The 288358-nt window shown below is 38.0% G+C and overlaps 5 protein-coding genes, 1 long non-coding RNA gene and 1 pseudogene across 10 annotated transcripts in view; 4 read left to right on the top strand and 3 right to left on the bottom strand.

The window, feature by feature from the left end:
- Positions 1 to 3136: 3136 nt before the first annotated feature.
- On the top strand, positions 3137 to 88895 carry PLPP1 (phospholipid phosphatase 1). Of its 2 annotated transcripts, none has more exons than XM_039244535.1 (6): positions 3137 to 3503; positions 31362 to 31516; positions 59824 to 60104; positions 77862 to 77919; positions 87729 to 87905; positions 88413 to 88895. In XM_039244535.1, exons 1-6 carry the CDS (start codon positions 3446 to 3448, stop codon positions 88542 to 88544), a joined length of 861 nt encoding a protein of 286 aa, XP_039100466.1. In that variant the 5' UTR covers positions 3137 to 3445; the 3' UTR covers positions 88545 to 88895. The 2 variants fall into 2 exon arrangements, with proteins under 2 accessions (XP_039100466.1, XP_039100467.1); XM_039244536.1 differs by lacking the exon at positions 31362 to 31516 and adding an exon at positions 54448 to 54599 and having other exon boundaries at positions 3139 to 3503.
- On the bottom strand, positions 88773 to 191260 carry MTREX (Mtr4 exosome RNA helicase). The gene is made up of 27 exons (XM_039244533.1): positions 190959 to 191260; positions 183590 to 183727; positions 182196 to 182262; positions 178126 to 178188; positions 176897 to 177009; positions 171156 to 171330; positions 169583 to 169673; positions 168066 to 168190; positions 166610 to 166708; positions 165815 to 165917; positions 164123 to 164254; positions 162133 to 162212; positions 160530 to 160640; positions 158513 to 158614; positions 157661 to 157786; positions 148923 to 149073; positions 143120 to 143292; positions 142456 to 142524; positions 129194 to 129322; positions 111498 to 111608; positions 110072 to 110260; positions 107794 to 107957; positions 102538 to 102643; positions 99333 to 99389; positions 98066 to 98228; positions 90581 to 90685; positions 88773 to 89047 (listed from the first exon to the last, which is right to left on the bottom strand). Exons 1-27 carry the CDS (start codon positions 191090 to 191092, stop codon positions 88995 to 88997), a joined length of 3129 nt encoding a protein of 1042 aa, XP_039100464.1. The 5' UTR covers positions 191093 to 191260; the 3' UTR covers positions 88773 to 88994.
- LOC120239955 lies at positions 144909 to 148456 on the bottom strand (annotated as a pseudogene).
- Positions 191261 to 191425: 165 nt separating the features above from the next.
- On the top strand, positions 191426 to 240481 carry DHX29 (DExH-box helicase 29). 3 transcript variants are annotated; one of them, XM_039244518.1, is made up of 27 exons: positions 191426 to 191704; positions 199916 to 199989; positions 201385 to 201498; positions 203198 to 203327; positions 204050 to 204192; positions 206095 to 206223; positions 209310 to 209436; positions 210189 to 210347; positions 212042 to 212207; positions 212468 to 212591; positions 213840 to 214448; positions 216101 to 216244; positions 223157 to 223333; positions 223994 to 224134; positions 225447 to 225591; positions 225725 to 225842; positions 226443 to 226527; positions 228562 to 228650; positions 229539 to 229667; positions 229759 to 229834; positions 230381 to 230605; positions 231967 to 232103; positions 232743 to 232836; positions 234411 to 234713; positions 235833 to 235964; positions 237268 to 237364; positions 239584 to 240481. In XM_039244518.1, exons 1-27 carry the CDS (start codon positions 191524 to 191526, stop codon positions 239637 to 239639), a joined length of 4104 nt encoding a protein of 1367 aa, XP_039100449.1. In that variant the 5' UTR covers positions 191426 to 191523; the 3' UTR covers positions 239640 to 240481. The 3 variants fall into 3 exon arrangements, with proteins under 3 accessions (XP_039100449.1, XP_039100450.1, XP_039100451.1); XM_039244519.1 differs by lacking the exon at positions 201385 to 201498; XM_039244520.1 differs by lacking the exons at positions 191426 to 191704; positions 199916 to 199989; positions 201385 to 201498; positions 203198 to 203327 and having other exon boundaries at positions 204110 to 204192; positions 206074 to 206223.
- Positions 240482 to 258440: 17959 nt separating this feature from the next.
- Positions 258441 to 261044, top strand: CCNO (cyclin O). The gene is made up of 3 exons (XM_039244521.1): positions 258441 to 258965; positions 259583 to 259768; positions 260291 to 261044. The coding sequence occupies exons 1-3, from the start codon at positions 258582 to 258584 to the stop codon at positions 260774 to 260776; spliced, it is 1056 nt and encodes a 351-aa protein (XP_039100452.1). The 5' UTR covers positions 258441 to 258581; the 3' UTR covers positions 260777 to 261044.
- Positions 261045 to 266444: 5400 nt separating this feature from the next.
- MCIDAS (multiciliate differentiation and DNA synthesis associated cell cycle protein) lies at positions 266445 to 272632 on the top strand. Its single transcript, XM_039244522.1, has 7 exons — positions 266445 to 266561; positions 266649 to 266745; positions 266925 to 267016; positions 270223 to 270295; positions 270858 to 271081; positions 271723 to 271833; positions 272066 to 272632. The coding sequence occupies exons 1-7, from the start codon at positions 266445 to 266447 to the stop codon at positions 272504 to 272506; spliced, it is 1155 nt and encodes a 384-aa protein (XP_039100453.1). The 3' UTR covers positions 272507 to 272632.
- A 1075-nt stretch (positions 272633 to 273707) lies between these two features.
- The window catches only part of LOC120239963, a 23155-nt gene continuing 8504 nt past the window's right edge, over positions 273708 to 288358 (bottom strand). The window contains exons 2-3 of one of the 2 annotated variants that reach the window (XR_005530544.1): positions 274835 to 274961; positions 273708 to 273928 (exon numbers count right to left, since the gene is read on the bottom strand). This is a non-coding gene — a long non-coding RNA (uncharacterized LOC120239963). Of the gene's footprint in view, positions 273929 to 274401; positions 274717 to 274834; positions 274962 to 288358 lie in introns of those variants that run through there. The other variant, XR_005530545.1, reaches the window with a different exon arrangement.

A 288358-nucleotide genomic window follows, 5' to 3' on the forward strand; every position in this document is an offset into this window, starting at 1 on the left:
ATCTTAAGAAAAAATCACTTTGGTAATAAGTATTAAAACCAGTATAATACATCATATTGTAAAAACATGTAGGGAGGCACATGCTCTGATCAACCAGACATTTACATTTTAATTGTTTTAGTTTTACAATGATATTTTAGTATAATAAAAACTGTATTTGCTTCAGCTCAGGTAGGAAAAGAACATAAACACATACAAACCCAAATGCTGTAGGGGAATTTATTATTACTTTGCAGCAACTTTGTGAAATAAATAAGTAGTTGAGACAGTAAGCAGGGTTAAAAGACAGAAAGGGAGAGGCTAAATTATGTACTGTTAAAGAACAGGGCAAGTAGAGGAGTCGGGACAGAAGTGAGAATACAGAAATATGCAAAGAGAAAGTGGAAATGGAGGATGTAGATTATAGTGTCCTTTTCAAAGTGCTTAGCAACAAAAAAAGAGAAAAAATTAGTTTCTGTCACCTTCAGGGAGTCTTCAGGACTATTCTTCCCAAGCCCACTTTGTTTTGCTTTTGTTTAGTGCCTATATTAGACAAAAAACCCATGCAGGCCCAAGGATAAACTTTGTTGGGTACTTAAGAAGGCTTTTGAGGTTTCATGCCCAATCTAGGGTAATAGTATCATTATTCAATCAGTGTTTTCTTTTTATTATGTTCACTATCATTTCAAGGTTATTTAAGTTATTCTCAAATCTAAATATTACACCAGCATCCAATCATGACATTAGACCAACAAGCCACCACTCCCAACAACAAAAATTCCCACCCCAAAAGAAAACGACATTTCTTAATCATTCTCTCCCTCAGTAGAGGACTTATTCATTGCTTATAATCTGCACAAATTACAAATGCCATTTTTAAAAATAGGGAATGACTTAATAGACTTTAATGAACTTTGCTGATCTATTTTTATTTATTAAAAATTGTTAATGTTGGGCGCCTGGGTGGCTCAGTCGGTTAACCAGCTGACTTTAGCTCAGGTCATGATCTCACGGTTCATGGGTTTGAGCCCTGCGCCGGGCTCTGTGATGACAGCCAGCTCAGAGCCTGGAGCCCGTTTCAGATTCTGTATCTCCCCCTCTCTCTCTCTGACCCTCCCCTGCTCATGCTGTTTCTCTCTCTCTCTCAGAAGTAAATAAAACATTAAAAAATTTAAAAAAATTGTTAATGTTTATTTATTTTTGAGAGAGAGAGAGAGAGAGAGAGAGCGCGCATGAGTAGGGGTGGGGCAGAGAGAGAAGAGACCCAGAATCCAAAGCGGGCTCCAGGCTCTGAGCTGTCAGCACAGAGCCAAACGTGGGACTCAAACTCACAAACTGTGAGAGATCATGACCTGAGCCAAAGTGAGATGCTTAACCGACTGAATCACCCAGGTACAATTTCTTGATCTATTTTTAAAGCTATTATCTGTAACTCCTCGAAAGGGCTAAACAATCTGTTAATATATTAACTTTACTTCCTTCTCACCTATGAAAATCTATTCTGGTGTTGGGAAAGGGCAGGCAAGAACATGTATCACTTCCCTATGTAATTTTTTCAGAGCTCCCAGGTAAAATGCTTACTCCTGCTTTATGTGCCTGTTGTACAACACACCTCTATCGCAATATTCATTCAATTATATGTCAGTCTTGTTAATCAAGCAGCAGCCTCCCAGGGGGAAGAGATCTTTTCTTGCTCATCTTAGTCTCTAAATAGTGTGCAGTGGGTCTTGTATATTTTGGGGACTCAATAAGTGTTGAATGAATGAATGGATAAACAACAAATAATTATTAATCAGTAGGTTTTTAATGTTTACCTTTGAAAAATCATTTTAAAAGTAAATGTTCATTTCAAAAGCTGTTTAAATAAAGCGCTCTCCGTAGATTATGTCCAGCACATAGTCACAATGAATATTTCTTGAATGAATACCAAATACTTAGATATCACAAGTAATTTTGATTTGTTGTGGCTTGCACTCTAGGGGCCTTGTAACTCTGGAAGTAAGAGAAGCCATATAAACAATGGCACATATTTCTCAGTTATAAACTGTTTAAAAATTTTTTTAAGTTTATTTTTTATTTATTTTGAGAGCGAGCGAGCACGAGCATGAGCAGTAGAGGCGCCAAGAGAAAGGGAGAGAATCCTAAACAGGCTCTGCGCTGACAATGCGGAGCTAGAACCCACCAACTGTGATAAGTCCTGAGCAGAAACCAAGAGTCAGACGCTTACCAGACTGTCACCCAGGCCCCGCTAAATTGTTTAAAACTTTTAAAAGATATTCAAACACAAGTGAAATACAAAATTTACTTTTTGAAAAATTTTTTGAGAGAGAAAGGGTTTGTGAGTGAGCCGGAGAGACGGGCAAAAGGAGAGAGAGAGAGAATCCTAAGTAGGCTCTGTGCCCAGTGCAGAGCCCAAAGCAGGGGCTCAATCCCACCACGGGGCTCGATCCAACCACGCTGGGAACAAGGCCTGACCCAAAATCAAGAGTCAGATACTCAACTGAGCGAGCTACCCAGGTTTCCCAAAATTTACATTCTTCTTAAGAGAAAAAAAATGCTTCTTCAAATACAGCTTTGCCTGTGGGGTATCGCTTGGGGCTATATCTTTAGACACATTGAGGGAATTGTTATCCCTCCATTTTTTTTTTTTATCCCTCTGTTTTTCTAAGGGCATCTAGAGAAGTAATAGGTACACTTTTTGATTTGCATCTTACATCGTTGTATAAGGTATGAATTAGGAGAAAACACACCAGTCCTTAACAACTGTAGAGGTTTTGACCTTTGATAGAACATTTAGCGTCTGCCAGGGTTAAGGAGACCAAATCCGGCGACCACTAAGACCAACGGCAGGTCGGAGCAACGGTTGTTGCCTCAGACCCGAGGAGCCCGCGAAGTCAGCCTGACCGCAGTCCTTCCCTCTTCAGGGGCGGACTCTGCAGGTCGGGTGGGGCGGGACCGGCGCCTCTTATTGGCTGGCACCATTGGGCGGGGTCCCAGGCCCCGCCCACCCCCTATTATTGGCCTCGTAATCTCCATGTCCCTCCCCAGAGCTAGCAAAGCCGCGCGCTGGTCGGTTCCGCTCTGCCCAGCGGGAGGGGCCGAGGCCGCGTTCCTCCTCCCAACGGGTTCAATCCTTAAAGCACGAGTCCTGACGCTCGGTCAGTTGGAGCGGACGCCGGGATTCAGACGGCAGTCCGCCGGGGCGGGTCAGGGCCTACTGAGGTGGGCCTGAGACCACGGAGCAGCCGCGGCTGGCACGCGAGCGTCTCGGCGTGTCAGAGTTGCGAGGGCCGGGGTCCCGGGCGCCATTGCCGGCCGCCAGAGCGCCGCCCGGACCTATTCCGCCCTCAGCTGCTCTACCCGCGCCGGGAGGAGCCGTAGCTCGGGGTCGTCGCCACCCACTGGATCCGTGTCGTAAACCGTGTGCCTCATCTACCGCGCGCTACCGACCGCCCGGACCGAGACCATGTTTGACAAGACGCGGCTGCCGTACGTGGCCCTTGATGTGCTCTGCGTATTGTTGGGTACGTACGCGTCGCCGGCCCGAGGGGCGTATGCGCGCGGGTGGGTACGGGCGTGTGTCTTCTGGGAGGGCACTCGCGGAGAGCTTCCGAAGGGCGTGGGGGCGGTGTGTGCCTGACGCACGTGCCTTTGCGGGACGAGACTCGGGGGGCGGCCTCTGCAGCCGGGGGATCCCGCTTTGCAGCCTGCACCTCGGCCCCTGCGTGGTTCCCGCTGTGTCTGTCGCCCGCCGGTGTGCTGAACCTAGCCCTGCTTGGACGCTGTTCACGCCTCTGCGCTCGGTCCCTTGCTCCTGTCCTGTGTTTCCCGTTCCACTCCTAGCAGAGTTGGGTGGGCTCCTCCCATCTCTGCTTTAGGGAAGCCCGGTCACTGGCACGTCAGGTTCTGTAGCGACACTGGAGGTTTGATTTACTGGGTATTCTCAGTAACAGGCGCCAGTGTCTGGTTTATCTTACTTGTGGGAAGCAGTTTAATTTTTCGTCTATAAAAGGCTAGAACCTTCCTAATTAGAAGGTGTTACCAGGTTGTAAATTGTCAGGTTGGTAGTAGGTGTGAGGATGCCAGGTTTCTGTCTGTAGGTCTGAAGAGGCTGGCTTTTTGGCGTTGTGTGTGCTTGGTTATGGATGCGTGCGTGCTCCAGACCTGCTGTTTCTTCTCTGTACAGACCTTGCCGTGGTGTAGCTTTCCATCTCCCGTGACAGCCCACAAGGAGCACTACACATTCTTTGGCTGCAGCAAATCTGGCATTGTCTTCCTAATGGAAGAGTTCATTTCTGGGGCTTCGTGTTGCCAATTGCTCCTTTCTTTTGAATAGAAAGAATTGAAGTCATCTGGATAAAGGATAGGCGTTGGAAGGAATAACTTTCACCTTTTTAATATGTATTGTGTGTAAGGCAGTTTGTTGGAACTATTTAGATGTTATGGAAAGCAAACAAGAAGACTTGCTGGAGGTTTGGGTAGTCAGAGTCCAGTATCAAAGTAATGGTACTGGAAACATCTCAAGGGTGGAGATCTGTGACTGTAGCATCCTTGGTGCAAGTGTGTATAATGACTCTCACTGATAGGGAATTTCCCTGATTGGAATCCAATATTCCACTTTTTTTACCTCAAACCTGACCATGTAGGTGCCTGCTGTCTTGCTGAAATTCCCTTACCTCTTTTTTGAGGTAAAATCCCTTGTGTTATTTATGAAATATTTTTATTTTTGACTGAGACACTTCCTTTAGAGCTCCACAGTGAATTTTTGGAGTTAAGCTTAGAAAAGAGAAACAGAATTTTGGAACACTTTTTATAGAAACAGAAGAAGTAATTCTTTCATTCTTTTTTTTTCCTCTCCAACCCCTTTTGAGAATTAATTTTTTCAAATGTCGAGACATACTAATAACTACATTAAGTATATTGACATTTTTTATTTACGATGAAAAATTTACCTTTGGTAAAGACGTTAACCTTTATTATAGTTTCAGATTTTTCTCTTTTCTCTTAATTCCAGTGTATTTAACATACAGTGTTATATTAGTTTCAGGTGTACAATATAGTAATTGAACAACTCCGTATTTTTCTCCGTGCTCATCACAATAAATGTACTCTTAATCCCTGTCACTTGTTTCACTGATCTCACTACCTACTTCTCCTCTGGTAAGATGTTAAGTTTTAAAATGTACTTTAACTCCTACTCATTGTCAGTAGGGCATTGTTAAACTTCACTTATATTTTAGTGAAGGGAGAGGAAAATGTTTGGTCACAGTAATTTTCATAATTCTAATATATTACCTGTCATTGCCACAAATTGTGTACTCTCAGAATTATATATCAATTTCCTCTTCTTCTCTCTTGTGAGAGTTAATAATTGGTAAAACAAATGTTACGTATTTTTCTGTGGGCCAAGCACTACTAGGACAAATGAAACCTAATACTGCTTTAAGTTAACCAAAGTTAATATGCACCGTCATACGGTAGGTCTATGTTTTGTTGTATGTTTTTAAATTCATGTAAAATGGAGAACCCATTTGTCGTACAGTTTTATAAATTATAAGTTCTTCTGGTTTGTGTTTTCACCATGATGCCAATATCACATAATTTTACTGTAGAGGTAAGAATAATTTTATTGCTACATTGATCTGACAGTTGCAGGATTTATGATGGCTCTCAAAAAGATGTAATCGTGTTTTTTATTTTAAGTGGTTTTGGAAATAACTTGCTTTGGGGGCTTAGGGATTAGGTATGTTTTAGAAAAAGATACCTGGTCTACTGAAACGTGTTTTATCTGTTATTGTATTGATCAAGTTTCTTTTAAAGTAATTCAGAAGATTTTCATGATAATCCCAGAATTCCCTTTTCCTAAATAGAAAATGAAGTACCAATTTATTTTAATTTGGCATATAAGATGATGTTAAATTTAACAATGTCAACTCTCCATTACAAACAGCAATGAAGGTGCTGGGATACAAAACCTTTTCATACTGGGTTTTGGAAGGCAATACATTTTTATAGCACATTCACCTCTTGGAGTCTAAAGATTATTTTAAATTTGGTTTTTATTCACTTTACTGACATCAGGAGATCGACAGCCTGAAATTATGGTAGTTTGAAGAGGGTTATCAATTTGGGATTAACTTTTTTCTTTTTCTGTGGAATATGTAGAGGTTAGAGTTGCCTATACCAACAAAAAGATGATTAAACATTTCTTAAATACAGGGTTACATGAAAGTGATTCATAATTATAATGTGAATATGTTCCAGCTTCTGTTAATGACCACCCCAACATCATGTAGTATATCCATTTTAATATGATGGTACATGATTGTGTTACATGACTACTTTATAATTTTACGGAGTGTGATATCTGTTGAAGTGATTATTAAACATGTACTCTGTGTGTGTGTGTGTGTACATTTCTACCCTTCATTCATGTTTATCATGTAAAAAATGAATTCCTCCATCTGATATACCAAATGATCAGTTCCTTTGGTGGATCTGGTGAGTTCTTAGAAAAAGTCAGAATTTTGAGATATAATGTGTCTTTGAAATGGAGCATAGTCTGCCATTTTTCTCTGATCTTTTGATGACGAGTTCTGTCATTGTAGAAAAGACTGGCTGTAAACAAGCACACAAGAAAAGCTGCTCTATAGGAAATGATAGCAGGCTGGTATGAAAGGAACTATGTTTTTGCCCATTGTGTTAAATGATGTCCTGAATAAAACTTAGTAGTGTTCAATTTCTGAGAGTCATTCCACATTTTATCCACCAGTCATAAGACTGCCAGGTATGGACACTGAGTCCACTGATGGATTCAGTGCACGTAGGTTGAAGGCTGATTCTGTCAGGTCCATGTTAGGTGCTAAGAAATCAAAGATGATAAAGACACTCCTTGCCGTAAAGGAGCTCATATCTGTCTAATGAAGGACAGATAAACAGGTTATAGTACATCTTGATAAGTGTGATAATTGAGGTATGGAATAGTTGCCTTTTGAGTACAGAGAAGGGAGTTGTCTTAGACCTGATCGATTGCATCCCTATTTATCCTTAGGGATGCAGAAGTGACAAAAGTGACCTAGAATTACTCTTAGAATCCTTTTTTTTTCCTTGCCCAACTTGATGTAGGGCAGTAGAAACTCAAGTAGGTACCCTGTGTTTATGACTTTTTTGTAGACAGTCGCATGGTGTCTAGAAGATTTAGGAGGAACTGGAAAAAACTTCTTATATACTTGTGTTTTGCTGTGTGGCAGTTATTTAGAATACCTTTCTGTGCTCCACATTCTTCTTTTGCCCCTCCAGATCTGTTATCCACTTTGATCAGTGCTCTGGGAAGCAGATTCTATGACTGTATCAACTGACCTCTTGCTTTATGGTTTCTGGTTGACTTTGGTTGGTGGTGTGTCAGTAGGGAGCCTGAAGAGCCAGTTACCTCCTGCTGGATTTGTGTTGCTAAAGCTGTTCTGTGTTTTGTGAGTAGGTCACAGCTTCTAGTCAACAGCCCTTATCTGCCAGCCAGCTACAGTTACAGATCTTTTTGGGTTCTGGTCACCCCTTACTTGCCCCCTTTAGGCCTAGTGATGATAATAGCTTTCTGATGTTGCTATCTTGGGAGTATTCCACCATCCCTTGCTGCTTTTCTTAAATCCTGCCTCTGCTTTTGAAGGTGGTTCCTTCATTAAATGCTCTTGAATACCTTTTTTGAATGTGCCTTTTTTTTTTTTTTTGCTGGGGCCCTACTGATAACATTCATCCGTGTCCAAAACAGATCTGAAGTAGCTTCCCTTTCTGCACTTAACACCAGTTACAGCTGCTCATTATAGCAGGTGCAAACAGGAGCTCGTGGACTCTAGTGTTGGCGTTCTTGGAAGAGAGTTTGGTCATAGTTTCCTTACCATGCTCCAAATGTAGTATCATCATTGTGTCAAATCATAGTCAGTAGATTAAGAATAAAATCTGGCAGCAAAAAACTGGCAGCCATTAGTAGATGGTTGTAGAATCCCTCTTACTTATTCTTCCCTAGTAATTATCTCAAATACTGATGTCATATGTCATTGTCATAATACTGACATCATTCTGCCCCTTAAGTATTACCCCTGAAGAGTTACCGTTTCCTTTCCCTCATTCTGTACCCCTTTCTCAAGGAAAAAAAAAATTTAATGAAAGATTTCACTTGCTAAATAGTCTGCAGCATATTGTGCCTTCCTTTTTCTCCTAACACTGGCTCATTCATTCATTCCTCCATCCATTCATTCATTATTGAACATATATTGGCTTAATATCTAGTAGGTGTTTAACACTGTGTTGGATGCTGAATATAAAAATAAATAGATAAATAAAACAAATTGCTTACTTGATCACTAGCCATTTCAACCTCTATTAACTTTTATTTCATTTTAAAATGTTTATTTTTATTTATTTATTTAAATGCTTATTTTTGAGAGAAAGAGAGAGAGCACAGGTGGGGGGTGGGTGGGCAGAGACAGAGAGAGCGAGACACAGAATCTGGAGCAGGCTCCAGGCTCTGAGCTGTCTGCACAGAGCCTGTTGCAGGGCTCTAACTCACAAACTGAGATCGTGACCTGAGATGAAGTCACTTGCTTAATTGACTAAGTTCTAGGCGCCCCTATTTATTTATTTTAGAGAAGAGTGCACACCTGCGTGAGTGAGTTGAGCACAGAGAGAGAGATGGAGAGAGAGAGAGAGAATCCATGTCAACTTGTTGCTGTCAGCATAGAGCCCAGTATAGGGCTCAAACCTGCAAACTGTGAGTTCATGACTTGAGCTGAAGTGAAGAGTCACACGCTTAACCAACTGAGCCACCCAGGACTCCCTTTATTAACTTTTATTAAGCAAACCTCTATTGCTTCTGATGAGAGTTCATTAGGTTTGTTTGTGTTTTTTATATAACTTTTCCCTTTTCCTTCCTGCTGCAGAGGGAGGGAGTCTCAAAAAATTTGTTAAGCTGGCATATTCTTTGGTTAGACTGGAATTCTGCTGCAATAGTTTTTCTACCTTTAAATGGCCAGCTTTGAACAAAAGCAGAGACCGGGAAGAAATTGCTATTCTTTGGCTCCAGTTGGTTTTATACAGTTGAGTTTTAATTATAATTTACCTTGCTTGGAATAAAGTATGGAAATGTTCAGAGAATGTTCTGTATAGATCTTATGAAATGTAAATTCTTCCTTTATATTCTTTTTGAATTACATCCTTTTGGAAACTCATCGGCATGCTATGCATCTTTTGATTACTTTTTTTTTGTTTAGTCATTTTTGGCTGAGCTCTACCAAAGTTTCCTATGTGTGCTCAGCTTGGGAGATTTTTTTTTTTAATTCTCTTGGATAAGAAATTGAAGTTTAAATTGTTATTGTTTACTCTACTAAAAAAGAGAAGTTGGAAGAAAGTCATTAAACTCCCAGATTTTAAGTGAACCAGTTAAAATATAGCCTTAGTTTAATGGAAAGGAATTTTGAATGTTAATTGTCTGTTTGCTCCTAATTAAGGTGGCTTAATTCAGAAGCATTTGGGGCGGAAATATACAATCTCTGTAATAAGCTAGTTAGGGGTTATATAGACCCTGTCTTGTCTCATTTTCTTTTTAAAAAGCATTCACCATTCAGATATTATGAACAGTGGTTACAGGTAGCTTTCTCTTCCTCCTACTTTCCTTTTTCCCTTTAACCTTCTTGCTGTCTAGGTTTAAGGCCTAGATGGCTTAGTGTTTTTGTTTGTTTTTGTTTTTTCATTGGAAGTAGTCTAACACTGGGAATGTCTTGTTCTTTATAAACAATAAATTTCCTTTAAAATATTAGAGAGGCAGCATAGTCTAGTGATGATCTCTGGATCCGTATTGCCTAGGTTCATATTTCACTTCCTCCATTTTCTAGCTTTGTGACCTTGGGCAGGTATCTTCTTTGTGCCTCTCTTTCCTAATAAAAGTACCTACCTTTATTGCTGTTGTGAGGCTTCAGTGAGTCAGTTTGTAAAGAGCTTAGAGCAGGGCCTTGCACTTAATGTGCATGATACGTTTGTGAAATTAATCTTTTGTAATCCTACCAACTATAACATTATTTTCATAGAAGTAACATCAGCTAGTTTTGTATTAGGGGCAAAAACACTCTCAAACTTTGAAACATTTCCAGTGCATACTCATGGAATATCTTTGAAGCTTACAGAGCATCTTGAAATAGTAGTGTTGTATCAGTCATTTGTAAAAACCACATATATGATCTCTAAGTAGTGGTAATCCCAGCAACGGTGGAAATTAATCTGTATAGGTCTGTGGTAGAGAGTAATTAAACAAATGGAAAAACTTTACCATGCTAAGTCCTGAATTTCAGCTTAATCAAGAAAATGGAGTTATCTGCACTCTGAATTATCTTTACTATTTTTATTGCCCAGGCCATGGAAATGGTCATCCCCTATAAAAAGTGAACTTTATATTTTTAAAATTTGTGAATGACCTTAATTGTACATCCTCATTTGTATAAATTCTATTATTTGAATTCTTCTTTGTAGTTAAGTGGACAGCAAAGAAACAATTGTTGTGTAATACCTCTTCATATCCTTCTCTCTGTCTTTTTAAATTTTTTTCATTATATTTTTTAAATTAAAATTTTTTTAATGAAATGGCAAGATTTCATTCTTTTGGATGGCTGAGTAATATTCCATTGTATATATATCCATATCTTTATCCATTCTTCAATTGATGGATGTTTGGACTGTGTGTGTGTGTGTGTGTGTGTGTGTGTGTGTAGGTGTGTGTGAGAACAATGTTAAGTTTTTTAAATATTTGACTTTGCATTATCATTATTAAGCACCTGTTGTGCGCTTAATACAATGCTAGTCTAGTAGCTATAAATATTACTGCAAAAAAGATAATATCTCTAAACTAATATTTAAGACAATTACAGATGTTTGTAAATGCCTTGAAAGAATTAAAACAAGGTTAGAAGATTGTCAGATGGTGGAGGCTGGCAATCTCAAGGAAGACTTCTCTGAGGAGGGGATATTTAAATTGAGGCTTAAGGATGAAAATAAGGTGGACATGGAGGAACTGGAAGAAGATGATTCCAGGAATAGGGAAGAGCAGGTGTTGAGGGCCAAATGGCGAAGAGCATTTTGTAACAGGAAAGAGGCCAGTGTGACTGGAATATAGTATGCATCCATGATATTCCTTCCCTTTCCTTTCCTTACCTTTACCTTTACCTTTAAAACAGAGAGAGTGGATGTGGGGCAGAGGGAGAAGGAGTGAGAGAATCTTAAGCAGGCTCCACACCCAGTGCAGAGCCTAACTTGGAACTTGATTCCAGGACCATGAGATGATAACCATGGCTAAAATCAAGAGTCTGATGCTTAACGGAGTGATCAACCCAGGGTTCCCTCCATGGTATTCTTAATAGGGAATTTTGTAATCAACTTCGAAATGTCAAAGTGGATAATAATAATAACTGACATTTGTTTAGTGCTTACTAGGCCCTCTCTGGCCTGTAAACAGCTTGCTCAAGGAGGAGGGTAGCTTGGTCATCTGGACTGTGTAGGTGATAGAACTGAGGACTAGAATATTTGGGAAAACTCTGCCAATGGAACCCAGCCAAGAAGTGACATAATGGGGAACTGGGAAATGGATTTTTAAGAATTATAACTGTTGAATGCAAATTGACTGGTCAGTATTTAAGAAAGGTACTAATAAATGGACAAGTTGAAGGAGTGGTTTAGGGGATTAGTTGATTATAAAAGTAATGATTATTTTTAGGTGGCCTGTTTTATGACTGTCATAATTCTATATGATGTGGTTTCAGAGTCCATTTCTGTGTAATGATATTTTGAGTGTGTGCCTGCTACCCAAAGGAGGCACTTTAATTTTTCATAACTCCAACTCCTAATTACTACTGAGAGTTTGCCAAGAGAGCATATCATACTTGAATTCGCCTTGTTAAGTAACATACCCACAGACTATTTTTTTCAGATAGCATTATTGTGGGCATTTCTGTACAGGAAAGGAAGACCTTCACTATATTTCATGTGAGTCACGTATGTAGAGTTCAGAGTCACCTTTGGGAACTCATTCCAGCAGATATAGTTAGAATCTCATGGTTTAGTTCTCATTTGTCACTGCTTGGAAATGTTTCCTGAGTCTTTTTCAGGGTGGGGTGCCCAGGAAAATGACATATAGGAAATGTGTCCTGGATGAACTCTTGAGTTAATTGGCAGCTTGTTAAGTGAGGTTCTGTTTTGACTTTGGTACATTTACATCAGCAGTAAGAGAGATGGGTTGACTGCCTAGGTGCTCGAGGGGTAAATGAGGAAAAAAGAAGAAAACCATTATTCACTGAGTGCCTAAATGAGCCTTTGGTAAATGTCTTATATAAACTCATGCAATCATCATAAAGCTCTGAGGTTCTAGCCTCATTTTATGTCATAGCAATGGAATATAAAAATGGGTGGAAAAATCAAACAAAAGCCATGGTTCTCAAATAGCCCTGGTTTACTTATGAGAAGACAGACTCATAAGAAACAGTGACAATACTGTATAGTAAGTTGAATGCCTGAGATTTCCTAGTTCTGAGGTTACTAAGAGTAAGTAAGAGAGGGTCTCTACACTGAAGAGGTATGCAAAGCCTTGTAAATGGAGATTGGTTGATATTTTAATGAAGTCTGTATTTCAAAATGATTTCTCCTGAAACGATTGCTTTTACTTTCCAGCAGAAGTAATGTACACCTTTGGGCACATTACTTTTGTCTAGTGCTAAATTCTGTAAATAATTCCTGTAGAAAGTAGAGGCCCCATTTGTATTGCTGGGTGAAGACACAGAAGGTGGGTGCTTACAAGGTGTGTGGGACATGGTAGGTATTCGAGTATTTGTTACATGAATGAATAGGCAATACCCTTGCGTCAGCCACTCTTTCAGGGTTTGAATTCTAGCTCTATCTATTACTAACTGTGTGACACTGGGCAGGTCACTTCAACTCTGAGTTTCGTCATCTAATGAGGAAAAAGATGATGCTAATAGGGCATTTTTCATAGTGCTGTGAAATTAGGTGAGATAATGTATGAGGCGATGTATATAAAGTATTTAGCATAGTGAAGTATTAGGCATAGTCCTGGCCTGTGCTGTTGTTACCACTATTAAACTAATAAACCACTTTGGTACCGGTGACCCAGGTGGTTATTTAAACTTGATATCACGTGCTGGTGACTTTTCTTTTGGAACATTATTTAATATTGTTCTAGTTTCAGTTTAAATAACATTGAAATTGGAAACTGGTTTGTATTTTAGTGTTTAGTGCCCAGATCGCTTTGGGAAATGTTTTTATTATTTCTAACCTGTTTCTCTCTGGAATCAGATAGTTCACAAAGATCTTCTGATTTTGCTTCTAGGTGAGCAATATTTCCACAACTCGTAGGCAAGGTACCCGAATGAATGTAGTCGGAGAGAGAACTGTAAAATAGAATAGGTGTGTGAGCATAATTTAGATAGTCATAAACTTCTCTTAGTACCCATTTCCTAAAACATGAAGGTTTTATTTGTTAAATATAAACTTATCAAGACCCAACTTGTAGTTGAGGTTGAAGGAGCTAAATACAGTTCTCATGATCATAACTTCTTTTGATCAATAAGATTTTGTACTTTCTTCTTTTCATAGTTTAAGAAATAGGTGTGTGTGTGTGTGTGTGTGTGTATATATATAAATAAATAAATAGGGCCAAATGTAATTAAAAACTGTTTTTTAGGTGTGTTACATATATATATATAAAATATATGACCAAATGTAATTAAAAACTTTTTTTGGGGGCACCTGAGTGTCTTGGTTAAATGTCTGACTCTTGATTTCATGATCTCACAGTTTGTGAGTTTGAGTGCTGACAGCATGGAGCCTGCTTGGGATTTTCTATCTTTCTCCCTTTCCCTGCCCTTTCCCTCTCTCCTTGCCCTTTCCCTATTCATATCCTCTCTCAAAGTAAGTAAATAACTTAAAAGAAAAAGCTCAAGAGTTTTCAGTCAACATGCACAGCTGTCATCAGAAGGACAAAGGTAGTTTTCACGCTAATGTGTGAAAAACAGAAAATAGCTTGTTAATCATTAAATCCTCCCCTCTCAAAAATGAGTAAATAAACACTAAAAAAAACCACCTTGTTTTTAAAAAACATAGTTTTTCAAATGACATCCCAGTTTGATTTGGAAAATATACCTAGCATAGTTATGCAGTGTAGCAGAAGCAACAGACGTTTTTTGGATTTTACATTTTACTCTTTTTTTTTTTTATGGCATGGATAAGAGAAAAGAATTTTAAATGGACTCCTTTCCAAATATGTATTGTTTCTGACCCAGTGGCTCAGCTGGAACAAGGTTTCTTAAACTGTGATATCATCAAAACTTGTTAGACAGGTTATGGGTAATATTCAACTTTATAGCTAGTGTTGGGTATCTAAATTAATACTAAGTTTATGTCCCACAGTATGAATGAGATTCTAAGTGCTGTCATTGAATGTAGTCTAATTATGAACCAAATCTAATTACAAGTAACTAAATTACCTTTTATGGAGCTAGGTTTTTAAATGGGCCTTCCCCCTTGCTTAGGATTTGATATAGTGGAGGTTTTGTAGTGAGTGGTAATTTGTTTTTGTAACTTTTATTTAAATACTTTAGAGTATGATCTAGCAGTGAAAGTAGTTGACTTGGAAGTCAAATTCTGGTTTTGTTTCTGCTATTCTTTGTGATCACATGGGCAAGATCTTATGGGCTTTCATTTATTCATGTGCAATTTGTAATGAGAATAATGTCTGCCTTGCCTTTCTCAGGAGCATAGTGGTAGGCAAACCGTGCTGATTAAGAAGAGTCAGTTGATGCAGAATATATTATAGCATTTGACCCCGAGTAGACTCAGGGTAGGAAGACAGAGAGCACATAGTGTACAAAGGGGTATTTTGAGCAACTGCAGCAGACCTGTAGGAGATCAATGATAAGTCTAGTCTGGCAAAGAATGGGGTGAGTGTTATTGTCAGCAGAAAGTAGTAATAAGTTGAAAAGTGAAGTGTTTAGAAAGCAGTGATGGGCACTCATACAAAGTAATATAGATTCCCCACGCCCTCACCCCTTTTTCCTCTTTTCCCATACTTAGGTATACAGCTTTATCAGTGATCAAGTTTTTCATGAAATCCTGCAGCTAGTTCGTTATTCTTGCCTTAGTCATACTGTGACAAATGGGGACATGTGCTACCTTGAAAAGCCATTGTAAAATATAATTTGGTCGGACTGAAATTGCAGTGAAGGGAGATTTTCATTTTTTAAAAAAGATAAAGATTAATGTTTACCTGTTTAATTAAAAAAGGAAAGAAACCATGATTTTAATGTAGTCTTGAATATCAGGAGATTATTGTATGAATAGCAGTTTCTCTTCAGTAAAGTCCGTCAGATTCTTTTGGCAAAGATCTAACATACTGAGGGAGTCTCTTCTACCAATGTTCTATTCTGTTGATCTGCAGAATAATAAACAGGTGAGAGATGTTTCTTAAAATAGAGTACTTTAAGATTGAGTTTTAGTTTTCCTTAGGACTAGTATTGCAGTTCATTAGCTGATTAATGATTGGAATGGTAACAACTCAGTGTTACTGTGTAGCGGTAGCTGGCTGCCTGATTATTAATATGTGGAGCGTTGGGACATAGATACCATTAGACAGGTAAGGAATTTCATCTACCCTACAGTCATGCAAACTCCATATCAATTAGAAATATAGCACCAGGATTAAGATAACATGGCTAAAGTTATAAGAAAATCTTGACAAAATTGAGTCCTATTTAAGAGCTTTTTTTTTGTTAGCTAATAATTTAAAGCATACATTTAAAAGCATTGAGTTATTCAGTAGTCATTGCTGAAGTTTTAAACTCAAGAGAGCCTCCCCTTGATGTGGCCCTGATGTAGGCTTTGGCTAAATAAATTTCTTCTAGTAAAAAGGGAGGCGAAAAGGAGAGTGAGGAAAAAGAAAAGAAAAGAAAAGAAAGGAGGTAAATATTGCTGGATGGTCTGTTTTTGCCTTCAAAGGGGAGTTCAGGAGAGGATGAAGCTTCCTTGATAGGAAGAAGGATTAGAGAATTAATCATGAGGAAGGGAGGATGGGTGCTTCACAAGGCCTGAGATTGCTTGCTGCCCAGTAAAGAGACTGTGGTGGAGATTCTGATTTTTCATTTGGAAAAATGTAAGGGTCACATTTAAATTCATTAAATTAATGAAGTAAAGAGCTGGCCTTTAAGTTGGTCAATTAATTCAACCTATGTTCAGGATTTACTAGGGGAAAAAAATCAGATTACTGGAAAAATGCTGTGGTAGTTACCATATTTCATGTCCTTGGACTTTTCATGATTAAAAGTAAAATATTGGGATAGAGAGACTACATAACTTGGTCAAGTAGAGGAGTTTGAAATTTTGAACTTTCAGAACATATAATGAAATCGTATAATTCATACAGGTGCCAGCCATAGACATATTTCAGTGGATTATCTAAATGTAATTCAGGAGAAGGTGTTTAGGTAATAGGAGATACAGACATATTAATACTTAACATAATAAAGGATGTGAATTATATCTGTGCATCCAAATAAGAGGGAAACAGACTGTTCCATTTTAAAGAAGTTAGAATCCAGGGTGTCTTAGCTTGTAGTTTCAACAGACATTTTTATTTAAAAAAATGTGTTTTACCAATATAGGAAATGATTTCCATTTATTTTTAGTAATACAAAAATTTTTAGAGAATTTTTAAAATTTTATTTATGGGATACATTAAAAGTTAGATGTGTGGACACTGGAAACATACAGGTTTGAGTTTGAATTCTACTTCTTTCACTGCAGTTAGGGTAAATCACCCATGTTCACAGCTTTAGTTTCTTTATCTGAAAAGGGCTGGGTCTTTATCTGTATATTCTCTTAGGTTTATGTCCATTACATAGGAGTCCTCTGTTTATTCCATAAGTATTTGTCCCTCACATATTATGTGCCACACTCTTAGATGTGTATAATCACACAAATATAAAAATAAACTAGCAAGTGCTGTAAAGGAGAGGTACGGGTAACTGTGAAAGTTTACAAAAAGAGTTCTGAATAGGAGCAAGGGGTAGCTGTTTAAAATGGTAACTTTGGCTATAGGATAGAATAATAGATTATGGCCGGAAGAGAATGGATTTAGGGAGATGAGTTAGGAGGCTCTTGAAATAGTCCAAGTGCAATAATGGTAGTGAGACTAACAAGGTAGTGGTGCAGATGGAGAAAGGTGGATGGATTTAAGAAATACCTGGGAGGCAAAATGGACAGGTTTTGGTGACACATTGAATGTGGAGAATCAGATAGAGGGAGATAACAAGGATAGTTCCAAAAGTTCTGGCTTGTTTAATGGATGGATGTTGATTCCTGCCAGTTACTGAGCTGGGGAGCATTAGGAGAGAACCTGATAATGAGACAGGAAGAGGGATAGAGAAGAGATAACGATTTTGGTGTTGAGCACCTTATGTTTAAGGTGCCTTTGAGATTTTGAAGAGGAAGTTAAATCCTTGTTTGCGCAAAGGAGTAGTCTGAGGACTAGTCTGACTATGGGCATTCGCTGACATATTCATGTTAATTGAAGTCATGAAAATTGGTGAAATCTTGAAATCTCAAGCAGGAGTTATAAAGTGAGGAGAGAATGTTTAAGACACAGCTTTAAGAAACACATTTCAGATCATTGGGAATGAATGAATAACACCAAGACTGAGAGGAAACCATAACAACTAGGAGAATATCTCCAGAAATCCAAGTGAAGAGAGTGCCCCAAGGGGAGAGTGGTAACAGTGTCTAAATTCTCCTTTAATGTCAAGTAAGATAAAGTCTGGAAAGTGTCCAGTGGGTTTAGTTACACAGATGTCATCGATAACCTTTTATGTAACGAAAGCAATTTCCATATTTGAGTGGTCTGAGAAGTGGGTGTTTGGTAAAGAAATGGAAATTGTGGGTATTGGTAATTACTTTAAAATGTTGAACTGTTCCAAGCACTAGCCAGCAGAATCATTTTGGAGAGTGGGAGGAGATCAGTTAGTGATATCAGCTGAAACACCAGTGGGCCTGGATAATAGGTTGCTGTGGTTATCTATGATATACTGGATGGGGGAAGAATGATCTTGCCAGATACAGAAATACCTTTTTAAAAAAACAAATTCCCAAGTGTGTGTATGTGTGTGTGTGTGGGGGGGGTAGGTGGGTGTGGGTGTGTTTTACACCCAGTGTAGGGCTTGAACTCAGGACCCTGACTTGTTCTACTGACTGAGCCAGCCCAGAGCTCCTAGGAATACCATTTTTAGATCAGTGGTACTGTATAGGAATAATTGGACTCTTCTTAAAGAACCCTCTTTGTTGAGAAGAATGGATTACATGGTATCCTTGTTTTCCAAGTAACTGTTACCAAGTATGGTGGAGTTTGGGATGTGGAGCCTGATACTCTTAGTTTCAAAATTCTGCTTTGCTCTATATTTTTGATACAGGTCACACAGATGGTTATTTATTTAGTCCTGCCAAGCTTCAGTTTTTTCACTTGTGTGATGGAGAGAATACAGTCTACTTGATAGATTTTTAGGGATAAATGAGAACTTATATAAATAAATGCTAGTACTTTTTAAAAAAAGTTTATTATTAAAATTTTTTAATGCTTATTTTTGAGAGAGATAGAGCACAAGTAGGGGAGGGGCAGAGAGAGAGGAAGACACAGAATCCGAAGCAGGATCCAGGCTCTGAGCTGTCAGCACAGAGCCTGATGTGGGACTTGAACTCGCAGATTGCAGATCATGACCTCAGCTGAAGTCAGACACTTAACTGACTGAGCCATCCAGGTGTCGCTATTTATTTTTGAGAGACACAGAGATGGTGTGAGTGGGGGAGGTGCAGAGAGAGAAAGAGAGAGAGAAAATTCCAAGCAGGCCTTGGACTGTTAGCACAGAACCCAGTGCAGAGTTTGAACCCCTGAAACTGTGAGATCATGACCCGAGCCAAACCAGCGTCCCAAGCACCTAGTACTTAGTAGACACTCAACAAACTGTCTGCCTGTCCTTTTTCTTGCTTCCCATGTAGCTGCTGTTTATTGTGTAGTTTCAGCATTGTATGTTTGCTCTTAGCCTTGAAGTAGTAATTGGTGGGAGTCTCTCCTTCTTCAGTTTATCTTCTGCATGAAATAACTTGAGTGGTACAAACATACATTTTTGGGAAAATGGACATAAGATTTGCTACTGCAGTAATCAGAATCATTAAAAAAAGAATTTTACCAACTTTTTTGACTTGTGTGCCTTTAAAAAAAAGTATATGTGTTTGTGTGTGTGTCTTAAACAAAGCTTACTAATTTAGATATGCCACTTTGGTGACTTACTGCCAGAGTAAGAGTTCTTTTTAAATTTTTTTTAATGTTTTATTTATTTCTATGAGAGAGAGAGACAGCATGAGCAGGGGAGGGTCAGAGAGAGAGGGAGTCACAGACTCTGAAACAGGCTCCAGGCTCTCAGCTGGCAGTCAGCACAGAGCCCGATGCGGGGCTCGAACTCACGAGCCGCGAGATCATGACCTGAGTGAAAGTCGGACGCTTAACCGACTAAGCCACCCAGGCGCCCCCAGAGTAAGAGTTCTTATATTTTTCTTCCGAGACACATCTTAGTATAACTTTATTTTTAGTTTTTGGACGCTCGCCATTTGGCGTAATTTCAGACTAGACATGATGGATCCACATAAATACTTCTAAGATTTACATCACATACATTTTTTAAAGAAGGGGCGTGTGACCTGTTAAAAGCAGTTGAGGTCTCAGATCTGGATTTTACTTGGTTGTTCATTTAAAATTTTTGATTTATTGTTTTGATTCTTGAATTATTTCTTACTCATCTTTTGAGCACTGAGATAACTAGTTTTGTACCCAAATGGTGAAATCAAGTCAGTCTGATTTCTTTTCTCCAATTTCAGTTGCTAAAGCAGTTGCCTGAAAGGTTCTTAAATCTGCCCCCGACCACCACCATCTACAACTTTTTAAGACACATTTATGCATTTACCTTTCTAGAAGATGATTATCCTAGAAATTTTAAAAGGGTATCAGTTTGCCAGCTTTATTCAAGAATCACTATAATAATAAGCATGCATTTGTTATTGTTTGGAATACAGGCCTTATCACACTGAGTGGGAGAAGTTGACCCGAGACTAATACAAGAGACTTTGTTGGTTAAGCGAAGTTTGTGGATGGGATTGCTGAGATCAAAAGTCTCATTGTAAATTCAGAGAGAGAAGTAAATTAACCACGTGTTCCCAAAGGCTTTGTTTTAAAAGCTTAAATAAAAACCAAATAGGTGATAATGTGCCTATATGAACCCTTTAGGTTATAATTGTTCTAAAGACTAAATAAACTCTTCAAAGAGGAACCTCTTCAAAGAGGAATCTTTCCTTTGATTTACTGTCTTACATTGTTTTGTGAAATTTGTTGGCTATTTAAAAGCCTTTGAAAAAGATAACTAAAATAGATGTAGTTAGGGGCACCTGGGTGGCTCAGTCCTTTAAGTGTCCAACTATGGCTCAGGCCATGATCTCATGGTTCATGGGTTTGAGTCCTGTGTTGGACTCTGTGCTGACAGTGCAGAGCCTGCTTGGGATTCTGTCTCTCCAGTTCTCTCTGCCCCTCCTGCACGTGCACATGTGTGCTTGGGCTCTCTCTCTGTCTCTCTCAAAATAAATAAATAAACTTAAAAAAATAAAATATAGGCAGTTACTTGATGAAATCTTCTTGTATATGTGTTGATAGATTTTCCAAGTTAAAAATTACGTTTTCATTAGAGGCAGAAGGCAGAGGAGAAAGGTCAGGGAATAAGCATTTATTATGTTCTCTTCATGTGCCAGGTGCTATGTTAGGCACATTACTAGGCTTTTAGTTCACAGCTGTTCTGGGAGGTATATAAATAGTATTTATTTGCATTCATCATATGAGAAAATTGAGCTCAGATAGGTAAGTAATTTATTTGCCCATGCTCACTTAAGTTTAGTAACTGGGAGATTGCCAAAAGTAAACCCAGCTAGGTGGAAAAGTCCCCGCTCTATGCAGGACCTCACCCTGCCATACCAAAGATTTCAGGAGTAGTTGTATAGTTGCTAGAGTGGCAAGCAGGTGTTAGCTAGGTGGAAGGGGTGGGGTCATCGTGTAGAGTATGGCAGGAGGTTTGGAACAGGTGAGGGGAAAAGAGAATCAAGTTATGAGTCTTATTGAGTCAACATTTAGACTTAAACAGAATTTATATATAGTAAATTCACTCTTTTAGGATACAGTTTTTTTGAATTTAGACAATTTAGACTTCAGAGTCATGTAACCACCATACAAGATACAGAACTGATTTATTACCCCAAATAAATTACCTCTTGCTGTTCTTTTGTAGTGAACTCCTCCCACCTCCTACACCTCTGGCAACCACCGATTGGTTCTCCATCCTATAATGTCATAAAAATGAAATCATACAGTATGTGTCCATTTGAGTCTGGCTTCTTCACATAGCATAATGCATTTCTAATTAGGCAGCCATTAATGATGTAAATGTTACCGTACAGTTTTGCTACAGTTTTTGGCCTGAACTCTCAAAATGCTTATATCATCCCCAATTCCAGTTTCATGTAAACAGAATTTTTTTTCAGCTGAGAAATGGTTATAGTTACAGCTTCAAATATCAGAGAAGCCCAAAATAGATTCCTGATTAGTGCCCAGGAGAAAGTAACATAGAAAAAAAATTAGCTGTCTCTCCTCACACCCTATTATGTCTGCCATCTCCTTGCTCTTTGAACATAGAAATCTGCATGGAAAGTGTGCTACTGACTGTGACCTTTGCCAGCTTGAAAAAAGAAAGGGAACAGCTGTTACCATGAGAGGGTGGAAGGAATTAATGGTCCTGGCCAGTTGGCACTGTGTGCCTTTTGGGAAGGGAACAACAGGTGACCAACTTCTTACTTTTTATTTTTGTTCGTGTATAAATAAATAGACCAACTGTGTGTGTGCGTGTGTGTGTGTGTGAGCGCATGCGCGTGCATGCAGAAATCTGAGTCCATTTTAAAATAACTTGTCCTTATAGTTCTGGATATTTTTTTTTTTCAAAAAAAAAAAGCTGTTTAAATATACACACACATTAATTTTAAGTATTTTAATGAATGAAGAGACTCCAAGGTTGAGTGTATTGTAAGTCATTAGTGACAGAAAAGCACAAAAAGTAAGATTCTTCTTTTGTAAATGTTGCTTGTATCCAAACTGCTTTTTCTCCCCTTTGTCCCAGCCTAAGTATAAAACAAAAGCCAGCAAGATAACTGACTGCTTTTTATAGTAAAACCGTCAGCCACAGAGATGTGGTCACTTAAAGCTGGTGACCACAGTGCAGGTGTTTCTAAAAGCCGAGGGTGCACTGTTCTTTAAACCATTGCCCCTGGATGCTTCACCTACCATCTCTGTGAATCACACCCAAGCATACAGTTCTTTGTATCTCTGATCCCTCCTGCCTGACTCAGGGCTCTTCTCCTTTTCTACCTCTACTTTGCCCAAACTCATCTTCCTGTACTACGTCTTTCATCAAGGCATTTCTTGATCAAGAGCTAATGCTGATTTTTCATTTTTTATTGAGACGTACCCAAATTACTTAGCTGGAACAAAACATCCTCACTGTGGTGTTGCTTTGCTCATTCATATTTCTGTTATTTCTCTGTTCCCTCTACCCTACTTTAGTAAGATCATCCTGTTTTTTTAAATTGCCTGGCAACAGATTGAGTTCAGTGATCAATCTCAAAGGCATTTCTAATTCCATTTCCCATTGCCCATGTTATGCTTATTAGTCTCTTTATTCCATTACAATTGCTTTGAATGTTTTTCTGTTCTAACCTCTCTTTGTCCTCTGCGCTCTCATTTTGTAGCAAATGGTAGGAGAAGGTTTTGGGGTTAAATAAATACATGTTTGAAACCTGGATGCACCACTTAATATCACAGCTGGTAGCCAGTAGTATACACCTGAGTCTTCTCTTCTCCAGCCCACAGCCCTTCATTGTCCTGGTACCTGCTATAGACTTCTTTAAGATCCCACAACTGAAAGGTTGAAGCAGAACTCAGCTTCTGCCGCACCAGTTGGTGTCTGTCCTGAATGGCCAGTGCTGGTGCAGCGCTAGTTGTTAAATACTTTAATTTCATCCTTATTATATCTCTGACTTTAATTAAGTTACTTATCCTTTCTGAGTCATCCTCTCATCCTTAAAATGGGGATGATCATAATACCTGTTTTACAAGGTGACTCTTTGTGCATTCATCAAATATTTGTTGAGGGCCTGCCCTGTTGTAAGCACTGACTTGGGTGCTTAGGATATATCAGTGAACAAAAATACCCATACCCAAAGGAGCTTGTGTTCTAGTATTGTTAGGAGGAAGTGAAAATTAATGTTAAATGTTCAGTGTGGTGCCAAACAGATAGGGGCGTGCACAGTGTTTTAGTCCTCTATTCCCTTTTGCCACACTTTTCCATATGGGCAAAGGGCCAAGGGGAGTAGCATGGGAGCAGAGAAAGAGTGAAGCCAATAACTAACAACTAGGCGTTGCTTCTGCACTGAAGACTTATTACACGGTGAGTACTTTGATAGCAAAACAAATGACATAGGAAACTTATAAAATTTTTTTGGTAAAAAAAACTCATAACTGACCCTATTTTTGATGGTCTTGGTTGTATACCAGTGCTTTCATTTCCTCCCACCTACTCTGGATCTCATTTTCTCCGTTCATCCATATTGTCAAGTCCCCTTTGCCCCCCAACCCGTTCCTACCTTAGCTCACTATCTTACCTTTTGTGCTTCAGACAAAAAGAAATTGTTAGCCTGCTTCTGCCTTCCTTGTCCTTCAAGGTATGGACCAAGTTATCCCCTTCCTTCCTTTTTGTCCAGAGGACATAGAAGGTCACTTCTACCCACTCGCTCTTCACTCCTTAAATCTTGTCAGTCTTTCTATTCCCAGTCCAAGTGCTGCAGTTCTTCTGTCAGTGACCTCTTGTCTGTTCCTTTTCTGCTCAGCTTCTTCATATGTCGCATTTGTTAAGACCAACTGAACTCAGTGGGCACATGGCCTCGTTGACCTGAGTTCAGATCCTAATTCTGCTACCTGTGTGGCCTTGGGCAGGTTTCTTTATCTTCAGATCGATATAATAATACTTACCTTTTCAAGTATTTCAATCTTGTACTGAAAGATTAGAAAGCTGCAACACCTAGCATACTTTCAGGATATAGGGTGAGAGTTAAGTAAAAAGTAGCTACTGTTACTGGTATTTTTTTTTTTAAGTGCCCCTTCATTTTTCCTGGCATTATCTTTTCTTTCATATTGTATTCTGTTTCCCTGAGTGTTCGTTCCTTATTAGTTGGCTTTGTTGACTTTGTATTTTTTCCCCAAGATTATGGCTGTTGTCACTTTTACTGAGTGATCTTAATAAAATCTCATGACTTCACCTCTCCCCTTTATAATTGATAATTTCAAATGTTCATCTTTTTTCTTTTTTTAAAACGTTTATTTTTGTAAGAGAGAAAGAAAGCATGTGTGTGAGTGGGGGAGGGGCAGAAAGGGGTGGGAGACAGAGCATCCAAAGCAGGCCCTGCACGGACAGCAGTAAGCCCAATGCGGAGCTTGAACTCATGATCCATGAAGTCGGACGCTCAACCAACTGAGCCATTCAGGTGTCCCCAGATTCTTTTGTCTTCACTTTCTTTTGAGTGTCAGTGATGTCATTTGTCAAATGATGAGGAATAATAATTAGGAAGGAGTGCATTGAATCTGTAGAAGAAATCATCCATCTTACCTACAAACTCACTGGTTTCACTTGTTAAGTTGGAGAAATTGTGAATGATTCTCTTTACTTTTGGACATTTTTTTTAACGTTTATTTTTATTTTGAGAGTGAGTGAGCAGGGGAGGGGCAGAGAGAGAGGGAGAGAGAGGATCTCAAGCAGTCTCTGTCCTGTCATCATGGAGCCCATTGCTAGGCTTGATCCCATGAATTGTCATATCATGACCTGAGCTGAAAGCAAGAGTTGGATGCCTAACCAGCTGAGCCACCCAGGCGCTCCTTAACATATGGACATCTAATAATCTTTTTAAAGGAGGGGAAAAAAACTTCTGTTCAGACATAACATATAGCTTGTCAATGAGCAGGAGGACTTTTCATATGATTCTGGAAGGAACATGTAACACCTATTTGCAGAGAAAGCAAGAAAAATACTATATTCTTCTCTCCTCCCCATGTATTTTGTCCAAACTTAATTGGACACCAAATAAAGAACATTCCTTAAGTTTGGAACGAATACAACTTTCTATAAACTGTGGAGGTAACACAAAATAGTAAAGAGCCAAAAAGTTTTTATTTACTTTTAACCTAGGACTGCTAAAAGGAGAAAATGAAAGGGTTTGTAGAGGCACATTTCACAAAAGTAACTGTAGACTCACTTGTTAGACTCAAGTATACTATATGTAGAAAAATACACAAACAGGGTTAAATTTACATATACTGGATTTTTTTTTTCTTTTTGAATGGGAGAATATTTCTCACATAAGGGTTTTACCCACTACCTTTGGTAAACCATGAACCCCTTGAAGCAATTCCCTCACTGTTTATTTTTCTTGTAAATTTTGCTGAGGCTTCACATTTCTCTTCTTTAGTTTACAGCAAAGTATACTTAGACTTTAGGATGCCTCTTTCAGCCCACATGTAGTAGATTAAGATGTATCCTGGGTCACACAGAGCAATTCCACCTTCACCCCCAGTCCAACCGAAGGAAATGAGTTGTCCTTACACAGACCAACTTAGTCTCTAAGAATCCTGGACTTTACTGAATGGGACCTAAAAGAAAATGTTTTTCTTCTTTCTCATTTGTAGATCAGGGAAATGAGACCCTGGTGGTTAGACTCCTTTCCTTTAAAAAAAAAAAAAAAAAAAAAAAAGGTGGTATGACGTGGTGAAAAGAAGAGGAACTTTTTGTTGAAATGCTGGCTGCCCTGCTTACCACCTGTGCAAAAGTGGTTATTTGCCCTAGGGCGTACACACAAGCTGTGTACTCTTGAGTTACTTAGTATCTCTGAGTTTCTGATAAGATTTAGCCCAGAGATAGAGGTAAACTGTAACTGTAACTGTAACAATTTGGTACAAGGTACAATTTGGTAAAAGGTAACTGTAAACAATTTGATAATTTGATGTATTTGTGTTTTTCTTTTTTCTCTTAAGACTTTAACAAGATTAATAATTTCATTAACCTGCAAAAACTGATTTAGTTAGTTGACCTGATTTTTCCTTCATTTTCCATTTCATTAATTTTTGACCTATTTTCTGTTCACTTTCTTGAGCTTTTATTTATTAATATTTTTATTGTTTACTTACTGTTGAGAGAGAGACACAGAGTGTGAGTGGGAGAGAGGCAGAAAGAGGGAGACACAGAAGCGAAGCAGGCTTGAGGCTGTGAGCTGTCAGCACAGAGCCCGATGTGGGGCTCGAACCCACAAGCTGTGAAATCATGACCTGAGCCAACCTTAACCAACTGAGCCACCCCGGTGCCCCCTTTCTTGAGCTTTTAAAAATAAGTTACTGAAAATAAGTTATCATACTGAATGCTTGTTTCATTTCTTTCTTTTTTTTTTTTTTGAATGTTTATTTACTTTTGAGAGAGACAGAGACAGAGTGTAAGTAGGGGAGGGACAGAATCCAAAGTAGGCTCCAGGCTCTGAGCTGTCAGCACATAGCCCCACCTGGGACTCGAGCCCACGAACTGCAAGATCATGAACTGAGCCGAAGTTGGACACTTGTCCGGTTGAGCCACCCAAGTGTCGTCCTCTTTTCTTTCTTTTAATGTGTATTTTATTTTTAAGAGAGAGAAAGAGCCTGAGTGGGGGAGGGGCAGAAAGAGAGGGAGACACAGGAAAGGGTTTATTTAGAGAAGCATCTTCCTATAACACTAACTTGAACACAGTACTCTCCATTACTATCCTATAATATTATTGAAAATTATCTCTATAGCAGAGAATATTCCATAGCCTTTTAAATAGAGGTGTCTGTTTAGGGGGATAGATATGGTGTGTATGTGTGTGTGTTAGTCTGCTTGGGCAGCTGTAATAAAATGCCATAGGCTTGGTGACTTAAACAACAGAAATTTATTTTCTCCTATTTCTGGAGGCTGGAATTGTAAGATCAGGATGCCATCATGGTTGGGTTCAGGTGAGGACTCTCTTCCTGGCCTATAGATGGTCACCTTTTTGTCGTGTCCTCTCATGACCTCTCCCTCAGTGTATGCACATTGAGAGGGAGAGATCTCTCTCTCTTCCTCTTCTTTTAATTAAAAAAAATTTTTTTAAGTTTTATTTATTTTGAGATCCTGAAAGAGAGCATGAGCAGAGGAGAGACAGAGAGGGAGAGATGATCCCAAGCAGGCTCAGCACTGTCAGTACAGAGCCTACTACGGGGCTCTAACCCATGAACCATGAGATCATGACCTGAGCCAAAATCAGAGGTTAGACAATTAACCAACTGAGCCACCCAGGTGTGCTCCCCTCTTTTCCTCTTCTTATAAGACCAATCCTATTGGATTAAGTCATTGGATTTATGACCTCATTTAACCCCAATTACTTCCCAAAAGGTCTACCTCCAAATATGATAAAATTGGGGGTTAGAGCTCCAACATAAGAATTCTGGGGGGCACTGAATTCAGTTCACATGGATATGCTGCGAAACATATGTGTATATATAAAACATATGAGAGGTGCCTGGGTGGCTCTGTCGGTTAAGCGTCTGACTTCGGCTCAGGTCATGATCTCATGGTTTGTGGGTTCGGGCCTCATGTCAGGTTCTGTGCTGACAGCTAGCTCAGAGTCTGGAGTCTGCTTTGGATTCTTTGTCTCCCCCTCTCTCTGACCCTCCCCTGCTCACGCTGCTTCTTTCTCTCTCAGAAATAAATAAAAGCATTAAAAAAATTAAAAACAAACAAAACCATATAAGCAATAGAGGTAATAATTGTGATATATTTAACTTGTGATATATTTAACTTGAAGAGGGGCGCCTGGGTGGCTCAGTTGGTTAAGCATCCGACTTAGGCTCAGGTCATGATCTCACCGCTCGTGGCTTTAAGCCCTGTATCGGCCTCTGTGCTGACAGCTCAGAGCCTGGAGCTTGCTTTGGATTATGTGTCTCCCTCCCTCTCCCTCTCAAAAATGAATAAATGTTAAAAAAAATAAAATAAAATAACTTGAAGAGATTCATGCTTAGACAGTGACAATCCAGTATTGAAGTTCATTATTGAAGTTTCTTCAGAACGATTATTGAGTGTTATTGTAGATGGTATATTATTAAAATAAAAGGGTACCCTTTTTTCTCAGACCTCATAGACTACTCAGTTCCCACCCTCCTTAATGTCTCAGTATTTGACATTTTACCTTTCTAGATACAGACTTGATACTCTAAGTTACTTCTGTTGGCTTTTGTATCACAACATTGCCTTATTCCTCTTGTTCATTCTTTGCCAAGAATGGCCAGTATGTGCTACTGAATGAAACAGATATAGCCCCTGCCCTCTAGAGCATGTAGTCGTCTTGTCTTCCTTCCTACAGTCTCTGTTCATGATTTCACTATAGATATTAGTCGTTAGCTGATTGTTTTGTCTCTGTTAGTTTTGATTGATTGTTTTATCTGTTAGTTTTGATTTTGGCTGTTTCTGAACTGTCCTCTGCAGGCTATCCCTTGCCTTAAGTTACCACTTCTGATGCCAAGAACTTGCATATCTCTCCCTATTTCTGATTGTTATCCATTATTCATTTAGCCTTTTAGTGACTTTTTATTTAGAGCCAACTGTGTGTGTGCCTAGCACAAAGGATACAAGAATGATAGAGTCTTTGCCTTGAAGTTGCTGACAGAATGTCAGAAGCAATATATAATACCCTGTGATAGATAAGTCTTTAAGGTGCCATGGAGACAGGTAAGTAGGACCTGCCTGCCTTGGACTGAAGGAGAAATGAGAGGGCAAGTATCCCCATTAGAAGGCTGAACATATATGAAGCCACCTAGGGTTTTGAAAACATAGTATGTTCAGGTAACAGCAAATGGCTCAGTGTGGCTGGAGTCTTAAGGGCTGCATGGGGAAAAGTGAAAGATGAGGCCAGGCATTAAGAAGTTACCAGATTACCCCAAAGGCAATATTCTCAATAATACTAAGCTGATTTTCTTTCATCTTACACCACCTTCCACTGCCAGCTTCACATTTCTGTTACTGGGACTACCATTCTGTTTCCAAACCCTGAAGTGTCATCTTCAGGTCTGCCTCAGTAATTGTGACTAAGCATGAAGTTGAGTCATTTCTATATTCAGAACACTCTTTCATGCATCCTCGTCTATTTTCACTGTAAACACACTACTTATCAGTTACTCCCTGGATTGTTTCAAAGCTACATGAAATGTTCACCTTTCTACCTTTTTTTTTTTTAAGTGAATCTCACATCCTTTATTTTACCCTATTGCTGATCCTGACTGTACAGAGAGCACAGTGATATTTTACTTCCAACAGGAAAAGACCTCTTTTAGGCCAGTATTTTAAATACTTAATTCTTTTTATTAAACACAAAAATCTCAAGCACTAATTCTTCTGTTAAAAACCACAGAATTGACGAATTAAGAGTAATCTGTCGCAAAGAACATTTTATTCCATTAATTTTGAGTTTTTATTATGAACATAATACATATTGTATCCTGAACAAGCTTTTCCAAATAACATGTCCCCCCTCTCCTGGCCTTACCTTCTTGTCACAGTTGTAATTTCTTAGTTTATCCAGATCACAGGCCTCCTTGGGAGGCCATATATACATGGAGTCTGGAATCAGCCTGTGTTGGAATCCTGAGTCTACTATTTATTAGTTTCAGCAAGGTCTGCATTTGTCTAAGCCTCATAATAACTTTATGTGAAAAATGGGAGAAGTGCTATTGCCTACAGGGTTGTAGGTAAGGATGGAGTTGCTCAGCGTAGCCTAGTGCCCGGCATGTGTGAGCACGCAATACATGTTCGCTATAAATGTTATATACCTTGAGAAACCCCTAGCTCATTCATTCCCCCTGTGCTTGTTAGTGCCACCTCGTGCTAGCATGCTTCCCTGTACCATGAAATGCTCTCCTTGAGCCCCTCCTCGGTGCTTTGGTTTACGTGCTATTACAAGTTCAGCTCAGCTGCTTTTTGAAACCATCGTCTTTTCTAATTACTTGGGTTCACGTTGACCTCTGAATTCCTATAGGACCTTTTATACCATTTAGGAAATTAGCTATACTTTCTTTTTATGGTATGTCTTTGTAAATTTACAACAGTAAAATTCATTTTTTGTTGCACATTTTATGAGTTTTGACAAATGCTTAGAGTTATGGATAACTATCAGATTTAAGATACAGAACAATTTCATCACCCCCTAAAAGTTTATCTTGGTGTTCCTTTTTAAACCATTTCCTCTAGTATACATTCTGTGTCTACAAATACAGTTTAGCCTCTTTAACCTAGGATCTGTTTTATGCTAGTTTGTCTATGTATGACCTAGGTTAGTATTGAGCATATAGTGAGTAGGTACTTGACTGTTTGAATTGTATAAAACAAAGCATAAAAACATGGTTAACTTGAACATATGACAAAGCTACTAACTTATTTAACTTCTTTTTGGTCTTTCATTTTATTTGGGTGAAAAATACCATTTTTCCCGTATAACTTGCTAAAGCGATTTGGAGCCTTGCCAGGGCTAATAAAAATCATTTTAAACTTATCTTTGGGAAAAAAAAGGGCTAGTTTCTTTCAATTTTTGTTATCAGATGTACTTACGGTTTCTTTTTTTTCCTAATCCTATTTATTTACATTTTAATGTGAAACAAAATTTTCTCTCTTTCCCTTCCTTGACTGTTTTTGGCTGTTGTGATATTACTGATAATTAAATGTATTTACAGAGGTTTCCTTTTTTTTTCCTTAAACATATTTAAGATATTGAACAATTCAATTAAAAATAAGTTAATCACAAAATGTAAAATATACAACCTTCTTGTTTTTTCAGCTTAATTTTTCCATGGGCCAAGTTTGCTCCTTTCCCTGGGGATTTCTTTTATTGAATGTTTTTAATATCAGAGGTCAACGCAAGTAAGAGAATTTATACTTGATAAAGGTGGGGCTGATATGAACAAGCTAATGCTGCATGGTTTCCTTAATCTTCACTCTTGGGAATTTTGGAATATTGATCTTTTCAAAAAGTACCAAATACAGTTAAGATTTGCATCCCATTCAGTAGACTTTACTTCCTAATGAAGTGAATTGAATTTAACCATGTGTGTCTTTTTTTCCCTTCCCCAACAGCTTCCATGCCTATGGCTGTTCTAAATTTGGGCCAAATATATCCATTTCAGAGAGGCTTTTTCTGTAAAGACAACAGCATCCAGTATCCGTACCATGACAGTACCGTCACAACCACTGTCCTCAACACAGTGGGGCTTGCTTTACCCATTTTCTCTGTAAGTAAATTAATAAGTAGGTAGTGATGGGTATGTTGTGCGGCGGTTGGATAAGGTGATGGAGTTGGGGTGGGAGTAAATCTATAGTACTATCTTCACCAGTGTTGATATGGTGAATGACTGAGGAGTATACCCACAGTTTTAATCTAGAGACAGTGTTAACTTCAGTTAAAGGAGGATGTTACCCAAAACAACTTGATGTCATTCTGAAGCATTATAGAGTGATTATTTTACAGTGGAAGGGTTCATTTAAGTCATTTGGGCCAACTCCTTCCAGTACATCTGTGAAGAAACTTAGGCCCAGACACTTGCTTAAGCTGTTTTATGGCAGAGCTAAAACTAAGATTATGCTTATTTTATCCTACTTTAAATGAAAATTGAAGCCATAAAAAAGGAGATAGAGTTACTTATTAAAATTGAGAAAACAGTTCAGCACAAGGAATATAAATACATATGCAAAATAAAATCCTCAGAATACATCAAAACTTACTATTTTTAAAGTTGTACTGACCTAGATAGTTCATTGGTTTATAGGATAATTTTGATTTTTATTTTTTTAAATAACTGGAAACTTTCCTTCTAGGTTAAGTTTCACAAATGAGGGTTAGGATTATTGGCCCTTGAGATTTTGTGATTACTTTCTTTTATTTATATATTTTTTTCATGATTACTTTTTTTTTATTCTTGGCTGTGATTCCTGAATCTTGCCTTTCCCTGTTTCTCTTTATGTGACTTGGAAATAGAAGAGAAGGAGCAGAGATTTACCTCCTTGACTGTCTTGGGGGTGGAGCAGTTGCTAGTATATTTCTCCTTTTGACCAGTTGTCTTTTGGCAGTTGGCACTGTAGGACAGGTTAGCTTTTCTTTCCCTATTTTGCCCTGATGGCTGAGGATAATAATCTAAACTAGTTCTTTGGTTCTCTGTTTCATACTCGAGTTCTTTTTTTTCTTTTTCCCTAGCAGATTTTTGTATTGTTTTGTTTGTTTTTGGATGGTCTTTAGCACTATATTGTGGAAGGTAAAGGGGACTGGGTATTTGTGGTGTATCAACACATACTAAACATTTCCTTATATTTTCTACACATTCTAATTTGATAGTAAGTACTTTGATAGGATTAAAGGAGGAGAAAAATCTGGGATTTAGTTTAAGGAGATAATTAATTTTTCCCTAAAAAGTAATTTCCATTATAACTGAGAACTTCTGTTTTAGGCTTCAGGCTGATGAAACATTGCACAGCAAAGCATATAGTATTACTACTCAGATGAAAATACACCGTACTGTCTTACTGTAACTGTACTTTGTATAAAGTGCGACGTGTTTATTGCAGCTGTTATTTTGAGCAGCTGTAACCAGATAAAATTTTTAAAAACTACCCCTCTATTTGAGGAGATAATTGCTTGAATATCAGGAAGTTACTTTTAGTTATTTGACTTAGTGCATTTTATCTTTTTATTTAAAATGGCTAATTATAAAAATAATAGATACTCATTTCTGAGTTTAAGAAAATCTGTTATGTAAAGGAAAAAGAAATCACCCTTAGTTCTACCACCTGAAGATAATTAATATTTTGATGTAATTTACTTTAGTTGGACATTTTGTTAGGTCATTATGAGCACATTGGAAATTCTGTTTTGTTCCTTGTTTTTTACTATTTTAATGACATTTTTGAGTTATTAATGAATATCAAGCACCTTTTAAGTTAATAGCAATAAAGCTAAATTTTTAAAAAACAATAGGCAAACACTTGGATAGGAATCCTTGAGTTCTTGAATAATTTGCATAAGGTTGCTATTGAGTGAAGTGACCTGGAAGTTATTATAATGCAAATTTATTTATATTAAAAGAAGTGGTAGTATTTGGCCAGTTTCTGGGCCTTAAATGTGCTGATAGCTTGTGGGTTACTGTGTGGGGATTCTTGCAAATTCCTAGGGTAGATTCGTTTATTTGTTGTTTTAATAATTTATATATACCATCAGATGTAGAAGAGAATTTTTTTTTATGTTTTATTTATTTCTGAGAGAGAGAGAGACAGCGTGAGCAGAGGAGGGTCAGAGAGAGAGAGGGAGACACAGAATCTGAAGCAGGTTCCAGGCTCTGAGCTAGCTGTCAGCATAGAGCCTGACGCGGGGCTTAAACCCATGAACCGTGAGATCATGACCTGAGCCAGAGTTGGTCGCTTAACTGACTGAACCACCCAGGCACCCCTGTAGAAGACAATTTTATTTTCTATAAAGTGATTTGTGTTTGGCATAAATTAATATGCGTATATACTTTATAATTTGATGAGTACTAAGATTTTAAAGCTGTGACTTTTTGTCTTACAATCTGAGATCTATAATCTTTTTTTTTTTTTTTAATGCATTCTGTACTTATCAGCTAATCAAAAAAGATGCAACATTCAGAACAGTATAGATTTCTATTTTTTTGGTCTTAAGGTTTTTTTGGGAGGGTTTTAAGGATCCACTTTTTATTTGAATTAGTTTTTTTTCCTCTCCTTTTGGCTTCATGTAAGCTTATCTTCCCCCTCTGTAATTCCTCATGCATTACTTTCATAAACTTACATCTCTGGAAAGAAATAAAATCTTGAATTAGTATGCATACTTTCAGAGTAATGATAGTAATGATAAAGTAAGTGTTAAATCCCAAATCCCTGTGTTGCAATGAATCAGTAGACTTTTTCTAGAGTTTAAAGTATCCGCAGTTTGGAAATAGAAAACTGTTTTCTATGTTTAATGGGTTATTTTACATTTACTTGAGTAGTTAGTGTGAGTATTTCTTATTTTAGGTTTCTTTTTTGTGGGGGTAGGGGGGCTGGAACTTTTTTTTTAGGTCTTGATTGCTCCGTGGTATAACCTTGTAGTAAAATGTTTAGCCTAAGATAATGGTATAGACTATTTTCTGTGGCCAGCTTATAAACTCCTAAAGAGACACTGTTATTCACAGTGATGTAAACTGTATCATGACAAACTACAGATACATTTAGATATATGTGAAAAAGGCTTAAACTGTTTATATATAAGTTTTCGTATAACCTAGTGAGAAACAGATGAGTGCTCCAAAGTAAAGTAAGCAATGGGCATGTACAGAAAGTTGTCAGTGGAAGACAAAAATTGCCAAAAAATATTTTTAAAAAGGTGTGATTTCTTAAAAAATCGAAAGTTCATTTTAACATTATTTTATTTATTTATTTTTTTAAAGTTTATTTATTTATTTTGAGAGAGAGAGAGTGTGAGTGAGGGAGGGGCAGCAAGAGAGGGAGACAGGGAATCCCAAGCAGGCTCTGTGCAGGCAGCATGCAGATTCTGAGGAGGGGCTTGAACTTGTGAAACTGTGAGATCATGACCTGAGCCAAAATCAAGAGGCAGACCACTTAACTGGCTGCACCACCTGGGGTGCCCCAAAGGAGTTCATTTTAAAGCAACACTGATAAAATGGTTTGGCTTGTTACATTGGCAAAGGTAAGATCTTTCCCTAGCTTGTCAAGTGTAGAAAACAAGTATTCTCCTATCCAAAGGTGGCAGGAGTATAAATTCATATAAGAAGAATATATGATTAAACATAGAAAGTTTCAAATAGTTTACCCTAAGGAAATAGTACTAGTTTCATGCAGAGAATTAGTTATAAGAATGTTTATTACAACATTATTTTTTTGTAGCAGAAAATTGGAAATAAATTAGTTCTGCTTTAGAGACTGTTTATGATTTACCCCAGTAAATATTTATTGGCCTAGAAAGATCTCTTTAGTGTATTAACTGGGAAGGAGAAGCAGAAGAGTAGTAGTGGTTCTCTCTGAATAGTGAAATTATTAGTATATTATTTCATTTTATCTCTCATTTTTCCTATTTTATTTCCTCCCATGAACATATACTATTTTTAAAATAAGGAAGGCTATTTAAAAAATTTTTAAGACCCACTAGAAATTTTCCCATTTTCATTTTGATAAGCATGAAGCTTAACTGTCCAAACTGTATATCCATTTTTACATAGTTGTTCCAGAAGCTTAAGTATTCTGTTTGTGGCTTTAGTTTTGTCTGTCTCCAAGAAAGTATCAAAAGAAAAGATTTAAATAATGATTAAAAAAAGTTTTTTTAATGTTTATTTTTGAGAGAGACAGAGTGTGAGCAGGGAGGGGTAGAGAGAGAGGGAGACACAGAATCTGAAGTAGACTCCAGGCTCTGAGCCTTCAGCACAGAGCCCAACATGGGACTGTGAGATCATGACTTGAGCCGAAGTTGGACGCTTAACCACCTGAGCCACCCAGGTGTCCCTAAATATTTTGAAGATGCATAATAATTCAAAATAAAAATTCCACTCTTTGTCCTTGTTGGGTTGTCTGTGGACTTGAGTGGATCTACTGATAAACTCATATCTATCTCCTTGAAGACAGAAATTTTGTCTCCCATAGCAGTATACTATTATCCAATTCTGACACTAACCACCCAGAATTGGCATTAGATTCCGCTGGTTTAAGGTCATCGTCCCTTGCCCTTGCTTTAGTTGTCAGCTGTAACTTTGAGGGTCCCCAGGTCACCCACACTTCTAACCAACAGGCTACAAACCTAGAGGAATTTCCATGACTCCTTACCCTCCAAGACTGCCCTCACTTCAGATGTCTGTCACAAGTTTGGGGGTTTCCAGGCCACGTACTTTTGATCAGTCTACTACAAATTTAGAGGTTCCCAGGACCTCAAGTGAAATGGAGTGTGGAGGGCCATGAATGCTGAACTTCTGTCCCTTCTCCTAGTGAAGTCAAGGCTTTTCACCCTCCTAGTGCTCTGATGTATTCATCAAGCTTCAACTGTCCGGTGTTTTTGTTGGGGTTTCATTTATTTCATTCATATTTGATTAGGTATGATTGACTGAATCCTTGGCCATCTGATTGAGCCTCAATCTCCAGTCCCCTTCCCTTTCCTAGGGCTCCAAACTCCATCCATCAAATCACTTGGTTGATCTTTCTGGTGACCAGCACTCCATTGTGAGTCATCTTGTCAGCATAAACTCAGGTGTGATCTAATGGGTTCTCAATAACAAAGGTATTCCTGTTACTCAGGAAATTGCAGGAATTTAGTCTCCTAGGAACCAGAGACAAAAGCCAGTCAGTTCTTTGTTATAGACACATCTTTGTATCTTTAACTCTATGGACTTGGTGTCTTGGACACAATTCAGCATTCACATGTTGGTTAATAAAGAATAATTTTAAGAAGTTTTCGTTTTTCCCTTTATGTCTACCAACCAAAGTTTACTGAGGAAATTGACGTTTTCTCCCTAACAAGGTTTCTATTATTAAAGAAAACGTGGTGTTGACGCTTATTAAAATGGTGAGGCAGACTTTATTCAAGATTATTGCAGTAGGAATGAGAGATGGATCTCACCTCTGAATACAACAGAGACAAATAGGGATTTATAGCCAAGGAGCAGTGTGTGAAGGTCAGGAGATCGAAAATTACTAACAAAAGACATCAAGGGTAGTGAGTTTTTTTTAAAACTGACCTGATAGGATTCTTCTTCAAGGTATACCAGGACCAGATTGCTTTTCATGCTATGTTTGGAAAAGGTAATGTGTAAATTTGATATATTAATGATTGTATATCCATTTAAGAAAACATATTTTGATAAATCTGAATTCATATTGGATGTACTTAAAGAAAAGTTACATTTCTTTATTAAGAATTAAGTATGCTTAATATGCTTTATTAAGCATATTAAGTATATGCTGCTGATTATGAAAACTGAGGCTCTCTTAGTTGCATAGTAGCCAAGCTTACTGAATTTCACTGTTGTTTCCCATGACTTTTTAAGGGATTGTTTGTAAAAAAATATCTTCTCATAAAATCTTAAAAATAGTTTCAGGGATTGTTATGGAATGCCTTTGCTAAGGTTAAGGGGTGAACAACTATTGCTTCACATGCTGAGCACAGCTCTCCTAAATTAGTACACATTATTTTCTATCTTTTCTATTGAATGTATCTTGACAAATCTGCAGGATTTAAAGGGATTGAATGTTATTTCTAGATGAGAGCCCTGAATTTTGAGAAGCCCTGAAATCTCTTTCCCTAAATGAGTTTCATCAATGAGTTATATGCGATAAGAAAATTGAAATTAAAATGTTGATTTTGCTTACCATAGGAATTAAGTCTTCTTACCATCTAAACTTGTTTTTAGAGTTCTATTTCCTCCCCACACTTATATCTACTTACCACCCCTCACTTTTTCAAGCAAAAGGAACATAATTTTTTATTTAAATGTTTGTTTTTGAAAGAGCAAGAGACAAGGCACAAGCTGGGGGGAGGGTCAGAGAGAGAGGGAGATACAGAATCTGAAGCAGCTCTAGGCCCTGAGCTGTTAGCACAGAACCCGACGCAAGACTCAATTCGATGAACCGTGAGATCATGACCTAAGCCGATGTCAGATGCTTAACCTGAGCCACCCAGGCACCCCAGAAGGGACAGAATTTCATTTGGTGAACACTGAGTTGGCAAAATGGCCAAATATAAATATATTTTTGATGGATAGAATGACATTAATATGCAGTTAAGAAATTAAAAAAAGGTCAAATTTATCTTATATATATATATATTTTTTATAAAGTTTATTTTGGGAGAGTGAGTGAGTGATAACAAGTGCGGGAGGGGCTGAGAGAGAGAGGGGCAGAGAGAAGAGAAACAGGGAGAGAAGGAGAGAGAATCCCAACCAGGCTCCAAGCTGTCAGTACAGAGCCCGACACGGGGCTCAATCTCAAAACTGTGAGATCATGACTTTAGCTGAAATCAAGAGTAGATGCTCAACCAACTGAGCCACCCAGGGGCCCCAAATTTATCTTCTTTACGTTAACTCTCAAACTTTTTCTTTTTTTTTTTTTTAATGTTTTTATTTATTTCTAGGAGAGAGAGAGACAGCGTGAGCAGGGGAGGGTCAGAGAGAGAGGGAGTCACAGACTGAAACAGGCTCCAGGCTCTGAGCTGGCAGTCAGCACAGAGCCCGATGCGGGGCTCGAACCCACGAACCGCGAGATCATGACCTAAGCGAAAGTCGGACACTTAACCGACTAAGCCACCCAGGCGCCCCACTCTCAACCTTTTTCTAAAACAGACTAATTTCTTTTTTGCAAACTTCTCATCTCTGAATATTTGGAAATATTTGCATAGTGATAACCTGTATTTTTTTTCATTATGGACTAAAGAGTCTGAAGGCAGAGTATGTCAGTATGACTTATTTTGGAAGTATCATCTGACATGTTTTAGATAAAAGTGTAATTTGGGGTGCTTGGCTGACTTAGTGAAGCATGCAACTCTTGATCTCAGGGTCATGAGTTCAAGTCCATGTGTGGCCTGGAGTTTACTTAAAAAAAAGTGTAAGCATTTGTATTAATATTTCATTAATTTATTTTTTCTTTCATAAATAGTATTTTGAAAACTCTAGATGGGGATGTTATGTACTTTTTTGGAAACTGGTTGAACCCATGACACTGTTTCTTTGAAAACTTTTTTTGTAATTGAAAATAAATTTATACCTTGGATTTGGCAGTGAGTTTTTAGATAATAGTGCGAAAAGCCTGGTCCTTGAAGTAAATAATTGAGGTTTGTCTTCATTAAAATTAAAAAGCTCTGCTCTGTGTGTAGTATAGCCACAGACTGATGGAAAGTATTTATAAAATACATACCTGGGAAGGACTTTATTTGAAATATACAAAGAACTCTTAAAACTCAACAATAAGTAAACAAACAACCTAATCAAAAAGTAGGGAAAAGATCTGAACAGTCACCTCACCGAAGTAGATATACAGATGGCAAGTAAACATGAAATAATGGTCAGTATCTTAGTTCGTTAGGGAATTGTAAATTAAAACAGTGAGATACAACTATGCACCTATCAGAATGGTTAAAATTCAAAACACAGCAGCAACTGCTGGTTAGGATGAAGAGAAACGGAAGTTCTCATCCATTGCTGTTGGGATTGTAAAATGGTACAGCCACTTTGGAAGACAGTATGTTACTTTCTTAGAAAACTAATCATAATCTTAATCATATGATCTAACAGTTGTGCTCCTAGGTATTTATCCAAATGAATTAAACATTTTATGTCCACACAAAGCACATAGTGTTTACAGCAACAGCTTTATTCATAACTACGGAAACTTCTAAGCTCCTGAAATGTCCTTCAGTAGTTGAATGTGGTATGTTCATATGATGAAATATTATACAGAGCTATCGAGCCATAAAAAGACATGGAAGAATCTTAAATGCATAAAGTGAACTGAAAGAAGCCAATCTGAAAAAGCTACATACTGTATGATTCCAACTATATGAGATTCTTGAAAAGGCAAACCTCTGGAGACAGAAATGATCATTGGTTGCCAGGGGTTTGGGGGTGGGGACAGAGGAGGGATGAGGGATTGGAGTACAGAAGATTTTTAGGGCAGTGAAACTATTTTGTATATTATTGTGGTCGATGAATGTCATGATGTGTTCATCAAAACACATAGAATGTACAACAGAGAGACTAACCCTAATGTAAATGACAGAGTTTAGTTGATAATAATATACCCATAATATATCCGTATTGATTCATCAGTTGAAACAAAGATGTTGATAATGTGGGAAATTAACGGTTGTGGTTGTGAAGAGGGAGAATATCTTCCTGCTCAGTTTTTTTTTTAATCTAAAACTGCTTTAAAAGGTAAAGTGTTTTTAAAAAAATTAATTAAAGAAAAAATTTCATCAAGTCTAGTGAAATGTCAGTGTTTTTTGGCTAAATATTAATAATGATTGCTACAAATGATTATCCTTGTAGTTAATGAATATTTATATAATCCTAGGAATAGGATTATGTGGTAGGAAAGTAAAATTTCAGGTCTGTGCTTCATCTTATTTATGTTAACTCATAAGAATATTTTGACTTTAGATTATTGGTTCTTATCAAAGGAAAGGAGTACAAAATTGGTTGACAGTTTAATAAATAGAAGAAGATGTTTTACTTTTTGACTTAATCTAGTAAAGACTTAAATTTAGAGAACATGACAGTTACTTACAAATTCAGTGCAAGTTTTCAGGTTTTATAATGAAAAAACAAGGGAACAAGTCTTGTGACACAGTCCGATAATTAAGAATACATGTGTGGGAGATGTTTAGTACATTTTATGTAAGGGATCATTGCTGTTTCAGGTTTTATTATGCAATAAAACTTGAATAATTCAAAAATTTTTAGCATCCTGAAAACTAACAGGTTGAAGCATGTTTTCATAGTGAAGATTTTATCAAAATACAGGTTCACAGTATATTTTCCAAAACTTGGAGCCAAAACTTTTTGAATTTTTGAAAGGTTATGTGATTTGTATACCTTATGTAATGTTCTCAGCAAGAGTCTAACATATAATCAAAGACCTTAATATTTATATAATGAAATATGACTAGTCCCAATTAAGTAAGGTAAATAAGGGCTAGGGTCATTCCTCATTTGTTCACATTAAGTTTTGCTATTAGATAAGTTCAGGTAGCATTTGGCATCAAATGTTAGGAAAGAACTAGAATTTTGAGGGCTTGGGATCTTAGAGTAAAGGATCTTTAAGCCTTTTAAAGAAGACTGATTTAAAATTATTTAATTTTTTGATCATGACGTGGTTACTTTAAACAGTTATTTTAAAATCCTAAATTTAGTTTTTGTTGAGAAATAGGACCTGTGTTTAAAAGTGTAAGCTTAAAACAGCTTATGTGAAACTCATTTGTGATTGGAGTGCAGGATTGGTGATGTAAGACATAAAAAATAAGCATGTTCAACACAGTACAGGGATTTTGAATACTGCCTTATTCAGTAATTGTGAAGCTTGAGCAAAAATAGTGTCTAAAGAAGTCACTCATGAAACATTTGGTGTTTCCTGTAGCTATAAATAGTTTATGTCATGTATCTGGCTTTCTAGAAGATCACTTAATATTCTTTTGTAGCCAAATTCATGTGGGCTCCTTCTTTAAATAAGAATTAAATTCTCCAACGTTTTTATCGATTATTTTTAAGCTTTCATATTTGGAATGAGAATGAGTCTTAAAAATGACAATTTGCTGCTTTTATCATGAATCTGTGTTTCTAACGTGACAAGAAATGGAATTCTATGTTATTTGTAGAAAGAACACTTGTGTTTTTGGCCCGTGAACAGTGAGCACCAATTCAGAGCATGGTATCCGAGCAGCCTCCTTTCAGAAGGCAGGTCCCAGTCGCTGCCTTATCAGTAGCTACTCACCACCGTAGGTAGCAGCAGAGAGGAGTCTTTTTAATCAAGTGACTTTCCAATAGTTCTTGGCGTGGCTGTCTTGGCTTAGAGGGTAGAGGTGGAAATCCAATTTGTGATCCTTTTGTATCTAGAGAGATTATAAGCAGAGGTCACTGGCAGGGCCGGAAAAGTGGGATGTGTGGTCTAGTGATTCAGTGATTTTCTCAGTAGAACATGTGGTAGTTTTGAAGCACAGTGTACCAGTTGTGTGTTAAGTACACATACATATGTGTTCAATCAGATCCATTCTTAAACTTGAGTGTTAATCTGATATACCTAAAAGCATTCTTTTAGGAGCTCTCAAAATTTGAGAGAGAGAAAAAAAGAGATTTTTATATAGTTTTTCTATAATTTCTCTGCAACGTGAGGTGGGGAGTACACCCTTGTTTAATTTTAGCAGTAGACTACCTGTTTCCAGGGTAGAGAGTAATTCTGTTTCATGTGTCCCAATAAGAAAATCATGGGGCAAGGAGATGAAAAGAGTAACTACTAGCTCAGTCCGTTAGACGTCTGATTTTGGCTCAGGTCATGATATTACAGCTCATGAGTTTCAAGCCTCACCTCAGGCTATGTGCTGACAGCTCAGAGCTTGGAGCCTCCTTCGGATTCTGTGTCTCCCTCTCTCTGTCTCTGCCCCTCCCCTGCTTGTGCTTTCTCTCTCCCTCTCATAAATAATAAATGAATAAACTTAAAAAAAAAACCTGGGAAGGCATCTATTTTGTTCAGTATAGAATTTTGCTTATTCTCTTTGAAATGATTGTTATTTGGCTGCTCATTGTCTGGTTTAGAACTTTTTCCTATAGGGTAAATGGAAGGCTATGTTCTTACTGGGATGTCATTTGTGTATGAATTACTACACGGTTACAGATTTTCTTTTTTAATCTCCTCATAGCAGTTTTCTGAGGGTGGTAGGTATTTTTCCTTTATAGCTACCAAAGGGCAGAGTTGGGACATTTTAACCTCAAGTCTGTCTTACTCTGTAGATCACATTCTTTTTGACAGTACTTCATTGTCTTCATTGTGGAGTGGGTCTGTTTTGATGAAAGTGGGTAAGTCCAAAAGAGTACAGTTCTTTTGTTTTGGTTTTCTTTTATCGGTTGGAAGTTATGAATATGAATCAAGGTCGTGAAGATTAGGGAAGAGTGGCAGGAAACTTGGGTTAGTGTGATAGCCAATAAACCTAATAGTGAAGCTTGTCTCTCTATGTTGACTTTATCTGCTGGAATAGTTTCTGAATCCTAATCTAAATTCTTTAAGAGTGAAAATGTAAATCTGATTCTTGCTCTACTGCTGAAATTCAGTGTGACTTTATGTAAAATCACATAATCTGCTCATATGTATTTCTCTAACTTGAAAAAGGATGCTTTTTTTTTTTAACAGAAGGCCATGAGAAGAGGGCTTGTTTCATTGATGTCAACATCATACCGGTTTCAAAGTCTGTCCTTGTTCTTAAGAACAGGGTTCACTGATTTTGCTCTTAGTATAATACGCAAACCACTTTGGGGTTGTATTTTGGAGAAAGACACTAAATTATTCACCTTTTAATTGGAAGCAAAATGCTTTGCATATGTTTTTTCGCCTACTCTTTTTCATGGTCTAATTTTACTATTTGGGGCTTTCATAAGCTTTTCTATAGACCAACTCTAGAGCAACTCTAGAAGAACATTTGGTGGTTTATTATTCTTGATATAGTTTAGTAGCCTCCTTGAGAATCTTTCAAGAGTAAGCTGATCCTCCCCCTCCCCAAATTTAATAAGAAATTCTCAGTTGCCTTAACTTTGCTACTTCAGAGATCTGGTTCATTGTCTGTCTCAGCCATTTAATTTCTGTGATCACATCCTAGTTGATGCCATTTCTGATAACTTAAAACCCTCCACAATCTGAGTTTTAAGCATTCTGCTCTCCAATCATCTCCTTCATGGATAAACAGTTCCTCTCAGTCACCAGCAATTTACAAGTTGTAGTAGTCTTTGTCTTACTTGATCTATCAGCAGCATTCAAAAAACACTTACAGTGTTTTATTTTGAAATAATTTTAGTCTCTCATACAAGTTCCCTATTCCCTTAACCTGGCTTTTCCAATGATAACATCTTTCATAACTGTGATAAAATTCTGAGTACTATTAACTAAAATACACACCTTAATTAGATTTCACCAGTTGCTACATGCAGTTTTTTGGTGTGTGCATGTGTAAAAAATTCTATGAAATTGATTGCATGTATAGATTTGTGTAACTGTTCAGAACTGTTGATCACCCTAGAGAAACTCCCTCAGACTGTATTTTTCTAGTCACACCCTCCCCCAATCCCTAATAGTTCACAACCAATGATTTATTCTCCATCACTATAATTTTGTTAATTATGTTATATAAATAGATTCATACAGTATATATCCTTTTCAAATTGACCTTTTTTTTAAAATCCCCACTATGCCCTTAAGATCTGTTTTTTGTTTAACACATTTGATAATTGATTTTTTTTTTGCTGTTGAGTAATACATGGATGTATTGTAGTTTATTTTTCTGTTTGTTTATTTCCAGTTTTTGATTATTACAAGAAAAACTCTATGAGGTTTCATTTTTTTGTATCTGTGTATGGATGATCATTTATTCTGACATGATTTGCCAGAAGGATTCTGCTTTCTCCATTAAATTGCTTTTGTACCTTTGTAAACAACAACAGAAACAGCAGCAAAATAGTTGCCTTATACTTGAATGGTTGAAAATAAGTTGAATATAAGCTTTCATTTTTCTAGGCTAGATACCTAGTAGTGGAATTGCTGAGCCTTTTAATAAATGTTTAAGTATCTAAGAAACTGCCAACCTGTTTTCTAGAATGGCTGTATCATTTTACATTCTTATCAGAAATGTGTAAGAGGTCCATTAATTCTGCATCTTCGCCAGCACTAGTGTATTTTTATTTTAGCCATCCTTTTTTTTTTTTTCTTTTTTAATGTTTGTTTATTTTTGAGAGAGACAGAAACAGAGACAGAATCCAAACCAGGCTCCAGGTTTGTCAGCACAGACCTTGAAGCAGGGCTCGAACTCAAGAAGAATGAGATTATAATTTTTTAACTGTGGATATTCATTTATTCTGGAAGCATAAAGTCTTTTGTTGAATATGTGATTTGCAAGTATTTTTTTCCCAGTCTGTATCTTGTCTTTTCTTTCTCTGAAATGTCTTTTGAGAGTAAAAATTTTAAATTTTGATATCAAGTTTATTGGTACTTTTTTCTTTTATAGACTTGTGTTTTTGGTGTTATGTTTAGAATTCTTCACTTAATCTTATTACAAAGACTTGTAAAAATGTTTTGTTCTAGGGGTGCCTGAATGGCTAAGTTGGTTAAGTGTCTGACGCTTGATTTTGGCTCACATCATGATCTCGGCTCACGTCATGATCTCACAATTTGTGAGATTGAGCCCCCCATTGGGCTCCACACTAGGCATAGAGCTGCTTAAGATTTTCTCTCTCCCTCTCTTTCTGCCCCTCCCCTGCTCGCTCGCTCTCTCTCTCTCTCTCTCTCTCACAAAAATGTTTTCTTCTAGAAGTTTAGAGCTTTCTGTGTCGTTCTCTATATCTCTGTGATCCATTTTGTGTAAAGTTTTGAATGAAATAATGAGGTTAGGTTGAGGTCAATTTTTTTAAATGTGTATAGAGATGACCAGTTGTTTCAATACCATTTGCTGAAAAGACCCTCCTTTCTCCACTGAATGGCTTTTGTACCTTTGTGTTAAAAAAAAAAAAAAAAGTTGACTGTTGATATATTTCTAGACTTTGTTCTTGCATCATCCATATGTGTGTGTGTGTGTGTGTGTGTCTGTCTGTCTTTCCTTCCTTTTATACCACATGTCTTAATTACTGTAGCTTTATATTGGGTGGTAAAAATATAAATCGAGTAGATAAAAATCAAGTGGAGAAAAAGTTACATTTTTCTCAGAAAATTCCAGGAAGTGTGACTCCTCCAACTTTTTTTTTTTCCCAACAATTGTTTTAGCTATCAGGTTCCCTTGTCTTTTTATTTTATTTTATTTATTTATTATTATTATTATTATTTTAAATATTTTCATTTATTTCTAGGAGAGAGAGAGAGAGAGAGAGAGACAGCGTGAGCAGGGGAGGGTCAGAGAGAGAGGGAGACACAGACTCTGAAACAGGCTCCAGGCTCCGAGCTGGCAGTCAGCACAGAGCCCGACGCGGGGCTCGAACCCACGAACTGCGAGATCATGACCTAAGCGAAAGTCGGACGCCCAACCGACTAAGCCACCCAGGCGCCCCTCCCTTGTCTTTTTAGAATCAGTGTATCTACAAAAAGCAATATGGCTGGAATTTTGATAATTATTGCATTAAAGCTGTAGCTTGATTTAGGGAGAATTGACATCTTGAACTTGTTAAATCTTCCATTCATTTAGGAAAAACACTCTTTCATCACTGTTTTGTTGTTTTCAGCATACAGATCCTATATATACTTACTTAGATTTACACATGGGTATTTCAGTTTTTTGAACTGTTATTAATGGTATTGTTGGCTTTTAATTGTACATTGCTGCTATATAGATTATGATTGACCTTGCTACACAAACTTAGTAGTTCTAGGAGTTTGGGGATAGATTCCTTGGGATTTCTTATACTCCCCTGCTTTTAATTCAGCCTTACTGGCTGCCTTTTCCCTTTATTCTTTTCAAGTTCCTTCTCCTCTTGACTTTTTAATTTTGGAGTGCTCTGGGTATCAGTTCTTGGGTCTTCTTTTCTATCTATACCCATTTCTTGATGATTTTATCCAGTTTCATAGCTCTGATACCACCTCTGTGCCAAATTTATATCTTTATCTTGGAACTCTCCCTCAGTGGGGTTTATGTCCTACTGATATGTCTCCTAATGAGCACCTCAAACTTGGTGCATCCAAATTTGAACTCTTGGATCTATCTGTTGCCTGCTTTGATGTTCATCTCCAGTCTCTCCTGTTTCACTTGATTTAACCTTATTATTTATTTATTTTTAAAGATTTTATTTTATTTTAATTTTTTATGTAGGCCCCACACCCAGTGTGGGATTCAAACTCACAACCCTGAGATCAGGAGTGGCATCTTCTACTGACTGAGCCAGCCAGGCACCACCCCCCACCCCAACAAAATTTACCCCATGGTAAATTTTAAGGTCATTTGTGATTTCCGTTTTATCACACTTACATCCAACCCATCCTTCAGCAAATACTGGTGACTCTACTTTCAGAATGAATCCAGGGGTGCCTGGGTGTCTCTGTTGGTTAAGCGTCCGACTTTGATTCAGGTCATGATCTCCCGGTTCCTGAGTTTGAGCCTCATGTTGGGCTCTGTGCTGACAGCTTGGTGCCTGGATCCTGCTTGGGATCCTGACCGCCGCTTCCCCCCCCCCCCCCCCCCCCCCCCCCCCCCGACTCTCTCTGCCCCTTCCCTGCTTGCTTTCTCTCTTTTTCTCTCTCTCGAAAATAAATAAATATTTAAAAAAGTCAAGGGCTCCTGGGTGGCTCAGTTAGTTGCGTGTCCAGCTTCAGCTCAAGTCATGATTTCACAGTTTGTGAGTTAGAGCCCCTCATCAGGCTCTGTGCAGACAGCCGAGAGCCTGGAGCCTGCTTTAGGTTCTGTGTCTCCCTCTCTGCCTCTTTCCCGTTCATACTCTGTCTGTCTCTCTCTCAAAAAAAAAAAAAAAAAAAAATCAATCAAAATGAATCCAGAACTTGACCCTATAAGATCTGTAATGAATCTGTGGTTCCTCCTTGCCTCAAGCTAGTGCCTGCAGAGTAGTAGGAACCCACTTAATTGTTGAATGCTTGCTTCCTTTTTTTTTTAAAAAAAACTTTTATAAATCTCCGTTTACTTTTTGAGAGAGATACAGACTACTAGTGGGGGAAGGGCAGAGAGGGAGACACAGAATTTGAATCAGGCTCCAGGCTTTGAGCTATCAGCACAGAGCCCGACATGGGGCTCAGACTCATGAACAGCGAGGTCATGATCTGAGCTGAAGTTGGACATTCAACCTACTGAGCCACCCAGGCGCCCCATGATTGATTCTTTATTAAAGTAATGGTACTCAAGACTTCGAGGTTTTACCTTCTCTATTTGAATTATAATATCTCTTAATGTTGAAAAAATAAGTTATTTTTGTATCTTAAGTTTCTCGAATTCATAAGACTTCTGTTACAGATGGAATTCCTTAATGTTTTGGTTTATATACTGAATTGTGTTCGAATGTAGTTAAAATTAAGCTTTTCAGAGTTCTTCCTTTAAGATTTAATGGTAGTTTTCAAATAGGAAAATTTTCTCGTTTCAGTTAATTTAGGTATAATTTGTTATGATGGTTAAAAAATTATTTTTCATTTTATAAAAAAACATGTCTTTAGTAAAGATTAATATTAATGAAATATACGCATATCAGCACTCTCTGTAACACGAGAGTATGTTATGTATAAGGTGACTGCTCTGAATTGTTTACAGCAAAAGAAATACATTAATTGCTTTAATAAAACTGATCTTCATTTCTTCTTCTTGACTCTTGTTTTTTGCGGTAGTTGGGTATTTTTTTAAATTTCTGGTTCATTACCTGTTTCCTGAACTTTGTTTTATCATGTACTCCAGTGTACCCAAGTACACTTCATTTATACATGAATGGGGCAGAGTGCCTTTGTATGTTCTCTTCACATTGGCTTCATTCTCTTTTACTTATTTTTTTTAATGTTTATTTGCTTTTGAGAGAGAGACACCCAGAGCCTGAGCAGCGGAGAGGCAGAGAGAGGGAGACACAGAATCCAAAGAGGCTCCAGGTCTGAGCTTTCAGCATGGAACCTTATGTAGGGCTCTAACCCACTAACAATGAGATCATGACCTGAGCTGAAGTCGGATGCTTAACTGACTGAGCCACCCAGGTGCCTCTCATTCTCTTTAAATATAAGAAGGAAATTAGGCATTGACATATTCTTTTTATTATCTTTTTAAATATGATTGTATTTTAAGTTCTCACTAGCATCTTTTGACAACTGGTATTTTCAAAATTGACTCTTTCCTATTTGGAATTTTCCCCATTGGTAAGTAAACAAAGGTAGACATTCAAATGAGTTATAATAAAGAAGGTAGACTAAATACATACATACCTCCACCGGTGCCTGAGTGACTCTATCGGTTAAGTGTCTGATCTGGGCTCTCGTCTTGATCTCCTGGTCTCTGGGTTCAAGCCCTGCATCAGGCTTTGTGCTGATAGCCCAAAGCCTGGAACCTGCTTTGGATTATGTCTCCCTCTCTCTCTGCCCCTTTCCTTCTCATGCTTGTACATGCTCTCTCAAAAATAAATAAACATGAAAAAATAAACACACACCTCTCTTATCTGTTTAGCCTGGGGCCACAGTGAAGTATCAAAAATCATAATAGACCCGTTACCCTACAGTTTAGTCTTTACCTTCAGATTCTTTACATTTCCCATTTCCATCTATATCCTTCCCTTCTTGTTTAGGCATTAGGAGAAGAATATGATCATTGAAGTATTTCACAGATGGACATCATTCTCTGTTTGGGTTCTGTTCATGTTGCAGGCTGCTGAGGTGGGTGCCTCATATCTTTGTATCAGGATTTCTCAGGCTGATGCCTAATGCTCTTACTCTTGGGGTAGTGTCCCCCATAATGATTTGCTGCCGCGGACTCAGGAGTTGCATGCCACTCTTTCTTGAGTGTCAAGATAGTTTTATATCCCTGTAATGGAGTACTATTCTGTATTTAAAAGGAACAGGATCTCAGTCTATGCCACACCATGGATGAACCTTAAAACACTATTTTGTGGAGGCATTTGTGTAGTTTTTACTATTAGAAAAAGCTTTTAACCACAGTTTCTCAGTTTTGAACTGACCACCAGTCTTTTGAACCGACATTGTTGTTTATATCATGGTTTTGAGAGCCTTAGTTCTTTTGCAGAGGAAGTTAAAGATGTTGTGCGACCATGTTCTTATATTATCTTTTCCTGTCTCTGATAAGGGATGGAGAAGTGGTCTTGTGGTATTTAGTTGTTGGAAGTGGTGAGCTACCATATCACATATCCTCTTTTGAACTATGATAAGCATTCAGTGGTAGAAGGCTGTATTTATCTGTGGGTAAGTATGAGTTTACCATGCAGAAAATCTGACTCTTACATGGGCTAATATGACTAGCCACATGGGGATATTAAAAAGCAGAATGTGGGAATGTAAAGGGGTACAGCCATTTGGAAAAATAGTTTGGCAGTTTCTTAATAAGTTAAACATAAACTTAAAACAGAAACATATGCTATGTGACTCAGGCATTCCACACTTAGGTGTCTACTCATTAAAAAGGGAAATCTATGGTCACACAAAAACATACATAAATGTTTATAGTGGTATTAGTCATACTAGACAAAAACTGAAACAACCCAAATATCCATTAACTGGTGAATGGATAAACCAAATGTATATACATACAGTAGGATACTATTTAGCAATAAAAAAGGAACAAAGTACATGCTACAATGTGGATGAACTTCAAAAACATTATGGTGAGTGATGTAAGGAGATGCTCAGAAAAAGCAAATCTATGTAAAAGCAGAACACATGAGTGGCTGCCTGGGGTTGGCAGCAGGAGCAAAGATTGCATGCAAATGAGCTCGTGGGAATTTTTAGGTTAATGAAAAAGTTCTAAACCTTGATTGTGGTTGATGGTTGTACAACTCTGTACAGTCTCCCCAAATCATTGAGTTATATATTTAGAGTACATGAATTTTATGGTATGTAAACTATACCTCAGTAAAGTTGTTTTTTTTTTTTTTCAAAAAGGAAATAAAAATGAATTTTGTAAACTTAAGTATTAGGAGGAAAATCGTTTGACAAATATAGTCATGTGACTAATGATGGAAATGGATTGTTTTGGAGATGTAATCTTTGAAGTAAAAGGAAAAGGGTGTTTGATTCACGATAAAAGTAAGTGGAACCCTTTTCTTTTGCCTAGAAATCTATAGTTAATACCGAAGATAGCATCAGATGTCTTGACTTAAAAATTTGCATTTCTCCATATTTCTGTACATGTGGCTCATAGAGTAAATTGCTACCATATAAAATAACCTTTTCAGAGCCGTTTGTTAAGGACCTTAACATATCCCTTGGCCTATAATTCCACATAAAAAATATGTTCTCAGGAAATAATTAGAAATGAAAACAAGGATTAGTATTTGGAAATGTTCACTGTAGCATTATGTAGCACAATAAAAGAATTACTAATATGCATGCTGTCAAAGTAGGAGGAATGTTTATAATTATTTCAGTTATGGCTCTGTTGTTTGCAAGGAGTATAATTCCTTTCGAACCAGCTTTTGTTGAAAGGTATACAAGGGAGTCTAACAACTCCAAAACGGCAAGATTGCTGAGGTCCTTTAACAGTGGGCCCTTTGAAAGCGAAGCCAAGACTGCTTTCCCCGTTTCTGGCTCCTAGGGGCCAGGCTAGTCACTTCTGCTTTCCGTGGAGACCTGCTTTGTCCTCAGCCTCTTCTTCAGCCAGTCTGTCTTGTGCGTGGTTCAGTGCTGCTTGCCAGCTCTGACTATCAGCCTTTGTTCCAATTCCACAATTTCCAGAGCACGAATCTAGACGTGGTCATTTGTTTTTGAGCCCTAAGTGGGTCAGTGGGTCAGTTATTTGGTCTTCTCCTTACTCTTTTTGGGCTCTATATTCAGCTTTAGTGAAAATGAAATGGTGTTGGATAATGACAGTGACATAATAGATCTCATGGACTTATATGAGGGATTGCAGATATTAATTTGAAAATATGGGCCTTCTGTGATACAATTGCTTTTCTTTACTTACACTCACACTCTTAAAAGAATAGTGTGCATTTGTGGTATATTCCTGCTGTGTGTGGGCGGGGTGGGGGGGTGGACTTGGCCTTAGTGATGTTACTCTCTCCTGACCTTTCATCTGCCCTATAGGTTTGCCTCAGTGGATCTTCCTCCTGTGCCCATCCCTTTAATATTGCTGTTGCCCCGTGCCTCCCCCTCCACTTCTTTTCATTTCATATCTGTCTTTGTAGAGTTTCTTTTACCCCCTGTGGCTTCAGAGATCCCTTATATCCCCAGATCGCTGTGTCTTTACCAGACACTGTCTACTGAGATTCTGACTATGGCACCCACCATTTTTTTAAAGATCATCAAAGCTTCTGTTTTGAAACTTCATAGCTTTTTGTACCTCTGATTATTCTCTGCTACAATTATGTGTGTATTGTGCCTTACTCAGTTTTGTATTCCTGGTAGCAAAATGGATTCATTCAGTATATTTCCACTTGTGTATTCCGGTTTTTAAAAATGGACTAATTATACTTGTATGTGATTTTGTTGTTTCCTTCCTATCCCCCCAAAAAAGTATAACTGCAAACCTTTTTTCTAAATATAAAAATTATTTTCAACATTGTCTTTGTGGTCAAAGGAAAAAAAAATCAGCTTGGTGGATATGCTTGGTAAGAACATTTTTCAAGTATTTTTGGGTTTATTAAGAGGAATTTTTCCTGAGAATAAGGACATAAAACTTACTGCATTTTGGACACTAATTATATGTGGGTTTAATTTCTATACTAGATATCTTGTCTTACCACAAAAGAAAGAAATCACTGAAAAATTCAACTAATTCAGAAATAATGCAATATAGAGAGTGAAAATTTCCATTATGATGGATCGATTTGAATTGTGGAAATGGTGATTTTTTTGTGAATACATAATAAATTTGTTAGGTGAAAGTATGGCTATTGGTTGAAGGATGAATGTTTAGTTACTATATGGGGCAGGCAACAACTGAAATCACAGATCTGCTTATTAACCTCCACAGTGTGTGCTAAGTATAAAATGTTTGTGCTCACCTGTGGTATCTGTATTAAAGGCTTGGGCATTTTGTCCCATTCGCTGAATGCAGACAGTTTGGTGAATCAGAGGGTAGTTTGAAATCAGATGTGAAAGGTAGTATAAGGTCAGCCAAGTAAATTCTAGTTTGTTTGTTTATTTATTTTGTAATTGTAGCATTTACTAGAAGTATGGCTTTGGGAACCTTATGAACATCTTAAAGACTTCTTTTTTTAAAATTTTTAAAAAAATGTTTTATTTGTTTCTGAGAGAGAGACAACGTGAGCAGGGGAGGGTCAGAGAGAGAGGGAGACACAGAATCTGAAACAGGCTCCAGGCTCCAAGCGAGCTGTCAGCACAGAGCCCGACATGGGGCTTGAACCCACGAACCGTGAGATCATGACCTGAGCCGAAGTCGGATGTTTAACCAACTGAGTCACCTAGGCACCCCTCTTAAAGACTTCTAATGGGTGGCCAATCTTGGCGAGATGGTTTAACACAGAGATATAAACTTTGGTTTATGTATTCAGGGTATAAATGATAAGCAGGAAGGTAAATAAAAGAACTAGGAATGTGCTTTTTTTCTGTTAATTTTGTAAAATGTTTTATTTCTGAGAGAGAGAGAGCGCACGTGAGAGAGAGCAAGAATGAGCATGAGCAGGGGAGGGGGAGAGAGAGAGGGAGACACAGAATCAAAAGCAGGCTCCAGACTCTGAGCTGTCAGCACAGAGCCCAGCATGGGGCTTGAACCCATGAGCCTAGAGATAGTGACTTGAGCCGAAGTTGGATGCTTAACCAACTGAGCCACCCACGTGCCCTGGAAAGTGATTCTTTTCATTTGGCCCTTTTAGATAGAACATATTTGATATTTGTAGTAATGACACTCAGGTAGAGTGGCAGAGTCATAGTTGTCATTCAGCCTTTTGGGCATTAGTGGAGTTAATGAGAACTGTAAATGGTCGTCAAGACTTGGTGCTTCATGGAATGAACATTTTGATGATAATGGCATTATTGCTGGGAGAATGGGTCTCTGAGGGAGAGAATCTTCCGCTCTTGGATAAATCTAGACACAGACTTCATATGGAAGATTTCTGTTAACACTCTAACAGAGCATTCCTAATCAATATGCTTCATATTAATCAGTATGTGTGCTTCAATGAAATAAAGGAGAAATGAATTCTTAAAGTTAACTTTTAGGGAAAAGACATTTTAGAAGGTATGATGAAAACCGAACTGTCTTTTGAATTTTTTTGTGCTTGACCCCATAGTCCATTATTTCTTAAACTTGGTTTTAGTTCAGGTTCTTTTCCTAGCAGCTCTAAACTTTCTGTAGACGGTACAGAAAGGAGTGGAAAACACATTATTTAGATACTTTGATAGCTTGGCCATGACCATGTCCTTTCTAAATGTGGTAGTAATGTAGAGACAAAATGGGGAAATGTCAAAATGCTGATTTCCTTTTGGAAGCAAAGTACGTGACAGATTGGTTTGGGAATATTTTTGAAAGCCCTGTGATTGAACAGCAAATAAGAGCAAGAAAAGGGAGTTTTTGTCTTCTCTAAAATCCATTTAGTGTATGTGGGCAAGAAGAAAGGGAAGAAGATGCTCTTGGTTAAATTGGTTAAGCACTGTTCTTTCTATCATCTTTATCTAAACTGTAATCTTTTTAAACTTCTGTTGCATGCATTGCTGCATTTCCTTTCTACGTGTGCTCTTATTTATTTTCATGGCAAATGCATTTTTAAACAGTCTCTGGGATAATTATTACCATTAATTTTCATATTTCTATTTTAATGATGTTTTCATTTATTCCTTTTGCTAGCTGGATTGCCTTTTGCAATTCTTACTTCAAGGCATACCCCTTTCCAGCGAGGAATATTCTGTAATGATGAGTCCATCAAGTACCCTTACAAAGAAGACACCATACCTTATGCGTTATTAGGTGGAATAATCATTCCATTCAGTATTATTGTTGTAAGTCAAATCTGCTTTTCCAAGTTTATCACTTTTGGGCAGTTGGCTTAATTTTGTGTTAATCTGTTAATGATTGAATGCATAAATGTCCAAAACAGTGTGTGTTTTTTTGAATCTTTAATTGAAAGTGTTACTTGATCAAGAAAATCTCAGATATTTTCAGTGGGACCAAAGGAATAACAGTGTATAATTAGAAGAACCTCACTGAAAGTGTGTAGCTTTTATACTAATCTTTTTTGGAGTCCCTGTGACGTGTGGAGCTCTAATTTGCTGTTGGTGCAGTAATCATGAAATAGATGCATGTTATAGCAGTATGTTTTTAGCATACTTTATACCTAGGGTATTTTATAATTTGTGGAATCAATGTGTATGTACCTACCTTCTAGTTGCTGAGTTCTAAAAAACAGAAATAACTAATCTTAAGACTCCATTCTAACCCCTGTCACTTTAAAGAATTAAAAAAATTTTTTTAATGTTTTAGTTATTTCTGAGAGAGAGACAACGTGAGCAGGGGAGGGTCAGAGAGAGAGGGAGATACAGAATCCGAAGCAGGCTCCAGGCTCTGAGCTACCTGTCAGCACAGAGCCTGACGCAGGGCCCGAACCCATGAACTGTGAGATCATGACCTGAACCGAAGTCGGACGCTTAACCGAGGCACCCCAGGCACCCCCAAAATTTTTAAATAATGGCAGAAGCTAGAGAGAACAGCTAAAGCTCTGTATATGATTAGTAGTGAACAAAAATTTTACTAGTACTGAAAGATAATAGTATTATGTCCTATTGTTTTTAGGATTTCAGGTGGGAATGCCTGGAGAATGTGCTCCAGGTAGAAGACTTAAAGTGATTGGACTAGATTATTTTATAATTTCTTGACCTAGACAGTCTTTGACTTAGATTAAATAGTCTTATGCTCCATAACTTGTAATTTAAAAAAAAGATATATGTGGTTTAAAGGAGAGAATATGGTCCCCTCCAGGAGATAGGCCAACAAGATAACATATATGTCTTGTCTATTTTGGAGTTTATTGAAAAAAAAACCAAAACTCTTAATTTATAAGTTTAATTTTTCTTTTACGCTTATTTTGAGAGAGAGAGGGACAGAGGGAGCATGAGCAGGGGAGGGGCAGAGAGAAGGAGAAAGAATTTCAAGCAGGCTCCATGCTGTCAGCACAGAGCCTGACATGGGGCTCAATCTCACAAACCTCATGAGATCATGACCTGAGCTGAAGTCAAGAGTCAGATGCTTCACTGACAGAGCCAGGCAAGTGCTCCTAGAAATTTAATGTTTTATTCAAGAATGATCGCAGCTCCTTATTACCAATGAGAATTGATCAACTTATAATTTGTGGTACATAATTAATAAAAGAAAACCTCTGTCATAAACAAGTTTGTTCCATGAGAATGTGAGTTCCTGGAAGTCAGAGATGGTGCCATGTTTTTGTTGGTATTCTTGCTGCCTGCCATGGAGCTGGGCATGATAGAACCTGGCATGTCCTAGGTGCTCAGATGAAATAAGAGTAATTGCACAGTAATCCTGGTTGGCTCTCCTGCAGTGTGGTGAAGTTTTAAGAAATCAGCAGATCCCTTTGATCTAGACACATCTTTTGCACTGAATTCTTACTACTAATAGAAAGCCCAACCTATGATTGTTCCTTTAAGGAGTCAGTAAGAGTAGGGTTTTTTTTTTTTTTTTAAGGATGTATGTTTCTGAGGTGCTCTTTGAATATAAAATTTTTAGTAGGATACTTCGTTGCAAATACAGTTGACCCTTGAACAAGGTGGGGATTCGGAACCCTGATCCCCCAGTGCAGTCATAAATCTATGTTCCAGCTTTTGATGCTCCCCAAACTTATCTAAGAATAGCCTACTGTTACCTGGAAGCCTTACTCATAACTTAAATAGTCAATTAACACACAATTTGTATGTTACATGTGTTACATACCATATTCTTACAATAAAGTAAGCTAGAAAAAAGAAAAAGTAAGATCCTAAAGAAGAGAGAATACATTTACAGTACCATATTGTATTGATCAAAAAAAAAAATCCATGTGTAAGTGGACCTGCTCAGCTCAAACCTGTGCTGTTCAAGGGTCAGCTTAGTAGCTGAGTTCATGCAGGATTGTCCCTTGGAGTACTCTAATGCTGCTGCAGAAGTATTTGTCTTCCAGTTCTCCTTGACTTTGTGTCTCACTAAAAGGGATGCTGAACCAGCAGAACTACAGAAATCCATTAGAGATCTAAGACCTGCGGCAGGATAGGGTGCTAACTGCGGGCAGCCAGTGTGGGGGTGTGGCCTGTCCATCAAGGGTAGGGCCTGACACAACACTTAGCAAGGAGTTATTTATATTTCATTAATTTGGAAGTTTTGACTCATCATCAGCTGTGAGAAAGTTATCTTTATGTTTCATAAAACAAATACATTGAATGTAGGTTTGTTAAAAAAAAAAATACTGCTTAAAGGTGCTATCAAAGTTCTATTTGCATATCAACAAATATTGCACAGGGCAGTGTTGTATGTACTAACAAAAAAAATTCACTTTGTTCATTAACTCCACTTCTTTCAGGCAGCACTTGTTTAAACATGTAAACATTTAATTTTATTTACTAGAAAGTCAATCAGTTCTTTAAAAAAAAAATTGGGACTGTGATTCAGACTTCATACCTGTTCAATCCGATGAGACCATTTTGACTTTGGAAAAAGATTCAGTAGAATAATGGGAATGAAGGTAGTTAGAGATATTTAGGAAGGAGTAGAAGTGCACCGGTGATTTTAGAGTACACTTTTGGAAAGCTGGGCCCTGAGTGGAAGACACATAATACAGGGACAGTGTAGAGATGTGTAAATCCTTTTGGTTGATAGATTTTTAAAGGAGATGGTGAGAAAATAGTGTGGTGCATAGGTTGTTTTTAAGTGACTGAATTACATGGATTTAGGTAATTATTAGCGTTGATATTTCAGAGTATTTTGTTTTAGTCCCCCAAACTTTATCTTGAGTTCTTTAATAATTTATCATATCTTTGCAGTTCAGATGATGTGTAACAAGTGATCCCAGCTCTAAAGTAACACTACAGTTAGCTTAAGTGTGGACTTCACCAGAGGCTAAACATTGGCATAAATTTAGGCTCAAAGGGGAAGATAATGTATTAAAATGAAAATATGGCTGTCATGTGTAGTGAAATGCACGGACACAGCCCGACATTTAATTTGGAAAATTAGTTAAGAACTCATCTATTACCTATTTCTCTCAGTTAAGATGGAGTGTACATCAATAAAAAAATGATGCACACCGACCTAGCATTTGTCGGCTTTAGCGTCTCTCCGCCCTGCCCTACCATTTAGGTTTAAGTTTCAGCTTACACTGCTTCTGTGAATCAATTTGTCATCTGTGCCCAGTACTCTGAATTCTAGTGAGCTGATTTGTTGTCATCAGTGTCAAGACCAGGGTTTGAGTGGCCCTAAGGAATGATCATCATGCCTAGGAAAACTCCCAAAGATCAAGAGTTGGAAAACAGTTGAGTGCTTATGCAAGATGAACAGCTGATAGCTGAGGTGTGAATATTATGAATATTTCAGCGGCTCAGATTGGTATATATTTTAAATGATCAAAGAACAGTTCCATAATGAAACATGAGAGAAGTCTTTTCTTGATCTGTGATCTACCAACGCAGTTGCTGGAATACCTTAACAGTCAGAGGAGACAGTGTATACAGGGCCACTAGAGGCACTGGGGGAGAACCCTAAGCAAAATGGCAGAGGTGTGGTGTCCCTAGAAGTGCATATGGTTTTTCTCCTGAGAAAAGGATCTGATTAAGTCATTCATGTCAAGCACTATAATGAGGAATGTGTTTCTGTGGGGCTTAATATTTAAACTAAGGGTGTTTACCTGTTACCTAAGAGGCATCACTTTTAATTAAAATTTATTAACCACCTGCTCTGTTTTAGGCCACCATGGTGGTACTAGCTTTCTATTCAATGAGTAAAACTTTGTTCTTGCTTTTGTAGAATTCATAGTCTATTTGTCAGAGTTTTAACATTCTAATTGTGGAATTCTAGAAGCCATGGAGCCAGATGAAGAAATCTCTTTCAGAAGACAATCATTTATTTTACCTATTTATCTTACCTATGATAAGGCCTTCCCTGAAGATGATTGGAAATTATCTCCACTAAATGGAATGTTTGAATTTTCTGTAAAATTGTTAATGAAAATTTAAGACAAAGCCACAAAACTAGTTTATATATTAAGCACAGCTTTGTGACTTGTATCTCCCCACTTCCCCCAATATAAGCAAGCTGACTCTTGTCGTTTAACTATTTATTTTGGTCTCAAGTGGCTAGAATGTGGATTGTTTTTATCAGCACATGTAAGTTTTTTACAATTTTGACTTTCAGTATTTTTTGGATTTCTCAGGGTTTTGCTCTGTGAGCTGGTCAAGTATTTGGAAGTCATTTTATGCCTTTAAACTCACTACAGTGGCATGTGCTGATACATGCTCTACTGGAATCTAGGGGGGCATTGTTGTCTCTACTTTTAGTGAAAACCAAAGTCAGTGAAAAATAAAGAGGAAAGAGTCACTCACTTGAAATGTTTTCTTGGACAAGGAGACCATCAAATGTACGTTTGGTCAGTTAATGAGACTTGTTAAGAAAGCCAGGCCTAGAGTCTCCAGAGGCGGGACTGGGAGGCTGTGTCAGCAGATCAATGCCCTCTGTACCCTTTGGCCTCCGTGTTAGACCTCTGCTTTTATATTAGTTTACTCCCTGAAACTGTTTTACTTTTGAAGATATGATGAATATGTTTGACTCAGAGGAATGTTTGATAAAAATTAGGACTGCCAGATAAAAGTACTATATAAGGGACATTCTAATTTAGGAAGTTTGTCTTCTTTTAACAAACATGGGTTTTGTCCTCCGTGATACATCATTGTCTGCTTTTTAAAACCCACTGTATTTGAGTACAAGAAAAGAAGTAAGGTCTGTTGTTTCAGGTAGACTTTGAGATTGTTTTGGCCATTGCTTTTTAAGCAGTATGCACAATTCATCTAGAGCCCTTTTTCATGGTTTAGAATTAGCTATCCTAACTGACTCTCCATTTGCAAATGAAAAACAACCGGTGGTTTTAAAATACAGATTTTACTGTGATTTATCATTTTGTTTTCTATTTTCTATTTTGTTTAAAGTGCCTGGTTTCCACTTTAACATACTATTTTTCTGTTTCTTTTTCAGATGATTGTTGGAGAGGCCCTGTCTGTTTACTATAACCTCTTGCACTCGAATTCCTTTATCAGGAATAACTACATAGCCACTATTTACAAAGCCATTGGAACCTTTTTATTTGGTGCAGGTGCTAGTCAGTCCCTGACTGACATTGCCAAGTATTCAATAGGCAGACTGCGGCCTCACTTCCTGGATGTTTGTGACCCAGATTGGTCAAAAATCAACTGCAGTGTTGGTTATATTGAAAACTACATATGTCGAGGGAATGCACAAAAAGTGAAGGAGGGCAGGTACGTGTTAAAACTTTAGTGTTTGTTTTATCTTGGGTATTCTTGGAAAAGAAGATTGCAGAGACTGGAAGGTGAGCCATCCACTAGCTTAAGGAGAGAAATAGTGTAATCACTGAGGTGAAGTAAGACCATATATTGACCCATTATCTTTACTTATTCTTTTTTCCCCCATTTTAGCCCTACCTTCTCTTTAAGAGCATTTTAATCCAAGTTTTTGCATCTCCAGTGAATAATAATGTAAAATGAACTTTGTATGTCATATACTTCAGGACCAGCAAACTTTTTCTTAAGGCACCAGACAGTAAATACTTTAGGTTTTGTGGGCCATTTGGTTAATTTGACAGCTGTCCAGCTGTGCTGTCGTACCAGGAAAAACCTACCACAGACAGTCCTTGAACTAACGGCCATGGTTATATTCCAGTAAAAGTTTTTTTAACAGAAACAGTGACTGCTTCAGGGGTTATAGTTCGCTGACTTTGATGAAGTCCAGTTGTGTATTAAGTACCTTAGTATTCTTAGAGATTATTTTTATAAGGAACCTTCATATCTTGACAGCTTTTGGTCTTCATGTTGCCTTCTTATAATACCCTTGGTGGGCTCCTTTCTACCCCTGGAGCACTATTAGGCATGAATGAAATAGAATGTTTGGAACCCAAAAGGTCCAACTCTTTGGTTTAAGCATACGACTTAGGCTCAGCTCATGATCTTGTGGTTTGTGGGTTCAAGCCCCACATCGGGTTCTGTGCTGGCAGCTCAGAGCCTGGAGCCTGTTTCAGATTCTGTGTCTCCCTCTCTCTCCACCCCTCCCCAACTCATGCTCTGTCTCTTTCTGTCTCAAAAATAAACAAACTATTAAAAAAAATGAAAAAAAAAAGTAGCTATCACTTTACCTTAGTTATTCATCATCCAACAAATACTTTTTTTGGTTAAAACATCCTTTGACTGTTGGTCATAAATGATTCTCAGACATTTTATTATCCCTGTTGGTTCTCTTATGAGCTACACAGGCTTTGTAGTAGCTCCTAATTTTTACATTTAGTAGGGATGAGAGAATTCCTTATTCAACTAAGAGTATACACTGTGCTGTGTGCAGGAGATTCAGCAGTGAACTAGACAGCTCTGGTTCTCCTCTTCATGAGCTTAGTCTAGCATGGAGGACATACATTAAACAAGTGACGGCAGTGGAAGGGAACCTCCTTGTTGATACTGAGGCCAGAGAATAGAGAGGCTACTGAACAGCAAGCTTTGAGGTTATCATAGGAGGACTGATAGAGGGGTATAAAGTCTCAATGAAGGAGGGAGAAGTGACTAATGCAAGAGGCAATTGAGAAGTAGATAGTAGAACGTGGTATTGTTGATTTGAATTTACGTAAGCAAGCGTTTTTATGAGGGCTAGAGGAAGAATGGTGCAGAAGTGGCTCTGAGGAGTAATGAAATTAACAATATCAGCACTGGGCTCTTAGGGTGTGAGACATGGAGGTCTCATTCTCTCCTCTGGAAACACTACAGTGTCTGAGGGAAAGGTCTCAGATTTAGTGACTAGGAGGTTAGCTGACCTTTGCTGAAGAGTTTGAAGACACAGGGAAGTAGAGAGGACTATCCATGCCTGTCTCTCTAATATCTTTCCTGCATCACCCAGCAGAAAATAGAAAAACTCTTTTAATGTTTTCTCTTGGCCAGGGGATTTAAGAAAGTCACCAGGTAATAAAGGTTTACCTAAACTCCAGAAAATACCATTACAATTGATTCGTAAAGGACACAGACTCTTCATACATGTACTGTTTCTCTGGTTCAGCTGCATAAAACTTTACTAAAAATTTTTTTGTAACAATATATCTTTTTTGTAAAGATTTTTAATGTTTATTTTTGAGAGAGAGAGAGAAAGAGAGACCAACCACGAGTTGGGGAGGGGCAGAGAGCGAGGGAAACAGAATCTGAAGCAGGCTCCAGCTCCCGAGCTGAAAGCACAGAGCCTGACACGGGGCTCAAACCCACGAGCCCCGTATCAGGACTTGAGCTGAAGCCGGACAGTCAGTTGACTGAGCCCCCCTGTAACACAACAATATATATTATTGAGAGATTTTTCTTTCTTACATAGGCCATTTGGATAAAATGTGAAATAATATAATTTATTTTAAATAGTATAAAAGTAGTCACAGTTTTCAGTCCATACATGTCCTATAATCTGTCTCTTCCTACTATATCTAAATTGCCCAACATGTACCATTATACTTTGATGACAAGTATATGTAGGTTTTTTAGCACTTTGCCCTTTAAAGTTTCTTCAGCAACCCACATTTTCAATGAGATCTGTTGGTAAGCTTTTGGGTTCTGAAATAAGGAAAATCAAACCTAGAAATGAAATTTTAAGAAAATTATGTCTTCTGAGAAAAATGTGATTTCCATTAGTGTTTCCATCATAATTTAGTTTTTGCTGTGGTTTCAGAGCTTTGTAACATTGGTGCATAACTGTGGCTTTGCTTTGCTATTCTATCGTGGAGCATAATTTGGTTGGATTCAGGCTTTCCTGTTGCTTTTGTTGAATTTTACAAGTCAGGATGCCAAAAATGCAAAAACATTTCAGTCTAGACATCGTCTGTAATATATTAATTAGCATTACAGTGTAATCTCCTTTAATATGTTTGTCTCCACAGCCTGCCCCCTGTACTTTTATTTTAATTATAAAATTATAATGCTTGATGTTGGAAAGAAGGGAACATAAGCACCCAAAATGAGTCATTTTTGTTGACGATAAATGAGTCAGAGTTACATCTAGGGGTGAGAGTACTCTACAATTTGGCTTTTGGTCTTGATTCCCCTCCCCCCCCCCATTTGTTCTCTTTTCTTCTATTCCCTTCTACTCCCTCTGCCCTTCCTGTCTGTGTGCACCGTCCTGTGCTCTCATATTACTGATGGACTTTTACCAGGATTCATTTGTGGCCTTGGGTCCTAAACATAGAAGTGAGAACATAAATGGACTAGAGTAGAGTACTTACTCATTGTGATATCCAGAAAGCTTCTCTTCATTTAAATTTAAATGTAATATTTAAATTTAAATATTAATTTAAAATTAATACCTAGGGATTTACTATAAATGAAGGCTATACTTGTAACTGTGGGACATCCAACTGCCATTGCTTATGCCAAAGAGAATAGCATTACTTTCGGTCTGTGGAAAGAAATTACTAATGAGCCTAGGTAGTTCAGACCTGTAGCAGTCTGCTCAGGTAAAGGTTCTCTTTAGAGAATCCTAAGGAGATGCTCTCAAAGAGAATCTTTAGACCAATGGCTCTTAAGTGTTACTGATTCATTGTAATCACCTGGAGGGCTTGTTAAACTACAGATTTCTAGGTTTCATCGTCAGGTGTTTAATTCGGGAAGTGGAGTTGGAGGCTGAGAAGATGTGTTCCTAACACACTCCAGGATGCTGCTGCCTCTGTGCTTGGTCTCAGGACCACACTTTGAACCAGTGCTTTATATCCCATGGTTGGTGGGACTACAAGCTCACATGACATTTGTTATCTCTGGATGTAAGGCAAGGTGAATTTAAGATTGTGTACGACTAGCTTTGTTACTGAATGATCTGTCACTGCCACTAACTCGGAATGAGTGGGTGAGCCCTGGTGCTACTGGGGCCAATTGTTTGGTGCCAGGAATCCCTGGGGAGGAGGGGAGGGACTGGACAGCTCTTGGGTGGGTTCGCCAACGTTGACCCCTCCACCAGCAGGATGGACACCTTCAGAGTTAGAGAGAGAGGTTGGGAGGACACGTGCAAGCGAGCAGGCAGGGAGTGGGTGATTGTGGATGGGGGTCAGTATGTGTTCAGCCCACCATCATGGGTAGGGAAGAGGACGAGTGGGATGTTGTTATCAAGGCTTTTCTGGTCTGGTGGTTGGGCTCTTCAGGTCTTTGCAAAATGTCTTCGTCCGTGCCTTAAGAAAGTGTGGTAAGAAATAAGCACAGCGGGTTTTCGTTAGAGCATCAGTTAATCGGTCTTATCTGTTTCTGGTTTTAACAGTTGGGCTCTGTAGTTGAGCAAGAGAGCTTGCTAACAGCTGCTCTATTTGTGATAGAAACTGTTGTCTTTTAGAGAATCACCTCTTTTTTCTGGCTTGATTTATTTATTAAAAAATATTTTTTTAATGTTTCTTTTTGAGAAAGGGAGAGCATGAGTGGGGGAGGGCCAGAGAGAGAGGAAGACAGAGGATCCAAAGCAGGCTCTGTGCTGACAGCAGAGAGTTTGATGTGGGGCTAGAATCCAGGAACTGTGAGATGATGACCTGAGCCAAAGTCTGACGGTCCACTGCCTGAGCCACCCAGGTGCCACTTTGGGCTTTTATTTAAATTTGCTTAAGCATAGACTCAGTGTTCCTGATTGTTTCTAAGTCACTGGTCTTTGGCTATATAGATGAGATGTTCAGTACAAAGTTGTTTCTTTTGGATTATGGCCACTTTGTATTACATAGATGTTTATGATATATTTGGTTGAATATGAGACATAATTTTCCTTTTGTCTTTTTTTAAAGAAACCCCCATGCAGGTAAATAAAGGTAAATTTTGAGGGAGTGCCTTCTGTAATAGTGAAAACCCATTAAAATTACACTGATTAGCTGTGGTATTAAGTTCCTGGTATAACCTGCCTCTGTTCTCTGAGAGAATGGCTTCTTCTGTGTAGTCTAATTGTAGACATTATGGGATACTTTATCTTTCAGAAACATTTATTCGGGTTTATCTATACTTCTTGTTTGTGTATCAGTAAGCTAGAAGACAGCCTTTGTTTTTGTTTTATATCTACATGGAAAAAGCAACATATAGAATAAAAGAGGGGATAATTTAAAACAACTTTTTTAAGTTTATTTATTTATTTTGAGAGAGAGAAAGTACAAGCCAGAGAAAGGGAGAGAGAGAATCCTAAGCAGGCTCCATACTTGACAGCACGGAGCCTGAAAGGCTCGAACTTGGCAAACCGTGAGGTTGTGACCTGAGCAGAGACCGAGAGTCAGATGCTTAATCTGAGCCACCCAGGCACCCTGAAAGAGAGGATGATTTTAAAAGATCCTTCATTCTCTGAAAGGACATCAGTTATTAGTGCATTTAAAAGGAATGTGACTTCAAGGCCAGCACCTCTTCCTTCCACTTCCTCTGTTCTCGATGTTAGTATGTGACAGTTTCTGTTGTAGCTGTGACTGTTACCTCACTCTCATGCCAACTCTTTTTACCCCAGTGTTTCTTTCTTTCTTCTTTTTTCTTTTTTTTAACATTTATTTATTTTTGAGAGAGAGTGCAAGCAGGGGAGGGGCAGAGAGAGAGGGAGACATAGAATCCAAAACAGGCTCCAGGCCCTGAGCTGTCAGCACAGAGCCTGATATGGGGCTTCAACCCACGAACTGTGAGATCATGACCTAAGCCAAAGTGGGACGCTTAACCAACTTAGCTACCCAGGTGCCTGATGCCCCAGTGTTTCTTATGTTATAGTAATATTGGAATCACATGGAGCCTAAGAATTTGCATTCCTAAAACCTTCCCCAATGGTGCTGTGGCTCCTCATCTGAGAATCATGGTTTCATCCTATCTCTGAGGTTACTAAATTCACCTACGGATTAGTCCTAGTCACTGTGGAAGCTACCAAGGTGTGCAAGTTGCTGTCATAGTGCTCACTATGCCGGGAGCTGCGACATGTTTGGAGATTGTATGTGTGATAGAACAGATACATGCTTGAAGGTGTAAAGATAAAACCCTCAATGAAATCAGAGGGTAGTCATACCACTTCTGGTCGAGGAGACAACTTGGAGGGAAAGGTCTGAATGTGTAGAATTGGGGTGGGGTGTGTATTCAGGTCCGGGAGCAGTAGCATGATCAGAGGCAGGCAGGATTAGGGTATACAGGCAGTGTTTTAGTAGACTTAATTTCAGTAAAAACTGATATCATTTTGGGGGTTTTGTTTGTCAGTTGTTAATTTATAAAGGCAGTCTGCGGCAGTTAAGGCTAAGGAAACTTTGTTAAGAAATAAAAATGAAGTTACATAACATGATACCTAGTTAAATAGCTATATACTTTTCTTATGCATACTTTTGTTTAGGCTGTGCTGCATTTATACATGCCATATAATTTTGTTTTAGTGTGGCAAAAAAGCAAGAGATTTTTTTCTGCCTTGAGATTAAACTCGGTCCTTGCTTCTCTTTTATGAATGCAGAATTAGTTGCCTTGACGTGTGACTTTATTTTGGTTGATTGCACAGTTGTAATGATAAGATCCCTTCTTTCAGTGACTTCCTGCCGCTATTTATTGGTAAATATATGTATATCATCTTGTATTTTAGAACCAACCTTCCCACCCCCCAAGCTAAAAACAGCCATCTGCTTTGCCTTTTTTAAATGGTAATATAGAGTTAATTATGAACAAATATATCAACTTTGGGTACTTCTTGAACTTATCTTGGATTTTCTTCAGTTTTTGAGTTAGAATGTAGGAGGCAGTGGATATATTAAGATGAAAGAAATTCTTAGGTTTTGATAAATCAAGCAGTGCTGGGCATTAAACGTTAAAAGGTTACTGAATCACATGAACACATCATCAGCTGGTTTATCTTGATGCTTTGTACCTTCACCTTAGAACGTTTGAATTCCACATTGCCAGCTTTGAAATATGAAAAAAAGTTTCATAGACACATCAATGAGTATTTTTTCCAGATTAAAACATAATGATAAATCTCACAGATGGGATGGTATAAAGCTTGAGTTTCCATGCCGAATGAATGTGACCAACATGCATTTTCATTTAATTAGAAAATAAGTATTTTTATTGAGAGGTTAGGATGTGAGTTGAATTTGTGAATAGTAAAACAAACTTGATTTTGGTGTCGTGTTGGCTTATTTTTCAGAGATCATTGAAATGTTTCTTTGTGTGTTTTTTTTTTTTTTTTTTTATATCTCTCTAATTTTAACTTTTAGAGAGAGAGAGAGAGACTGTGAGCAGGGGAGAGAGGGAGAGAGAGAATCTTAAGCAGGTTCCGTGCTGAGGGTAGATAACTGTGTGGGGCTTGATCCCATTACCCTGGGACCATTACCTGATCCAAAGTCAGGAGTCAGACACTCAACGGACTGAGCCACCCAGGGGCCCTTCTTCATGTGATTTTAAAGAAAACAGTATTTTTCTGTTTTAAGTAGCTTTTGTAATAAGTGAACAGGAAAAGGAAAAGCATCAGCATTCGATGTGACTGTCTCCACAAAGTGCCCAAACTGTTTACTTAAACCTAAGAGTATTCCTACTCAATAAGTTCAAAATTATCTTTTTATTTTCTCATTCCTCTCTCCTTGTCATTCAGAGTGTGGTCCTCTGCTCTGACCAGCAGGATGGATATCACCTGTGAGCTTGGTAGACAGGCATAATCTTGGACCTCACTGCTGGCTGACTCAACAAACCTTATTTCATGTAATAAATGAATTTATATATGCACTTGAGAGCAAGATTATAGGATTGGTTAACTTTTTTCTTTGTATCCTGTTAACCATTATTTTTTTTTCTTATGTTGTCTATTGCAACTGCAGTGTTTTGCTTCTGAGGTATTGTTTGGAAATTCATGAAGATGAGTGGCTTTCAGGATTTTTAGTTTGTTGAAGGATATAAATGAATCCTTTAAAAATGGAGAAAATCTAGAGTGGCTCCGTCAACTAAGCTTTGGACTTCGGCTCAGGTCATCATTTCATGGTTTGTCGGTTTGAGCCCCATGTCAGGCTCTGTGCTGACAGCTCAGAGTCTGGAGCCTGCTTTGAATTCTGTCTCCATCTTTCTCTGCCCCACCCCTGCTCACATTCTGTCCCTCTCTCTCTTTCAAAAATAAAAATAAACATTTTTTTTAAATGGAGAAAATCTTCCTCTAGGCAGTGAACAATAGGATTCAGACAGTGTTTAAAACCTTTTTCTTACTTGTCATCCCTTGTTTTTCTTTTATTTTGTTTTTATTTTTTGCCCACTTGTATTTGCTTTGAGAATTCCCTTTTTAAAATAATTTTTAAGGATTTTTAAGTAAGCTCTATACCCAAAATGGAGTTAGAACTCATAACCCCGAGATCAAGAGTTCCATCTCTAACTATGTGCCAGCAAGTGCCCCGAGAATGCTTTTAAAACTTTTTTAAAAAATTTACAACAGAATATATCTGTTACTTCTTCATTATGGATATCATTTGTTTCACATGTCTGACTGCCTTTGTTCATAATGTAAAAAAGGTTTCTGGGTATTTTACACACATTACTGATAGGCTTGCCACATGTTTGGGAAGAGGCCTTAGGTACACTGCATGTTTAAGCTAACATACACTGACACTGCTCACAGTTTTTACAGAAGGGTGAAAAGAGCAGGGGTGTTGGATTAGACTTCCTAATTCTTCTGACCTGTGATGATAAAGTCAGAATTTATAACCATTCTTAAGGGGAAAACACATTAGAGGTAAGATGATAAAAGCAGATAACTTACCTCATGTGGTTCGCTGTGATTACTGGCATAGGCTTAGCTAAGAAGACATACACAAAGATAACATAGCTCCTTAGTTTTATTTTTTTTAATTTTTTTATTTAAAAAAAATTTTTTTTTAATGTTTTTTATTTATTTCTAGGAGAGAGAGAGAGAGACAGCGTGAGCAGGGGAGGGTCAGAGAGAGAGGGAGTCACAGACTGAAACAGGCTCCAGGCACTGAACTGGCAGTCAGCACAGAGCCAGACGCGGGGCACGAACCCACGAACCACAAGATCATGACCAAAGCGAAAGTCGGACGCTTAACCGACTAAGCCACCCAGGCGCCCCTCCTTAGTTTTATTTGATGCATTTTTTACAACTCAAAACACAAGATAGTTAAGGTGTATACTTTTTTGGGAAGCCATTAACATGATACCCTCTTGGTCCTTTGGCAGGGTGGGTGTCAGGGCAGGGGAGGTGGATTTGTTTGTGACATTTAAAATATGAAAAGTAAGAATTTTACATTTTCTGGGATAACTACATGACAATCCATTTATCATCAAGACCTTAGATTCTCTTTTAGGTTAAAAAATGTATTGAGCACGTACTTTATGCTTGATATAATGGTGGTGGGTGTTAGGGCTACAAGATGGGATCTTGGGCACACCTGGCTGGCTCAGTCAGTTGAGCATCTGACTCTTGATTTCAGCTTAGGTCATGATCCCAGGGTCCTGAAATTGAGCCGTGCGTGGGGCTCCCCACAACCTGGAACCTGCTTAAGACTCTCTCTCTCTCTCTCTCTCTCTCTCTCTCTCCCCCCCTCTTTCCCTTTCTCTCTCTCTCTCTCCCCCCCCTTCTCACACACACTCTCTCAGATAAATAATAATTCTTAAAAAATAAGGAAAAAAAGATGGGATCTCAGGGAGGTTGGGAGTTTTTCAGCAGCTTTTCTTTTGATTTGTTGTACTTTCCGAATTTTTCTAATGAACATATGTGATAATTAAAATAAAAAACCCAGACAGTCCTGTTTATAAGTCTTGTCTTGGCTCTATCCAGCTTTGGGTGGAATGGAGGAAGAAAGTACTACAACAGATGATTTAATGTAGAAGGTGGATGCAGGGATAGATATGTTCACTGATAGAGGTTTCTTTCCTTTTTGGAGAAAAGTGTTGAAGAAAGGTGTCTTGGAGGAAATAGTGGCTGAATTGACTCTTGTGGAGTAATTATCAAAGTTGGGAGGCTCATTCCAGGCACAGTGATGAAGAAACACAGAGACCACGAAACATGGTATATATTGGGAATTCTAATAGTTGGGTAGCAGATGGTGATGGTTCCGGAGTAGTTGGTGGGGCTCTAAGTCAGCAGGAGAGTATTGTGGGTGTGGTTTTGTTTTTATACTTGTAAAAAATACTCAGCTTTCCTCCACTCAGTTGTAATGTACTAACATGGCTACCTAAATATTGGATGATCTAAGCTTTCTTTTCTTCTGATGAAGAAGGGCTTGAGATACTAAAGGAAATGCGACTCTGCTGCTTTGTCGAGTGGGTAGGTGGGAAGTTTGTGTGAGAAGTGCCATGGCATCTGCTAGTCCTCTGGTAACATATGCTCAGGTGCGATGTCACTTGCTTGCTCTAATCTGAAAGGAATGGAGAGTGACCTGTCTGGCCAGCTTCCTGTTGGGCTTTAATAATTTTATATTTGTGGGGGCTTTTGCTTTTTCTCTTGCCACCGGCGACATCCACATCAGTGCACCTCTCAGGTTTTGTATTGGTATCATAGCAAAGACACTTGTACTGTTGCCTTGAGCCTCATCCTTCTTGACCCCGGTGGCAAAGAGTTAGTGGTGATTTCATGATCTGCATCAGGGTGGGAAGTGGAGCTGGCCAGACAGTTACAGGCTTTGTTGGCCTCCAGGTTTTCTTTTTGGGAAAGTCTTGAAAGTAGAGGTCTTGCTTGCAGCCTTGTCTCTAGCTAGCATTCCTGCCCTTTAAAAAACACCCGAGGACTCAATTTAGAACTGGCTCTTCCTTCTAACTCACTCTGAAATCTTTGCTTTTCAGTAAGCGTAGTCTTCCTTGTTCAGTGTGTTTAAAAAAAGGCGAGGGGGAGGGGGGTAGGTAAGGCATTATTAGTTGCTAGCATAGGAATTCTTCAGAGTTCTGTCCTTTGTTTAATCTACTATTTGGCCTTTGTTTCCTTTGTAAGTCTGAGATGCTGCTGCTTTGGTGATTTGGAGTCTTTGTGCACCAAGTCATCATTTTTTCTCATGCCATAGAAAACGTGTGACCTCTCTTCCCCTGGTCAGTGCACTTACGTATGCCTCACCCTTCTGTCAGTAACCTTCGTCACAACCTAATCTCTGCTCCTCTGTCAGAGACACAGAATTTCCCTGGTCAGAGTTTACAACCATTTATACCCTAGGCATCTGATTTTCCAGACACACCCAGTTTTACTTTATCTCAAACTCCTGCCTTTCATGTGAGTCTCCCATAAACAGAAGACACATGATCATTTGTTTTCAATCAGTTTTTTAAATCATCACCTGGTTTATTTAATCAGGAGTTTAAAATACCCTATCCACATACCACTTGTGCCCTGCTTTTCCCTCTCTTTTTTTCATTTTTCACAGAGTCCTGCTGGTTTCTCTCCTTTGAGGTTCATGATGTGGTATCAACAGATATTAGATTGTTTGATATGTGGTTCACCGATGTTAGTGGCTATGAAGTGGTATTTGATCCTGATGCATTAACACTAATAAATAAAATAGGATACTTGCATCTGTTTTATTTCAGATAGGCATGTCACTTTAATATATGAAATGGCTTGGTTAAAACTGATGCCATATAAAAACTGTGTAGCTTTAAATGGAAATACAGTAAAAGTCATTGTAAAAAATTATTCAAGAAATACATGACAGAGTTTTTGCTGCTGTGAAATAATTTCTCAATCTCTGGCTGGTTCAAGCAATAATGAATTTACATGATTCTGCTGTATTTTACTTAATTTTGGTTGAGACCATCTTACATTCCTTTGCCATTTATTACCTTCATCTTTGTCTCTGTAACCTTTGGGAGGGGATATACCTGTGATTCTTTTTCTAGACATTTCTAGAAATCTGATTTTAAAAGAAATCTCCCCCTTCCAAACACGTGTATCAAAATCATGTTTATTGACTCTGTTACTTGTAATAACCAGAGTTCATATGCTGAATTTTTGGTAATGAAAATGTGCATATATGTTTCTGGAAACACTTATAATATTTAAAATACATATTTAAATATAATATTTAAAAATACACATGAACGCCAGGACATTTCTTTGAGAGATGTGAGAACAAGCTTCCAGGGCTCAAGTCACTGCTGGGCTCTGGGCGTGAACACGTAGGCGCGGCGCATGTGCTCAGCCACATTCAAGGCCACTGCTGCTAGGGAAGAGGAGTTTAGGTGTGTGTGTGCATGTTTGGTGCAGAAGAGGAAATGTGTACAGGCATATCAGATATTTTGATCATTTTTTATAATTTACATATATGAAAATATTAAAAATTACAATATAGTGTGTATAAAAATACCAAAAATGATAATATAGAATATATACAATATATATAAAATATAAAAAATGATATAATGTATAAAAATATATAAACTGCCTCTAATACCAGGTTGTGTTTCTGATATTACCACTGTAAAATGTGAAAGATTTTTAAAAATCTCTATGTGGTTCCTTTCCCTTTAACAGTTCTTACTTGTTTTTCTATGTATTTTTACATTAAATGTGAAGGTGTATATTTTAGGTGGTGTAAATAAATGACATATTTTAAAATATGTCCTGGAGATAATTGTCAGTTCACATAGAATTACTTTAATTCATTTTAGCTAACCTCAGGTATTCAGAAGAATAGTGATGGAAACATTGTCTTGGAGTTGCTCTAGCTGAGTTGCAGCAAACATCTTTGTGCTCATGTGTGTTTTGCTGGCGTAGATGCCTTCAAGTGGAATTACGGAGTAGAAAAATAGGGTGGGTTTACATACAGATAGATATTGTCAAATCACTCTTTGAAAAGTGTGCACTCCCATCAGTGCATTGTGAGAGTCCCCATTTTCCCCATTCACTGCCTACTTGACTCCTCTAGTATCTTAGATGTGAGAGTTTTAAAGATAATAGCTTGAGAGCTCATTGCCTGAGCGTTTAGCACAGCTCTTGCTTGTAAAAGTCCTTCTGAAGGAAAATTAAGGCTAATCTTAGGGAAACTGCTCCTTTATACATTCGTTTGGGACATGTTTTAACTTTGTTACAGGGCCATTCTATGTTTAAGGGTTACTGCAGAAAGGAAATTTATCATGTCCTTCAAGTTACTTTGCTATTGTGTACACTTTGGAATCAGGAAATAACATTTGGAGAAAATGTCTCATCTTGCAGTTTGACTTCCTTTTTTAACTTGGCCTTTAGTGTACAGAGGACAAATTAGTATCCTCTTAAAATAATTATTTACACACTGACATTTGCTTTTTCATAGACTAAGTTGTTCTTTGCATATTAACTTCACACACGCTGCCCTGTGTCAGCTGTGACTCCTTCTTTCTTACGGCTGCTCCCCACATCCCTCGGGAGATGGCAGGATCAGTGCTGCCGCGGGGTCTGCCTCGCCATCCACGGGAGTGGGATCATGGCACAGTGGGAAAGAGTTGTGAGGACTCGGATTTCACCCTCAAAGTGATGTGATTTTTGAGCAAGTTAATGAACCTCTGGGAGGTTCAGGGTCTCTATGTGTAAGATAGGATTGACAGCCCCTACCATAGGGATTTTCATAAAGAGTAGAAATACTGTGTATTAAATACCTCCACATAGGAGGTACTAGTAGCTGATGAAGTGGTGGAATGGTGATAATTGGAAGCTTTATGAGCATTGACCACTTTGAAATGGAAAGACTCTTTTTGCCAAACTCTATGTCTCCTAGTAAGATAGCTGATATTAGAAAACATTTTATTAGTCCTTATCCTTGTTTAAAAAAAGCCTGCCTCTCTTTCTGGCAATATGGGGGACTAGAACACTGATAGAATTATATGTGCTGGGTAATATATTAAACACACATATGCATATGTTGGTATGTGTTACATATTAAAATATATATAAACATGTATATTTTTAATATAAACATATATATCTTTTTAATAAATAGCCAAGCTGATGAGAAAGTAAAGGAATTTTTCTCAGGTTGGGATTTGTTAATGCTGTAGACCTGATGTGTGCCCTGAAATTATGTGCCAACTTCTGGTAGCCTAGACTGAGTTTGGGTGGGCTCTGAACATGGGGCACAAGAGATAAAGGCTGAGGCCAGTGCAGTGTGGACAGAGCGGAGACTCAGGGATAATTTAAGGACTTGCTAAGAGCAACATCCTTCCAGAGGGTGCTGTCAGAAAGAATTTTAACTAGAGGACCACAGTCACACTGTTCTGGGGCCAGAATTCATACTATGTATGTGGCTTTAAAAAAAAAATTTTTTTTTTGAAAAGGATTGGTAGTGAACCCAGCAGGAGAGAACAAACATCTGTGGAAGAACTCTCTTTAAATCAAGGCCTCTAAGATCCCCACAGAGAGAGTTCTAAGGACACAAGCTCATATTGTCATATGAATGAACATCCCGATGAAGAAAACTTTGCTGTGTACCAGGTGATTAAGACAAACTATAGAAGTTCTCAAAGGCTGCAGATATTAGAATTACCATATGGAATATAAAATGAGTTTGTGTACTGTTTAGAAATAAGAGACTGAGAAAAGAATATAGGATAAAGAGTGGAAAATGACCATAGATTTGAAAAAGAACCAAAGAGATCTTTTAGAAATGATACACAGTAATGTAAATAAATAGACTGGTTAAGCACATTAGACATAGTGAAAGGGAGGGCTGAAACAGAAGACAGAGCAAGATTAAAAGTATAAAAGAAAGGTTAGGAGATATGGATGTCACATTTTGAACCTGAATCCAGGAAAAGAGAATAGGATGAGACATAATAGTCAAAGGTATGATGCCCAAAACCTATTCAAAATTGGTGAAGTATACAAATGGGAAGCCAACAGATACTAAATCAGAAAAATAAGACCTTACTACTAGATACCGATCGTGAGACTGGAGAATATTGGAGACTTTGGTGTGGTGGTACTGGTGGGGAGGCAGTTACAAAGGACAGGTAACCCAGAAGGGAATGGCAGACAGATAGCTTCTATTTTAATAGAAAAGTAGAAGCCCAGAAGATAGTCTAATGATAGCCTCACAGTAATGAAAAAAAAAAAAAAAAAGCATTAACCTAGAATTCTGTACTCAGGAAAATCATCATTCAAGGTTGAATGCAAAGTAGACATTTCAAACTAAGAAAATAGCTAAAGATATAAATGTTTTGTTCCTTTTAACTTTGGAGAGTAGGGAGGAGGAAAACCAGGGGGGAGGGCAAGAGCATTGAGATGATATAGGGGGTTGTGATTCAGTCTCCTCATGAGTCCCCAAGTAGCATCTAAATATTATCTAAAACATGAAGAAACACTTTATGTGAGTTGCTTGTTTCTGATGACTGATACAGGTTGGATTTGGTTGTCTTTTCCTGTTTGCTCCTTTATAAGGCTGAACATTTATGTAGATGTTGGAAAGTCAAGATGGAAGATTGATGGATTGAAGTGGGGGGGAGGGCGGGAGCTGACAGTGCTGGGGGTGGTGGTGGATGGCTATAAGGCTATGACTTTGGGGTTCAGGTCAAGTTTAATGAGCTCTCCCAAGAGAAAGAAAATCTTAAATTTGCCATTTGGAATTGAATCCCATTCACAGTAAGTTGTATTGTCAAGACTTGTCTACTTGCTCGGTTTAATAATCCATGCCTGAGCTAGTGAAAATAGCTGCATTTCAAAATATATATACATTTTTAAAAAAATGTTTTATTTATTTCTAGGAGAGAGAGAGAGAGACAGCGTGAGCAGGGGAGGGTCAGAGAGAGAGGGAGTCACAGACTGAAACAGGCTCCAGGCTCTGAGCTGGCAGTCAGCACAGAGCCCGACGCGGGGCTCGAACCCACGAACCATGAGATCATGACCTAAGCGAAAGTTGGACGCTTAACCGACTAAGCCACCCAGGCACCCCTAAAATATATATACATTTTTATCTCTGTAAATTTTCTTTCTGAAAAGACTTGCCTAAGGTTTGATGGAAAGCTGGTGTAATTGTGTCCATTCATTGGAGGAGCTGTGATGTAGTAAGATGGTAGCCTAGGATTGGTGGAAATCTCAGAACAGGGTAGTGTTTGGAGGCCAGGGCCAAAATCTTTAATATTTCAGTGAGGTTACTATGATGAAAACATTCTGCATTTTGACTATATTTGGGGGCTTATTTTATTTTTATTACTTTTTTAAAGATTTTATTTTCAAGTACTCTTTACATGCAACATGGGGCTTGCGGTCTTATCTGTACATGCAACATGGGGCTTGAACTCACAACTCCAAGATCAAAGGTCTCATGCTGTACTGACTTGAGCCTGCCAGGGGTGCCCCTACTTTTCAGATTTTGTGAAAGTACTTATAAAATTATTTGTTTATTTGTGAGTTTCAGACACAATAAAGAGCTGTATCTCCAAAGATTCCAATAAAGAGATGTATATAGAATATGAAAATAATTTTAATTTATATTTTGGTTTTTATTCTGTTTTTAGTAGTAATAAAAGTCCATATTACCATTATCTGTTCGATCACTTATTATGGATGAGGAAGACTTGGAGACTGAGGCCAAATCAAGTTCTCCCCCTATGTCTTTTCATCCATTTGTTTAAGTCACACGTTATTTGGCTGATTCTATACTGAATGAAATGTTTATGTATTTAGAATAAAAAACTGAAACCATTTTGTTTTCAACTAATGACATCACCCTGTGCCAAATCAGAACTGTTTAAAACGATTACGTAGGGTTTGAGTTTATGATTTTGTAGCACAATGGATAGTGAATACTGTGAACATGAAGTCTTCATGAAACTTTGAACTTGCTTGGCTTTGAAAACATTTCTTTGATCATGGTCATGTTGGCTTGATAGGATTTGACAGTCCTTGAAATTGGCTTTTATTTACTTGTAGGCTCTGCAGTATAACTCACTGAAACATAAAATGTACAGAACTCTGCTCTAATTATATGATTTAAAGTAAGGATTTGTAGTGATGTTTTCTACAGCCAAATGGTAATGCTGAAAGTAATTTTTTTCTTGTTTTACATAGATTAAATCCACAATTATCAGATTTAATTATATAATTCCTAGCTAGTACAAGAAGTGAGAATATTCATTTTCTTAGAGATGTGTCTGAATATGAAAAAGACTGTCATAATTCTTGGTAGATCATCATCGCTACAGGCTTAAGAAATCTGTACTCCCACCCACCGTTAGTTGCATACACAGATTGACATTCTGATGTGTTTTAAAAAAGGAAACCAAATTCCTTTTGAGTCAAGCAAGGTGTAAGAAGTAAAATACTTAAAAGCCTGCCTTTCTTGGTTTTATTTTTATTCTGTGTAGAAAAACATTCTAATTGTTTGCTTGATCCATCTTTTGCATTTTCACACAGTATTTTTATGGTATCAGATGTGTGTGTTTGCCTTTTCTGCCCCAATGGCCAGTACTATGTTAGCAGAACTTAGATCATGAATGTTAGTGAGCTTTTTCCTTTTTCAAAAAGTGCCATAAAATTAAGCTTTGCAAGCATTCTGTTATTTTAAGGTGGCACATACTCACATGTTTAGAGAATATAATATTGAAAGAGAGAATCTGGTAAGTATAGGACTGTGTATAATTATAAAATATATGTCAAACAAAAGCACTTTAATTTGTTGGGAAATCTAAGACCAGATGTGTGTCTGTTTAAAATGCTAAAATACCACTTTTAATTTTTTAAAAGTGGTTTTTGAAAAGGTAGTCAACTTCTGGGTGTTCCAAAGGAAGTATTACTAGTACTCAGGGGCAAACCCTGCAGGTGGAAAATAAAACTTAAATTATGGTCTATAAGTTTATATGAAATGAAGTCAGACCATTTATACTAGTTATGGCTTGTCAGGCATTACTTTAGAAATGTTTGTCTCAAGTTCTATCCTGGAAGCGTCAGTAATGTGACACCTCCTCCCTCAAGACTACCATGTTCCTGTCGTAACTGTCCCAGGTCCCCATTCATCTGATTTCTAAAGGGGAGAGGAGAGACATGCGTTTACTGTGGCAGTTAAGATTTAGGGTATCACGACTGTTCTTTGGCTCTAGGAGGGAAAAGTGACATTTCTCTTCTTTCTCTTCTAGATTGTCTTTTTACTCGGGCCACTCTTCATTCTCCATGTACTGCATGCTGTTCGTGGCAGTAAGTACTCTGTTTATGGTGGGTTATGTACCGCATACAATACATGTTTGGCCTGGGTGTCCTCTCCTGCGCGGCCGCCCCCGAGCTGCTCTCCATTACTGGCTGCCGTTACGTTCAGAGAATGGGTGCCTATGCTTCTGCCAAAGCCAATTACAGTTGTTCAGAAGTATTTTTGTCATTCATTTAAAGGTAGCAGACGGGCACAATTATGGAGCAGGTTGCAAATTGGGAACCTTCAGGACAGTAGGGAGTCTTCACTTTTGAAGTAGGTTTTTCCTGACAGTGGTAGAAACCTAGTCATCAAGTTTGCAAGCCTGGTGCTAAGAATTGGTTGATGTGTGCCCTCACTTTGGGATGTATTCTCTAGAACATAGCAACAGCTTCTTTGTAATCACAGCAGGTCACTGATCCGAAATACCAGGCCAAGGTTACCAATGCTGCATGATAACCTTACCCAAACTGGGAGCGCTGGTACCCTGTGCTCGGCGGGAGGGTGCGGCAGCCTGGCCTATTTCCTCCTGGGGGCTGTTGGGTTTAGGAGTTTCGTTTTGATTAGCAGATGAAATATTTCATTGACTGCTTTCCATGGGACTAGAAAGGTTTCAGCCTCTGGGAGAGCCGGTTGTTGCTTCAGGAGCTTTTCATCTGTACGGTTTTCAGGTCTGCTTCTCTGCCAGCCCAGAGAGCAGGATGGCAGTTTGCACCTGCAGTATTCACAGCTGACAGTGAAGAGTTACAAAATATTTGCATCCACATTTCGCATATCTGGCGATGAGTGTGTATCCCGAGTAACTTTAGGAAGACCAAGGTTTAGGGCATATACAAGGAATGTGCATGAATTGAAGAATTTGAGAGAGAGTGAGCAGGAGCAGGGAGGAGGGGCAGGGAGGAGAGAGAGAATCTTAAGCAGGCTCAGTCCCACAACCCTGGGATCATGACCTGAGCTGAAATCAAGAGTTAGGCTCTCCAGCGACTGAGCCTCCCGGCGACCTACAGAGTCTTTTAAAGGTCAGTTCAGGGGCGCCTCGGTGGCTCAGTTGGTTAAGCATCCGATTTCGGCTGAGGTCATGATCTCACACTTCGTAGGTTCGAGTCCCGCGTTGGGCTCTGTGCTGACAGCTAGATCAGACGCTGGAGCCTGCTTCGGATTCTGTATCTCCCTCTCTCTCTGACTCCTGCTCACGCTGTTTCTCTTGCTCTTTCTCAGAAATAAATAAAACATAAAAAAAATAATAATAATAATAAAGGTCAATTCAATTGGCTTATTTTTTATAATGTTCCCGGTCTCCTTCTACCTGTCTCTTTCTCTCTCTGTACATAAAGTTAAGAACAAATTTCCAACAATTTTGTTGGAAATTTGTTCGAAAAAAAAATTTTTTTTTTAATGTTTTATTTCTTTCTGAGAGAGGCAGCGTGAGCAGGGGAGAGTCAGAGAGAGAGAGAGGGAGACACAGAATCGGAAGCAGACTCCAGGCTCTGAGCTAGCTGTCAGCACAGAGCCCGACGCGGGGCTTGAACCCACAAACTGTGAGATCATGACCTGAGCCGAAGTCAGACGTTTAACCAACTGAACCACCCAGGCGCCCCAATGTTGGAAAATCTTAACAGAGGGGGAGAATATCTTCACCCTAAAGGATTAGCTATAACTTTTAATCTTTTTATGAGTGGATTTTTATACAGTTGTGGTCTGTGTAAATTGGCCATTTGCTTTTTTCTCTGTTGGTCACACTAAGTGCTATAGGAGTATTTAATGCTTACATATTAGAGACATTTTAAAATCAACTTTTACTAGAACCCTGCTTTTATTGGAAAAACCAAATTCAAAAGGTCAGAAGAATATAAAAATTACAGATGTGTGTGTTATACAAAATTCTAACCCCCAGTTTCACAACCATTTCAGTAGAGCTAATTTTGGCTTCTTCAGCATTTCAGGTAATTTTAAGTCTTTTGTTTTAGGTTAATTTGATTTTGTGAGGAAGCAACAGGGTACTAATTCAGCAGAATTTAGGACTTCCTTTTGAAAACACACAGCCAAATGTTTCTCAAAACATGCCATGAGGAATGTGACTTACTTGAAGGGAGTAACAAGAAATACTATTCCAATATCCTCTGTTCATTTATCTTACTAGGAAAAGTTAGATTCTTTCTAAAAGGAGCCACTGTAGATTTTTCTTTTTAAATAGGGCATGGGGAGATGAAGGCTAGAGTCATTAGTAGTCTGAGAAATCTTCCCAAAGCACAAGTTTGTGACTACACTGATGGCTTTTGAATGTTTGGACATGATTTGTATGCCCACAGCCAGACCTCAGCAGCGCAGGTTTTGAGCTTTGTTGGGTGCCTCATCTGCATGTTATCAGTACCTTTTCAGTCAGTAAGGAGAGACTTAATAATCAGCGGTTGAGGGCACCTGGGTGGCTCTAGTTGGTTGGGTATCCCACTCTTGATTTCAGCTCAGATCACAATCTCAGGTTGCGTGGGTTCTGACAGTGCAGAGCCTCCTTGGGATTCTTTCTCTATCTGCCCCTTATCCCCTCTCAAAAATGAACAAACATTAAAAATAAAAGTAAAAAAAAGAATCTGAGATTGATATAGATGATTTGTGTTGATACTATGTTGACTCAAATAATTCTCTTGACGTAGAAGAGGGATGGTTGCCACCCTTTTTATAAATGGGGAAATAGGAGCCCTGGGAGGCTGTTGAGGCCTGTAAGCTCTCTACTGGTCTCTTAAATAGTCAGGTCCCCTTGCTTTGGTGATTCTGTTTGATCTTAACCCTAGTCCAGTTATTTTGAAGATCAGGTGATGACCTACAACTTTTACCACCTGTTTTTAATTGTAAAGTATATTCTCAGATGTATCATAGTCCTTATTCTATAGTTTACTGCTCATCTTTGCTCCTTTGACCCTTCTCAAAATATATGTGTATTCAGATATAAACTTTTACCGAGGGCTCTTCTATAAAATATGAAACTAATGTACAGAAGACTAAATGATTATTTAGAGGGCCTCAGTGGTGTGCCTTCTCTGTGGACACCCAGTTAGGGATATAAACAGAGGGAAAATTACTGAGGTTGTAGTTTGGTAATTGGGTCAGTATGAGCTGTTAGATGTAAAGTTATAATGAAAAGTTCCGATAAATGTGTTTCTCAGAGACCAAGGCCTTCCTGGAGAAGAAAGTTGGCCAGAGCAGTTGTGCACTGCATGTCATGGACTCTAAGCAGTGGAAATATTTACTTGATGTGGATGTCGGCCCCAGCTTTTATTTCAGCCCCTGAACACACAGATGTCTCCTGCTTTCCAGCTTTCACATTTATATACAACATTTAACCACCCCACCTCCTCTGCCAATTCCTTAGGCAATGACTCATCTTGTTTCCCTAGGCATCTTGGCATCATGGGCCAGTCCCAGATTTGGGTGGAGATGTACAGTCATTTTAAATTCTGAGGATGGTTTTTGATAGCCAAAATTTGTCAGGAATTCCTGACACCCAGAAATTAACTCCTACTTTAAAGTCCCTTAAGAGATCCTGACCATTATTGTTCACCTCTGGCAGGCAGCCCAGCAGTCAGCACCCATGAAATCCACCTAGGCTGGTGGAGCCAAGCACATGGCTGGGCTTCTTTGCACATAGCTAGTTTCTGTGCTTGGTGATGGCTGTTGAACTAGGCTGAATGCCAAAGATTTCAAATTTACTTGACCTTCCAGGATAAGAACTATGTTAGGAGACTGTTCTTTTTTCAGTCCATATATATATGGAATGTATTGGAATATACTAAAGGAATATGCTAAAAAAATATCTCCCAGCACTGTACTATTGAGCCTGAAATCTCAGATTGTTTATGTCACTGTCTCTTATGAAATTCCTGTATAAATTACCACCGTGGGGGCCCAGGTACCTTAGTGTCTGTGCTTCAGCTAGACCCCTTTTCTGCCACATAATGGCTTGTGTCTCGGTCTCACCACTGCCACCTCCTATGTTTGGATAGTGCTGCCCATTTGTCTCAATCTTAGGCTCTTTGATACCACCTATTTTCCTCAGGGTTTGTACAACCGCTTACCTGGCACTCAGCATGTATTATCTAGCATTGGGGGTGGTACTTCATGACGGTGTCTTCCAAATTGGGAATTAATGCTGAGCTCTGGGCAAGTAAACAGAGCCCAGGAACTACATGGATCCTAATTGTAACGTGGGATTCTACATCTAATTTAGGAACTCTGTGAATCCTAAAGATGGTGAAATTGAAGCCTAGAGAAGACTAAAAAGAGGTCAGCCGTAGGGTGTTCTCCTGGCCAGATCTGTCATCAAATGTAGGTGGAACAATATATTGCCTGGCTTAGGCTTAGAAGCTGTGTTTCAAAATAAATAGAGCAAGGAAAATCTCTTTGTGTTGTACATGCTGCTGTTGGTCTTAGTACCGGAGTCAGCAGATTTCAGTAAGATTCAGATCGTAGTTAGGTTTTGTGGGCCACATGCAGTCTCAGTGTTTGTTTAGAGAGTGTGATAGCAAGTGGGGGAGGGGCAGAGAGAGGGGGAGAGAAAATCCTCAGCAGGCTCTGCATTGTCAGAACAGAGCCGATGTGGGGCTCCATCCTGTGATTCAGGAGATCACTACCTGAACCAAAATCAGAAGTCAGACCCAGGTCCCCCAAATGTGAAAACCATTCTTAGCTTGCAAGCTGGCCGTCTGACTCTACTTTAAAATGAGGGGGGAAAACCCTTCCTCATTTTAAGAATAGGTTAAGAAACTCCTGTGAGACAACAGCATTTGCAGTTAAGTGTTACAAGGAAAAGCAAAATAGGCCATCTTCAAAAAATATTTTGGTTAGCAATCAATTTTAATAGAATAGTTAGATCGTTTAATAGAAGCCAATATTATTTTTTCAGAAATTTTAAGCAAAAAAAGGCTGTGTTCATCCTTTGGTGATAATAAAACAATCAAAGGATACTTAAGTTGTGTCAATAGACACTGAATTTCCTATTCACAAAAGATGTATATATAATAATTTCTACAGAAAAAAGAAAGATGTATCTTCTAATTTTGTTCCAATGTGGCCCTATGGCTTGGAAAGTCCTCACTATTTATTTTGACCAGGTCTTAAGTGTGCCCTACAAAACCATCATGAGGCTCTTCACTGAGAGAGATTCCGTGTTGGAGTCTCTCTGGATTAGGAGGAAGGCCTTTTTGCACTTCTCAGGGAAGCACTGGCTGCCTGCACGAGGAAGTGTCTTCCTACAATCCTCTCTGGGTTTGAGTATCTGGTTAAACTGAGCAAATTGATTCCTTTGTCCTTATTGCCTTAAGGAATTAGAAATTGCCTTTATGAATCTCTAATAACATCTCAACTAAAGAAGCTACTGTATTTAAAAAAAAAATTGGACACGGTAACTTATTTCCATCCCATGTTCAATAGGTTTTTTTGTGAAGAGTGGACACTTTCTTGCTCTGATCCACTGTCTGGTCAGGTTCAAATAATAATTCCCCTCCTGCAGAGACAGGGAGGAATAGAGACAGGCCTCACAGATTTCCTTTTGGGCCCTGAGGTTGATTTCCTCTCCAAGTCCTCCTGTGGTATATAGGTCTCTCCTGCCTCTTTCAGTAGATGAAAATGGGGGCAGGGACTGGTGTAAAGGTTAGTTAGGTGTAGGATAGATCTTTGTTTTTCTTATTAATAATTCTTTATTCTCACTTTGTGCCTCCTGCCTTTTCCTGGATGTGACCCTCATGGTAGGTTCCGGTGTTTCTTTCACAAACACAACTGTTCTCTTTGCTTCTGGGGTCTACATCCGTGACCAGCCAGGTGCATCAGCTGCAGATTACGGCTTCTGTTCTGCCTTTTATGCTCTTTCTCTTCTTTCTAGTTGTGAACTTTCTACTTTGGAGCTTCCTTCACCAGAGAGTTGGATGTTTAGGATTGGGAGGAATCCAGAGGCCTAGACTCTCTCACTCTGCAGGATCCCCCATCTCCCACCAGCTGACTAAAGTACCCATTGGGCAGGTCAGTTGAGGCCAAATTGCAGCGCACTCAGAGAAGAATCAGAATGGGCCAGAGGAGAGTGACGGAGATGGGTAGACAAACACTGGGCTTAGGGTAGAGGCTCACACGCTGTAGTCCATGTAGAAAGAAGTCATGGAAATAAATCCCGTGCCTAGTGCCAGACTTCTCTTGTAATGGGACCTTCAGTGGACATGTAGTATGTTTGTTTTCATGGGTTTTAATTTTTTTAAGTTTTTCTTGCTGTTTGAACCCAGATGTATAAACATTGTTTTCCTTTTCAAGTGAAACGTATCTTTTTAAAAAGTGAAACTTCATCATTTGAGTCACAGAATCCAAATTAAAAACAAAACAAAATGGGATTTGGTTAAACACAAAAGGTGGATGGTAATTAGCTTTTTTATCTTTTGGTTGTAAGCAACTGACTCACTTCGATCTCCCAAAGAAAAAAAAATGGTTTATAGTAAAGACATACACGGGCTAGAAACAGCCTCCAACCAGGAATGGAAATGAACTTGCTCCATTTCAGTGGCCATGTGCCTTTTCAGCGTGGCCGCAACTCTGTTCTTTGCTGCCACTCTGATCCATGTACTCAGTGGCTTGCTGTCATTGCTGAACCACAGCTTTGAGGTCCTTGTAAGTTGAGTTTGCGAGTAGCCTATCCTGTATCCTTTAGATGCCCTTTTTATACCTCTGAGAAAAAGAGAACTCCTTCATCCTTCCAGTGTAAATTCCAGAGGGAGAAGACAGCGCAGCAGATGTCTGGGTCAGGCCTTTCATAGGTCATCTTCAATGTCCTCTCAGAAGTGAAGGCAGAGCTGTGTGGTTTAAATGGGGCTTCCCTTTCAACTGCTGTGGAAAGACATTCCCCCCCACCCCACCCCCAGGAGGGGAATTTGTAAGACTGCCACAGAGTGTCGGGACCATACACAATGTTGGACTGGAGTTCTGTAGTTCTTCTGAGTTTTATAAGATAAGCAGTGGACTTCTTCCACCAATATGTGTGTGTGTGTGTGTTTGAAATGTTTATTTTGAGAGAAAGAGAATCCCATTCATGTCTGTCCCTGTATCTAGTACTAAGAGAACAGTGGTGAGAGCTTCAGACATTGTTTCTCTAAGGCAGTTAGGAACATGTTCTTCCCTTGAGAGAAACTTGTTTTTAAAGGAGCATATACTGTCGTCTTTCCTCTTAAAGGACAAGGAATAGAATAAAAGGTTATAAACCCACAAAGTCAAAGAATGGAAAAAGAGACAATAGCCAAGAGTTAATGATTTGGGGAAGCAGTTAGATGAGTGGTAGAAGTCAAATCTCTAGTGCCGCCAGAGGGTAGGAGCTTAAGAGATCTGTACTGCAGAATCTGAGAAAGGCTTAGGACATGGAGCCACCAGGAAGATAGCACTGGGTGCTTTGCTGATGCTGCTTATGAAGGAAAGACTTTTACTTTTGGCTGCCAACATGGGAGGGGAGCTGTCAAAGTCTGGAATTGTGGGCAAGTGATCCAGGGTCCAAGAAACCCAGTGTTTTTTACCTCTCTGGGGTCTACTAAAATGGAAGATTCTTTACAGTGATGAACAGGGCTGTGTACGTAAGTGATGCCTGACCTTCCCAGAGCTCCACTGAGTACCTTGGACTCGGAAACACAGAACAGGCAAATAGGAAGCACACTCGATTAGCCAACCTCACCCAGAGCTGAGAATTGTTCTATGACCACAGCCTGTATACACACCACAGCCATTAGTCATCAGAGGAGCCAGAGCCTTAGAAAGAGGGCCAGGTTAGGTTTATAACCACAGTGGAGGAGGTGGGGGGATTCCTAGTACTCCCTCAGAGTGAAATAATCTTTGGGTCCTCAGAAATGGGGTAACATTACTTGGGTAAGTGTGTAAGGAGAAAACTCAGAGGCTAAAGGTTTCACCTGAAGTATACTGGACCTTGAGTACTGATCCATAAGTGATTGTTAATTCTGTCCACAGCGATGTTGAGGAATTTCGGGACAGACTACCTATAAAGTCAGGTTCTTTGGAAGGAAAATACTGTTAGAAGGATTTTAGAATCCATAGTGAGGAAGGACTTTCAGAGTCCTGCATTTCCTTTGGTTTGGAAGCACAAAATAGGACTGAGTGGAAGTTTATTTTATAGTCTGAAGAACCTATGCCTTAAACAATTGTGAAAAGGCAGAAGGCAGTTAAATAGCCAGAATAGGACAGCTGAACTTTTAGGCAGTAATATCCAAAATTTGGCTTCAGCCTCAATCAAGGTACTAGTATTCTCCTCAAAACGAAAAAACCATTTCCAATCAAGATAGAACTAGTGAGGGGACTCTTACTGGCATGGTTATGTAACTAAATTGGCTTCAGTTGCCAGATGCAACCTTTGACTCAACCAAAACTGACTTTCTTCCCAACTCCACAATCTCAAGACAGGCTTCTTACTATTTATGTTTTTATAGCTTCGACAACAAACAAAAAAGGAAAGGAGGGGCTCTGCAGAAAGCCAGTAGGACTTAAACCAGCTAATGAGTGCAATTCAGTTGAACAACTCATGCTTTTTTATAACCATATGTTTATACTGTAAAAAACTTGATAAAATTAGATAACCTCTGAATCTTTGCCAGCTGTTGAGAATTTAATGCTCACAGCAATGCTCAAAGAGCTGGGAATGGATTGTGAATCTCTTTCAAATAGGCACAGCCATCTTAAATTGTTCTCTGAGGAAAACAATTGTATTTGATTAAGTGTATGAGTCACAAAATGTCAAACAGAATTTTAAAAATATACTTTGAAGACACAGTCTTATTAGATTGAAATAAGGCCAAAAAATTTGTTTTTTTTTTTTTTTAAAGAGACCAGATTTGCTTAAAGGTAGCAGTTGATCCCAAGTCTATAGGGCTATACCCAAAGTCAAAGGCAGGCTGACAGAGAAGAGCCTGCAGGGTGTCATCTGATTACTGTAGAGAAAAGTCACAGAACTAAAAGAGTACAGGTGCTAATCAAAGAATGTATTTCATTGTTGGATCAGGACTAAACTAGAACCTCTACTTCTTATTAGGCAGATAACTGTATTATAAATACAGGTTATTTATTGGCTGCCCTTTGAAATAATTTGAGGATTGTGGAGCTGTCAAGTAACCTGTTTGAATAAAACCAACTTAATCCCTAGATAGACAGGGCAGAATACATAGTAGCTTGGACCAGAATAAGGACAACCTTGTTTTCAGAAACCTAGCAGTTTATCCCAAGACTTGGAACTAATGATAAAAGTTGCCTTTCAATCAGAATTATAACACAGATTGCAGGAAGAAGAGCTGTAAACATTGTTTACAATTTGAAAAGTAGTCTAGCTAGCTACAGTAATAAACTCTTCTAAAAGCTAAGTTTCTAGGGCACTTTTTGTTTTGCCTTTTTAAAAAAAAAAAAAAATCCCTTTAATGTTATATCTGAGGGAGACAAAGAATCTGAAGCAGGATCCAGGCTCTGAGCTGTCAGCACAGAGCCAAACGCGGGCCAGAACTCATGAACTGTGAGATCATGACCTGAGCTGAAGTCAGACACTTTAGCAGACTGAGCCACCCAGGGACCCCTGTTTTGCTTTTTATAAAGATTAACTTTCAGGTGTTAACGAGGATAAGAATGCTTGCCTTAAAGCCCTATTCCATATATAATTTATATTCTGATTATTCAGTGGTTATGAATGGTAATGACTATTAACATTTAAAGACTATTAATTCTTTTAAACACCAAAATTTTAGGGGTGTGGTGATACTAAAGTTTCTAGTTGGTATGTTAAACTCTTTATTCTTACCTTTGCTATTAGCTTTACCTTCAGGCCAGGATGAAGGGAGACTGGGCAAGACTCTTACGCCCCACACTGCAATTTGGTCTTGTTGCCGTATCCATTTACGTGGGCCTTTCGCGAGTTTCTGACTACAAACACCACTGGAGTGATGTACTAACTGGACTCATTCAAGGAGCTCTGGTTGCAATATTAATTGTAAGTATACAGGGTGGCAGCCTACATTTTGAACACTGGGATAAATAAGTAGAAAACATGAGTCAGTGAAAAAAACTATATAAAGGAAATAACGTGGCTTAGTAATTTTTACTGGGTAAGAACACTGATGTTACTAAGTCATGTTAGGATAGACAGCAGATAAAAAAACTATACTGCTTTTCCTAAAAGTTACAGAAACTGTTTCATAAAAGGCTATGCCTAAGGCATTTTGTTTTTGGTTTTTTCTTTTTGGTATGATTGCAGAATACCTTAAGTGCTAACAGCGTAAAGCGATTTACTCAAGACCTAGCTAACTAAGCATCTCTCAATTTTACAAGTATCTCTTACATTAAAACTTCCTATTGGTCACTAATTTTTTGTACCCTTTAATGTATACCTTTTATATATTTGGCAATCTGCTTGTTAAAACTACGTATATGGTCTTTAAACTTAAATTACATCATTAAATACTTTTGTCCTATTCTAAGTATAACTTGTTCTCTATAGGTTGTGTATGTATCAGATTTCTTCAAGGAGAGAAACTCTCCTTTTAAAGAAAGGAAAGAAGAGGACTCTCATACAACTCTGCACGAAACACCAACAGCAGGCAATCACTTTAGGAGCAACCACCAACCTTGAAGGCAGCAGAGTGCTCACATCAAGCTGGCCCGCTTTCTAAAGGAAAATGATTGCAACCGTAAAGCCAGACGACACGTTTTTTCACGGTGTACAAGCCTTTAAGGGACTGCTGCTATACCTCTTGGATGCCCACTTTACCCGTGTGTGTATATAGTTCCCTTCAACAAAATGGTTATCTAACAGCTCTGAGTTCGTTAAAAAAAAACTTTAAGCCTTTCACTAAAACAATGGCCACCTCTACATTTTTTATTAAAAAATGTAATGCTTATGTACAAATGTGTATGTAATGTATGCTTTCTTAGAATGATGCCTGATTGAAACACAACATGTATTAAAATGTTTGAACCTTGAGAGAACCAAATCGGTACTTGGGTAAGCATTTGTATGTAGTCAGCTGTAATCAGACAGGTGGTGAAAAATTTAAAATCCCACATTCGTTTCGCTGGCTCTTTATAAGTAGAGGCTGGCAGCAAATACAATGTCTCTCTTGATTTTGGTGATTCCTACGAGAAAAGAAAATAATATTTAAAATTTTAAGACCACAAAGATCGTGATTCCCATCTGGTGCGGTTTTAACACAACTATCCTGATGACACAAGACCTTGTTGGTGTAAAAGATCCCTGGAAGAGTTCGCAGCCACCTCTGAGAGGAAACTTAGAAACTTATGACTCTAGACTCTGAAGGGCCCAGTATGTCTCCCGTGTGTATCTGCAGGGGGTGGAAAGGTTCAAACTGTTCGCAAAGACTTATTACTGAGGGAAAGACTAAACTGTCAAAATAAGTTATTTGGCCCAAAAGCATGAATTTTCAGCCTACATCAGGAGATACTGTATTTTCACTTACCATCTGAAATTCCTTCTGGATGAAGGCAGGACAAATTGTATTATTTAAAAAGTTGAGGGGTGCCTGAGTGGCTCAGTCAGTTAAGCATCCGAATTTGGCTCAGGTCATGATCTTGTGACTCGTGTGTTTGAGCCCCGTGTTGGGCTCTGTGCTGACAGCTCAGAGCCGGGAGCCCACTTCGGATTCTGTGTCTCCCTCTCTCTCTGCCCCTCCCTTAATCGGACTCTTGTCTCGCTCTCAAAATAATAAGCATTAACAAGATAAACTGTTTGCGTAACTAGATGTAAACGTGGGTTGATGAAATAGGTCTGCCCCATCAAGCATATGGAAACGTAACTCAGTTTCTGAACACCTCTTCTGAGGACACTAGTTAGCAGAAATCATTAGGGTTGACTATGAACAAGCAACTCGGAGCACCAATGTGGCTGCTACTCTTTCATGTTTAAACTCCCACCCTTTCTCTTGGCCAATATTCAGACGGAACAAACCGTAAGTATGTTAGACTCCTCGCCCACCTCCGTCATTACCACCTCAGAATGGCTATCCTTTCATGATCTGGTGTTCCTGCTTCCACCTTGCTAAACTACAGACTAGCCTACAATGCAACAGCAAGAACTGCCTTGTGAAACCCATGCCAGTACACAGCACTCCTGTGTTCCAAACCTCCAATAATCATTTCAGGAAAACGTCGAGGGCTGAGGGCTAAAATGATCATTTCTTTTCTCCTTCTTACTATTCTACTCACTGCCCACTCTGTTCTAGCCACACTGGCCTCTTGCTGGTGCTTAAGTCTATCAAGCATACACAAAAGGGTCTCAATGCCACCTTCTGAGTGAGGCCCCTAGGCCACCTCATCTATCCAGTTCCTATGGTCTCTCCCTTTTTTTCTTCTGTAGACTTATCACCATGTGAAATATTTTAATTGTTGACTTGTTTTACATCTCTGCACACCAGAATGTAAGATCCATGAAGGCAGAGAGTTGTGGCGTTTTTTACTCACTGCTATAGATTATATATAAAACCTCAGAACTTTTCCCACACAGACACTCTAGAAGTTTCTGTAAACACTACTAGATGGCCCTCCATGGCATTCCTTTGAAGAGCATCTAAAAAGTCTTCCTACATGTCAAGAACTCAGATCTCATAAGATTTGCCTTAATTATTAGAAAAAGCTTACAGACTAGATACTGACCTTCTGCAAATTTGTTTTCCAGCTCAGTGTTTCCAATGGCTTTTGCTGCTTGACACATCTGTCTAAGCAGTTCTTCCAGGCGCCTCATACAACGAATTATGCTGCCTATAAAGAAAAGGAAACAAATTACTTATAAAATGGAAATAACCAAAACAGTAGAACTTTTGTTAAGAGGCCAGACAGGAGAACATAGGATGATGAACTAATAGTACTTGCAGGGACTTCCCAACCAGTAAATCAGGTAGCAAACTTGACTGGCACTAGGAAGGATACAAAACGTTCAATTTCCCATTTCTGACTAATGCTAGTCAGTCGTGGACTTACGATGTCCTGACATTTGCTCTTATTTAGAAATAAACAAAATGCCCTGGGAGCAGGGCAGAGAGCAACTTTGCATGAAGGCCAGCAAAGATAACACATAACCAAGGGCCATTAAGAATGAGGAAGTCTCTGTCACAGAGCCACAAGGGAAGACCACTGATGCAATGCAGAGAAGTCTGATAAACTACAGCTACTCAAGGACCTGCTACTGAGGTATCTGGATACCATCCTGTAAAGAGAATGAAGAGATTTTTTAAAAGTTTATTTTGGCAGAGAAGAGGACAGAGGAAGGGCAGAGAGAAGGAGAGACAGAATCCCAAGTAGTCTCTGTACCATCAGCACAGAGCCCGAAGTGGGACTCAAACTCACAAAATGTGAGGCTGAGATCAAGCATCAGATGCTTAACCAACTGCATCACCCAGGTGCCCCGAGAATGCAGAGATTTTTAAGTGGTGGAGTAATAACGTGATCAGACCTGTCATTTTAAAGGTGCATTTATTCTTCCTGTCCTTAGACGTTCATCAGTGCTTTCTTCACAGTGTGCCTCAAGGGAACACAGAAGAGGAGATACGCCTCCTCCCATTGTATGTGACTCCCTGAGACAAGTGTTCGTATGAAAGCTAAAGCTGTAAACATCCTTTCACTTCTGTCACACTTCAGCAAGGAGGGGCCTGGGATCTTTTCTCAGTGAGCTACTTGGCTAAGTTTACAACTCTTGGGAGTTTATTGTTAATGTCTCATACACATTAGGAATATCTGTCTGACGTGCAAACTATTTTAAGTCTTTTTTTTTTTAAACTTTTTTTTTTTTTTTCTAGGAGAGAGAGACAGCGTGAGCAGGGGAGGGTCAGAGAGAGAGGGAGTCACAGACTGAAACAGGCTCCAGGCTCTGAGCTGGCAGTCAGCACAGAGCCTGACGCGGGGCTCGAACCCACGAACCGCGAGATCATGACCTAAGCGAAAGTCGGACGCTTAACCGACTAAGCCACCCAGGCGCCCCTTTAAGTCCTTTTATTTTACTCCTTGTAACAATGAAATAATTCATCAGCCTTTATCAAGTCCTTGAAATATACTCACTGTTCAGTTACGCTTTTCTAACCCCCACCCCCCACCCCAAAGCCACCTATGGGCCAGAACAATGAAAATACAACGATGCTATTGCACATTCTCGGAGTTTTGTGGGATGACACTGGTAATGAAGATGACCACACAGGTTACCCGTGAAGACAACTGGGGATAATACCCTTCCAACTCCTATATATATATGTGGGATGTTCATCTACTTTAGACTTGGTTCAAAGGACTGAGCTGAGGCATTAGGAATTAGAGGAAAGAAGACTAGATGGAGAATCTAGCCTCGATTCTGCCACTAAGCAATTAACTCTGTGATGTACCCTCACTCCACTCTCATTTCCCTTTCTCATTTCTAAGGTATGTAACAATAGTAAATACTATTTAAGCAAAGGGCTTGCGCTACCTAACTCTGTACTGCATCACTTGAGATACGAGAGATACAAATTCTTTGACATGGGCAAAACTGTAAAGGAATATGTCATGACAAAGCCCTTTACCAAAATTAAGTCCATAGCTTTTTCTGTCCTCTCATTAAAAGGTTCATGGAGTTCGGGGGGAAAGAACTCAACCTCTCAAGTACAGCCTATTTCTACTACACAATGCTGTCAAAGTCATTTAGCACCCTGCAAGGGACTTTACTGGATTCTGAGCACTTATTCCATGGCAGGTCTGCAATGTGAATTTTATGTAAATCTTCTTGTTTGACATTTACAATTCCACAAGACCAGCACTGTCATTATCCTTATTTTACAAAGAAGGAAAAGGGGAGAAAGAGAAGTTAAAAACAATGTGACCAAAGTCAGAGCTAGGAGTAAATGATGGAGAAATTATACCAAAGATCACAGAAGTGATACTTTTTCTAAACTTTCTATAATTAATCTGCATTACTTTAGAAAATTTCAATTTAAAATTTAGTTAACATATTTAAAATAATTAAGAAAAACAATATTTTCTAAGTTTCTTAGGCCTTAATGTAAAGTTCTTCATGTCTGTAAAAATTTTCATTGCCAGGTAGTACCAAAGAATTTACCATCAATGAGTTTCTAGAAACTCATGATTAATTATTTCAGTGTTACAAGGAGTAAAATAAAAGGACTTAGAGTTAATAGTTTGCACTTCAGACAGATATTTCTAATGTGTATCTAGAAACAGTAAGCAGTAAAAACTGGCAAGTAGGATCTAGTCAGATAAATGGGTCTGTTTTCTGATTTTGGGAATTAGAAAGTCACTGGTAATTTGTAGTAATTTCAACAAAATGAGACAACACATGTCCCCAACAGAGCAGCGGGGAGAGATGCAGCAGACACTTGACACCCTAGGTCTACCCATCTCTGGAAGTGGAATGACCAAAGATTACATTTTGGCTGTGCCATTTACTACATGAGGGACTGTATTATAAGCAAGTGAGGAGTGACTTCTTTGTGGGTGGTAAAAATATTCTAAAAATAGATTGTGATTATGGTTGTACAGCTCTGAATTCATTAAAAACTGCTAAATAATACTCTTAATAAGAGGGTGGATTTTATGTTATGTGAATTATAATCTAAATGTTAAGTTCTTTCTGGAATGGTGACGTAAACCTGAGTTTAAAATTCAAAGGTCAGTGACACTGAATTGGACATTTAAAATGGTGAATTTATTTATATTTTGTCACAATTAAAAAAACCTGATTAGTCAGAAGTCAATTTTACTTCCTACTCTAGACCCTGGCCCATGGCAGCCATTGATCTACTTCCTGTCTTTATACATTTGCCTATTCTGGACATTTCATGTAAGTGGAATTATACAATAGTTGCCTCTGTCTGCCTGCTTTTACCTAGAACCTTAAGGCGTTCAAAGTTCATCCACATTTTAGCATTATTCAGTACTTCATTCTTTTTTTTTTTTTTTTTTAATGTTTTTTATTTATTTCTGAGAGAGAGAGAGACCACATGAGCAGGGGAGAGTCAGGGAGAAAGGGAATCACAGAATCTGAAACAGGCTCCAGGCTCTGAGCTGGCTGTCAGCACAGAGCCAGACGCGGGGCTCGAACCCACGAACTGTGAGATCATGACCCGAGCCGAAGTCGGATGCTTAACTGACTGAGCCACCCAGGCGCCCCTTCATTCCTTTTTATACAACTGATGGACATTTGGGCACAAATGCTTTAAAAGACAATTTTGTAATCAGGTTCATCTGGTTCTTGAACAAAACGGTATGATTCGCATGGAAGATGGAAAGTAACACCTTTCTCTAACCAGTATTTCTACCTCCAGCTTTCTGGTATTCCACTAAGTGGTTCCCCACCGTTCATGTTCTGAATCTGATTTCATACTCCCATGTAGGTGGTTTTAATGAGTCTGACCAGAGGTCAGGATCATAAGTGTATTTTCCTACAACTATTTACCACTGGATTGTAGCTCAGACCAAACCCTTTATGGAGGGTGGTGACTGCTGCTCACAATGCACCATGCACAGTACCTGATTTCCATTAGGGTCTCAGTAATTATTCACCACATGCCTAAGAAACAAATACTAATTTCTAAGTAATTCAGTACTAAGATTTTGCCAGAAGTGAAACAGACATGACACACATTAATAAATAGTCGCTCGATTATTATTAGCAAAAGTATTTCTAAGAACAAACCAACTGGAAAGTCCCTAATGAGAGTGATGTACCCTGACCTAGGGAAGGGTCAAACTATGCCACTGGAAAGGCATTTTGAGAAGAGCAGGTAGTGGAGGCAGAGTATGTGAATGCACTACACAGAATTTGTTTTAAAAACTTGTGGCAGGCAGAAATAAACATGTTCAAGTGATAGGACGTCATTAGGAAACCTCCTGTGACAAAGTAAATAAAAATCAAGTCTTTCAAGCACAGTAAAGAGTTTTTATATAGACAAAATTTAAGGGCTCTGAAAGCTTACAATGGATCTATTACATGGAGTAGTAGACTCAAACTCTAGACTTTAGCCCCTACATATACGGTTTTAAACTGCTCTTCCAATTTAGTTCGACAGATATAAGAAAAAAATCACATTCTATCATTTTGTTTTCAGGGTGATAACAAAGGAAATATTTATACGAAGTCTTCAAATTTCTTCAACTGAATCACAGTGTAAGTAAGCTTCTCTCTCGCATTAGGCATCCCTCGAAACACATGATATTCATTCATTACAATGTTAACTTGTGCCAGTTAATGTTTGAAAAATAATTAAAACTACTGGTGAGATGACATGAAAGGATCAGACACCTTTTTTTTCCATATAAAAATAAAATTAGGGATCTTAACTAGTAACAACTATGTTTTGAGCAAAGTGCATTTTAAAGTTCCAACATGATCATTTTCTGCCCATACAAGACACAATGTACTATGGGCTAGAACTCGGGTTACAGTTATTTTCCTAATCATATAAAGCATGTACAACAACAAGATGAGAGAATGGCCATTCTGAAGTGGAAGAACTAAACAACAGCAGGGTGAAAAAAAAAGGGAGTGGGGAGGAGGGGAAACACAGTAAGTAAATCAAGGTTCTGTTATTTTTTTTTTGCTATTTACTTACATTTTATTTTTAAGAGTTAATATACAGCCTATCCCAATTTTAAAAAGAAAAAGTATAACTGATATAATGGCATCCAGACCAGAAAACATGAAGATTACACTGATGTCAGACCCAACTTCAAGTTATAGTTAAAAACTGAATTCCACAGATTTTCAAACTTAGATATCTCACACAAACTGTGATGTACAAATAGGAATTGAAAAGGGGCAAAATAGATTTCAAGAATGCGGGTATGCTCTGGAAGACAAACTGTCTTCAATGTTAGCAGTTTCAGATCTCCAATATTGGGATAATTCTTCCATTTCAGAACAAAGAACAGAAAAATAATCCAAAATGTTATAGGACTCCCCAGACTTGCAGGTCTGTTGCCTCTTGATTTTTCTTCAAACAAAACAAACTACTCTCACCTATGAACCACTATTATGTCACTGTGTCTGACTTTCCAGAGAAGCAGATATTCTATAAATAATGGGCTTAGTAGCTGGGAATTATCTAGGCAAAAAACAGTCATTAGTTTCATTCTTATGTTCCAAAAAGAAGCCAGACTAAAGAGTGGCGGTGCTGTATGGCACCTTTACACCGTACAAACTGTCATACACCTACCAAGTTTCCTGTGTATTAAGCAATGTTCACAAGTGGAGGGAGTGTCATGCTTCCCTCTTCTCACATCCTCGGCTACTGTTACCTACCATGAACTGTTATAAATACCTTCTTACCATTCTTACAAGCATGAATTGTGTCAGTGGATGGAGATGGTACAATCTAGGTTAGGTTTTAAGAAATCTCTACATCTGAAAATCAAGGATAAGGCATTATGCTGCTTAGATGAAGTTATAAACTGCCAAGTGAAATGTAATCACAGAGGCAGAGGTTTAAATCCTAGTGCCATAATATACCAGACCTCCATGACCTTTGGAAAATTACTTTTTAAAAACTCAGGTTCCGGGCATTTAGGTGCATGTGCTGACAGCTAGCTCAGAGCCTGGAGCCTCCTTGATTCTGTGTCTCCCTCTCTCTCTGCCCCTCCCCTGCTCATGTTCTGTCTCTCTTTCTCAAAAATAAACTAAAAAAACGAAAAAAAAAAAAATCATTAAAAATAAAAAACTTAGTTTCCTTGCACAAAGTAGAAATAGTTATCTACCCTCAGTTACCATTTTGGTGATTAGATATAAATTATATAAAGTGCTTATTATTGGCACAATGCCTGGCACACAACAGTCACTTAATAAATAATAATGGCTACAGTGACAGAATGCAGTACTCAGAGCAAGATTCTGGAGCCACATTACCAAATGATCATTTAATGGAGGCTTAGAAATAAACTTTATGACACCATGTAACAGGACACAGTAATAAAAAAAAACTATAAATTCCAACATTTTAAAACTTAAAACCCATGAAGTTCAATGTAGTAAAGGCTCACAGATGAAAATTTTAACATTCTGTTACAGAGATATTTGACCTATGCATCATAAAAATCAATGATTCACTGATTAAGAGTCTTCAATAAGACCAGTTAAAAAGCATATAATATTGGATATGCCAAAATATATTTCTCTTAAAAATAGTTAAAAAACAATAGCATTTAAAATAGTATATAATAATCTTATGAATTGCAAGCTCATTTACTTTCATTTTTAAAAAGTTTAATGTAAATCTCTAATTTGATAAATACCATTCACCAATATAAATATCTACATAAGCCAGTATTTTTGAAATGAATAAAACATTTCTAAACCGGTCTTTAAATACTGTGGGGTTTTTTTGCTTCTTGTAATTATGATTTCTTTTGTATTCCCTCTGCCATTTTTTCATTTAAAATTTCTGTTCAGTTGAATAACAATTATTCTTCAGTCTTTTAAAATTCTGCCTATTAATCTGATCCATGCTGAAGTAATATCTGACTGAGGCCAAGTTTGTTATCAGAAATGCAATGATAGATGGCATTTTCAGCTCTTTTAGTGGAATTAATACAGCAAACCTTTAGGTTACTGCCAAGCAAATAAAACCAAAGAGTAAAAAGACAAAACAAAATCACACAAATATGACTTAGTAGGATCATCTGTTTGTCTGTGATGGCATTACCATTCCATTTTATTATCAAAAATTAAAAACATTATTCTTGCTGGGGTGCCTGGGTGGCTCAGTCTGTTAAGCTAGTCTGACTCTTGATTTCAGCTCAGGTCATTATCTTGTGTTCATGAGATCGAGCTAAACATGGAGCCTGTTTAAGATTTTCTCTCTTTCAAAAAATAAAAAGTAAAATATTATTCTTGTTTAGTTAAAACACTGCCATCCTGAGTACGTATTTCCTATCAAAGGAATATATGTAGGGGCGGGTGCCTGGGTGGCTCAGTCAGTTAAGCATCTGACTTTGGCTCACGTCATGATCTCACAGTTTGTGAGTCTGAACCCTGCACTGGGCTCTCTACTGTTAGCACAGAGTCCACTTCAGATTCTCTGTCATCTCACGCTCGTGCTCCCTCTCTCTCTCTCAAATAAGTATTTAAAAAAAAGAGAAATGTATGTATATAGGATTTAAACATACCTTCAAAGACATCTGTCATTTTGCAGATATGAGCAAATGTAGCTCCAGTTGCCCAGGTATATACTACATCCATTAAGTGAGGTTTGAATGAGCTTAGATAAGTCTCCTCATCAATTTCCAATTTGGCTTCTGCTGAAACTTTTGCAATTCTTTTAGCACATTCCTTTGAAGATAGAAGAAGATTTACTTAATATTTCTTCCTCTGACCTCCCATATATTTTTTTTCTTCAGGTTTCCAAAGCCAGAATTCTACAAGGTCCCTTTTTCTTCAGAGGTTAATATGCCCACAATCTGGATATTCTGTGCTTTTAAGAAGCTACAGTCCCTTTTCCACTGCTAAGTGTCAAATAATAAAATTTTCCCATTACATCTGAAGTAATTAAGAAAAATGTGTTTTTCACCCAGTTATACCTTTTCTATATTTAAAAAAATCAAACTCTTCAGTAAAATCATTCAACAGTAGTATTAAATAATCTCTAAGTATTTTATTAACAACCAAACCCCCCCAAAGACATCAATAACAAAACGGATGTAGAAAAATACAAATCCTATGGCAAAAAATGCTTTTCCCCAACAATGCTTTAAAAAATATAAATCTCAATTTTATGTTTTCCCTATAATGAGAAACTTAGATTCATTTTTTCCCTCCTGGGTAACATAAAAGGTTAAAACACCAAGTCCTTTATCAAGTTTCCTGGTTCTGGAAGTTTAAATTTCTTAGTAACAAGAGATGTTAAATGTTCTACTGAAGAGGTTTTGTTATTCACTTTTCCTCTTTTGCAGTGTCATATAGTTCATCTTTTCCTGTCTGTCTGATGTTGAAAACAAAGATAAAAACAGTTTATCACCAGAAAACAAAACACACAATTACTATAAGCTACTGTAGTTTTGAAGACCCGGGGATAATTAATTTCTGAAATAAACATATTTTAAAACTTTGTTGTAAACTAGAATGGAAAAACAATACAAAAACATTAAGCTAACTAAATCTGCTGTTCTTAACACCAAGGAAAACAATGCAGGCATGGAGGTGCTGATTTGGCCTATCTACATTATTCCGTGTTAAATGTGCACTCACGGCAACTCCATAAAATTTATTACGCTGGTGGGGGAGAATGTTTAATAGCATTAAATGACAAGACTAACATCAAGTAACATTAATCCTGAAGGAAGTGGTCTCTGGAATGATAAATACTAAGATCAGGCTACGAAAAATGTTTATTTTACATAGTCTATTCATAAAATATGCAGTTCAAAAAATTCCCACCTGCATTTGACGAAGTGGTCCTGCTAACTGCTCGGTTAATTTAGGCATCTCACTTGACTATGAAATAAAAAGGATAAAAACAAAGTTTAAAATGCAGTATATACTTCCTGCTATAACAAAGAAAACAGAGCTTTCATGATATCCATCAATATCAAATTATAAGACCTCAGTTATTAGCATTTAGTTTCAGTTGATGTAAGCAATCTTTCAACCTAAATTATGTTATTATGTTTCAGAGGAAAATATTACACGGCTAAATTTAAAATTTACTATTTTCTGTGGCCACAAATGGAAAGGAGGGAGAGCAAACATAAACATGCACAGTAGTTTAATTACATCAAAGTTATTATAAGCAATTTTATCATGGTTGGAATTTGAAATAGTTTTGGGCTTCTAGGAAACTCGCACTCTGGAAACCGAAAATTTGGGATAAAGTAAGTAGGCCCTCAATTTTTATTTTACCCATCTAGCTCTCTAACCAAGTATGGGATAGTTAAAAGTTTAGCCTGAGTTGTAGTGTTCTTAATATTGCCTTCCCACTAACAAAAAGTTTACCACTTGTTTTCAGTCAGGATAATAGGAGTTTCATGCCTATTACAAACTGGACTAATGAACTTGTACAAGTGGTGTGAATTCTGTGTGTTGGTTTCCTACCCTGTCAAAGAGAAATAAAAGGTGAGATCCTGAAAACCTATAGCCGTGTGATTAGAATAAAGATATTATTTGTGAACAAAATGTGATAAAGGCAGCCTCACAGAAAAGTAAAATTATTACAAGAATGGTGTGTGTGTGTATATATATATATATATATATATATATATATGAGACAGGATTTAAATTATATGTAATTTTTTAAAAAAACTATTATAGTTTTATAGTTTCCTTGTAATAGTTATGCTTTTACTTTAAGCATCAGTATTTCTATCACTGGTTTTGTTTTGCATGCCTTATGTATTATTATGTATTGCATGCCATATGTATTATTATAAACTAGGTTCTATAGATTATTCCTTTCCAGATTAAAAAAAATGATGAATGGGGTGCCTTGACTGGCTCAGTAGGTTAAGCATCAGACTTTGGCTCAGGTCATGATGTCATGGTTTGTGAGTTCAAGCCCCTGCACTGGGCTTGGCATTGGTGGTGCAGAGCATGCTTAGGATTCTCTCCCTCTCTCTCTTCTCTTCACCTGCTTGCATGTTCTCTCTCTCAGAATAAATGAATAAACTTAAAAAAAAAAAAAAAGTGAATGATAAGAAAACAAAATGGCCAAAATGTACTCAACATCTCAGTCTAACAGTGAACTCAAGACTGCTTACCATCTTTTATATTGTGTCCATGATTGATTGATTAACAGTTATTGACTACTGCCTCTATGGTCATTATAAGTAGAAGGTACTGGTCCCGACATAAGTTAGCTAAGTGTGATTTCCCACAGAATATATGCACAATTTACTCCTTCATCTCTCCTTTAAGTCTCAATTCAAATTTCACTCCACTGGTGAGGGCTTTACTAATCACCTTATTTAAAATGGTAACCCTATCACCATGATTTCTATCTGCCTCCTCTGTTTCACATTCCTCCAAAACCTTCATCATCATTTGACAGAATCTGTATTTTTTTTTCTTGTTTACCTTCATTTACTAGCATATAAATATCATGGAAGCAAAAATTACTGCTGTATCTCTAGTGCCTAGATCTGGGCACTGCACACAGCAAGGGCTTAATATATATTTATAATTAGTTGCTATTTATATTACAAAGATTGTATTTAATCTTTAAATTACTTTTAATATAAAAAATGTAGGGACACAGTTTTAGAAAGAACACATCTGAAGCCTGCTTCAGATTCTGTGTCTCCCTTTCCCTCCTCTGCTTGCACTCTGTCTCTCTCTCAAAAAAAAACATTAAAAAAAAAACAAAAAAAACCCCCAAATTGTATTAGCTTTTGGAATAAAGTACAAAACTGATTTGTGTTCATGCCATTTAACACTTGTTTTTAATTTTTAAGAGCTGCTGAAAGGGAAAAATCCTTGCTAAACCAGCAATCAGAATCCTAGAGCCACTACCTGAAACATTACCTATGAGACTTTTAGCCTCTAGGAGGATCAGCTATTTCAAATTTGTTCTCCGTTATTGGGAGGGGAGATATTAATTTAACCTCCCCTTTCATTTTCACTCTTTGCCTCCTTTTATTTTCATTCATTCATCTTTGTTTCCAAGATTATCTGTGACTAGACCAGGTCTTCAAACAATGCACTGGGTTATAGAACAAATTTATTTTAATTTTTTAAAAAAAATTTTCTCGAAAGAGGGAAAGAGAGAGAGAGAGAGAGCACGCACGCACGTGAGCAGGGGAGGGACAGAGAGAGAGGAAGACACAGCATCCAAAGCAGGCTCCAGGCTCTGAGCTGTTAGCACAGAGCCAACATGGAACTTGAACTCACAAACAGTGAGATCATGACCTGAGCTGAAGACGGATGCTTAACTGACTGGCCACCCAGGTGCCCCACAAATTTAAAACTTAGAATTTGATTAATGACTATCTAGAAATAAAAACCTATTTCACTTTCTTTTCTGATAACATGTGTTTAATTCTTTAATACTCTTGGGGTACCTGGGTGGCTCAATCGGTTAAGCGTCTGACTTCCGCCCAGGTCATGATCTTGCGACGGTCCGAGGGTTCGAGCCCCGCATCAGGCTCTGCGCTGACAGCTAAGAGCCTGGAGCCTGTTTCAGATTCTGTGTGTCCCTCTCTCTCTGCCCCTCCCCAGCTCGTGCTCTGTCTCTCTCTGTCTCAAAAATAAACATTAAAAAAAACTTTTAATACTCTCTTACTATATTTCTTTTGGAGTAGTGATTTTTTAATTAAATTTTATTTGTTTTTATGTTTATTTTTGAGAGAGAGGGAAAGAGAATGAGCAGGGGAGGGGCAGAGAGAGGGACAGAAAATCTGAAGTGGGCTCTGCTGTAATAGCAGAGAGCCTGATGAGGGCTCAAAGACACAAACTATGAGATCATGACCCTCAGAGCCAAAGTTGGACACTTAACTGATCCAGGTACACAGGCTCCCCAAGAAGTGTTGATTTCTAATTACCATTGCCCACATGTAAACAGGAAATAGTTTCATAATTAAAAATATCCATAACTATTAAGTTACAGGATGTATGAATTAGTAAATAAGGTGTGTTAAATCTATTAACTCACATTCTCTTGAAACACGAAGCAGCTTAGTAGTGCCGTTGCCTGTTCTGCAGACAGATCATTGAAAAGGCCATTAAACATCATCTCAGTTAGGAGGAGCTCATCAGCACTAGATCACCATAAAAAAGAGAATACATTCTAAATGTCATAATATAAAAATACACATATGTATACATACATGCTTAAAATGTAACAAGGTTTTTCTTAAATGTTTGTTTATTCTGAGCGAGAGAGAGAAAGATGGAGAGAGGGAGAAAGGGAGAAAGGGAATTCCAAACAGGCTCCTAGCTGTCAGCTTAGAGTCCGAAAGAGGGCTCAGTTTCACAAACAATGAGCTCATGAGAAGAGCCAATATCAAGAGTTGGACATTTAACTGACTAAGCCAGGTACCCCAAAATGTAACAAGTTTTTAAATAAAGCCTATTATTTCACCATGATAAGTATTCAATGAGGAATGACAAAAATTTATTTAAGAAAATGGCAGTTCTTTATTTTATCAACATATCAATAATAAATCTAAAATGGGAATTCCATGTAAAAATCCCATTCTAGCAAATACCAAAATGCAAACATTTACTGAAATGACTGTATTTCCTAATTCTCAGTATAACGAGAAAAAGAGTCATGAGCATTTTCCCTCTGGGTCCAGGGATCCATTTAAGTGTTTTTAAGTAATTTAACAAATAATTTATAACACAAAGGGATAATAAAAAACAACTTCATTAGAAATCTTAATTAATGTACCCATAGTAGACACATATTTTATTCCAGTCTCCCAATGTTGAGAACATGTATAACCCAGATGGGCAATGGTCTTTAAATGCTACAAATTGCTGCTCATCAACTGTGATCCACAAATCTGGAGTACATCCATGTAGTATATACAATTCCAAATTTCAAATACATCCCTAATTGGTACTAGCTCATCATCAGTTTTGTTTTTTTTCCTGTACTGTACATTATCAAAAATATACTACTGACTGCAGATTTTAAATACATCTCTTTTAAAGGTTCTAGCTTATCATTATTTTTGGTTCCTCTTTTGAAACATCAGAATATTCTATTTTTAAAAATTCTGACAAGTTGTAATTCTGTTGAAGAGAGGAAGGCTATCCTCTTTGCTGCATAATTATTGTCCAACTTTTTCATATTCAGGTTTTTATTATAAAGATTAGAATAACTGGGGTGCCTGGGTGGCTCAGTCGGTTAAGCATCCAACTTTGGCTCATGTCACTCTCATGGTTCGTGAGTTCGAGTCCTGTGTCAGGCTCTATGCTGATGACTTGGAGCCTGGTTTGGATTTTGTGTCTCCCTCTCTCTTTCTACTCCTCCTCTGCTCGCGCTTTGTCTCTCTCTCAAAAATAAATAACCATTTAAAAAAAAAGATTAGAATAATCCAACAAATCTTTTTTATCTCTTCAACTTTTTCTTCACAATTTCCTTGTATTTACAACTGTCTTCGGAATTTGACCACTTAAAAACCACACCAAACACAATTTAGCAAACAAATCATAAAAGAGCAAAGACTATTTGTTTTAAATCCTTCTAGCAGAAGGGGATGATCCAAGATCTTTGCAGAAAACATTACATAACTCTTTCTTGAGCAGAAAGAAAAGTAAAATAAGAATCTTAGTTTTTTCTTTCTGTCCTTAGAGATTTGTTATTCCCTTATTGATTCTTGAGTTTGAGAACTTACCTACAGTCTAAGGTTTTGCTTATATGATTAATTTCACTATCATCACTGTGTTTTCTGATCTGTCTGATAATTGCAAAATATCTTTCTTGTTATCTCTTTGACATCATGGGTGGAAAACAAAAAATGATAAATTTTCAACTGTGTTCAATGGAAGCTACAGAAGCCTACAGTGATTCTAGAATTCTATAATCAAGGTTCCTCAAAGTATGTTACATTTATAAAACAGTAACTGTGAGAGTGTTAACTCTTATTTTTATTAAAAAAAATATTTTTTAATGTTCATTCACTTCTAAGAGTGAGAAAGTGTGAGTGGAGGAGGGGAAGACAGAGGAGGAGACACAGAGTCTGAGGCAAGCTCTAGTCCAACCTGTCAGTATAGAGCCTGATGCAGGATCGTGACCTGAGCTGAAGGGGGATGCTTAATGGCTAAGCCATCCAGGCACCCCGGGTATTAACTCTACTTAAAAATAAACAAGCAAACTTCACTTTCTGACTTCTAAAAAAGGACAAAGTCTCTATCAATCTTTATAAATAATTTTAACTATTCAAAAATACAGTCAGAAATCAAATTTGGACTCCTGATGGTAAAAAGAGAGTTAAGTCAAACAAAGAGGACAATACAAATAAGGCAAGACTACTTTAGGGAACTACCTATTACTATATACACACTACTAAGGCAGACAAGAAAGATTACTAGATCACAGGAGAGTTTCTAACAGGCCATACAGGCAACTATGTAAAAAAAAAAAAAAAAAAAAAGGTGAGGGGCTCAAAATAAGACTGGAGAAATTCACAGCAAGTTTCGTAATGTCTAGGAAAAATATGTAGGAATTAGCAGGATTTGAGGTGGGAGTGAGGGAAAGGTCATGCTAAGACAAAGAAATATGTGTGGGTTATGGCTAGAGAGGAGGGGCAACAAGACAGTAAATTATGGAATTTTTTCTACAAGCATTAGGGGATAACTGACAAACTTTTACCATAAGAATGACATGACAGGGTTTGTGCTTTTGAAAGAATACACTGAAAGCAGTATAAAGGATGGGTTATAGAGGCACTCAACATAGAAGGCAACAAAAACGAGGACTTCTATAGTACTTTAGCAAGAAATAATGAAGGCACACTAGCAGTCAGTGGGAAAAGCCAAAATAAATGGCACAGATGAAGAGGAAAAACTCAAGAAGATGGGAAGACAGAGAGTAGGAAGAGAAATCTAGCTCCCAAATTTTTGCCTTTAGAGGCTGGGTCTTATTCAGCAAGACAGAGCAGAGGGAGAAGCAAATACTGGGGGAAAGGTAACATACTTTCATATGTGATATTGTTACCTCTATCTCTCTAAATAATCTATTTTAGAATAAAACCAATACCATTCTCCCAAGAGTAAATCCAGCTACAGATACCTAAAAGAAATTAATTTCTATGTTAATTGTTAAATTCTATATAATGTTACAAAGAAATAATTCCAATAACATTAATTTTGGCATATGAATTAGTAGACCAGTGCTGTGGTCAAGCTTTAGTCCTGGGTAAATTATTAACCTTATGGCGACTACAATTCTTTAATAACAAAGTAGAATAGCAGGTTTAAGGAAAACTATATGCCAACGTGCCAAATCTAACTTGAACCACTGATATATTTGGCTCACACAGTGACTAAAAAATTCTGAATTAGCTTGTGAACACTTAAAAAAACAAGGAATTTCATTTCACCCAAAAATCTGGATTTTGGGCTTTTCTAAATTGAAAAATCTGGTAACACATTATTCTATAATAACTAATTGGGGCTGGGTAGTTGCTGCCCCCTTCTGGTGGCCAGGAATTGTTCTGGTTTACAACAGTATCCTCCTGGCTGTCCCCTGTAGACATAAGGGGACATCTGAACTAAATGATCAATAAGAACAGTATGAATAAGCCTTCTGCAGAAATGTCTGAAACTATATACAAGGCCTATAATTCTCTGGCACCATCCATTAGAGCCATGGTGAATACACAAGAAACTATTTCAAAAACATTTTTTATGAACTCAGTAAGAATAATGGTTGTTAACCATGGACAAAATAAGATATATCTTCAGGCTAATGGAAATCACATGGGACCTTGAACCAGAATAGTTCAATAGGCCCTTCTAGAGTTTCTGACACAGAGAAACCACTAGAGACAATGAAATGACTGCTACAGTTTCAAGTCATTTGGTTTTTTTTTTTTTTTTAATGTTTTATTTATTTCTAGGAGAGAGAGAGAGAGAGAGACAGCGTGAGCAGGGGAGGGTCAGAGAGAGAGGGAGTCATAGACTGAAACAGGTTCCAGGCTCTGAGCTGGCAGTCAGCACAGAGCCCGACTCGGGGCTCGAACCCACGAACCGCGAGATCATGACCTAAGCGAAACTCGGACGCTTAACCGACTAAGCCACCCAGGCGCCCCTCAAGTCATTTGGTTTTAAGGACATTTGTAGTATGGCAAAAAAGATCACCAAAATACATATCTTATATCCAGTTTTATGCTGTGACCTATAATATGCTATGCTGTAATTCCCTGTTTGTTAGCTCAAAACTTTAATAACATCTCTAATACATATAAAAGGATATGGTTATTACACTAAAGTTTAAGGTGGGAAAATATTCCTAATTGTAAAAAGAATTCAGTATACAAAACTATGTATAAACTAAGATTACAATTATGTAAAAATCCAGGATGCATTAACAAAAAGAAAAAAGGATTACATTAATATGCTAACTGCATTTGTATTAAATAGAATGGGGACAGGGGGCATCATGATCTCATTGTTCGTGGATTCAAGCCATGAGTCAGGCTCTTGTTGAAAGCTTTGTGCTGGAGCCTGCCTCAGATTCTCTGTCTCCCTCTTTCTCTGCTCCTGTCCACTTCATGTTCTGTCTCTCAAAAATAAATAAACAACACAATTTTTTTAAATAGTTGGGTAGAAGAAATTTTTTTTATTTATTTACTTTGAGAGAGAGAGAAAGAGAGAGAGAAGAAAGCATGAGCAGGGGAGGGGCATAGAGAGAGGGAGAGAGAGAATCCCAAGCAGGCTCCACACTATCAGTGTGGAAACATGAGATCTTGACCTGAGCTGAAATCAAGAATTGGACACTTAACCGACTGAGCCACCCAGGTGAACCCAAGAAATTTTTTTAAAAATTCTTTTTCTAATTTCTCTAATTTAATTATTTTCTAATTCCTCAATTTCATCATCAAAAACTGCATTTACTGGGGTGTCTGAGTTGTTCAGTCGGTTAAGCATATGATTCTTGGTTTTGGATCAGGTCATGATTTCATGGCTTGTGGATTCAAGCCCTGCATCAGGCTCTGCATGTTTTGTCAGCACAGACCCTGCTTAGGATTTCTCTCTCCCTCTCAAAATAAATAAATGAACTTAATAAAAAAAAAAAAAAAAAGAGGCACATTAAAAAAAATAAACCTGCATTTACTATGGAAGGTATTTTACAAATTTTTATTTAAAAAAGCTCTTTTTCCAAAAGAGTTATAGCCCTCACACAAAAAACACTATCTCATTTTAAAATCAGTTTTTTAGAATTATCAGGTTTTACCTGCTTATCTCACAAGCCACTCGTCCTTTCATCTCTATGACATCAGAAGAAGTAGCAAATCCCAATCTCCTTAAAACACGTTTGCGGCATTTGAGCTCATCCATTTGGAGGACAGTTCTTGCTTTCTTTAGTTCTCGTTTTGCAGATTTAATGTCTATTGCAATCTAAGGCATATAAAATATAAAGGAAGTTCAATAAAGTAAACAAAGTAAAATAAAATTTACTCATGTAGTGAAATAAAAAAATCTTTTATAAGGATACCTTACAAGGACACCTGGAGCTTCTTACATACTTAACCTAGGATATTACAAAAAAGGAATGATACATCTGTAGTTATTAAATAGTTATAGAAATGTTAAATGTGTGGAAATATAAAACATCCATTTGAAAAATTTAAGGCAAATTAGGGAGATTTAGGAGTTGATGAAGTTCAAGAAGTTGGGGAACAGAGTATGGTTCTTGCTTAAATAAGGAGCAAGGAGGAAAGTCTAGAAGCAAAGTAGGACAGCCAGCAGCTAGATAAGATAACCTGTTGAAGGTAAAAAAAAGTCAGCAGTGGGTTAGAACAGGCTTTACCAAGACAAGATTTGACTAATAATCATGCTTCTAAAGCAGGATCAGCTCCAGCTTTTCACCTTTAGAAAATAAGGGGGTAGCTTTGTGAACAGGAAAGAGAATGCATGTGAATCTTATTTCTTGGTTACTAGTATTTCCCCCATGATGTCCTGAAAGGTGTTCCTTTCTCTTTGCCTTATAATTCTATCATAAAACTGCCAAAGTTGGAAATGGCTTTAGCAAAGAGAATTGGTCTTTATTCTACATTTTAAAAGGAAAAATGTATTTTTAGGTCATCCTTCAGAGTAGATGAGTTTTAAAGTTTTAAATTCAGTTAATCGGTAAATACTGCATACTTTCAAATGGTGACAAGATTATCAGAAACCTAGAAAGACTGTTGTAAAACATACTATTCTGTTAAGCCAAGAAGTTTCCATTCACACACCTGTTCAATAAATACTAGATATCTATTTCATAAAGAGATCCTTTGGGATATGGGAGAGTACAAGTAAGCCAAAATGAAATGCCTGATCCTAAAGAGCTTAAAATAATAGTTTGTGAAACAGGAAGACCAATGTGATAAAAGTGGCCTGCAATAACAGCTGAAAAGGCAAGGAGTTGAAGTTTAAAGGAGGAAGAAACATTTCTATAGTACAAAAGATTCTAGTTGAAGAGAAGTATGTAGTGGAAAGGAATGTCTTGACTTCAAAAGCTTTTCCTAAATTCATTATCCACAATGATTAAGCATTTCTGGTTACAGACTACAGCTAATTACCCTAAAAGCTGAGCTATTACAACTTTATACCACTAAGAAGGCTATAATCAAAAACACAGACAATAACAAGTGTTGGTGAGAACAGAGAAATTAAGAGCTTTCATAAACTGCTGGTAAGAATGTAAAGCTGTATAGCCACTTAGGGAAAAAGTCGGCAGTTTCTCAAAAGGTTAAACATAGACTTGCTGTATGACCCAGCAATTCTACCCATTTCCACCCAGGAGAAATGAAAATATATCCACATAAAACCTGTACATAAATGTTGGTGGCAAAATTACTCAAAACAGCCAAAAAGTGGAAAAACCACAAATGTCTACCATTTGTTGATTCGTTAAACAAAATGTGGTATAGCCACACAATGGAATATTTTTCAGCCATAAAAAGGAATAAAGACTAATTCATGACAACATGGATGAACTTTGAAGATTATGCTAAGTGGAGAAAGCAGACCAAAAGGCCACATATTGTAGGAATTTACTTATGTGAAATCTCTAGGATAAGCAAATAGAGGCAGAAAGGAGATTTGTAATTGCCGGGAGTTGGAAGATAGGGGAAATATACAGTGACTGCTAATTGGTATGAGATTTCTTTTTGGGGTGATGGAAATGCTCTTGCAGTTATCTGTAAATATACTACAAACCACTAAAATGTATGCTTTAAAAGGGTAAATATTACAATACATGAATTATATTACATAAAAAAAACTGTGAAGAAAAACCAAATTAGAATACCAAATTATAACATAATTATACCAAATTATAATAAAATGATCTTCATCTTGTCTTGCTTATAAGAGTTGATGGTCTCCTTAAAAGATAGGTAGACATTTCCCTGTGTTAGGTGATGAAACCAATAGGAAAAGAAAATAGAAAACAAATATTCATCTACTTAGTGAAATAACTATATTTTAGTAGAAATGTTATGATACAAACTAAGTTTCTGCCATACCTGTGCTTTTTTTTCACAAAGCGTATACACCGTTTCCAAATTTGGATCATTGTGAAGTGGATGAGAATACATTCTATGTTCAAAAGCCTCTACTTTCTGGATAACTTTTTTTAGCCCTTGATCTTGAATGCCCATATCATCAATAGGATCTAATAAAGGAACACCATCAGGAAAACGCTTCTGAACTTCCTGAAACAAAAAATTAAAAATAATTTTTTTAATTTTAAAGACAATTATTTAAGACTAAATAAATATTTCCTTCTATGTTTTTCTGTGAACAAACACACAGAGAAATGCACTTAAACTGGACTGCGCTTTTCCATTGCATTTGGTTTTGAAAACTCTTCTGGAATCATACCATGATTTACTGATGCAGGAATGTGTTAAATTTATTAATAATTTTAGTATTTAGAGCTGAATAGTTCTGAGTGTGGTACAACTTGTTGATAAACACATTATACATTTAGGTTGTTGTAACCTTTCATTGCCATAAATAATCCTATATTAAACAACCCAAATGTAAACAGTTTTCATTTTTCTCATTATTTCCTTGGGTATGATTCTTTGGGGGTTGTTGAGGGACACTACTGAGTTGAAAGACATAAACTTTAAAGGGTCCAGATTCCTAACATTTATTTTGTGTCTATGTCTGTGTGTAACATGATTTAACTGTTAAACAAACATCTGAATTCAGAGAAGGGACAGCTCATTGTAGGCTGGGGATAGGTCTTGGGATAGGCCCTAAATGTAAAATAGAGTTTGGTGAGTTGGGGATTAAAATTAAAAATTCTAAAACTCTATCAAGAGAATTATTCAATTCAGTAAGCCTGCCTAGGAAAATAGCCTGAATGTTCCTGCTCTACAATGAAAGCATCCTATTTATCTGTTATCTCAAATTCTAGTACAGAGCCTCTGCCGCACAATAAATGATAATCCAAATATTTGTTAACCAAATAACTAACAAAACTCCTTGTTCTTCCCCTACTCAAAATTAAATTTCTAGAATGCCATATTTTTCTTATTGAAAATAAAACTAAAAAATGGTTAAAAGTCCTGGCACATAATTTTATACATAAAAGTGTTTTTAATAGTTTATTGTCAAGTTCGTTTCCATATAATACCCAGTGCTCATATACATTAAATTTTTAACAGTCTAATTACTTTTACTCAACAAATAAAGCAAAACATATTTTGCATAAAATAGTAGCCAGGTTTTCCTTTGTGAATTCTCCTTTACTTCTCACTTTTGATATATTCACGGAGTGGACAAGGAAAAAAAAAATCATAAACTTCCACTACTGTCAGTGTTTATAGTTTGTTTTTTTTTTAAAGAAAGCAATATATTTTAAAGCATTTAAACTGCCTTGTTATAAATTTTATTTTTACATAAAATTTATATTTAAATTTATAAAATTAATATGTGTACCTGTATTGATTTTAAAACACTCTGTCTATTATCCACTGGTCGAAGGTCTTTAGGAATGTAAAGCCTAACACTGCTGATAGCAGACAGCAGGTGTACCAAAACTGGAACAACCTACCAAGAAAAAGTTACAGAATTTAATTAAAACTGAACATTTTCAAATTCTGCCATTTCCCAAATTTAGCTTGAATCCTTAAAATAAAGCTGCATTTACAACTTATGGTATATATGACTAAGTAGGTAAAAATCACTGTAGAAGCTCGTATCTTATCAGTAACTGTATTTCAAAAGTAAAAACTAATTCAACCCTCCAAATAACAGGCAAATAAATGGTACCTAAAAATAAGTTCTTCCCTCAGCACAGAATCCACACTTTACCCACTATTGGCAATTACTGAATAGCTTAAAATATGATAGCACCACAAAGGAAGGAAAGACTCCTGCTTAGCTTTAGATGGCTGAGTAGGATACATGTAAGCTCTAAATGGGTTGGAATGAAGAGATGATAAAAAGTATTTCAACCACAGAAAACAGCAAACTCCATTAGAATAATATTCAAGAATCACCGATCTTCAAACTTTCTTTCATGCTTTCTCCAGACAAGAATACCTTTTCCTCACCATGAAGTACACCATTTTGCTTCCTTTAAGTACACTGCCTTTAAATTTAGACGTTGTCTGTACACTGCGAAACTAACACTTTCCAAATCCATCAGTGTATTGTTCTCAAAAGCTACCTTTACTCTGATCACTACTAAAAAAGCAACTGTCATTGGCTTCCTTGTAACAAATATATTCACAGTGTTTTAATGAACAAAATGGTAGGGCAGTTGAGCAGTTTCTAGACTCAAGGCTACCTGGATTTTGATTCAGTTCTCTGCTAGTTTTGAGACTTTGAGGAAGTCTCCTAAATTTTTTAGGCTTCATTCTTCCCATTTTAGAAATGGAGATGAAACTGTGTCTATCTCACTAAACTATTCGAGAATTAAATGAAGCAATGCATGTAAAGTATTTTAAAATAGTGCTTGAGCACCTTTAGAAAATATTTAGTGTAAAAGCTAAAAGAGCAAACATCATATTCAAATACCAAAGATAAAAGAAAGACAAAAATGGAGAAAGTATGTATTGTTTAAAGCAGAAAAATACAACTTACTTGAAAATGGCCAAAATAATAATACAACAAACTGTCTTTTGTATTTTCTCAACTTTCCAACTGTTAATAGTTTGCCATATATGCTTTTCCTCTTTTTAATTAAGACTTTGGGGTTTGGGGGAAGGGAGTGTTTTTTATTCTGCCTTCCTTTTTTCTCCTATTTTAACCATTTAAAATTAATTTAAATTAAGTAACATGTCACTTTACCTCACCAGCAAATATTTCATCATGTATCTTCTAAGAATAAGCACATTCTCCTACATTGCCCCATTATATCATAAAATTTTAACAATATAATCTAACATACAGTTCATATTCAAGTTTCCTCAACTGACTCACTAATGCCCTTTATAGATAACTACCACCAGTTTTATTTTTTTTAAGTTTATGTTTTTGAGAGAGAGAGAGAGAATGAATCTCAAGCAGAGTCAGCAGGACTACTGTGGAGCCTGATGCAATGCTCGAACTCATGGAACAGAGAGATCATGACCTGAGCCCAAACTGAGTTGAACACTTAACTGACTGAGCCACCCAGGTACCCCGATACTACCACCACTTGTAGATCTAGGATCCAGCCATGGATCATTTCTTGCATTTAGCTGTCAGGTCTCTTGCATTTAGCTTTTTAAAATCTAGAATACTGCCTACTTTGTTTTTATGGAATTGACATTTTTATATAATTTCAAACTTTTGGAAAAGTTACAAGAATGAACAGAGTTCCCATAAACCTTTATTCAGATTCACCAATTATTCACATTTGCCCCATTTGCTTTATCCTCTATCTCCCCACACACATACCACATCCATAGTACAAGTATTAAAGGAGGAAATTTAATGTTGATACAATATTATCTAATCTATAATCCATACTAATATTTCATCTACTTCTCCAATAATGATCTTTATAGCATACTTCTTCTCTCCCACCACTCCACGTATCCAAATTAGGATGATGAATTATGTTTAGTTGTAATAATTCCTTATTTTACTTTAATGTGGAACAGAGAAGATGGGTTTTGTTTTGTTTTGTGTTGCTCAGGACACTGACACTTTTGAATAGGCTAATTATTTTATGAATGCCTCTAAATTTGGGTTTGTCTCATTATGAGGAATCATGAGATTGAGGATATGAAGTTTTGGCAGAAATGATGTTTTTTGTTCTTCCTGTCCAATGATCAACATTACTGGTGATATTAATTTTTATGACTACATTTAAAAAAAATTTTTTTAATGTTTTATTTCTGAGAGGGAGAGAGAGAGAGAGACAGCATGAGCAGGGGAGGGTCAGAGAGAGAGAGGGAGATACAGAATCTGAAGCTGAATACAGAATACAGGGTCTGAGCTGGCTGTCAGCACAGAGTCTGATGCGGGGCTCGAACCCACGAACCATGAGATCATGGCCTGAGGTGAAATCAGATGCTTAATCGACTGAGCCACCCAGGCGCCCCATTTTTTATGACTACATTCAAGTGGTTATCTCTAGCATTCTCTACTGTAAGAGAATGCATTTGCCCTTTACAATTAATAAGAAATTTATGGGGAGATTCATTACTTTGTAAATATCCCATTCCTCATTTAAACTTTTAACTCACTAGTTTTAGAATCTATGGATTATTCTTGACTGAGACAGTAATTTGTGGTAGTTGCCTAATGGTGCCTTTTCTAACATACGTATTCCTTCTATATTTTACCTACCTATCTACCTACCTGCCGATCTACCTACCTCAGTATGGATTTGTGGATGCTTACTTTCCCTTGATTGTAATCCTTTAATATAATTATTTTATTCTCAAAATGTCAATTTCATGTTTAAATAAGACATTATGAGGACTGAACTGGCTACTGAAACAGCAGTTTGTGACCAATGCAAATCCTGGATGCACTGTCAATGGAAAGTGAACACTAACATGTATGTACTAATTCAAAATGTCAGAAAACAACAAAACAGTTCACTTGGCTTTAGAAAGAAAGTATATACTTTGTGTACTTGAAATTGAATTCATATCAAGCATAAGTATTTGAGTATTTCCTTGGGGGGGGGCATACGCCATTTAGTGAAGACTTGATTCAGAAGCAAGAAGGAAACTGCTCAATTTCTTTTTATTAAAAACAAAAAGTTTTTAAATGGTTATTTATTTTTAAGAGCGTGACAGAGACAGAGCATGAGCAGGGGAGGGGCAGAGACAGACAGAGACACAGAATATGAAGCAGCCTCCAGGCTCCAAACTGTTAGCACAGAGCCTGTTGCAGGGCTCGAGGTCTTGGAGATCATGACTTGAGCTGAAGTCGGGTGCTTAACTGACTGAGCCACCCAGGCAACCATTAATTTTTTTTAATGTTTATTTATTTTTGAGAGACATAGACAGCACAAGCAGGGGAGGGGAAGAGAGAGATGGAGACAAAGAATCCAAATCAGGCTCCAGGCTCTAGGCTGTATAGAGCCCAACATAGGGCTTGAACCCATGAACTGTGAAATCACGATCTGAGCCAAACTCAGCACTCAACCAACTGAGCCACCTAGGTGCCCCCAAAATGCTCAATTTCTAATGCAATTTCCTATAATACGCTCTACCCCAAAATGGTCAGCTCTCACATTAATGACAAAACACTATACAGTCACTCCTAGAAATGTCTCCTTTAAGTACAAGGAAGTTCCTAAGACTTAAGTCTATAAATGAGAAGTTAAATGCTTAAAAACCAAAGAACAGTTGCCAGAAAATGATAAATTTCTACACACAAAGAGATGTAAAAACATATAATATTTGGATTAGAATAGTTTATCCAACTCTCTAACTCTAATGATCTTATAAAGTAACTTAAAATTCAGGTTCATCATTACACAATATTGGTTTATATAAATTCAAATAATCCTATGGGAAATTACTGCAAACTTGTTACAATACGAAGAGTAGGAACAGACCTTTCAAATCTTTGCAAGTTTGCCACAAATCACTTTCCCCTTTTAAGATAAGCAAATGAGGGTGGAGGAGCTAAGAGAGTAGAAGGAGGGAGACAGTTGTACTGAGGCCAGATCACTTGGAACATCTCAGGAAATCCATCTGTGGACTGGCAGAAGGATCTCCACAGCTGGAGGGAGAAAGGGTACCAGGTGGAAGGTTTGTGGAAGTCAACTGGGGGAGAGAAAAACAGGGATGCTGCAAAGGGCAGGGAACACTTTCTGCAGACAGAAACAAGAGGAAGCTGGGTTTGCACAAGAGGAAAACCTCTCTGGACTACGGACTGGGGAGTGAGAAGTAGTGAGTGTCGAAGGTTGTTGTTTTGTTTTTGTTTTTGCAAAGTGTTTGGAGCTCTAACTTGGAGGTTTTGGAAGTTTATGACTTTGCCTAAGGCAGAGCTGTGGTGTCTACTCCTAGGGAGGAAAGAGCTGGCTCCGGAGTGCATAGCATGGCATCAAGATCTCAGGCGCACATTGCCCTTCCTGGGCTACTTTTGGAAGAGGGTATATTTAGCCTCTCCAGGACCGTGCAGGTGCCAAAGGCCCTTTAGTAGCAGGGCAAAGAGGTGCACCCAGAGGGGATATAACCTTAACGCTCCTTTTAGGGGTGCTACATGCACATGGCACAGGTGTAGGAATGTTTTTCTGGGACAAAGGACATCGGACGCAGTGTGGAGAGGCTCTATTCTGGAGGACAGGGGCGGTCTGCATGGGGCCAGATCCTTTTAGAGTTTGAGTTTTGAATCCCAGCCATTCACCAAAGAAAAAACATAGGATAATTGTGGCACAGGACAAGCTGACTGCCCTGGCCATACTGTGAGGGATGCCTGAACGGTGGGGATGAGACTGGAGTAGTGCCATTTTCGCCCCCAGTACCAGTATGGTGGGACTTTAGAGAACTGCACAGCAGCCCCTAGTGGAGGCAGGACTCACACCAAACCCTGTCCACCCTGTGCCTGACAACTGCTTATTTACTGGGGTAAGAATGACTCTGATCCAGCACAGTGGGCCTCTCCTCGAAAAGACCAGCATAGCCAGCACCCACATGCACCAAATGTACTGAAAACTGCATGCTTCAAAGTAACACTTGCAGTTCAGGTGGAAACAGGACCAGTTTTATCTTTTATTTTTTTTTTTTCTTTTGGACTCAGGCTCACAGTTTATTTTTTTAGTTTCCTTTTTCGGTTTTTTCACTTTCTTTTTCATTGGAATCAGCCTTATTTTTTTTAGCACCTCTTTTGTTCTCTTTCCTTTTCTCTCTCTCTCTCTTTTTTTTTTTTGGATCATGCCACCCCCTTTTTTCCATGATTATGACAAAAAAATTAAAGCACACATAGTTAAAGGTCCAAACACTTTCCACTGCAACCAAGGAGGAGCTCTGCAGAAGACTGACCAGTGGGATACAGCAGCCAAAATGAAACAAGAGAGTGCACACAGCATACACCAGAAACACTTCCTGAAATGCCAGGTCCTAAACAGCGTATGACTCCTTTTAAATATATCATAACTTTCAGGTGCAAGAAACATAACAAGTTTTCAAAACATGCAAAAGACAGAAACTTAGCCAAAATGACAAAACGGAGAATTCCCCTAAAAGAAAGGTGAAGAAGAAATCACAGCCAGGGACTTGCTCAAAACAGATATAAGCAGTGTATTTGAAAAGAATTTAGAGCAACAGTCATACAACTACTAGCTGGGATTAAAAAAGCATAGAAGACACCAGAGAAACTCTTCCAGCAGACAAGAAAGACAGATAAACTACTCATGCTGAAATTAAAAATGCTGTAACTGAGATGCAAAACTGACTGGATACAATCACCATAAAGACTGAAAAAGCACAGGAGAGAATAGGTGATAAAGAAGACAAAATTATGGAAAACAATAAAGCTAATAAATAAGAGGTAAAGAAAACTATTAGACCACAAGGGGAGACATACGGAACTTAGTGATTCTATAAAACAAAACAATATCCCTATCATTAGAGTCCCAGAAGAAGAGCAGAGTAAGGTGGCAGAAGGTTTCCTTGAACAAATTATGGCTAAGAACTTCCTTAACCTGGGGAAGGAAACAGGCATTCAAGTCCAACAGGCACAGCTATTGGGATCCCCTCAAAATCAGCAGAAACAGGTCAACAACAAGGCCCAGTGACATTGAAAACACAAAGATAAAGAGATTCTGAAAGCAGCTAGGGACAAAAGGTCCTTAATCTATAAGGGTAGATGCATAAGATTAGTAGCAGACCTGTCTACTGACACTTGTCAAGATAGAAAGGAGTGGGAGAAAATATTTAACAAGCTGAATGGGAAAAAAAATGCAGCCAAGAATTCCTTTATCCAGCAAGTCTGTCATTCAGAATAGGAGAGATTTATTTCCCAAATAAAAACTAAAGGAACTTGTGACCTAAACCAGTCCTGCAAGAAACTTTAAAGGAGAATCTTTGAAGTGGAAGAAAAAAAAATTTTAAAAACCCACAAGACCAAAGTAACTAAGACTTCAAAGAACCAGAGAACATCATCAGAAACACCAACTCTGTAGGTAACACAATGGCACTAAATTCTTACCTTTCAATAATCACTTTGAAAGTAAATGAACTAAATGCTCCATCAAAAAAAAAAAAAAAAAATCAGGTATCAGAATGGATTAAAAAAAATACTATCTATGTATATTTTGCCTACAATAGCCTCATTTTAGACCTAAAGACGCCTGCAGACAAAGTGAGAGGATGAAGAAACATCTATCATGCTAATGGATGTCAAAAGAAAGCTGGAGTAGCCATACTTATATGAGACAATCCAGATGTTAAAATAAAGATGGTAACAAGAGAAGAGGAAGGGCATTATATCATAATTAAGGGGACTATCTACCAAGAAGATCTAACAATTTTAATATTTATGTGCCCAATTAGAGACTCCCAAATATATTAATCAATGAATCACAAACATAAACTCATTGATAAGAATAAAATAATAGGAGGGGACTTTAATATCCTACTTACAGCAAAGGACAGATCATCTAAGCAGAAAATAAACAAGGAAACAATGGCTTTGAATGACACACTGGACCAGATGGACTTAACAGATATATTCAAAACATTTTATCCTAAAGGAGCAGAATATACCATCTTCTCAAGTGTACACAGAACATTCTCCAGAGCAGATTACATGCAAGGTCACAAATCAGCCCTCAACAGGTACAAAAAGACAGATCAAGCATTCAATGGGATCATGCATATTTTCAGATCACACAACACTATGAAATTTGAAGTCAACTGCAAGAAAAAATTCAAGGGAAAGCCCTCAAATACATGGAGGTTAAAGAATATCCTACTGAAGAATGAAGGAGTTAGCCAGGAAATTAAAGAAGAAATTAAAAAAAAAATATGGAAGCCAATAAAAATGAAAACATGAGAGTCTAAACCCTGTGGCATGTAGCAAAGGCAGTCCTAAGAAGAAAATATATTGCAATTCAAGCCTTCCTCAAGAAGAAAGGTCATAAAAAAACAATCTAACCTTATATCTATAGGAACTAGAAAAGGAGCAGCAAATAAAACCTAAAGCCAGCAGAGGAAGGGAAATAATAAAGATTAGAGTAGAAATAAATGACACAGAAACAACAACAACAACAAAAAGCCCCGTTGAAGAGATAAACATAACTGAGAGCTGATTCTTTGAAAGAAGAAACAAAACTGATAAACCCCTAGCCAGACTCATCAAGAAGAAATAAAGAAAGGACCAAAATAGATAAAATCAGAAATGGAAGAGTTGATATAAAAATTAACACCATGAAGATACAAACAATTATAAAAGAATACTATGAGGGGCACCTGGGTGGCTCAGTTGATTAAGCATCTGACTTTGGCTCAGAGCATGATCTCAGTTTGTGAGTTCAAGACCCGTGTAGGGCTCTGTGCTGACAGCTCAGAGCCTGGAGCCTGCTTGCATTCTGTGTCTCCTTGTCACTAACCCTCCCCGACTCATGCTCTCTCTGTCTCTTAAAAATAAATAAAAACATTACAAAAAAAAAAAAGAGAGAGAGAGAATACTATGAAAAATTATATGCCAACGAATGAGGCAATCTAGAAGAAATGTACAAATTAAGAAACTCTTAAACTACCAAAACTGAAACAGCAAGAGACAGAAAACCTGAACAGACCTATCATCAGCAAAGAAATTGAATCAGTAATCAAAATCTCCCAACAAACAAGAGCTCTGGGCCAGATGTCTTCTAGGGGAATTCTACCAGACATTTAAAGAAGAGTTAATACCTATTTTTCTCAAACATGTTCCAAAAAATAGAAATGAAAGGAAAACTTCCAATCTCCTTCTCCAAGGTCAGCATTGCCTTGAATCCAAAACCAAACAAAAACCCCACTAAAAAGGAGAAGTACAGACCAATTTCTCTGATGAACATGGAAGCAAAAATTCTCAGTAAGATACTAGTAAACTAAACCCAACAGTACATTAAAATAATTATTCATCACAATCAGGTGGGATTTACTGCTAGGCTTCCAGGCTGGTTCAATATTTGCAAATCAATCAATGTAATATACCACATTAATAAAAGAAAGGATACGAACCATATGACCTTATCAATAGATGTAAAAAGAGCATATGAGAAAATACAGCACCCTCAACAAAGTAGAGATAGACAAAACATCCCTCAACACCATAAAGGCCATATAGAAAGACCTAGCACTGATATCCTTAATGAGGAAATACTGAGAGATTTCCTTCCTAAAATCAGGAACACGACAGGGAAATGCACTCTTACCAATGTTGTTCAACACAGTATTGGAAGTCATAGTTTCAGAAATCAGAAAACAAAAAGAAATTTTTTTGTCACTTGTTTCAAGATGACACGGTACTCTATGTAGAAAACCCAAAAGACTACACCAAAAAATGCTAGAACTCATACATGAATTCAATGAAGTCACAGGATATAAAATCAATGTGCAGAAATCAGCTGCATTTCTATATACCAATAATGAAGCAGCAGAAAAATAAATCAAGGTACCAATCTATTTACAATTGCACCAAAAACAATAAGATTCCTAGAATAAGCCTAACTAAAGAGGTTAATAGATCTGTACCCTGAAAACTATGGAAAACTTATGAAAGAAACTTAAGAGGACACAAAGAAATGGAAAAGGATTCAATGCTCATGAACTGCAAAAGCACTGTTAAAATGTTTATACTATCCGAAGCAATCTACATATTTAATGCAATCCCCATCAAAATACCACCAGTGTTCTTCACAGAGCTATAACAAATGATCTTAAAATCTGTATCAAACAGAAAAAGATCCCAGAATGCAAAAGCAATCCTGTTTAAAAAAAAAAAAAAAAGGGAGGTATTATGGTTCTGGATTTCAAGTTATATCACAAAGCTGTAGTCATCAAGTCAGTATGACACTGGCACAAAAACAGACACACAGACCAATGAAACAGAAAAAGAAAACCCAACAATAGATGTACAACTATATGGTCAATTCATCTTCAAAAAGGCAGGAAAGAATATCCAATGGAAAAAGTTTCTTCAATAAATGGTGTTGGGAAAACTGGACATCAACATGCAGAAAAATGAAACTAGACTGCTTTCTATCATACACAAAAATAAATTCAAAATGGATTAAAGACTTAACTGTGAGACAAGAAACTATCAAAATCCTAAAGGAGTACACAGGCAACAACCTCTGTGGCCTCAGCCACAGCAACTTATTAGACATGTTGTCAATGGCAAGGGAAATGAAAGCAAACGTGAACTACTGGGACTTTATCTAGATAAAAAGTTCTGCACAGTGAAGGAAACAATCAACAAAACTCAAAGGAAGTCTGTGGAATGGGAGAAGATATTTGCAAATGACGTATATGATAAAAGGTTATTATATAAAATCTATAAAGAACTTCTCAAACTCAACACCCAAAAAACAAACATCCCATTAAGAAATGGACAAAGGCACCTGGGTGGCTCAGTCAGTCAAGCTTCCAACTTCAGCTCAGATCATGATCTCACGGTTCGTGAGTTCAAGCCCCACATTGGGCTCTGTGCTGATAGTTCAGAGCCTGGAGCCTGCTTCAGATTCTGTGTCTCCGTCTCTCTCTGCCCCTCCCCTGTTCACACTCTGTCTGTCTCTCAAAAATAAACATTAAAACAAAAACAAAACAAAACAAAACAAAAAAGAAAGAAAAGAAAAAGCAGAAAACATAAACAGACATTTCCAGAGAAGACATCCAGGTGGCTTACACACACATGAAAAGATGCTCAACATTACTCATCATCAGAGAAAAACAAAACAAAACCATGATGAGATACCACCTCAAACATGTGCGAATGGCTAACATTAACAACACAAGAAACAACAGGTGTTGGCCAGCATGCATAGAAAGGGGAATCCCCTTGCTCTGCTGGTGGGAAAGTAAACAGGTGCAGCCACTCTGGAGAACAGTGTTTTGGAGGTTCTTCAAAAAACTAAAAATAGAACCTACAATTCAGCAACTGTACTATTAGGTATTTAATTGCACCCCAATATTTATAGCAACATTATCAACAATAGCCAGACTACGGAGGGAGCCTAAATGTCCATTGACTGATGAGTAAATGAAGATGTGGTATACATATGTAATGGAATATTACTCAACCATCAAAAAGAATGAAAGCTTACCATTTGCAATGACATGGATGGGGGTAGAATATACTATGCTAGGCAAAATACATGTATCAGAGAAAAACAAATATATGATTTCACTCGTGTGGAATTCAAGTAATGAAAAAGATGAACATATGGGAAGGGTGGAGGGAAAAGAAGAAAGGGACACAAAGAGACTATTAATGATAGAGGCTAAAAAGAGAGTTGACTTGGGAGGTGGGTATGAGATGGGCTAGACGGGTGATGGGTATTGCGGAGGGCACTTCTGATAAGCACTGGGTGTTATATGGAAGTGATGAATCACTGAATTCTACTTCTGAAACCAACATTCCACTGTATGTTAACTAAATAAAATAAAGAAACTAAAAAGAAAACAAGAAAAAAAGAAACAAGAAAAAGATATGAAAATGATAAGGTAGCTAACTTCAGAAGTTAATAAGTTTAAGTGAATACATCCTAAATAAGTTTCAAGTGATCTCACTTCTTCAAATTAAGACATTAAAATATAATTTTTGAATTTTTCATCCAGAAAAGATATATGTATTTTTTAAATATTTATTTTTGAACGAGAAAGAGACAAGAGTGTCAAAAGGGGAGGGGCAGAGAGAGAGGGAGTCACAGAATCTGAAGCAGGCTCCAGGATCTGCGCTGCCCGCACAGAACCCGATGTGGGGCTCGAACCCACAAACCGTGAGATCATGACCTGAGCCAAAGTCGGATGCTTAACCGACTGGGCCACCCAGGCACCCCGTGTCTGAAAATATTCTTACAGGTCAATTCACTTTCTTAATACTTCTTTTATAAAACCTTTACTGACCTGTCCCCACCAAACACACTCTACTCCAGTTAGAGGATACATTTTTGATGTTCACTAACAGAAGCATAAAATGTTCCCATTAAGCTGTAAACCCCTTCAAATCAGAGACTATATATACATATATGTCATACTAATACATCCCCACTTAATTCCTGGAAATAAACTGAAAAAATGTTATATGCTGGGGCATCTGGGTGGCTCAGATGGTTAAGCATCCGACTCTTGACATCGGCTCAGGTCATGAATTCAAGACCCATGTCAGGCTCTCTGGGATGACAGCACAGAGCCTGTTTGGGATTCTCTCTCCCTCTCTCTCTGCCCTTCCCCCACTCCTGCTCTATCTCTCTCTCTCAAAAATAAATAAAAATTTTAAAAAATGTTATACATTGGGTGGCTCATTCAGTGAGGCTCCTGATTTCGGCTCAGGTCATGATTTCACATTCTAGAGACTGAGCCCTATGTTGGTGGTGTAGAGCCTGCTTGGGATTCTCTCTCCTCTTCTCTCTGCCCCACCCCCCCCCCGCAATCACTCGTATGCTCTCTCAAAATCTTAAAAAAAATTTATACTTCAATTAAAAAAAATTTATACTTCAATTATACCTCAATTTAAAAATGTTACAGAAATAGAGGAAAGATACAGTTTGCCTAGCATCCAGTAGCATCTACCCTGCACAGACTATTAATATGAGAGAAATCATGATCATTATGTACTACAAAGCTTCTCAATATCTTTAAGTAAAATAGACACAGTGGCTAAGCTAAATAAAATCTGAGCCAGAAGTGAGACAGACAACAAGTGCTAAATCTAATGAATTAGTCATTAGATCATTGGAAAGTCTAAGCATTCAGTGTGAAAGAATGCCATGACTTATCATCAGTGTCTGCCAGGAGAGAAAAAGAATGTTGGCATGTGTGCCACATATTTACCATTTCAAGTTGCAATAACTTCAAAGGTCCCTTTGAATACGGTGACTATTAGCTAAATTGTGGGAGTTTTATTCTCATTTACAGTTAAGCAGTCAACTGGAAAATACGGTTTGGGGGGGGAAATCATACAAGTTATAATAGGGCTGAAATTTGAGCAACAAAATTATAAGATTGAGGAACTGAAACCAAATGCTAGGGTGGACAGAGAAATAAATAGTTATACTTCTAATTATCATTCTAAAGCCTTTAATAATGAATAATATCCTTCAGTATTGCCAATTCTGAATTTCACTATCATCTGAAATCATCCAAAGCAAGTCTATGATGCTGCAATGGCAGATTTTAATTTCAATAATTCGAAGGTTATTAAATTATGTATCATCAGGATGACATTTCCCAAAATCCTAGGAATACACCACATACTTAAAGCAATGTTATAAAATAACAAAATTCCAGTATATCTACCTTCAAATACATACCTGGAATGTCAATATTGAAGTTTTACCTACAGTAATTTTGTCCTAAGTATTAAAAAAGGGAGGGTATGTGTGACATGCCGAAGAAATAAAGGTATTTCATATGGCAAAATGTATGTTTTGCAATTGACTGAAACCAAAGGTAAACTGAGGAACTTATGAAGATGGCAGAGCAATGGGATCCTGAGCTCACCTCCCCCCATGGACACACCAAGGCCATAACTACAGTGCAGCTCATTCTGAAAAGGGCCCAAAGACTAGCATAAGAGCTCTTCCACAATGAGGAGAAAGATAAAAGGTCATATTGAGAAGAGAAGAGGAGGCAGGGACACAGTTGGGAACCATATCTGTCCACAGGTCCATCCTGAGGAGTGAGAGGATCAATTCCCAAATCAGGCACCCCTGCCTCAGGATGTGCATCAGGAAGACAAACCCCCTTATAGCATATGGCTTTGAAAAATCAAGGAAACTTCACTCTGGGAGAGCGGGAGAGCTATTAAGAAGCTTAGAATCCACTCCTAAAGTGCCAATGTACTCTGTCATTCAGTTTGAGACCCAAGAGAAAGGCAGTAGTTTGAAAAAAATGAGTTATTAAGTGAAGGATATTTACTAATTTTAGGGTGTATGCCAGAAGGGCTCAAGTGTAGGAATTTTCTCCAGAAACAAAGTCCTAGCAGGTGCCATTTTTCTTCCCCTCCTGTAGCCTAGCTGGCTTGATGCTTGTGGAAGCCAGTTCTGACACCCTCCATTTACCTTGTTAGTACTGCTCACCCTGCTCTAGTGTTCCTTAGTAGATGTGCCCCATCCAACCCACCTGCCTTGTCAGGAGGCTCTCCAAAATGGCTTATGATACACCAGACCCACCAGGCAGCTTCAGCTAGAACCTGTGTCCACCCAAAGTGACTAGTGCCAATACAACTAGTGAGCAGCAGCAGCAGCTAGGACTGGTATCCTGCCCACCAGCACAGCCTCAACAGTTACAGCTGGGCCTCTAAGCTAGCAGGCCTGGGGCCCAATCCTGCCCACCAGCACTCCTGTGGTGGGTACAGCCTAGCTACAACAGAAGGGTAAACAAAGTCCATAGAAGGGACACATGGACTACCTGATTCTGGTGATTGGGGGTACTGTGCATCAGGGAACCACAAAATGTCTTCTATACAAGACTACTACATTTAAGACCAAAAGACATAGTTGACCTACCTAATAAAGAGACACAAACAGAATCAGACAAAATGAGAGACAGAGATGTTCCAAATGAAAGAACAAAACACAACATCAGAAAAAGAACTATATAAAACTATATAAGAAATCTACCTGATAAAGAATTATTCAATGTAACGGTCATAAATATGTTCACTGGACTTAAGAGTAGAATAGGAAAAATCAGGGGTGTCTAACTGGCTCAGCTGGTAGAGCATGTGACTCCTGATTTGTGGGTTGCAGTTTTGAGACCCACACTGGGTAGAGAGATTACTTAAAAAATAAAAATCTTAAAAAAAGTAGGGGGGGCACCTGGGTGGCTCAATCGGTTAAGTGTCCAACTTCTGTTCAGGTCATGATCTCACAGTTCATGGGTTCGAGCCTCGCGTCAGGATCTGTGCTGACAACTAGCTCAGAGCCTGAAGCCTGTTTCAGATTCTGTATCTCCTCCTCTCTCTGATCCTCCCCTGTTCTTCCTGTCTCTCTCTGTCTCTCTCTCTCTCCATCTCTCTCTCTCAGAAATAAATAAAAAAACATTAAACAAAAAAATTGAAAAGATAAAGAGTAGAATGGATAAACTCAGTGAGAACTTCAATAAAGAGATAGAAAATACAAAATGCACCAGAGCTACAATAAATGAAATGCAAAATACACTAGAAGAAATCAACCTAAGATTAGAGAATGCAGTACAGTGAGCTGGAAGACAGGGCAATGGAAATACCCAAGGTGGGCAGTAAAAAAATCTAAACTTGAAAAATGAGAGACTTCTGGGACAATATTAAGTGTACCAACATTCACATTATACTATTCCCAAGAGACGAGAAAGAAAGCACCAGTAAACTTATGTGAAGAAATAATAGCTGAAAACTGTCCTAATCTGAGGAAGGAGACAAACATCAGGGTCCAAAAGGCACAGAAAGCCACAAGATGACCTCAAGGAATCCACACCAAGAGACGATAAAAAAAAAAGAGACTCTTAAAAGCAGCAAGAGAAAAGCAACTAGTAACATACAAGAGGAACCCCCTAAGGCTATATTACTTTTTACCTGAACCGTCATAGGCAAGAAGGGAGTAGCAAGATATACTTAAGAGTGCTGAAGGAATAAACCAACAACCAAGAATACTGTACCCAGAAAGGCCATGGTTCAGAATGCAAGGAGAGATAAAAAGTTTCCCAAACAAACACAAATTAAAGGAGTTTATCACTACACAACCAGCCTTATAAGAAGTGTTAAAGGGGCTTCTTTAATTGGAAAAGAAAAGGTCGTAACTTTAAAGTTAAAAAATTAAGAAAGGAAAAAAATCTCACTGGTAAAAGTAAATATACAGTAAAAAGCAGATCAATCACATATAAAGCTAAAACAAAAACTGAAAGACAAAGCATTTTATCTACAATAAGTAGTTAAAATATACAAGAAAATAAAAAGATACAATGTCTCTATTGAGACAAAGGGAAATGGAAACACAATTCAAAATTTCGGGGATGCAGCAAAAAAAGTTCCTAGAGGTAAGTTTATAGTGTAATATAGGCCTACCTCCAGAAACAAGAAAAAAATCAAATAAACAATATAACCTTACACCTAAAGAACTAGAAGAACAAACAAAAACCAAGATTAGTAGAAAAAAATAGACTCTTTAAACAATAAAGAACAATAAAACTAAGAGCTGGTTCTTTGAAAAGATAAACAATTTAGCTTGATTCATCAAGAAAAATGAGAGATGATTCAAATAAATAAAATTAGAAGTGAAAGAAAAGTTACAACCAACATCAAAGGAATGTTTATCAGAGACTAATATGAAAGACTGCATGCCAAGATATTAGACAACATATAAGAAACAGATAAACTCTTAGAAACATACTATCTTGAATCAAGAAGAAATTTTAAAAATGTGAATGGACCAATTGCTAGTACTGAAATGGAACTGATAATCAAAAAACTCCAAACAAACACATGTCTAAGACTAAACAGCTTCACAGGTACATTATACCAAAGATTTAAATAAGCGTTAACACCTATTCTCTGTCAAACCATTCCAAAAAAAATGAAGCAGGACTGTTCCAAATTCATCCTATGAGGCCAGCATTAACCTAACCACATTAACCTAAACCATACAAAGACAACAAAAAAAAAAAGAAAGAAAAAAGAAAAAAAAAAAGTCAAGCTTGCACCTATGATGAACACAAATGCAAAAATCCCCAGCAAAATATTAGCAACTGACTTCAACAATACATTTAAAGTATCATTCACCATGATCTGGTGGGATTTATTCCAGGGATGCAAGGATGGTTCAATATTCATAAATCAATCAACAGGATACACCACATTTACAAAAGGAAGGATAAAACCCATATAATTTCCACAGATAATGAAAAAGCTTGTAATAAAATTCAACATCTGTTCATGATAAAAACTCTCTACCAAACAGGTACAGAGGGAACATACCCCAACAAAATATGGGACACATAAGAAACCCAAAGCTAGTAACATTCTCAAAGGTAAAAAGCTGAAAACTTCCCATCTAAAATTAAGAAGAAGGCAAGGATGACTACTCGTGCCATTTTTATTCAACACAGTATTGGAAATCCTAGCCATAGCAATGAGACATGAAGAAAAATAAAATACATCCAAATTGGAAGAAAGAAGTAAAAGTGTTACTGTTAGCAAATGACATAGTATTACATAAAAAACTACACCAAAATTGTTAGAATAAACAAATTTAGTGAAACTGCAGGATCAATGAATAGTTATCTGTTGTTTCTCTACAATGATAACAAGCTGTAAGAAAGAAACATTAAGAAAACAATTTCATTTATAACTGCATTAAGAAGAATAAAATACCTAGGAATAAAGTTACCCAAGGGGTTGAAAGTCCTGTATTTTGAAAACTATAAGAAAATAATGAAAGATATTGAAGATAAGACAAAAAAAGGAGATCAGCACCTGAGTCAAATCAAGAGTCAGACACTTAACCAACTGAGCCACCTAGATGACCTCGTGGTGAGCATTTTAATATATGTAAACATACAAATGTTGAATCACTAATATAATATTGTATGTCAACTGTACAAGTAAAATTTTGTTAAAAGCACATGTAAATTAAATGGATTCAACTGCAGAAACTAATGAAGGAATTTTCAGTTATTAAAACACCGCTTTAATATTTCAAAGGAATGTAATAAACAGAATGAGGTAGAACTGTAAAATTGCTTGATCGCAAAAATGATAAAACATCTTTGTAAGTCCAGGAAAAATCAAACTTCATGTGAAAATTTAAATTATTAAATTCTCTTTATCTTTTACTTTACCTTTATTTACCTGACCACAATTTGATAATTAGAAACAGACAACTTAAATCTCATTAGTCACCCTTTTGATATTTTAGATGGTTTTCACATACCTTTAGAAACTTTGAAAACTTACAATTTTGAAATCAAGTATGTTCACTATAATTATACCCAGGAAATAGTGATTATAAATAATTCAATAAGTACTTGAAATCTGAAGATGATAAATAAAGTCCAAACCTGCATCTCTCCTTTCTCATCAGGCTTAGCTGGTTTTGCAGCCTCAGTAGCTGAATTTTTCAAACTTTCTTTGCTACAGCGCAGAAGTACTTCTACTACATATAAAGGATCCAGTTCACCAGAATTAGGCTAGAAAAAACAAGATAAAAGAAACTTACTATGTTTTAGAACTGACAGAAAAAATTTTAAGTTGTATATGTACAGGGACTATACTGTCAGCTTTTAGCATTATGATAATGGCACATTCCACACAGTAAATATTTATGTCATGATATGAAGGCTGTCTTTCTTCATCCTTCAACATGCTCCACTGGATGAGAAAACACAGAAATTACGTGATACTGCAGAATTCAGATGAGATCAAGTGTGTTCAAGATGGTATGGCGATAGACTTGATACTTATGAATTTAAAGAGTATGAGTTGTTAACTATGACATAAAATTCCATTCTAAGTTTCTAATGATTAGTTTATCATTTTACTTATTATATCAGAATTAGAAAAAGAAACTGTAAGAAATTAACAGTATCAGAAAACAAATCTGTATCTTCAAATTATCCTAATTAAGCAACATGAAAATTATTCTGAAAGATTAGTTTATTGCTTAGTACATTAGCTACTCTATAATGTGGTTTTATATAATATTATTAAGACTTTATTAAAAGACTTTTGTCTTTGATTTGTCAAGAAAAAAATAAATAACTCTTTACTCCAAAAAATAAAAATAAAATAAAAGACTTTTGTCTTTTATATTCTCTAATAAAATGATTGTCAAGATCCAAGGATTAATTACATCTGTAATTTATGATAATCTGCTTGACAGTATTGTCGTTCAAACAGTAGTAAGAAATTTTTCTTCAGTAAAGAATTCCTCTCTGCTTTTGAATTCAGTATGTGAGTGATCTCTTTTGTATAAAATCAATAAAAGGAAAGTTACTTTGACCGAAGAGTGAACATGTCAAAGAAACGACTGCTTAGTATTCCCCAGGCACAGTTACTGTTCACAACTGGAAAACTTTTAAGAAATGACAACAAACCCATACCTACAATCTATTTCTGTAATCAACTACTGACACTTCACAATGGTAAAATATATTTCCAAATACAAACCAAAAATACAATCATAGTCATCTTAAATTACTGAGTTCAAATTTCTGAAAGTATAGGATCCAATCCTCAAGAAAACCTAGGTTTTCTTCTACTGGGTTTTTTCCCCCCCTCAACATACATTTTTTTCAAAATATGGTTATTTTTAAAGAAGTTTCAAAACATTCTTCATTTTGGTATAGACACAAACGAAAGTCAAATAATATTTTCAATTAGGTCTGTATCTGCAAAGATTATGTATTATGTAGACCTTAGTCAATAATCAAATGATTTTATAAACAGTGAGCCAAATAGTTATGACCCAACTGTTAATTCTTCCAGGGGACAAATGACTCTAAGAAGAATCAAGGACTATTACCTTTAGTTTTCCAGAAGGGAAAAAACCCTTTGTATGAGACACATTCCACAGTTTGATTAATGAATTAACTCCAAAATGTTAGGTGACAAGTAAGTATTTAAACAAAAATAATCTAAGATTTATGAACAATCTGTAATGTAGATAATTTAAAACTGTTTTACTGGGTTTAGCTCCAACCCCACAGGTTTTTTTCAACTTAATATTCTCCCTCTGTAAGCTACAACAATCATTAAAGTGACTGTTAGAACTCACATATATCATATGTAATCTTTGTAAAGCTATCAAAATCACTCACAATAGTACTGAGATATTCCCTAAGTGTTACGATAGAAGTACACCTCAAAAACTTCTTTGTTGTGGCATTAAATCAAAGTTTGCTGTTATAAATATTTCTTAAGATTATAAAACTGTTCTTATTGAACTACTAAGTTTTGGACTGTGGTAAGGATGGGTCAACAATGTCATCCTTCATGTAAGAGAAAATAGTTGCTCAATGTTCTATTTGGCTTTTCCATGACTGTCTTAGTATAAATTCTTTAAATTTTTTATTAACTATCTCCTTATTTTTAACTTCTTAATCATGTAAGTGAATTCTTTTTCCTAACTTCTTTTTATTCTTTTTAAAACGTGGCTAATTTCTGGGGCGCCTGGGTGGCTTAGTCGGCTAAGCGTCCGACTTTCGCTTAGGTCATGATCTCGCGGTTTGTGGGTTCAAGCCCCGTGTCGGGCTCTGTGCTGACTGCCAGCTCAGAGCCTGGAGCCTGTTTCAGTCTGTGACTCCCTCTCTCTCTGACCCTCCCCTGCTCATGCTGTCTCTCTCTCTCTCTAGAAATAAATAAAAAACATTTAAAAAAAAAAAAACGTGGCTAATTTCTTACCTCAAATGGAAATTTTCAGATTAAAATGTAATTTTGGTAATCTCAAATTTGCGGAATGTAAAGAAATATAAAATAAATGTTGACAATAACATCTGAATCTCTTTAAAATGCTTCATCTATTTTCTCCCTCAGTGTGTATTTTTCCTCTCTCTACCAAACTGCACTAACCTATAAAAATCTTTGAATTAGTATTCTGATAGGTCACATAATCAATAAAAATGTATTTCATGTTTTTAGTGAACAAATGTAAGCAACTCAGTGGAAAAATCAGTTTTACCATCATAAGCAGAAAAAAAGTGAAATGTGTTCTTCCCCATTCCCAATTTGCCATCAACTGGCACTACTTTTAAACACAGATTAAGGACCAAGAGGCAAATCATTTAACAACTTGTTTACTGTGTGTATATAAATGTAATTATGTTAGGGATAATTTTTCTCCCTTAAAAATGTAAAACCTGAAATCAACACCAGCATTTACAGACCCACCTCCCAAGCAAATTTAAGAAAGTTTTATAAAAAAACCAACCATGTAAAGTCTCTCTCTGGAAATGGTCCTAAAGACATAGCATATGAAGAAATATCTATTCAATAAAATACACTAAAATTCATTAGAAACCATGTGAGTCTGATATCTAAGCCAAGATCACTCCCACTTCATTCCTCCTAACTCAGCAAGACAGAAACTGCAGATTAGTGAAGCCAAAAAACACAGCAAGGCGGTTCCCTTCTCCCTGAGGCTCTCTCAAATGGAGAGCAATCTTCTAAAGAGGGGGAGGGTGGCAGCATTTCCTAACTTGCTCTAACCTACCTGCTGCTGAGGCTAAGTTCTGGGCAAGTGAATCTGATAGGTGGGGGCACCCTTCTTCAGTGGTTGGCCAGAGACTATCTCAGGTGTGGTACTGCTGAGAATGCTGGGGCCTCCACTGCTCTTGATTCCCTGACAGTGAAAGCATTGTTGTCATGCTGGGAGAGGCAAGCTGTAAATACTTGAGGCTACTGCTTCCATGCTTTACTTGCCAGGTCCTTACCTAAACACTTTAGGACCTGCTAGGTAAAGCCAGTTATGACTGGGGGGTGGAACAGACTTCATTCAATCCAGCTAATCACAAACCTAATAAACAAGCAAATAACAATATGCCTATGTGAGAGGAGGAAGAGAGGGACCAACAGTGCAACATTATTTTAAAATGTCCAATTTCAAAGAAAAAATGTAAAGACATGAACAGAAAAGTATGATCCAAAACCTATGCACCAGAAGAAAAGCAAGAAACAGAAGAAAGTGCCTATCAGAGTGACCACATGATAAATTAAACAAAGACTTAATGGTAGCCAGTATAAATATGCTCAAACAAGTAAAGGAACCATAATTAAAGAACTAAAAGGAAGGTATGATATCAGTGTCATATCAAATAGAAAATATTAATAAAGACAAATATGATAAAAAGAACCAAAAAGGAAATTCGTGAATTCATTATGTACAATGCCTGAAATGAAAAAAATCACTAGAAGGGCTCAACAGATTTGAAGTAGAAGAAAACAGCAGCATATTTGAAGACAGACTGACAGAGATTATACAATCCAAAAAATGGGGGAATTGGGGGGAGGAGACAAATGAATAGAATCTCAGAGAAATGTAGGATAACAATAAGTATAACATGCCCATATGTGAGTCCCAGGAGAGGAAAGGGGTAAGAAAATTTTGATAAAACAATGGCTGAAAACTTCCCAAATTGAATGAAAAACGATTATATATCCAAGAAACTCAATGGACTCCAAGTAGAAAAAAGACATGAAAAAACAGACAGATCACAGTAAAAATGCGGAAAACCAAATACAAGGAGCAGACTCTTGAAAACAGCAAGAGGAAAAAAGACTCATGTCTCACAAAGGACCACAACAAGATAAACAACAGAAACCTCTCAGCACAAACAATGAAGAACAGAAGGCAGTACACTGACATATTCATAGAAAAACACATGTAACCAAGAATCTATTTATCCTGGAAAGTTATCATTCAATAACAGACATTCCCAGAAAAAGAAAAACTGAGAAGAATTTGTTGCTAGCAGAACCATTTTGTAATTCTTGAGGTTGAAAGGAGGTGACGCTAAACATTAATCTGAATCTACATGAATAAATACAGCACTGGTAAAGGTAATGGTGTAATTATTAAAGATGGTATAAATAATTATTTCCTTTTTTTAAATTATTTTAAATTATTTTTAAAATTTATTATTGAGACAGAGAAACAGAGAATGAGTGGGGGAGGGGCAGAGAGAGAGGGAGACACAGAATCCAAAGCAGGCTCCAGGCTCTGAGCTGTCCACACAGAACCCAATGTGGGGCTTGAACTCACGAACTGTGAGATCATGACCTGAGACAATGTCATACGCTTAACTGACTGGGTCCCCCAGGAGCCCCAAGAATTATTTCTTTTTCAGGGTGCCTGAGTGGCTCAGTCAGTTAAGCGTCCGACTCTTTATTTCAGCTCAGGTCATGATCTCACAGTTTGTGAAATCAAGCCCACTGTCTGGCTCTGCAGACACAGCACAGAGCTTGCCTGGGATTCTTTCTCTCCCTTTTTCTCTGCCTCTCCCCTGCTCATGCTCTCCCTCTCTCAAAATAAACTTTAAAAAAGAATTATAAAAAAGAAATATTTCTTTTTCTATTACATGATTTAAAGGTAAAATCAGTATGTATACATTAAATTGTTAAGTCCACAGTATATAGAAATATAGTATATTTGGCAATACTACTACAAAGGAGGTGGGTAGGAGCAAAGTTGTACTGAGATAAGGCAGTAACTCCAGGTGGTAAAGTGAATCCAGAGGAACCAATAAAATGTACCAGAAATGATACATGATGAGATTAATATAATACAAACTATAAGTACCTGCTCTCCTTTCATCTCAAATCTTCCTTATAAATTGTAAAATCCTATTAATAATTACAACATGTATTGCTGGGTTCATAACATTTGTAGACAATACCACAAAAAGAGGGAAAATAGAACAAATGCATACAGGAGTGATAGTTCTACATCTCATTGAAATTCAGTATAAATCTGAAATTTATTCTACTAACAATATGAAAATATCAAACAATGAGCCCAAGCAACCACTAAGAAATTTAAAAAAGAGATATAGAGAAAAATATAAATTACAGTGAAAGAAATCATTAAATAAACTGAAATGCTATGTTAGAAAATAAGCACTGACTGCAAAAGGAGTAGAAAAATAAGAAATGAGACTATTGAAAACAATAAGCCTAATGAAAGACACAAAACCAACCGTATCAATAACACTACAGGTAAATGGATAAAGCAATTGATTAAGCAACCCAATCAATAGGCAGAGATTTTTCAGACTGAATTAAAAAGATCCAACTATGCAGTCTATAAGAGACACACTTTAACCTCAATGACACAAGAAAGATTTAAAATAAAAAAGATGGAAAAATGTGTATTATTTAAACAACAAAAAAAGATGACATAACTATGCTAACTTCAGATAAATTTCTACTTTACTAGTACACAAAAACACACGAAGCAAAAAATGACAGAAATGAAAAGACAGACAATTCAAAAACAATAGTTGAGAGACCGCCTGGGTGGCTCAGTAGGTTAAGCATCTGACTCTGGATTTCAGCTCATGATCTCTCTGCTTGGGATTTTCGCTCTCCTTTTTTCTCTCTCTCAAAATAAATACAATTTAAAAGAAAATAAAAATAACAGGTGAGACTTCAATACCTCATTTCTAATAATGCACAGGACAACTAAACAAAGATTTGCAAAAAAGAAAACAGAAGACTTAAACAACACTATAAACCAACCAGACCTAATAGACAGACATCTATAGAATATCTCAACCAAAATATACATTCTTCTCAACTGCACACAACTGGAGGATAGATCACATGTTGGTCCATTAAACAAATCTCAATAAATTCAAAAGGACTGAAATAATACTAATTATTTCTCAACAACAATGTAATGGCATTAGATATCAAACATAGAGGACACTGGGGTGGCTCAGTCGGTTACACATTCGACTTCAGCTCATGATCTCACAGTTCCGTGGGTTTGAGCCCTGCATAGGGCTCTGTGCTAATCAGCTCAGAGCCTGGAGCCTGCTTCTGATTCTGTGTCTCCCTCTCTCTTTTCCCCTCCCCCACTCATGCTCTGTCTTTTTCTCTCTCTCAAAAATAAACATAAAAAAAAAACAGGTAAAAATTTGGGAATTTCATGAATATATCGAAATTAACACATTCCTAAATAACAAGTGAGTCAAAGAAGAAATCAAAAGGCGAATTAGAAAATACCTGGAAGTGAATGAAAATGAAGAAACAGTATACTAAAACTTAAGGGATTCAGTTAAAATATCTGCAAAGAAATTAACAGGCATAAATGACTATATTAAACTGAAAGAAAGACCTTGAATTAATAACTTAACCTGCCACGTTAAGACAATAAAAAAGAACAGCAATCTAAAACGCTAGGAGATGGAAGCAGAAAATAATTAAAATGAAAAATAGAAAAAAAAATAAAACCAAACCAATGAAACCAAAAAGCTGGTTCTTGGAGAGCAACAAAACTGACAAATGGGGGTGCCTGGGTGGCTTAGTCGGTTAAGCGTCCGGCTTTCGCTTAGGTCATGATCTCGCGGTTCGTGGGTTCGAGCCCCGCATTGGGCTCTGTGCTGACTGCCAGCTCAGAGCCTGGAGCCTGTTTCAGTCTGTGACTCCCTCTCTCTCTGACCCTCCCCTGCTCACGCTGTCTCTCTGTCTCCTAGAAATAAATAAAACATTAAAAAAAAAAAAAAAAAAACTGACAAATGTTTGGCTAGAAGATCCAAATTATTAGAATGAGAAATCAAAGAGAGAAACATTACAGACTACCTTTGGAAGTACACAGGATTATAAAGTAATATGGTGAATAACCGTATTCAAGTAAATTAGGTAATCTAGATGAAATGGACTAATTTCTAAGAAAGCAAATCAATGAAACAGGTTCAAGAAGAAATAAACAATCTGAACAGACCTATAAAACTGAATTAGTAATCATAAACTACCTACAAAGAAAAGCTGAGACCCAGCTGTTCTGTCAAATTCTTCCAATAAAAAAAATTAATACCAGTTCTTCAAAAACTCTACAAAAAGCAGAAGAGACGGGGAATACTTTCAAACTAATTATGAGGCCAGCATTAATCTGTTACCAAACCCAGACAAAGGCATCACAAGAAAACTACAGACGAATATCTCCTGTGAATGTGAATGCAAAAGTCTTGTGCAATATACTAGCAAACTGAATCCACGAACACATAAAAAAAATATATATATAATCCCCCAGGCAGAATTTACTCAGGAATCCAAAACTGGTTTAACACGTGAAAATCAACTAATCTAGGGGCGCCTGGGTGGCTTAGTCGGTTAAGCGTCCGACTTTCGCTTGGGTCATGATCTCGCGGTTCGTGGGTTCGAGCCCCGCGTCGGGCTCTGTGCTGACTGCCGGCTCAGAGCCTGGAGCCTGTTTCAATCTGTGACTCCCTCTCTCTCTGACCCTCCCCTGCTCGCGCTGTCTCTCTCTCTCTCCTAGAAATAAATAAAACATTAAAAAAAAAAAATTTAAAAAAAAAAAAAAAAAAAGAAAATCAACTAATCTAATATACTGTTATCAGAAGAAATATAAGATAGAATAAAAAATAACCACATGATTATCTGAATAGGTACATAAAAAGCATTTAACAAAATATAACCTTTCATGACAAAACACTCAACAGCCTAGGGACAGAAAGAAACTTCCTGAACTTCTTAAAGGACACTTACCAAAACCCAAAGCTAACATCATTCTTAACGGATAAACCTTGAATAGTTTCCTCTTAACTTAGGAAAATGACGAGTGTATCTGCTCTCACTCCTATTAATATTGTATTCAAGGTTTTCGCCAGAACAATTAGGCCAAAAAAAACCCAACTAAAATGCATTCACACTCTTTTATACTTGAAAACCAATATATTACTAATTAAGAATACTTAAATAAGAGGGAAAACATGCTATGTTCATGACAGAAAGACTTAATTATGTTAGGACAGCAATATTTTCCAAACTGATCTACAGATTCATTGCAAGCCCTCTGAGAAACCCACCTGACTTCTCTGTAAAAAACTGACAAGCAGATAATCAAATTCATATGGAATTTTAAGGATCCCAGAATAGCCAAAACAATCTTGAAAAAGTTAGATACTCCTAAGTCTACTTTTTTGAAACTTAACTACAAATATATGGTAAATGAAGACATGGTACTGGCATTGGGAAAGACAGTGAGGTCAATGGAAAGGAACTGAGAGTCCAGAAATAAACCTATGTCTATGATCATCTGATATTTGATAAAGATGACAAGATTACTTAAAGCGGAAAAAATTTCCTAACAACCAGGGTTAGGACAAGAATGAAGCTGGATCCTCACCTTATACCACAAACAAAAATTAACTAAAAATAGATCAAGAGCCCAAATATAAGGGTAAAACAATAAAACTCTTAGAAGAAAACACAAGGGTAAGTAAATCTTCATGACCTTGATGTTGGCAGTACTTTTTTTTTTTAATGTTTATTTTTGAGAGAGGGAGAGAACGCATAAAGGAGGGGTGGGGTGGGAAGGGGGGTGCGGGTAGAAAAGAGGATCTGAAGCGAGGTCTGTGCTTACAGCAGAGAGCCCTATGTGGGACTTGAATTCATGAACTGTAAGGTCATGACATGCGCTTAAGTCAGACACTTAACTGAGCCACCAGGCACCCCGGCAGTAGTTACTTATATAGGACACCAAAACCATGAGTAACAAGAAAAAAAAGTACACGGATTACATCAAAACTAAAATCTTTTTGTGCTTCAAAGGACATTATTAAGAAAGTGAACACAAGACAGGGGTGCCTGGGTGGCTTAGTCGGTTAAGCGTCCAACTTTCGCTTAGGTCATGATCTCACGGTTCGTGGGTTCGAGGCCCGCATCGGGCTCTGTGCTGACTGCCAGCTCAGAGCCTGGAGCCTGTTTCAGTCTGTGACTCCCTCTCTCTCTGACCCTCCCCTGCTCACGCTCTCTCTCTCTCTAGAAATAAATAAAAAAAACCTTAAAAAAAAAAAAAGTGAACACAAGACAGAAAATGGGAGATAAATATTTGGAAATCAAGTATCATAAAGAGTTCATAACTTAGTAATAAAATGAAAATTCAATTTCAATATGACAAGAAGAGCTGAAGACATTTCTCCAAAGAATATACAAATGGTCAATAAGCCATAAAAAGAAAGGCACCTGGGGGGCTCAGCCAGTTGAGCATCTGACTTCAGTTCAGTTCATGATCTCATAGGTTGTGGGTTTGAGCCCCCATCAGGCTCTGTGTTGACAGCTCAGAGCCTGGAACCTGTTTCTGATCCTGTGTCTCCCTCCATCTCTGACCCTCCCCTGCTTGCACTCACTCTCTCTCCCTCTCTCAAAAATAAATCAATGTTAGGGGCGCCTGGGTGGCTTAGTTGGTTAAGCGTCCGACTTTCGCTTAGTTCATGATCTCGCGGTTCGTGGGTTCGAGCCCTGCATTGGGCTCTGTGCTGACTCCCAGCTCAGAGCCTGGAGCCTGTTTCAGAGTCTGTGACTCCCTCTCTCTCTGACCCTCCCCTGCTCACGCTGTCTCTCTCTCTCTCCTAGAAATAAAAAAACATTAAATAAGTAAATAAATGTTAAAAATAAATAATTTTTAAAAAGCATATAAAAACATCCTTGACAAGATCAGTCATCATGGAAATACAAATCAAGCTACAATGAGATACCACTATACACCAAAAGTAATCAAAAAGTCAGATATTAAGGGTTGGTGAAATTATGAAGCAATCAAAACTCTCAAACATTGCTACCAGGAACATGAAATGGTGCAGCCACTTTAGAAAACAACCTGGCAGTACTTTAAATGGTCATATATTATACACAGGACCCAGTAATTTCACTCGAAGAGAAATGGAAACATATATCCACACAAAAACTCAAGACATGGATGTTTACAGGTAGATTATTCATAAAAGCCCAAAGTTGATAACAGTCCAAAGATAAACAAAACAGTGTATCCGTACAACGGAATGCTATTCAATCATAAAAAGAAATGAAGTGCTGATGTATGCAATATGCTTGAAGCCTAAAAAACATTATGCTAAGCCAGACACAGAATACCACATACCACATCAAAATAGGCTCTGAATCTCTATAGAGAACAGATTATTAGTTGTTTAGGAATGAGGGTATGGAAAGAAAGGGTGAAATGACTTAGGTTTCCTTTTCCTTCTGAGGTGATAAAAATCTTCCAAAATTGTGGTGATGGTGAAAATGCTAAAAGTCACTGAGTAAACAGTATAGTGTGTAAACACTATCTCAATAAGACTGTTGAAAAAAGAAAACACACTCAAAATGTAAACCCTGTAGTGAAAAAAATATATAGCACTTCAGTATACTATAGGTAAAAATATTCTGCCATAGCAAATTCCCTTAAATACAGACCAAGTTATAGAATGAATAAACTGGCAACAGCTTTTCCATCCTAGGTTACATAAATATGAATGGAACCACAACACTGAGCATTCATTTACTGCCACAGTTTTCACTGTACACAGAAAACAGAACTTAACAGCTCTCAGAAGTTTAAATAAAGACTCTCAACCTTAGGGCGCCTGGGTGGCTCAGTCGGTTAAGCGTCCGACTTCGGCTAAGGTCATAATCTCACGGTTCGTGGGTTCGAGCTCCACATCAGGCTCTGTGCTGAGAGCTAGCTCAGAGCCTGGAGCCTGTTTCAGATTCTTTTTTCTCCCTCTCTCCCTCTCTGACCCTGCCCTGTTCACGCTGTCTCTATCTCTCCCTCAAAAATAAATAAAACATTAAAAAAAATAATAGACTGCCATCCTTTAAAGTGCTTCTCAATGAAAATAATATCTTTGTTACTAATAATTATTCCTAAAGAAAATAATGTGTGTGTGTGTGTGTGTGTGTGTGTGTGTGTATGGAAAAGAGAAGAGGTAGGCAAGCAGTTAATAGTTTTCTCATGGCTAAAGGTAGTGAAATAGAAAATATAAAAGGCTCCAAGTCAGATTTAGTCATGACTCAAATGAATAAAAAGATACAGATACAATCTTTGTCAAGGTTAAAATTCCAAGCTTCACTTCATTGTGTATTTTTGAAAAAGGGGAGGATGGAATGAGAGGCAAACTATCCAGTTTAAAGAGGCAAACTTTATCCAGTTTAATACTGTTAGGCTCAATAAAGCCAACTTTTTACCTTACCATCACTAATACTCCCAACTTCCTAAACACTGACTGTCCATTCTAGTTCCTCAGCTTCCACCATGTGAACCCTTCTATTACCATCCTCCTGACTCACTCCCAAAAGAGTAAGAGTCTCCTTAATTGACAAACTTGCATCTACTATGCTATCTTTTCCAATATCCTTCAAACACTGTATCAATACAGTTAACTTATCAGATCCCTCCCTCAAAAAATAAACAGATTTAAAAAACAAACAACCAAACTAAACACAAGCAAATCAATCAGCCAACCAACTAATCTTCAAACATGTGTTCTACCATTCTTTTCACATGTTTAGACTGAGACCCAATATATTCAAATGTGTATTTTAACTATTTTCCATGATTAACTTTTATGTTTAAAAATGTTACTCTTTACCTGAAATGTTCCTCCAGCAGTAAATATCCACTAAATGAATACTATTCTTTATTCAAGGTTCTTTTAAAAGTTTAAATTATCTTCCTAATCAGATGCCACCTCTAATAGCTCAGACATAATTTCTTCCTCCTCTATGCTACAAATGCACTTTACTTACATCTTTACTTAAGTACTAATACTATTCTCCCTTTTATTTTCATTATGTGCTTTCTGCTGTTCACCAAAAGACATAAGCACAGAGATTTTGTGTGTGGCCAATGAATGCTTATTAAATTGGGATCCAAATGTGACAATACTTAAAAAACAAATCTTATAATTACTAATGAAGATGGCAATTTATCAGAATGGTAAAAAACTATCCTTAAGAAGTTCTTCAGTGGGATTAATCATTCACAAAAATACCTATCATAAACCTATGAACTTAACTGTTTCTCCACAACAAATGGCTTCAGTATCTCTAAATTCATTTATGTATTTCAGGGGTAACTTCCAATCTGAAAGCTTAATTCCTACATGCTTTATACATAGGTGCGACAAAGAAGTTTATGACAACAAATTCATAATGGTCAACCTCATGATAATGCAGATACCATCATCTTTATGAAAATGATTCATTTTTAAAGATAAAGAACAATATACATGGAGACACAAAATGTCCTGCCTGAGGTCACATATTGTCAGACAAAGAAAATGTAACAGACAGAATGGCTAACTTAATTTCAAGATAGTCACTCATCTAACAAGTTAACAAAATCTTCCTTGATTTTATATGTATTTTTTTCAAAATATTTATATAAATAATGACCAAAGTAAATGTTATCATTATCTTCCTTTACAGAGAATAAATAAAACTGACAAGCTGTTCTAATGCCTTTTTTCCTTCAACTCTCTATTATATACCTGAATCAAAATTCTAATTTTCAGTGTCAAAAGCTAATTTTTTCTGATATTCAATTTAAAGAGTAAAATTATAAAAAGTACTGATGAATTCAGAAAAGACATGTAAACTATAATGAAATTAAAATCTGTTGTTAGAAAAAAATCATAGCACTTTAAGGACAAAATTTAAGATAATTCAAGACCTTAATTCCTATATCAAAATTTAATACAGCTTCTCTTAAGGTAATGGTATCTCTACTTTGACGAATTTCATGAATCTGAAAAAACGTCACTAAAAAATTATAAATCATTCTACCTTCAAGGAAATGGTTTACCTTAACATTTGACTTTTTGGAGAAATTTACCACTACACCCCAGCCAAAATCATCTCCTTCATTCTTCACCTAAAAGGGATGCAAGCAAACAAGAACATTTATGTCAAAATCAATTTTAGACGCCATGCCCACATTATAGGCTAATAAAACTTTCATTTTCATGGTAAAATATTTTTGAAAGATCATTGTTAAATATAAGTAAAAAGATATTGACCTTAAAGAAAGAAATCACCAACAAATTTCATAGCCCTCTAAAACAGCAAAATAGGAATCTCTCAATCGGCAATCCAATTTTTAAAATAATATGATGCGTATGTTCTGAAAATATCTGAAATCTTTCTATATTTTATAGTTAATGAATTCAACCAAGACTTAAACTATAAAAGTGCTTTGGTTTTTTGATTACTGGAAATATTTTATATGTTATTTCCAAAAATGTCTACTTCAATGTATATCCCCCAAAATGAAAATCAGTGTAGATTAAAAGGGCTTCACCCACGATCCTACTTCCAATCAATCCGACATGAAATGTGTAAAAACAATATAATTAACATAGATCAAGTCTTGTAGCAGGAAGCATTTCTACAAGAAAAAAAATAAAAATATTTATCCAAAAAAATATCAAATACTGAAACATGCATATAATTTCTAAAAAATGACATACCTTTACCAAACGACCTGGCTGTAGAAATGGTAAGCAATATTTTGGTTTGTGAATATATTCTTCAATTTCTTTACCCAGTTTGGCAAGCTGCTGTCTGATCTTATAATAGATGACAACACTTTCCTCATTTGGTATTACTATTTTATTATACTGTTCTTCTGAGTTCTTTACCTCTGTAAATAAAACACATACAAATTAAACAAATATACTTTTTGTAAATTGTATCAAAGACACATCTGTTTTTCTACTACAAATGTAGGAAAGAAACCCTGCATTGATAACTGTAAGTAATCATGTGTATTTTCTCCTTTCTACATTAAGGTGCTAAAGTTCCTCAATTCACAAACTGTGAATCCTCAAAGTGAGTTTGAATTGGCAGTGATGACATCTGATGAGCTGTTTCTCTCCAGTGGATGTGGGAAGGGGGTTACCTACCTATAGGAGACCTATCCCGCTCAATACAGCACTGTCCTATAAAACTTTCTGTGACGGTAGAAATGTACTATGTCAGCTTTTTCCAATATACTGCCAGCAGAAACTAGCCATATGTGGTTATTCTATTTTGGACCTTTTAATTAATATGCTTCTTTCACTTTTCAGCAAGAATCCAGTTTGCTAACGACATCAGACTTTTACCACCACCAGTGTCTAGATCACTAAAACTGAGGACTGGCAATTCAACTGCAGTTCTCGGTCTACTCAGTCAGTAGCCAAAACAGAGGTCCCTTTCCATAAGTGTTCTCTTAGTTAATCTAACCATCTGTGATACCATTCCCTGCTCCAATTCTTGCACCTAGTGCTGACCTCCCTTCCTCCTTCATTTCATTATGCTTCCAGCCCACTGTGAACAAACACTATTTCAACTGGGGTAAAATACACAAATCATAAAACTCATCATTAATACATTCAGTACGTTTACGACGTATCCAACTATCACCACTACCCAGTTCTAGAATATTTTCACTGCTCCAAATGGAAACTCCATACTCATTAAGCAAACAGTCCTCATTCCCTCCTTCCCTTAGCCCCTGACAATCTTTCTGTCTGCTTTCTATATGTATGGATTCTGGATATTTCATATATATGTGATCACATTATATGTGGCCTTTCGTGTTTGGCCTCCCTCACTAAGCATGTTTTCAAGTTCATCGACACTGCAGCATAGCATGTTATCAGTACTTCACTCCTTTTTATGGCTATGTATAATTCCATTATATGAGTATACCATTTTAGTGATGTTTACCAGTTGATGGACATCTGAATTATTTCCACCTTTTGGTTACTGTGAATAGTGTTATGAACATTCATGCACAACTTTTTGTTTGCAAATACTTTTCTTTTTTTGGTTATATACCCAGGAGTGGAACTGTTGGATCTTATAATTCTGTATTAATCTGCTGAGCAAGTGCTGAACTATTTTCCCCAATCACCACACCATTGTGTTAATTACCTTGAAAAAAAAAAACAAAAAACCCATCCTAGTGAGGGTGAAGTGGCATCTCTATGTGGTTATGACTGGCACTTCCCTAATAATTAATGATGGTAAGCATCTTTTCATGTGTTTATTGGCTATTATCTTCTCTGTGGAAAGTCTATTCAAATACCCTGTCCATTTAAAAATTACATAATTTGTCTTTTTTGTTTTTGAGTTATTGAGTTCTTTACATATCCTGGATACTAGACCCTTATGAGATAAGTGATTTGCCAATTATTTTCCCCCATTCTGTGGACTTTCTTTTCACTTTACTGTTGGTGTCTATGAAAGCATAAAAGAGATACTTCTAAAGTACTACTGAGAATAATCTGTTGGCATTGGATAACCAATCACAGGCACAGCCGCAGTAGCAGGATCTGCATATGCCCTTTGGTTCATTACACTGTCCATTATTTTGGAACATTACTTCCATATTGGTAAGTGTTATAACCATTCTGGTAAGTGCCCACTGGATTACCAGTCCTTAAAACTGTTCTGTAAACCAGCAGACACAAAATTACTTCCAAAGTTCCCAGTGGTGTAAACTGAAGCACTGTAAACACCATTTTGAGTTTCTTCCCCAAAATCTCTCTTAAGCAGACTATAGTAAACTCTGTCCTAATTTTACTTGTCTCTAAAGGTTTTAAATCCACACCTTTTGTACAGAAAATATCTGTCCCAATGGGCATTCTTCTTGCCTCCTCTACTCCTGGAACAACCAGAACTTCTATCTTCAAATAACTGAGGCAACTTGGGAATAAATGCTCTTGGTTAGCTTGAGGTAGCACAGACATAAGGCTGCTCACTTGCTTTATGTTATTAGGTATAAAAAATGTGCGGGGCGCCTGGGTGGCTTAGTCGGTTGAGTGTCCGACTTTCGCTTAGGTCATGATCTCGCGGTTCGTGGGTTCGAGCCCCGCGTCGGGCTCTGTGCTGACTGCCAGCTCAGAGCCTGGAGCCTGTTTCAGTCTGTGACTCCCTCTCTCTCTGACCCTCTCCTGCTCACGCTGTCTCTCTCTCTCTCCTGGAAATAAATAAAACATTAAAAAAAAAAATTAAAAAAAAAAATGTGTACGCTGTGCCTGTTTTAGTACTGAGCGCAGCTCTTCCAATTTAATGAACTCCTCTGAGGAGTTAGAGTAGTCATATCTAATGACAAATTTCACATCTTCCATATCTAGTCTTCTGAAGGTCACATCGCAGCAATCAGAATAGGAGCTCTTCCATGTCTGAATTCATTTAGAACCCAGTCACACTCCTGTTGACCCTTGTCACCATGGATACCCACTGTGGGACACCCATTTCTCATTTATCTAGGGAGCTCATCACATCTTTCTTTGGTTTCAACAACAACAACAAAAATGGTCATATTGTCCTCCTCTCTCACGATCTCTTCCATGAGACGAATGAATTTTTCATCCTTTTCTGCATCAGGACACACACCTACAATATGAAGGTGCAGACTTGTGGTCTGCACTCAGTTCTAGCGCATTAATGATTATATGAACGTAGTTCTTTAAGAAAACCATCAGCAAGCTGTCTTCTTGTGGCCAAGTCACACTGCATATTAGGGTTTGCCTATCAGGTCCTATCTGATCTACAATCTTCCTTATTTGGGGCTCAAAGCCCCTATCAAGCATTCTATCTACTTCATCAAGGACAAAGTAGGAGGTTCTTCACAGACTGACTTTAGGGTGTGGCAAAACCAATCTTCTTCTTCCAGGGGATGCAATACAGACTTCCACATCTCTCTCCAAATCACAAATTTGTGGTCCCTGAGGAGAACCATCATAGATGCAAGTGGACTTCCAGTGACAAGCTCTACAGTATTCAGCAGCTACTTGCTGTATGTGTTGGGCCAGCAAACAGCCCTATCACCTCTCTCTAGTAATGGCTGATGGCTGATGTGGAGGAGAGGAGGCAGCAAATAAGACAATGTTTTCCTGGATCCGGTTTGTGCTACTCCCAACTATATCCAAACCGCTAGGAGCTATGAGCTATCCTTGAGCTTGAATCGCAGCATGTTCAGTAAAATTTGGTCTTACGATCAGAACCATTACATCTGCAGGCAGGTTTGCCTCAGAAAAATTCAGAATGGACACCGGGCACTGGTGACCTCTAACTATAATTTGTAATTTTCTTATACCTTCTATATGTTTCCACCTTTTGCACTGTGTACCTCGCTAAACCTTGCTATAAATTCATCTCAAATTTGGGCAGCTCATCAAGATTCCACTTCTTTTTTTTTGACTAGTTTTTCCCAGTTTCCAAACTTCTTCCCAGATAGATGTCCTGCCCTACTTCCCCCAAATCAAAGTGCACCAAACCTAGGGTTTCTACTACTTATTGTCTGGTGACAAATACTGTTTTACAGTGACAGTCATCTTGTAAGACAGTATTTGGAAAGTTATTACCTCAGTGTCTCTGGTTAAGGACATGGAATGGTATCATTCAAAGCCAGATTTGCTTTGTTTGTAGTAAACAAGTGAAGCTGCTGGGGACTGGGCACACAAAGCTATCTGGGGGTTCAATCTTCCAGTGATCGGCCATAGACTGATCCCTACATGGCTGATAAAGTCGAATCAGAATCTGAAGAGAAAGCCATAGCACTTAACAATGAGGCTATGGGGATTCAGGGAGAAGGGAGTGTTAGGCTTTTAAAAAATATCTGTAAAATGATTCCACAGCTCCTTCGAGCTTTACAGTTTGTAAGGAAGAAGCCTCTCTTAAGACCTGAAAAATTAATGTAAGAAGAAATAACTAAGATCTATCATCCATGAAAAGGTAAAGAAAAGAAAAAATAAACTAACACACTTGGATGTTCTAAGTTTTTTACCTTTAAGGCACATTATTAAAATTCATTTACTTTTGGCTACATAAAAATTGACTTGATAGGAAAGTATCTCAAATTTGCCTTTATTATTAAATGTATCATAGCACATTTATAAAATGGAAATATGATGTAGTCATAAAAATAATACTTTCAAAGGATCCTGGAGATTAAATTTTAAACATTTACCATTTTTAAAAAATCACTGAGCTAGTACTGAATGTAAAGTATTAACACAAGGGTAGGCAAATAAGGTAAATATTTAACAAAAGATACTAAATATAAGTACCATCGATTATTTTATAAAAACTGTACACAGGGAAAGAAAGAAATATCTGATGGAGGATAAATTAAAAAAAAATAAAAAATAAAAAAATAAAAACTGTACAGAGTCGTCCTCCCCCTTATACACAGTTTTGCTTTCTGTGGTTTCAGTTACTTGTGTTCAAATGCCTTCTAAAGATATGATCTGTCAGAAGGTCAACAGTAGCCTAATACAACATCACAATGCCTAGGTCATTTACCTCACTTCACCTTTACCAGGTAGGTATTTTATCATCACAATGTGTGTACAGTATAATAAAAGATTGTGAGAGAAAGAGACCACATTCATGTAACCTTTATTATAATATATTGTTACAACTATTTGTGGTTTCAGGTATGAGTGGGAATCTTGGAACATATAACTGTGGATAAGAACTAATGTATTTAATCCCACCTTTAAAAAAAAATTTTGTATGAGAAGGAAAAAAGTTGGAAGAACTAGTGTTGTGGCTGGCTCTGTGGGAGGTTACAGGCGATTTTAACATTCCTCTCTATCTTCTGCTCACTTTTCTGGTTTTTTTCTTTACAATGACTATGTATTATTTTATATTTGTTAAGATCTACCCAAACCTGTATTTTCAATCTTTGCCTCTGTATTAGATTTTAATCAGCTCTATATGATCAGCCAAAATTTCCTCTAAGAATCAATATACGATTCTACTTGAACAGAGTTACCATAAAACACTTACTTTTGAAGTGTAGAAAGCATTATCATAACAGGAGCTAGAAATTCTAAAAAGGCTGAACTCAAATTCCAGTTGAAGTATTAAACTTTCTTAATCACTTGTAAACTTATGCTGTGGCACTATTTTATAATGAGAAAACAGTACAAGGGCAAGACTAATATACTAATATATGCTTCTTACAGGTCAAATTTTAATATACCAGGCTTTAGTTGTATCATCATTCATAAACATGAACTACAATGTATTATGCATATAACACTAAACTATATTAAATTTGAACCAACTATAGAAAGATATCCTGACAGGGTTTTCTTACTTTTATTTTAAAATGTTCTAGTCGGTTATAATGATCACATTGTACTTCTTGCTGTATGTAAAAAACAAGATATGGCTAACCAGAAAATAAACAATGGCCTAGCAGCCAATAATGTAGTAATTGTACTATTACTCTACTAGGTAAAAAGGCTGTTACGGTAATTTTATACTTACTCTCTACTACTCCTGGAATTGCTCTATAATGTTGAAACTGGTAAAAGGATTTTTCCAACATGTACTCAGGATTAATTTCTTCTACACGTAGTAAATTCAAAACCATGTTGTAGGTCAAGTGGAAAGCACTATTTAGAGGATCAGCTGAGCCCTAAGAGGAAAAAAAAATATGTCAATGTGGTAATTTCTTCAAATAAACTTATACAGACACCAATTAAACTGCTTAATAACTTAAAGTATGTTAAGGAATACTATAGAAATGTATTAAGTTATTTCCTTTAAGTGACCAATACAAAATGATAAAACAGCTGGGAAAGTGAAGGGGACAAAATCCACTTAATAGGAACAGTAGTTCTTAATTTTTTTTTTAATATTTATTTTTGAAAGAGGTAAGAGTGCAAGCGAGGGAGAGGCAGAGAGAGGGAGACACAGAATCTGAAGCAGGCTCCAGGCTCTGAGCTGTCAGCACGAAGCCTGATGCAGAGCTCAAACCTACAAACTGGAGATCATGACCTGAGCCAAAGTTGGGTGTTCAAATGACTGAGCCACCTAGGCACCCTCAACAGTAGCTCTTAAAATACTGGTTGCCAAGAATGTTTAGCTCTCTGCCTTCTAGGCACTTCATAAGGTTACACTTCCTGTACTCCTTGTGGGTAGGCCAATAAACTGTGGTGATATATCATTTTCTGGCCAAGTATTAATTGCTGGTATGAAAATCTTTTTCCTTCTCAAATCGGAGTTATTAGATACTGTGTTATTGAGCCATATACTGCTCACTATTCACATTCTGTTCTATGTAGGTATATGAATAGACTCATCAAGTTTAAAAATGATCACATCATGGTTTATCTATACCATGGAATACTACATGGCAATGACAAACAATGAAATCTGGCCATGTGTAGCAACATGGATGGACCTTGAGGGTGTTATGCTGAAAGAAAAAAATCAGGCAGAGAAGAACAAATAACATATGTTTGCAAGTATAGGAGGATTAGGAGGAACTTAACAGAGGAACAAGGGGGAGAAGAAGGGGGGAAATGGTGGGGGAAAGGGAGAGAGGCAAACCATGAGAGACTCTTGAATGCTGACAAAAACTGAGGACTGATGGATGTGGGGGGGGAGGATGGGCACAGAGGAGGGCACTTGTGGGGATGAGCACTGGGTGTTACGTGGAAACCAATTTGACAATAAACTATTTGTAAAAAAAATAAAATCAAATTTAAACACCAAAAAAAAAAAAAAAAAGAGTTAGGCACTATGGTAGGCTGCAAAAATATCTGAAATCCTCCATTCATCTCTGTATCCAAGTCATCTTGGATGACAATTCCTTCCAATGAAGCATAGACACTATTTCTCCTGTCTCATGAATCTGCTGGGTATTGTAACTTGGCCACAGAATGCTATGAAAATAATGGTGTTCCAGTTCCCAGTTCTTTAGGCCTCAAGAGACCTTGATTACTTCTACTTTGTCTTTTGTAACCTCCAACCACCAAATGAACAAGCCCAGGCTAGCCGAGAGAAGAGAAACCATGTGCCCAGATGCTTCCATTACCTCAACAACCAATGGCCAGCTAACCCCCAGAAGCAGAATCATCCTGGATGCATGTGAATGACCCCAACCCAAATCACCAACCCACAGGATCATCAGTTATATAAATGTTACCTAAAAAACTAAAAAAAAAAAAAACTAAATAAAAGAAAAATAAAAATGATCACATCTATAAGGCATGTGCCAAACACTGTAGTATTCACTTTATTTTATTTTTTTTAATATTTTTATTTATTTCTAGGAGAGAGAGAGAGACAGCGTGAGCAGGGGAGGGTCAGAGAGAGAGGGAGTCACAGACTCTGAAACAGGCTCCAGGCTCTGAGCTGGCAGTCAGTACAGAGCCCGACGCGGGGTCCGAACCCACGAACTGCAAGATCATGACCTAAGCGAAAGTCGGACGCTTAACCGACTAAGCCACCCAGGTGCCCCTGTAGTATTCACTTTAAATAAGTTTTCTATTCACAATATTCCTAACAAAACCAATTTATTGTCTTAATTTTAAATAAACAGATTCAGAGATGTGAAGAGATTTGCGTAGGCTAAAGAGGTAGGAGGATAAATCTTATGGAGTCTGTGGGCTAAAGTCCTCCTAGAGGGCAAATTAAATTGCAACTTATTTCACATCCCTGCTTTTCAATATTCAATATTCAATATTCACATTACTAAAATTATAGGAATCCTCAGATGCTGATCAAGTATTTCTCAACTTTTTATATATTTAATTTGATCAGCCAAATTATAAATTTTTAAATGATGTATCAACAGAAAGCCTAATATAAAAGGGTCACCTAAAATTTAACTTGGAACAACAACGGTAGCCAACACTAAGTCGTTTTTTAAGGATTCTTTTAGCTGAAAAGTTGCTCACTGAAAGGCAGTACAATTAAGAGAGCTAAACAGGTCAATTTTCCAAAGCAGATTTATAATACTACTTTTTTTTTTAATGTTTATTTTTGAGAGAGGAAAAGCGTGAGCAGGGGAGGGGCAGAGAGGAGAGAGGGAGACACAGAATCAAAAGCAAGCTCCAGACTCTGAGCAGTCAGCACAGTGCCCAATGCAGGGCTCAAACTCACAAACTGAGAGATCATCTGAGCGGAAGTCAGACACTTAACCGACTGAGCCACCCAGGTGCCCTGCAATCCTACCTTTTGAACGTTATTCTACTTCTAATGATTCTAAAGTTTTAGAGTGCATGGTTCATTCAGGCAAGCAGTTTAAAAATTTTTTGCATTTTGAACTATTATAGTGGAAAAAGAAGAAAATGGATAAATATGAGTCTTTTCACTTCTCCGAAAAAGGTCTGTAAGTAATTACATACTCAAGATATTTTCTTCCTTAAGTTCCAAAGGCTTTGAAAACCCAGTAAATAGGTTTCATCTTCCTTAGCCATCAACAACGTAGTTCAGGTTGAAATGAACACACAACTGTCTCTAAGCAGAAAGCCTGGATAGTCTCTTTAAAAAGCACACTATGTACTACAAGAAACCATTAAGTTTATGAAGTCATTTCAGAAATTATGGAAATAGCTTTGTTTTGATAAAACCAAAAATGACATTTGCTTAAAGTACTGTGATAGTTTTACACCCTTTTGAAAATATGGGCAGTACACTGGAATGTATGGGTTTTTTTTTATTATAGTGGAGAAATGTAACGCATCTCTTAACTGCTGAAGAATAAAAGATACATTCACAGGTCTTTTTGGATATTATACACATACTTTCTGTCTGACCCAACTTTTCATTTAAGCAAACATTATAATGAATAGTTGTTTGTTTTTTTTTAAGCTCATGTCAAGTATACAAAAAGAACAAGCTCTTGTCTTCTGTCAAATTCTGTTTGAGCTAATAGATTAAAAAAATGTGACCATAAAGCAGCAGCAATGGATGTAGGGAAACCTGGCTGGCTCAGTTAGTAAAGGATGTAAAATGGTGCAGCCCCTCTAGAAAACAGTGTGGAGGTTCCTCAAAAAATTAACAATAGAACTCCCCTATGACCAGCAATAGCACTGCTAGGAATTTACCCAAAGGATACAGGAGTACTGATGCATAGAGGCACATGTACCCCAATGTTCACAGCAGCACTTTCAACAATAGCCAAATCATGGAAAGAGTCTAAATGTCCATCAACTGATGAATGGATCAAGAAGATGCGGTTTCACGAACCATGAGATTATGACCAGAGCCAAAGTCAGATGCTTAACCAACTGAACCACCCAGGTGCTCTGCAAATTCTTTTTTTTTTTTTTCCAAATAAATTCTTTACAAAAAGAAAAAAAAAAAAAAAGAAGATGCGGTTTATCTATACAAGGGAATACTACATGGCAATGAGAAAGAATGAAATCTGGCCATTTGTAGCAATGTGGATGGAACTTGAGGGTGTTATGCTAAGTGAAATAAGTCAGGCAGAGAAGGACAGATACCATATGTTTTATAAGTGGAACAGGAGGAACTTAACAGAGGACCACAGGGGACAGGAAGAGAAAAAAAATAGTTGGGGAGAAGGAGGGAGGCAAACCATGAGAGACTCTTGAACAATGAGAACAAAGTGAGAGCTGATGGGAAAGGGGAAGAGGGGAAGGAGGGTGACGGGCACAGAGGAGGGCACTTGTTGGGATGGGCACTGCGTATTATAAGGAAACCAACTTGACAATAAACTGTGAAGGAAAAAAAAGCATGCAACTCTAGACCTGGCGGGTCATGAGTTCAAGCCCATGTTGGATATAGAGATTACTTTAATAAACTTTTAAAAAAAAAGGTGGGGGGGGGGGCAATGTGGGCACCTGAGTGTCTCAGTCAGTTAAGCATTCAACTTCAGCTTGGGTCATGATCACCCAGTTCGTGGGTTCGAGCCCTGCATCAGACTCTGTGCTGACACTCAGAGCCTGGAGCCTACTTGAATTCTGTCTCCTTCTCTCTGCCCCTCCTCTGCTCACACTCTGTCTTTCTCTCTCTCAAAAATGAACAAACATTTAAAAAAAATTAAAAATAAATATAATAAAACAAAAATTTTAAAAGGGCAATGGGTATGAAGGTATAAGGTAAACAAAAAGAGAATACTATAACAATAGCAAAATTGAAAAAGTTGAATAAGTTTTTATAATGCTTGGTACAAAACCAGTCAAGTAAAGAAGCTCAAGAAAGAAATTACTAAACTATTTTAAATGCAAAATCATTAAATTACTTACAAGCACAAATATATTACTGTGTGTGTGTGCTGACTTACTGTAAATTGCAACAAATAACCTTTAGCCAACAAGCAATGAACAGATGTATTCTGCCATCTTTCTGGCTGAGACTACTTCACCCAGGAATAGGAAAAATGATTAAATATGAGAAACATCCAAATTTTACCAAGTTACAAAAGCAAACTAATTATTTTAACATATAGTGACTCTGAAAAATCTACACATTTTCATTATTATTTGAGAAAATAAACACTCAAATCATTAAAGTCCTATTACTTAAGAGCGAATTTCAATCACTGTCACTTAAAAGAAAAGAAAATACACCTGAGGTTATAATGATTTATTATAGTTCATACACTGTATTAAGTATGTTAAAAGAATAGGGCACCTGGGTGGCTTAGTCGGTTAGGCGTCCAACTTTGACTCAGGTCATGATCTCAGTTTATGAGTTCAAGCCCTGTGGCAGGCTCTGTGCTGACAGCTCAGAGACTGGAGCCTGCTTCAAATTGTGTCTCCCCCTCTCTCTGCGTCTCCCCTGCTCATGCTCTATCTCTTTCAAAAATAAACATTAAAAAATTTAAAAACAAAAGTCTGTCAAAAGAACAAAGTGCGGTCATGTCAAACTCTGTGTGAGCCAATAACTATTTGCATGAAATACTGAGAAGCAGTAGCACACGGTGGTTAGGAGCATGGACTCTGAAATCATATTGCCTGATTTTAAAAGCAGTATTTGCCATTTAACAACAGTATGACTTTGGAAAAATTCTTAACTTCTGTATGCCTTATTCATTTATAAAATTGGGATAGTAACTAATTATTTCAATGCCTAAGATATATTAAATCTTCTAAAACTATTAGTTGCTATTGTTCTGAATAAGTTGCCTACAAATTCTTTAATGATAGTAAAACTATCTGAAAAAATCCTAGGGGACAAAAAAAGTAGTAGGGCAGTTAGTCTCAATAAAAGAAATGTGTCTAGAAACCTAGCAATGCAGATACACACAGATTTGCTTATATAACTGCAATATTATCAACAAGCAGGTACTATACTCTTTCAACAAATCAAACTATATTGTATTCTAAGTGAGAGTTGCCACTGTAGTATAATACTCAGTAGGATGATTATAAATCAGAAGGACATAATAACAAGTGTTGGCTAGAATGCAGAGAAGTTACAGCCCTCATACATTGCTGGTAGGACTGTAAAATGGTACAGTGGTTGAGGAAAAACAGCCTGCCAAGCCCTCAAAAGGTTAAACACAGAATTACGTATGACCCTGCAATTTTACTCATAGGTATATATAGAAAATAAAAACAACTTTACATAATAACTTATAAAGAAACATTCATAGCAGCATTATTCACAATAGTCAAAATGTATAAACCTCAATGTAGATCTGCTGATAAATTGTACTATATCCACACAATGGAATATTCATCAATAAAAAGGAATGAAGGGCTGATACATATTACCATACAGCTGAACCTTGAACATACTATGCTAACAAGCCAGATACAAAAGATCACATATTATCTGACTGCATTTATAAGCAATGCCTAGGTTAGGCAACTCTGCTTAGGGCTTAGGGGAAAGGGAAGAATTAGGAAGGAAATGGGAAGTGATTGCATGGATATAAGATTTTTTTCTGGGTTGATAAACATGTTCCAAAACTGACTGTAATGATGGTGGCAAAACCGTGAATATATTAAAAATCATGAATATCAATGAATGTGTGCAATATGAATTTTATCTCAATAAAACTGTTTTAAAAAGTTAATTTAACAAATGATGGAGGTGCACCTAGGTGGCTCAGTTGGTCAGGCATCTGACTTTGGACCAGGTCATGATCTTGCGGTTTGTGGATCTGAGCTCTGGGTCAGGCTCTGTGCTGACAGTTCGGAGCCTGGAGCCTGCTCCGCATTCTGTGTCTCCCTCTCTCTTAGCCCTTTCCCCACTGGCCTGGGTGGCTCAGTCAGTGAAGTGTCCAACTTCATCTCAGGTCATGATCTCATGGTTTGTGAGTTCGAGTCCCCTGTCAGGCTCTGTGCTGACAGCTGAAAACCCGGAGCCTGCTTCAGATTCAGTGTCTCTCCCCCTCTCTCTCTGCCACTCCCCTACTCATATTTTCTCTCTCTCTCTAGTGAAATTAACATTTAAAAAAATGATGGAGAAATGAGAACTCTTGCATACGGATGGTCAGAACGGATGCTTCTCAAAAAATTTTTGAAAAAAAGAACTACATACGATCTGGCAATTCTACTTCTGGGTATTTATCCAAAAGAACCAAAATTAAAATGCTGAACAGATACTAACACTCCTATGTTCAGTGCAGTGCTATTCACATAGCCAAAATGTGGAAATAATCTAAATGTCCATCAAAAGGTGAATGGATTTTAAAAAGGGAGTATATACATAAGATGGAATACAAGTGAACCTGAAAGAAGAAAATTCTTCAATATGTGATAACACGAACTTTGATGACATTACATTAAGTGAAATAAGCCAGTCACAGAAAGATAAATCCTGCATGATTCCATTTATATGATTTTTCTAAAGTAATCAAATTTATGGAATAAAAAAGTAGAATGGTGGCTGCCAACAACTAAGGTGGAGTATAAAAGGGTAATTACTAATCAAAGATCATAAACTTTCAGTCAAGCAAAATTAATAAGCTCCAGAGATATGACATATAATGTTGTACCTATAGTCAATAACATATTTTGTATTTTAAGAATTTGTTTAGGGTAGATCTCAGAATACCCAAGAATTAAATATTTTTTCCACAACAAACTTTTTGAAATGAAAGACAACAGAACTTTTACATTTAACAGGTACACTTTACATGCAGAAATATCAAATAAATGGAATGAAAATCTATACTAAAAGAACCAGATGCTGTCATTAAAATCCTACTTCTTACTATCTGGCAACCTGATTCCATTTTTTTCCATATATAGATCACAAGAAAAGAAAAATAATGTTTATTATATCTGGCACAATTTAAAGATTAAAAATACAAATTTCCAATCTTGTGTCATTTTCCCTACAGGAAGAACTAAAGTTACATGGAAACTTAAAAATAGGTTTCCAAGTATTAATCTTGAAAATTTAAAGACACCATATGATCACTATGAATACATACAGACAAGCTTTGTCCTCACTCAAATTAAAACACATACTTTTACACATTTTTGCTTTAGCATATGAGGCTTCCCAAACCCGTATCTCAAAATCTGCTTGCTGTTCCCAAGTCTTAGAAATTGAAAAGGGTCCGTCATTTCAGAGGTATTGACCCATGTGTGAAATTTTTAAACTTTAGCTAATGATATGGCAGTTTATGTTAAGTTTTCCATATTACTCAGAGTTTTCTCCAAGAATTTTTTTAATAAGTTCTTACTGAAGGGAGAAGGAAAGCAACAGGCCAAGCTTCCCTGAGAAGTTCTCCAAAATAAAACAAAAATAAAACCCTTAAGACAATCCAAAACATAAATACTAAACAAGCAAAATATACAGGCTAATTTGAAAAAAAGCTTAAAAACTGAACTTTATTTGTTGGGATATTTATGATCCATCAATATCATTAGAAATGTGAGACTGCAGAATTAATTTATTAAGCTATGTGGACTTACAAAGGTAGGGGAAAATAACTGCCCAAAATACCGATACCACGTGCCTTACCAGGAAGAGCAATTTGTTCAGTGGAAAAGGCAGTTAAGGAGAGTATCTTTGAATCTGGGCAAAGTAAACACTTCTGCCCTCTGTGGGGATCTTTACATGCCCTCCATCACATGAGTTGCTCTTTACGTATTAGAACAAAAAATAGGGTACAAAATATCAGCACTTTGAGCAGTTAGTGTCTTCTACCTTTCAAGCCCAAATTGTTTAGTAGATTAACTCATCTATTTAGAGAGGTACTGGAACTGATACAGCTAATTTCAAAGTAGCTCATCAAGTATGTTCCTCGAATTATTGGTGAGGGCACAGAATCTTAACTCAGTTACCTTAAGTAGCTGTTTTCCAATCGTTGGGCTCATCTTTTCATCCACCATAAGGATCACAATTCCTCTATCATCCATTCCCCTCCTTCCAGCTCGACCAGACATCTGAATGTATTCACCAGAGGAAATCTGAGTGAACATAATTAAAAATACAAAGTTTAGAGAAAACCTGGTGAAAAACATACTCTTAAATCAGAAAATACAAACACAAGTCAATACATTCCAAAAAAGGGAAGATGATTAAAAAAATCAACTTTTAGGAGTTTAAGTAAAAACATAAAAACGCAAACATTACAGGGGCGTCTAGGTGGCTCAGCTGGTTAAGCGTCTGACTTTGGGTCAGGTCATGATCTCACAGTTCATTAGTTCAAGCCCCACATGGGCTCTCTGCTGCCAGCACAGAGCCTGCTTCAGATCCTCGGTCTCGTTCTCTCTCTGCCCCTCCCCTTGTTTCTGTTTCTGGCTAATGGACAGAAATGAAGGATGTCAAGTTTAATGTTGATGAACTTGTTTAACGGCTCAAGCACAAATTCTTCAGATTTAGAACTGAAAACCTCAAGGATTATATAAGCCCAAATCACTTTAGGTAAAACAAATACAGATAAAAATTATTTCAATATATTGAGGGGCCTCGGTGCTTTAGTTGGTTAAGTGTCTGACTTCAGCTCAGGTCATGATCTCACAGTTAATGGGTTCAAGCGCTGCATCCGCCTCTGTGCTGACAGCTTAGAGCCTGGATCCTGCTTTAGATTCTGTCTCCCCCGCACCCCCCCATCTGCCCTTTCCCTCACACTCTGTCTCTCAGAAATGAATGTGTTAAAAAAATTATTTCAATATATTAATTATTTTACTTACCCATCGGAAATCTTTCCCATCAAATTTTCGGGCATTTGTAAATAAAACAGTTCTAGCTGGCATATTAATTCCCATGGCAAAAGTCTCTGTGGCAAATAAGGCCTAAATAAATGAAAAATTTACATGATTAAACATGTACTTTAAGCTAAAAAACTAGTTTTGTAATTTTCAAATATAAACAAAACATTAATTTTCAAAATCAGTTGTTAGAGACTACAAAAATAAAACCAAATACTACTCCCAAATGTATTTCAGTGTTTTAAATATAAAATTATTATATAGTATCTAATGTCCCTTGCATCCCAGAAATTCTTTTATTTAGGGAATAGTCTTTCTTAAATTCCAGTGGTGGTAACTTGAAGAGGATACTACTGTTTTAATGAGGCAGTAGATTACTTTTCTAAACACAGAAAATCACACTTCCTGCCTCTCTGATGATACAACAGTTTTGGAGTCATCCTTAGGATCTCTGAGGGGAGAAGAGAATCACTGGCTAAGTTCACTTTTAAGACTTTACCAACATGAAGTGAACCACACAAAAACCTGTATGATTTAAGGACACAAAGATGAATATGTACAAGTAAAGTCACTGAAGTATTATTAATCTAAATTTTCACCAAGAAGAATGAAAATTTAAAAATCTTATTTCATCAACTCAAAAGAATGCTATCCTCTTGTTAAAAAGAGTGAAAAGCTACACATATGACAAAATCAAGTAATAACATGGGTAGTATAATTTTTTTGTTTAAAATGTAAGTCATCAGGTGCCCGGATGGCTCAGTCAATTAAATGTCTGACTCCTGATTTTGGCTCAGGACATGATCTTATGGTTCATGAATTCAAGCCTTGCATCTGCCTCTGAACAAACAGTGTGAAGCCTGCTTGGAATTCTCTCTCCCTCTTTCTGTCCCTCACCCACTGGCGCTCCCTCCTTCTCCCTCATGTGTGCGTTCTCTCTCTCTCTCTTAAAATAAAGATAAAAAGTCATATGTTATTTGTATACATATTAGTGGGTATTTCTGAGAAGTGAAGTGGAATGATGGTCTTCCATGTTTTGCTTTATTTATAATCATTCTATTTAACTTTTACCACCACCAAGTATCACTTAAATTTTTAAGAAAAGATTCTTTAAAATGAGCCTCAACAATAATCCGTTAAGGAACAACGACAGGGCCTTACCAGTAAGTACATATTTGATTTTAAGTACATATTTGATCTAAAATACCTCAAATATGTACTTATTATGAGTAAATTCTTTTAAATATTCAACTTAGTGCTGAGATTCTCATGATAAATCTGATTTTTAATTCTAACCTGAACATTAAACCCAAAATAACTTATTAGTCACATGTAGGTTTATGACGACATTTTGAATTTGTTTCCTACTTTTAACACCTTATTTCTGGGTAAAGACATCAGCATAACCTTTGAAATTAAATTAGACTCTCTAGTTAAAACAGCATATCTTGAAAAACTCTTTTGTAAGTCTACCAGCAATCCTCCTGTCTTCCCTAACTGTTGTAATCTATATACAGAAAAGTGTCCACTAAGAATCAATTCCAATTGTGATCATTAAATAGCACCTTCTGAAAAATCCCACACTATATAGCGTTACTGTTTATTGCTTGAATAATAGGAAAGGAAACCAGTAAAATTTTACCTATAAACCTGAATGATGTACAATACTATATATAAAAATCAACTTCAGTATTTAAATGATTCCATACAATGTAGTTTAAAAATACACATACATGTAAACATGTACTTTTATATACTTTTATACATTTTGTATATTTACATGTTTACACATACATGTAAAGCTGCGTATAAATAGTGTTCTAAATAATTCTCAAACTGCTGGGGCACATGGTTGACTCAGTCAATAGAGCAAGCAACTCAATCTGAAGGTCGTGAGTTCAAGCCCCATGTTGGGTAGGGAGCCTATTAAAAAAAATAATAATTTTCAAACTGTTCATACGATACAATTCTAAGGCATAATATAAAAATAAAAGCATACCTTTATCAATCCTTCAGAAAAGAGAATTTCTATCGTTTCTTTCAAAATAGGAAGTAAACCACCATGGTGAATACCAATTCCCCGCTTCAAAAGAGGAAGTACATGTTCGACCTATGTTTGGAATAATGTTTATTTTTCAATAATATACAGAAAAGGGAAATAAAAAAAAAAGTTAAACTAACCAAAGAAAAATGTGTTATCAAGAAAGAAGGCTGTTCAAAGAAAGGTTATATAACCTTTTTAGAATAAGCAAAATGAAACTCTTATTTCCACAGATCACTACCCTCAAAACTCAGTAAAATTCTCTCCTAGTTTTCCTTAACGTGAATGATATATTTTAAATAAAATTCATATATGCACTGCTGCGTCAAATATTCCAGCATCACTTCATCTTGTCCCCAAAAACTAAATCATAAGGACATTGATATCTGCACAAAACAAACTTAAAAAAAAAAAAAAAAATACTAGGCAGCTCCAACTAAAAATAAATAAATATAAGGCATACTCAACATAAATATGTACTTCATCTAAAAGCAAATGAATTACTCAAGAGTTCATCCTCATTAGCACTTTAACAAATGGCATTACCTATCTACTATTTGAACTGTGCTAAGAAAACAAAAATGTGTAAACACATAGCTTAGCCCTCAAACACTAACAATTTAAGTTGGAAGAGAAATTACAAGAAAATCTTAGAAGTTAAATACTATTTTAAACACTGAGAAACATGTTACTGCAGCTTTATCATAAATCCCTTATATATCAGAGTAATCATTTGTAAGCAAACTATGACCATCCTTCCAACTTTCTTTTTACAAAACAAAATTTTCATATATTAGGTCATACTACAGCAGTTCTCAGGTTTGGATGCACATTAGAATCACTCAGAGAACTTCTGAAAGATTCTAACAAACACACCACACACCAGACCATGAAACCAGAACTTATGAGAGGGGCACCCAGTCATAGGTATTATTTTAGAAATTCCAGGCGTTTCCAAGAATCAAAAGGAAAGCCGCTGGATTAAAAGCAGAGTAGACATTAAATTCCTCACTAAACACATGATTTTCATTTGGTGTTTTGTTTGGTAGCCTTATGAAGTAAGAAATTTAGACTTGGGGCGCCTGGGTGGCTCAGTCAGTTGTGTCCTTCTCTCAATCTTTAGCTCCGGTCATTATCTACCAGTTCCTTAAGTTCGAGGCTTGTGTCAGGCTCTTTGCTGACAATGCAGAGTCTGCTTAGGATTCTCTCTCTCCCTCTCTTTCTCTGCCCCTCCCCTGCATACATGCACTCGTTCTCTCTAAATAAATAAAACAAAATAAAGAAATTTAGTGACTTAAAACTAGCATTAATAATTTTGTAGTATTAGAAATAAAAGTAATTTCTAAATCATGCTAGCATTTACTTCCCGTAGGCAGCAAATCTTTCCTTTTCTCATCTTTTCAGAAGTGTAAAACATAAATCAAGATACCATTTCAGTGTACAATGCAACATATTAAAGCTGTGTATAAACAGTGCAATATATAGTAACAAAACCAAGAAATGCAAAATGAAACCACCCTACCACACTTAATATCCACACTTAGGGACACTAACTACAAACCTGAGGGAGTTTTTTATCTTCATCAGACAAACAGTCAATAGCATTACTGAATACTTCTTCAACCATCTTCTTTTCTTCATCTAAGAAAAAAATCCAAAGGTACATCAATACCTAAATGAATCAGTAATACCAAACCTCACACATCGCAAAAATAAAAATCTATAAAGAATAAAAGTAGTTAAGTCAATAGAAAGTAGATAAAAATCACTATTTAAAAAAATTTACTGCCTTTCAAAACAGATCTAACAGAATTTATCCATGAATAAAAGTACTATCTTATAAAAATAACAAACACTATACCAAGTTTTTTTAAATATATATCCAATATTTAAGACTAACAATTATAGATCACAGTGATTATTATTATCCACTACTGAGGAAAGTGAGGTTTACTCCAAATAATGGAAACTGCTATTGTTAGAAGAGCAATTCCATACTACATGGCAATGAGAAGCAATGAAATCTGGCCATGTGTAGCAACATGGATGGACCTTGAGGGTGTTATGCTGACCGAAATAAGTCAGGCAGAGAAGGACAAATATCATATGTTTGCACGTATAGGAGGATTAGGAGGAACTTGACGGAGGACCAAGGGGGAGAAGAAGGGCGGAAATGGTGGGGGAAAGGGAGAGAGGCAAACCATGAGAGACTCTTGAATGCTGACAAAAACTGATGGATGTGGTGGGGAGGAGGGATGGGCATGGAGGAGGGCACTTGTGGGGATGAGCACTGAGTTTTATGTGGAAACTAATTTGACAATAAACTATTTGTAAAAAAAAAGAACAATTCCAAAGCATATGCTTTTAACCATTATACTGCCTTCTCATATACCATCTATTAAATAATGGGTAGTCAAGATTTATTTGTTCAGTTAATCAATATATGACCCTGTGACATTAAGCAAACTCAACATTGGCAGTTATAAATATTCCTAAGCAGAACAATTTCTCAAAAAATATTATTAATTAAGGAGTTCATGTGGGTTGTCTGTTATTATTACTTTGCACAGATATAAGTTAAAAAATTGCCCTAAAATGCATGGGCTTAGTTCTGTGCCTTGATAATGAAAGCAATACACATGACATTTGATTTTGGCCGACTGAGTATATTATTCACTCCTCACAATACAGGATTACATATGTAAAAGGATGAAACAAATAACACACTGGCTGGTATTCAGTATGCTGAATCTTTGGATAGGCTGTGCTGCTAACTAGCTGTGTGACTTTAAGTGACTTACATTTACAGATAATACGTGGGAATAATTTATTAGTTTAATATTAAGTAACTACTTTATTCAAAAGATTATACCACAGTTAGGTAAAGGGCAAGTCTTCCTGGTTTGGATTTCCAGGAGAATGAAGCACAGTACTTTCTTTTCTAAATTTTTTTTAACGCTTATTCATTTTTGAGAGACATAAAGGAGAGAGAACATGAGCAGGGAGGGGCAGAGAAAGACAGAGATGGAATCTGAAGCACGCTCCAGGCTCTGAGCTGTCAGCAGAGCCAGATGCAGGGTTCAAACCCACAAATGGTGAGATCATGACCTGCGCTGAAGTCAGACGTTTAATCGACTGAGCCACCCAGGTGCCCTGAAAGCACAGTACTTTCTATACAGAATGTGACGTGACCAAGAAACCTAAACTTACGTAGTCATGTAGAAAATCACAAAAACAATGGAGCTTATGGCAATGAAATACAGGGGGATATAATTCTAATATCTTTCAGTAAGGGTCTTTAGATTTTACACAAAGCAATGTACTTTACACTTTCCAATGAAAGAAAACAAAAGAAAGGAAAGGAAGGAAAGGATAAAACAAGGTCTTCTTAAAGATTTTACAAATGTAATGAGTACTTGCTACTGTGACTGTAAGGTGAACTGCATATCTTAGCAACGCTAGATTAATCACAATAGATTGATCTTCTTGCTAGAAATATATTTACATTCATTTTCACATAATACTAAAACTATACTGAAATTATGTAGTACCTGTGTTAAAATCTAATTTGGTCATCTGAAGTGCATAGGCTTCACAATCCTTCTTACTAAAACTGAAAATAATTACAGGTTGAAAATTTCTTTCCATAATCATCTTCACAATCTTGAACACATTTGATGGTCCTGCAAAGAGTATATAAACCATACATAAAAATTATCTCAAAATGGATTATGAACCTAAACATAAAATATGTAACTATAAAATTCTTAAAAACTATACAAGAGTAAATCTCCAATATATGATATTAGGCAAAGCATTCTTAGGTAAGATATATAAGCAACAAAAGAAAAAAACAAACTGGATTTCATCAAAATTAAAAACATTTTTTGGAGGAGGAAGGGCAGAAAGACAGAGAGAGGAAATAGAGAGAGAAAGAGAAAATGAATCCCAAGCAGGCTCCCCAAGATCAGCATAGAGCCAGATGTGGGGCTCAAACTCACAAACCATGAGATCAAGACCTAAGCTGAAATCAAAAGTCAGACGCTTAACCAATTGAGCCACCCAGGCACCCTAAAATTAAAAACCGTTGTGCTTCAAAAGACACCAATAAGGTGAAAACACCACCTTCCCCACAGAATGGGAAAATACAGATAAGGGTCTATTTTCTAGAGTATATAAAGAATCCTTATAGCTCCACAACAACAACAAAAGACAATTTCATTTTTAAACAGGCAAAAGATTTAACTATTTCTCCAGATAAGATATACAAATAGCCAACAAGCACATGAAAAGATAAGTCAACATATGATTAACCATGAGAAAAATGTAAATCAAAACCACGGTGACACACCATTTTATTCTACTAGGATGACTATATTCACATAAATATGAGCAAGGATGTGGAGGAAATGGAAACTTCATAGCCTTCTGATGGGAATGTAAAATGGAATTGCCACTTTGGAAAATAATCTAGCAGTATTCAAAAGGTTAAACATAGAAATACCATATAATTCAGCACTTCCACTGCTAGGTATATACTCAATGAGAAAAGAAAACATACGTTTACATAAAAACTTGCATATCACAAATATTTACAGAAGCATTACTCACAACAAGCAACAAAGAAATAAACGAAATGTTCAATAATTGATGAACAAATAACAGGTGGTATATTCATAGAATGAAAGGTCATTTGACTATAAAAGGAATGAATTGCTGACATATGTTATAATATGAAAGAACCTTAGAAACATGCTCAGTAAAAGAAGCCAGCTGCAAGAGACCACACAAATTGTGATTCCACGTATGTAAAACATTCAGAAAAGGAAAATAGAGACAGAAGGTAGATTAGCGATTGTCTAGGACTGAAGAGTGGGGAAGAGTTTAGGAAGAATGAGGAATACCTGCTAATGATAACAGTTTCTTTCTGAGTTAATCAAAGTGTTCTGGAATTAGCAGCTGCCCAAGTTTGTGAATACACTAAAATATACTTAAGTGTATACTTAAAAATGGTGATTTTTATTGTATATTAATTACATCTCAATAAAAAAATTGTGCTGATTGCATAATTCTGTTAATATATTAATAACCATTAAATTATACACTTTAATGGATGAATTGAATAGTATGTGAATTATATCTCAATTAATGTCATGTAGAAAAAAGAGATGAACCGTCTAAAATTTTACCATATACTATCTATATCTTTATATAGCTTCCTGAGGGAAAAAATTCCAAATTACCTTTTGTTCCTCCTTTCCGCCCCTTCTGATCTCCTTTTGCCAAATCACCAGCATCTCGAAGTACTTGCATTGCAGTATTAAAATTATCTTCTCTGAAGTCACCCTGGAGTCAAATATTTTTCTATGTAACTTCACTAATATTTAACCACAATCCAAACATTTTTCATACCTTCAAACAAACCTTCCTCAAAATAAAAATAATTTAACATGACAATTATAAGAAAGGACGCTAAAAGAGGAGTTCAAAGATACTGTATAGGGGCACTGGGTGGCTCACTCAGTTAAGCATCTGACCCTTGATTTTGGCTCAGGTCATGATCTCACTGTTCTGAGATGAGCATCATGTTGGCACTGACCTTGGAGCCTGCTAGGGATTCACTTTCTCCCTCTCTGCCCCTCCCCTGCTTGCAGGTGTGCTTTCTCAAAAATAAACATTTAAAAAAATTTTATAACAAAAACCAAAATAGTGTTTAAGACTTAATAAAAGGTGATAGAGAGGTACTGAAAATGAGTAAAGCAAAACATAAGATATCTGAAACACATCCTAAGTCCCTTATTCTCCAGGCATTTTAAAATATTGGAAAAGAAGAAAAATCTTAATTCATGCACAAGAGAAACAGAGAACCAAACACAAGTCTTAAACATAATTTTTGAAATACAAATACACACAAATCCAACAATTCTGGACTGTAAAACTACTTAAGAAAAAAAATGAACTTCTACCATTCTACCTCAGTTTAAGGGAAAACAACCAAGTATGACATTATAGGTTACGAATCACCATTACTCCCTTACATTTTCATCAACCACAAGGTGCAGGCCATCTCCCCCTGCTGGAAAAATGTAGTGTTGCAATGGTGTAGGCCGATAATCTGTGTAAATTACGTGACAAGGCTGTAAAAACAATGAAAAACAATTAAGCATATAATATTGTATTTCTTCCAAATAATACCGAGTATTTGACCTAAGTAAAAGACCTTGGGGAAATAAACTTTGAATTCAACAATCAAAAAATAAAAAAACTTTAAAAATTTTAAAATTAGGTCAAGAGAAAAATGTGGAAAAATTACCTCTCAAATGATATTCAGTTTTATCAATTCCCTAATCAGGGCCAGATACATGATTTGAGTTCCAATAAAGACCTTGGATTCATACCCTAGACGTGTGATACCAAAAATAAAGAAGATGCCTGTTCCTACACTGCAGCTGTATAGTGATTGTATGGTGACACAGAATGCAAAGGTAAAAGGGACTTCTCTGACCCAACATGGGTTTTCAAAGCTTTACTAAATCAGCAGGTTGATCCAACTCCTCCAGAAGATCCAATAGGTTTCTATTGTACAGAAGCAACAGATGATAGAAAAACACAATTAGAGACCTTATGAACAGATAATACTTTGTAAGAATGTTAGTACAAAGGATAAATGAGGGCAGGAAAGCAAAACCAAGAATAAATTTAGTACATATAAACAAGTGTTTGTCATAAAGATTATACACTGCAAACGTTGGACTACAAAAGCAAAAGGGAAACGTGACTGTGTTCACAGAAGAATCATATCACATGCTCAGGAGATGCCCCACTTTTTCCTGGTACTGAGGTCTCGGAGGAAATTCTCTTCTCAGAGGGGTCACTCTACGAATAAATACAATAGTTTCCAAACCTGGCAGAACATCAGGATCAACTTGGGAGCTTTTAGAAGTTGGAGCTCCCAAGACCCTACTCCCAGAGATGTTGATATATTGGGTTTAAGATGGCATTCAGAAATACACACTTGAGGGGCATCTGGGTGGCTCAATTGGCTAAGCATCCAACTCTTGGTTTCGGCTCAGGTCCTGATATCACCGTTTTTGGGAGTTTGGGCACCATGTCGAGCTCCATGCTGACAGTGCAGAGCCTGCTTGGGATTCTCTCTCTCCCTACCCTCCATCTCTCTCTTCCACTCTCCCATTTGCACTGTCTACCTCAAATCAAATAAATAAATTAAGAAAAAAAATACACACTTGTACAAAACTAGTCAGGTGATTTTGATGAGCTTGCTTGACTTGAGAAGTACTTTCACATTAAAAGGTCTTCTTAATTCTAGGTGGCATCAAGAACAAAGTATAAAAGATAGCAATGCCAACTTACAACATTTTAAGTACTGAAAACCTCAAAAAAGAAAGAAAATACCTGTTTATGTAAGTATAAAAGATAGCAATGCCGACTTACAACATTTTAAGTACTGAAAACCTCAAAAAAGAAAGAAAATACCTGTTTATGTAAATGGCAAATCCATTCAGCAAACTGTCGGGCATTTGGAATCGTAGCCGAAAGAAAGACATAGTGGACATTGTCAGGAAGCAAAATAATAGTTTCTTCCCATACAACACCACGCTCTGAAAATAAAACAAATATACCTTGGAATTCAGGGTCACTTTATTGGTAAGTAATCTAAAATCATTTTCTCAAGCTCATTAATTAGAAATGCAGACTAATTTACATAAACATATTTTTAGCCACAGACCCTTACTAAAAACTACTTTAGTTCTTCTACATTTATCTGGTAGAAAGGTGGGAGACTAAACCACTAAAAACGTAATGTACTCTGAAATAAAAGCCTGCAAATAGTAGTTCCAGACTGAACCCTTCTCACACAGCGTAAGAGTCCCAAGACAACGGAAACAGTATTTCCATCAACCACAGCAACAAATTTCAAAGACACATTGTTACAATACTACATGGCAACTTTCATCCAAATTACCCTCATGATCTCTAGATAGGAAAGAAAGATTTGATGAACAGGAAAACCATGTGGGTTTTTATTTAAATGGGGAAAAAAAATCAGTTTGACAATTTTCCTCTAAAATAAATTAATCAAAAAAGGATTCATAATTTTAAAACCAAAACAGCTCTATTCAAAACTTACTTTCATGAATTTGTTACTTTCACTACAAATACAGGTTAACTCAGTATTTTAGTTGAAATAAAAACTGAGTTTTACTTTAAGTGTGTACATACTAAACATTTAACTTTTAAAAGTAACCATTCATTAGCCCTCCCAGTTCCACCCAAAAGTCCAAAGGACACTTTTACTAGACCTTACAGTAGTATAGTAGTTCAAGTAAAGGTATACTTATAATTTTTCATTATTTCATAATCCTTATTTAACATATTTTTTTACCATGAACATGCATTTCTTAGTTTTTAAAAACTAAAATAGTAATAAAAAAATTAAGAAAGTTAACTCTGGAAGCTAAAAGTTTTAAAAACTCTTTTTTAAAAAAATCTTTTTTATCTTTTTTATTTTTGAGACAGAGAGAGACAGAGCATGAGCGGGGGAGGTGCAGAGAGAGAGGGAGACACAGAATCTGAAACAGGCTCCAGGCTCTGAACTGTCAGCATAGACTACAACACGGGGCTCGTACCCACAAACTGCAAGATCATGACCTGAACTGAAGTAGGACACTTAACTGACTGAGCCACGCAGGCTCCCCTTAAAAATTCTCTAACAGTTATTTCGGTGAGTTCTCTATTAAAAATCAGCTAGTTTTAATTCCAATTGTTTTGTATGAATTTCCATTTTTTTCTCACCCAATTACTATTTAAGTAGCTGTAAAGGAGATCCTGTCTGAAGTATTATATCATGTTTCCCACAATGTAGTGGGAAATCTATTAGAACTCTAGCCACACGAAAATTCAAAGCAAAATTCAACTATTTCTTCAAAATTCCTAATGCCCTTCTTAAGGAAAATACATGGCACACATCTCAAAAACATGGCAGAATATACCTGAATCTCTCATGTAATGAATTTCATCAAATATGACCCAAGCAACTTCTCGCATAACTTCAGAACCTCTGTACAGCATACTTCTCAAAATCTAAAAAAAATATAAATGATTTAGCAAAATTTTGACACCACACAAGTTCTTCTTTCAAACAAGGAATTTTAGAAATGCTCTTTTAAAATAATTTCATATTATATTTTAAATATATTTCATAAATCAATTAATATTCCTTCTCTCATAAAACCAAATAAATGACTTTTCAATAGTTAGCAATCAAGTACAATCCATGAAGAGATTATCACACCCATTTCCATATACATTAAGTATGAAACCACTTCATCATACATACAATACTCATCAGAAGATCCACATTATCTAGGATATGAGAGTAACTTAAAATTATCTTCTATCCAATGTATGGTACCATATAGTGTTCACTGATTTTTTTCTGCTTCATTTCACAACATGGATGCTCTCTGGCAACCGGTATCCTGATTTTTGAGTTAAAGAAAATCTTCTGCATATGGAAAAAAGTTTTGAGAGTGGAAAACTTACTTTGGGAACCAAAATGAAAAGTGAGCAATGTTTTTGGTTGACTCTGCAGACCAGAAACTAATTTACACTCTGTTGTACCATGTCCTTACAAAATGCAGGGATATGTATCCCTGCAAGTATGTATAAAAGTACTTGGTAGAGCAAAAATAGCTAACTATTCAAATCAAGAGATATTAGAAATATGTAAGTTTTAAGTAAAATTTAACTGCTATTATGGGAAGAAACCAAACTGAGCATTTTCAAAGAAGTGTTTTTATGTATCTGTATCAACACTAAGATGCAGAAATAAAGAGCAGAAAGAAAAGCCACAACTTATATGAAACTATGTATGCGAAAGCATATTTTCTTTTTTGTTTTAAAGTTTATTTTTTTAGAGAGAGCACACATAGGCGAGAGCGGGGGAGGGGCAGAGAGACAGACTCCTAAGTAGATTTGTGCTGTCAGCACAGAGATCCATGAGGGGTTGGACCTCACGAACCATGAGATCATGACATGAACCGAAATCAAGATTCTAAGGCATAACCAAATAAGCCACCCAAGTGCCCCTCACCAAATATTTTTAAAGGATTACTGTCAGTGACATGAAAACACATTGATGGGGCTACCTGGAGGGCTGTCAGTTAAGCAACCATCTCTGGACTTCAGCTCAGGTCATGATCTCACATTTGTGAGATCAAGCCAGACCTCTGGCTCTGTGACTGAGCCTGCTTAAGGTTCTCTCTCTCCCTCTCACCTCCCCTTCCCTGCTTGCAAGTGCACACTCTCAAAATTAAAAAAACATTTTTAAATTAAAAATAAAAATATTTGGTGAAAAAGTGTATCTAAATCATATGACAAATAACAGAAATATTAGTAATTTACTAGATTTATGTTATTACTAAAAATAAGCCTTTGAGATAAACTTTTTCCCCTCTTAAATCTCAGAAAATAAAGCATTACATTTTGTTTATACAGAGCAAGTAAAAAAGCATTAGATGTTCTAAATGAATAAATATATTAATTAAATTAAAAAGGAATTACCTCTGTGGTCATAACAAGACAAGATGCTGTAGGATTAATAGTAACATCTCCAGTCATCAAACCAACATCTTGAAACTCTTCATACATTTCTCGGTATTTCTGGTTACTCAGAGCCTTAATTGGGCTGGTAAATATTACACGTTGTTTTTCCCTTAAGGCCAAAGCAATGGCATACCTAAAAATGGGAAAGCAAATAAGAAAGTATTTACAAAACCTTTTCTTTAAATTACATAATACTGGTAGGCACCTGGGTGACTCAGTCAGTTAAGCGTCTGACTTTGGCTCAGGTCACGATCTCACAGTTCTGGAGTTGGAGCCCCACAAAGAGGTCTGTGCTGACAGCTCAGAGTCTGGAGCCTGCTTCAGATTCTGTCTCCCTCTCTCTCTCTGCCCCTCCCCTGTTCACGCTCTGTCTCTCTCTCAAGAATACATACACGTTAAAAAAATTTACACAATTTAAAAAATCTATTAATATATAAATTATGTCCCAACTTCCCCTAATTACTTATTTTAAATGGACTTTGCAGAACATTAGTATCTTGTTCTATTTACTACTGACAAACTATTAAAGTAATAACTATTATAATAAATCCGAAATGTAGTGGTCTAACTAAACAAGAATATTTAACTTTAACTCTAGTCTTTTCGAGTTAATGTAACTTAATTATTAATACCAACAGATTACTAATGGTTACCCTATTTCTTGCAAGTAAAACACTTTTGGTTCTATAAATGAGCCTCCAAAAGGTGAGAGCCTCTGCCTATCTGTTTATACACATATAGAGTATAAACAATTAGTGAACATTGGAAAATGAAGCTTTGTTCTTCAGAGTTTCAAAAATAAGTTCATCCATATGCATTCATTCCCACATGTAAGAGTTATCAAATCAGTCCTTGCCTGACAATTATGGTAGGTTCTAATTATGGAGAAGTTATTCCATAGCACTTAACAAAATATAATATGGTAGTTTTGGTTTTCTAAAGAAAATTTAATTGAGTATTTAAATACAGACCATGATGAGGAAAGTTATCCCTGTGGTAGAGCCTCCTTGCTTAAAAGACAGTTCTGGCCCACAAAAGGCTTATAACCCATATGAGGAAATAATAATATTCATCACAACCATATAACCATATTCCCCCAATAATGAAATAAACAAAAAGTCAAAAGCTGTCCAAACATGATCAAATACAAATTTGGGAATAGACACTTCAAGAGAAAAAGATACAGAAATGCCACAATATATTATCTAAAATGTCCAGTTTTGAACAAAAAATTAAAAGATAAAAGAAACAGGTAAGTATAATCCATACTTAGGGAAACAAGCAGTCATGAGAAACTGATTCTCAGTGGGCCCAGAGAGTAGACTTAGCAGACACAGACTTCAAAACAACTATTAGAAACAAGTCCAAAAAATGGAAGGAAGCCATGTTCTAAGAAAGGAAATAGACTGTAAATATTCAATAAACAGGCCATCTGAACAGACAAGTGTTATGTTCATGTTTATATATCATAAGTGAAAACCCTATGGGTGAAAAGTATAACAACTGAAATGAAGAATTCACTAGATGGGCTCAAGAGCAGATATGAGATGACAGAACAAAGTATCAGTAAACATGAAGATAGATGACCAAAAATTATCAACTCTAAAAAAGAAAGAAAAAAAAATAGATACCTCAGTGTCCCACCAGAAGTTTCAAAGTGAGGAAGAAGAAAAAACTTCCTAAATTTGTTTTAAACCAAAAAATAATAATAATCTATAGATCTGACAAATGCAATAAACCCAAGAGGGAAAAAATGAAAAAGATCACACCTAGAAACATTATCAAACCAAACAACAAAGACAGAAAGTCTTCAAAGCAGTAAGAAAATATTAAACACTGGAAGAAATTAAAAGACCCAAATCAAACTTTCAGAGATGAAAAATCCAAGGTCTGATTTCAAATACAATGGATAGAATTAAAATTAGATTCGACATGGCAGAAAAAAAGATGCATAAACTTGAAGACCTAACAAGAAAAACTGTCCAATTGGATTAGATTTGCTAAAATTGTGTTAAGAATTTTTGCATTTGTGTTCATGAAGGATATTGGTCTATAGTTCTATTGTAATATCTTTTTCTGGTTTTGGTATCAGTGTAAAGTTCAGTTTTTTACTGATTACTCTGCTAGAGGTTGGTCGGTCATACTCATATTCTCAAAGAACAGGTTTTTGCTTTAATTGGTTTTTCTTTGTTCTTTTCCTGTTTTATGATGGGGGGGGTGCTCATTTGCTTTCCTTTTTTTCTAGTTTTTTTTTTTAAAGAAGAAAAGGTGAAGGGGCTGCTGGGTGGCTCAGTCAGTTAGGCATCTGACTTTGGCTCAGGTCACCGTCTCATGGTTTGTGAGTTCCAGCCCTGCATCAGGCTCTGTGCTGACAGCCTGGAGCCTGGAGCCTGCTTCAGATTCTGTGTTTCCCTTTCTCTCTGCCCCTCCCCTGCTTGCACTCTGTCTGTCTGTGTCTCTCTCTCTCTCAAAAATAAAATAAAACATTAAAAAAATAAGGAAAAAAAGAAGGAAAGGTTAAGTCATTGATTTGAAATCTTTTTCTAATATAGGCATTTAGTAGTATAAATTTTTCTTCAGTATTGCTGTAGATGCACACACATTCTGTTATGTTTTATTTGCTGTATTGGGAAATGTTTTCTATATGTTACCAAAATAATGTGATACACTTTGACATGTTATATTTGATTGAACTTTCTGAACAGCATCATTTTTCTTCTTCTTGAAGAAACTCTTTTACAATTTATGGTACCACAAATCTCTTGATGAAAAAAATCTTTCTTTTTTGGGGGTGTGGTGGTGGTAAAGATTTTATTCTTAAGTACTCTCTTTATCCAAGATGTGGCTCAAACCTCCAACTGCAAGATCAAGAGCCACACGGTCCTCTGACTGAGCCAACCAGGCACCACTCTTCCACCTTTTGTATATCGAAACATCCTTTACTTTGCCTTCATTTTTGAAAGATTCTTGCACGCAGTAAAGGATTCTTTTTTTTTTTTCTTTAATGTTTTATTTGTTTCTAGGAGAGAGAGAGACAGCGTGAGCAGGGGAGGGTCAGAGAGAGAGGGAGTCACAGACTGAAACAGGCTCCAGGCTCTGAGCTGGCAGTCAGCACAGAGCCCGACACGGGGCCTGAACCCACGAACCACGAGATCATGACCTAACTGAAAGTCAGACGCTTAACCGACTAAGCCACCCAGGCGCCCCAGAATTCTGATTACTTTAAGAGTACCTTTCGACTTATGTAGTTTATGATAGGAAATCCCTTTCATCCTTACTTGTTCCTCTATGGATAATGTATCTTTTTATCTTGGCTACTTTTAATTAAGATTTTATCTTTCTCATTTTAATTTCAGAGAGAGAGAAAGAGAGGAGAGCATGAGCTCTGGGGAGGGAGGGGCAGATGGCAAGAGAGAATCATAAGCAGCCTCCGTGCTCAGTGAGGAGCCCCACTCCATATCATGACCCTGGGATCATGACCTAAGTAGAAATCAGGATTAGGACAATCAGCCCGCTGATTCACTCAGGTACCCCTTAAGCAATTTGTGAGGAGGCTTGCTGTAGTTTTTTCATGTGTCTTGGGCTTTGGGTTTGTTTTTCCGTGCTGCCTCTGGCTCCTCTTCTTTCAGGACTCTGATTACTATTATATTGGGCCACTTAAAGTTGCCTCGTGATTCGCTGATGCAGTGTTCATTTTGGGTCTGTTCTAATGCTGTTATCTTCCAATTCATTAATCTTTGCTTCTGCATTGTCTAATGTATCATTAATCCCACTCTGTATTTCTATCTTGGTTATTGTAGTTCTCCTTGCTGGTGGTGTTTTTGTTGTTGTTGTTTTATTTCCCATTTGTCTTCTTTCTTTCCATTTGTGTTACTTCCTAATTTGTTTTGATTGACTGATTTCTCCCTGCATTATAGTTCCATATTTTCCTCCTCTTCTGCATATTGCTTTGATGGATGTTTGGCTGTTTTTAATTTTCATCACTATCTTGAAGCAGTTTGATTATGAGGTGACTTTACATAGTCTTTACATAGTTCTTCCCATATTTTTTGTGCTCCAGTTTGTTGGGCTTCTCAGATCTGTAGGTTTATTATAGTTTTCATCAATTTGGGGATAATGTGAGCAATTTTTTATTTAAACCTTCCCCTTCCTCCTTGTTCCTTGGGAACTTCACCTAAACTTATATAATGCCACTTTAAGTTGTCTCACAGCCCACTTACACTCTGTTTATTATGATTTTGTTTTTTGGAGCTTATTCTCTCTTTTTCATTTTGAACAGTTTTTCTTGTTAGGTCTTCAAGTTTATGCATTTTTTTTTTCTGCCATGTCAAATCTAATTTTAATTCTATCCAGTGTATTTGAAACTGCTGAGTGGGGGAAACTTAAAGTTCCAACCCTCTATCACATAGTTGGTTCTCCAGGCAACCAGCCCATCCAAAAGTCACCTCATTCACCTAACAAAAGACGTTTATTGCTTTTATCACATGAAATTCCAAGGGTTTTAGAAGCCTTGACCCAGGAACCATTGATGAAGACCAAATACATACAAGAAACATGTTTATTAAAAGGGTATATACTTAAAAAAAAAAAAGGGGGTATATACCATAACCTTGTGGAATTTACCTCAGGATGGTTTATTACTTGAAAATTAATATATTCATCATAGTAACAGAAAAAAGTATTTGACAAAAAAGCGAAATATTCTATACGCATATAAACACACACAAGCAAACTTGGAATAGTAGTGAACTTCCTTAAGTTGATTAAAAAACACCTATGAAAAACCTAGAGATAGCAACATGCTGATAAAAAACTAAGCATCAAGAACAAGGCAAGGATGTCCTCTCTAGTCTCTTGCATTCAACACTGTACTGGCTGTCCTATACAGTTCAATAAGCAAGACATTAAAAGTATTTAAATTAGAAAGAAGGAAGTAAAACTGTCTTGCAGAAATCAAAAAGAAAAAAAATTTAAAGATTAAAAAAAACCACTTTTTTAAATGTTTATTTATTTTTGAGAGACAGAGAGAGTGCGAGTGGGGAAGGGGGAAAGACAGGGGAGAGAGGATCCGAAGAGGGCTCTGTGCTGACAGCAGTGAGCCCGACAGAGGGCATGAACTCACGAACCAGAGATCATGATCTGAGCCAAAGTCAGACGCTTAACCAACTGAGCCACCCAGGTGCCCCAAAATTTATTTAAGGGTGAGATAAGAAATAAAACAAAGTTAGTTTAAAATTTCATTTAAAAAGCACAAAGTAAAACAAGAATGGAACAGAGGAACACAAAACAGCTAGAATACAATTAATAAAATGGCAGTAAGTACATATCTATCATTACTTCAAATGTAGATAGTCTAAATTCTCCAATAAAAAGAAAAGAGTAGCTGAATGGAATAAAAACCACAAAACTCAGCTATATGTTGCCTAAAGAGAATTGCTTCAGATACAAAGACACATGCACACTGAAAGTGAAGGAATGAGAAAAGGATATTCCATGTAAATGGAAACCAAAATAAAGTAGGGGAAATCATACTTCAATCAGACAAAACAGACTTTAAAATGAAGAGTATAATAAGAGATAAAGAAGAACATTACATAATAATAAAAGGGCCAATCCAACAAGAGGGTATAACATTAAAAACCAACACAGGAACAAGTATTAACAGGCCTAAAATTTCCTTTAAATAGAAAGCTACTCACTCAGCGCATACAGTTTTTCCTGCTGATGTATGTGCTGATACTAAAACAGACTGATTATTATCAACACACTGAATGGCTTCTCTTTGAAAAGCATCAAGAATGAACGGGTATTCCTTAAAAAAAAAAAAAAAAAAATAGTATCAGCATGAAAATATCTAGCCATATCAGAACACACTTAAAATGAAGAGATGGTAGGCCCCCCCACAAGTATTCTGGGAACATTTCTTTATGATTCTTTGTAGGAAATATGCTACTCACCAGAGAAAATTAGGAAGAGTAAAACATCTTTAACTAAACAGCACAGAAGTTAATTCTGCTGTCTAATCTTTCAATTTACTATGTTAACATACAAGTGATATTACTTGCAACACAGTAACTGCCATTTGTCAACATAATTTGTGGTAGGCACTGTGCAACACATTTTCCATATAGTACTAACCTTCACAGCAGCCACCCAGGCGCCCCATCATCCTCTTTCCAGTCAAAGATGGGAATTCTGCTCAAGTTCACTGAAGTTCACTGAACAGAAGCAGAATAACATATCTACCAGACTTTAAGAACTCTGCCTTTTTAATTTAAAGAAAAAATGTCGGAAAATTTGTATCTGTCATTTAAGGTCTATTGGTACCTCAAAATCTATTTAATACAAGCACTACCGTTTAAGTTTCATTAAAAGCTTGTTAAATTTCCAAAACTATATGTATGACTTATTGTACACATGCTGTTTTTCTAGAGAAAAGTTGACATATTGTTCATTAAATTCCTTAAGAATGTGGAGAATCATTGGGGCTCCTGGGTGGCTCAGTCAGTTAAGCATCCACCTTTGGCTGAGGTCATGATCTTGCGGTTTGTGGGTTAGAGCCCCGCATCAGGTTCTGGGCGGACAGCTAAGAGACTGGAGCCTGTTTCAGATTTTGTGTCTCCCTCTCTCTCTGCCCCTCCCCCATTCATGCTCTGTCTCTGTCTCAAAAATAAATAAACTATAAAAAAATTTAAAAAAAAAAGAATGTGGAGAATCATTACTTTCATTTTTAAAAATCCCATCACATCATGCCTGATTTTCATCATGGTTCTTTGATGAGTTGGTTTTCATTATATTTGATTTCGGTGGCTTTCTCTTGGTACATACACGCTGGGAAGTATAAAAATCTCATTTGAAAGAGTTTTTCTTTAAGATTTTTAGGAAAGAGACAAAAAACTGTACCAACTATTTTGTCCAAAGTACAGACCTTTGCAGCTTTTCCAACTCGAGGTTTAAGTGGTAAATAATCTTCATCTGCAGGAAGTGCAACCTGATGTTAAAACAAAATCACCAACTTACTATTTGAGAACTGATGAGCTTTCAACATTCCATAATTAATGATGGATTGAAAAATACAAATGATAGAATTTGATAGTCTTAAGACACTGTAAAATTAAATAACTGCTTTAAAAACAAGACAAATGCTAAAGGTACAATAATCAAAAAACCTGTACTTAGGTTTATCTAATGGTAAGGTCCATTAAGTCCATTTCCCTAAAAAAAATTGTGTTTATTAAGGTCTAGGACCTATCCTAGCTATCTTTGTATTTTCCACATGTAATGTACTGCCTAATATTAAGGACTGCTCAAAAAACCTAAATGGACTAAAAAGGGATGCTATCAAGTGAAAGAAAATCACATAGAAAAAAATAATACCCTCTATTTCCTGAAAGAGAAAATTAATTTTCCTTCAATGAAGAAGGTTAAGATCTGGAGAGCTGCGGCACCTGGGTGGCTCAGCAGGCTGAGTGTCCAACCCGGCTCAGGTCATGATCCTAGCATAGTGAGATCAAGCTCTCCAACCCTGTGTTGGGTTCATGCTGTGCAAAGAGCCTGCTTGGGATTCCCTCTCCCTCCATGTGCCCTCTTACCAGTTTGTGTGTGCACTCGCACTCTTTCTAAAATAAAAACTATTAAAAAAAAAGATCTGGGAAGTAGTTCATAATGTATCTAAATTCCCAAGAATTAAACCATTTAGTGTATAAATAATGCAGAAGGGAAAAATAGGGTATATGCTAAAATCATAAATAATTTATAAGAGCAAAACCTCAATAAGCAAGTATCACATGACATTACCCACCTTAGAAACACTAAGAGATTGTTGGTAAATTTCCAACTCAATTACAACTGACCCTTGAATAACACGGGGTTTGGGGCAACAACCCTCCCCCCCGCCCCCCCACCCCGTGCAGTCAAAAATCCATGTGTAACTTCTGATTCCCCCAAAACTTAACTATTAGTAGCCTACTGTTAACCAGAAGCTTTACTGGTAATACAGTTAACACATATTATATATATTTTATACTGTATTCTTATCATAAAGCTAGAAAAGATGAAATTAAGAAAATCCTGAGGAGAAAATGTACTTATAGTATTGTGTATCAAAAAAATCAAAAAATAAAGTCTACATTTAAGGGTGCCTGGATGGCTCAGTTAAGTGTCCGACTCTTGATTTCAGGGTCATGTATTCAAGCCCTGAGTTGTGGCTCCATACTAGGCATGAAGCTTACTTAAAAAAAAAGAAAGAAAAAAATCTTCATTCAAACTCATGTTGCTCAAGGTCAACCATATAACCATGATAATGTGGATAGTATTTGAAAAAGGAATAACTAGACACTCATTATAATTTTAAAAAATGAAAATTAGTAAATTATGAAACCTAATGAATAATACCTACATACTGAACGTGTTGGAAGAAATGTGACATTCTAAATTGAATCTATAAAGGGGAGATAATAGAATTTGGTATTCTATCCTGCATACATTACGAATAACTTATCAAGTGTTTTTATTAATGAATGAGTACTTCTGGGAGATAACAATAGTTTTCACTAGTTTTTCTCTTAATACTGTATATTCCCCTTTATTAGGATTCTAAGAAATTTACAAGTAGTTTCTAATTCCCAGGTAGATTGATAGTGAGACAACTACGGAAATGACACGCCTTTGTATACCTCCATCACTTATGATTATGATAAAAATGTATCCAAGAAAGCCCAACTGTTGGTACACTGACAAAATCAAATTTCTGGATCCGAAAATCTGAAGCCTAGACTCCAAATCATGTTTTCATCTCCATGTGATTAACCTATATGGCTGTATCTCATTAGTTAAGCAACCCTCTTACGTCTCTCCTGGTACTTTCTATGACATGAACCAAGCATCATTGTGAACCAATTAACATTTTACCTTCTGTAAGATTTAAAAGCAGCAAGAATAAGAGATTCTTATTCACATGTATAAGAATCAAAGAGTTTTTGTTTTTATTCTCTGAAAACAGTCTGGGTAACACTAACATAGAACAGCCAGACAGAAGAAGATAAAGACTAAGGAGTAATACAAATAGAAAACCAGCAAAATGCTCAAAAGTCAAAGAGATGTACTAAATAGTCACTGGGGATTTTTGCGACAACACTTTGAAAGAAATGGAGAGAGAGGAAATCTAATTATACTGTATTTATAAAAATGAATGGCAAGTTAAGATTCTAGGGGAGCCTGGGTGGCTCAGTCGGTTAAGCGTCCAACTTCAGCTCAGGTCATGATCTCAAGGTTCGCAGGTTTGAGCCCCGCATCAGGCTCTGTGCTGAGAGCTGCCTCAGAGCCTGGAGCCTGCTTCAGATTCCGTATCTCTCTCTCTCTCTGACCTTCCCTGATCACTCTGTCTCCCTCTCTCTCTCAGAAATAAATAAAACATTAAAAAAAAAAATAGAAAAAGAAGTCTAGCAGGGATTTTCCTAGCAGAGCACTCAGTAGCAACTCTCAAAAGTAAGGGACCACATCTGTTCTGTCTCTTTATACTCAAGTCAATAATACAATATTCCAGTCACTCAAAAGATATATACGGAATTAATGACCACAGAAGGGGAAAAACAACAACATAGTGGCTGAAAAATCAACCTAGAATAAGAGAACCTTCTGAATATTCACATGCTGGTAGGGAAGGGCAAATAGAGAAAAGACTCAACTCTACAATCAAGGGAAAACGAAGAATCTAGGTCATTGTGAAAGCATGATAGGTTACAACTAAGAACAATGGCAGAACAAGCCTCCTTAGCATTGCCTTTTCCTTTGAGTGGATGGGACAGGTACAGATAGGCTTGGTGAAGAAGGTTATAAACAGAGGACACTCCAATTTGATAGCCTCAAGCCTCTAAGTGAAGTAAAAGGTAAAGTTAGCTGCTAAAAAAGTGAGAAGTGACAGGAGGAGGAATTGTGAAGAACTGTGGAGGACAGAAAGTACTTGTGACCTCTTAAGAGCAAATTGTGTGGCTTTCCTCCCCTCATCTTTTTAATATGAGAGCACTGAATAGGGTGTAACATAAGTACTCAATGAATGATCAAATAGGTATTATAAATTCCAAACTAAGTGCTAATCTAAAGGAATACAAAGAACTCATGGAAACAAGTGCTGGAAAATGGGTATTTTAAAAATAAGGTTCTAAATGTCTATGAAAAGCCATTTTCTTAATTCAGAATTACTCTCTTATCCAATAAAGACTTTTAATAAGATTCTATTAATATGAAACAGTGTTACAGTTCTCTTCTGTTTCTTCCACCCTTACATTTATAAATTCATCTAAAAAGATTACTACAAGCAATCAGTGGCTACCATCTTGTGGCGAATAATGAAACTGCAATGTATAAATAACCAGAGGAAGATCTGAAAAAGCACATGACCTGTAAAAGGGCACTGTTACTGAGGCTGAATGTGTATGGAACACCTTACTCTGTGCTGGGTACCTTACACTAATTTTATCCTATAATCTTCACAACCAACCCTTTATTCCATTATTCCAAATTTCAGAGTTTTAAAAACCAGTGTCAAAAAGGTTAAGAAATTAGGGGTGCCTGGGTGGATCAGTCAGTTAAGGGTCCAACTTTGGCTCAGGGCACGATCTCATGGTTCATGAGTTCAAGCCCCACATGAGACTCTGTGCTGACAACTCAGAGCCTGGAACCTATTACGGATTCTGTGTCTCTCTCTCTCTCTGCCACTCCCTGCGTGCGTGTGCCCTGTTTTTATGTCTCTCAAAAATAAATAAATATTAAAAAAAAAAAGTTTAATTTACCCAAAACTGCAGTTAAAGTGCTGTGCAAGACATTAGTTCAGGTTGAGAAACAAAACCCCAGTTCCGTCCACCTGACTATATACCCTACTGAAACTCTTAATTGTTTCCAAAGCCCCTGAGGCTCAACTGCTTGCTGATCATCATACTAGAGAATCCAAAGCAAACTTCCATTTGTAACACCAACTTCCTGCATACTGCTTGTGCTTACCTCATGTGTACATCCTTCAACAGTTTCAACTGATTGTACCTTGACTTTGGGCATCAAGTCTGCCAAACTTAAAAAAAAAATTATTAAAGTTATGTTAAAATACATTCTTTTTCTATAATTAGATAATAAGTCTCCTGTCTGCATTGCTAAGGAAAAGAACGCTGCCTAATTATGAGTGTCACAAACTGGAAAAAATCTGGCTACTAAGACTATTCAAAAAATCTTTCACATTATTCAAATCTATGCTGAGAATTCAAAATGATCAGTTAACATCTATTATTACAAATACAGAACAGATGTCAAGTGGATTATTAAAGAATTATGTCAGCATAGTTCCAGTAACTATTTAAAAAAAGTACCCCCTCCCAAAGCATTGTCACTACTCCAAAACACGAAGCTGGTTATAAAAACCATTACATGATACACGGTACAAAATAAACTTAATACAGACGTTGCTATAATTTGTAGAAGTGTTCCCTATTCTCTTCAAAATCTTCAACTAAGTTCTGTTTAGATTCTAAAGGACATGACTGTGGACAAAGAAAAACAGATATATTTTTAAGCTAGATTAATTATTTTTTACTTTTGATTTTATTTAAATCAATAATCAATCATACTTTGAACACAACCCAAGGGTTACTCTAAATAAACAACAATGATTTTAAATTGCCACTATTATATTGTAACCTATCCCACTAGCTTTAGAAAACAGTGTATCAGAAATATTTCAGTGACTCTGCTAGCTACAACAGCTAACTAGTTTGAAGAATTCACAGAAAGTAAATTCTTCATGATAGTGCCGAGCCAAAATAAGCATACAAGAAGAAGTAAAGCTGTGAAAATACATTACACAATAACAAACAGGTTAACCTAAGTAACTGGCACCAACTTCTAGAAAGAGAAGAGAAATGCGAGCTATTTCAGTCACAGAAATCCATGGTCTCCCTCACTGACAGCAGTCTTGACATTAATAGCCACTCTACTGCAACATGTAACAATAAAAATCTAATTTCTCTTAACATTCTTTCTCAATTATTCTTTCCACTGGGTCACATGTACTCTTTCCACTTATTCCACTCTCTTTATTCCATCCTTTTCTTTGATATTAACAAATAAAGGAAATGTGAGGGTTTTTTCTTTAAAAAAATCTGGCTTCACGACTCTTTCTCTAAAGTCAGATTCTGAAATATTAAAAGATGAATCTTTTCTATATTGTCTTCCATTTCCCCAAGCTTATATAGATATTCTCTATTTCTGTATGAATATGTAACTGAAAATTTTTTTCATTTCTTGAATTCAACAAATACTTTCATAAAGTAGCAACATTTAAGTAATTTTCAAAACTTCACCCAACCATTTAAGACTTCTAACATTTATGACAATGGAAATACTACCTTAAATCTTCAGTTATGGATTCTTCCACCCTAGGCTTCTTTCCAAATATGGGTTCATCTGTGCCCTCAAAATCTGCATCTCTCTTGGTTTTGGCAGTGTTAGTTGACTCTGATTGTAATTTACCATCAAAATGTTTCCTGAAAAGCAAATGGTTAAAAATCAATTCTGCAGTTTTTACTTTAAGGACGATTCTATAAAATATTACTTCAAGAACTATATGTGCCATTAACAGAAAAAGGCATGAAAGTAGACGTAACAAATCAAAACTGGCTAAGGCCCAGAATACCCTAATAAAACCGAACACCACTCCCTTGACGCTTCATATTGTCTTCAAAGTTTTACTTTAAAAATATTTTACAGGGGCGCCTGGGTGGCTTAGTCGGTAAGCGTCCGACTTTCACTTAGGTCATGATCTCGCGGTTTGTGGGTTCGAGCCCCGCGTCGGGCTCTGCGCTGACTGCCAGCTCAGAGCCTGGAGCCTGTTTCAGATTCTGTGTCTCCCTCTCTCTCTGACCCTCCCCTGCTCACGCTGTCTCTCTCTCTCTCTCTCCTAGAAATAAATAAAAATATTAAAAAAAAATTATTTTACATTACATTACTTTTTATTATTAACATAAAATTTCTAAAAAACCTATGAATTAAAAGAATGTTAAACACTTATTTACATGAGCACCTTCAATAAACATTTAATGCTTTCACTTTTACCATGATATTACTGTTAGAGAATATTTCTTGTGGTTGGATTTGTTGTTCAAAAGTAGTTATAATTAATGGTACTTGGTGGACTGAATATCCAAAGGGAAACTTAACCTGACCCATATGCTTGTTATATCCAAAAATCAATTACATGTAAATTTTAGATGTAATTGTGAAAGGCAAAACAAGAAAGCTTCTAGAAGATAAAATGAGAAGATTATTTTCATATTTTACTAAATAGGACATAAAATTATTAACCAAAAATTAAGTTTGATAAATTGGAGTGCATTAAAACCAAGAACTTCTATTAATCAAAAAATATCATTAAGAGAGACAAAGAGTGGAAGAAGATATGTGAACCACATATAACTGACAAAAGCTATCTATCTAAACTATAGAGGATGATGGGGTGCCTGGGTGGCTTAGTCGGTTAAGCGTCCGACTTTCGCTTAGGTCATGATCTCGCGGTTCGTGGGTTCGAGCCCCGTGCTGACCGCCAGCTCAGAGCCTGGAGCCTGTTTCAGTCTGTGACTCCCTCTCTCTCTCTGACCCTCCCCTGCTCACGCTGTCTCTCTCTCTCTCTCTCTCCTAGAAATAAATAAAACATTAAAAAAAATATATAAAAAAATAATAAAATAAAATATAGAGGATGAGGATGACATATTTTAAAATAAATAAATAAATGAGCAGAACGCTTAAACAGGTATATTACAAAAGGGATACTCAAACAGCCAATTAGCATACAAAAATAAACTCAAAACAATTACTCATCAGGAAAATATAAATTAGACTGTACTAAATCAGTGGCTCTCAAATTTTTGGTCTCTGAATTCTTTAAGTCTTTTTTAAAAAAAAATTTTTTTAATGTTTTATTTATTTCTAGGAGAGAGACAGCGTGAGCAGGGGAGGGTCAGAGAGAGAGGGAGACACAGAATCTGAAGCAGGCTCTAGGCTCTGAGCTGGCAGTCAGCACAGAGCCTGACGCGGGGCTCGAACCCACGAACCGCGAGATCATGACCTAAGCGAAAGTCAGACGCTTAACCGACTAAGCCACCCAGGCGCCCCTGAATTCTTTATTAAGTCTTAAAAAAGAAGATTTCAAAGAATTTTATGTAGTTATATCTACTGATATTTACCACGTTAGATACTAAAACAGAAAAAAAATATTTACTATTAATTCATTTTAGAATGGAAATAATAAGTTATTTTAACATTATGTTGACATAATTATTTTTACATTAACATAAATGACACCTGAGAAAAAATAAGTATTTTCAAAAATAATTTTTAATGCAAAGAGTGGCACTGTTTCTATTTCTGCAAATATTAATGTCTGGCTTAAAAATATGCATCTGGGCTCTGCATCTGCTTCAACTTGACGTAGATACTGTCATGAATTTTATGAACAATGGTGAGCCAAAGCCAGACACAAAGGAATGAATGTATTCTGAACGATTCCATTTATATCATAGTCATAAACAGAAAAAAAAAAACATGTTATCAGAATAGTTACTTTTTTTCGGGGGGAAAAAAAAAGGATGTCCGAAATATTCTTTTTTTTTTTTTTTTATCCAAATGGGGGTCACACTGGTGTGTTTATTCTATGAAAGTTCATCTTATGGACTTTCACACCTCTCTTTTCATGTTTCAATAAAATTTTTTTTTATTTTTTATTTATTTATTTTTAAATTTTTTCTTTTTTTGGTGGGGAGGAGTAAAGTATTTATTTATTTATTTATTTATTTTTATTTCTAGAGAGAGAGAGACAGCATGAGCAGGGGAAGGTCAGAGAGAGAGGGAGATACCGACTCTGAAATAGGCTCCAGGCTCTGAGCTGGCAGTCAGCACAGAGCCTGACGCGGGGCTCGAACCCACGAACCGCGAGATCATGACCTAAGCGAAAGTCAGACGCTTAACCGACTAAGCCACCCAGGCGCCCCAATAAAAATTTTTTTTAAATAAGAGTAGCAAATAGTAGTAATGATCTGTATGCCTGAACAACCTTTTCCTAACAAAGGTCCCTGATGCTTAGCAAAACCTGAAATATGTTAATCCAATTACTCACAACTTAGTGGAAAAGGTAATCACTCTTGCCTCATATTTGTTGTTAACTACTTATATGAATCTCTTTTGGACAAGTCATCAATATTCTTGGCCCTAAGTGAAGGAAGACATTTAGAAGATATCAAAGATCTCTCTAGTTCTAACATTCCACTATTCTATCCCTGATTTAGTAAGCATCAACAAAAGCGTTACAATTAAAACCTACTAGCAGCTGGTGACAACCATAAAACAAAAAAATTAGTTCCGAGACCTTTGAGAAACTTAATACCTAAATTTATAGAACATCTTCCTTCAGAAGAGCTGTATTATTCTTTAACACTGTATGTTAGACTTTTAGGTCCCCAACTATTTATTTCTCTCATAACTTGGTATGTATGTCACATGTGGAATATGCACAATTGAAATACCTGAGTTAAACAGAAAGATAGAAATAAAGTGTCACAGATAACAAGCTTACCCTTTAAAAGTAAGTTTTTTAATACTGAAACCCCATGAATACATACATGTTATTTCTAGATATCACAACCACATCATGGAATTCTACAGAGAATCTTTTTCTTATAAAGGATATTAAAGCAACTGGCAAAATATGACTAGCTCTATAGATTATATATAGTATTGTATCAGTATTTAATTCTTTTTAATTTTTTAATGTTTATTTATTTTTGAGAGAGAAAGAGCACAAGCAGGGGAGAGGCAGAGAGAGACACAGAATCCAAAGCAGGCTCCAGGCTCTGAGCTGTCCACACAGAGACTGACACAGGGCTCGAACTCAAGAACAAGGAGATCATGACCTGAGCTGAAGTCGGACACTGAACTGACTGAATCACCCAGGCACCCCTTAATTTCTTAGTTCTGACAATTATTCTCTAGATTGAGACGAGGTCATCATTGTGGGGAAGAAGGGAGACAAATTATTCTGCCTGTCACACTGTTGAAAACAAAAGGTGCATCTCCTGTGGAAAAGGATTTGGCAATACCTAGCAAAAGTACACATTTTACCCTTTAACCTCGTAATTCTAGGAATCTATGGCAAAGATAACAAGGCAAAAAATTTCTTTAAATCTTAAAAATAGACATGTACAAGGCTCTCTGTAATTGTAAAAACTGGAAAAAATCCAATGTTTACAAGAAAGCTCCATATACTAACACGGAGCTATCTTTATTTCATCATTTTAAGTGAAAAAAAAAGATGAATAAGTTTTTAAATTGCACGTTTTGCATAAAAAAGAGTGAAGACAGACATGCACATGTGTATTTTCAGAAAGAAAATAATAAAAAGAGGGGCACCTGGGTGGCTCAGTTAAGCGTCTGACTTCAACTCAGATCATGATCTCATGATCATGAGTTTGAGCCCCACATTGGGCTACGTGCTGACAGCTCAGAGCCTGGAGCCTGTTTCAGATTCTGTGTCTCCCTCTCTCTCTGCCCCTCTCCCACGTGAGCTTTGTCTCTTTCCCTCTCTCAAAAATAAACAAACATTTTAAAAAATTAAAATTTTAGCAATACATAAAATGTAAAATAAGCTGCAACAAGTGTACATAGTATCATGTTAGTAGCATACGAATTTCAAAAAGGAATTATAACAGGGTATTTTCACTGTCAGTGTGACACACTGTTTCTAAGGACAAAAAAGAACCACAAACTAGAACCACAATCTCTTAGGGGTGCCTGGGTGGCTCAGTTGCTTAAGCAGCCAACTTCAGCTCAGGTCATGATCTTGCAGTTTGTGGGTTGAAGCCCCATGTCGGGCTCTGTGCTGACAGCTCAGAGCCTGGAGCCGGCTTTGGATTCTATGTCTCCTCTCTCTCTGTTGTTCCCCGACTCATGCGTGCATACACACTCTCTCTCAAAAATAAATAAACATTAAGAAAGAAATTTTTTAGAACCACAATCTATTCAATATTCTCTTCTGAATCACAATATTATTATGTACTGTTATTTTTAACTATTATAATAATACATAAAATCAAGTTTAGTTATTTATTGCCAAGAATGAACATTTTCAGCAAAAAAAGGATAAAATTATAAAAATCAAAAAAGTCAAGTAAAGTCCCTATAATGTTAATTGTATTATAAATGTCAGTATGAACTCTTTTTTCTAAAACCAATGATTCCCCAGTTCTTTCCACAGTAAGGGCCTAAAAACAATGAAATCCTATACCAATAAGCACTTTGAGCACTGAATATGAGAAAACAAACTAAAAAGGAATATATACTGTAATATTCCATTTAAAACTGAATTCTAGAAAATGCAAGCTGTTCTCCAGTGCCACAAAGACCAGTGTTGCCTAGAAGCAGGATTGGAGACAGGAACGCATTACAAAAAGGCACGCAGAACTTTTGGGGGTCTTGGAAATGTAATCTTGATTGTGGTGATTTAGGATACTTCAAATGTACCCCAATAAAGCTTAAAAAAAGAAAGAAAAATGAATGCAAAAAATGTAATCCATCAAATCATGAAAATCCATTCATTCATCAAGAAGCTAAACACATAATCATATACTCAGTGATGGTCACCATTGTAAGTTCCTTAGGGCACAACTCATTTCTGTTAGAACTGATAAATTATCAAGCATTTTTCCTGCTTCTTCTATGCACTGTATTTCAAGGTAACAACTGGTATGAGTGGTTTTTTTTCATAGATAGATTTGAGGCAATAAACATAGAAAGGACAAAAACAGAAAACTGCCATTTGGCCAACCACCACCGAAATAATGGAGCTAGGCAATCTGCACAGGTGCTAAGGCCATCATGCGAAAAGTTTAAGAGAAAGAAAACTGATCTATCCTAACTCAATGAACAATCTTAAAAAGTGTCGAACACTACATGTGTCTCATGATGTCACCCTGTGATGTAATGCAACTGGAAGTACATGGCACTGCCTGTACCAAACCTCCTGTTCTAAGGTTTGCCCTTAGAATCTAATTAAACTCTTAAACCCTTATTAAAGTTGCCCATTGGATACCTCCATTTGGATGTACTATTATCACTTCCTTTGTCTCAAATTAATTTTATTTCCAAATTACTACCTCCTGTAAATTTCCCTACTTTTCTTTTTGCTGTTATCCAAATTCAAAATCTCCTTTGCAGCACCTGGGTGGTTCAGTCGGTTCAGCGCCCAACTTCGGCTCAGGTCATGATCTCGAGGTTCCTGAGTTCTAGCCCCACATCGGGTTCACTGGAGTCAGCCTGCCAAGGCAGAGCCCACTTCAGATCCTCTGCCCCTCCCCCCGCCCTTCCCTTCTCTGGCTCTCTCCCCAAAATAAATATTTTTAAAAAATCTCTTGACTCCTTTTCCATTGTTCTGGCCTGCTCCGTCGTTAACACCCTCAATTTTTTTCCTTCACAGCATTTTGCACCTTTCCTTTTCCTTTCTTCTGCCACCTCCTGAACTGAGGTTCTTTTAATCTCACTGAATAAACTAAAATACTTCCCTAATTTACTAACTTTTATTATCTTCCCTTCTTCAACATACTCTGACAGCCACTACCACATTAATTTTCCTAAACTACTACTCTACCTATGCAATTACCAAGCTAGGAAAAACCCGTGGTTTTAAAAATATAATTAAAACTTTCATACTTGATATTTAACACCCTTCACAATCTAAAACCAACTTTTATTCAGTATTATCTATTCTCATCCCTAAACAAACACTCCCTCAAGCCTTCCAGTATCAAATCTATTCCCCCTACCCAGAACTGCCTCCTGCATATACGAACCCCTGAAAAAAGAGATCTCTTTTTGGAACGCATACAACACTCAACTGTATACACAACTTATTTTATCTAAATTACCTACCAATTTTTAAAACGTGTATCTGGCCCTATCTCTTTAACAGGACTAAAAATCCCCCCAGAACAAAATCATGTCTAATTTAATCCAATCTATTGGGTACCTCCCTTAGCTAAGAGTAAATTTTGTTGATTAAGAATGAATCATCTTTTATTTTAATCCAAATATCACCTTTTCCTTCTTCCATTATAAGCAATATCGTACAGTTTACGGCAGGTTTATGCATCACTCTATTACATACGTTTAGAAGTCAGTACTTTTTAAAAATGTTCTCAGTAAACTCGACGACAGTAAGCTTTTGAGAACCTATTACGTGTTAAACACCGTTAGATGCTTTACATACATTATCTCATTCAATCCTCACAATCTTAGTAGTCACTGTCACGTTCTTTTTTAAGAGCAATAAACTACAGCTTGGAGATTAAATTTCTCTCCCGAGTCCTCCTGTTGCTATTTGCCCGTTCCAAGTCAATACAAGTCACGTTTTCTCAGCTTCTTAACCCTTTACTCAACTGGCCATTAGCTTCATTTAAGACAGTGCCGGGTGTTGTGGGGTACAGAACCTAACACACAACAACCCATGCGGTAAGGAATTGCCGTGGCAGGAGCTCACGATGCCTGCGGAAACCGGCGAACGCCAAAATCCCGATTCACCAAACCAACATTCCTCCCCCCGCTTTAAACATTTGCCCCAAACCCCTTCACTTCCCGATGCCACTGGGTCTACACCCCAATTGCTCATGCTCTCGAAAAGAGTATTTTCTCCCCTCAGCGCTGAGGAAAGAAAAAACATCCTGACACCTTTCTTACCCGCCCTTTTCCGCAGACCCTGGCGGCCCCTTCCATTTCCCCTTCTCCTTCTCTTTGTCTTTTTTAGTTCCGGGCGCGGTGGTGGAGTCGTCTTCAAACACGCTGAAGAGCTCATCTCCAAAAGCGTCCGCCATCTTTCGGAGCTGGGAGACCGAATCTCCCTCCTACCCACAATGCACCGCGAGCGAACCGACAGTGACGCTAAGGGGAGCCTCAGCTATGGCCCGTGGGAAACAAAAGTAGTCTAGTCACGTAACCCCATCCCCTAGAATACTTCCTTGACTTCTCTTCTGACTCTTCCTTTGCTATCACGACTGGATGGCCAGTTAGCTAACTTAAAGAAGGAGAGAATACCCGGCACGCCGCAGGCAGCTAGAGGGAGGCGAGGAGGCGGAACCTTGGTGAGTCGGACCAATTGCGAGTCAGCGGCCGCCCAGCCCCTAGAGGCCCGGATGAAGGACGCAGGGTGGCGGCGTGGGACCCGGGGAATGTAAAGAGTGCTTGGAGGAGGTGCCGCGGCGGTTCCGGGACTTAGACCAGCGAGGCTTTTTGCCACAGATGCAATATGGGCGGCAAGAACAAGAAACACAAGGCGTCCGGAGCCGCGGCTGTCCGGGCTGCTGTGTCTGCTTCCAGAGCCAAATCCGCCGAAGCCGGAGCTGCTGGGGAGGCCCAAAACAAGAAGCCGGTGGCCAGGCCGCCCTCCGCAGCTGCCGCTAGCACCAGGGAGCCCCGAGTCAAGCAAGGTACGAGAGGTCCTAGGGCCTTGTGTTTTCTACCCCGAGCAGCTCCTGCTGCTGCTGTTTACGAGGGAATAGCTCAATCTGGGCCGACCCTAGGTCTCAAAATTTGTTATCTTCCACACCTGGAGCTGCTAGTTCCCTATCCGGTGGCCTTGTTCTAGGTTACTGTAAGCTGTTGGGTGTCTCTGAGGTTATGACAGTTGTGCTCTTGCAGCCTGGCATCTCCCACCCAACGCCTGCTTTTTCTTACGACAACAAAATAAAAATTGTGTTCACTCCCGGTTCAGCAAGAATCAGTCTTGAGCCGACATCTAAACTAGCTAGGTTGATGCAGAGGTTAATGTGTGGAGTTCCTATCCTCCTGGAGTCAGACCCATTTTGTACTTGGTCTTCGTATCATTTTTAACCCCGGTGTACTGTTTTCATGTGTTATGGAAGAACCAATAATAAGAATTTCAGTACTTACACACCGAACATGGGTATAGCCTATTGTGGAAATAGCTGTGATCCTTACCACTGTCGTGCATTTTTTGCTTACTGTGCAATTTAGTTTGATAGATTAGAGATTGCTGGTTCTGGCCACAGATGAGCAGGCCCCTTTGTAACAACTGATTCCAAAGGATGAACAGTTACACTCTGTTTTGTTCTGCTTAGCTTGTTCTGCCTATAGTTCTTACTGAAATGTTTGTCCAGCACATGTTTTTGAACACTTCTGTATCTCATGATGTTAGGGGTGGGATGAGCAATAAAGACAAATCATCTCTCTCAGAATTTGCTGGTGTAATGGCGGACACAGGCATTAAATAATCTCACCAACATTGCTTTATAATTGATAAGTGCCACAAGGAAAAAACAAGGAAGAGGATTTAACAAGTTAACCTAATTTTTACTGGAGAGGAGGAGGGGTCATAGATGGTCTTTTTGAGAAAGTGACAGTTAAGCTGAGATCAGGATAACTAGTAGGTGTTAGCCCTGTAAAGAATGGGGGAGATAGTGTACTATTCCTGGCAGAGTGAAGAAACTTCGTGTGCAGAGATCTCGAGTGAGGAAAAAGCTTCAGTCTTTGAAGTCTTCATGGAATGTCAGCATTGCATAAGAGAAGATGACGCTAAAGACATATACCCTTAAACTTTCATCTAGAAGGTGAATAAATCTTTGCCCCACAATTTATTGTAACATCTTAACTACCAAGTTTTGATGCCTATAAATACAAATACACAGCATTGCTCTTTGACTATTATTCTGTGGCACTTTTCCTCTGAATCAACCTCTTTTGGATTCTCTTCTTTTCTGATATGCCTCTGAATCCTTTCAACTCTGTAATCATTTGTTGTATTCTTTGGCTTCCTATTCCTCCTGCCCCAAAATGTGTCCCTCACTGAAGGTGTTAGTCTGTGACACTATAGTTCTCCATGTACAGTCCTTCTAGGAGAGTACCTCCATTACTAATTCTTGTCTTTTCCTTTGTAGATGACTCCTCCGTCTTTCTAGTCCTGGTTTCTATTCTAATCTCAAGTCAGCCATTTCCATGTTTACTTGGACCTTCTGGTCCTATTTTGCAAGCCTCTCAAATTTAACGTGGCTCATACTAAACTACCCTTCTCTCATGACACTAGTATCTATGATCGCCTTGTTTTTGTTTTCCCATTTTCCTCTTTATTCAATGTTAATAGTTACTTTTAATGTCTTCCTTTCTTCCTCATATCCAATCTTTTGTCAAGCTTTATACGGTTTTCACTTATCTTCCACGTATACCATTTTCACTTTTCATTTGTGCTGTTCATGCCTCAGTCTAAGTACTCATGAATTCCTGGAGTACCAACAAAGCTTTCTAATGGGTTTCCCTACCTCGTATTTTTCCTCCTTTAGTTTGTCCTGCCTGCAATCATCAGATTAATCTTGAAGAAATGCTGCTTTGTATGTAGCACTTCTCAGTTTCTTTCACAGCATCTGCACTGACTTTGTGATTAAGTGCAAACCATTACTCTACCATCTAAGATCCCTTTTCCAGCCTTCTAACTAATTCTTGTATTTACCTATAGCATATCTGATATATTTTCATTGTTCCAAATGCAGCTATTGACTTTCTGCCTCTTTGTATTCTTGCCATTTTCTCTTAATAGAATGCCATCTGTCCCAAACACATCTATCCCAAATACTGAACTCCTGTAACACCCATCCCAAATGTGAAGAAAGAGAAAATGAGAGGTTGTCTATTAAATTTGTAGGAAAGGTTTTGTAACTAAGTCCATATACATAGCACTAAAAATAAATCTGCTATGTAGATTGTCACGTGATTTTTTTTTTCCTGTGTGAGTATTTTTATATAACATGATAGGCCAGCTTTGGAGGAAAAAACATTACTTCTGAACTTTTTAAGTTCTTAATATAAGTGTAATTGTTCTACTCCTCTTCACTTCTTTTGTTTTCAAAAATTTGAAGGATTGTACATAGCATTGCTTTCTCAAAATTGTCGTCTCATACAGAGGCAGAGAATCTTTTCTGCTGTGAAATGGCTCTTGGCACAATTCTCAGTATTCTCCCCTCCTGTTTTTTCATTTCATTTGTTCATCAGAAATTTTTGAATTGCTACTATGTTCCAAGCAAGACTTTAGGCCTTGGGGATACCACATGAACTGGTCAAGGATGAGGACTAATAACTGTAAGGCTGGTGTTTACGAAAATCCTTGAAGCTAGATGAGATGTAAAATTGTAAGAGGGAAACAAGGCTGGGGGACTAATGTCATGAGTTAACTCATAAAACCCATTATAAATATTTTTCAAGGTAATCCAAATAAAACAGAAAAAGTGCAACAAAGGTCACAAATCAGTGACTTGGTAAAGAACAAATTGAATATTAAGAGTCTGTTTTTGCCTATAACAGGGATGGTTTCTCTGAGGAAACATCTATGCTGAGATGGTTTGAAGCAACTAGTTATTAGAAGATCTGAAGGCCATGTTTGAGGAAGAGGCGACAAGGGCAAAGGCCCTAAGGGGAGCAAGCTTGGCATGTTACCAAAAAAACCAAGAAGATATTGTATGGGTAGAATGAGAGAGAAGGGACTAGTGTTGGCATTAAATGTAGGAGAGACCTTAGGTAGTTTACATTTTTAAAGGATCAGTCAGGTTGCTCTGGCAGAATGGACTTCCTCACGGACCCTGACTGTTCACATTGTATCATTTCATCCTCATTTATTCTCTAGATACCCCATATTTCCTTTTCATAGTTTATTTGGGTAATTAGTTAATTACTCCACCAGTACTTGAGCTCCATGAAGACAAGGACTGGGTCTTATTTAACCCTGCTTAGATCCCTTGCCTGGTTCAGATCCCCTTACAGATGTGTACTCTTGGTCAGAAAGAAACCAGAGTGCTTCAGTACATGTGTCACCATTGCTAGCAACTAAAAGCGAATGTATTAGTGATAGTGGGTCATTATAATGCAATAAGTTACAAAAGGAATATGTTGTGAAGGAAAGAGTAGTTGGCAACAACAGATTGTTTTTTGGCTGATGCTTCGTTTATTGTTATTATTACCGGAGTCATCTTGAGGAAATCACTTTTTCTGTGCTTCAACTTTAATGTTTATTTGCTTTCGAGAGAGAGCTCGAGCACACATGCGAGCAAGTGGGGAGGGTCAGAGAGAGAGGGAGACAGAATCTGAAGCAGTCTCCAGGCTTGGAGCTGTCAGCACAGAGCCTGATGTGGGGCTCAAACTCAAAACCTTGAGATCATGACATGAGCCAAAGTCGGAAGCTGAACCGACTGAGCCACCCAGGCACCCCTGTGCTTCAACTTTAATGTAATATTTTGAAAAGAGTGTGCATGTTCTATGAACTATCATTTCGAAATTTGAAATCTGATACTTTTGCCTTGGAGATACTGTCCACTAACATCCTTATTTCCAGTCAAATTTCTGATAACTCCTTCTGTCTGAAACAGAAAACCACAGTTTATAAGAAAATATCTTCAAGCAGCAAGGAAAGTAGCTGTCCTAAATCCCCTGCACCTTACTTGGCAAAAGAATGGGAATCATCTTTGTTCCATGACCTATTGACTTAGAATTGCATTAGAAAATAGGGTTACTAATTTATAAGTTTGAGTTACTATTTTCTTCTGGTGCCTTCAGTTTTTCCTGAGTGACACATTAGAATCTGGCTGTTAGATTGACATTCTGAAGGTTGGCAGCTGACAAGAAAGGAGACCACAGAATCACCAAATAGAAAATTAGAGCAGTTTGGGGGAAATTGAGTAAGCTCAATTTTTTTTACTAGCTCTGCAAGCTTCCAAGTAAAATAATAGATCTTCACATCATAAAAAGGCTTGAATTTTCTTGATTATAGTGTATGTATATAGCGGGAAGCATATATACATTTTGGGAAGTTTTCCATCAAATTGTTTAAAATGCATTTCAAATTCTGAAGCCTTACTTGAAAGGACCTTACTTGATTTGATTGGTGCTTTCTCTTTGGCAGGATCTCATTGTTTCTTCAGTTCCTCAGCCTATTGATTAAAATGAAAATATACTCACTTTTAGAGACCTTTATTGATACCCAGTGAATGTGCAGCAGTATTGGTGTGCATTTCCTTGGTTTTCTGGGGACTCAGTGCTTTTATTTCCCTTGGAAGTTCACCGTATAAGCTGACTTCAGAGAAATGATATGTTATTTGTTTTAGGTAGAATGGTTGGAGGAGACAAATGAGAGCTTATTTCAATCTTCGACACAAAAAATTATTAAAGGACTTTATAATTTTGCCCCCATCACTAACACATCAACTTTGAATTGCTTCTCAGTATAATCTTTCGCAAAAGGGTTATAATTGGATCCCCTCAGTGCTTTGGGGACCTGAAAACTCCAATTGGTATGCAGAATTTGTCAAGTTTACTGCAAATGATGAGACCTCACAGAAATGGTTAAGGACTACTGATATGTACTCTCATTTATGTCTACTGACATGAGTTTATGAGCAAGGATACTAAGATTAAAGTTTAAGGCTAAAAGGTGAGGAAATTAACCATGATGTAGCAGAATTGTAACCATCTTTTCATATACGCTACGTAACCTTGGGTACTTTCTGTATAAGTAGCACAGAAATAATTCAGGGAACCACTAATGTCTGTAATTCATACTGCCCAAATGTGAATAGTTGCTCTGAAAAGCTTTTTTCTTTTAAAACGCCAAATTATATTAACTAGCATCTTTTTTTGCCTTTGAATTATTTTTATTTTTTTAAATAGTTTATTGTCAAGTTGGTTTCCATATAACACCCACTGCTCATCCCAGCAAGTGCTCTCTTCCGTGCCCATCACCCCCTTCCCCCCACCCTCACCCCCATCAGCCCTCAGTTTGTTCTCAACATTCAAGAGTCTCTCATGGTTTGCCTGCCTCCCTCTCCCCAACTATTTTTCCCCTTCTTCTCCCCCACAGTCCTCTGTTAAGTTCCTCTTAATCCTCCTATACATGCAAACATATGGTATCTGTTCTTCTCTGCCTGACTTCTTTTTTTTTTTTTTTTTTTTTTTTAATGTTTTATTTCTGAAAGAGAGGCAGCGTGAGCAGGAGAGGGTCAGAGAGAGAGGGAGACACAGAATCTGAAACAGGCTCCAGGCTCTGAGCTGTCAGCACAGAGCCCGATGTAGGGCTCGAACCCACAAACCGTGAGATCATGACCTGAGCCTAAGTCGGACGCTTAACCAACTGAGCCACCCAGGCGCCCCATTCTCTGCCTGACTTCTTTCGCTCAGCATAACAACGTCAAGTTCCATACATGTTACTACACATGGCCAGATTTCATTCTTTCTCATTGCCATGTAGTATTCCGTCTTATAGATAAACCACATCTTCTTGATTCATTCATCCATTGATGGACACTTAGGCTCTTTCCATGTTTTGGCTATTGTGGAGAGTGCTGCTGTGACCATTGAGGTACATGTGCCCCTGTGTATCAGAACTCCTGTATCCCTTGGGTAAATTCCTAGCAGTGCTATTGATGGGTCATAGGGGAGTTCTGTTGTTAATTTTTTGAGGAACCTCCACACTGTTTTCCAGACGGGCTGCACCAGTTTACATTCCCACCAACAGTGTAGGAGAGTGACCATTTCTCCACATCCTCGCTAGCATCTAGAGTCCTCTGATTTGCTCATTTTAGCCACTCTGACCAGCATGAGGTGGTATCTCAGTGTGGTTTTGATTAATCAGCATTCTCAAGGTTAACAATTTACTTAAAAAGAGCAAAGGCATATATATTTTTAAATAAATCTATCATCACCTTTACATTTTTAAAATCAGATGCTTTTCTGCATGGTAATTAGCTGAAGCAGGATCTCTCAGAGGATGTTAGATTCTTGACAGAGAAGATGGTTATTTTTGAAGAGAAACACTCCTCAAGTAAAAATGAGGCAGCAGCTCCTATCATCTTCTATTGAGTCCAAGGGTTGCTGTACTAGTTTCTTAGGACATATCACCACAAACTTGGTTGGCCAAATGTAACAAATATTCTCTCACAATTCTGGAGGATGTAAGTCCAAAATCAAGTTGTCATTTGGACCATGCTTCCTTCAGGTTCTGGATAAGAATCCTTTCTTACCTCTGCTGGCTTCTGGTAATCCCGAGAATTGCTTACCTTGTCTGCCTTTTGACACATGGGGCTTCTAATGGCCTTAGTGCCTGTGTTCACATATCTCCTTTCTCTGGACACTAGTCATTGGATGATTTCATTCCAAGATGAAAGATCCTTACTAATTTTATCTGTAAGGATCTTATTTCCAAATACGGTCACATTCTGGGATTCCAGGTAGGAATGAACTTTAAAGAGGTGGGGAGAATGATACTACTAAACCCACTACAGTTGTTAAGTCTGTTCCAGCCTAGAGCAACACTACGCATATTGTCAGTTCTCTAACAAGTAACCATGAAGGAATACATATTATTTTCAAACCTCTTTGTCTCATGATCTGTTTACTCTTAAAAGTCAGTGATGATCCAAATACATTTTATGTGATTTATAACACCGATATACATAATGTTATAAATAAAAAGGAAAAAAATTAAATATTAATTAATTAAAAAGAACAAACCCATTATAACATAAACGCATTTTTAGGAAAAATAACTACATTTTCCAAACCAAAAAAAAAAATGTTTTGGGTTTTTGCAAATCTCTTAATGTCCATTCAATTTTCTGTATTATCATCATATAGCCACTGAAAAATAACACTGTACACTCATGAGAAAATGAGTACGAATATGGCAAATAACATTTTAGATTATGACAATAGTTCTCATGTCATGGAGTTTCTGCCAAAGAGGCCTCAAGAATTCCACAGGATCTCTTGAACACACCTGACAAGAACTCTAGATGCTGGTGAGGATACAGAGAAACGGGCACCCTCCTACACTGTTGGTGGGAATGTAAACTGGTGCAGCCCCTCTGGAAAAGTGTGGAGGTTCCTCAAAAAATTAACAATAGAACTCCCCTAAGACCCAGCAATAGCACTGCTAGGAATTTACCCAAGGGGTATAGGAATGCTGATGCATAGGAGCACATGTACCCCAATGGTCATAGCAGCACTCTCCACAATAGCCAAAACATGGAAAGAGCCTAAATGTCCATCAGCAGACGAATGGATCAAGAAGATGTGGTTTATCTATACGATGGAATACTACATGGCAGTGAGAAAGAATGAATTCTGGCCATGTGTAACAACATGGATGGACCTTGAGGTTGTTATGCTGAGCGAAGTAAGTCAGGCAGAGAAAGACAGCTGCCATATGTTTGCACGTATAGGAGGATTAGGAGGAACTTAACAGAGAACCGTGGAGGAGAAGAAGGGGAAAAATAGTGGGGGAGGGGGAGTCTCTCATGAGAGACTCTTGAATGCTGAGAACAAACTGAGGGCTGATTGGAGAGGGGAAGGGGGGTAATAGGCATGGAGGAAGGCACTTGTTGGGATGAGCACTGAGTGTTATATGGAAACAAGTTGACAATAAGTTATTTAAGAAAAAAAGAACCTTGAGAATGCTGATTGGTAAAATCTTTTTGAAAATTTAGAGGCAGTATTGCTGACTTGTCGATTGAGTTATTTGGTGAAGTGGGAAAAAGAGAGCTGAAATAAAATATTTAATGTTTAGCAATTTTTAGAGGAAAATTGAAATAATGTAAGAACTGTTAATGATTAAATTGTCTTGATTACTTACTGTCTATTATATACAGGTCCGAAAATTTATAGTTTTAATTCTGCAAATGATTCTGGTGGTCCTGCAATTCTGGATAAATCTCTTCTGAAGGTGAGTACAGAGGTCTTGAGTCCTTTCAAGAAATGTTCTCTTTGAAAAAAAAAAAAAAAAGTATATTCTTAAATATAAGAAAATGATGGTGTATTTTAAATTGTTGTAATAAATTAATTGCTGATCTGTACTAAATAGATGTTAAGTCATAACACATATGTTGAAAGCCTGTAAGAACTTAAGGAAGATGTGGGTAAGATCCAAACTTGTTAAAAAAAATTTTTTTAATGTTTTTTTAAATTTTTGATTGAGAGGAGGGGGAGGGACAGAGAAGGAGACACAGAACCTGAAGCAGGCTCCAGGCTCTGAGCAGTCAGCACTGAGCCTGACACGGGGTTCAAACCCACGAACCTTGAGATCAAGACCTGAGCTGAAGTCGGATGCTTAACTAACTGAGCCACCCAGGCGCCCCAAGATACAGATCTTCAAGAATATTCATCCTTTCAGACCTGATTTAGTATACATTTCCAGCTTCCTTTCCATTATTCTTCTCCAGTTAAAATTTTACTTTCAATCATTGTTCCTCCAAATCCTGTATGATTTTATTACTCTGGGCTTTTGTCTTTGAGCCCTCTGCTTAAAATGACCTGCTTCCCTTCTCCATTTGTCACCTCTGGAGCCTCTATCTAGGAACTCCTTCATAACTTACCAATTTTCCTTGTGGTCCCATTTTTTTTTTAATAAAAAAAAAAACTGTGGTTTACAGTTTATCTTTTTATATAGGTTTCCAGTGCTAGCCTGAATTTCTGAAGTGTATTTTTGAGCATAGATCATGGTAGGCATTCAGTAAAGATGTGGTAAAGGGAAGGTAGATGCTTTTGTATTCTGAAGTTTAAAGTTTGGACAGAATATGTGGAACAAAAATAGGAAGATCAAGTGGCTAATAGAAAAACAGGATCAAATATTGAGAACCAAAAGAGTTTATGTAACCTCATTGTTACTCTTTATATAGTATTTACTTTTATTTGATAGGTCTTCTTTTTAGTGTAGCATCCATTATTTAAAATCATTTGCTTGGGGTTTATATTAAGCAGATTTCTGGGCTCTATCCACAAGGATTCTGATTCAGCTTGGGAATCAGTCTTAGGATCCAGGTTTAGGAATCGGTCTTTATGATAGCATTCTAAAGACAGTGCAAGCTTCAGGAGGGTTTGTAAAAGGATTTTTTTCCTTGTCATATGTTCCTTTTTCCATATCCCATTTTTTCTTAGATATGTGGTATAGATGTAGTCCAATGAATGCCGGTCTAAAATATAATAATTATTTCACCTGATTTTAGCTGAAATTCTTGGATTGTTGGCAGGGATATAGAAAACTGATTTTCTTCTGATCACTTAATTATTAAATATTTAATAATTTAGATTCTAATTGATATGACCTTTTTGGCTTCAACAGGTGGTAATTAATCACAAACTAGAGCAAAGAATTATTGGAGTGATAAATGAGCATAAAAAGCAAAATAATGACAAGGGAGTGATTTCTGGAAGACTTACTGCCAAAAAATTACAGGTATTTTGCAAACTTTTTTTGAGTTCCTTATTTTTTTAATGTTTATTTTTTTTTTATTTTGAGACACAGAGAGTGCATGCACGAGCAGGGAAGGGAGAGAGAATCCCAAGTAGGCTCCATGCTGTCAGCACAGAGCTCAACGCAGAGCTCAAACCCACAAACCACGAGATCAAGACTTGAACCAAAATCAAGAGTCAGACGCTTAACTGAGCTACTACTTAGGCACCCCCCCACAAGTTCCTTAGTTTTAATGGAACATTTTTATGCCTGTTCTACATTGTAAGACAATGAGATCAAATGACTTTTTCAGCTTCCATTGAGATTTCATGTAAATCATTTACTTCTGTAAGAATAGGGAAGGAATTGTGCCAGATACAAGTACACACATTAAAATAGTGATGTGAAACTAAATTACATTCCGTAAATTATATAAGGTCTATAATGGGCACTTTGCGTACATTTTCTCTGACACAACAATACTAGAAGATACTTTGCCCCATTTTTCAAATAAAGGAATCAGGACTTGGAAAGATTACATAAGCTATAGCCTGTGGTTGTTAATGAGTAAGTAGCAGAGTAAGCAGAGTCTGGGTTTGAACCAATATTGTCCAGCTCTGAAGATCATGCTTTAGAAGGTACATTAAGATGCTTTGCTTTATCCATGAACATGTTCGTTGAAGCACTAAGTATAATAAAAAGAGAAAGCATCCTTAGTGGTCACCAATAGGAAAAGGTATGATTGTGATATGGCTACCCAGTGGAATATTATGTAACTCTTAAAAGTGATGAAGAGTTTCTGATAACTTGGGAAGATGCTTATGTTATTAAGTGAAATTTGTTTTCAAAATATCCAAAAAATGACTGATAAGAAACATACTACATTGCAAACAATATTGTTGGATAGTGAAAATATGAACAGGGTCTCCAGATCCTTGTATTTATTTATTTTCTAGGTCCTTTTATTTATTTAAAAAAGTTTTTTTTCATGTTTGTTTATTTTTGTGAGCAGAGAGGGCCAGAGAGAGAGGGAGACACAGAATCTAAAGCAGGCCTCAGGCTCTGTGCTTGAGCGCAGAGCCCACTGCAAGGCCCATATGCATGAGTCATGAGGTCATGACTTGAGCTGAAATTTGACACTCAACCAGCTGAGCCACCCAGGCACCACTCTAGATCCTTTTAAAATTTATCCGTAGTTCTCAAATTCTCAATTTGGTGAGCATATTTAACTCTTCTAATTAGAAGGGGAAATTATAATTTGTATCAGAATTTCTAGTTTAAAATGAGTGGGAGAGAGGGCCTCCTGGGTGGCTCAGTAGCTTAAATACCTGATTTTTGATTTTAGCTCAGGTCATGATCTCACAGTTGATGAGTTTGAGCCCCACGTCGGGCTCAGAGCTGATAGTGTAGAGCCTGCTTAGGATTCTCTGTCTCTCTCTCTCTCAAAGTAAATAAACTTAAAACAAAAAATTTAAATGAGTGGGAGAAGGGTGCCTGGGTGGCTTAGTCATTTAAGTGTCCAACTTGTGATCTTAACTCAGGTCTTGATCTCAGAGTTGTGAGTTCAAGCCCAGGATTGGGCTCTGCATTGGGCATGGAGCCTAAATAAATAAATAAATAAATAAAATGAATAGGAGAATGAAATTCGTAATAAAAGGAGAGAAAATTGACAGAATGACTTTTTTACACTTCCCTTTGATAGGATTTATACATGGCTTTACAAGCATTTTCGTTTAAGACTAAGGACATTGAAGATGCCATGACTAACACACTCTTACAGGGAGGTGATCTCCATTCTGCCTTGGATTGGCTCTGTTTAAATCTTTCAGATGGTAAGTAGTATTGTCATAAAATTCTTTCAGTTTCTAAAACCCTTCTGAAATAATTTCAGAATTTGTGGTATTTGTATCAAGCTGTACTTAAAATTTTTTTGCTGTTGTAATTATTTATCTTTTGAATGTTCTTACTCTTATCTACTTTTTGCAGTATATTCGGAGTTGTAGTCCACGCAACAAGAAATTATTTTTTGTTCATTACTTTCAGTTGTCAATAGTCATTTTACAATGCACTTCATAGAACAGATTTTTAAAGTTAGCCCACCTATTACCTATCAGGCTGTGTCTCCTGGTTTTGGTTTGGAAACTTAGGCCCTCTGGCTTTTGATAAATTTGATAACCAGAGGGTCGTGGTTGTAATCTTTAGCAAGAGCGTAGAGTGCAAATTGCTTGTATGGCTGATTAAGGATCTTGCCATATACTGTAACAGGGAACCAAAGAGTTGGGAAGGGTTCAGACCTTTCTAATGAAAATGTAGGAGCCTAACACATTGAGGGTGAAATAAATGGCCAGTTAGAGGTGGGCTGTCATCTGATCAGTCTTTGCACTTTGACTTTGACAATAAAGCCAGGTTCATCATAAGATTTCTATTTTTGGGGAGATGAGGGTGGAAGAAATTTAGGTGCTGTTTGTCTAGATAGGGTCTTTGTGTATGTTTGATGACTGTGTATGTTTATGTTTTATATATCAGATATATGTTTTTTATCCCAATTTTTAAGATGCACTTCCTGAAGGATTCAGTCAAGAATTTGAAGAGCAACAAACTAAAAGTAGGCCAAAATTCCAGTCTCCTCAAATAGCAGCCACAGTTTCACCTCCATTGCAACCTAAAATTAAAAAACCAGAAGACACTAAGATTAAGGTAATTTAAGAATTAAACATCTAAAGTTGTATAAAATCAGAATAAAATGCACATAATAGTTTATGAGTAGAAATATTAGGTTGCAGTAACATTCTTGCTTATTGAAAAGAATTGGTTTGCCAGACTTTTCTATCACTGTTTCAGTTATCTATTGCTGCATAACAAACCAACTGAAAATTTAGTGGCTTAAACCAGCAATTGATTTCTTTTGATTCTGCAGTCTGGATGGGGCTCAGCTGGTTAGTCCATATGTTCCCCAAAGTGTCTTCCTAGGCTGGAATAGCCAATGGTTTCTTTACTCATAGGACTAGTACCTCAGCTGGGGGCTAGCCAGGCATCCTTTCCATGTGGCTAGCTTGTGTTTCCTCATACATGGTGGTTGCAGGATGGTCTGATTTACATCGCATCTGGCTTCTAAGACCAAGTATTTCAAGATGATAAGCCCCAGTGTATAAATTTCTTACCAAGCCCTCACTTGTATGTTGGTAATGTTTCCTTGTTTGAAGCACATCATGTGGCCAATTCCATAATACATGTGGAAGGGGATTACAGCAAGGTGTGAAGACTGGAAGGCAACTTCATTAGGACATTACACTTAAATACTCTGCATATCGCAAAACCTCTATGAATGTAGATGAACCTAGAGAACATTATACAAAGTGAAATAAATCAGTTACAGAAAGATAAATACTATAGGATTCCACTTACATGAGGTATCCAAAATGGTCAAACTCTTAGAAGTGGAGAACAGAATGGAAGTTACCAGAGGCTGAAGGGAGGAGGGGGAAAATGTGGAAATGTGGCCTAATCATTAAGTTTCAGTTACACAAGATGTATAAGTTCTAGAGATCTCTGTAACATAGTGCTTGTAGTTATCAGTACAGTATTAGGCACTTTAAAATATGTTCAGAGAATAGGCTCATGTTAAGTGTTCTCACTACAGCCACCACTGCCTACCCCCACCAACACACATGCACAAAAGAGTACAAGGAGGTTTATAGAGGTGATGAATATGTTTACTACCTTGATAGTAGGGATCATGAATATACACATAGGTCCAAATCATCAAAATGAGTTTGTGTATACCTTATGCTAAGTTAATATATAATTGATATATTGATATGTACGTTAAATATATACAATTTTTTAACATTTATTATTTTGAGAGAGGAAGCATACACATGTGAGTGTGGCAGGGGCCGAGGGAGAGGGAGAAAAAGACTCCCAAGCAGGCTCCACAGGGTCAGCAGGGAGCCCGAGACAGGGCTTGATCCCATGAATAGCAAGATCATGACCTGAGCTGAAATCAAGAGTTGGATGCCCAAATGACTGAGCCACCCAGGTGCCCCAAATGTGTACAAATTTTAAATATATTAGTTACACCCCAGGAAAGCCTAAAAACAAAACAAAAACATTGTCCCCACAAAACCACTACTTTTAAGGAATAGCACTAGTTGTTTGTTTGTTTGGTTTTTTTAACCATTTTATTTTCTGCAAGAGAGAACAGGGGATGGGCAGAGAGCAAGGGAGACACAGAATCCAAAGTAGGCTCCAGCTCTGAGCACAGAGCCCGATGCAGGGCTTGAACCCACAAATGCAAGGTCATAACCTGAGACGAAGGTGGATACTCAACCGACAGAGCCACCCAGGTGCCTGGAATAGCACTAGTTTTAACAGTTCTCCTTATTGCTTTTCCTCTTTATATAGACATCTCTTTTTGATTTTGAAAGTTTAAACTTCTTAATGTTGAGTTCATTTGTCCTTCACAGAATAGTATATGATATTATGAGGTTTATGTGTTACTGTTTCTGAGTGAAAAAAAAATAGTAAAAACAGGGACACTTGATGGTTTGACACCTTTTTCTAACTTTGGTTTTTCAGATATTTGTTTTTCCTTTCTAGCCAAAAAAGGAAGAAAAAAAATTGGAAGTAAATATGAAAGAATGGATTTTGCAGTATGCCGAACAGCAAAATGAAGAAGAAAAGAGTGAGAATTCTAAAAGTTTAGAAGAAGAGGAAAAATTTGACCCTGTGAGTTAGAAAGTTGTATTAAGCTTTTAGCTGGCTATTCATAGGCAACATATTTAACTTTTCTGTGACTTACTTTTCTCATTTGAAATTAAAGAAATACCTACCTCTAGAAGTTGATGAAAAGATTAAACAAAATAAAACTTAAAAGTAACAATAAAAATGGCACAAAATAACTGCCCAATAACTGTTACTTATATTCCTCCCATGTTTAAACACATAATCATCAAGTATTTTTAAATGATTATCATTTGTAAGGAGTATGCTAAATTCCTTAGATAATAAAAGAAAGGCACATTTCTTTACAGAAGAAATCCTTAGGCTGGTCGGAGAAAACCTAGATATAAGATAAACTAAAAATAGAAGGTTAAATGAAAATAAGTTGTAGGAAGAAGATATTACAATACATGTCTGACGGAAGACTTTAGAATTTATAAAGAAGTTTTCAAAGGACAACAGGCACTTCACAAAAATAGATACATGGATGGCCAATAAACATGCAAAAATAATTTCAAAATCACTAGTCATCTGAGAAATGAAAATGGAAACTGTAGTGAGATCCTGTTTTATATTCATTAAAATCACTACAGTTAAAGAGATCAGTAATAGCAAGTGCTGGGAGTGCATGGAGCTGCAGGAGCATTAAGATGTTGATTGTGGGAGTGTAAAATGGTACATCCACTTTGGAAAACCGGCACTTTCTTACGGTGTTAAACATACACTATGACATAAGAGTTTCTTTAGGTGTTTATTCAAGAAGACTGAAAGTATGTTCACAAAAGACCTGTACACAAATGTTAATAGCAGCTTTATATTCCTAATAGGCAAACACTGCAAGCAACTCTCTAAAACATTATACTTGAATGAAAGAAGGGAGATACAGATGAGTACAGGTGTAGTTATTATATTAAATTTCAGAAAAGTCATCCTTGCAAAATCAATCTGTAGTGACAAAAGGCAAATCAGTGGTTGTTTGAGTCCAAGGATAGGGAAAGGAGATTGACTGTAAGGCAGCATGGGGAAACTTTTGAGGATGATGCAAATGTTTTTTATCTTGATGAGGATGATTGTTACATGGATATATATATTTATCAAACACATTCACCTATATACCTAAATGGGTGCTTAATAATATGTAAATCATACTTTAATAAAATTGGTTTAGAAAGAGAAAAGGGGAGTTGAAAAATACCATGTCTAGTATGATGAACCCATTTGTGTAAAAGAAAAAATATGTATGTGTATTTGCATTCTTATATATGCACAGAAAAGATGGAAAGATACACAAGAAGCTATTATTAGTGATTAGGACTGGGGTGGTAGAATGAGAGGGACAGTTTTTTATACTCTACTGTATCCTATGTTTTTTTTAATCATGTGCCTATATTAAACCAATATAAGCAAGGAATTTAGGGCAGTGTGAGTCTCCATTAAGAGTTCACATTTGTTCAGGACTGCAAAGAAGAGAGGTGGAACTTGAAGGGTGCAATGAGTGTGCATGGGCAGTAACATGAAGGTGGTTCATATGGGTGAAATTGTGTGAACAGGGTAGAGAAGTGGATTGTGCAAAGAGCCTTTGAGTATTAAAAAAATAAATGAGTATACACAGAGGATAAAATGCATGAGTACTGGCAGGTAGGAGTAAACAGGTGAGTTTAGCTGAGACCACAACATTTTGATCCCTAAAAAGTGAATTTGACTGCTTCTCCTGTGAAGAGCCCCTAGAAGTTGGGGACGGGTGAATTACAATAGAATTTGATATTTTGGGTCAAAATTACAGTGCTTAGTTAAGGTGGTTTGGAATATTTAGTAGTGTTCAAGATGGTTTGGAAAGGAAGCCATTTGGTAGCTATCGCACTTCCTCGGGTGTGAAATAATAAGGCTCCTAATTGGAATTGGAATTGGAAGGGAACAGAAACATTTAAAGCAAGAATCAATAGAAAATGTTGGTTTCCTGAATATGAAAGTTAATGAGCCAAAGACAGCAAGAGATTGGCACGTGGAGGGATGGTCATATCAATGGCAGAGATAGGAGTGATGGTGAATGAGTGTGATTTGGGTGAACAAAAGATACAGGAGTTAACACTTCTGTTTACACTGTATCAGTGCGTGTTACTCAAAGGGGTCCCAGAATTCAGCTCAGTGTGCTGCCTTAGTTGATCTCTTTTCCATTCATCTTGACAATTGAGTTTCATAGGAGCATTATACATGCCCTTATCTTCACCCCATACATTGATGCTTCTCATCTGTCCCTTATTAATCCAAGAAGAAAAAAAATGGAAATTTGAGTTTAATTTTAAAATGTATCTAATGTTTGCTCAGCAGAGCTAAGTCCTTAAGTTTTATAACACCCATTTTTACCAGAAGCTTTTTTTTTAAAAGAGATTATGGAAAGGTAACTTTCAGATGAATATTATTACCTATAAAATCCTTTAAATATGTAAATTATAAAATGTATAAAAACAAAATATTTTCTTTTTACAGAAATGAGCTTACTTTTTATTCTGTAGTATTTAAATTTTATTTAACATATCCAGGAAATTTTCCATGTGGATCACCTTCATTCTTTTGTTACCTCATTTTTTTTTTACTAATAGCTGACACACTTTATCTAGATGAGTACCTTTGATTTGCAGTTTTTCTTCTTCTGTCAGCACTGCAGTATTATCCATATGTACCTCAAATCTGCACCTGTGTTTCTCTGTGAAAAAATTTTTTTTAATTTTTTTTTAATGTTTTTATTTATTTCTAGGAGAGAAAGAGAGAGAGAGACAGTGTGAGCAGGGGAGGGTCAGAGAGAGAGGAAGTCACAGACTGAAACAGGCTCCAGGCTCTGAGCTGGCTGTCAGCACAGAGCCCGACGCGGGGCTTGAACCCACGAACCACGAGATCATGACCTAAGCCAAAGTCGGACGCTTAACCGACTAAGCCACCCAGGCGCCCCTCTCTGTGAAACATTTCTAAAAGTAGATTTGCTGGATCAAAGAATAAGATCAAAAGATCATAAGTTTTTCTACAATACATTGACAACTGATTTAACTGATTTTGTTCTTTTTTAAATTTCTGTATCATTATCTTCCTTGCAACAGAACGAAAGGTACTTGCACCTTGCAGCAAAACTTCTGGATGCAAAGGAGCAGGCAGCTACCTTTAAACTAGAAAAAAAAAAGCAAGGCCAGAAAGAAGCTCAAGAAAAAATAAGGAAATTTCAAAGAGGTAAACACTTAAAAATTCTGAGGTATATAAGTATCTCTTTTTTTGGCTTTGCTAGCATGGAAATTGCCTCTTTTTAATTTGTCTACTCTTTCCTAATGGTTTATACCTGAGATTGGCAGGCTTTCTGTAACAAACCAAATAATAAATATTGTAGGTTGTGTGGGCTATATAGATGGTCTCCCAACTACTGAAATGTACTGTCAGAACATAGAAGCAGCCATTGATAGTACATAAGTGAATGGATATGTTCTCCTAAAACTTTATGGATACTGAAATAGGAATTTCATATAATTCTCACATGTCACCAAATATTTATCTTTTTTGATCAGTTAAAAATATAAAAATCATTCTTAGCTCATAGGCTATACAGAAACAGGCAGCAGGACTGGATGTGACCCATGGTCCATAGTTTGTCAGCCTCTGAAGTATACCATAAAATACCATCCTCACTCAAAAAGGAGAGGTAGATATAATTCCACAAGAATTCATGTCTAATGAGTATGTTTTTTCAGACCTTCTACATCTTTTAAATAATTCATTTAAAACATTTTAATATATGATGTGAAAATAAATTGCCTCTGACTTCTAGCACAAATTCCCAATAGGAAGTGCTGAATAACTGGCTGCAAGGAAAAGGAATGCTGTTTTGGTTTTTGTTGTTGTTGTTTTGCTGTTATTTTTTAAACCATCTTTACAAAGTAAAGAGACATAAAAAACAAATACAACAAAGCACGATTTTTTTTTCTTGGTAGAAATGGAAACTTTAGAAGACCATCCAGTATTCAATCCAGCCATAAAGATTTCACATCAGCAGAATGAGAGAAAAAAGCCTCCTGTAGCCACAGAAGAGGAAAAGGTTTTGAACTTTAACTTATTTGAAAAATCTGTAGCTACTACTGAAGAAGAGAAAGGTAAAACAAAGGGAAAGGGTTTCGAGGTGAAAGTAGTAAAATGTCAGTGAAAATACAATTGAGGAATGATACTACTTTGCATTCTAGCAAACTATATAAGCTGGCAGTAAAGTTCTGCTTCCATATGCTGTCTTGGAAAAGTAATAATGATAACTTTTGTAGTATTTTGTAATTACAAGTATTTTGTTTCAGCCTCATCTCTTTCCAGTCCATCCTCCAAATTCCTGCCAGAATTCTCTTTTCCATTAACACATACCTAAATGTGATTTCCGTTTTAAAAACGCTTAATCAGTAATAAGTCCAAACCATTTATCATGGCATTAAAGAACCTTTGCATTCTACCACAATCTGCCTTCCCATTTTATTCTCCCAGCTAAGTACTAGAGCCACAGCATTCTCTAGAGCATGTATTATTTCATGGCTCCATGATTTTGCTCATTCTGTTACCCTTACTTGGCCAAATTTTCCTCACTTCAAGGCTCAACTCACACAGCCCTCTCTAAGCCTGCAGTGAGTCCCGCCAGGCCACTGGATGTGTGTAATGGTGCACTTATTTGTGCTAAGTCAATTATTGATATAGCTTGTATAATGTTTCTCTGTACTACAGTCAAGTCCTACACTAAATCGTCAGTACTTTTAATTATACATTCTTTGACAAGTATTTATTGAATTTTTATTGTTTACAATGTCAGTTGCTATGTGTATGATAATTAACAAAATAACCCAGTCTGTGCCCTCTTCAAGTATATGGTCTAGTAGGGGAGGTAAGCTTTAAATATACACAAATATTTAATACAAATTCTGATGTGTGGTATCAGAGCAAAAACACTGGTGTTTAATATTAGAAATAACAAGGGAGCCAGTGATTTGCTCTGAGATCTGATATATGATTAGGTGTCAACCCAGTGACACCTTGTTAGGAAGAGCCTTTGAAAGGGGGAGACAGTACATTGGAAGTCTAAGCCAGAAAAGATCTAGAGCAGACTATTCAACAGAACACTCTATGATAGGAATGTTATATATCAGGGCTATCCAGTGTGATAGCTACTAGCCAAATATGAGTAATGGGCACTTGAAATGTGATCATTGCAACTGAAAGTTTAATTACAGTTAATTTAGATTTGTTCACATGTGGCTAGTTCACAAGCAGGCTTAGAGCATTTGAGGAAGTGACTGCCTGCCTGTGTAGCTACATGAGTGAACATGATAGGCAGAGATGGACCACAGAAGGCTTTTAGACAGTGGTGAAGAATTTGGACTTTATGCATAATATGAAGCCAATGAAGGTGGCGATGGTAGCAGCAGCTGTTAAGCAGAGGAATGACATATATATTTTTTCAAAAGATTACCCTCCCTCTGTGATAGCTTCTCAAACACTGTAATGCAGAATACCCTAAACAATTCATCACATGGATAGTGTCATAGATATTTTTATAAGATGGGTAAGTTACTCAGGATTCTTTTTTTTTTTTAAAGATTCAGATTTTCAGTGGTTTTATCCATTAAGAGGATATCCTTATATCACTCATAGAAGAGCAAACTTTTCTGTCCTTGATTTTATTTATTAATTTTTTTTTTTACCTATTCTCTTCTAAAAGTCTTTTCCCAAAATTGAGAGGACTTTGATCACTCAAAAGAGATTATACATTACTGCATAACAATTTTTAAAGAACAGTCTTTGTCTATCATTTTAGAGAAAAAGAAAGAACCTCATGATGTAAGAAATTTTGACTATACATCTCGAAGCTGGACTGGAAAATCTCCCAAACAATTTCTGATCGATTGGGTCAGGAAGAATCTTCCCAAGAGTCCAAATCCTTCCTTTGAAAAAGTTCCAGTAGGTAGATACTGGAAATGTAGGTATGTTTTTCTGGTTAAATTGTATGAACTTTTAGAAAAATCTAAGATGAAAAATCTGTTTCTTACATACTAAGTAGACATTTAGGTAATTCTCTCATTCCACGTCTCAGGTTGATAGTGCTGATACATTATCTAGTACAGTGTTTTCATTATAAATATTTAATTTAAATAATTGATGTAAATCTAAGCTCAGTGTTAATGGAATTCTGACTTGTTTTCCTTCATTAATCTTATTTTAAAAATCTTTGGCTTCCTTGTAGGGTAAGAGTAATCAAGTCTGAAGACGATGTACTGGTAGTATGCCCTACAATCTTAACAGAAGATGGCATGCAAGCTCAGCACCTGGGAGCGACTCTAGCTCTGTATCGTTTGGTGAAAGGGCAGGTGAGACTTTTTAAACTGTAGTGTTTCAAAAATCATTCATGGAGTGATGGGTGTACTGTACTTTGACCACACAAGACTATGGGCATATGGAATTTAATATTTAGTGATGGCCTTTGATGCCAGTTTTTACTTAGTGCTTCTTCAGATTAATCCTCATTTAATGCTCATTTATGATTTGACTTCCTCTTGCCCCTAAACATAGCTTGGTCTTTCTGTCCTTAGACCAGTGATTCTAAACCATTTCATTGGTCTAGTTTTTTAGGCTATGCTATTTAATGGATTAAAAATAGTTGTTCTAGGTTGGTTGAAGTAAGGAGAATTTTTAAACAGTTTAATGCTTAAATGTTATAATGTCTCTCTTTAATGTTACATTTTTTCTCACCTTTGAAAAGTTATGGAACTTGGTTCCAGTTTTCAGCTTTAGGTTATATGAACTATAAGCTTGCAGGTTAAAGAAAGATTGAAGTACTACTAAAGGAAGCTCTTTTTTTTCCCCCTTGGATTGTAAACATTTCTCTTTTGCAGTAAACATAGTTCTTCATGGGAAATTAGAATCACTGGAAATTTTAGACCCTGATGAAGTGGAACTCCAAACGATAGTTCTTTTCCAGTTTCTGGCAGTAAAAATCTGTATCATCCTGTTTTGCAAAAAGGGATCATAAGCGAAGCTTAATTGATAGAAATAACTGTCAGTGTTAGAGAGGTAATTATGGGCTCTTCTATGGCACAGAATTAGGATAACTTAGATTCACTCCACTGTAGTTCATTTTAAATATTGTCACCTGTAATATTATTTACCTGTCAGCATCTCAGAGGGAGTTAGCTTTCAGAAATGCTTTGTGGATCACCTACATATTTACATAGCACCACCACAGGAATAAATAATAAAAATTTACTCAGTAGTTTGTTTCAGGAATGAGCACTTTTCATGTATTAAAAGTTTACTTCAGAGTATGTCTATAAGGGAGATACTATCCCCATTTTACCAATGTGGAAACTGAGACACAGAGAGGTTATTTGCCCAAGGTCACACAGCTAGTAAGTATAGAATCCTGAATATGATAATACTATTTATAAATTTGCATCATATGCATGTGCATCATATATTAAAATAATGACCTACTAATTTAAGGGAAAAATTACATTTTAAGAGGAAAATAGCTATTCTAAATTCTAGCCTACTGAATTTAGATATTAAGTAATTAGTGAAAATAATATACTGCTGGGTTGTTTTTTTTTCCTTTATAGTCGGTGCACCAGTTACTTCCTCCCACTTACCGAGATGTTTGGCTGGAGTGGAGTGATGCAGAAAAGAAAAAGGAAGAATTAAATAAAATAGAAACCAATAAGCCACGTGATCTTTTTATTGCCAAACTTCTGAACAAATTGAAACAGCAGCAACAACAGCAGCAACAGCATTCTGAAAATAAGAGAGAAAACTCTGAAGATCCTGAGGAATCTTGGGAAAATTTAGTTTCTGATGAGGATTTTTCTGCACTGTCCTTGGAATCAGAAAAGGCAGAAGATTTGGAACCTGTTAGAACCCTTTTTAGAAAGTTGCAAAGCACACCCAAGTACCAGAGACTTCTAAAGGAAAGGCAACAGTTACCTGTGTTCAAGCATAGGAATTCAATCGTTGAAACTCTTAAAAGGCACAGGGTAGTGGTTGTGGCAGGTGAAACGGGGAGTGGCAAAAGTACTCAGGTACCACATTTTCTCTTGGAAGATTTGCTTCTAAATGAGTGGGGAGCCAGTAAGTGTAACATCGTCTGCACCCAGCCCCGAAGAATCTCAGCAGTGAGTTTAGCCACAAGAGTATGTGATGAGTTGGGCTGTGAAAATGGACCTGGAGGAAGGGTAAGATGTTCAACTCCGTCTCCGTGAATGGTGACACTACTCACCTTTGCTCTTGGGATCCAAGTAAAACCTGTACATTGTATGAGTTTTGACAGTTACTCGTTGTTCAGTAGCACATCTCAGGCACTTTTCATGTTTTCTTTGATAGATGTTGTACTGTGCCACTGTCCTTCTTTTAAAATTCTCATATCAAGGAAAAAAATATGTTGACTTTAATAATTGAATATTCAAGTATGTTACACACTAAATGAACATTCAAAGAATATAGATACAGATTTGAATGTAATATCATAAATCTTAAGTTCTAGTAAATCTTTTCTGTTGAATGTAATCTTGAGTAATTTTCACTAATTCTTAAAAGCAGAAAGAAAAAAAACAATATAAAAGAAAAATCTAGATGGCTTTTAAGCCCATAATTTTAAAACTGTGGAAAAAGTACTTAAATATCTCTTGTCATGCATTTTGCCATGCCCGTATACCCAAAACTTTAACCAGAATGACTGCAGAATATAGAAACTAATAAAATGGCTTAGAACCAAATATGATGAATTCCAAGTTGATATAACTCAGCTTAATTACACTTTGAATTGTTCTTTCTAGAGATGGTATTTAACATTTTTATCTCTGTTTTTAAGATAGGTAACCCTTCACTAAAAATTTTTATGAAACATAATCTGGATTTCTCTCATGGAATGTAAGGAAAAAAGACAAGATTTCTGTCTTATAAAGAGCTTATGTTAAGAGGATGACAGACATGTACACACATGGCAAATAAAAGAATGACTGTAGAGGAGTGCCTAGCTAGCTCACTTGATAGAGCTTGGTAGAGTCACAAGCTCTCAGGGTTGTGATGTCAAGCCCCACATTGGGTACAGACAATACATACACACATAAAAATTTTTTAAAATAACTGAAGTAGTAAGAAAAAATGTGACGGGAATAGAGGTGACCTCAAGAGTCACATAAGGCACCACTGGCATGAAATCAGCTCCTTTTTTTTTTTTTTTTTTTTTTTTTTTTTTTTTTTTTTTTTTTTTTTTTTTAATATTTTTATTTATTTCTAGGAGAGCGAGAGAGACAGCGTGAGCAGGGGAGGGTCAGAGAGAGAGGGAGACACAGACTCTGAAATAGGCTCCAGGCTCTGAGCTGGCAGTCAGCACAGAGCCTGACGCGGGGCTCGAACCCATGAACCGCGAGATCATGACCTAAGCGAAAGTCGGACGCTTAACCAACTAAGCCACCCAGGCGCCCCGAAACCAGCTCCTTTTTAACCCTAGCAGCTTTTATGAAATTTTGACAGAAAAGACCTAATTGTAGGAACTGCTGTAAATTTTTGTTCCTGAGTACCTCAGTATTTTGTACCAAGATAATTAGAATAATCAATCTTTGATGGTACCTGAAGTGGGTGAACAGCTTTTATCTCAACACTTTGAAAAGATCAAAGGTTTTTCTTGTTTAAAGTTAGCAGAACAAATTTTATAGTTGCATACAATTGAAGATAATTGAGAAAATAATTTTAGTTAATTTCACTAAGTAGATTTCCTTAAACTGCCCTAATTAGTATCAGGATCAGTACCTGTGCTTTATTTCTAAGAGGTTGTTTCCCAGATCACTTATGAGAGTCTTATCTCAGCCTTGTGTTCTCCCTTCAGGATTCTTTGTGTGGATATCAGATCCGGATGGAATCTCGAGCTAGTGAATCTACAAGATTACTCTATTGTACAACGGGAGTTTTGCTAAGGAAGCTTCAAGAAGATGGTCTCTTAACCAGTGTGTCTCATGTTATTGTAGATGAGGTGAGTATATTTTGTGGTCGTGTTCAGATACATTCTAAACATTTTCATGTTAAAAGGATGCTATTTCTAATACTTAACATTTTCTTCAGGCTTATTAAATGCCAGACACTTTATATATAATAATTATTTAATTTTCTGTAACAAATATGTCTCATGTTAATTGTTTTAATACCATACGACATTTGCTATATGCTAGATGGTTCTGACTGTATATATATAAATTTATTTAACTTTTCCTGAAATCCAGTGAAGCAGATAGTATTGTCTCTCTTTGACAGTTGATTAAACTGAAGCACAGTGAGGTTAAAATACCATGTGTAAGTTCACATAGCCAGTAAGTTCTGCAACTGGGGGCTTCAAACTGAGGCCGTCTGGATGTAGTCTGTGCTGTGTATACTGAGTCTTAACTACATTTAGTTGTTAAAGGATTTCCTTAATTTGTTTAAAAAAAAAAAAAGAAATCTTAATCATTTTCTCTATAGATCTGGCCCTCCTTGAATCAAAAAAAATTTTTTAATGTTTATTTATTTTTGAGAGAGAGGAGCAGAGAGAAAGGGAGACAATCTCAAGCAGGCCCCATGTTGTCAGTGCAGAGCCCTATGCGGGGCTGGAACTTACAAATGGTGAGATTATGACCTGAATGGAAATCAAGAGTTGGATATCCTTGAATCAAATCTGAATGCACACTTAAACTGAATGTTTAAATTTGAGAGAGAACAAGCCTGCAGGCAGGGGAGGGGCAGATAGAAGAAAAGGGAGAATGCCAAGCAGGCTCCATGCTGTCAGCAGCAAAGCCAGACTCAGGGCTTGATCCCATGAACTGTGAAACCACAACCTCAGCTGAGATAAAGAGTCAGACACTTAACTGAATGAGCTATCCATGCACGCCTCCCATTAGAATTTTTTAAATGGCACAATAGCCTAGCGCACGTAAACTGATTTGCTTTGTACATAATTTTGTCAAGAAGAAATAGGATACATAGCATTTCTATTGTACAAGAAATAATTTTAAAATATTTCCTGATGTAAAGTTTTTATAAATGTTAATTCACTAAATTCAGAAGGCAGTAGTAAAAGTTTAGTCATTCATTGATTTTTAATTAATAGACTACATATAGATTGTTGGTCACTTTCCTCCCTTTGCTTAGAAAATAGTACAAATGGGGCATCTGGATAGCTTAGTCAGTTAAATGTCCAACTTTGTCTCAGGTCATGATCTCATGGTTCATGAGTTTGAGTCTCGCATAGGGCTCTGCACTAACAGTGTGGAGCATGCCTGGAATTCTCTCTCCCCCTTTCTTTCTACCCCTCCCCAACTCGTGCTCTCTCTCAAAATAAATAAGCTTAAAATATTTCAAATAGAGCAAGATACAAAAATGAAAATAAAAATCTATAATTTCATAACCCAGAAAAAAAAATCTATGTTGACATTGAATTGGTGCATTTTATGTGTACATATTTAATAATATGCATGTATCTCTTGTTACAGTTTTTTTTTTAATGTTTTTTATTTATTTCTGAGAGAGAGAGAGAGACAGCGTGAGCAGGGGAGGTTCAGAGAGAGGGGGAGATACAGAATCCGAAGCAGGCTCCAGGCTCTGAGTTAGCTGTCAGCACAGAGCCCAATGTGGGGCTCAAACCCACGAACCACGAGATAACACGAGCCGAAGTCAGATGCTTAACCGACTGATAAGCCACCCAGATGCCCCACAGTCTTTATTTTAAAGTCTAGATTGTCTGATATAAGTATGGCTACTCCAGTTTTCTTTTGACATCCATTAGCATGATAGATGGTTTTCCATCCCCTTACTTTCAGTCTGCAGATGTCTTTAGGTCTAAAATGAGTCTCTTGTAGGCAGCATACAGTGGTCTTGTTTTCTTATTCATTCTAATACCCTTTGTCTTTTGTTTGGAGCATTTAGTCCATTTATATTTAGAGTGATATTGAAAGATATCAATTTAGTGCCATTATGTTCCCTGTAGAGCTGGTGTTTCTGATGATGTTTTCTGGTCTCTGGTCCTTTCTTGTCTTTTGGTGAATTTTATTCTGTTTCTTCTCCACTCAAAGTCCCCTCCTAGAGGCACCTGGGTTGTTCAGTACATTAAGTGACTGACTTCAGGTCATGATCTCTTGGTTTACAAGTTCGAGCCCCACATTGGGCCCCGTGCTGACAGGGTCTGGAGCCTGCTGACAGAGCCTTGTGCTGACAGAGCCTGGAGCCTGCTTCAGATTTTGTGTCTCCCTCTCTCTGCTCTTCCCTCCCTCTCTCTCTCTCTCTCTCTCTCTCAAAAATACATAAACATTGAAAAAATTAAAAGAAAAAAAGACTTCCCTTCCCCCCCCTCCTTAAATTTTCTTGCAGGGCTACTTTAGTGGTCACAAACTCCTTTAGGTTTTGTTTGTCTGGGAAACTCTTTATCTCTCCTTTGTTTTGAATGACAACAGCCTTGGTGTATAAAGAATTCTTGGCTGCATATTTTCATGATTCAGCACTTTGAATATATCTTGTCACTTCTTTCTGGCCTGCCAAGTTTCTGTGGACAGATTGTTTCCCTTGTAGGTTGAGTTTTTTTCTCTTGCTCTTTCCATGTCTGTGTGTCTTGTGAATTTGACTGTGATATGCCTTGGTGATGGTCAGTTTTGTTGAATCTAATGGGAGTTCTCTGTGCTTCATCAATTTTTAAGTCTGTGACTTTCCTGGATTAGGAAAGTTTTCAGCTATAATTTGCTTATATAAACCTCCTGCCCTTATTTCTCTCTCTTCTTTTTCTGGGACTCCTGTGATACAAATGTTATTCTTCAATTAAATCGCTGAGTACTATACGCCTTATATCATGCTCTTTTGCCTTTGTTTCCCTCTTTTTTTTCTCTGCTTCATTATTTTCCATGATTTTATCTTCTGTGTCACTGATTGGCTGCTCTGCTTCATCCATCCTCACCATCACAGCATCCATTTGAGACTGTATTTTGGTTATTGCATTTTTAATTTCAGCCTGACTAGATTTTAGTTTTTTTATCTCTGCAGAAAGGGATTCTCTGGTGTCTTCTATGCTTCTTTTCATCCCTAGCTAGTATTCTTATAATCATGATTTTAAATTCTAATTCAGACATCATACTTATATCTGTGTTGATTAGATCCCTGGCTGTCATTTCTTCCTGTTCTTTCTTGTGTAGTGAAATCCTCCATTTTATCATTTTGGAGGAAGAAGAAAATTAATAAAATTAAAATTAAAAAAATAAAAAAGTCAAAGGAAGCTAGATCATAGGTGTGTTTTGGTCTACTTGTTGAGACAAGCTTGATAGAAAAGAAAAAGGGGGAAAAAAGTTTAAAAAGTATTTTTAACTAAATAAATTAATAAAATAGAATAAAATAAAAATAGAATAAAAAATTTTTAATTAAAAAATTTACTCTTTCTGTAATCAAAAAAGAGAAAGAAAAAAACTACATAAGCAAAAATAGAAGCAAAGAAAATGAACAGCAAACAAGCAGAGTGAAACTCGAATGAAATTAAATCCAGTTTCCCCTAGAACTGAAATTTTGCAGCACATTATATAGACCAGTCCGTATGCTAAGCATGTGGAAGGGATTTGTGCTGAAGGATGTGCCTGGAGGATGCAGGTGGGTGGAGCTCGGTGTAATGCCTCCCTTCTCCACTTGGTGGTGCTGCTTAGCTCATTGGGGTGGTCTGTGTGTGTGTGTGTGTGTGTGTGTGTGGTGAAAATGGCTTTGCCCAGGTTTGTAGTCTCTGGTGCGTGAGTTTCATGCCCTCACAGACTGTGGGATCAATCACCCCTTTGTCTCAGGTGCCATCTGCTCCCCGCCTTTACCCAGTCTGTGTCCAAGCTGTCTGCCAGGTGGTGCCTCCCTCCAGAGTTTTATCTCAGATGGGGCTATGTTTCAAAAACCCACGGTTTGGACCCGTGCTGAATTTCTGGAGGACGGTCTCGTGCCAACAGCCTGGTGCTGGCTTGTCCCAGAAAATGTTTGTGTGATCATGAGCAGCAGCAGGGGCTACAAGTTTATGGTAAATCACAACACAAAGCTGGTGCCAGGTTTTGCTGTACTCGTGTCTTTATTCTAGTATGAATAAACATGGAAGCTCTCCAGGGTCCACCAGGACTTTGGCCTATGCACTCAAAGCAGGGAAACTGCTTCTCCCCATGTGGCACATGGACCTCTCAGACTGTGCTGCCTGCTCCTGGAGATTCCCCCTACTTCCTCACCAGAGCACTGCCAGGCACTAAGCTCTGAAACTTTAGACTCTGTGCTCCACTGTTTATAGAAGCCTGGTGGTACTGAAACCCTCTCCTTCCTCCCCATCAATAGTTTTGGGGAACAGGTTTCTTGTCCAGTCCCCTGCAAGTGTTTTCACTCTTTACCTCTGTCTCTCGAGCTACTTTTGGAGGGACTGCTTTTTTTTTGCATGATCCTGATGTGCTGCACTCTTCCCCCTTTCTCTTTCTGCCATCTCTCCGCAAAATCAGTTCCTTCCCTAGCCTCCATGGCTCTGCAGCTTTTCTCCCCTCCTACCCCCCACTCTCTGCACCACATACCTGCCAATTCCCTGGCTCAGGGTCCCCATTGTGCTACACCATATTGTTGCTATAGGAAATATATATTTTTCCATATGTTATTTGTCTTATGTCTGACTTATTTCACTTAGCATAATAATTTTCATCCATGTTATTGCAAATGGCAAGATCTCATTTGTTTTTATGGCGGAGTAATATTTCATTATATATTCCATTGTATATATATACCATTATCTTCTTTATCCATTCATCTATGGATGGACACTGGTCTGCGTCCATATTTTGGCCATTGTTAATAATGCTGCTGTAAACATGGGTGCTTGTATCTTTCCGCATTACTGTTTTGTTTGCTTTGGGTAAACTCCCAGTAATAGGATTACTGGATCATTCTGTATTTCTGTTTATAATGTTTTGAGGAAACTTCAGACTTTTCCCTATTGGTAGCATCAGTTTACATTCCCCCAAAAAATGCATGAATATTCCCTTTTCTCCACATCTTCACCAACACTTAACCATCTTTTTAATTCTTGCTGTTTTGACTGTTGTGAGGTTTGATTGTTTGATTTGCATTTCCCTGATGATGAGTGATGTTGAGCATCTTTTCATGTATCTGTTGGCCATTGATATGCCTTAATTGAAAAAATGTCTACTCAGGTCCTCTGCCCATTTTTTAATTGTGTTTTTTTAGTGTTGTTTAAGTTCTTTATATATTTTGGATATTAATCCCTTATTGGCTATATCACTTGCAGGTATCTCCCATTATAAAGTTGCCTTTTTCTTTTGTTGATGGTTTCCTTCACTGTGCAAAAGGCTTCTATTTTGGTGTCATCCCAAAAGTTTATTTTTGTGTGTCTCCCTTACCTGAAGAGACATAATCCATAAAAATATGTTACTAAGGCCAGTGTCCATGAGATTACTGCCTCTGTTTTCTTTTAGGAGTTTTATGGTTTCAGGTCTCACATTTAGAACTTTAATCCATTTTATTTTGTGTATGGTGTAAGAATGTGGTCTAGTTTTCCGAACACCATTTATTGAAGAGACTGTCTTTTCCCCATTATATATTCTTGCCTCAGGGTGAACCTTCATTTAAAAACCAGACCAACTTCAGGAAGTTGTTCTTTCATGGTTTAGTATTAGCATTCTGTTACATGATTTACTGAATTGTGCATAAGTGTGATACTGTTAATATCTTGAACAATCTGGTAAAAACAAAAGGCCCAGTGAAATTCATCATGTTAAATATAAGGATGTAACAGATGTTGGGACAAAGTTCTTTGTGCTATTCAGGACCTTTCTTTTTGATAACACTCAGAATAATACATCTGCCTTAGTCTTAGAAATAGTAGTGAGATTTGTTACAGTTTATGGTCACTGTATGAGTTAAGTAACCTCTCTTGCTGGTTGCTGGTATGTTTACTTCCAGATGTTTTTGCGTATCTCTCCTGAATGTGCACATTTTTTAGCTTTATTTTTCTGGTTTATGCTTATTTTTTCCTAAACAAAAATAATTATCTGTGTAAATTAATATCTGTTTGATGAGCTTTTTCAGATTTGCCTCATCCATCAGGAAATCGCTCATGAGTTTCAGACATAAATATGCCGGTCAAAGTAAAAATAACTAGGATTATTCCTTCTTCCTCCCACATCCTATCACCTATAACATTTGATTCTACTTGTTTCAAATTCATTCACTTTTCTCCATTTTCAACTGGCACTATCCTCATATAGACTACTATTATTTAAGTACTACAAAAACCTCTATTTAAAACCTTTCTGTTGCTGCCCTCTATTACATTTTCCATATTTTAGCCAGTTTTCTTTTTTTAAGTCAAACTCAGACTGATTCCTCTGTTTAAAATTTTTAAAATTATTTTTAGAGAAGTAGAACATGTGAGCATGGGAGGAGGAGGAGGAAGGAGAGAGAATCTTAACCAGCTCCATGCTCAGCACAGAGCCCAGCATGGGTCTTGATCCCACAACCCAGGATCATGACTTGAACCAAAATTAACAGTTAGATGCTCAACCGACTAAGCTACCTAAGCATCCCTTATTTTTTGTTTAACTTTTTAAGTAATCTCTAATCTGTACATTTAACATGGTGCTCAAACTCACTCCTGAAATCAAGAATCACACACCACCAACTAAGCAAGCCAGGCACCTTTCAAGTGTTTTTGATCATTGCCCCAACACATCAGGATAAAGTCTCAAGGCCTTACCCAGCAGATAACCAAAGTACGTCATTTGAACCAGACAGCTTCTCTCTCCCTCTCTGTGTACTGATTATAAATATTTACTTTTAACAGATTTGAGTGTCTGATTATTTTAGCCTCTCACTAGACCTTATATGTGATGCAACTTTTTGTTCCATTTTATGCTAGGTTCATGAAAGAAGTGTCCAGTCAGACTTCTTACTAATTATCTTGAAGGAAATTTTACAAAAACGCTCTGATCTACACTTGATTTTAATGAGTGCCACTGTGGACAGTGAAAAGTTTTCTACATATTTCACACACTGCCCTATTCTTAGAATTTCAGGAAGAAGCTATCCTGTGGAGGTAAGTTTTCTTTAAAACAGATATGTGAACAGAAATATATTCTGTTTTAGATATATAGATATATTCCTACCAGGGAGTTTCGCCAGAAGATAGGCTGTAGTTGTCTGAGCCCATGCCTATTGCTCCCATACTACAGGTCAAAAGAGGACTTGGAGATGGCTTGGGAATCAGATTGCTCGTGCTGCCTGGATTGAGGGTGGGGAGGCTGTGAGGGACGATTCTGCTGAAAGATACACCTGAGAAGCACAGAACATAAAACACACTTCTGTGTCCAAACCTTTATATCCAGACTGAAGGTGGCTGCCTGGCAGTAAGGAACTCCTTTTTCACCCACCTCTCTAATTTAGGCTTGTTTTTGAAGCTTCCTTTCTGCTTATTCCATGGATGTGTGTCCTTTGGGTTCAGCTCATTACATCTGCTCTTTTAATCAGTTTTCACAAATAAAAAATATATACCATAGTGTAATTTTTCCTGATACTTCTAGAGACAAACTCATCTGTACCAAGTTTTCCATTCCCAAATAATGCAGAAAGAAGCTTTTCTCACAATATTCTAAATTAACATTTGGTAACATTCAAAAGATAATGATCCTATTCTCTTTAAAATAGTATTTACTGAAATGGATTTGAGTTCACCATTCATGTACCTTAATCTATATAGGTTTTTCATCTTGAAGATATAATAGAAGAAACAGGATTTGTACTGGAAAAAGACTCAGAATATTGTCAGAAATTTCTGGAGGAGGAAGAAGAAATAACCATTAGTGTTACAAGCAAAGCAGGGGGAATAAAAAAGTACCAGGTAAAAAGAAAACATTTTCAAAGACATCTGATAGTAATATCCAGGGCATAACCTTTCATGAGAGGTTTAAAATCACGTGGTGGGCACAGTGAATTTGAGTACAATTCGGAAGAAGAGGAAGAGATAGGATTTTAAGCAAATTTTAAAATTTCTTCACTCTTTGGTTTACAGTATCTTACCTTCTAAAACTATTTTGGCCATATAGACACTTGAAAAAACATCAAGGACGATACAAATAAGAGGAAACTTTTATTGCTTCAAAACAATGATCACTTATTTAGGAGTAAATTTGTAATGATTTTCTGTACTTTATCTGCACACCTAAGGTGTTGAGGGTGGGGCAGGCCCAAATTCAAGATTGATCCTTTCCCTTAGTTCTCTCAGCAGCTGTCCTGGTACCAGCAAACCTGAGCTATATGGTGAAGCTGTCTAGGGCAAGCACAGTTCTTCCTAGAGAATTAGTTTCAGTGACATGTTTGTTTTTAGAACTATCATAAAACTACATTAGCCTGCATTTTAGCCAGTGGTACTATATCCCATATTTTTATTGTATCCACAATATTTCATGCTTCTATCCAATCTGACGGAAACACAAAGGTAAAGTTACTTTCTCTTCTCGTTAAGCAAATAAACCAAGGAAGCTAAACTCTCTCCCTAAAACTCCAGAGATGGAAATTAGAAACTAAGGAAAGACTTCAGAAAATTAAAGGTATTTCAAAAGAGATGACTGGACTTTAGCAACCGAAGTAGAATCCAGTAGGAATGAGGCAGGTATAAATTATTTATTAAAGTTATGACCTCTCTTGAGCTGCTTCTTAGTTGCCACAGAACAGCAAATACAGTGTTTTGTTTTTCTTCCATTATTCTTTAGTTTGTACATGACAAGATAAAAAGTTTTGCTATACTTAGAAAGTTGAATGGAATTAAATACATGAGATGTGAAATTTTTAAAAAAATAAGTTTATTTATTTTGAAAGAGAGAGGGAGAGGAGGAGGGGCAGAGAGAGAATCTCAAGCAGGCTACACACTGTCAGCACAGAGCCCAATGTGGGGCTTGATCTAACAAACCAAGAGATCATTACCTGAGCCAAGACCAAGAGTCAAGACACTTAACTGTGCCACCCAGTTACCCTATGAGATGTGAAATTTTTTAATACTTTTGCCACTATTAAAAATTGTACTCTTCCTGTATTTTAACAAATAATAAGAAATGCAGATTTGATTGAATGCAAATACCTCCTTTTACCTTCTTTGTCTTTTATAAAAATATTTAATACTTTTGTTCACCATTTTCTGATTATGTTTCTTTTAGGAATACATACCAGTTCAGACTGGATCAAGTGCTGATTTAAATCCATTTTACCAAAAGTATAGCAGCCGCACTCAGCATGCTATTCTCTACATGAATCCTCATAAAATCAACCTTGATCTCATTTTGGAACTTCTTATATATTTAGGTATGTATCTTTTACTAATTTGCCTGCATTTGTTTTGATAAAACTTTTCTAACTGGAAACGTTTTATTAACATGTTATATGCTATTCCTCACCTTTTTGCTTATGTTGAATGTTATCTTTTAAATAATTTCAGACAGAAGTCCCCAATTCAGAAATGTTGAAGGAGCAGTATTGATCTTTTTACCAGGCCTGGCTCATATTCAACAGCTGTATGATCTCCTATCAACTGATAGAAGATTTTTTTCTGAACGGTAACTACAGATCTTCATTAGATTCCAAGTAGTTTTGAAATTAAAATGTTTGGTCAGAATTCTCAGTCTTTTTACCTTTAGTTAAAACTGTCTAAAGCGAAGTAATTTTTTTGTTTTTAACATTTCTATTATAGCATTAAGTATACTAAAAATCTTAGGTATGATTTCTGCTTTTGTTCTGTGTTCTTACTTCATTAAACAGAGGGAATCCTTTGGTTAAGAATAAGATAGTGACTCACCTCCCCAACCCACTGGATAATACAAGACCCCTACAGAGTGCAATTTATCATCCAGATTCTACGTATTCAGCTCTTTACTGTATCTGTTTTGATATAGTTTATTACTGCTATCATGGTTATCAATGCAATATCCAAGCATATTATAAAAATTCTTTAAACCTTATATTCCATATAATTTCACATTTATCTTCTCTGTGATGATTATATGTGATTTCACTGTACCATTCTCAGAACTTACGTGTTTAAATTTTTTCTAATAAAAAATTTTTAAATTGCTTTCTATTTGCAAATAAATTTTGTTATTCTTTGCAGTGTCTTCTAAAGAGAAACTCTTGCTAAGAACTATGATTTTAACTTTCAGATATAAAGTGATAGCTCTGCATTCTATTCTTTCAACTCAAGACCAAGCTGCAGCATTCACACTTCCTCCTCCTGGAGTCAGGAAGGTAAAATTCAGTACAGAAATTTATGTGTGATCTGTTGGAGAATATTTCGTGAAAACGTTATAACTCTTTATCATCAATTATTAATGTTATTAAGTATCTTACAGTGCATGGCAGACTCCAGATGCTCTCTAGCTTAACATAATCAGAAATGAACCTGATACTAAAATTTAATAAGTATTTGAAAATTTATCGTATACATCATTAAAGGGAGAAGACTTTTAGGGGCGTGATAGTTGAAAAATATGGCATGGATTTCACTTGTGAGAAGAAAAATCACTACTTTTCCCAACCTTTTCATAAAGGATGTTGGATGTCAGGAGCTATTTGAATCCTTTGAGGATTCATTGTTGTTCTCCAGGTATTCATCCTTGATTATTTTTGTAAAACATACACCATTAGGTTAGGAAATAGTCTCAGTATTTTCATTGTCTCCTCTGTTGAAGAGTCTGAATGAAGAGATACTTGGCAGAGAGTTTCTTAGATTTAGAGGGGATAAAAGAGCATCGTATAGGAACTGTGGGAAATAACAGAGCTCCCAGGTAGCCTGGACTGCAGTGCAGGAGCTTGGGTTCTGAGGCTTTTCTGATCTGTAACATTTTAGCTTCCCTCAAAGATTTGGTTTAAAGGAAAGGATTCAACCTCTTTAAAAAAAAGGGGGGGGGGGGCCGCCTGGGTGGCTTAGTCGGTTAAGCGTCCGACTTTCGCTCAGGTCATGATCTCGCGGTTCATGGGTTCGTGCCCCGCGTCGGGCTCTGTGCTGACTGCCAGCTCAGAGCCTGGAGCCGGTTTCAGTCTGTGACTCCCTCTCTCTCTGACCCTTCCCTGCTCACGCTGTCTCTCTCTCTCCTAGAAATAAATAAAAATATTTAAAAAAAAAAAAAAATTTAACACTCCTGAGGTAGAATGAGCACCTAGATTCCATCTAAGCCTGAAAACCCAGATTATTATTTCCTAGGTCAAATGAGTAAGAGAAAAAAGCATTCACTATTGAAATACAGAGTTGATATATAGAGCAATATATATTGAATATTTGATGTAAAATCCTGAATGTTTTACCTCCAAGGACACAACAGAAAAAATGTGAAGAGTACACTATTCAGTCATCATCATCAAGAATTTTAGAACTAGAGGGGTAACTGGGTGGCTCATTCCGTTAAGTGTCCTATTCTTGGTTTTTGGCTCAGGTCATGATACCACTGTGAGTTTAAACCCTGCATCAGGCTCTGTGCTGACCACACAGGGACTGCTTGGGATTCTTTCTCTCTCTCTCTCTCTCTCCCCCTCTCTCTCTGCTCCTCCTCCCACACTCGATCTCTCAAAAATAAATTTTAAACTAGAAATGGATCTAAAAAATCATCTGTTTCTACCCCTTAATTTACAGTAGATGTATCTGAAGTCAGCAGAGATAAAATGACTTGGCTGTGGTCTCAGGGATAGTAAGCCAGGGCAGCAACCCATTTCTTACTGATATACTGTTTTTTCTTCAATGATTTTGAGTGATTGTGTTTAGCTGTCTCTGTTCTCTGACCCAATTTCCCAGCTACTTAGCTTCATTTTTAAGATGACAGACTAGAATTCGGGGAATGGTATTTTTGTTGGAATAAAAATCTGTAACTTTAATTGGCAAGCTGAGGTAATGAAACTGATTATATAACAAGTTAAAATTACAGTGATAGCAAGTAGGTGATGAATTTTTATAACGATAAGATTCACTTTTTTTTAATATTTTTATTTTTTTATTTCTAGGAGAGAGAGAGAGAGAGAGCGTGAACAGGGGAGGGTCAGAGAGAGAGGGAGATACAGACTCTGAAATAGGCTCCAGGCTCTGAGCTGGCAGTCAGCACAGAGCCCGACGCGGGGCTCGAACCCATGAACCGCGAGATCATGACCTGAGCGAAAGCCGGACGCTTAACCGACTATGCCACCCAGGCGCCCCAAGATTCACTTTTTAAAATTCCTCAGCTCAAACTAAAGTTTAAATGATGGCACACTGTTGGAAGTTGTTACCTAATGTTTTGGCTTTTTTATTTTCAGATTGTTTTAGCAACAAATATTGCAGAGACAGGTATCACTATTCCAGATGTTGTATTTGTGATTGACACTGGAAGAACAAAAGAAAATAAGTAAGTTTGAAAAGGGTTTGGGGCTCTTGAATTCTTAGGAGAAATCACAGAATCATATAGGGAAAATCCCAATGTCCTAATTCTACTCAAAGCCAAAAGCCTCAGAGAAACTATGGGAAACTTTAAAATACCCAAGAGTAAACGTCGTATTTCATGTCATGAGATTTCCTGTAAGTAATGCCAGTGTACTGCTTTTTGGAGAAAACTGCTCTCCAGAACAGCTTTTAGAACATAATTTTTTATAAATTTGCTTGCAAAATAGTTTTACAAAAACAATAATTATTTCTGAGATTGTAACAGAGTATGGGTTTTGGAATCAAAGTTGGATTTAAATCTCTGATCTGTAATCTTGAGCAAGTAATAATACCATTAAGTATAATCATCAATTCCCTTATATGCAAATAGAGAGCATGAATATTTTTCATAATTGAAAGTACCGTTACAGTAATTGGCAATTACCTTACCTGAATCTTCACAAAAAGATTACTACTTTTTAGATTTTAATGTTTATATTGCAAAAACAGAAAAGACCACCTTAGTAGTCTATTGTAATCCACATATAGACTGTCTCTGTATTAGGAAACTTTAGCAATATTTGGCAGTATTTTTGACTGCCCAGAGGCAGTGGTCATATTAATTTAGAAAAGAGCAAGTTAAACAAGTTTTTTCCTTGTGCCAAAGTTTTTAATTTGATAGTATCAGATTTAGTTTGCAGTGTTTGCTAACCTCTTTAAATATGAAACATGATTTGGAAAATACTGGTCCACAATTATGATAGACTATTTCAAGCTTGTCTTCAGTATAATTTTAGGAGTCAAATATTTGTAGCTTTTTCAGATTTTGATTTAAGTCCTTGATCTAATATTGTTTCCTAAAACATTTCTTTAGGTACCATGAAAGCAGTCAGATGAGTTCTTTGGTTGAGACATTTGTCAGTAAAGCAAGTGCTCTACAGCGCCAAGGCAGAGCTGGGAGGGTCAGAGATGGCTTCTGCTTCCGAATGTACACAAAAGAAAGGTACAACATAGCACTGGAAATTAAAAACAAATCATTATAGTGTGGCATTTCTGATAATATGTAAAGTCTTTAATATTATTTTATTTTTCAGATTTGAAGGTTTTATGGACTATTCTGTCCCTGAAATCTTGCGTGTGCCTCTGGAGGAGTTATGTCTTCATATTATGGTAATCCTAAATTAATTCACGTGTTACTTTTTCATTCTTAACTCTCTTCTTTAAAAAAAAAAAAATGTAAACTTATCCTAGATTTTCAAATATTTACTTTTTCCTAAATAATCCCTCCCTCATTTTTTTTTTATAAGTAAACCCACTATGCTTTAATTCTACCAAAGGCACTCATACAGTCTCCATACCTAGACCATTACTTGTCAACTGGGGGCAATAGTGCTCACCAGGGGATAAGTGGGAGTGTTTTGGTTGGCACTTCTTGGGGGAGAAGGAGGCCATGCTATATGGGCATCTAGTAAAGTGCTGAGATTGAGAAACACTGATGTAGATCAAGGGCTTCCTAGTCTGAAAGATCTATAATATCCTTCAGTTCTTAAGATTTTGACTTCCCAGAAATGAAGAATGAAGAAACTAAGATACTGCTTACAAGAAAAAGAACATTTATCCTCTTTGCTCAAAATTGTACTTAAATTTGGTTCCAATGTGACCATCCCTTTGGTCAATTCTAATAACATACTGATTGATCGCTTTTTTCATCTACAGAAATGCAATCTTGGTTCTCCTGAAGATTTCCTTGCCAAAGCCTTAGATCCCCCTCAGCTTCAAGTGATCAGCAATGCAATGAATTTACTCAGAAAAATTGGAGCATGTGAACTAAATGAGCCTACACTGACTCCACTGGGCCAGCACCTTGCAGCACTGCCCGTGAATGTCAAGATTGGCAAGATGCTTATTTTTGGTGCCATATTTGGCTGCCTTGACCCAGTGGTAAGGCAAAGGATTATCTTGCTTCTTCACTTTAACTATCATTTTGGTTGGGAAATTACTAAGTTTGGAAATAATTTTTTACTTTTAATTTGATTTTTAACTAACAGAAGGTCAATACTAACACTCCGTCGGTTTTGCGTCTCATGTCATGTCTCAGAGTTTGTGGGTTCGTGCCCTGCGTTGGGCTCTGTGCTGACAGCTAGCTCAGAGCCTGGAGCCTGCAGTGGATTCTGTGTCTCCCTCTCTCTCTGACCTGCCTCTGTTCATACTGTCTCTTGCGCGCTCCCTCAGAAATTTTAAAAAATAAAATTAAAAAAATCCCACTTGAAATTTGTATTTAATTGAATACATAGTAGACGATTTTTAAGGAGCTTTGAGTCCCATAGGTTGTTTTTTGGTTTTTGGTTTTGTTTTTCAGTAGAATCAAAAACTTTCTCCTCTTTTTCTGGATTATCTCTCTGAGCCAGCAATTAACAGCACTTCAGTTTTATCCTAATTATCTCAGAATTAACCAACATTGTGCCTCTTTCTGAATTACTGAGCTCATATGCCTGCTCTGCCATTTCAACTTCACAGTTTTATCAGGCTGTGGCCTTTTCTGGGAGTACAAATCACGGCTATTTAAAAACAGAATGAAGAATAGGGGCGCCTGGGTGGCTTAGTCGGTTAAGCGTCCGACTTTCGCTTAGGTCATGATCTCGCGGTTCGTGGGTTCGAGCCCCGCGTCGGGCTCTGTGCTGACTGCCAGCTCAGAGCCTGGAGCCTGTTTCAGTCTGTGACTCCCTCTCTCTCTGGCCCTCCACTGCTCACGTGGTCTCTCTCTCTCCTAGAAATAAATAAAACATTTTAAAAAAAAGCTTTGCTTAAAAAAAAAAAAAAACAACAGAATGAAGAGAGTGTAGTCTAGTCTGTTTCTCTAGTATTAGAAATACTCAACCAGAATTGTGTTGAGTCCAAACAGTAACTGCTGTCATGATAATTAATCTGAAAAGGTGCAGTATTAAGAAATGGGTCACTGTACCCTCCAAATTATTTTTTAAGGTATTTAAAGAGCATTGCAGGCAATGGAAATGTAGTAGGCTAAGAGTCCAGGTATAACTATGTGACAGACTATAAATCACTATATACACATTCAGGTTTTTATCTCTGGCTCTGGTGATATGACCTCCTTATAAGTATAGTATAAAAGTGATTTTTTTTAATTATATAAAATGAAGTCCAAAGTAACAAATTAAAATGAAAATGGTACTAAAGAATCCTGCAACTTGAAAGTGGGATTGATTTACGATTTGCTTTCTGTTACAAGTCAGTCTTCCATGTATACCTCTTTAATAATAAATTTTTTGGTTATTTATGGATAGGCAACACTAGCTGCAGTGATGACAGAGAAGTCTCCTTTTACCACACCAATTGGTCGAAAAGATGAGGCAGATCTTGCAAAATCAGCGTTGGCTATGGCAGATTCAGACCACCTGACGATCTACAATGCATACCTAGGGTAAAGAAATAATCTGTTGTCCATAAGTCAATGACCTGAGGCTGTTTACTTTAAAAAATTTATCTTTGACTTTAATTAAAAAGATACATCTAAGATTTACATTTATTTTTAGTTCTTCATCTGTCAAGGTATAATTATTTTAAAGATTCATAGTTTTATAATCCTTTCTAAATAAGAACAATGTACTTTGTATTATTGTACCTATATTACCTCATATCTGAGGTTAATAATTTACTATTACACATAAAAAATAACAGTATTGTGGAGCACCTGAATGGCTCTGTCGGTTAAGCATCTGACTTTGACTCCTGTCATGATCTCATGGTTCGTGGGTTTGAGCCCCAGATCGGGCTTGGTGCTGACAGCTCAGAGCCTGGAGTCTGCTTTGGATTCCATGTCTCCCTCTGTTGCTCCTTTGTTCGCATCCTGTCTCTCTTTCGAAAATAAATAAAGATTAAAAAAAATTTAATGACAGTATTGCCATTCAGACTCTTATAATCAATTAGTGGCTCCTACAACAATCAAGACCCCTCCTCTTTTTAAATGACTATGCTTTAATTAAAGCTTACTTTGGTGAGTTCCTCTGAAAGAGAGTTTGAAAAGAGAACATGTTGAACTTTGGTCATTTTATTTACCTAGATGGAAGAAAGCCCGCCAAGAAGGAGGCTATCGTTCTGAAATTGCATACTGCCGGAGGAATTTTCTTAATAGAACATCACTGTTAACCCTAGAAGTAAGTAGTAATACAACTTTCTAATTCAGGGTCTTATTGTTGACTGATAGATTTATTTTAGGAAAATGGCTAGGATAGTATTTGACATATAGTATGAATTTAATTAACTGAATTAATCTGTAATTTTTAGTTTTGTTGTTTCTCCCAACAGGTAACTTCTATGTATTACACAGTGATTTAAAATAGTGTTTAACAATCATAATGCAATAATCATAAAATGCTCCAAGGCTTGGAATCATTTTTCCTAAGAGCCCTGATACCTTTTGGTGAAATAGTTGTCTATTTTCCTAAATATTAGCCAGCTACTTAGTTGCAGTGTAGGATGATAGTTATGGAAAGTCAACATACCCCGTGGCTGATTGTGACCAGCTTTATAAATCTGCTCTTGGGATGAGAAACCTGACAGTTGTGCCTATCACTCAAGCTTTGACTATTATTCAGGACCAGAATTATTTCTTGGAGGAGAGAGAGAGAATAGCTAAAATGTAAAGACAAATGACTGCAAAAAGGAAGACTCCACAAATACTTAATGGTGCTTAGGAAACGGTGTTCACTATTCCATCTAAACAGCTCCAGGTTTTACCAGATACACTATAAAATAATTCAGAAAATATGTATATGAGAATTCCTCTCTTCTGCTCATATTTTAAAACGTTAAATATTTTATTCCCATATAACTTAACCCATTATTTTCTGTTCTTCAAAATAACGGCTGGAATAAGAGCAGGGACATCTCCAAGTGGAATGAATTTTGTCCTTCACAAAAGGATAAAGGGATAAATTGAAGAGCTGCCCCTATGATCACTGGGATTCAAGATGTGGAGAGCTAATCAACATTCCTATGTCTCCACTCCACTTCCTTCCAACCCCTCAAGTTGCCTCACCTCCTTCCTTCTGTGAGCCTTTTCTTTACTTCCCCTGGGCTGCAGGTTTTCAATCTCTTAACCTACCCTGTGGTGTTAAGACAGCTGTTTGGCCTTTTCTCACCTGGAATCAAAGTGTCTTAAGCCCCAAACCAGAAACCCAAAGGAAATCCTAAATGTAAATGTCACCTTTTAATCGCTTATATCCTGTTTACTTTGAAAAATGTTCATCATTCCTATAGGATTTAAGCTAATGCGCACTTGGTTACTAAATCTAGATAAAGATTAAGTGAAGTTGCCATTGTTAGAATTAAGGTGAAAGTAACAGAGGCAAATGAGGAATCCAGGATCAAGATTCCTCTCCAGTTCTATTTCAGCATTTGTTCTCTATTTGATCATTCTCATTGAGTAAAACTGTGGAGAGTTACCACTAAAGTAAATATATTGAATGCAAATATGCTCAGGCACATTTTTATTGCTCTTCCATTTTAGACATTGTTTTATGACATCTAGTCTTGGGGTAGTGGAAATAGAGAACTTTTCAATCCTTGATTTGCTAGTATAATTTTTTTTTTCTCATTTGATTTGGGCTGTAGGGAACTAATAATTTGGCATCTTATCAGTTTTGAAAGGAAACAGCAGTATATATTAAAGTGGTATTAGTCACTTTTTCTTTTTTACTCAATCTGATCTTATCTCTTTTCCATCTAGGATGTAAAGCAGGAGTTAATAAAGTTGGTTAAGGCAGCTGGATTTTTATCATCCACAGCATCTAATGACTGGGAAGGAAACAGAGCCTCACAGACACTTTCTTTCCAAGAAATTGCCCTTCTTAAAGCTGTATTGGCCGCTGGACTCTATGACAACGTGGGGAAGATAATCTATACAAAGTCAGTTGATGTTACAGAAAAATTGGCTTGTATTGTGGAGACAGCCCAAGGCAAAGCTCAAGTACATCCCTCCTCAGTAAATCGAGATCTGCAAACTTATGGATGGCTCTTATACCAAGAGAAGGTAAAGTGTTCATTCTTAATTCCACGATTCAGGGCGTTATTCTAGAAGTCAGTTATAAGTTAGGATGCGCCAACAAGTTTTATTTTTGGTTCTCAAACTGAGCACTTTATAAATACTGATTTCAAATATGTACAAAAATATAGTTTCTCCTCAAAAAAGCCCTCTTTCATTTTAATGAAAGGAAAATATTAAAACTTCTATTCTGGCCATTGTCTTACTTGAAATAAGGACAGTTATAGCAAGTAAATATTGTTTAATAATGCATCAGTTCCCTGAGATTTCACCAAAATATTTTATGTGCACTCCAAATAAGAGAGAGATATATGAGATAAGATTGAACAGTATATGCTATAGCAACAGTTTGAGTCACAACACAATCCAAGGTAAGTTATCAGCAGATATTTATACATGACAATTAAAACAATCTTGTTAATCATAGCTTGCTAAAATAACAAGGATTGATCATTTCAAGGAGTGGCTCTAAACTATTAGGATATCACAAAACTTAAATGTCAAACATGAGAAATTACTAATGGCCATAGTTGAACACTGGTCTAGAAACTAGACACTTTAAAACAATATTATTTTTGAGCTCGTTAATAGCATTGGCATTATAAAATTGCTTGTTCATAGTTTCATTTATGTTCAAGAAATGTAATTCACCCTTATAATTAATGTTTTAAAATGCCTTTCAATAGTATAAATGTACTAATGGTGAATGTGATTATTATAAAATTGGCAAGTTATGCACACAGAATATAAAGATAGTTTTACTAAATTTATGATGTAAATTTTTTTTTTTTAATACTTTTATTTATTTCTAGGAGAGAGAGAGTGAGTGAGCAGGGGAGGGTCAGAGAGAGAGGGAGTCACAAACTGAAACAGGCTCCAGGCTCTGAGCTGGCAGTCAGCACAGAGCCCGACCCGGGGCTCGAACCCACGAACCGCGAGATCATGACCCAAGCAAAAGTCGGACGCTTAACCGACTAAGCCACCCAGGCGCCCCGATGTAAATTTTTAATAGTAAATTATAGGAAAATGCTTTTAAATTAAACATAAATGAATTTCTTACATTTTTAGGCTGTGAAGTTTTTTTTTTTCCTCTTTATTCCTATGCAGGTAAGGTATACCCGAGTATATCTGAGGGAAACTACCCTAATAACCCCTTTTCCAGTTTTACTTTTTGGTGGCGATATAGAAGTTCAGCATCGGGAACATCTTCTTTCTGTTGATGGCTGGATCTATTTTCAGGTACATGCTATACTTATTAAAATTTTCTACTTGCAGTACTACTGAGGTAGATTTTTTAAACGTTATTGGAGTTTGCATAATTCTTCCCTTTTATTTGACTTAGAGTATAAGACTTCCTTATTTTATCTTGCCTATATTTTAAATCTGTTAAATATGAAAACCAAATTCTATTTCTATTAGAAATGACATTTACTGTTAGTAAAAATAACTTGCCATGTGCTGTGTACTTCAGTAGTGAACTTTACATGGATTATCCCAAATTTAATATCCTAATAACATTGTTCATTAACTTCATTAGTCTCCTTCCTATAGATGAGGCACTTAATTAAGTTCAGTGAGAAGTTTGAATAACTTTTCTTAGACTAAATGGATTGTTATTGGCAGAGCCAGATTTAAATCTAGAATCATTTAAACCTCAATCTTAAGCTCTAAGAAGATAAAGACAGATTCATAGCTTTTAATGAATATTGTCAAATTTTCCTCTGGAATAATTAGATTAATTTCTTTGTAACCCCATCAATATTGACTAACTTAAATAAATCTAATACATTGTTAACTGTGTGCCATCACGATTTGACTAAGACTGGAAAGTAAATTTTAAATGCAACTTTTTAAAAATGTTTTAGTTATTTTTGAGAGAGAGAGAGAGAGCATGAGCAGGGGAGGGTCAGAGAGAGAAAGGGAGATACAGAATCCGAAGCAGGCTCCAGGCTCTGAGCTAGCTGTCAGCACAGAGCCCGACGCAGGGCTTAAACCCACGAACCATGAGATCATGACCTGAGACGAAGTTGGAACCTCAACCAGCTGAGCCACCCAGACGCTCCTAAATGCAACTTTAAAAATATATGCAGTTCCCTTCAAGAGGATAGGGTGGTAGAGGTCATCTGTAACTGTATTGTGGTGATGGCCGTGTAACTCTTTTAAGTATATTGGAATCATTAACTTGTATACTTAACCATTCAGTAAAGTTTTAAAGGTTTGTAAATTACACCTCAGTAAAGTTAATTCCATCCCCAAAAATGCATTCTTTTCTCCTACACAAAGTCATTGTAAGAAAAGACAATGATGGGAATAATAGTTGCTTTATTTTGGAAAGTGCTATGAAATTTATGGGTACTTAATAAGAAAACTGATGTTTGTAAGGCTTACCTACGGGATTATTTGCCTATATTTTTCCAGTAACATTTTAAAGTCAAGATGTGCTAAAGCAGATCATAAGGTATACAGCCTTACCTCCATTTACTGCAACACATTCACACTTCCGGGGATTAACTTTGTCCAATCTCTCATCTTCTCTCAACAGGCCCCTGTAAAAATAGCTGTTATTTTCAAGCAGCTTAGAGTTCTCATTGATTCCATTTTAAGAAAAAAGCTGGAAAATCCTAAGATGTCCCTTGAAAGTAAGTATTTGATTATAATGTAAATAGAAAACTATATACTGTTAAGTGTTGTGCTATATTAGAGCACACTGAAGTCAAGTCCATGTGATTAAAAACTTTTAGTAAAATTTATTTTATGCTGAATTCTATCAGACTTCTAGACAATGCTTCATTATTCACAACCTAATTATCCTCTTAAGATTCTTTTAGTTTACTCCTTCCTCTTTTAAGCTTCACTTCTAAACTTAATGGCCATTTCATAGAAGAAAAAGGATAATAAAACTGAGCATTGTAAACATGGATTATAAGGGACTTTCTATGAGGTTTCCATCATGTTTTTCTTCACCATTCTCACAAATGCCGAGCTAGTCTGCATTTACAAAGTACATCATCCTTCCAGCAGAAATCTGCAATAGACACCTGAGTTTTCAGTTAGTCCTGTGCAGCATTTCCCATCCAAACTTGCCAAATCATCAGAATCATCTTGGCAGATGTTAAAATTACACAGTCCAAAGGCGTACCCTAGACATAGTTAATCTCCTTGATGGGAGAGGACTGTGTGTTAATTTCTTAATCTATAACACTTACCTCTACTATGGCCCCCTTTTCAAATACAATTATTTCTATTAAACTGGAATATATTTCTGGTACCATTTCTTCTATTTAGGATTTCCTTGGTTACATCTTCATGCTTTGATTTAATGTACTTCTCTATTCCCTGTAATTCCTGCAGACTATACTAGTTGTATCTAAAGCTTTGATTAGAATTGAGTTTTAGGAGAAGGATATTCTCTAGTTGCTGCGGTATTCTTTCCATTGCATCACATCAGGAAACAGTTAAATTTCGTTTTCCCACTTTTAATGATGTTAAGAATTGATCAGTGAGGTTCAATGTGATTGTATTTAACAAGTATGTCAGTTAATTCTCACAGGCAAATTGGGAGCTACTGATTAGTGCTACTACCCTGAAGCCTCAGACTCTTAACTGAATATGAATATGAATAAAGTTTTCTATACTGCTGGAAACTTAGATCAGGTTTTGATATGTTAAGAGAGGTGGGCTCTTTTCTTAGGGATCTTAAAAATACTGTTTCTTTCTAGACCTGTCCTTGTTTCCCTTGAAGTGACTTTGTTTTTTCTTTTTAATGTCATATGGGTGTCAGACCATGGGCTAAGTTATCAGAATTTTCCATTGTAACCACTGAAACTGAGGGCTTTCTCTCACTGAAGTGTCTAATATAAAGAATTTCAGTCTTGGAGTCCTGATAATTACATCTATGTAAAAAGAGTAGTAAAAAAGTTCTTAGGAAGTCACTGTATCAGAGCAGCTGTTAACAAGTAGAAGCATCTGTTAACAAAACCTCCTTAGCAAATAATGTAGCCTCTGTTGCTCTGTTTGTCAAATTAATTGGTGTTTGATACCTTTGTTGTGTAGAGAGATCTGTCACTTACCTCTTGACACCTCTCCAAGGGCACTTTGCTGTTAAAAGTTTGTTTCCTTTGGACTAAACATGAAGAAACTATCACCATTTCCTTCCTCCTTGCCCATGCTGTGGAGATCCCCACATCTTCTGAGGAACATGGAACAACCAATAAACTCTTCAATATATCTGAACCAGTGCTCCCTCTCTCTCTCAATATTTTTTAAAAACAACAACAATTATAAGATCATGACTTGAGCCAAAATCAAAGTTGGATGCCCAACCAAGTCAGCTACCCAGGTGCCCCTGTGACTTTTTTTTTCCTATGTTAATTTATTTTGAGTGAGAGGGGAGAGAGGGAGGGAGAAAGAATCCCAAGCAGGCACCACATTAGCGTAGAGCCCAATGCAGGGCTCACTCAAACCCACAAACTGTGAGATCATGAAGTGAGTTGAAATGAAGGGTCAGACATTTAACCGATTTAGTGATCCAGGTGCCCCTTAAAGGAATTTTCAAAGAAATAATTCCTAATAAAGGAATTTTCAAAGAAATAATTCCTAATAAATAGTCATAGCACATCATCTCTTTGGACCTTAGCCTACTTTCCATCAAAATAAGGTGTGGAATAATTATAACAATATTTATAGCACAAATTCTATTATGTGGGCATCTCTAGTTTTAAAGTGAATCTTGTTGGAATTACTATTACATTCTAATTTAGAAGAATTTTTTAATGAAGTGTGCCTGTTGTTCACATGTGTATGCATTAAGATTTCAGCCCATGATAAATTTGTTTGTGGTTTTTTTTCTTTCACTCAGATGACAAGATACTACAGATCATTACAGAATTGATAAAAACAGAGAATAAAAACTGAAACAAAGACATGGTCAACTGCTTTAAAAATTAAGATGAAGATACAGTCATGAAATTATGTGAAAATGGACCATCTCATTAAGTATTTCAGTACTTAAAATGTTGGTAACTAGCCATAACTTAAAGGTGGTGAAAAAAAGCACACACTTTAAACATGTGTAATTTTCTAGTTCCTTTTTAATGATGATTATTTGCAATGCATTTGCCACTACATTTACAATAAATTCTTTGGTATCATTCATGCTTTATACATACATCCTTATGTACTTATGGGCAAGGCCTGTGTCTACAGATCCTGTGACTTAGTGTGGTGATTCCCTATGTATACACCCTATCCTCTACCAGTCCTTCTCATCAGGAGAGTTCAAATCTGCCTGACCTGGGAGAGAAAATGAGCTCCGAAACCAGTTGTAATGTAATTAAATTTCCGTGAAAAGGAACAACTTCAGAAGTCAGTTATTTAATATTTAATAATCAAAGTTAAAACCTAAATAAGTATACAGTATTAATAGATGCTACCTATCCACTAAGCATAAAGATGCAGTGCTGGAGAATAGGCATGATTGGCTAATGCTACTGTTAACTTTGGGATGGATAGCTTATGCCATTTACCTTTTGATATCAATGACCTTGAACCCTTATCTGTATTCATAATTGAATTAGTAAAAGTCAGTAACTTTGAGATAGTAAAATATGTTTGGATATTTTTTAGTGGTTTCAGTTGTTTGAGAATCTTCTGAAACTCCATTTTGATTATATAGAGGAATTATCCCTTCACTGCCCATCAAGATTATGGAATAACTTGAAATATAGTCCTGTGTAGATCAAGTGGCAGGAATTCTATCTGAAGGACAAAAGATTAGAATAGGAATCTAGTCCAAATGCTGGACTCTCATAGTAAGTACTCAATATTTGTTGATGAGTGAATAAAAGAAGCTGTTAACTTTCACTTTATGTGCAGGTGGAAATAAAAATAAAATTAGAGATGCTACTAAGTACTAACTTTCTGCCTGCAGTGTGATAAGGAAATTGAGAACAAAGAGTCAAATATGATTGCAGTTTAGAATCACTAATTAGTGCCATTAATAGACCTGGAGATGTCAGATCCAAGAGTTAGTTTGGATGCTGGAGGAGGATCAGTTTGTGTCCAACAGAGACAAATTGTGGAGTCCTACAAGAAAACTATTGTTTCCCATCACCTGGAGTGTGCAAGCTAGTGCCCAAATGGTTTTTAGATAATAACTCATTTAATTTGTTTCTATTTTTTAAACTATACTCCAGTATAGTTAACATACAGGGTTATTTTACTTTCAGGTGTACAGTATAGTGATTCAGCGGCTCTATATATTACTCAGTGCTCATTGTAACAAGTGCACTCCTTAATCCCCATCACGTATTTTACCCATTCCCTGACCCACCTCTCCTCTGGTAACCATCATATTTGTTCTCTATAGTTAAGAATCTGTATTGTGGTTTGTCTCTTGTTTTGTTTTTTTGGTTCCTTAAATTTGACATGAGTGAAATCACATGGTGATGGTCTTTCTCTGACTTCTTTCACTTAGCATAATACCCCCTAGTTCCATCGATATTGTTGCAAATAGCAAGATTTCATTCTTTTATGGCTGAGTAATATTCTGTTGTGTGTGTATGTACATATACATTCATATGTATGTGTGTATGTATGTATATACCTACAAATTTCTAAATGATCGGTTCCTTACAACTCTCCAGCCTCCTTCCCTCCTGTCTTATTTTTCACCGTGCTCCAGCCACACCAGGCTCCTTTTTAACCCAACTGGCCTTTTCAACATTTGCACATGCTGTTCTCTGCTGTAAGGTACTGCTTGTGTTCTTTACCAAACAGAACTTATTTTGCATCAATGCTGTCTCCACAGACCACCCTACTGACTTCCTCATTGACCACCCTTCCTGAAGTAGGTTTCCCCTTTTAATTATTCTTAAAACATAATACTTTCCTCAGCATGTAACATCTCCTTTTTGATTTCTCCCGCTAGACCACATGCTGCACCATGACGGCTTTACTCACTAATGTATACGGAGTACAATGCCTGGAACATACAGGCATTTAGTAAATGTCTGCCAGATGAATGAATGAGAATGAGGGACGTGAGAACAAGGAGTCAAATAGGACTTCAGCTTCTTATAAAAGTCAAGGAAGGAGAGCTTCTAGAAGAGAAGACCACCACATGGAGATATCAATGTTAGAGGAGTTTGAATTAAGGGGGGCAAGGAAGGACATGGTCAGAGGTCCTACAACCACCTACACATTCAAAGACTGACTAGGACCTACAGGATTCAGAGGCTATAGCTGATTCTAGAAAAGGGATACACAACAGAATTAGCAAGGAAAAAAGACATCACACAGATTCTGGAGGAATCTACACACAGGTTTGCCATACATGTTGTGCAGTCTTTCTACCCACAGAAGCCCAGTTGTCTCAGTCCAAAAGTATTTTTCTGAAGGGTGGTCATGTAGGCACAAAAATCAAAACTGTAACTCTAAAAATTCCAGACTCCCAGAAGGCAAGTAGGCATTCAGTGCCGCCAAGCAGGCCAAACAGTGTTATCTGAAAAATACGCAACTTTTCAAAAGCCAAGTTCCCAGGCTCCAGCCAAAAACAAACCCTGCAGATAGGCCCTTCTAAAGATAGCAACCAGCGGGCTGCATGGTTAAACCTGCACACACACACACAGCCTAATTTTTAGGGAATGAATACAAACTGAAAGGTTGGGGCACCAAATTAGATATAATGAAGAAACAAAGGCTAAGAGGTCGAGGAATGAGATATTTTATGATGGGAAGATCCTTACTCATCTTCAGACAAATCAAAAATAACCATCAGAGAGTAAGAATAATATTAGTATGAGGGGTGCTTGGCTCCCTCAGTGGGTAGAACATGCAACTCTTGAGGTCAAGCCTCAAGGGGCATGGAGACTACTTAGAATACATATGTATATATGTGTATACACACACAAATATGTATATATATTTTAATATATATATATAATATTAGCATCAGAGAATGCCCAACAAAGAACTAAAGAATATTATCAGGAACAAGTTGGGAAGGCTTTTTGGCTTTCCTCAGCAATGAATGCTTAGGATCTTGAGATGAGCAGGTAAGAGTCGATAGTGGGCATTTTTTGCTTTTAAGTGACCATGAGATCTTAGAATGAAACAGACTGTCTCATTCAATCACTGAAGAAAAACACTTATTACATAGAGGCAAATGACCCCAAAAGAGAGGCCATGGACAAGGAAAATAGAAAGACTGAGGAATTAGAGGACAGGATCTAATCCTAATTCACTGTAAATAAATGAAAGGTAAGGAGAGAGTTGAGAGGGAATATCAAGCAGGCTCTGTGCTATCAGTGCAGAGCCCGCCACAGGGCTCAATCTCATGACTTGATCATGACTTGAGCCAAAGTTAAAGAGTAGGACGCTTAACTGACTCAGTCACCCAGGTGTCACAATTTTGGAATTTAAAATTTGAGAAGTAATTGTTGCAGTAAGTAAACCTAATGGTGGTGGACAACCAAACAGATGAGTATCACTGAAGACAGGTTCAGAAACAGGATGGTCAGCATGTTTTGTCAGTGTGGATGTAGGAAAAGGATGGAGAGACTAAGCCAGTGCTTTTGTGCTATGGTTAGTGGGGAAAGCAGGAAGGCACCCTGGAAGTTATATACAGGGCCCTGGAGATATACAGTGGCAAAAAAGGAAAGAAAGGAAGGGAAGGAGGCAGGGGATCATATGAGAAAATGGCATTCTCTTCAGATAAGAAGTTATTGAAGCCTGGTAGTGGTATACAAATATTTCAACCTCTCTCACTAAATCGATTCTTAGATTTAGAAGTAGAAGAATGGTCTTAATTAGATAAGATTAGCTAGAAGGAAAGGAAACATTAAAGGAAAGCAGATTTCCATTAAAAACATTTTTTCCCATTAAAAATTTTTTAGGGGCTCCTGTGTGGCTCTGTTGAGTGTACAACTTTGGCTCGGGTCATGATCTCACAATTTGTGAGTTTGAGCCTCACATCAGGCTCACTGCTGTCAGCACAGAGCCTGCTTCATATCCTCTGTTCCTCTCTATGTGCCCCTCCCCTGTTTGCGCTCTCTCAAAAATAATATAAAATGCTGAAAAAAAATTGGGGGGAGCATCTGGGTGACTCAGTCGGTCGATAGTCTTACTTCAGCTCAGGTCATGATCTTAGTTTTCTTAGAGGCTCCTGGGTGGCTCAGTTAAGCATACAACTTTGGCTTGGGTCATGATCTCACAGTTTGTGAGTTTGAGCCCCACATCAGGGTGCCTGTAGTCAATGCAGAGCCCGCTTCAGATCTTCTGTCCCCCTCTCTCTCTCTGCCCCCCTTCCCCACTTGAACTCTCTCAAAAATAAATCTTTAAAACAAAAATTTTTTAACTGAGTATTATGTGATAAGCACTGAACCAAGAGCTTTATTATCTTCTTGTTTAGCCCTGACAAAAATCTTAAGGAGAGACAGATAATTTATTTCCAATTTACAGATGAGGAAATTGAGGCTAAGAAGCTAAATTTTCTGAGGTCACTCAGGGAGGAAAAATGAAAAGACCATTCAAAAATAATCTGAGCAGTATACTGGCATAAGGATAGATGTATAGATCTATGGAACAGTACTGAGAAATCAGAAATAAACCCATCCATATATGGTAAAATGCTTTTTAGTAAGTGTGCTAAGGGGGCGCCTGGGTGGCTCAGTCAGTTAAGCCTCTGACTTCAGCTTAGGTCATGATCTCACAGTTCATGGGTTCAAGCCCCACTTCGGGCTCTGTGCTGTCAATGCAGAGCCTGCTTCGGATTCTCTATCTTCCTCCCTCTCTGCCTCTCCCCTGCTTGTTCTCGTTCCCTCTCTCTCAAAAATAAATATTTAAAAAGAAAATAAGTGTGCTAAGGCCATCAACAGATAAAGAACCGTCTTTTCAAGAAATGGTGCTGAGACAAATGGTTATCCACCTGCAAAAGAATTACTCTGGGCCCTGATCTTACACCATATTCAAAAAATTAATTGAAAGTGCATCGTAAAGCTAAAAGTAAAAGTAGGAACGCTGGTCCTTCAAAGGACACCATCAAGGAAGTAAAAAGACAACCCATCGAACGGAAGAAATTATTTGTAAATCCTATCTCTAATAAAGGACTTCTATTTAGAATATATAAGGAACTGTTACAACTCAATGGTAAAAAGACAACCCAATCAAAAAATGAGCAAACTAGGAATAGAAGGAAATTACCTCAACATAATAAAGGACATATATGAAAATCCCACAGCTAACATTGTACTGATGCTGGTGAAAAAGCTTTTACTCGAAGATCAAGAACAAGCAAGGATGCCCACTCTAACCACTTTTATTCAACAAAGTACTGGAAGTACCAGCTAGAACAACTATGCAAGGAAGAGAAATGAAAGGCTTTCAAATAAGAAAGAAGTAAAATTACCTCTATTTGCAGGTGACATGATATATGTAGGAACCCTAAAGGTATCTCTCTCTCTCCATCTTCCTCTCCTCACGCCACACACACAATTAGAACTAATCAATTCAGCAAAGTTGCAGGATAAAAAAATTAACATATAAAAATCAGTTGCATTTTTACATACTTAACATAGAACAGTCCAAAACAGAAAATTAAGAAAATCCTATTTACAATGACATAAAAAATAATGAATTACCTAGGAAAAACTTTAGCCAAGGAGGCAAAAGACTTGTGTACTAAAAACACTGCTGAAATAAAAATGATACAAATAAAAGGAATATAAGTGCTCATGGATTGAAAGACTGAATATTGTTCAAATGTCTATACTACCCAAAGCAATCTACAGATTTGATGTAATCCCTATAAAAGTCCCAATGGTATTTTTTACGGAAACAATTCTAAGGGTTCCTCCGTGGCTCAGTCTGTTGAGAATCTGACTCTTGCTTTCTGCTCAGGTCGTGTCTCTCTCAAAATTAAAAAAAATTTCTCTGCCTTCCTCTTCCCTTCTACCCTGCTCACACACGCGCTCTCTAAAATAATAGAGACACCTGGGTGACTCAGTCCGACTTGGGCTCAGGTCACCATCTCACGGTACATGACTTGGAGCCCCACGTGGGGCTCTGTGCTGACAGCTCAGAATGAAAAATAATTTTAAAAAATAAAAAGTTTTTAAAAACAATTCTAAAATTTATAATGCAACAACAAATGATCCCAAATAACTGAAACAATCTTGAGGAAAAAGAACAAAATTGAAGGTCTCACACTTCCTGATTTCTAAACATTACAAAGCTACAGTAATCAAAACTGTGTGGTATTGGGATACCCAAGACAGTCATATAAATCAACAGAACAGAATACAGGACACAGAAATAAATCCACACAAAAATGGTCAAATGATCTTCAAGAAGTATGCCAAAACTAAACAATAGGGAAAGGATAGTCTCTTTAACAGAAGTTATTGGGAACAGTAGATATCCACATGCAAAAAATCAAACTGCACCCCTATCTTCCACCATACACAACCATCAACTCAAAAGAGATTAAAGACTTAAAGATCTAAAATTTTAAAACTCCTACAAGAAACATAAAGGGAAAGCTTCAGAACACTGATCTTGGAAATGGTTTATTGGATAGGACACTAAAAGCACAGACAAGAAAAGCAGATACATCAAAGTAGAAAGTTTCTGCACAGCAAAGGAAACCAATCAAAAGAGACAAAAGGCAACCTATGGTATGGGAGAAAATATTTATTTGCAAGCCATGTATCTGATAAGGGGTTATTATCCAAAACATTAAGTACTCCTATAACTCAATAACAACAACAACACCAAATTACCTGATTTTGAAAATGAGCAAAGGATTTGAACAGACATTTCTCCAAAGAAGACATAAAATGACCAATAGATATATGAAAAAGATGACTGACATCGCTAACCATAAGGGAAATATAAATCAAAACCATAATGAGATATCACTTCTGTTAGGATGGCTACTATTAAAAAAAAAAATCACTGTTAGCAAGGATGCAGGGAAATTGCAAACTTTGTGCACTGATGGTGAAAGGTAAAATGGTGCAGTTGCTATGGACAGTATGGAGGTTCCTTAAAAAATTACATATAGAAATACCATATGATCTACCATCATTCCCACTTCCAGATATTTATCCAGAAGAACTGGAATCAGGACCTCAAAGACAAAACTAATACTTTTACGTTTACTGTAGCATTAGTCACAACAGCCAAGAAGTAGAAATAACCTAAATGTTCAATGACAGACGAATGGATAAAAGAAAAGGTGGTAAATGCATACCATGGAATAGTTTTCAACTTTTAAGAAAAAGGAAAGTCTGCAATATATGACAACGTGAATAAACAGAGGACATTACACTAAGTGAAATAAGGCAGTCATAGACAAATACGGCATAAAGTATCTAAAGTAGTCAAATTCATAGAAACAGAGTGGTGGTTGGCAGGTGCCGGGAAGAGGGAGAAATATGGATCTGCTGTTCAGTGCTATAAAATTTCAATCATAGAAAAAAGTTCTAGAGATCTGCTATACACCACTGTACTTACAATATTGTTCATACTGTATGTGTGTTCTTAAAATTTATTAAGAGGGTAGATCGCTTATGTTTTTCACTGTAATAAAGAAAACAAAGGATTTGAATAGATTTTTTTCCCCACAGAAGTTACACAAGTGGCTAAAGCAGCCCATGAAAAGATGTTTAAGACTGTTAATAATTAGAGAAATGCAAAGGAAAACCCTAACGAGATACTTCCTCACCACTACTAAAATAACTAAAAAGGCAGACAAGATCAAGTGTTGGTTAAGACTCTGGAGAAAATGGACCCCTCATACATGGCTGGAGGAATATAAAATCGTGCAACCACTATGGAAAGCAGTTTGGCAATTCCTCAAAAGTTTAATGAAGTGTTAATATGTGACCCAGCAGCAATTCCATTTCTAGCTATATACCCCAAAGAAATAAAAACCTATGTCCACAGAGAAAGCTGTACATGATTGCAAACAGCCAAAGCAATCTTGAGAAAGAAGAACAAAGCAGGAGATATCAGTGCTCAGATTTCAAATTATACTACAAAGCTATAGTAATCAAAACAGTATGATCCTGGCAAGAAGAGAGAGATATATAGATCAATGAAATAGGACAGAGAGCCCAGAAGTAAATCCACATTTAAATTTTTTTTTTGTTTTATTTATTTGAGAGAGAGAGAGAGAGACAGCGTGAGCAGGGGAGGGTCAGAGAAAGAGGGAGATACAGAATCTGAAACAGGTTCCAGGCTCTGAGCTGGCTGTCAGCACAGAGCCCGAGGCGGGGCTCGAATTCATGAACTGTGAGATCATGACCTGAGCCTAAGTCGGACACTTAACAGACTGAGCCACCCAGGTACCCCAGTAAATCCACATTTAGAAGGTCAAGGTGCACTTGGGGCTCAGCTGGTTGAGCATTCGACATCAGCTCATGTCATGATCTCTCAGTTCATGAGTTCCAGCCCCATGTTGGGCTCTGTGCTAATGCTTACAGCCTGAAGCCTGCTTTGGATTCTGTGTCTCCCTCTCTCTCTGTCCTTCACTCCCTCCCTCTCTCTCTCAAAAATAAACCAACATTAAAAAAAATTAGAAGGTCAATTAATCTATGAGGAAGGAGACAAGAATATACCATGGGGAAAAGAGAGTCTTTTCAAGAAATGGTTTTGGGAAAACTGAACAGCTACATGCAAAAGAGTGAAAATAAACCACTATCTTACACCATATACAAAAACAAATTCAAAATCGATTTAAGACTTGAAGGTAAGACCTAAAGCCATCAAACTGCTAAGGGAAACAGGAAATAAACTTTCTGCCATTGGTCTTAGCAATAATTTTTTGACCAGGCTCCTCAGGCAAGGGGAACAAAAGCTAAAAGAAATGAGATTATACCAAATGAAAAATCTTATGGACAGTATAAGAAACCAACAACACAACAAAAGGCAACCTACTAAATGGGAATAGAGATTTTCAAATCATGTATCTGATAAGGGGTTAACATCCAAACTATCCAACCAACAATTACAAAATGGGCAGTAGGGGCGCCTGGGTGGCTCAGTCAGTTGGGCATCCAACTGCAGCTCAGGTCATCATCTCACAGTTCATGAGTTCGAGCCCCGCAGTGGGCTCTGTGCTACCAGTTCAGAGCCTGGAGGCTGCTCCAGATTTTGTGTCTCCCTCTCTCTCTGCCTCTCTCCTGCTTCTGCTCTCTCTCTCTCTCAAAAATAAATAAATTATTTTATGAATTATGTTAGAATCTTGAATGCGATTCTAGAATACAATCTAGAATGCACAATGCATGGAGCAAATCAGATGCTTCCTAAGGGGTTCACACATATATGCCTCTAAGCTGAAACAGAAATAGGAGATATGATAATAATACAGAAATGTGCGTTTATAATGCTGAGGAAAACTGAGCATCTGTCTCTCCAAAGTACTATGGAACATTGTTCCTGAAGGGTACAACTTTAACATCCAGACTTGCCACGTGGGAAGAAAAAAGATTCAGCCACTCCATCCACTTATTTCAAGTCCACATAGCTAAACACACTCCAAGAGTGGAGGCTGCCTCTCAACAGGGCACCGAACTCCCAACAGGGCAACCGAACTTCCTACTTGCTGAGAGCTTTTGTTAACTGCAGGCTCTTGGCTTTTCTCATAAATTCTAAGAAACCTATGACAAGGCAGCCCTCAACAGCTGCTCTGTTTTGATCTGCACCCTGTGATTTAACATTCAAGTAGCTGCATTACATACCGTGGCCTTCAGCCTTCCCTTTTGTTGTTTTTCAATAGGACCAACTTTGCTTTCCATTTGGGACAAGAGGTTATTTTACCACAGTCTAAAGATACTAATTGCTGCCCTCTTTGTTGCCTGTGTTGTTAAGGGAAAGAAAAGACATGATAGATCTTCCCTATTTAACAGTGAAGCTTGAGGTTATTTTAACATAGGATGCCCCACTGGGCATTAAAAAGACCTTTCTGCAACCTGCAGCCTCATCATTTGAAATAATAAAAGCAACAATAAACACAGAGACGTACTAGCTTTATATTTCATGTGGTTGGGAAAAATTAACTGTGTACAGTGAGCCGACTTCACATTCACTTCTTTTGCAAGCCACCTTGAGATAATTACTTCAGGAGAATTTAACTATCCTTTTCTAAACATTTGTAGGATTCCCTCCCCACCAGAAAATACTGCTCGCCAAAGGACATATCAACTAAACCAATATTTTGAGAAATCTCACTTAGGGAATGGATTTGCACAACATTAAGAGAAAAAGACCTATTTTTACTTGTGATCACATGCGGCACATGAGTAGGTTGAGCATCCAACTTTGGCTCAAGTCTTGATCTCACAGTTCATGAGTTCGAGCCCCACGTTGGGCTCTGTGCTGGCAGCTCAGAGCCTGGAGCTTGCTTCAGATTCTGTGTCTCCCTCTTTCTCTGTCCCTCCCCTGCTCATGCTCTTTCTCTCATAAACAAACATTTTAAAAAATTATATTTATTTTGAGAGAGAGAGAGGGAAGGAGGAGAAGAGCGTGAGCCGAGAGAAAGGCAGAGAGACGGGGAGAGAAAGAATCCCAAGCCGACTCCGTGCTATCAGCACAAGGCCCAACGCAGGGCTCAATCCCATGAACCATGAGATCATGACGTGAGGCAAAATCAACTGCCATCCACTGAACCGACTAGGCCACCCAAGAGCCCCTAATATCATTTATATTTTGCTTGCTGTTTTACTTTCAGCCTCTCCCCTCCCCATTCTGTGCCAGGAGAGGCCTTGTGTGTCCTACCTACTGCCACAAAGTGAGAGCAATGTCCAGTACTTAGTAGGCACTTGTTAAATCATAGCTGTGAAAGAGCAGAGACAGACAACTCCAGTGTTTAGGTACGCTGATATTCTAGCAACAGGGGATCTTTTTTTAAAGATTCTTTTTTTTTTTTTTTTAATGTTTTATTTATTTCTAGGAGAGAGAGAGAGACAGCGTGAGCAGGGGAGGGTCAGAGAGAGAGGGATTCACAGACTGAAACAGGCTCCAGGCTCTGAGCTGGCAGTCAGCACAGAGCCCGACGCGGGGCTTGAACCCACGAACCGCGAGATCATGACCTAAGCCAAAGTAGGACACTTAACCGACTAAGCCACCCAGGCGCCCCTTTTTTTTTTTTTTTTTAAAGATTCTTTACTGGTTTGTCTTAGATCTACCACTTAACTTAAAATGTATGTTCACACCAAGAATGGAACATGGAAAGCTGAACTTTTAAACAATCAGTCACTGCTCAAGTACAAAGCCACCAGTTTCCCTCACTCTCCAGGTCAGCCTTCTTTGTGAGACTGTCTCTTCACTTCCAGCAAGCCTGCCAGATAACCGAATTTGTCCTCTCCCGACAACTTAAACTTGTTTATTCAGCACTAGGGCTCTCTGTGAGAAACCAAGTCAACTGTCACTTTCTCATGTCATTTCCTAACAGGTGGCTGGTTCCAAGAAATTAGATACAGTCTATGGTCGTCACACTCCAAATGGCTTAACACTTCTTTTACCCTTGAAGCCCTGCTTCTTTTTCCCTAGCTCAACTTGTGCTTCTGGCCCACGCATGGGGCAGGGAATTCTGCCTGCCTTGCTAAACTACACCACAGAGCCACCAAGTTTATCACAAAAAAGTTCAACCAGCTCTGACCCTCTGGGCTCCTCCATCTTTTGTGGACTCTATTCCCTCAGCTTTATTCTCCTTTCTAAGCAGTGGCCCAAGTGTGGACGCAAAGCCTCTGCTTGGTTCTCCCTTAGCATTTATCAAACACAGAACAGCACAGGGATGAATGTCCAGGCTAGAATCACAGACTTGGGTTTAAATTCTGGTTTTCCGCTTAATTGCTGTGTACCCTCAAGCAAGCACCTGAGCCTCTCTAAAACCTCTCTCATTGGTAAAATGGGTAAAATAACTGTACCTCTTTCATATGATTGAAGTGATGATTAAATGCTACGTTAAATAGAAGTGCAACGTAACAAGGCCTAAGAAGTCACTGAATGCTAGCAATACAAGGTCCCATGTGATCTGGCCCATGAGCTCGCCTACCTCACCTGCTGCTCGCCTTTTCACTCCTGCTCCAGCTGCATTGGCCTCCTTGCTGTTCCTTCACATGGCAGACCTGCTCATGCCATGGGGCCCCTGTATCACTATTTTCTCTGACTACGATGCTCCTCCCCATATGTCCACATGGCCAACCCCCTCATTTCCTAGAGGTCTCTGCCCAAATCTTTCCAGTGAACTTTATCAATCTCCCTGTGGCACTCCCCATGTGCCAGTCCCCGTATCGTTTGTCTCTCCCTGCACTTCCACCCCTAGAAACTCCAGGAAGACAGGGATGTTTTTCTGTTCTGTTCACTGATACATAATCCATCTTCCAAAACAACAGTCTCACTTATGCAGTTACAAAACTTTGCTCCTGGAGTGCACAGGCCCTGTTCTATTCTATCCACTCTTTCTAATGTTCACATATAACAGTGATCACCATTTCTTCAGGACTAACCTGGGTTCCCGGTTTTCAAATGTCCAGGCCACGGGCATATGAAAAATGCTATTTTTGAAATACATAAGACATACAGTTCAAAATTCAAAAGACCAATGACAGTGTACAGCAGGAAGAGCCTCTCTCTCTTATTTCTGTCTCCCAGGATTTCTTCCCAGAGGCAACCTATGTTACTAGTTTCTTGTATATCTTTCCAGGGAGATTCAATGCTTTTATATAAAATATATATATATATATTTTTTTTTTTACACATGTGACAGTATATTTGACACACTGCTCTGCACCTTGCTTTATTTAATGCTTTCTTGTGTACCCTTCCAGGGAGATTCTATGCATATATAAGGGTATATGTATATATATTTTTTTTTAACCTAAGTGACAATATATTTGACATACTGCTCTGCAACTCACTTAGCACTGTAGTTTGAAAATCCTTCTACATCAGTCCATGAATACCTGCCTCATTTTTATTTATTTTTTATTTTTTATTTTTGGTAAGTAGACTCCATGCTGTGGAGCCCAACTCAGGGCTTGATCACGATCCTGAGATCAAGACCTGAACTGAGATCAAGAGTTGGATGCTTCACCAACTAAGACATCCAGATGCCTCCTGCCTCATTCTTTTTAACAGCCACATAGTATTCTGTGTCTCATATGTCCCTTATTGAAGATAGCCAATGTTTTGCTTTTAACAAGAATATTGTGATAAACTCCTTATCAAATAATTTTGCAGTGATGCAGAATAATTATCAAGGAGTGGAAATACTAAAGATTATGTGCATTTTGAATCTTTACAGATCTTGCCAAATTGTCTTCCAAAATGGCTATACCAATTTACACTCTCACCAAAAACAGATGAGGCCTATTTCCCTAAATTCTCTTACCAAACGTTTCAACTTTCATCAAGCAGATTATGTACAATGGAGTATCTCATGATGGCTTTAGTTTGCATTTTTCTTCTTATGAGTACATCACGGAGGACTGTTCCCTCCTGACACCTCTTATCTACATTTGCAATTCTATCATCTAAAGGGAAAGCATCAAAGAGAGCATCAAGCTATGAAAGTTTGAAGAAAAGCTTTCAATTCAAGGCCCACTGAAACGAGTCCCTTAGTCTCCCGTATTACAAGAGCTGGGGTCTGAACTGGCCTCAAGCATGCTGCTACTTTGCTTACTACTCTTTTACTTCTTCTCAATGTCCGATTCTTATCATATATGTATGTATATCAGCAAAATTATGGCAGGTATTATTTTCCTCAGCCACCCTGGATACCAGAAAGTCATACACCTTAGCTAGAAAAAAACGTAATTAGAGTAGCAGCAAGCTCATACTGAGCACTATCTGTGCCCACTATATGCCTTAACTAATCCTCACAGCAATTTTACAGGCTATTCTTATTACCCCATTTTTTTTTTTTTTAACAGCTAGGGAAACTGAGGAATAAAAAGGTTGAGTAACTTGCCCTGGTTTGCAGAGCTCATGCGCTGCATAGCTGGGCTTCACACTGGAGGAGCTGACTCCAGAGCTGAACCTCTTCGCCACCACTACACAGTACCACCTATTCCAGGCAGAACACCACTGGTGGGTGTGAACTGGACTGAAAAGCCCAGGTATGCATGAGGGAGGAAGCAATGCCCTTGAGTGTGTACACCAAACCCTTGATGAACTGGTAACTGGCAAAGCAGGAAGAAGGCTGATAACAGAGAGGCTGCCTTTTCCCTAGGTGCCAATACTGGTGGACATTTAGATGTGCAAGTCAAAGTTCGCCTGGATGGCTCAGTCGGCTAAGCATCTGACTTTGGCTCAGGTCATGATCTCACTGCTTGTGAGTTCAAGTCCCACGTCAGGCTCGTCAGGCTCAGAGCCTGGAACCTGCTCCTGAATCTGTGTCTTCCTCTCTCTGTCCCTCCCTTGCTTGTGTGTGCATGCATTTACGCTCTTTCTCTCTCAAAAATAAACATTTAAAAAAATAATAAAGTAATGTTTAGATACGCAAGTCAAAATATCTGGCTTTAAAAATATGTGTTGAAAATTCCTGCTCTTTGTTTACTAAAAGCAGAAAAACTTGTCTGACTTCCAGTTCCCTTAATACTTTTCAATATGGGCACTTACCTACATTAATAGGAAATCGTTTAAAGTAATTTTAATTTTTAGTGACTGATATAAGTTTTAGTGATTTAAAATCAAAAGTGAGCTCAAGCATCTTGAGGTGCTAAGAATATTGTCCACATATAGGTGCCACCCCCCAACCCACTTACTCTGTTTGCTAAATAAGTACTGTTAGTAAATGCATTCTCCTACCTCAGTCACAGTCGAAGCAAAGCGCTGAGGCAGGGTGAGGGCTTTTGATTGAAGCTGAAGTGTCAAACTGGAAAAAAACAAAACTAGATAACTTTAGTTCTATTATATTAATACTCTCTCGCAGGTTTCAAAACCACACCTGAAAATAAGCAGGGTGAAAACATGGTTAATCAACTTTCATTATAGAAACCTGGGTTTAATTAGGTTCTACTTTTTTTTTTTTTTTTTTTTTTACTGTTTATTTATTCATTTTGAGAGAGAGGAGAGAGAATCTCAAGCAGCTCCACACTGTCAGCATGGAGCCCAATGTGGGGCTTGAACCCGTGAACTGTGAGATCATGACCTAGGCTGAAATCTAGAGTGGGACACTTAATCAACTGAGCCACCCACGTGCCCCTAGGTTCTACAACTTTAAAGTATTCTATATTTACCTAGTGCCTTTAAGGTGTATTACACTCACGTCTCAAATTAGAAAAGATAAATTTTAAAGAACCTTCTAAGGGAAAATAAAAAGCCCTTAACTGGGACTATATTGTTCATACCACAAATACTACATCTACATGGCCTCCATTGTTTCCCCTACAATCCATTTTCCACACATCAGCCAGAATAATCTTTTAAAACATCAGATAGATTCTCTCTCTTTTGGTAAGGCCTCCTCAGTGGGTTCAAGTAAAGTCTTCAGCATTTAATGGACCTTCAAGGTACTGCATGATCTTGCTGTTAATCAGTAGCATGGTGATTACAGAACAAGGCTGTTGGAATCTTCATTCTACCATTTACTATCTGTGGGACCTTGGCCAAATTAATTTTCCTCTTTACTCCTCAATTTTCTTATCTATAAAAAGAGGACAATAATAAAATCTATCTCATAGAGTTGTAGTGAAGATTAAATTAGTACAATAATATTCATAAGGATCATAACACAGTACCTGGCATACAAGTTTGATGTAAGTATTAAGGATTATCTCCCTTCTCTGTCTTACAACTCTGTATTCCAGCCATTCCATATCAGGTAGACCTAGAATGTTACTAAAGCCATACTTCCAGACCTCCCAACATCCTATTCCTTTATGTGGGGAATTCTCACCCAAATCCCCCTCTTCTCTTCTTTCAAGCCCTTCATCTTCTGTCTTAGGGTAACCATCACTTGCACTGGGAAGCCTCTCCAGACCAGGCCACTTGGCTGTACCATGGGCTCCATGATACCCAGAAGGGGCTGCCAGATGTTAGAAGGCTCAGTTAAATTCAAATCTCAGACAAACAACAAATAATCTTTTAGTTTAAGTATCCCCCACAAAATATCTGGATGTCAGATAAATAACAATCTTTCAGCATAAAGTTTCCCATGCAATATCTGAAACAGACTGATGCTAAAATTTATCTGACACTTCATTTTAACTGTATTTTATTTGTCAAGCCTACACCCAGGAGATCCTCTATCATAATAATTTTTGAAATGTGACAAGTGGTTCTTTGTTTCTCCCACTAGAGTGCCAGCTCTGTGAATTAAGGATCCATGCAGCCTTTTTCTTTTCTTTTAAGATCTACACCCAACTTGGGGCTTGAATTACAATCCCTGAGATTAAGAATTGCATGCTCGGGGCACCTGGGTGGCTCAGTCGATTAAGCATCCGACTTTGACTTAGGTCATGAACTCACAGTTTGTGCCCTGGTCGGGCTCTGTGCTGAAAGCTAGCTCAGAGCCTGGAGCCTGCTTCGGATTCTGTGTCTCCCTCTCTCTCTGATCCTCCCCTGCTCACACTGCCTCTATCTTTCTCTCAAAAATAAATAAAACATTAAAAAAAAAAAAAGAATTGCATGCTCCATCGACTGAGGCAGCCAGGCACCCCAGGACCCATGAAACCTTCACCATTCTCTTAGACCTGGCACAGCAGGCATTCCTCAGATACTGAGGAGTACATCACCTGTCAGTACGAAGCTCAGGTACTGCCTGTTGGAAGTTAACTGCAGACACCAGTCTCACATCCACAGGTGGACAAAATGACCCTTCTGCATTTTCATAAGAATTGACTTCCCAATGAAGACTTTAAGGTGACACTCTCCCACCACCACCCCCATTTTATGTTCAAAAAGGACTTTGAGTTTTCACATAGATTTCACTTGACTCTCAGGCCAAGTATTAACAATCACATTTAACAAATGAGGAACCAGAGACTCAGAGAATGTAAACAGCTAGCCCACGATGACCAATAAATAGGAGTGACAATTTTGACCCCAGGAGTTGACTATGTGCCCCTTCCACTTTACCACATGGCCATCTGGGTGGATGAGAAGGATCAGAATTCCTAGACCCTTCCTCCTCATCCAGAAAGCTTCTCAAGGAAAAAGTCTGACATCTGAGCCCTCTCCACAGGTTTAATTGCTCCTCCCACAATAGTTCCCCAACAATAGCTTGGGAGAAGACAGCAAGTGCTAGCACCTGTTTGTTCAAAGAGGGTGGTTCTTACCTCATCTCTCAAGTTACAAATGCCACTATTTAGGTATGGAACTAAAGACCTTGCTCAGAGCTAGAGGGAAATAGGAGTAAAACTGACCAGACAGAGAATCTGTCTCTTTTCTCTTTCCTGCGTCTGTAGGAGAAAACACCCCACACCCAACTACATTTCTGGGGGCAGGAATTTAAATTTGATTATACACATTTGTCCGCTTTCTTCTGAAATAAGGTGGGAATGGTTCAACCTGTTCTTGTGTCACCTGGCCAACTCACTTCTTGCAGTTCTCCTGGGAAGTTCATCAAGCTGAGAGTATGTAGGTTTTCTGCCGCTGAGAAATGCCTCCAAGGCTGACTAGATGCTACTGGTGCCCCTTTATCTCAGGATCAAAGTCCCTAGGGAAAGGTTCACTCAGGCAGAGGACTCCACCTCCTACCTCTCAGAACAGGAGGCCAGGGACTAAACCAGCAGTGCAGTGAGGAAAGTGCCACATCCAGCCCAGTCTCTCCTTCCTGGGCACTTCCCCTCAGGCTCCAGCTTCACTTTTTTGTCCTTCTGAAGGAGCAAAAAAGGAGAGCGGGGAATAATCAAGGAGGACTGACCCACCCCGCCCCGGGGAGCGGGCTAGAAGCGAATGACCCAAAACAGAAAAGGCCGTGAGCAATTCGATGAAGCTAGCAATGCAACCCTCCAGTCGTGTTAGGTTCGCAACCCCTCCAGCTTACTTGGTTTGGGGAGGCAAGTGCGGAACAAATGTTACAGTACTGCAAATCTGCAGTCTGAGGTTCGCGGGGCAACCTCTGGTTTTCGGCACGACTGCGTGCCTGGCGGGCTGGACCAGCTCCCAGATACACAGCGCGGAGGAACCCGTGGAGGCTCTGCTCCCAGAGATCAGCGCAAGGAGTGACATTCGGATCCTGGGGTCCCGCCTAAAAAAAAAAAAAATTTACAAACGCGGTCGAATTAGAATTATTGCTTGTGTAGGTTACTGAAGAAAACTCCCACGCTGACAGAATTCTAGTTGGAGCCTTCGTTTGGAGTTCGGAAGCTACCTTTTACAAAATTACCGATCGGGATTGGAGGCTGCGTAGAAAGTGCTAGCACGTACGAGATTATCCGGCCCAGGACTGCGCGAGTGCTGCGGGGAGAATCTTTTGCCCGGGAGCAATAGAAGGAAGCCCCAGGATTCGGCCCAAACTCAACTAAACCGCCGCCCCGCCCGCACCCCCGGAGGCGCGCGCAGCCCACGCTGCTAACCCGGCTCGGTTACCTGGGTAACGCAGGACGCACGCGGGGCTAGCAATTTATCCAGGGTGCGCTCCGACCCGGGTAGCTCCTCCTCTCGCCTGCGGGCCTCGCGAACTGGATGTCGCCAGCAGCTCGCTCGGAAGCGGTTCTTTAGCCGGGAAAACTCGGCCTTGTGCCGCTCAATAATCAGCCAGTGAGAAGCCGGGGGTGTGGTAGGGGGCCGGCGCCCGCAGAATACTTAGGGCCTCGCCGCCGATTCGGCCAGAATATCTCGCGCTTTCGTGAGCGCCTTCGGTTCGCCGCAGGCGGGGAACCTCCGAGGCGGCCACCAGGCTGCAGAATGGTGACCCCCTGCCCCGCGAGTCTCGCGAGCCCTGCCGCCCGGGCTAGGAGGCGGGAAGACCAGAACCTCCGCGCCCCGGTAAAGAAGAACAGGCGCCCGCGGCTCCGGAGGAAGCAGCCGTTGCGGCCCCTGAACCCGTGCCCCCTCCCAGGAGACTCCGGTGTTTGCGACCTGTTCGAATCCCCCAGCTCTGGATCCGAGGGTGCAGACAGCCCCGCAGCTTCCGCGGCGCTAGGCTGCAGCTCCCTGCCGGCTCCTGCCCCGCAGGTGGTGCGGCTAGATCTACAGACCTTCCGGGACTACGGGCAGAGCTGCTACGTCTTCCGCAGGTCGCGGGAGAGCCACTTCCACCCGCGGGAGTCGCTAGCGCGGCAGCCACAAGTGAGGCGCGGGTAGAGCGAGCCCCCCGCCGCCTCCCCTCTGGGTCTCTCTTCCGCTCGGTTTGCCCCCCGCAGCGCCCCCGCCCGCGCTCGCGGACGTTCTCCGTCCGAGCGGGAAAGGGCTTTGGAGGCCCGGGCCACTGTCCTCATTTTACAAACGGAGAAAAGGGAGGCCTAGACGTCTTAAGTGACTTGTCCGAAGTTCCCATACTGGTTAGCGGGGACAAGGTAGAAGGCAGAGGAGTCAAGACCGTTTCTGAGCTCCAGTAAGGACTCCTCCCGACCCCGGGCAAGCCATTTAACAATTCAGAGCTTGTTTCTTCATCTACAAAATAGGGGTCTCTTCCCCGCAGTGAATTGCTGAGAGGATTACGCAAGGTAATGTGTATACACAGGCGGCCACAGGGCCAGGTACGAATCTGAGCATTCCGGCTCCTTTCCCTGACCATTGGTGTCTACGCCGGAGCGCTTCCCGGGTTTGTCCATTTCCAGCGCCTTTACGTTTTTTCCTTTGTGCCTTCCTCCAGGGAAGCCCCCTGGGTTTTCTGGGCTGGTCTCTGCCGCAGACCCTCTTTGCGCTAGGCTCAGCCGGTCCTCCTCCCGCCTCCCTCCCGGCAGGTAACGGCGGAATCCCGCTGTAAGCTGCTTAGCTGGCTGATCCCCGTGCACCGCCAATTCCATCTCTCCTTCGAATCGCTGTGCCTGGCGGTGAACACGCTGGACCGCTTTCTTATCACCACGCCTGTGGCTGCAGACTGCTTCCAGCTGCTGGGGGTCACGTCCCTGCTCATCGCTTGCAAACAGGTACTTGTACACAGGGTCTTAGGGGACTGCCAAGCTCTTGGCCACCCTCGGGTCACCACCTGGCTTTCCAAGTGCACACGATTTAGTGCTGGGCTCTCTGAATTAACTGTGTCATACATTTTCAAACGTAAGCACCCCACAGTTTTAACTTCACAATTTCCTCCCACCCCCAACTAACAGTCCTTTCACCCGGGCCCCCAAAGAAATAGGCTGAAATCAGTCCCAAAAGTAAGTCCCAACAGCTCTTTTTAGCCCTGCTACTCTAATCTCCAGGGGATTTTTTTTTATTTTACTTTCTCAAACCTTTTTTTAGCTGGACTACTACTGTCCGGTTAGAGAAACGGCGCTGGTACTATACCAAGTGATTAAAGTGGAAGTAACGGAGAGGCGACCACCCAGCCATGTCGCTGGGAGGAATTGGGGACGAGGGGAGTCCTGGTTTTCTCCTGGGTTTCAGACTGGGGTGGGCGTCGGGCCCTGGAGTCTGCGCCGCCGCGGGGTCTGAACGCCCCTGGTTAACAGGTGGAGGTGCACCCGCCGCGCGTGAAGCAGCTCCTGGCCCTGTGCTGCGGTGCCTTCTCCCGGCAGCAACTCTGCAACCTCGAGTGCATCGTGCTGCACAAACTGCACTTCAGCCTCGGTGCACCAACCATCAGCTTCTTTCTGGAGCATTTCACGCACGCGCGCGTCGAGGCCGGGCAGGCTGAAGTCTCCGAAGCCCTGGAGGCACAAGCCTTGGCCCGCGGCGTGGCAGAACTGAGCCTGGCCGACTATGCCTTCACCAGCTATACTCCCTCCCTGCTGGCCATCTGCTGCCTGGCGCTGGCTGACCGTATGCTCCAGCTCCCGCGCCCGGTGGACTTGCGTCTAGGCGGGCACCCCGAGGCCGCTCTGCAAGACTGCCTGAGCAAGCTGCAGCTACTGGTGGCCATAAATGAAACCTCCCTGACTCACATGCTGCCCTTCCAGATATGCGAGAAGTGCAGCCTGTCCCCGAAATTGAAATGAAATAGACATGTGGTTTCCTTTTTCATCCTAACCCAGCTGCTGGACGTCTCCCGTTGTTTTGAAGGAGTGCACTTTTGGCCAGCAGAAGGGTTCATGGCTCCCACTTAATGACGAGGTCATCCTGCAGGTTGTAAATAGTGTACTATACCCGCATCTCCTTGTTTATTTATTTTCCTAAGAGCACATGAGAGACCGGAGTTTTCCCCCAATAAACGTACTGTTTTAGTTTGAATGCTACGATTCCCCGTGTTATCTCCTGAGAGGGAAGGTAAAGGCAGCTGGGGAACAGAGGCCATCAGTAACGATGGAGGGGCCCTGCCTCCCTTCAGTCTACTCTTGAGAGTGGGAACATCAGGTCTGAGAGGGTATCTTCAAGGCCTGTATCCTGTGACCCTCTTAGGCGGCTGAGGACTGCTCATTCCCAAAGGTCCAAAGGGAAGGTGGGATGTGAACTTGAATAGAACCCCCAGCAGGCCATGCCCTATGGAGGGGCTGGGGTGCAGAGGATGCCCAGCTGGGAAGCTTTGGGGACAATACATGCCCACGAACTAGGGCAAAGCAAAAGCTGCTCTGACAATTAACAGATGTTGAGAATGAAGGCGTTGCAGGCAGTTGTGGCCCCATAAATAGAGCCCATTTACCCTGCAATCACTTGGTTCAACAGTTCGCATATGTCTTACACCTGTTGCATGAGAGCCCAGGGTAACAATGGCATAGTAATCATGGCTATCATTGAGTGCTTAAGTGTACCAGGCACTGTGTTCAGCATTCATTATTTTAATCCTCCAATTCTATGAGGCAGAGTTTATTATCCCATTTTCCAGAGGACTCTGGCCCACAGAGAGGGTAAAGAATAGTAGAGGAACCAGGGTTTGAAGGCAGATGATTAGACTCCAGAGTCCCATCATTAGCCACACTGCTCAACTTCCCCCACATACAGGTTTGTGGAAATGCTCAAAAATGAAACAAAACAAAACACCATCTTCCTGATGTAGGAGTGAGACAACTCCATGTCTTTCATTCAATAGAAACTATATGGGGGCCCCTGGATGGCTCAGTTGGTTAAGCCCCTGAGCTCAGGTTATCCTCTTGGGGGTGGTGGGATCAAGCCCCGAGTTGGGCTCTGCACTGGGCATGGAGCCTACTTAAGGTTCTCTCTTGCTCTACTTCTATCTAAAAAGAAACTAGTGAACATAGCTGGAGAGCCAGCACAGTCCCTGCCTCCAGTTGTGTTACAGGCATTATTTTACAAGTGGGGAAACTGAGTTAGAAACTAGACTGAGGCTTGCTGGAGTTAACTCCACAGCTGTCTTATCTTCATCATTCTCCCTGAGTCTGTTGTAGGCCTGGAGTCTCAGTTCTGTCAACTCCAAACCAATGTCTTAACCTCTCTGAGGCTGGAACAATCTTAATAACAAATGAGATCCTAAGGTAGTATAAAATAGTGATTTAAAAAGTGGCTCTGGAGTCAGTTTGCTGGGTGACTTTGACCAAATCTCATCTCTGTCCAAGTCTCATCCGCAGAATTAGGAACAATAATAACCTATTTGGTAGGACTGTGGTATGGATTTAATGAGATGTTCCATACAAATCCCCCTTCACGGGTCCTGGCATACAGCAAATCTTCAAGAAATGAAGGCTGGTGGCAGTAGGTACAAAGGAGGGGAGGAGTTAACACAGAGGAAAAACTCGGAGAAAAAATGGAAGCAAATATGGGAAAATGTTAATATTGGAGGTGAACGTACTATACTGTTTTTTCAAATTTTCTGTATGATTTAAAAAATTGACTTTTGGCAGAATAAACTCAGTCATGTTCTACTACACTTAGAATCAATTTAAATGTATGACAAATTTGCATAAATGAAAAGCAAACACGCTCAAAGCAGATTTGGAGAATCTTCCTTATACTTCCCTTCACAAGCACCCTCCCAGCACTAGGAGCACTTACTCTGAGCTCTTCTGATCCCTTCTCTGCCTCCAGGAACTGTTTCATTTTTGGCTCAGTGATAGGGAAGTGGTGATCCCCAAGCTGTTTGAGGAAAAGCTGGTCTGTGATGGGAAAAGGAGAAGGCAGAAAATTATACATCTGACCCAAGTCCAAAAATATCCAGAGCCCTCAACCAGGCTGTTGAGGGGTGACGTAGGGCCACTAGCTCTTCTACAAACGAGCGACTTTGGGGAGGAGTTGTTTTCACCAGCATTTACTGCATCACTCAGCCAACATTGATATGAGTGAGTTGGTTCCAGAACCATCCAGATTAGGAGTCATAGATTCATGCTATTGTAGCTCTTTTTGCCACATTTTTGTGTACAACGGTTCTATTTTTCGACTATGTTTTGGAACTCACTGAAGAAAAATGAGTCTAATCTGTAAAATCTGGGATTGGTCTCCACGTGTAGAGATCTCCCAGAAACTCAACTAAGAACTCCCCTATTCCTCTTACAGATTGGGAAGTTGGATAGGGATGGAGGATGGACTGGCTAATGAGCATGCTACTCAGGCACCAGAAGAAGAGCCCGGAATAGGTTGTGGGAGGCTGGAGGTACAGCTGAAAAGCTTCCTTAAAACAACAGCAACAACATTAACTTAGAAGCACCAGTTGCATTACATAAATGATATCATCTTCATAGTATCTCTATTGAAGTCAATGGTATGCTTTTCCTTTAACAAAAAAGATTTTTTTTTATAAAGGAACCTCCATACCCAATGTGAGTCTCGAATTCATAAGCCCAAGATCAATAGTTGCATGTTCCAACTGACTGAGCCAGCCAGGTACTTTTCCTAAAGATCTGGGGTCCACCGATCTTGTGGAGCCTCGTTCCAATCCTCAGGTACTCTGACCCTAAAGCCAGAGCTCCTCTCCATCAGTGATATCACTCCGACTCTAGCTGCCTCACCTCACCTCAACCAGGTCCCTGCATTGAAAAAGGTCACAAAGTCTCTTAAGTCTATTCTAGTTCTATTGTAGAATCATCTCCATCAGTATTAGGGGTTTCTTTATTAAGCCAGATAATAGGTGCAAGTAGAAAGGATCATGCCACCTTAAAAGAGTATTTTCACTACTATTACTCCGTATAAGACAAAGTATGGTCAACTAATCTTCCGCAAAGTAGGAAAGAATATCCAATGGAAAAAAAAAAAGTCTCTTCAATGAATGGTGTTGAGAAAACTAGACGGCAACATGCAGAAAAATAAAACTGAACCACTGTCTTACACCATACCCAAAAATAAATTCAACATGGATGAAAGACCTAAACGTGAGACAGGAAACCATCAAAATCCTTGGGAAGAACACAAGCAGCAATCTCTTTGACCTCAGCAGGAGCAATTTGTTACTAGATATGTCCCCTGAGGCAAGGGAAAAACAGAAGCAAAAATGAACTATTGGGACTTCAGCAAGATAAAAAGCTTGTACAATGAAGGAAACAACAAAACTAAAAGGCAGCCTACAGGCTAGGAGAAGATATTTGTAAATTACATGTCGGATACACAGTATCTAAAATCTATAAAGAATTTATCAAACTCAAAACCCAAAAAACAAATAATCCAGGGGCACCTGGGTGGCTCAGTCTGTTGAGTGTCCAACTCTTGATTTTGGCTCTGGTCATGTGATCAAGCCCTGCCTCAGGCTCCACACTCAGCATGGAATCCGCTTGAGATTCTCTTTCTTTCTCTCCCCCTCTTCCTGGCTCACACTCTCACTCTCTAAAAACAAAACAAGAAAAGAACCAAATAATCCACTTAAGAAATGGGCAGAAGACACGAATAGACACTTTCCCAAAAAAGACATCCAGATAGCTAATAGATACATGAAAAGATGCTCAACATCACTCATCATCAGGGAAATACAAATTAAAATGTATGAGATACCACCTCACACCTGTCAGAATGGCTAAACTTAACAACACAAGAAATAACAGCTGTTGACCAGGATGTGGAGAAAGGGGAACCTTCTTACTGTTGATGGGAATGCAAACTGCTGCTGCCACTTTGCAGAACAATATGGAGGTTCCTCAAAAAGTTAGAACTACCCCCATGACCCAGCAAGTGCACTACTAGGTAGTTACCCAAAGTATGCAAAAATACAGTTTTGAAGGGGTGCATGAACCCAGACGTTTATAGTATTATCAACAGTAGCCAAACTATGGAGAGAACCCAAATGTCCATAGACTGATGAGTGGATAAAGATGTGGGGTATGTGTGCATATTGGAATATTACTCAGCCATCAAAAAATGGAATTTTGCCATTTACGACGAGGTGAACAGAGCTAGAGTGTATTAAGCTAAACAAAATAAGTCAGAGAAAGACAAATACCAGATTATTTCACTCATGTGGAATTTAAGAAAGAAAACAGATGAACATATGGTAGGGGAGAAAAAGAGAGAGGGAAACAAATAGTTTAAAGACAGAACAAACTGAGGGTTGGTGGAGGTAGGTAGGTGGGGGATGGGCTAGATGAGGGATGGGTATTAAGGAAGGCATTTGTTATGATGAGCACTGAGTGTTGTATGTAAGTCATGAATCACTAAATTCTACTCCTGAAGACAATATTGCACTGAATGTCAACTAACTAGAATTTAAATAAAAATTTGAAAAAAGACAGATACTAACATGGTGCCAAAAAGAGGTTACAAAGATAATTTTAGATGATTGCTCAAAGTGGATAGAGATGAGTGGTCCTGACAGAGATATTAACCAGGAATTTAGAGATGCCCCTTCCTGGAAGAGGCTTGGTGCTTCCGAAGGGCAGCCAAGACCCCCCAGAGCAAGCAAGTCTGGCTGCACAGAAGTTGTCCAAATGCTGTGGTGGGCAGAGAAGCCCTTTGGGGAGAAAGAGACTATGGTTTCAGAGGATTTTGGCCCATCCACGGTGCCATTTTCAGAAACCAGTGGAAAATTTGTAGATGTCACTTTTCCTATACCCACCCACCATTTTGATGCCCCGGGAAGCGTGGGCTAGGGGTTCAGAGTATCAAGACTGTTCAAGTCGGTGAATCAAGACCAGAAGTGCGCCCCAGTCTTGGGGGAAGGGTCTTCTGTACCGCGGAAGCAGTTCTGGGGAGTCCCTGCCATAATTTCTACACCACCACCCAAATCCAACAGATTGGCCTGGCTTTAGCGAGTGTCAGTCTGCGTTTATTTCGTGTCTTACGGCTGGGGTGGGAAGGAAATGAGATAAAAAAAAATCGTTAACTTTTCCATCTCTGCGGTCCAAAAGCGGGAAGGCGGTGCCCAGTGTTCGGGACCGGTGGGGTTCCTCCGCCCTCATTCCCTTCCTGCGTCTGGCACCGCCGGGAGGCGGCGGCGCCAACGCTCACGAAAAGGGCGCTCGCGGGCCGGGGCCGCGCGCTCGCAGCTCCCCGGGGAAGCCGCGTTGCCAGGTTAGGTTTAACGCCTCCGCCCGCGCGCAGATTGTCACGGGCTGAAGGCGCCACCTCTGGCGCTCAGGCGCGAGCCGCCCCTCCCGCTCGTCAGTCTTCCCTCTGCACTCGGCCCTCCTCCCGCACCTCTACAGCCACCCCTCGCCTCCAACCCCGCCACGCGCCTTCCCCTGCTGGCGCCAGGCGGAGCGCTGAGTGTGGGTCGCCAACGCAGCGTCTGCAGCCGGCTCCGAATAACCGGCCCCTGGCTCCCGGCTCCTGGGCCCAAGTGGCCGGGTCGGCAGGATGCAGCCGTGCGGGGGTGCCGCGGCGGGACGCCGAGCCTTCGACAGCATCTGCCCCAACAGGATGCTGGAGCTGCGGGGCCGGCCTTTCGGCAAGCCAGGGAAGCTGGAGAAGAAGGTGGGGCTGCGGGCCGGTGCCGGGCAGGGTCCGTACGCTTCGGGTCCCCGGGGCTGATCCATGCTCACCGTTTCTGTGTCCGGCTAGTTCGCCCCTCCGCGGAGGTTCTTTCCGGGTTGCAGCGGCGGTAGCCCAGTGTCGGTCTACGAAGATCCGCGGGACCCGGAGCCCTCTGCGCTGCCAGGTGAGCCTTAGTGGCTCCCGCGCTACCTCTCGGGTTCCCCGAACCGGGTGGGTGGGGCACGCGTGGCTCGAAAGAGCTTTCCTTGACGGGGCTCGGATGCCCTGGCGGGGATGCCAGCGACGAGACCTGGCCGAGAGGCTGAGGGTCCGCCGCGCGTGTCTCCGGTTCTGCCCGCGCAGCGCTCACCACCATAGACCTGCAGGACCTCGCCGACTGCTCCTCGCTACTCGGGTCCGACGCGCCGCCTAGTGGTGACTTGGCCGCACTGCAGGTATCTCCCCTCACTCCCGAAGCCTAGCGACCCAGATTCCGACTCCGGAGTCAAGGGTTCATTTTCCGCAAAGGCTGTCTCATCTCAAGCGGGGAGCGCAGGCACGTTTGGCGAGTGGGGCAGACAGAGTGCTGGAATCTCAGTCCGGAGGACCGGAACTTCTTCCTCCCTCCTAGTCGGTGACGACTGACACATTCTCAGAGCTGCTCTGACCAACCTGGGACAGAGGGGCTCACTTGGAGGAGTACCCTCCTGGGAAAGGGTCTCCCGTTCTCCTCCCCAGCTTTTCCCTGGACCCTGACAAAGCAATACGGAGATTGCTCAGCTGAGGAGCCAGACGAGTAGGTGGGAGCAAATTTGAGAGCTGGGCACCCCGTACCTAACCTGTCAGTGCGCCCAACATTCCCTTCCTGGCTATTCACTAACAGTTTTCATTCCCCGGGTATCTAAGGAGTGTGAAGATTGGAGGATAACTCCTCGATCAAGACTGGAAAAGACGAAAAGAGTTTACATTTAGGGGAAGAGGGACCAAGGACAAAGATCTCTGGAAGAAATCTGACAGAAAACGTTCCTCTCTGCCGAGATGGGCCTTCAGCAATTGGGCACCTTTAAAAAAGGCATTTTCTCCCCCTGCAAAGGCTCATGTCACTTACCCTCATGGGGCAAAGAGGTATTTTGACTTTTTTCTTTTCCTCAGAAACCTATTTTCTTACTCCCATCCCACTTCTACCACTTGCCAGGGCGGACACTCACGAGGTAGATGATGGAGCCTCCCAGCACTGGTGTCTGGGAAGCCAGAAGCCTGCCTGGCTCATCAGTGGGCCATGCAGTGGCCAGGAGTCCAGGAGGGCTTAGCTACATGCAGCCTGCAGGAAAAGTGCCAGCTCCAGCTTCCTGGCAGCAGGTCCTTGGCACATGGGGTCCATGGGTAAATGGCCAGCACTGAACACTCCAAAAGATATGACCACCTCCCAGAACTGAGGTTGGTGGTGGGAAACAGCTTTCCAGGCTTCCTTTAAGTGCCTGGGTTAGAACTGGGTTAGGGCCCAGATGGACTCAGGGTAGGTGGCCACTGAGAGCATAGATTGTTCAGGCAAGCGGTGAGAGTGGGCGTTGGCCTGTAGATGCTGTTTTATTTTTCTTTTTACATCTGGATGCTCAAATAAGGAAAGACAAACTTTGAGCATCTTTCATCTGACTCAGAGGCCCAATCACTCCCTCACTCCAACATGCTTATTTTGCAAGTAATGAAAACCAAGCAGGCTCTTGTTGAATTTTTGCTTAAGGAGTCACAACTTAAATTTTACATCATGTTCTGTATTAGCCTCTTTTTTTTTTTTTTTTTTTTTTTGCCTCCTTTGTAGTTTGGGGAAATGCCACATTTGTATCTAATTGGGAAGGTAGGATTCAAAATTTCAAGCACAGAGCTCATATCAGATGGCCCAAGAGGTCCAGAACTTTTCCTTGGGAAGAAAGAACTGGTGCAGAGAAAAAGATTCCCCTTAGAGGAAGATCCCCTGGAAGAACCCTGGCCAGTGCACACTCAGGTCAAATTTTCTAGCTTCCTTCCTGCTGGGTAAGGTGAACAGAAGGAGGAACCTCTCTAGAAGTGTTTGATGTCCAGAATGAGCCAAGGACCTGGAGGAAGCATTTCCTGGGCTCCACTTCCTGAGTTGGCTTCAAGTCTCCTTGTGGTAAAGGGCTTTGGCTGAATCTCTACTAAAAGGAGAACCTTTCCACCCTTTGAAAATGAGTCTGGTTTCATTTGAGCCAGCTCCTTCAACCAGAACAGAACTTGTGTTTCAGGATTTGTCTGAGTCCTTTCTAAGCTCCTTTGTCCCTCATAGCCTCAGTTCCCAACTGGTGCTTGAGGCCTCTTGGATTGAAGTTTTCCTCCTTGAGGAAAACTGATACTTGCACTTTCTTTGAGGTTAGGGACAGACTAGGTTCCTCTTCTTAGCATTATTTGAATAGTAAAGAAGAGCTTTGGGGAGATGAATATGATTAACACAAGGGAATCAAGCAATCAATAACAGTGGAATCAGTAGAATACATATTTCTGATGGGCATGTTAGATACCTTCCTCACACCATATGCCTTGAAAAACTTCTTACCTCTTCTCCAGTGCTGTCTTCATTGCAAGCCAGGCTTTCCTTAAAAAGATAAAAGCTAGAGGCAGTGAGGTATAGAGGAAAGAAGATTGAAACAGTCTCCATGATTCGCCCCAATTCCATTTCAGAGTTGGTTGACTTGGGGCAATTCAATTTCTCGCAGCTTGAGATTCTTTATGGTGGGGGAGGGGAGTCACCTCCTGTGTGCTGCCTGCTTCCTACACTGGTGTGAAAATTAACATAGGGACTCTGTGTGAAAGGCTTTTGTCAACTCTAAATGTCCACGAATTAAGGAAATAAGAATATTCAGAAGCTGCCAGCCTTCTGTCTCCTGCCTCACATGGACAGGCACATTACAGAACCAGGAGAGTGTCCAGTTCAGGATGTTGGGGGTGTATTACGCAGTGCGCAGGCCGGGGTGGGGGTGGGGAGTGGTGGAGAGGGGAAGTAAACACCTGACTCCTGGGGAAACAGCAGGGCCATAGGGGTGCTCAACAGAAACACTTTCCTTGGCATCCTTGCCCCGTCATCATAGCCTACCTTTCCCTTCCTGTATGGGGAGAAGGCGGTTTAGCTGTGACTGAACGTTGGCGGGATATATAGCCTCAAGTTATTTCTTTGGATGACCCTCCCCACACTGTAGGGTCTTGGGAGGAAAGATGGAGTCTAAGCACGCCCGCTCCCTTATCTTAGGGCAGTAGCTCCGCGACGCGGTCGGGGGCAAGTTGAACTGAGAGCTGGAAGAACTCAATGGACCTGGCGGAGGCAGCTGGTTGTCTGGGGGCGGGCCAGTGAGGCAGCAGGAGGCCAGGCCCAGGGGCCAAGACACTGTGCAAGGAAGGACCCACGCCTCAAACGCAGCCCCGAACAGTTCTGGCGTCCTTCAGGACCCTCTGGAGCTGGTCCCTGCCACGCCTGCTGGGTTCCACGCCTGGGATGGGGCTTTGATTTTCAGGCTTGGCTGTGAACCCGGATGCATGCAGACCCGCTGCCAAACCCGGGATAAAGACACTCGGTCTGGAGTTTCAGACCTGCTGGACTTGACATGAACTAGTTTACACCTCTGGTTTGTTTGTTGTTGTTGTTTCTTTCTAGAACCATTCCCTGCAAACTGCAGCGGACTTTGATCTGCAGGATTTCAGAGACACAGTGGATGATCTCATTTCAGGCAAGTGGCATCTCCTTGCAGTTAAATAAAGGAGGCAGAGGTGTTCTTCGGCTGCACCAATCACACGAGCTCAGATTTCGGTTTCGTGGTGGTGAAGGTGGTAAACCCAGCATCTGTCAACGTCGTCAGTAACTCATCAATGGGTCAGGCTCTTGCGTGTTTATGAGACTTCACCCTTCCTCACAGAGAAGATGAATCGCTGCATCTATAGCACTTTCTCAGTTTGTCGGTCTGAGGTCTGGGAGAGGGAGCCCTACGCTGTCACGTGGTCAGGGAGAGGTTGGGTGACAGTCGCGTACAGAAAAGCGGGCCTGTGTGACTTCAGGCAAGTTTGTCTTGGCCACGGTGGCGATCCAATTCAGATCAGGTCGGTAGGCATACACCGGGCGCCTGCTGTGTATGAAGAAGACAGAAAGGGTCTGGGAATCGTAGAGACCTCAGAGTGAGGGGTGCTTTACTTAACAAGGTCTTCACATAAACCCGACGTCCCGCGTGGAGTTTTGTCCCCGTAGCTAGCTGGGCCGCGTCTGAGGCGGCGAACCTAGCTCGCACTCTTCCTCAGACTCACCCTCTTTGATGTCGCCCCCTCTGACCGGCGGAGACTTCCCCTTCTCTCCTGGCGACGTACTGCCATTTGGGCCCTGTCTCTCTCCGCCGCTGGACCCAGGGGCACTGCAGCCACCGCCGCTGCCCCCTCCAGACGTGCCCCGGCCGGAGCAGTACTGGAAGGAAGTGGCCGACCAGAACCAGAGGGCACTGGGGGACGCGCTCGTTGAGAATAACCAAGTAGGGACACTGGGCTGGAATCCTGGGGTGAGGGGGTCTGGGTGTGGAGCTCCGGGCGGAAGTGGGGGTTGCAGGGGCTGGCAGGTGTCTCTTTGTAAGTCCAAACCAGTGGATGGGCGAGCTGCGGGTAGCTTCTATTGCTCCAGGGGCTCCCCGCAGTTTCCAGTCTCAGTAAGTGGGAATAATCCTGCCCGACCAGATTTTTAATAGGGACACCAGTGTTTACTGAAAGATTCCTATATGTCTGGTATTGTGCTTATCCATTTAGTTTCTCTTCTCATTTAATATTTACAATCATCACTGAAGATTGTAAAGATACTCTTACTTACTAGTCCCATTTCACAGATTAGCAAACTGAGGTATAAGAAGATTGAACTTTCAGAGGCAGAACCTAGATCTGCTTGTTGCCCAAATTCGTACTCTTCACTCAACCACCTACATTGAAAATTGAGATACATTTTGTCCAAGTGCCTTGTAAAACAAACAAAAGTCAAATAAACAAGATTATTGGCCTCACCAGTGTAAGTGCCCTTGGGCCCCCAGTTCCAGATTAGGTGTCAGAATCCTGGTATAACTCACGCAGGGTGTATAGAGGAGACCGGCCACAGTGGCCTACGTCTTCATGTGTGGGTCTCCTGCAGCTGCACGTGACGCTAACCCAGAAACAGGAAGAGATCGCCTCGCTCAAAGAGCGGAACGTACAACTGAAGGAACTTGCCAGCCGGACCCGGCACCTGGCCTCGGTGCTGGATGTAAGCGGGGTGCGGGAGTGTGGGATACTGCAGGACGTCGGAAATAGTCCTGGGCACTCATCACCCGGTCCCCAGGATTGGGACCCAGAGGGAGTTGGGCGACAGGTGGAGGCTGCTGGGAGCATGCTAAGCCACTTTGCAGCTCGCGTCTGGGCCCGCCTTGCGCTCCCCGCAGCAGGGGGGAGGGGGTCCAGCTTGCCGCAGCTTGGCGCCCCTCCCCCATATTTTGTAGAAGCTGATGATCACGCAGTCCCAGGATTGCGGGGCGACAGCCGAACCCTTGCTGCTCAAGGCGACAGCCAAAAGGAGCCTGGAGGAGTTGTTCAGTGCTGCGGGGCAGGACTGCGCGGAAGTGGATGCCATCCTGAGGGACATTTCCGAGCGCTGCGATGAAGCGCTGCAGAGCCGCGACCCCAAGCGGCTCCGGCTGCAACCGGAGCCCGCGAGGAGGGATGACATGCCGGGGAAGCTGCACGGCACCTTCCGGGGGCTGAGCACGGACTGCAGCCGGAGCGCGCTCAACCTGAGCCACAGTGAGCTAGAAGACGGCGGCTCCTTCAGCACCCCCATCCGCAGCCACAGCACCATCCGCACCCTCGCTTTCCCCCAGGGCAACGCCTTCACGATTCGGACCGCCCACGGGGGATACAAATTCCGCTGGGTCCCCAGTTGAGCTGGGATGTGGTTCCCCCAAACACTGCGCTGTATCCGGACTGAAGCGCCCGGAGGCTGTTTGGGAGTAGCTGGAACGGTTTCGTGAACCTAGCTTCTCAGAAGAGCTCCCCCTGCTGGGCGAATGCCACCCTGAACCTTTTTTTTTTTTTTTTTTCCCAGAAACAAAAAAACGTCTCGATAATGATGCATTGCAAAGTCCTGGTATAAAGCACTATATATTCCCTCCCCTTCCACAGTGTATGTTGTATGTGTGCGTGTAAACACACATATAAATCTCAGTTTTAAAAGTATTTTTAGTAGCTTTGAATTATGTACTTTTAGAGCTGGAAAGGACTTGGAAATCCTTTAGCTATTTTATAACTGTATAGTGCCCTAGTTTTATAAAAAGGGAAAGGAGCCGTTAAGAGATTAGTTTTCTATAATGAGAAGCATTATTGGGAACTTCCGGTCTTTCTCACTAGTCGTTTATAGATTGTAGGTCCAGAAGCCAGGCATCTGGATGAATGAATGTTTCATTACATCACTCAACTTCCCCTGATCCTGGAAGGACCCTTTCTTTTTTTTACTGTTGAAAATTTTATCCTGGGTGCCAGAATATAAAGTTAGGAGAGATAGCCAAAACACTTGCCTTAGGGCAATAAAGTGGAGGAAAATGAAGATCCTCAGAGGCAGTGGGCTATCTCAAAACAGGTGCTAAACACATTTGTTTGTAATGATCATTCATATAATGTCATAAGATATATGGTTTATTTTATGTTGATTGTATAGAGTTTTATATGTCTGAACAGAATAATCACACAAAAAGCAAACTTTGTTGATAGAAACATAAGTCGTTTTAGGAAAACGGCATATTTCATGTGAAAAAGTATATATATTTGTGTGTATGTATATATGTAACACGTATATATGTATATATATATATATATATATATATATATATATATATCATATGTGTATGTGTGTGTGCGCACCTGCACACATACACACCAGAAGCCAATTGAGAAATCTTGGTAAAAGCAAAACTATCTATTTGACTTCCGTAGATAAAACTGAGGTGCACATTCATGTCTTCTAGTTCTAAGGTTGATCTTCTAAGAAAAACTTACGTGTTACAGAGTGCCTTCACTATGACCTTTTTTCTATTTCCTTGTTTGTGTGGGGTTCTTTTTTCCACTGGGTTGTGGAATTATGTGAGTGGCGTATGTCAAGTAGTGATTTGTCCCAACCTTCACCGTTCTCAACATGAGGTCTCCTTCTTGCATTTGTGGGCTCAGCGAGGGCAAGTTTCCAGCTGTGTTCCACCACATCACCCATTCTGTCATCTGAGTGGTGATATCAGGTAGCAGGGGAGGCAGGCGGGCACAGCAGGACCTGCTCCTCCAGTTTGTCCTACGTGCTGTTATCTGTATTTAAATAGCCACTTAGAAACAAAGCAAAAAAAAAAAAAAAAAAGAGTGATAAAATACACCACATTTCCTCATATTTTGTCTAACAAATGGACTCAAAAAGTACACTGGACAGTTCAGAATTCCTTTCATCAGCTTCTATATAAAGTTCCTGCAGTTCAGGTTCAGAAAAAACAAAAACAACAAAAACCTTAACTTGCCCCCAAGAAACAATCAGCAGAAAGTCACTGACAAAAGAGCAGGCAACCCCTGTCCGGTTTTCCCAGTACAAAGAGGAAGAGGACCCAGGGTTAGTGCTGAGCGTCAAGGAGCTGGTGCCTGCGTCAAACAACTCTTCTTCAGTGATTGCAAGGCTGTGGGGGTAACCAGCAGTTTCCACTGGCACTGAAGTCGGAACACCTGCAGTGTAGACTCGCCTAAATGCTACCATTTAATTTTATTATTCTGTAGCTTTAAACATTTTTGCTTTGCTTTTCTTTTTGGAGTTGTTAGTTTTTGGGAAAAAATGACAAACTTTAAAAATTCCCATTGCTTTAATTGCTATCAATGTTTGTATATACTACTTGTAGGCAATCAAATCGCATCTGCCTATTGAAAATCTTCAACTTCACTTAATTCCAAGGGAAATAATGTGTTGCTCAACTTTTAAAACACGGCATAGACAGTGTAGCTTCTGTTGACAAATGGATGTGCTACTTGGTTTGACATGAAGTATGGATGGCAAACGCGTGCTCTTCATCATGGAGGGCCGTGCATATGTGCTGCAACATCAAAGCTGGTCCATCACAACCTTGGATGCCTCCTGCTCATGATTTGGTGTGAATAAAAGGACATTTATAAGGCTATGACCCATATTAAGGCATCTTCTCCTTGCGAATATTAGTAACATTTGAAGAAATACAATAATCCAAAAAACTTACTGTTGACTGGCTTTCCTCATTCACTGTATTTGGGGCAGCGGATGGGAGGGAGGGAGATGTTTTCCAAAGGTCACTAGGTTGAAACAGCTGTCATCCTGCCCATGAATCTCAGGTCAATTTGGTGTCACTGGAGATGAAAGTACATCACATAGAACAAAGAAGTAAGTGAGAGAGGTTTTTCTTTGAACAGACCAAAAATTAATCTTTCCCAAAACACAGAAAATTAGCAAATCATTTACTATTTGAAAGCAATACACATATAGAGTTACTTCTAAACATGAAGGTTTATGGGGCATCTGGGTGGCTCAGTGGGTTAAGTGTCCAACTTTTTTTTTAAGTGTTTATTTCTTTATTTTGAGAGAGAGAGAGAGAGAGAGCATGAGCAGGGGAGGGGTAGAAAGAGAAGGAGTGAGGAGACAGAGACTCCCAAGCAGCCTGACAGCATGGAGCTCTACACAGGGCTTGAATCCACAAACCAAACCTACAAACGGTGAGATCATGACTTGAGCAGAAATCAAGAGTCTGTCACTTAACCGACTGAGCTCCCCAGGCCACCCTAGGATCTGACTCTTGGTTTGGCTCAGATCATGATCTCACAGTTAGTAAGTATGAGCCCTTCGTTGGGCTCTGCGCTGACAGGGGAAGTCTGTTTGGGATTTTTTTCTGTGTGCCCTTTCTCTCTGTGTGCCCGTGGCCCGCCTTTTCTCTCTCTCAAAATAAATAAGTAAACATTAAAAAATAAACATGAAAGTTTAATCTTTTTATTTTTTAATTAAAAACATTTTAAATTATTTATTTGAATAATAATTTATTTGAGAGAGAGAGAGAGACCAAGAGCACAAGCAGGGGAGGGGCAGAGGACAGGGAGACACAGACTCCAAAGCAGGCTCCAGGCTCTGAGCTGTCAGCACAGCTGACACGAACCAACTGTGAGATCATAACCTGAGCCAAAGTGGGATGCTTAACTGACTGAGCCACCCAGGTGCCCCCCCAAATTAAATCTTAATGTCTCCATCTTCCCTACAAATCTTTTTTTAAGAAGTAGAATCCCCAATTTTTAAAAAAAATTGAATGTTTTTTATTTATTTTTGAGAGTCAGAGAGAGACAGCTCTAGCAGGGGAGGGTCAGAGAGAGAGCGAGACACAGAATTCGAAGACAAGCTCCAGGCTCTGAGCTAGCTGTCAGCACAGAGCCCAACGCGGGGCTTGAACCCACAAACCGTGAGATCATGACCTGAGCCGAAGTCAGAGGCTTAACTGACTGAGCCACCCAGGCGCCCCATCCATCTTCCCTACAAATATTTACAGTTTATAAAAATATTTGAAAAAATTTTTGAGTAAGAATGTATAACATAAGAGCATAAGACCTTAGAAAACAAGAAAGCCTGATATAATCAATGTAAAATGAGTCGTGAAGGTTGGATTCATATTTCTTTCAACTTAAATGACTGAATCAGGAAAGGAATTTAAGCAGACATGAATGTGGATACCACATTCACTCTGATTTATATACCATATTAAAAATACATTATTTTATTTTTTTTAAAAATTTTTTAATGTTTTATTTATTTCTAGGAGAGAGAGAGAGAGAGAGAGAGAGAGAGCGAGAGCAGGGGAGGGTCAGAGAGAGAGGGAGTCACAGACTGAAACAGGCTCCAGGCTCTGAGCTGGCAGTCGGCACAGAGCCCGACGCGGGGCCCGAACCCACGAACCGCGAGATCATGACCTAAGCGAAAGTCGGACGCTTAACCGACTAAGCCACCCAGGTGCCCCTATTATTTTACTTTTTATAACATTATACATTATACTGTATTATAATGGTAATCCATATTTATTGTAGAAGTGAAAAATAAATCCAGGCATTTAACAATTCACTAATTTAACCAGTATATACCCAATACCTGCTGTGGGCTAGGTATTGGGTATATACCGCTAAATACAACAGATGTTGATCTGCCCCTTTGGAGCTTGGAGGCTACGGAGTGAGACAAACAATAACCTGCAAACACATAAATATGTAATTTAAAATTGGAATAGGTGCCTTGGTAAAAAGAGAGATCAGACATTGAGAATAACAGTGGAGAATCCACTTACAAAAAGGAACTTGGAGACCACACCTCAGAGAAAGAAGTTTTAAGTATTAAATTTGAACTTTTATCAAAGCAGTACACACACAGTTAAAAAAATTAAATAGGGAATGTATATGAGAAGTAATGATCTGCTTCTCCCATTGTCACTGTACACACAAGATGCAACCATTTTTTAAATCTCTTTTGGCTGTTTACCTTGCTAGTTGCTTCCATATGACAAAGTCACTGGTTTTTAACACTGACTGTCATTAGAATCCCCTTGGGAGGTTTGGAAACAGTACCAAACAGGTGGCCCATACCTGCAAAGGCTCTACTTTAACTCTTTGTGATAGCATCAACATTTAATTCTGCTTTGGTTAAAGAACATACTATTTAAGATTTTGATCTTTTGAAGTCTACTGAGATTTGTTTAATGGCATGCTTATGTTCTAAATTGGTGCATGTAACATATGATTTGAAAATAATGTGTATTTTCAAGTTATTGAGAGCAGACTTCTTTAATAGTTAATTAGATTACAGTGGTTGATATTTTTGTTCAGATTATCTATATCCTTACTGATTTTTGTTTCCTCCTTCTTATCAAATACTATTAAAATCTTCAAGTGTAATTTTGGAGTTACCTATTTCTTCCTTTCATTCTGTCAATTTTGCTTCACATATGGTGAAGTTTATTAGGCACATATATTAAGGCACATGTATTTATAATTATTATATATATTTAAATGTATTGGCCCTTTCTATTATTATGGTGTTTCTCTTTAACTATGGTCATGTTCTTGTCTGGAAGTCTACTTTGCCTGATATTCACATAGTTACCCTTGTTCTTCTATACATAGTGTGTGCATCAAATATTTTTTCTTGTGTTTATTTCCAACTTACCTGATATGTATAGAGCATATATGAGGTTATTGCTTTTGTATCTTGTCTGACAACACCAGCCTTTTTATGTAATATTTAGCTCACTTATGTTTAGTGTAATTATTGTTACAGTTTAACTTAACTGTGCCATTTTGCCATCTGTTTTTTATTTGTCTTATATACACTTCCCTTTTTGGTTCCTCTGTTCCTTCTTGTTTGCCATCTTTTAACCAGTTTTTTTTAGTGTTCCATTTTAATTTCTCTGATGGCCTTTTAGTTGTATCTTTTTGCATCTTTTAAGTAGTTGCTAATTTAGGGATTAAAATGTGCCTCTTCAGTTGATTACAATCTACTTAATGTTGAGTGAATACAGATAAAACTTCTAAAACTCTGAATAATTATGAAGATCATCTCCTTGTCTTTCTGCTACTTTTATATACATTTCAATAATACATATAGCTATACACCTATAAGCCTAACAGTACAGTGTCTCTCCCCCATAAAAATTCTCATCTATGAAAAAGCTCATTTTTAGATAACAGTGTACTGCAAGTTCTAGCCAGTTTAATAAGGTAAGAAAAAGAAATAAAAATCACAAGGATCAGAAAGGAAGAAGTAAAACCAATGAATATAGTTTCATCTTTTACTGCAGCTGAGCTAACTTCTCCAGCAACCATATTCAATCTTCTGAAAATTCTAAAAGAGAGCCAGTCATTTACATTTTGAGTACACACTCTGAATCTGACTTAATTAACTTTTTACTTTACTTTTCTTTTGCTTTTCTTTGGTATCAACAAGATGTATCATAAATGAGTTGAACAGATAGACATCTGTTGAATTTAGACTATGATATTTTGACATATTTGCTTTGGCTTGACATATGTAACATTTACATATATTTTCAAATAGACTCTTAGAATAGTTTTAGGTTTACAGAAAAATTAAGATATATGGAGTTCCCAGATATCTCCTGGAATACAATTTTCCATACTGACATGTTAGTATAGTACATTTGTTAACAACTAATGAGCCATATGGAGTTATTATTAATAAAAGTTTATACTTTATTCAGATTTCCCCAGTCTTTACCTAATGTCCTTTTTCTGTTCTGGGGTCCCATCCAAAATACCAGTTACATTTAGTTGTTAAGACTCCTTATATTTACTTTGGAGCAGTTTCTAACCCTCGTTTTTGATACCCTTTACAGTTTTAAGGAGCACTGGTCAGATGTATTTTATTTTTTATTTTATTTTTTTTAATGTTTTATTTATTTCTAGGAGAGAGACAGAGAGAGAGAGACAGCGTGAGCAGGGGAGGGTCAGAGAGAGGGAGTCACAGACTGAAACAGGATCCAGGCTCTGAGCTGGCAGTCAGCACAGAGCCCGATGCCGGGCTCGAACCCACGAACCGCGAGATCATGACCTAAGCGAAAGTCGGACGCTTAACTGACTAAGCCACCCAGGCGCCCCTGGTCAGATGTATTTTAAAATGTCCCCCTCGGGGCGCCTAAGTGGCTCAGTTGGTTAAGTATCCAACTTCATTTCAGGTCATGATCTCACGGTTTGTGGGTTCGAGCCTCATGTTTGGCTCTGTGCTGATAGCTCAGAGCCTGGAGCCTGCTTCAGATTCTGTATCTCCCTCTCTCTCTGCCCCTCCCCTGCTTGTTCTTTGTCGCTCTCTGTCTCTCAAAAATAAATAAACATTATGTGGTGCCCAGGTGGCTCTGTTGGTTAAGCGTCTGACTTCGGCTCAGGTCATGATCTCATGGTTTGTGGGTTCAAGCCCCATATCAGGCTCTGTGTTGACAGCTCGGAGCCTGCTTCTAATTCTGTGTCTCCCTCTCTCTCTGACCCTCCCTGCCTCAAGATCTGTCTCTCTCTATCTCAAAAATAAATAAACACTAAAAAAGCTTTTTAAATAAATGTTAAAAAAAATAAAAAATCTATAAAATGTCCCCCTCTACTGAAATGTATCTAACGTTTTTATCATGATTAGAGCAGGGTAAAGTGTTGTTTTGGAGGAAGGTCCTATAGGCAAAGTTCCACTTTCATCATATCATAACAAGGGTACATTCTATCAACATAACATATGAGTGTTGATTGTTGCCTTTGGTCACCTGACTTTGTCGTGTTCATCAGGTTCCTTCACTATAAGGCGACTCTTTCTTCCTTCTTTCCCTGTGAAAGTCTAGTGCATGTAGCCCTTCCTTAAGAAGTGAGGAGTTGTACTGTCCCTCCTTTGGGGTAGAGTATCTATACAAATTGTTTGGAGTTCTTTTGCATGAGAGATTTGTCTCTTTTCCCCATAACATTTATATCTTAATGCTGTCACTCTCTCTCTCTATTCATGAATCCATCTATTCATCCATTCATCCATCCATTCTATCAGCTATTTCCTTTACAGGTTAAACAAAGAAAATAGTAAAAATTATCTTGGTCTGTAAGACTCAGTATTCTTTCTAAACCTAAATTGGCATGTATTTTTTATTAATTTAATTTTTATTATTTATTTATTTTTAAATTCCAGTGTAGTTCACATACAGTGTTGTATATACTAGTTTCAGGTGTACAATATAGTGATTGAACAATTCCATATATTTCTCAATGCTCATCAAGGTAAGTGTTCTCTTAATAACCTTGACCTATTTCACCCACTACCTACCTTTTGACAACCCCCTGTTCTCTATAGTTAGGAGTCTGTGTTTTGGTTTCTCTCTCTCTTTTTCTTTTATTTTGTTTCTTAGATTCCACATATGAATGAAATCATATGGTATACGTCTTTCTCCGTGATGTCTTTTTTTTTGGTCTGTGCCCAAACAAAACTGAGCAAAATAATGTTATCATGTTTGCTTTCATTTTATTAATATTTGGCTTTTACTTGAAACTTTGCAATGAGATTCTCTGTATCTTATTATTATTATTTATTTTTGTATATTTAGTTTAGTGAATATGCTAATACTCTTATTACAGTTGAAGTAAAAAAAGATTCAACATCATCAACTGCTTATAGCAAATCAATAAATGAAACTGCCTCTACCACCGATTCCTAGGTTTGTCTCTACTTCAATAGTCTTGTTATATTTAGTTATCTCTTCGTAAATTTTAAGGCTTTATTTTTTTTAAACGTCTTATTTATTTTTGAGAGAGAGACAGAGTGCATGCAAGGGAGTAGTGGAGAGAGAGAGAGAGAGACACAGAATTTGAAGCAGGCTCCAGCCTCCAAGCTGTCAACACAAAGCCCAATGAAGGGCTTGAGCCCACAGACTGTGAGATCATGACCTGAGCCAAAGTCGGACGCTTAACCAACTAAGCCTCCCAGGCACCCCAATAAATTTTAAGTCTTTAAAGAAAAAATCCTTCCCATTTTGATTTCTCTAGTTTAAACTTTTGCTGTCTTTGAATAATAAAATTTAAACATAATATACTGGTGTTCCAGGAAATTAAAGCTAGATGTTTTCTGCAATGCTTAGGAAAACCATCAATTAGCAAAAACTAAAAAGTAAAATCAGAATGTTACTTTGACAAGATGAGCGCAAATAGTGAACAAACAACACGTAAAATAACAAATTCAAGGCATAAAGAAACTTTCAGGTGTTACTACTTAGAGAAACTTTAGTGTTAGGTTCTTTGTTTCTGGATTGAAAGCAACACATGTTTGCACTTAAATTTGGAAAGTTCTGCAGATACCTATTCTTAAGAGTAAACACTCCACAGTAAGTGGCTTAACCATAATGCATGTATACCAGGAATGGAGACCTCTGCTACGGGGAGGGAATGGAAAGATGAGAATAAGTGCAGAGGAACTTGGCAGGAGACAGAGACTAAGGGAATGGGTTTATGTGTTAAGCTTACTTTCATGGGAATTTTAAAATGAATTCAAAGTTGCTAAGTGAATAATGACAATAGCTATATTATAGAAAAATCTTTGTATCATTGTGGCGTAAAGAAATTCGAACATCTGAAAGTCACATTTATAAGAAGGGAATGGCTTTTGTTTCAGAGTTTAGTTTAGAAAGCGATGTACTCAAGAAGTATTTCACCTTCTGAACCAAATACTTCAAGCCCCTGAAAGCCAGCTACATGATGGAGCAAAAATATTTAATAGATTGATACTGGAGGGAAAAAGACTTGTAGTTAGATTGAAAATCTTTCAACTAAATGGAACTCCTACATGGAATTAGAATGACAAATTAAAATTGTCCAGATACAAAAAATACAACCTGGTTTTTGTTAAAATTAAACAACAAAGTCCTTATTCTGTTAAATGTATATTTATTGGCATTTTATCAGACTATCTTATGGAACCCACTTTGGTATATAACGTTGACAGAGGATTTTCAATTCGTCAGGTAAATTAAATAGTGACTTAACCTAGGTTTGCTTTCATTAATTCAATTTTGTTTCTTTTGTTTTTATTTAGTTACAGTGAGAAGATTTTGGCTGAACATATGATATTGTTCAGGATGGTATCTATGAATAGCTATTGGCTCTACTTATTTAGAGTAAAAGTACCTGAAGAGATTCTCTCTCTCTTTTTTTAATTAAATGTTTATTTGTTTTTGAGAGAGAGCAAGCGAGCAGAGGAAGGGCAGAGAGAGGGCGAGCAGAGGGCCTGATGCTGGGCTCAAATTCAAAAACCGTGAGCTCTCAACCTGAGCTAAAGTTGGATACAACCGACTGAGCCACCCAGGAAGCCCAGAGATTCTTTTTTTAAAAATGCAGTTTAGTTGACATATATTAAATTAGTTTCAGGGGTACAATATAGTGATTCAACAATTATATACATCATGAAATGCTTACCACAATAAGTATATTGTAATATTGCTTCAGATTCTGTGTCTCCTTTTCTCTCTGACCCTCCCCCATTCACACTCTGTCTCTCTCAAAAATTAAAAAAAAGAATAAAGAACTGATATATGCTATGATGTAGATAAACTTGGCAAACATTCTGTTAAACATAAGAAGCCAGTCACAAGAGACCATGCTGAATGAGTCTATTCTTAGGGAATGTCCAGAACTGGCAAATCCAAAGAGACAGAAAATAGATTGGTGGTTGCCTAGGGCAATCCTTGCCTAGAGGGAACAGGGTGACTGCTAAAGGGTAAGGGATATATTTGGGTTCATCAAAATGCTCTAAAATTATTGTTGTGATGCCTACACAATTCTGTGAATATTCCGAAAACCATTGAATTGTATACTTTAAAGGGGTGAATTTTGTGCTATGTGAATTATATCTCAATAAAGCCATTAAAAAAAAACAGCAAAAAACACCCTAATGCCTGTGAAGAGAGCAACAAAAAACTTTAACATCTATTTATTTTAATGTTTTTTATTTATTTCTGAGAGAGAGAGAGAGAGAGACAGCGTGAGCAGGGGAGGGTCAAAGAGAGAGGGAGACACAGAATCTGAAGTAGCCTCCAGCTACTTTAGCTAGTTGTCAGCACAGAGCTCTAGCAGAGCTCAAACCCATGAACTGTGAGATTCTGACCTGAGGTGACGCTGGACACTTAACCAACAGAGCCACCAAGGCGCCCCTCTAACATTTACATTTAAGCAAAAACATTAAGAGCTGTTATGAAGCAGACCATTTGAGTCTTAGTCCTAGCTCAATCATTTACTAGCTGTGGGATCCAGCACATTCTTTAACCTCTCCATGCCTTAGTTTCCTATCTGGAAAATGGAGACACTGGTAGTTCCTACTTCACTCAAGGTGGATATCCATTAGATTTTGTATAATTGAATGTTAATGGGAATAAGTACAATGGTCACGTTAGAGCTCAGTAAATGTTATCCATTATTTGCAGAGAGCTCTATCTAACATTCTTAAAGTACTCTTACTAACATTTTCTCACTTGATAATACAAATACTTGGGAAATTTACATTTCGTCCACCTCAGTAAAATTTAAGCAGCATGTTTTTGACCCTCAAAACTCCTGATGTCTGTCATGCTCCTTACCCTTCCTTCACTTCGTGGTACCCAGGATTTAACTCTATTTCAGTCTTGCTTTTACCTAATTTCTGCTAAGATGTCAATAAATATCACTTAATAATGTGATGAAGCCAAGGAATTTCCATGTTAAAAGAGAGATCTTAAAAACCAAAAGAACTTGTATAATCTGAAGGGAAGGTGACTCCCCAATCGTATCCTTATGTATAATTATGTATCAATTAGGGACACAGCCTGACCTGCCCACTCTGTGCTGGGATCTGATTTTTGTGATTTAGTCTGTAAATTTTGTCTATTTTAAAAATGGCTGAAAAGTCTTAAAAATGTATGAAATCTCTCATATATACAATTTCTACTTCTTTAGATTAGTCCTTATGGTAATAAACAAAGATCCTAAAATTTCCTTTAATTCTGAGAATTTTATTACAAAATGAAGCATTTTTTCTTGTTAAAAAATCAATAACTTCAAATAAAAAGAGTAACAAAACACCTGTATTACCCCTGCTTTGATGGGGACTTCCATTTTTGTATATATAAACATACAAATACATACTTTAAAGAACAGAAATCATACCCACTGTGCACTCATTTTTTCCTACCCAACAATATGATCTTTTGTGACTTTTATTTCTGAAATATTTTTTTAAAGGTAAACTCTACACCCATCACAGGGCTTGAACTCACAACCTGAACATCAAAGATCAAATGTTCTAAGAACCATATGATCTTCTCGATAGATGCAGAAAAAGCATTTAACAAAGTACAGCATCCATTCTTAATAAAAACCCTCAACAATATCGGGATAAAAGGAACACACCTCAACATAATAAAGGCCATCTATGAAAAACCCACAGCTCATATCATCCTCAGTGGGGAAAATCTGAGAGCTTTTCCTCTACGGTTAGGAACAAGACAGGGATGTCCACTCTCACCATTGTACTGGATAGGCTAGCCTCAGCAATCAGACAAAACAAAACACAAAAGAAATAAGTCATCCAAATCGGGAAGAAAAAAGTCAAGCCTTCACTATTTGCAGATGACAGATACTCTATATAGAAAACCCATGGGGCACCTGGATGGCTCAGTTGGTTAAGCGTTTCACTTTGGCTCAGGTCATGATCTCACAGAGTGAGTTAGAGCCCCCCATCAGGCTCTGGGCTGACAGCTCAGAGCCTGGAGTCTGCTTCGGATTCTGTGTCTCCCTTTCTCTCTGCCCCTCCCCCACTCACACTCTGTCTCTCTCTTCCTCTCTCTCTCTCTCCCTTTCTTAAAAATAAACATTAAAAAGTTAAAAAAAAAAAAAAGAAAACCCAAAAGACCACCAAAAATTCAATCAAATCGCAGGATACAAAATCAATGTACAGACATCTGTTGTATTACTTTGTTTTTAAATTTATTTTGAGGGAGAAAGAGAACATGAGCAGGAGAGGGGCAGAAAGAATCCCAAGAAGGCTCTGCACTGTCATTGTGGAGCCCGATGCTGGGCTCAAACTCCCGAATGGCAAGATCATGACCTGAGCTGAAATCAAGAGTCAGACAGTTAACCACTTAACTGACTGAGCAACCGAGGTGCCCCTAGGTTGCACTTCTCTACACCAATAATGAGGCAGCAGAAAGAAAAATCAAGGAATCAGTCTCATTTACAATTGCACCAAAAACCATAAGATACCTAGGAATAAATGTAACCAAAGAGGTAAAAGATCTATATTCTGAAACTATAAAACACAGATGGGTGATAGACATTAAGGAGGGCACTTGTTGGGATGAGTACTGGGTGTTGTATGTAAGTGATGAATCACCGAATTCTACTTCTGAAACCAATATTGCACTTAATGTTAAGTAACTAAAATTCAAATAAAATTTTTAAAAAATCCACACTTATGAAAGAAACTGAAGATGACACACACAAAAAAATGGAAAAACATTACATGTTCATGGATAGGAAGAAAAAATATTGTTAAAATGTCTATACTACCTAAAGCCATGTACACATTTCATGCGACCTTTATCAAAATACCACCAGCATTTTTTCACAGAGCTAGAAGAAACAATCCTAAAATTTGTATGGAACCACAAAAGACTCAGCCAAAGCAGTAGTGAAAAAGCAAAGCAAAGCAGGAGGCATCACAATTCCTGACTTCAAGTTATACTATGAAGTTGTAGTGATCGAGACAGTGAACTGGCACAAAAACAGATGCATTGGAGCACCTGGGTGGCACAGTTGGTTGAGCGTCTGAATCTGGATCTTGGCTCAGGTCATGATCTCACAGTTCGTGAGACTGAGTCCAACATTGGGCTCTATGCTGATGGTGAGGAGCCTGATTGGGATTCTGTCTCTCCTCTCTGCCACTACTATGCTTGTGGTCTCTCTCTTGTAAAATAAATAAATAAACTTAAAAAAAAAAAAAACCAACCAGACACATAGATCAGTGGAACAGAATAGAAAACACAGAAATGGACCCACAACTCATCTTCAACTTCAACAAAGCAGGAAAGAATAGCCAATGGAAAAAAGACAGTCTCTTCAACAAATGGTGTTGAGAAAACTGGACAGCAACATGCAAAAGAATGAAACTGGACCACTTTCTTACACCATACACAAAAGTAAATTCAAAATGGTTTAAAGACCTAAATGTAAACAGGAAACTGTCAGAATACTAGAGGAAAACACAGGCAACATTTGATTTGACTTTGGATGTAGCAATTTCTTACTAGATATCTCCTCCAAAGAAAGGGAAACAAAAGCAAAAATAAACTATTGGGACTTCATCAAGATAAAAAGCTTCCATACAGTGAAGGAAACAATCAATAAAACTAAGAGGCAACTCATGGAATTGTAGAAGATATTTGTAAATGATATATCTGATAAAGGGTTAGTATCGAAAATCTATAAAGAACTTATCAAACTCAACACCCAAAAAACAAATGATCCAGTTAAAAACTGTCAGAAGACATAAGTAGGCATTTTTCCAAAGAAGACATCCAGATGGTTAACAGACACATGAAAAACTGTTCAACATCACTCATCAGGGAAATACAAATCAAAACCACGATGAAATACCCTCTCACAGCTGTCAGAATGGCTAAAATGAACAACCTAGGCAATAACACGTTGGCAGGGATTTGCAGAAAGGGGAACTGTCTTACAGTGCTGGTGGGAATGCAAACTGGTGCAGCTACTCTGGAGAACAGTATGGAGGTTCCTCCAAAAAACTGAAAATAGAACTATCCTATGATTCAGCCATAGCACTATTAGGTATTTACCCAAAAGATACAAAAACACTGATTAGAAGGAATACGTGCACCTCGATGTTTGTAGCAGCATTATCAACAGTAGTCAAACTATGGAGAGAGTCCAAAGGTCCATAGACCAATGAATGGATAAAGAAGATGTGGGGTGTGTGTGTATGTGTATATATGTATGTGTACATCTTCTTTATCCATCTATGTACATACATCCATATATGTATACATATATACATATATATACACATAATGGAATATTTATATTAGAATATACATAAAGGAACATTACCCAGACAGCAAAAAGAAAAATTTTGTCATTTGCAATGAGGTGAATAGAGCTAGAGTGTATTATGCTAAGCAAAACAAGTCAGAGAAGGACAAATACCATGTGATTTCATTCATATGTGGAATTTAAGAAACCAAACAGATGAACATGGAGGAAGGGAAAAGAGACAAATCAGGAAATATACTCTTAACTATAGAGAGCAAACTGAGGGTTACTGGACGGGTGGGTGCGTGTGGAAATGGGTTAAATGGGTGATGGGTATTAAGGAGGGCACTTGTGAGGAGCACGGGATGTCATATGTAAGAGGTGAATCACTAAATTCTACACCTGAAGTTACTATGCTGTTTGTTGACTAACTGGAATTTAAATCAAAACTTGAAAAAAAAAATCATAGGGAAACATGACCAAAAAAATAGCACATATTCTACCTACTGAATCAGACAGGTGCCCCGTATTTCTGTAATATTTTAATAACTCCATCTCATTATACAAATGTGGAATGACTTATTTAAGCAATACTCTAAGGATGGATATTTAACATATCTGCGTGGGATAATGAATATGCTACAATTATGTCAAAAATAAACAAAATGCTAGGAATTTAAGGGAAGTAAGGCATTTCTTCCAATTTTCAGCCTTGGGGCCTTTGTAACGGTGATACAGTCTGGAGTTCTATCATCAGTGATAAATATTGAAACCTGAGGATTCAGAGGAGGACAGTAAAGAAAGCACTGAGTAATAAGAATTGAAATTTTTTTAATGTTTTTTTTTAAATTTATTTCTAGAGAGAGAGAGACAGCATGAGCTGGGGAGGGTCAGAGAGAGAGGGAGTCACAGACTCTGAAACAGGCTCCAGGCTCCGAGCTGGCAGTCAGCACAGAGCCCGACGTGGGGCTCGAACCCACGAATCGCGAGATCATGACCTAAGCGAAAGTCGGACGCTTAACCGACTAAGCCACCCAGGCGCCCCAAGAACTGAAATTTTTTAATCTTAAGAAGAGAATGCTTACAGATGACTATATGCTTATTTATATATAAAGACTATCCTATATGCACATCACACCCATAGTCCATGAGTATTAGAATTATTGTGTATA

Source organism: Hyaena hyaena, unplaced genomic scaffold, assembly GCF_003009895.1.
Source record: "Hyaena hyaena isolate Hyena2069 unplaced genomic scaffold, ASM300989v1 scaffold_241, whole genome shotgun sequence".
Lineage (NCBI taxonomy): Eukaryota > Metazoa > Chordata > Mammalia > Carnivora > Hyaenidae > Hyaena > Hyaena hyaena.

Excerpts from the sequence above, each read along its gene's own strand:
- PLPP1 (XM_039244535.1), top strand. The coding sequence starts at position 3,446 with ATGTTTGACAAGACGCGGCTGCCGTACGTGGCCCTTGATGTGCTCTGC. Across the intron at positions 3,504-31,361 it reads TGTGCTCTGCGTATTGTTGG|CTTCCATGCCTATGGCTGTT; the intron begins GTACGTACGCGT and ends CTTCCCCAACAG. Across the intron at positions 31,517-59,823 it reads TTGCTTTACCCATTTTCTCT|ATGATTGTTGGAGAGGCCCT; the intron begins GTAAGTAAATTA and ends TTTCTTTTTCAG.
- MTREX (XM_039244533.1), bottom strand. The coding sequence starts at position 191,092 with ATGGCGGACGCTTTTGGAGATGAGCTCTTCAGCGTGTTTGAAGACGAC. Across the intron at positions 158,615-160,529 it reads TTTCTGAAGGATTGATAAAG|GCCTTATTTGCCACAGAGAC; the intron begins GTATGCTTTTAT and ends TCATTTATTTAG. Across the intron at positions 107,958-110,071 it reads TTTGTGAAAAAAAAGCACAG|ATTGCAATAGACATTAAATC; the intron begins GTATGGCAGAAA and ends TATATGCCTTAG.
- DHX29 (XM_039244518.1), top strand. The coding sequence starts at position 191,524 with ATGGGCGGCAAGAACAAGAAACACAAGGCGTCCGGAGCCGCGGCTGTC. Across the intron at positions 216,245-223,156 it reads CTCATGTTATTGTAGATGAG|GTTCATGAAAGAAGTGTCCA; the intron begins GTGAGTATATTT and ends ATTTTATGCTAG. Across the intron at positions 232,104-232,742 it reads ATCTACAATGCATACCTAGG|ATGGAAGAAAGCCCGCCAAG; the intron begins GTAAAGAAATAA and ends TTATTTACCTAG.
- CCNO (XM_039244521.1), top strand. The coding sequence starts at position 258,582 with ATGGTGACCCCCTGCCCCGCGAGTCTCGCGAGCCCTGCCGCCCGGGCT. Across the intron at positions 258,966-259,582 it reads CGCTAGCGCGGCAGCCACAA|GTAACGGCGGAATCCCGCTG; the intron begins GTGAGGCGCGGG and ends CCCTCCCGGCAG. Across the intron at positions 259,769-260,290 it reads TGCTCATCGCTTGCAAACAG|GTGGAGGTGCACCCGCCGCG; the intron begins GTACTTGTACAC and ends CCTGGTTAACAG.
- MCIDAS (XM_039244522.1), top strand. The coding sequence starts at position 266,445 with ATGCAGCCGTGCGGGGGTGCCGCGGCGGGACGCCGAGCCTTCGACAGC. Across the intron at positions 267,017-270,222 it reads GTGACTTGGCCGCACTGCAG|AACCATTCCCTGCAAACTGC; the intron begins GTATCTCCCCTC and ends GTTTCTTTCTAG. Across the intron at positions 271,082-271,722 it reads CGCTCGTTGAGAATAACCAA|CTGCACGTGACGCTAACCCA; the intron begins GTAGGGACACTG and ends GGTCTCCTGCAG.